Here is a 207181-nt window from a genome sequence, read left to right on the forward strand (position 1 = left end):
CACCCACAATATGATCATAGAGAGCATTTAGTAATCTTACACCTAACGTTATTGTAATATGACATGCGTCTGTTTCCATTATTGCTGTGCATCTCTTTTCCCACCTCTCTTTCTCTTTCCTTCTTTTCATAATTGTAATTAAATTGTTATTCACCACATCTATTGCGCGTCTGTCCATCCTGAAAGAGAAAGCCCTCATCATCCTGAGCCGCTCTTCCAGAGGTTTTTTTCCTTTTTTTTCTCCTCATTACAGGGGTTCTTTTTCAGGAGTTTTTCCTTAGGTGATGTGAGAGATGTGGTATGCTGTAAAGCCCTCTGAGGCAAATCGTGTTTTGTGATAATGGCCTTTATAAATAAAAATGACTTGACTTGTCTTGACTTGACTATAAAATCCTCCTTCTCCTCCAGTTGACTGCTGTGGTTTGTAACTTAACATTTCTGCACACTTGTTGGTGAGGCTTAGCTGTGTGGGAGCTGTAGCAGTTATTAATAACTATGTTGGATTTTGTGCTTGTTTAAGTAAAAGGGGCACTATTCTCCATTTAGGAGAAAAATAAAATTTAAATTAGAACAATTTCAAAAAATCAAAAAATCTTTAAAAAATCACTTTAATCAATCTCACAATCTGTACTGTTTATCCTGCATACATGGATCTTGTTTCTCTCATGAAATAATATCCACAGACAACGACTTGGCGATAAATGAAACCTTTTTATTTAATAAAATGGTGTGTAGGAATATGGCAGGGTGGTGTGTAATATGGTGTGTAGGAATATGGAAGAAATATGGCATATAAATGAAGTTAAACAAATAAAATGAAACCAAGAAAATGTATAGTCAGATGATATAAATGATTAATTAGGCCATGGATGATAGTGGATGAAATATGTGGCCACAATTAGCTTGGATGCATGCTGAGCAGTAAATTAGAATTTAGAAATTTGGCATTAAAACTCTATGGCTACACATTATATGACATCAACTTCACTAGAAGACGTTTTTTGCCTACTTTTGCCAACTTGAATAGCCTTCTCTGGGGAGGTCCAGGTTGCAGCTTCGCTCCAGCGGAGGGCTGCTGCGTGTCAAAGTCTTTAAGGGTAGGCGACAGATGCTAAAAGTTTGTGCAGCAGATGTGGCAGAGTTGACTGCGGATTGTGGAGTGTCCTTTTCAAAGGATTTAAAAAAATTATTCTTATTAGTCCCGTTGGCTTACGATGTCACTTTAAATTATCTTGAGCTTACTTAAAACAAAATACAAGAATGTCTTTGCTGACCAAAAACTGGTATAAAGAAAAGCGTCAAAGAGATTTAAAAGAAAGGACTCCGAAAAAGTTCAGCACAGCTCTGATGCAGTTGTGGCTCCTCTTGTAAAATTGAAGAACAAAGAAAAAGCTGCAAGCGAGGATACACACAGGATGGTGAAAGGGAAAGTAGAAAGAAGCCCTGAGATGAGAGCTCACTAAGTTTTAATCTATGAATTTTGGGGTGTGAATGGGAGCGAGGTAGCGGACCTTCGCGCTGAGCAACTGCACATCTGGCATCTGGTTTTAGAGGACCTAAGGTGATTTAGGGGACATGTATTTCTAGTAATTTGTGATTAATTACTTAGTTTGACCCATTATGTATAAATTCATGTATCTCATCACTACTATAGTCTCATTACAGTAATTTCAAACACATGCCAGGAGACCTAAAGGCGATTAATAATGTAACATACAACTTTGAAGATATTTGGTTCAATCTTAGGTAATCACACATAATATATATTACATATATTAATAATATTATTAATAATATTATCCAATGGATTGTTAAGAACATGGCAATTACTTAGATATAGGATTACCATTTAACATTAAAAAATGAATACAAATCATGATATAGCTATGAAGTTGGTTACGAAATTATTGATAACTAAGGCCACTGCATGGCAGTATGGCTCCATCACGGAAGAGGAATAAAACATGACTTTACCTTACTCACTCAAATAAAATGATAAAGAAATGGGAGATGGTTCTACTTACTCATGAAAACACAGAGACAACCTTTTAACTACTCGGAGAAAGATGAGGGAACTAGGTTTACCTTAATTCACAACTTTGGTCAAAGTGGTCATGTTAAATGCTGGTCTTAAGAAAAGAATGCACAATGAGTTTACAATATGTGTCCAGTCACGGAAAAACCAGGAACGAGTCACCAGAGGGGCATTTTGAGTTATTTACAGATTCTGAAAGACAACCTATATTCAAAGAAGATGTGGCCATTTGAGTATGGGCACTCCTCAAACTAGTTTTGTTTTCATTTGCATCACATTTACATAAATCCAACCCCCTACCAGTCTAGCTATCACTGACATCTGTTAGCCCACAGGACAGTCAATACTTAATTCATGTACCAATGGGTGTGTTATTCTCACATTATTGAAGCACATTATCGGGTCAGTGTGTTATTCAAAATAATAGCAGATACTCACAGTTTCGATGTGCTTATCATTTGCATTTTAAACACCAATACTAAGCTACCAAGCTAGATAACTTGGACATTAATGAAACTCACAGTGGATTATTAAAAGATAGCTTCTAGCATGAAAAACAGTTTGTAATCCCTGTATGTGACTTCGAATGAACACTAACGTAATGTAACTTGGTGCTGCTGGGGTGCTTTTTTTTCATCACAGGCTTCTTGGTGAATGTAGTCATCTCAGAAGTAACTACTGTATGCCTGTTCACCTCAAGGTGTCCATTTATTCTCATGTCCTGCCACCCCTTCGGCTGCTAAAGAATCCATCCGTATGTTGTACATAAACTCTTGAGAAAGTTTGCGGCTACACAACTGTGTCCCAGAATCAGAAGTGAGATCGGCGTCGGCATGACCAGAAGCATCTGGCTTCTTGAAGAAGTATTGCCAAAGATTTGTGCTTTAACAGCCCCGTTTTAGTTCATCTGCAACTGATTTTTCCTGCTCAATCTTCATTAAATGATGAAAACAGACACAGCTTCCAGAAGTAGCAGTAACAGTTACAAGCCTACTTAATGCATGAGTGGCTGCTTAAGTAGCCATGTGGTTCCTCTTAAATATGCAGCTGATTGGCTGAAAAAAGGAACAAAAGCACATGAATAGCTAAAGAAAGCCAGTATGCTAATTTACTGCAATACCACCACATCCCCAACTAGGAACCGGCTTTTCCCCTAAAACAACCCAAATTCAAATACAAAGTTTCTGGTTTTAAGGCTCCCAGCACTGTTATTTGAAGATTTCAACTTGCATATTATGCAAAAAACAAAAATCACTAATTAAAAAAAAAAAAAAAAATTTCTTTGTTTACATGTCTTATGCCGTGCTGACTTGTTACTGGTCTTCTGGTTCCGGTCACATATGTCCTGCCTTTTGTCATCGGGGGAAAGAAGACATGACAGTGAAGGGAATCTGTTTATCAGTGTGTGTGTGTGTGTGTGTGTGTGTGTGTGTGTGTGTTCTTGTGTGGGTGCTCCTGTCTGATTGCCATGGTCTCCTTACGCAAACGCTTATGCAACCATGCAGCCTGGTGGCTGATCTCCCTTTTGCTGTGTGTGTGTGTGTGTGTGTGTGTGTGTCCTTTCTTGTCATTCCCAGACATGACTGCCTCTGAAACTGAACAAGTCGCTGCCCTCTTTGAAGAGAGAGAGGATTAGCAATTAATTCTGATCCCTTTTCTTTTCCCAGAACTTCATTAGAGTTTAACTTCCACAGGCTCTAATCTGATCCGTCGCCGTGACGAAGCCCCACAGATATGCCATGCAACTGCGTGTGCGCGTGCACGTGTTTGCCTTTGTGCATTCTTATGTTTATAGTGTTGTATGTGCACAGTTGTGGCCACCAGTGTATGTTAGTGTTTGTGTGCCTGGATTAGGGGTGTCCTTTTTTATGCTTTTAAATTTGAGGTACAAACATGCAGTACATACGCAATACTAAAATTGTGGTTTTGGGCTACTACTATTTCTTTTAGGACTACCACTATTACTACCATTATTATTACAGGTCATATTACAATTACTACTACTGTTGTGTTGCTACAGTTACCCCTTATATGATGCTCAGTTGTATTGGCACTTTTTGCCAAAGTTTGTATTAAAAATAGATTCAGACAATCATTAGATTAGATGATATTGTGAAAAAGAGATTAACCTCCAGCAGGGGGAGCTATGTCTCTGCAGCACTTGATGATTCAGTTCCCCTTCTGTACATACTGTATTCACACCTGAACCCCCAGCCTTTAACCGCTAACTGCCATGTGTTTATGTATGCCTGGCAGAGTGTGTTTTGAACAAACATATACTGACACACACGCACACTCTTTCCCATTCTGCAGGGTGTCCGGTGGTGAGCTGTTTGACCGAATCGTGGAAAAAGGTTTCTACATGGAGAAGGACGCGAGCATGCTGATCCGACAAGTCCTGGATGCTGTGAACTACCTGCACAAGATGGGCATCGTACACTGAGACCTCAAGGTAAGACACACAGCAGTAGTAGCAGCAGTGAGGGCAGTAAGGGCTGTAGTTCACAGCAACCCTCATAAACGACGGCTGTGTCTGTCACTGTCCTCTTAAGTTGTATTTATATTAATAATTTTCATTTTTCCTTTATATAAGACCCAATTTTTAACAAATAACTGAACAAAGTGACCACAAAGTTAAGAAAACCACATAACTGAAATAAAAACAGTTGATTCTCTCTCTCTTCTCTGTTTCTTCCTCCAGCCAGAGAACTTGCTGTATTTTAATCCACAAGACAAGTCAAAGATGATCAGTGACTTTGGTCTTTCCAAGATGGAGAGCAGTGTTGATGTCATGTCCACCGCCTGCGGCACGCCGGAATATGTGGGTAAGTCAGACATTCTTCTCTATAAACTGTATAGTTGGTTGACATCTCTGATAAGTGAAGCTGATGCAGAAGTGCCTGGTGTAAAAAAGAAGTCCAATTGTATATGAGTGACATGTTACCTGTCCACATTATTGGACAGGGTTTATGTGCCGTGACATCACGGATGATGATGATGGCAAATAATTTCATTTTCATAATTACAAAACAGATTTTTCATCAGTGTCATCTGTGAATTTTGGGAGCATCTGGTTTACAAGATAAATCAAATATATCATTTAAAATGAGACTTCTGGAACAGTCACACTAAGAAATGCTATTTCAACAAATGGTATGACATTATAGACCATAGAGTATGTTAACAAAATGCATCCATTTATTCAGAATAAAACAAACATTTTCCTTGTTTAATATGTTTTTTAAAAGTGCAAAAGTGAGTGTAATATAATAGAATTCTGTGGGTGAAAAGTAACATCATATAATAAACATCTAACAATAAATAAGAAAAAATAAGTACATGCAAATAAAATTGAATCCAGTGGAAAAAATCTGACGTATTACAAAAATGTGCAATATTATATGATAAAAATCAGAAAATACAATTCACTCAATAAAGTAAACAAATGAACAACCAAACAAAAAACCTATAAAAAAAAATTCATTTAAGTACTGAGTATCAAAAACAAAAATAATATATGTTATAAAAAAACAAATAGTAAGTTCAGTATGAAAAAATAGAACTGAATACAATTACAGTATGATTATAATAACAAAATCTAAAACCTCCAGTCCAGGTTAATGGGCAGGGCTGATGTGACATCACGAATGATGTCACCAGTCCAGGTTCATTGGCAAGACTTATGTGCCGTGACATCATGAATGATGTCACCAGTCAAGGTTGTTGGGCAGGGATTATGCCTTGTGACATCACGAATGATGTTACCATCTGTTTCTGAGAGTTTATGAATAGAACCCCTGGTCTGCGTTTGGATCATCGTTCCCTCCAGTCTCTGGAGGGAGTGTTGCTGGACTGCTCTGATGCCCGGGGCCCAGCCGCTGGCAGCGCCTTGCTTCATGCTACATGTTGCGGGCCAGCTGTTTCGCGTAGGGCTCGGACAAGCCAGAAGTGTCCGAGCCCGCAGCGCAAGCGCGAAACTGACTGAGACTGCGCCAGGCTGACTTTGTGGAGACCAGAGAACCAAGCGGGTGGGTGGGTGGCAAAGAAACAAACAAACACATCAGTCATCATGGACGGTTACATAGTGGACGTCGGAGGACCTGTTTACATCCAGCCATTAGCCGAAAATCAAGCTCTTGTGAGACGTCGCCGTCCGGCCACCACAGGAACCTGAGAAGGTCAGCGTCTTCTGGTGGTACTTTAACTTGATGGAACATTGATTCCACGTCTGCCATTATTGCGACTTGGTCTTGACGGAACTTTGATAAGACGCCGATGAGACTGCTTGTCATGTCAGGCCCTTGAAGTAGTTGTTCGTTGAGTGTGGTTCCTTGGTAAGAAGCGCCACAATCGAATACCACTCGAATTTTCTGTTTCTTAGGGTGGTAAACAGCGTGATGCGGGATAAACCACACCTTTCCATCACTCCGTTTTAGGTCTTCATTTGGTACTTTTACAGCGTAGCCCTTGTTGATCATGTCGTTCATGAAGCTGACGTAGTCATCTTTGAACGTCTGGTTTCTCTGAAGCTTCTTCTTCATGTTGAGCGCTTGTTGCTCTGCCTTTGCTCTATTATTGGGCATTTTCACATCTTTGTTTTTCAACGGCAACCCAATTGAGTAGTGGCCATTGACCAGCTTGGTTGACTCAGAGACTCGATCCATAAACAGTTGATCTTCCTTGGACATTTCCAAATGCTCTGACTGAGTGTTCTCAGGAAAATCACACTTGAATTGCTGAGCCCATAATTCTTCCAGTCGAGCCACTGAGATGTGATTTGTCTTGATCTGTGGGCATCCATGTTTTGTCCGACTTCTGATGTTCTCACGCAGCGGTCCGTTTACAGTCCATCCTAGTGCTGTACGTACTGCGTACGGTCCATCTTTGACACTGCGGATTACTTCCTCTGGTTCAAGGGCTTTTGCCACATCAGTCCCAATCAGAAGACCGAAATCTGCGTTGATTGAAGGGATTCGTACACCCTGCAGATGTGGCCACATCTTCTTGCGTTGGAATGTTCTCTTTACTCACGGGGATAACTTTTTGTGCAAAAACTTCTGTGAGCTCGAAGAAGTCATCGCCTTCAAGGCTGCTCACTTCCAGGTCTGGTACAGCTTTGCAGGAGACTACCTTTTGTTCTCCCATGGTGGTGAGTAGGATGTTCACATTTTTTCCTTGCTCGTGAAGGTCATTTGCCAGCTTGTTAGTGCAGAAGGAAGCATTACTTCCTGGGTCCAGGAACGCATAACAAGTCAGCACTGTTTCCCTTCTTTGCCTTTACTTTCACAGGAACGATGGAGAGGATGCTATCAGCACCCCCGGCCCCAGTCTCGGGGCCTGTGTCCCCTGCATCCACAAATCCGCTGACCACTTTAGGAGAATCGTCTTTATGCTCCAAGTTTGAAGCCTCTTCCCTTGGTGAGTCTTTGGGTTTCTGTTTTATGTGTAGGAGTGTAGGGTGTGTTGCTGAACATATCGGACAGCTTTTCTTTTCTTCACAGGCCTTACTCATGTGGCCTGCTGTAAGACAACTGAAGCAGAGTCCTTTGCCTTTGAGGAACTCCAATCATCTAAGTACTCAAGGTCTGCCATTGCATTACTGCAGCTTGTGAGAAAGAGGGCGTATGACTCGAGTGCCTTGCTGTCATCTGTTTTTGTGAAGGGCCAGTTTAAAGCTTTGTCCAGATAAGCCATGGATATCTTGTATTTATCCCTAAAGCGTTCTTTCAAAAGTCTTTTGGCTTCAGGATAGCCCCTTTCTGGGTCCATGTGAAAGCAACTGCGCACTAAGTCATTAGGCTGTCCAATGGTGTGTTGTTCTAATAGTAAAGACGATCTTTGCTATTTTCAGTCTTACTCTCTACGCTATGTTCAAATGCACTCATGAAGAGACGATATTCTATTGGATCTCCCTTGAAAACAGGAATGTTCTGTTGCTTTATTAGGCTTTCAGTGATATCGTTTTGGCGTTGCATGACAGTAACCAGATTATCTGTACTCACAGAATTGTCCACTGGGTATACAGGAGCTTGTATGACATGGTCACATGCATCTCTTCTTGTTGTGTGGCTATGCTGACCGCCATTGTTACCACTTTTACTGTAGTTGACATCAGACTTTGCTGGAGTAGAGGTAAGAATATTCACTTTACTTCCTTTGGTTCTGCCAGACGCTTCTGAGCCTTCATATTTTTTTAACATGGCCAGTTGAGCATCAGCTGCGGCAAGCCCGGCTTGTAGATCTAACTCTTCTTTTTCAGCCTTGAGCTCTAAAGCTTGTTGTTCTGAAGCCTGTCTCTTTTTCAATGTAGCTGTCTTGGCTAACAGAGCAGCTCTTCCTAGCTCCAACTTTAAGCGTTCTGAACGAGCTGACGATGTTACTGAAGCAGCACTGACAGACTTGGCTTTTTTAGATTTCTTGGATGTGACGGACACACTATCTTCAGGTTTTATCTCATCATTAAGCCTGTTAGCTTCCTCTTGGTGTAGCTTAGCCGCTTGTGACCATGAATTCACTTCTTGTACAAAGTCTGTGTGCTCACTGTTTCTTGGCTCGAACCAGTCCCTTTGATCTGTGTTCATATTCTCTTCACATCCTAACTGGCAAAATAAGTCTTTAACCTGCTCATTTGTGTCACTGAAATCCTTTAGCAGTTCTTCATATTTGGTCAACAGTTCTTTTTCAATGTTTTCTGCATTCACATCATCATCCATTAAAGCATACAGTTCGTTCTTTTTCTCTGTAAATTGGCCCAATATAGCTCTTCTTGAGGATATTTTCATTTGCAGATTATGTTCCAATGCTCTAAGTGTTGGTTTAACAACTCTCTTTTCTTTTTCCTCAGTTAGTCCTACTGACTTCTCTGTTTCTGTCCCCGACATGATTGCTTTGCAGTTGGCACTTCCAGTAATTACACAGATCCCATTTGCTAACCAACAGTCACAAAGCAGCAAAGACAAGCCTCTTGGTAGCTAGCACATTAGCTCATTACTCACGAGTCACTTGCAGCCACAGTAGGCTAATTGAGAACGTTTTTCCAGGTCCCTCGTTGAATCTTGAAAACATCAATCCACAACCTCTCCACAGGTTCCTTGTCCAATGTCAAGCTGGTTTTCTTATTAATGTAGAGGTTTGATTAGCTTGAGATTTTGCAGTGGCTTACTCATCAGTCTATTGCTAGCAAGAAGTTGCATTCCACAGGCAGTATCTGTAGCTCAGCTGTGCAGTTCCACAAAATCCACTCAGGAAACGTTTTTTTGTGGTGAAGAAAAAATATAAAAAATCTCCAGGTTTATTTCCACAAAATCACAGGAAGTGGCTGGCTAACACACTTGCAACTAATTACTTAAAGACAAGGTAAGAAAACCATTTGCTTCTCCAGCTACCAAGCACTGACTGACCGCTCACGATAAAAACAAAGGCTCTAGCCACTCAATGCGGTCTTAAAGGGGAAGTACTCTTTTTATCAACACATATGAAATCACATGAAAACATGAATTCCAGTAGACTTTTTAACCTTTTTAACCATTATATAAAGTTATAAATGAAATTCTGAATTATTAAACCCCTCTGTACTTATATTATTGAATTATGCATTTTCTTAACACATTTTAATCATATGAACTACATTAATAACCATGAACTGTACTTCTGCCTCTACACATTCTATATAATCATTTATTTAAAATTAAATTGGATTTTGTCAAGTTTTTAGTGAAGCAATCTGATCGTGAAAAAATGTCTACTGTGTATTTGCAATGCCTGTTAAGGGGTTTATTTTGCTGGTGACTCAATATTTCTTGTTATGTGCATTTACCATCTAACATAAGTTTACATTTAAACAGCGCATTCACACCCGTTCCGAACTGAACGACGTAAACCGACGATGTCAAAACTCCAGGTTAATGGCTTCTGTGCCATGACATCACAAGCTTCCTTTAGATTCTGTAGCCATCGATCCAACATAACACATGAACATTTCAAAGAGCAAACGTTTCCATCTGACTCCTTTTATGTTTCCTGCTTCATCTCTGTTTGCGTGTGTGCCATCTCAGTAGAGAAAGTTTGTGTGTTTCTGTGTGTGTGTGATAGAGAGAGAGAGAGAGAGAGCGAGAGAGAGTGTGTGTGTGTGTGTGTGTTTTTATATCCTGCCGGGGACCATAACCTGACATATGACTCACCTCGTGGGGACCAGTTTTTCCCATGGGGACCAAATCATGGTCCCCACGGGCACGAGCATTGGAATCAATAGAAAACAGCGCCCTCATATGCCTGGTGAAGTTTTTTTTGTTGAAAACAAGGCGACCCCACGAGGTTGATTTTTCTGGCTTTGTGTATACCCGAGTGGACACACACGGTACTGCAGTGTGTATATTTGCACTGGTGGGGACATTTTCCTGACTTTGTGTATAAGTGTGTATCTGTTTTTCCTTCATATTTTATGGCTTTTTCTGGGATTTTGTTCAATTAAACGTGATCAAACTTTTTAAATGTTAAACTGACTTTGAAAAAGCACTGACAGACCATCTATGATAAAATTTTTGCTTAAGGAGTTTGATCTCAGAATGATTTTGCTGATCTTTTTTTAAAAAATATTTTTATTAAACCACAGTCACAGTGAACAACACATCCTGAGAAAGTCACATTTTCCTTTTTATGTAACCCAGAACCCTCCCACCCATCCCAGAGAACCTTACATTGTTAAAATGATAATAGTAATAAAAATAATAATAATAATAATATATACATACATACCCATACACATACATACACACATATATATGCATATATACATACATACACATACATATATATACATACAAAAAAACAAACAAACAAATAAATAAATAAAAAAATAAAATAAAATAAAATATAAAATAAATAAAAAAATAAAATAAAATAAATAAATAAATAAGTAAAAATTATAACATCACACAGTTGTTTGCTGCCCGCATCACCATATCAGTCCATTATTACTGGACTAATCTAAGTGTAGGAAGTCATGTCTGATGGGAGGGGGTCAATGAGCGAGGCAAGGTGTAGGCATTGTATCATGGTGACATTTTAGTAGCAGGAAGCCTGTCAAGATAATTAAGTAGTGGTTTCCAGTGTGAATGAAATTTCTTAGGGCGGCCTCTAAGGCTGAATTTGATTTTCTCAAGTTTAAGTAGGAATAGCAAATCATGTAGCCAGGATTTAAAAGAAGGAGGCTGGGAGGATTTCCATAAATAAAGAATTTTTCTTCGTGCAATCAAAGATGCAAAAGCTATTACATTGTCCTGCAAGGACGTGGTTACAAGTTCATCAGGAGGAACTCCAAAAATAGCTATCTGTGGAGAAGGACTAACAGATATACCTAAGTTGTCAGAAATAGATTTGAAAAAAGACTGCCAGTAGTTAGTCAGTTTAGAGCATGACCAGAACATGTGTGTTAGATTACAGGGTGTTTGAAAACATCTATCGCAGGCTTCGGTAGTCTTATCTGGATAAAATTTAAAGAGTTTGTCTCTGCTGTAATGTAGTCTAAAGAGTACTTTGAATTGGATAACAGAGAGTCTGGCACAGCTAGAGGAGGAGTTAATGGCTTCCAGTGCTTTTTTCCATAGAGCATCGGAAAAGCTCATCTGGAGTTCAGATTCCCAGTCGGCCCTGCACTTATTTACAGCTAAATCATTAGTTGGTGATAAAAGGTTATAAAGAAATGAGACATGGCCTTTAGGCAAGGATTTAGCTTGGAGTGCTAAGTCTACACCACTAAGGGGTGGGGCTTGGGGGAACTGAGGCGAGTGGGTGCGTGCAAAATCACGAAGTTGAAAGAAGCGAAAAAAATCTGTATTACCAAGTCCAAAAGATGAGCGTAATTGGTTAAAACTGATGAACAGTCCATCTATGTACAAGTCTCCTAGATTTCTCAGTCCTTATCTTCCAGAGCTGCGAAGCGTGAGTCAATCTTAGCCGGCACAAATAAGTGATTATTACAAAGAGGTGTAGTTTGAGGAAGGGAGAGCCCTCATAATTTTAAGATACATTCTCACTTGTATACTACATACTTACCACACCCAAGTACATCAGTATCAATGACGCTTCCAGTTTAAGCAAACATCACACAAATTTTAAAGTTGTCCTGAAATGACTGTGGGAGTGCTATCAACTTTAGCATAGTGACATGTTGCATCTTAAAACAGGCAGCGCCAACAGTGTTGAAGCCTCACAGGTGTAAATCGTCCTCAGACTGACTGCATCAGCTTAATAGTCGCTGCTTAGCACAAGACAGATTAACACTCACACTTCAACATGATGACGGCTAATATGACAACAAGGAAATGCAGAGCTGAATCGTGTTTTTTTCCGGGTTTGGCCCCGAACAACTCAGAGCTGAGTCAGGACTCCTCACAGAGCTAAGGTTAGCGACGGCGGTTACAATTCCAAATTTCAAAAGCCTCATCTGCAAACTAAGGCTAACGACGGCAGCCACATTTAGCCACAGTTAGCTGCTACTGAAGCAACACAGCTGTTGAAGTCAGTCCTCTAGGAATCAACTACAGCTCATATTAGCCATTTTATCCACATCAATCACGAATCCAACCTAAATAATTGAATAAAAACAACCAAACAATATCATAGTCTCTCTTTAAAACACATGTTCACCTCTAGCAGTGTGCTATTCCATGCTACACAAATAAACCAGGTGTCAGATGAAAGCCCAGGCTCAGATGAATCCAGCAACATCCCTGTCTCGGTCTCTGTTCCGGATCAACACTCAGAAAGCCAGCAGCCAAAAAGAAGTGACAAGAAAAATCTATTTCATGCATCAGTTGCCATAACAGCTGTCCTACCTTTGCTGTTTCATGGTGAAATGATGCTCTCTGTGTTCTAAATGCTACTTTTATTTGTCTGTCACTTAGCAATCAAATGCCACTAGTCTACAAGCCAGTTTCTCATCCTGAAGTCGATCCACCATGTGGATGTGGTGGGACGTTGAATTTCGCTTCATGTATTGATTGGCTCATTATCAGCCAATGGTGTTGCTCAGCCCGATTTAGTTACAGCCACTCGATTCGATTGGTTGTGACGATTACAGAGAAGTGTCAATTATCCAGATTGAATCCAGAGAAAGGACCGTGCAAAGGACGTGTGTGGTGAATTATGCAGCTGTCATTATGCAGAAGACCAAAGATAGGAGGAACAAACAGAGTCTCACTCCACCTGTACATTTTTGACTGAGATCTCGGTAATTATTCCCTGATTCACTTTACAAGCACAAAATTGGACAGAGATGATGGTCAGATACGTTATCTTTTTTTTTTTTTTACAGAATTATGTTGGATATCTCAGTGGAATTAAGAAAATTTTTTTTGACCAGACAAGGATGAAAGATTTTACATCTGCTATGTGACAGCCTCATTTACAGGGCCCCAGTACCTTATATCCTTTTATCACATATCTGGACAAATCCCACGTCTTCCCTTTATTTTAAGGCATTGTTTGATAAAATACAGCATGTGGTTGAGATACACTCATGTTTAAATGAGTGTATCTCATCAAATAAATAAATAAAAAAATTAATAATAATTATTAACGAATAATCATTTGCACAAATTTTGAGTCATTACAAATGTGAGACAGATTCAAAATTATATTAATGTAGCACAGTCAAATTATGAGGCAAATTTTGACCCTCAGCTTAGACTTGTAATTGTTTTTATATCAGAAATTTGACTTTGACCCAAAATTTTGACATTTATCTCATAACTGAAACTTTTGCTGGATAATTTATATTTTTAGTCCCATAATTTTGACTTTTTATTTCATGATTTTGTCTTTTTAACCTCATAGTTTTGACCCTTGTCTCATAATTTTGTCTTATAAATTATATTTTTACCACATTATTTGGATTTGTCATCTTATCATTTTTTTACACATTATTTTGACTTTATATCTCATAGTTTTGACATTTTGAGTCTTTTAAGGTTTGTCTCATAATATATATTTTAAAGGGAAAACATTGACACTGAACGGCCAAAGCGATCTACATCACCAGTTATGAGGCCTTTTCAGATACACAGCAGACAGTTTGCACCAGTCACACACAACTGCCGAGATGCGCTAAACATAGAATTACACAAAACGTGATATTAAACAGTGGCTGAGCACTTCATCACCAAAACCTAATTAAAGAAGGTTTTTTAACTGAGAGGTTTCACTCACTGCTTGTCAAGCTGTCGTACTGTAGTTTGGTTTAACTGAAGGCCTTTAATGTCCCCTGTCATCCTCCACAGCACAAAACAAGTTATGAAACTTCATACATATCATGGCAACTTCGTCCTCCTCCAGTAGCCACTGTCAGGCTGCTGATGCTTGCAGGAATAACATTATCTTAATTATCTGTCACTCAATCGACACTGTGAATGCAGCGATGTTAAAATGACAAGCCATATGAGAGGAAAGATGTAAGAACATGGGATGCAGTTCAGCTTTTCCTCTTTCCTTGATACACCTGTCTGTAGGTGACTGTCTTTAACCGTCCAGCTTGATTAAAACAAAAAACAGGTCAGCCACGCAGCATCAGCTGACCAATAACTCAGCGAGTAGAAGTGACGCAACAGCCAGTCCCATCCCATAAAGCCTTGCGCTTGGCAGGGTTGTCTGTAAACTGCTGTTTAAAGTTAAGACATTCATTTAACCGAGGATCAAAGGGATGTTGTTGCATTATATTAGCTGCATCTTTCATTTGGAGTGTGTTTGATAGTTAGTTGTTTGTCATGATTTTTTTCACAGCTAAATGACTGGTGGCACAGCATGAGATTTGATTGGTCAGAGTGAGAGTGCGAGACTGACATTAAAGGCGTGTGAGTCGGCCACCCTGTATGTATGCAAATTCCCACTTCCTATGTTGTGGGACTTACAAAGCCTCCATTTCAAATGGTTTATGAAATAAAATGTTATAGCAGTAGTCTGAGATTATTTCAAGCCACTATCCACAACACATCAATGCCCACATCACCACATATGGGGCTTACTGCAGCAAATCATTTCTAAACATATTTAACAAGCAGTAAAAATGTGTCTTGACGTGGCTCTCATATGCACACATACACACAAAGCAACCTAAGGCCTGTCCTACTTTATAGGGACTTAAACTGTGGTTGCTGCATTGCTGAGTTTAGCTGCACTAACCATCAAAGCTAACACTATGCTAACTGTGCCTCCAATATGCCCCTATTTCTTTAACCAGTTGTGTTCTCTGCTCACCTGTGAAGCCTCTCCATGACAGTCATCGCTGCTGCTTGGTCCCTGTCCTGAGCTGACAACTGCTCTCTGTCTGCTCTTTATTTTGCAACATGGACAACAAATATATGCAAAGAAAATTTAAATTTAGAGTAGACATGAAGAAGATTAGTTATGAAATAGCTTTGGAAATTCGTGTCAAATTTACTCTGAACTACCCCCTCCCTTCTCTTTCTATTGCAATAATACAGATCAAAAATAAATAAATAAATACATAGACTATATGCAAAGCAATAGTGAAATTCAGAGCACAACTTGAGGAGAGTGGGTCTATTCCTAACATGAAGGTAACTAGCAAGCCCGCTATCTAAAGTAACAATAGTTATTATGCTTGTTAACTGAGCTAAATTGGCTGAAATTGCTAAATTGACATCATTTAGCTAACATTATCCCAAACAGCATCACTCAACTTACATGATTTGATTTGAAAAACGAATGCACGGTTTTTCTTCTTCTTGCTGGCTGGTTAGCTGGACATTGCAGCTTATTTTACAACATTAACGTTACTTTCATTCAAACCATATGTTACACCACTCAGACGACAACGACGAGGTGTAGGAATAGTTCACTATTTATTCTTCACCAGCAGCACAGAAAACATGCAAGTCACGAGCACCGGGCACACACCTTCGACCAAACGGGGCTCCGTCTAACAACTGAAAACAAACTCTGCTTATTCTACTACTTCACTAGTAGTCATTCACCACTTACAATTTTAACTCTGCCCCCTGCTGGCGAAAGTAATTATAGCTTCTTACACAAAAGAACTAGAAATAAATGCATATTGCTGAATGAAATGTTACCTCAAATAATAGGGAATGCACTATACAAAAAAATATTTTTTCCCAAGTGCTACACATACAGTTCACCTAAAGCTCACATCCCCCCGCGGCATCCAGAGTCAGAGCACCTGTCTCACTGTCCCTGCTCACTGCTCACAACAAGACATGTAGCGCTGCCGTGTAGCCTGCACGCGGTGGTGCGTTCAAGGCAACTCAGAAATATGAGCGCTAACTTGTTCAATTGAATTTAACGTTATCCAACTTGGAATAACAGTCCAGAAAAGTCTACTGATGCCAAATGAACACAGCCAGAAACTTATCGGTTTGATTGTCACAAACGTCCTGCTGATCAGTTTCTGACACTACTCCTTGTGAAAAGGCTCATCCCCACGCCTTTTTACTTGCCCAGATTCCCTACATTTCTGTGCCAATCACTGAGAGGAGGCTCAGTCAGGCCACCTGTGCCTATTTGGGCAGAGGGTGGAGCCCTCAGTTAGTTGGACATTTCCTTATTTAAGGCATTTACAGTTTTTTTCGATTGCTAAAACACGTTTTTCAAAACTGCACACACAAAACTCCAAACATCACACACAAATTGCTAAACCCTGGCATCCCTTTGCAAAACAACTCTGCCATCAAATCTTTTAACATGTTCACAAAATGGAACTGGTGTTTTCATTTGGTAAACACAGCCATATTTTCACATGACACACACATACCATTCATTGAATAAACACAACTAAGCTTTTGGCTGAACACTACCAAGCATGTACAGAACACTGAAGAGCAAAATTGAAAACACAATTATAGAAATGGAACACACTGAATCAATGACAATGCCTACTTCTCTCATAGACAAACATAAAACACCACACACATTTTCAGACAAAACATTTTATTTTTAAACCCCCCCCCCCCATTCATAAGCATAAGCATCATGGGGCATCATGCCTCATCAACATCGCAGGCGATGTCCTCCTGGTCCAAACAGCGCTGAAAGAACCACCTAGAGTGCCGCATGAGCCCACATCTCCACAAGCCTCCTCCATGGATTGAAGCAGTGGGACCTGGCTCTGTGGGTTCCTTTCATACACTTTCCACCTCCAGGCCGAGAAGAACTCCTCAATGGGATTGAGGAAGGGGGAATAAGGTGGAAGGTATAGAACAGAAAGCCGTTGGTGGTCCTGAAACCACTCATGCACCTGGGCAGCCTTGTGGAAGCTTACATTGTCCCAAATTATCACATAGTTGACCTGCTGTGGGTTATCTATGCCAGGTCGGACAAGCATATCATACAGGCTGTTTAGAAATTCAAGTAGAAGGGCTGTGTTGTATGCCCCTAGGTGGGCATGTCTGTGTAGGATGCCATGGTGGTTCATGGCCGCACACATAGTGATGTTGCCACCACGCAGGCCTGGGACCTCAATTATGGCCCGCTGGCCAATCACATTTCTTCCCTGAAAAATATAAATACTGTGAGCACATTGTAGTCCACTGGTTCCCAAACTTTTCAGCTAGTAACCCAAAAGAGAGATTACTGTAGACACTAGCCCAAGACCCAAACGAGTGAACAGCAGATCTACAAGCTCACAACGCATCACTTTGCACTGGGTTGTGAGCTTGTCGAGTTGCTTTTTTCACTACTTTTTGTGTTTTGTCTTTTGTGTTCGTGTTTTGTCTTTTGCGTTTGTGTTTTCTCATTTGCGTTTGTGTTTTGTCTTTTGCGTTTGTGTTTTGTCTTTTGCGTTTGTGTTTTGTCTTTTGCGTTTGTGTTTTCTCATTTGCGTTTGTGTTTTGTCTTTTGCGTTTGTGTTTTCTCATTTGTGTTTGTGTTTTGTCTTTTGTGTTTGTGTTTTTTGTCTTTTGCGTTTGTGTTTTGTCTTTTGCGTTTGTGTTTTCTCATTTGTGTTTGTGTTTTTTGTCTTTTGCGTTTGTGTTTTGTCTTTTGCGTTTGTGTTTTGTCTTTTGCGTTTGTGTTTTGTCTTTTGCGTTTGTGTTTTCTCATTTGTGTTTGTGTTTTTTGTCTTTTGCGTTTGTGTTTTGTCTTTTGCGTTTGTGTTTTGTCTTATGCGTTTGTGTTTTCTCTGTTGCGTTTGTGTTTTGCACTTCAGGGCCACCATAGCTAACTGTTATTTTCTCTTTTTTCTTGTCATTATGGTTAATGTCAATCACTACTTGAGAGGAAGGGAGGGCTGAGTAGTTTTCTCTCTTTGTGTGACCAGACACTGTTGAATAGAGAAGGGGGGGGGGATTCATCCTTGAGACAACCAGATTAATTAAAACATTATTATTATTGACTTTGATACATTGATAATATTAAATGGTTGTTTTATATTTTGGTACTTACTTTGTTTCTGTTTTCTGTGTAAAGGATTAAACTTTAAAAGTTAATTTCCCTCTCTGGTTTTTCTCATCCCCTGTTGTGGTGTAGTCCAATTAGGGTGGGGCCAGTTGGGGTAACCTATATAAAGCCACTGAGCTTTAGACTGGTGGGGGAGTTGTTGTCAGCAGCTTGCTGTGAGGCTGTAGTATTCAGGTATTTTTTTTTGTGTGTGTGCGCTTCTTTTATTCTTAGTTTATATTCCTGGGACTTTTGCTTGATCCTCTGTTCCCTTGTGATTTTTAGTTAATAAAACCACAGTTTTTTTGCACAGACTTCTGAATCCTGAGCCATTCTTCCGTTTCACTCACTTCAAGTGCCAGTAAGCCACACTAATATCTTTTTTTGGGTGTATTGCCATTGGTAATGTTACACTCCACTACAACATTTCATTTGGTGTGAACTCCATGTAAACCCAGCTACTTCATGAGGCTGCAGTTAGCACTGAGCTAACAATGATGCATGCTAGAATTAGCCCTGAGCTACCTGGAAGGTTGGAACAGTCATTGTCCTTGTGGGGACTTGTGGGGATTAGCTGCAGTTAGGACTTAACCAAAATGACCTGTGTATTAATGCTTGAGTTAGCTCTGTCTGGGTATATATGGTGATTTTTGGCTGCTGTATGTGGTTCAGTTAATTAGCTGGGGTTAGCACTGAGCTAACATTACTTCATACTTAAGCCAGAGATGGTACCTAGCTAACTGTAGCTATGTCAGGCCTATTCTTGTATTTGACTTAAATTTACTTTTGTCACATTCATTCTACATTGTACACTGTGCAGCACCTGGGGAGAATTTGGGGGTTAAGGGCCTTGGTCAATGGTCCACAGTGGTGGTAATGAGGGTGAGGACAAGTGGTGGCTTTCACCTTCCCCACCCAAATCTCCTTGCCAGTCTGGGGAACTGGCAGTCTTTGGTCATAAACCTTATAGGGACTTTCCGTGCGTACCCACCAAACGCGATGAAAATTATTTCATCGCGCCTCAAATGAAATCGCTTCGCGCCGGACGCTCCAGTTTTGACGCTCGTACAAAAACCCCAAAATGGGACTCGCGTTGAGCCCGCCCAAACAACAACATTTCTTCCGCCATTTCATTCTCTCGTTGATGATCGCTGCACTGCACCTGCTCTGGAGAAGTTCCCAGCGTCGTCTGCGGGCTAGGCGCCGACGTCGGTTCTGGGTGCATGCTACCCTACGGAGGCGGCGTGAGCTCGACGAGTTCCACCGTCTCCTGCAACAAGGGACAGGAACTGTCGTACAGCTCTGGGTGAGCGGTGATGGCGACGATAAGCTGCTCCTCCATTGTTTCTGGCGGTTTGATTAGATTTTGCGAGGGAACACCAGGACGTCCATACGTCAGCACGTCGATGACGATCTCAACGCTGATAGGCTGTCGCGGCGCGTCTTCACACGACGACGCCGCAAAAGTTCAATTATTTCAACTCGAGCGTTGGACACGACGTGAATTTCGCGTCCAACACGACGCGAATTTCGTGTCCAACGCGTCCAACGCGCCGCGCAATCGCGTCGCCCGGCAAAATGAGGCGTCAAATCGCGTCTTTGCATTGACTTTGTATGTAATCTTGAGGCGCGATCATTTTTAATCGCGTTTGGTGGGTACGCACCGTAAAACTGCAGTTTCTACTTTGCTAAATGAAGGTGCTGTCAGCAGTCTGCTAGTGTCAAAGTAACTGAAGCTATACTTAGCATGTGTCCTGAAGTTTGTAGTAGTGGGGGCATAGCTTCAATCCTGTCTGTCACCAAAGTTATATTTCAACCACACCCTAAAAAACAGAAAAATGCTTAATTTAAAAAACAGATTTCCTTGCTAACTCCACAATTCAGTAGAATCAGGCTTTGACATTTCCAGCAAATTGTAAACACACAGAACTTGGACTCTGACTTTAACTTCAACACTTTGGCACATTAAAATAAAGCTGATTAGGAAGGCTTTAATTTTTGTTGTTTTCTTAAGTTTCCCAATTAAATTAAATTTAATAATAGGCCTAATAGGTCATGCTCCTATATGCTACCTGCTGATTTTTTTTGGCAAAAAAAACAAAAAAAACATGAAATGGCCAAGAGACAGTCAAATCAGATTAGTCTGTATAGTTACCCTGAGTTACAGAAGCGTCAAAGCAGACAGTTTGCTGATTGTTTCAGCCCTAATGATAATAATAGCCTAATAATCTTGTTAAAAATGCTTGGGAGTTGGTGCTTGCCGGTTGGGCATGTCTGAAAACCGTTGTTTTGTTTTTTTTAAGTTGCCCCGCACATTCAGGCAACTTTTAAAAAAACCCAATGGGTTACAAAATAATGTAAACATGCAATTTGAAGTTAATGATTGATGGACTTTGTTATTCTGGTGCCACATGAATTAGATTTGTATTATAGTTTAAAAAGTATTGAAAATGAAATGTCAAAAATGTCCTAGCCCAGCTTTAATGTGGGCATTTGCACGTTTTCAATATTAAGTATTGAAATGAGATGAATAAATGTATTGTTCCTTCCATCACACGTCATGTCTCGTGGGGTCTCCCTCCGTTTCATGCATCTGGCAACACAGCACACATTTCCTGACTTTCAGGGTCCCCACCGTACCTATGCCCATCCCCCACATGTCACGTTCAACGACGCACACCTGCCCCTCCCTTTGCGCTGGCGAGAGTGAGACAGAGAGCATGAGGGAGATGCATCGATGGAGACAAAGAGGAAGAAATGAAAGTTAAGTAAGTACAAAGCGATTTACTGTTTTATTATTTAATTGCTTGCCTAATGAGGTTAATGAGTAACGTGTTTCACGGATTTAAATATTTATCAGGTTAATACGGTTTGGCTAGTCAGAGCGTGGTTAGCTTAAGCATGGTCGCCGTTAGCCAGTTAGCTAACGTTAGCCTGTCAATGTGGACCTCTTTGCAGTGTGTTAACTGTCTGTGCTGTGCTGTGTTTGAAATGTCATGAGTTGTTTTGTAAAACCCATCTAAATGTCCAAAAGCCACTGCTGGTGTTATAAAGAGCTATTGCTAAACTTAATTGACAAAGTGTGTCGGACTTGCGGGGGGGGGGCTATGGCTAGTCAGGACGTGGACAGCAAAAGCATGGTTAGCTCAAGCATGGTTCGCCGTTAACCGGTTAGCTGACGTTATCTTATCAATGTGGACCTCTGCACAGTGTTTTAACTGTCTTTGCTGTGGTTGAAATGCCATGTTAAACCCACCTAAATGTACAAATGTCCCTTGTGTTGTAAAGAACTGTGGCTAAACTTATAGAGGAATTCCGTTTTTTTTCTACGGAGCCCCTGAAGGGACACGGATTTTTTAAAATATATATAATGAGGTTTACGTGCGCGTGAAACCTTTACGCGCGCGCGTAAAACCTTTAAGTGAGCACATAAAGTTGTTTACGTGAGCACGTAACACGTTTGTGCACTCACTTAAAAGTTTTACACGCGCACGTAAACCTCATTATATGTATTAAAAAAAATCGGTGTCCCTTTAGGGGCTCCGTATAATGAAGTCCAAGGTTAAAATATAGCTCAGCTAAATCCTGTAATATCATTTCCATTCATAAACAGAGCAGGGCGCAACTGGATGGTCTCTTGTTCCAGCAATACTCCCATGTACTTGTTTTTACGCGCTCACGTAAAACTTCTAAGTGAGCGCATAAAACTTTAACGCGCGCATGTATTACCTTTACGTGCTCATGTAGAACAACTTTTAGGCACTCACTTAAAAGTTTTACGAGAGCGCGTGAAACTTTTAAGTGAGTGCATAATCGTTTTACGTGCTCACGTAAACAACTTTACGTGCTCACTTAAAGGTTTTACGCGCGCGCGTAAAGGTTTCACACGCGCACGCAAACCTCATTATATATATTAAAAAAATCCGTGTCCCTTTAGGGGCTCCGTATTTTTCATCCTGGGCTCTATGTTTAGATGATTTGTACTTATCGCGGGTCTTGAAATCAATCCAGTAGCTCTGTTAATAAACAGTATGTGAAAATCTGAGCAACAGGTGAGAGAATTGAAATGTTTTAAGAAATTTGTAGTAAAACTGACCATCTTACAATGTTGTATTTCCTGCTGTTTAACAAGACAGTAGCCAGTAAATCATTATGTGCATTAAAGGGATATCAACTTCTCACCTTAACTTTTTGCAGTCAAAGTGATAGAGTTACCCAGCTCAGGAGGCATATGAACCGGCTGAGGAAGCACCATGACAAATGCCTAACCAGGCACATGGATGTGATAAAGCAACAAGCAAAGGTAAGCCGAATAAGCCTCTGATCATAAAGATGGACAGAGAAAGAGATGGAGGTAGAAAGACAGATAAACGCATAGAGATGACAGGGTGAGAGATACACAGATATGATGACATGTACAGACAGATGGATGGGTAGTTAGATACCTGGATAAATAGATGGATGGATGCATGGAGCCACTGCTGATTTGTCACTGGGTTTAGAAATAAATATAGGCTAACAGAGATCCCAATTTAATAAACTAGCAGTATATTTATTTTTTCAGATTAGAATATCTCTCCGTGTTCATGGCTTTTAAGGTTTGGGGTTATTAAATGTGAAGTGGTCATTGGGCTGTCTGTGTATTTGTTGGACAGAACTCCAAAAACTCAAAAGAAGTAACTGAGACCTTCTCAGAACCAGGGCCTGTGTCTTTCAGCAGTCTGGTGAGTGTTAAAGCAGCTCCTCAATCCATCTGATTCACAGACTAGGTAATAGTTTTACTAACATTCCCGATGAACTACATTGGAAATGTCAGCCAGTACAAGTAGATATTTGATCATTTTTTGCATTTATAAGAGTAGCTGAAATTAAATATTTGGTGATGCACAAATCCCCCCCAGAAAAACCACCCAGACTGTGAGCGTGCCACTGACATGCCAAACCAGGAGGGTCCAGACTCCAGAGCTTCTGAGCTGGATGCACCACATCTGACGCGAGCTGACAGCAAATCTGTAAGCTTGTGTTTTATGAATGTATGGAACCAGAGCTGATTTGTCACTGGGTTAGAAATAAATAAATACAGGCATTAGAGATCCCAAATTAATACATTATCACTGGTTTTATTTATTATTGAAACACCTCAGATTAGAATACTTATCTGTGTTTATGGCTTTTGAGGTTTGGGGTTATTTAATGTGAAGTGGTCATTGGGCTGTCTGTGTATTTGTTGGACAGGACTCCAAAAACTCAACGGGCCCCCTCAAAATCACCATCTTACAGCAGTCTGGTGAGTGTTAAAACATTTCTAAAATACATCTGATTCACAGACCAGATAATAGACATTACATATTTGGTGATGCACAAATCAAAAATGAGATTGCCATTTATTTGCTGCAGAGCCAGGGAGGCCCCGACGATGGTGAGACTGAGCCGGATGTACCATGTCTGACACGAACTGACAGCATATTTGTAAGTTTGCATGAAGATCATTTTTAAGAGTCCTATATACTGTATGTGTGTGTGTGTGTGTGTGTGTGTGTGTGTATATATGTATGTATGTATATATGTATGCGTATATATGTATGTATGTGTATATATATGTATGTGTGTGTGTGTGTGTGTGTGTATATATATATATATATATATATTATTGCCATCTCAGATATTATCATTATTAGTATTATCATTATTATTAGGGCCTGAGCACAAACTGTGCAAAGGCAAGCTGTCTCATGTTTTCTTAGGATTTTAATTTCAATTTACCATCTTCTCTATGATGTCTTTCCCCTGTCAGCTTACTGAGGATTTCCTGAAAGCAGTGCCCAGTATGCATGCCCAAAATATCACCAGATCACCAGATTGGTCAGATTCTCATGTCAGTGACATTGAAAGCAACAGTGATGAATACCATCCGTCCAAAGAGTCCATGCAAGAAAGCAGTTCAGACAGCAGTGATGAGGTCAAAGACAGTGATTCAAAAGACAGTGATTCATCTTTACGAAGATGCAAAAAAATGAAGAAAACCCAGAAGTCATACAGCAGTAAGACGCTGCCCTCTACCTCAGAAAATAAAGCAAAAAGAGAACAAAATCAAAAAAAGCTTGAGGAAAATGTATTGTATTGTCAGGCTCCTCTCAAAAGAAAGGCTCTGTGGAGGCACATGTTAAGATGCAAGCTGTCTCAAAAATGCAACACAAAGCCAGGAAAAAGTCGCATCCAGTCCCTTTGCTCTTTCAGCCTGTTCCGGACGGCATAAGCAAAAAAGTGTGGGAGCTGGTCAGTGCAATGCACCAAGATGAGGTCACTAACATGATCCGAAAAGAGAATGCCATTTTGAGGTTTGGAGAACATTTGGTTTCTAAGCATGGCCATGACAAGACCAAACAAACTAAAGACAAAAGATGCGAGAGGTGGGAAGACTCCTCGTTCAGTCACAGAAAGTTGGCTGGCTGAATAGAATGGAAGATTTCTTCATACCTTCAAACTTCAGCTCTGTGGTGAAAGCGGTTAAAGATGTAGCAGGGTTTGATGAAGACACAAACACCTCCATCATTGGCAGTAAAACTGGGGCACAGTCTCAAAAAGATAGCTGACATTCTAGAGTGTTAAGCTAATATGGTCGACTCGGAAGATGAAGAATTTCTCAAAAACCTTGAGAAAAGTCGCAGTCTTTATGAAAAGAAGTGGGATGTGAGTGTATCGTCACGCGCTCTACAAACTCTTAAAGAAAAATGGAATGCTCCTCAACTCCTTCCTTTTACAGAAGATGTAAAAAGTATGCATTTGTACATGGACAAGTGTAGACAGGACTACCAGAGCACACTTCTGAGTGACCCAAACAAGAAGACGTGGTCAAAGTTGGCCACTCTGACTCTTTGCGAGCTGATCCTGTTCAATCGTAGAAGAGAGGGTGAGGTGTCCAAGATGCCTCTAAGTGCATTCACCCTGAGAGACACTTCCGGTGTCCATTCAGATTTGGCTGCAGGACTCTCTGAGTTTGAACAAAAACTGTGTCAGCACTTCCAGCGAATTGAAATCAGAGGGAAGAGAAACAGGAAAGTTCCTATCCTCGTCACTCCAGACATGCTCAGTTCAATGGAGGCCTTGGTAAAATATCGGCGAAGCTGTGGTGTGGCTGATGAAAATCCTTTTTTTTTCGCAAGACCAGAAGCCGACACTCACTTGAGGGGATCAGATGCAATCAGAAAGATTGCCAAAGAGTGTGGGGCAAAACATCCAGAAACACTGTCATCAACGAAGCTGAGAAAGCACGTATCAACACTGTCCACCGTCCTGAACTTGAAAGACAATGAAATGGACATTCTTGCAAATTTTCTTGGCCATGACATCCGAGTTCACAGGGAATACTACCGGCTACCGGAAGGGACCCTGGAACTGGATAAAATCAGCAAAGTGCTGGTCGCACTAGAAAAAGGAAGAATTGCAGATTTTAAGGGACAGAGTCTAGATGAAATTGAAATCGATCCCACTGGTAAGAATGAAAGAATGAATAAATTAGTCTTGTTTGTCTGACTGTCTGTCTGTCTCTCTGTGTCAAACGGTCTGTCTCTCCCTGACATCTCTCTTGTCTATCTTTCTGTCTCTCCCTGTCTGTCTCTTTGTCTCTCTGTCTCTCTCTGTCTGTTTTTGTTTGTCTCTGTCTCTATCTGTCTCTCTCTGTGTCATCTGTCTCTTTGTGTCTGTCTGCCTGTCTCTGTGTCTCTATCTGTCTCTCTCCGTCTGTCTGTCTCTTTCTGTCTGTCTCTCTCTCTGTGTCTCTCTGTCTGTCTGTGTGTGTCTCTCTCTGTGTCTCTCTTTGTCTGTCTGTGTCTCTTTGTCTGTGTCTCTCTCTGTCTGTCTGTCTCTCTCTGTCTGTCTCTCTGTGTCTGTCTCTCTCTGTCTGTGTCTGTCTCTCTCTCTCTGTGTCTGTCTGTCTCTCTCTCTCTATGTCTCTCTGTCTCTGTCTGTGTCTCTTTCTGTCTCTCTCTCTGTGTCTCAGTCTGTCTCTGTCTTTCTGTCTCTCCTTCTCTGTATGTGTCTCTCTCTCTGTGTGTGTGTCTGTCTCTCTCTGTGTCTGTCTCTCTCTCTCTGTCTGTCTGTCTCTCTCTCTCTCTGTCTGTCTCTCTCTGTCTGTCTGTGTCTCTCTCTCTGTCTGTCTGTGTCTCTTTGTCTGTGTCTGTCTCTCTGTCTGTCTGTCTGTCTCTCTCTGTCTGTCTGTCTCTCTCTCTCTGTCTGTCTGTCTCTCTCTCTCTGTCTGTCTGTGTCTCTCTCTCTGTCTGTCTGTGTCTCTTTGTCTGTGTCTGTCTCTCTGTCTGTCTGTCTGTCTCTCTGTGTCTGTGTCTCTCTCCATCCATCCCATGTGTTCTAATTGTAGATCTTTTCCTTTTTCAGAAGATTTGATGGATGTTGACAACTCCGAGGACTCAGAGGTGGAAATGGAATCATCTTCCATCTCTTCTCCATCAGGTAGGAGACATGATTGTCTGGTTTATTTTCTTGTTGATTGTTAAAATGATTCAGACAGGAGGAAATTAGTTAATATGACATAGTTGGGAAGACAATGCTCACAGTCATCAGAGGGATGATTAGGGGGCGGTCAACTCCAAGATACTGCTGAGATGTTCAGACACTGGTGGAGGCTGATGGGACTGAGGTGATGACAGGTGCGTTTCTAATCACCTTGGGGGCCCTAGGCAAGAGTGACCATGGGGACCCTCCCGGTGTAGGTAGCATATGTGTCCGGGCAGCCAAAACTGTCCGGAGGCCCATGCCTGCCGATGACGTCACATAAAAAAAAAACGCTATCTATGGCAACTCCCCATGGACAAACGACATTGCCACCATAGATACATATATCAGATAAGATTAGATTGCTAGCTAATCTTAATCTTATCGCTAGCGATCTGAATAGCGATCCAGCTGGCTAGCGCTAGCGATCCAGCTACCTAGCGATAGCTGGCTAGTGATCTGAATAGCGATCTGGCTAGCGATCTAGATAGATAGACAGATAGATATATAGATGGTGAAGACAGTAATGCCCTACGTGGCGTGGGCCCCCGGACAGTTTTGGCAGCCCGGACACATATGGTACCTACACCGGCCACGGGCAGTCGGGGCCCCATTAGGGGGGTTCCAAAAGTATCGCTGCACTGTCTATGGAGGTTTCAGGTTGTGTCATTGATATGGATCGATATTGGCCGTGTCTCGGGGTCCCTTAACACACTAGGCAGTGACAGCTAGTGGGGGCCCTATGCGGGGGGTTTTCCACTGCATCGACGTTGCAGTGTCTAAAGCAGTTCAGTCATTTTGTCATTGACAAAAGGACCAATGTCAGCGCTGTCCTGGGGCCCCTTCCAGCTCGGGGCCCTAGGCAATTGCCTAGTATGCCTACCCCATTGCGGGGTTTCTGGGTGATGGAGCTAATACATCTGCCAGACAGGTAGAAATAGTTATCTTAAAACAGTTGCAGAGAAATGATTGGCTTACAATGCAAGTTTGTTGCTGATCAGATAGAATCACCGGCTGATATAAGCAAGGCTTCCTGAAGAGGGTTGTTGCAGACTTGTGAGGGATCATGAAGTGATTGATGAAAAGCTACAAGACCATCCCTCCTGACTTTACTTCTACAACATCCAAGATCTTCCTTTGTTTTGTTGACAAAGGCAGACGCTGAAAGTGACATCCTGGGGTAGCGGTATAATAACTGACAATTTCAAGACCAGACTACTGAATTAAGCCACTCAAACGGAAATAATTAATATCAGCTTAACAATGTTTGTTTCTTCATTAGGATCAAACACTGAGAGACGGCCAACTAAGAGAAGATCAAGCATTGAGCTAGATCATGACCGGGCAGGTAGGCCTTAGACTACCTGCCCGGTCATGATCTAGTCATGATCTATCTTAATTAATGTGTGTGTGTGTGTGTGTGTGTATATATATATATATATATATATATATATATATATATATATATATATTAATGCTGGGCCGTTAACGGCGTTAATGTGCTGCATTAACGCGGGATTCTTATCGCGCGATAAACTATTCACTAAGTTGGGTCTATACAGTGAGCAAGGCACCAATTTCACTTTGTTGTTTAAGCGCGGATGTATACCTGGTCGAATTACGCGGAGGGGGCATGAACAGGGCGGAAGCTGGTTTGCCTGAGTGACTGGAGTGACTGGCTCAAGCCGTGTCACAAAGCTGTTGACTGTTAATGGTCTTCTTCATGACCTCTAATGTAGGCCCACAGTTCAGTTATGATCATGTTATCAGAGGCTGCGCTCTCTGCTGTTCATTCCAGTTAGCAGGAAAAAGCTTTTTCCACATGGAGACAGAACCTGTGTTCCTAAATGTCTGTGTTTAACAAAATAAAAAAAAAGTTAAACACCAAAGTAAATCTTATGGAACATTATTTTTCTTTACCAAATATTATAGTAGAACAGCTTTCTCAAGCATTTTGTGATGCATTTTCATCATTTAGATAGATAGATATTATTTTGAATGTCTTTGGCAAAATTCAAATCTATAATTTTAATCTAGATTAATCTAGATTAACTACAGGATTGCAGTGAGATTAATCTAGATTAAAAAAATTAATCTATGCCCAGCACTAATATAAATATATATAGCTAAAAATATTTAAAAGATGACTCATTAAAAAAATCACCTCCGGCTCTTCTATCAGGCTGATGTCCACGCACTGCTAGTTCAGGCTCTGCAATTCTTTCTAAAATTCTTTCTAAAAACAGAGAGAGAGGAAAAATAAGAAAAAAACAAGACATTTTATTGTTAAAACCGCCGTTGTTTAAAACTTCTACTTCTACTCCAACCCTTAAGGGGTGCTGTATCATGGATGTATTACGGGTCTAGAAACGTCATATCCGGACTTTTAAAAATGATGGCGGTAGGACGAGACGTGATAAGACAAGATCATTTCTTTTATTTAGTAGCCTTTTATTTACCTTCACGTTCCTCCATAGACGGCTCGGGATCCGTGGTTGGTATGAAAGAGGGGGTGCTTGAGGAATGTTTTTCCAGTGTTGAAGCAGACACCGATCAGATGTTTTCCTCGTACGCAGCGGTCGCGGCTTGAGGGATACTTTCACTGGGTGGAGTGACTGGAGCCACCGCTGCTTGAGGGATACTTTCACAGGACAAAGCGGCTGGAGCCACCACGGCTTGAGGGATACTTTCACGGGACAAAGCGGCTGGAACCACCGCGGCTTGAGGGATACTTTCACCGGATGGACCGGCTGGAGCCACAGCAGTTTGGAACGTTACATGAATTCGCTCAGGATTATTTTGTCCATCTTCAGTGGCGTGAATTTTCCTCCTGTTTCTGGACGTCTTGCAGGGAGAATGCCTCCCGCTACAGGGACCCTTTCTGCTTCATACGGCCCCTCCACGGCGTCTGAAATGTCGCTGAAATCTCCAAAATACACGGCCGGGTTCCTGTTTTTGATAATAGTTTGCGGAAGATTGGTCCATGGAATCTGTAAGTAAATAGTCTGTCAGTAAGTGTTTTACAAACGTACTGCTTTACTCAAACATACATCGACCAAAAAATAAAAACTACTTCAAAAAGTCATGTCAGAATACTTCAATGGCTCTTTAACCCTACTTTGAAAAAGAAATAAATAAATAACGGTTTAAAAAACGGAGAAAGAGAGAAAGAGAGGAAGCATTAACAGAGTGTCATAAATATCATAAATATCATAATTAACTCTTAAATTTAAAACTTTAAAATGTAAATATAAATAAATATCATAAATACTTACCGGGGCACGCTGAGGGTTGTCCCGAGCGCACAAGCTGCTGGTCCTGCTGATGATGATTTGATTGCATAGTTCTCAACAGTAGTTACTAATCTCCAACTGTGAACCTCATGCTGTGTGCTTACACATAAACATGAAAAAAAGCGGTATTTTGTTTTAAAATGATACCCCACACCTGTTGGAGACACGTCCGCGGTTATACAAATTATTGATTTATTTATTTTGTGTAAATGTATACCTCTGTGTGTGTGTGTGTGTGTGTGTGTCTGTGTGTGTGTGTGTGTGTATGTATGTGTGTGTGTGTGCGCACATATAGTATGGACCCAATGACCTGTAGTGGACTGTGTCATGGAATGTAGTGGACTGTAGTGGACTGAAAGGGTGTATGGACATCTGATACGGTAACCTCTCACATAAGATGTTTTACGATATCCGCACCTGTACCTAAATGTTAAAAAAGAGACCAAGAGTCTACAAACACTTCACTCGCTTACTCGCTTCTCATTGGTTAGGTTATGGTTGGGGGGTACCGTGGGAAAATGGGGGGGGGTGGGGTGGGAAAAAAGAAGGAACGGCCAATTGGAAAAGGGGGCGGGGAAAGGGGAAGGGACATGATGACGTGGCGACATATCATTGGATGACGATTCATCACACCTGTCAAAATTAGTTTGACATGAAGTGTACCCCTATATCTCTCTTGAACGCTATCTGGTGTACTCCACAAGTTTGAGCTATAAGGGCTCCCGTAGTTCACTTCGCTTCTTACAAACTGTATGTCAAGAGTGGTACATAAAACAATATTGAACGCAATGACCAGCACCAGGAACAACACATTGAGCGTAACTTTAGTTCAGGCAGGCCACAGTGTCCAACGCTGCTACTGTTGTTATCATCTGATATCATGCAAGCCTCATGAGCTGATGGCCAGCTGATGCACCTCTAAGTATCTGATTCGCTAACTCACTCTCGCCGAAATCTCGAAATAATGTAAATTTTTGCATCTAGTGCACACCAAGGGACCACTCTTATATATGTGAAAACTACCTAAGCTCAAGTTATCATATTGAGATATATCATCTAGAGATATCATTTTTCAACGATATATTTTTGAATTTCTGGTGCTAGTGAAAGTTCTGGCCTGGGCCTATAGACTGGATAAATATATATATATATATGTGTGTGTGTGTGTGTGTGTGTTAAGGCTTGCCCAATTAATCAACTGATTTTAAAGTTGGCCAATAGACGCCATTTTACACTTTATTTTTTCAAATAAAGTGCAGGAAATGTGTCTTAGTTTTACTTAGAAATGATGTCCTTGTGATATTTATCCAGTAGAGGGTGATCTGACTGTATTCTTAGTCAGGAGAGCATGACACTCTTGACAGTGCCTGCAGTGGAGGTCAGAGAGCAGAGGAGCTGGAACAACCTGAGCACAGCAGAGTTTGCCTTCACGTTAAGTTTATAACTAGATTGTGAAATAAACAATGACTCCGTAATTTACCCATTTCAATTCAACCCACTTGTGTTTCTTTTTGTGTCAGTCATGTTTATTTTTTTGTTAAGTCAGCAAGGTTAAGTTAGGCTAACCTATTTCAATGTTGTCTAGCTAACAACTTTAGCCCAAGTCAGTAACGAAAAATTCAGTCATTTCTGTAACCGCTTGTCCTCTTAAGGGTCGCGGGGGGGCTGGAGCCAATCCCAGCTGTCATCGGGCGGAAGGCGGGGTACACCCTGGACAGTTCGCCAGACTATCGCAGGGCCGACACATATAGACGAACAACCATACACACTCACAGTCACACCTACGGGCAATTTAGAGTCATCAATTAACCTGAGCTGCATGTCTTTGGACTGTGGGAGGAAGCCGGAGACCCCGGAGAGAACCCACACGGACACGGGGAGAACATGCAAACTCCACACAGAAGGGCCCCCGCCCGGACCAAACCCCGTTCCAACCGGGATTCGAACCAGGGACCCTCTTGCTGTGAGGCAACAGTGCTAACCACAAAGCCACCGTGCCGCCCGTAATGAAAAATTGATGGTACAATTTTGACAGTACAGAGTGCACATGGTTCATCATGCAGCTGTAGTGTTTTCAGGATGAAGCAATGTGACCAGCAGGGGAGAAGGGAGGAGCGACAGTCCTGCTCAGTGAAATGCAGCGGCGTCATGTCACTCTTATTGATCATAATTTCACCTTGCCATTACCATAACATGATGGACCACAATGACGCTATATACACTGGGTGTTTTTTTTGTTTGTTTGTTTTTTTTTACATTGGATCACTTGATGTTGAGTTTTCTCTGCGCCCACTACTCAGGTACTGGTCAGCTCCTGACTGTTTGGAACCATTATACACTAATAATAATATATTGCAAAATATGACATGTTTTGATAAGCAAGAAAAGGCGTTTCTGGTTGGAGTTAGGTTCATTATAATGTAATGATTCATAATGATTAAGTAGAGAAAATGTGATGATGTTTAGAGGGCATCAGAGAAGGGCATTTCAAATAATGTTTTGCCAGTGACTTCACTTATTGTGCTGATTATACACCTACCTATTACCTTAATATAAAAATTCTAACTTGTTCATTATGAGAATGTGTGAATATTAGCTTTATTAATGTTGACATACCAATGCATTAAGAAAAATATGTAATGTCTGAGTTTCAAAATGCCCCATAACATGAGACATATTTGTAACACTTCATTCTTTTAGCATGGTGCATATTTATGTGTCATATTTTTTCATACTTTTTTTGCTTACAGATGTCAGAAAGCAGACACAGTAGCAGTGGAGATGTAGTATGTCATATTTGTACAGCTTATATAAGCCAGGGATCAAGCAAGCAAAAAACAAAAAACACAACCAACCTGTGAGCACCTCAAAGGCAAACATAAAGAGGTCAATGAGAGAGCACCAGATAAGGCAGAACGATCTCAGCAAGGACCAAAGTCGCAGAATCAGCCCACACTCACACAAGTGTTTGATAGGACCACAAAGGCAGACTCCACTGCCTCCTTCATTTTATTTTATTTGTTGGTTTATTTATGCAGTGAAAAAAGCAACAAGTTCAAAAACAAATCACTGTTGTGTTGCATACAGGGTATGGTCCAGTAAGAGTTACAGTATTAACATCACACTAAAAAAGTGCGTTGCGTGGTTGTGTGTGTGTGTGTGTGTGTGTGTGTATGTGTGTGTATATGTTCCCTAATTCATGACAGAAAATGTGTGTTTTATTTAATGTTTATGTATTTCTGTATGCATGAATGTGGTCTTTATACCCAGTGTAGCAGTGCTGCAGTGCCTGCTAGAGTCATAGGGACCAAACAGTAGAGGAATCAAGACTCTGAACTGGAAAGTCTGGAGAACAGGTTCCCCAAGGTGAAAGAGGCAAAAGAGGTGGTGCTCACACATTTGTTTGAGCCACACTTCAAGGAATGTCTCTTGTCACCAGAGAAAGTCCAGACCAAAGCTTGGCTGACTGAAGAGGCAGAGAAGACTCCACCAGACACAACACAAGCAGACACAGTACCAACAGGAACTGCCAGTAATACAGAGGGAGACCCCAAAAGACAGAGAGTGGAGCAGGGCCAGGCCCACAGACGTCTGGACAGTCTGACAGCATGCTCACATCATCAAGTCAGGACCGCACCTGAGGGGATCCTTGCAGAGCTTGGTTTTGCCATTGCTGAAATACACAAGGTTTAGCTGTCATAGCCTGAAAAATGGGAACCGACTGGAGTGGTGGAAGAACAACAGTTGCTGCTTCAAGGGACTGTCGGGCATGGCCAGGAGATACCTCTCCTTCTGGCAAGTGAACGGGTGTTCAGCACTATAAGCAACAGTTATTATGAAAATGTGCAACTCCCTCAAAGGAGACAATGTGGAAAAGCTGTTCTTCCTGCACCATAACCTATGTGTGTGTGTGTGTGTATATATGTATATGTATATGTATACATATCTGTGTGTATATATATATATATATGTATAAAAGCAGGTCTTTCTCATCTATACACCACCCAATTATAGTGTGTAAGTGATGGTGACAAACTGAAAAATGCCTGAGTATATACTGTAATACTGTAACAATAACGCAAATGACCCAGAGAAAGAAAAAACATTGGGTCTAAAATAGCAGCAGAACTTTGCACTGTTCATTGAGATGCATTTCACCGTCACAGCCTGTTGCCTGTCGGCATCAGTGAAATAGCTTAACTGAGACAGCTGAAGCAACACACTCACTCTAACCTCATTATTGAGGAAATGGAAATGTGTGTGTGTGTGTGTGTGCAGTGTATGTGTGTGTTTGTGTTTGTGTTGAGCCAGGGGAATCCTGTCTGGGACAGAAGCGTGTGTATGATTTCACCCGTGGATTAGCATTCTATCCCCAGAGGGAAGGACGAGGCCTATTTGAGCGGTTCCATGTGTCTTCAAGTGTGTGAGTGTGTGTGTCTGTTGCCATGGTGGGGTTACCCAACATATTTGTGTGTGTGTGTGTGTGTGTGTGTGTGTGTGTGTCTGTGACCTTTTGAGGAGAGAGCATGCTGTAGTTCATGTGGGCTTGAAAGCAGGCTATGAGCTCACTGGATGAAAGTTAGGATTAAGGAGGGGTATAATCAGTGTGTCCTTCACACACACATGCACACATGCACGCACGACCTCCTCTTTTCTACTGAAACTGATACAAGCCTCATTTTCCAGGGACCATACCAAGCAAAAACAAGCTTCTGCTGTGTAATTTCAGCTTCAAGAGTAGGAGTGATACACAGAGAAGTCTTTCTTGCTCTCTGTCTGAGAGGTGCGAAGGGACAAGAGGAGGTGAAGAAGAGTGTCATATCACTTGAACTTGATGCCACCAACCGAGTATAGAACATTTGGACCAGAAGGGACCACTCATTAAGTAATGTGACATAGACCTCCCTGTCATCACCTCTAATGAGAAGAACTGACCTGAAGTACAGATGGAAAGTTGCATACATCAGATACATACCAAACAGCATCTCAGAATTAATGTTTGTAACTATCTTTGTTAGAATTTTCAATGTCATTGGTCATTGTTAAAAAAATGACTGTCGGTAGGAAACAGGACAACAAACAGCAATCTCCCATGTTAAAGGCAAGTCAAGTCAATTTTATTTATAAAGCCCATTTTCACAAAACATGGTTTGCCTCAGAGGGCTTTACAGCGTATGACATCCTTCTGCCCCCTCCCTGAGCTACCACCTTATCGTGGTGGAGGGGTTTGCGTGTCCCAGTAATCCTAGAAGCTCAGTTGTCGGGGGCTTGAGGTCACCCATAGCAAACAGGTCCTAGGGGAGGGACCAGACAAAGTGTAGCTCACCAGACCCTTATGAAGAACAAGATGAATGGTCCAGAGTTTCCCTCGCTTGGTCGCAGGTCACCCCGAAGCCAGGCCTGGGGGTGCACAGCCCGAAGAGGTGACATGGGACCTCCTGCCCATGGGCTCACGACCCATAGGAGGGGCTATAGGGGTCGGGTGCAGTGTGAGTTGGACAGCAGCGGGGACCTTGGCGGTCCGATCCTCGGCTGCAGTAGCTAGCTCTGGGGATGTGGAATGTCACCTCTCTGGTGGGAAAGGAGCCTGAGCTGGTGCGCGAGGCCTCACCTCGACACACAGCGTGGGCTCCGAAACCAGTCTTCTCGAGAAGGGATGGACTCTCTTCCACTCTGGAGTTGCAACTGGTGAGAGGCGCCGGGCAGGGGTGCCAATACTTATTGCCCCCCGGCTCGGTGCCTGTATGTTGGAGTTTACCCCGGTGAATGAGAGGGTAGCCTCCCTCCGCCTTCAGGTTGGGGGACGGATCCTGACTGTTGTTTGTGCCTATGCTCCAAACGGCAGTTCAGAGTATTCACCCATTTTGGAGTCCTTAGAGGGGGTGCTGGAGAATAACTGTTATATAACTATCATAACTTGTTATCAGACTTCTGTGCTCGCCACAGATGGTCCATAATGAACACCATGTTCAAGCATAAGGGTGTCCATATGCGCACTTGGCGGCTGATCGGTGCTGTGGCCGTAAGGTGGTCGGTGCCTGTCGGGGCGGCAACACCCAAACCCGCTGGTGGACACTGGCGGTAAGGGGTGCCATCAAGCTGAAGAAGGAGTCCTATTGGGCCTTCTTGGCCTGTGGGAACCCGGAGGCAGCAGACAGGTACCGACAGGTACAGAGGGAAGTCTGGGCTTCCTTGCTTTGGCTGCTAAGCGGAAGAAAATGGATGGATGGATGGACATCCCTCTGCCCTTAGACCCTCACATCACCCAAGGAAAAACTCCTGAAAAAGTACTCCTGTAATGGGGGGGGGGGAGAAAGAAACCTCAGGAAGAGTGGCAGAGGATGATGAGGGATCCCTCTTCCAGGATGGACAGATATTCAATAGATGTCATAAATAACAGCTTAAATACAATCATGACAAAAAGGAAAGAGAAAGAGAGAGGGAAAGAGAGAGGGAGAGCGGGGGAAAGGGGAAGACATCTATGACAATAATGGAAACAGATGAATGTCACATTACATTAATGATCGGTATGAAATTACAAAGTGCACTCTACGATAATACTGTGGGTGTGGATAAGAGTTCCATGCGTATGTTGATAGTGGAGGCGTGACTCATAATAAAGGCAGTAGAGGGTTGCGTCAAGCACAATTATGGCATCAGCACAAAAAGGACCCATAACACAGGCGTAGCTTCAGGCAGGACCACAGCTATGGCAAAACCAAGGCCACAGTCAGGGCAAGCGGGGGTTACAGTATCAGTGCAGCCACAGCATGAGCATGACCAAAGGCAGGATCACAGCACCAGCACAGCTATCAGGACGATCGAGTGCAGCCAAGGTTGCTGCCAGGATCCGAGAAAACTAGGAGACAAGGGGGCAGGAATGCTCCGGAGATGCAACGCAGTGAGTGTAAAGCAGTCAACAGACATGAGTGTTTTCAGATGGAGGGAGAAAGAGAAGGACAAGGAGCTCAGTGAATCAGTTCAACTAAAACACAAGAAACTTGTGCTCCAGAAAAGGATAAGCACTCAATGAAGAGCCTAGGGTCACTAATCAGCAATTATGACTGAAGTATAAAGGCCAGAGAGCAATAATTGAAAAGAAGAAAAGAAAGAAAGAAAGAAAGAAAGAAAGAGGAGGCAGAGCCAGAAAGAAAGAGGAAAGAAAGAGAAAAGAAAGAGGAGGCAGAGCCAAGGTGGCAGGTCTGAACCACCCCGGGGATTTCAACAGAACACAAGAAACTTGTACTCCAGAAAAGAATAAGCCCTCAATAACAAAACTATGGTCACTAATCAGATATTATGGCTTAAATGTGAAGGTCAGAGAGCAGTGAGGACTAACAGGTCTAACAAGTCCCCTGGCAGATAAAACCTATGTCAGCCTAACTAAGGGCTGGTCCAGGCAACCTGAGCCAGCCCTAATCATAAGCTTTATCAAAGAGGAAGGTCTTAAGTCTTAAAAGTGGTAACAGTGTCTGCTTCCTGTACCAAAAGTGGGAGATGGTTCCATAAAAAAGGGGCATGGTAGCTGAAGGCTCTGGCTCCCATCCTATTTTTGGAGACTTTGGGAACCATAAGTAACCCTGCATTTTCAGAGCGCAGTGATTCTGAGGGTTGGTAAAGGACTATGAGCTGCGACAGATAGGATGGAGACTGATCATGTAGAGCTTTTCATGTAAGGAGGAGGATTTTAAATTCAGTCCTGGATTTTTACAGGGAGCCAGTGCAAAGAAGCTAAAACAGGAGAAATATGATGCCTTTTCTTGGTTACTGTAAGAACATGTCCAGCAGCATTCTGCACCAGTTGGAGAGACCTAAGAAATTTATTGGGGCAACCGAATAATAGGGAGTTACAGTAATCCAGCCTAGAGGTGACAAATGCGTGTACTAATTTTTCAGCATTGGTTCGGGTCAGGATCTGAACTAATTTTTGCAATGTTACGCAAGCAAAAGAAAGCAGTCCTAGAGGTTTGTTTTATATGGGAGGTAAAAGATTAGTCTTGATCAAATAAAATGCCACGGTTCCTTACAGTTATGCTAGAGGCCAAGGTAATGCCATCGAGAGAAAGTACATCTCAAGGAAAGGAGTTTCTGAGGTGTTTGGGGCCAAGAACAATAACTTTAGTTTTGTCTGAGTTCAACATCAAGAAATTACAGTTCATCCAGGCTTTTATGTCCTCAGGACATGATTGAAGTCGAGATAACTGATTAGTCTCATTTGGTTTCATAGATAGATATAGTTGCGTATCGTCAGCATAACAGTGGAAATTAACAGAGTGTTGTCTAATTATGTTGCCTAGGGGAAGCATATATAAAGTGAAAAGGATTGGTCCAAGCACAGAACCTTGTGGCACTCCAAAGCAGACCTTAGTATGGATGGAGGATTGATCATTAATATGAACAAACTGTGAACGATCTGATAAATATAATTTAAACCAGCTTAGTGAAGTTCCTTTAAGGCAATTAAGTGTTCCAGTCTGTGTAGTAAAATTTGATGGTCAATGGTGTTAAATGCGACACTGAGATCTAATAGGATTAAGACAGAGACCAGACCTTAATCAGAAGCAGAATCAATAAGTCCTTATTAATTTTTCCTAGTGCCGTCTCTGTACTATGGTGAACTCTGAAACCTGACTGAATGTCCTTGAGTAAGCTATTATCTTGGAGAAAGTCACAAAGTTGATGAGTGATGTATCCATCCACCCAATCAGTATTCCATTTCAATTGCTACTTGTTACACTGACACAAAAATGACAACACAGTTTGATCTCAAACCACATCTGGATAATGTATGACTCACCTAAATTCACCTAAAATACCTATCCAAGGCAAAGTAGTAGTAGATTTTTCACCCCCGTTAGTCAGAATCACTGTAAGTGCTTCTGTCATTGAGTTATATTAGTTTGAACACACTGATAAAAAATATGAGGGTAGACTGATATAGTAAAAAATTGTCTTCTGTACAACAGAGAATGATACCCAGCTCGCCCACTCGATTTAGGATCTTACCTTCCTTCAGATCATGGAATTTAAGACCTTTCAAGATGCTACAGACAGGTGGGCCTTCTCCCTTTCTGCCAACAATGGAGACGTGTTCCGAATAACAGAAACTAAGCTCACAGCTGCCTGATGTCATTGTGATGGATATTTGAGAAGAAGCCTGGAATGAAAGTGCACTTCACTGAGTTCATGCCAAAAATGGTTGACAATAAACCATCCCCCAAAACATGACCAAATTCATGTGGTGCTTGCTCAAGAAGAAAGTAGTGGATCACCACATGCAAATTCATGTACTGGGAAAAGTAGAAATCTTAGGCCTGCAGAGGGCAGCAAAACACTAAGAGGAAGAGTATGGCAGTGATGCAAGGCACTTTGTTAAAAATGTCAGTTATAATATTAACAAGCTGATCAGCACACGTTTTTAGTACTCGTCCTGGGATGTTGTTTGGGCCTGTGGACTTGTTTATATTCGCTTTCAGCAGGAGTTTTCTCACATCTGCTGTAGTCACTAAGAGTGGCCGGTCCTCTTGAGGCAGAGTAGACTTCACAGTTGAGTCCTTATTGAGGAGGTCAAACTGAGCTTAAAATGTGTTCAGCTTGTTAGGCAGCAGGGCCTCACATATGATGGGGGCGCTCCTGCTTCTGTAGCCTGTGACAATTTGAATTGTCTGCCACATATCTTTAGTGCTGTTGCTGTTGAGGTCTTTCTCCAGTCTCTGCTGGTGTCTCCTCTTAGCCTCCTTGATGCAAGCTCTCAGTTGTGCTCTGGTGATGATGAATGCCTCCTTGTCCCCTGACTGAAAGGGGAAAGGCTTTTAGCTCTGAGAAGAGCCTTTATCTCCCCATTCATCCAGGCTTTCTGGTTGGGAATGATCTCACTGTCACTGTGATTACCACATCAACACATTTGCTGACATATGATGTCACGGAAGATGCATAGTCTTCAAGATTTATCTTATCTTGATTGGCAGCATCTTTAAACATTTGCCAATTTGTGTGGTTACACTCTTGTAGAGTTTCTGTGGTTTAATATGTCCACACTTTAACAGATTTAACTGTTGGTTTGACTCTTTTTATAAGCTTACAATATGTTGGCAGAAGGAGCAGAGAAATATGATCTGACAGGCCAAAGTAAAGGCGTCAGAGGGCTTTGAAGCTGTCAGGAATATCTGTATAGACATGGTCCAGGATATTTTTTCCTCTGGTGGGGATCTGGACATGCTGGTGGCATTTAGGTAAAACAGATTTGAGGTCAGTTTGATTAAATTAGCAGCTACTATGAAGATTCCATTCGGTTGCTTGATGTTGTTGCTGCTCACGGCATCATACAATTCCTGCCGTGCATTTTTTGAATTTGTATCTGGGGGTATATATACAGCAACAATATTAACACTGGTGAATTCTCTCGGCAGATAATATGGACAACATCTTAGCACCAAAAACTCTGGTGAGCACAATCCATCCATGGTAACTGCATTTGCGCACCAAGCATAATTTATGTAAACACAAAGTCCTCCTCCTCTCCTCTAACCGGAGTTTTGTGGCCTGTCTGCTCTGAATAAAGTTTGCCCACCCAGTGCAACAGCTTGTTGTCAGGGGTTAACCATGTCTCTGTGAAGATGTGCACAAAGCAATCTCTGATCTCTTGCTGCTGAGTAAGCCTCAATCGCATTTCATCCATTTTATTCTCCTGTGATACTAGCATTAGCTAAAAGAAGGCTTGTTAGAGGAACAGCTTTCGGTCCAAGGTGAGTCAGCCTTGCTCTTATGTTGGCTCTCTTTGCTCTCCTCATCTGGTGCTTTCATTTTTGTGTTACCCCTCTGCTTTGACTGGCAGCTCGGCGTATGCCGTTGGTGCAGATCCTCTCGCGGTCCGCTGCATTCAGTCCAAGCCCCACACAACTTTTCCCAATGTTGATGAGTGCTTCTGTATTGTATGGAAGTGCTTAAGCAGAGGAGGGCCATGGAGTTGAAAAAATATAGCAAAAGTAGCAAGAATTTGAGGAGCCATGGGCTGCTGCATCTGCATGCTCCACCGTCGTCATAACAGTTACTGACAATAGCTATACAAGATAGCTTCAACTTGAACAGAGGTAATGATTTTTCGCAGAGGAAAGCGCAAATGATATCAAAGATCTCAACCTTGCTGTAGATGACTTACCTGTACAATTAACCCTGGGGGTCAGCTGAGACGTGGAAAGTCAAGGTGACAGACACCTTGACTTTCCGCGTTCCTAAGTGTCAAAAGCCATTTTCACGCCAAGGGCTTCTGTCAACAGTAAACTCTGTTTGAAGCAGTGGGTATTTTAGTTCCTCTGACAATTGAAGTCAGACTGCTCCTCAGAAAGCTTTCTACCCAAAATACAGACTGGGACACATGTCTTCCTGAGAAATAATTTGAGGACTGCAAAAGGTGGCATATATCTCTGTCAGTACTGGAGGAGGTATATATCCCATTCACATATGCACCCTTCACTTTCAGGGCACAACACACAGAGCTATGAAATTTTTCTGACACATCTGTAAAAGCAATATCGGCAGTGGCTTACCTTAAGGTGACAAATGAGCAGGGTCACAGTGAAGTAGGTTTTTATCTTTGGCAAGTCCAAGCTTGCTCCCCCGCCTGAGCTGACGATCTTTAGATCAGAGTTCTGTATAGCTGTATTGGCTGTTGAGATTGCAGAATTAGTGATCAGAGAGATTGACATGAAAGTGAATGCAGTCTGACTCTACACTGACAGCCAAGTTGTGTTAGTATACATACACAATGAGACAAAACGATTTAACATCTATCTAACACAGTCAGCGCAGTGGAGCTATGTTACCTCAGACCCGGGCCACTGCAAAGGCCTCAGCATATGGGATGCACACTAGAGGCCACCCCGCCCCAGCCCATCCTATCATTATCCAAAGCCTTCACCACATAGTGACTCTGGTTCACCACCATCATGAATCTGAAAAACATCAGGGTAGAGACTTCATTGGAGGTACAGTCCTTGCTAGTGGTCTGTGGATAGTCAGAGGAAAACATCTCATCAGCAGCTGCATCCACAGGTGTGTGGAAAAAATGGAGCAACAACAAATGTCCGTCTACCTTTGGTATATCTGCAAGAAGCACAGCGATTTTTCTATGTAGGACTCAGTATTTTTGGACCATGGAAAGTCACCACATGTTGCACCAATGGTGGCCAGGCCAAGGGCAAAAGATTTTTCACTATTTGGAGTTGTCAGACCACCTAAATTGTCCTGCACATGGAAAGCTATTATCCAGTGAGGCACACTCTCCTTCCCCTAAACCAAACCATCCGGGAATTTGTTGTCTAATCCCAACCATCTATATCAGCAAATGCATTTGTTGATGGTCCGCATTGGTTGCCATGTGTTCATATTGTCTAAACATAACCATATGCTGCATCATCATACCATATGCATTTGTTAACATCATGGTACAAGTACAAGCTACAAGCTACAAGGTAACTTAAACATCATAAGTAGATGCAAATGACAAAGCGTCACCATGTCATGAGTTTGGATGAGAACGTGCGCATGACTGCACACCACTAAAATGGCCACCTTCAACCTTCAATACCTGAGTGTGACCTACTGCTACAGATTCACAGATAAAAGGTTAATGTACTTTACTACACGGAAGGGCTGCCACAAGCTCATCTACCTCAACCTTTCCAGTTGCACTCATAAGGCTGTAAATGGGTTCAGATACATTTCTGCTGAAAGCCCTTACTCAAGGAGATTGTGATCAATGACATACTAATGCTGTCAGGCAGCTGTGTCTTGATCTTCATTACAGATATGGTGGTGCAGTATCTGACGAGTAGATTTCAGTACCTCAGAACTTGTTGGAGTGGCTGTGTTCTTCTCACAGATCACAGTCTCTGACACTTGGGGATGATGATGTCCTCCTCTCCACTCTATCATGGCCTGCTGCAGCAGCATCACTAGGGTGGCTGCCTCAAAGCTTCAGCCTTGTGTGAAGTACTGGGTGCGCAGCAATGATGACCCTCCAAACTGGTTTGGATACATGTGCCAAATAGTGCAACCACACTAGCCCATTTAACACTGATGTTACCTTGAAAGTAATGGAGCAGCACTCAGTGAGGACAAGAGCGGCAAGTAGCTATAGAAAGGATATGCCAAACAGCTTTGTTCTGATTGTGAGACTAATTTTGTGGGAGTGTTTAAAGTGATGAAAAGTGATTCATAATGTCCTTCTGATCTGAGCATAGAACACGATCTCCCTCAAAAGAAATGCATCTGGGTTTTTGAACCTCCACACTTTTCTCATATGGGTGGCACCTTGGAGCGCATGATTGGTGATGCACAGCGCATTCTAGATTCCATGCTCCTCCAAGTGGAACCCTTCAAACTTACCCTGAAGTTCTAATCACATTTTTGGCAGAGGTTTTTGCTATTGTCAATGCAAATGAGGCTCCTCTCACGCTCTCCTTCCCTGCTGACTCAAAACTGGTGCCTCTCTTCCTCCAGTCAGTTAATTCTCAAAAGGAGATTTGCTCAAGAACCAGTGGAAGAGAGATCGAAGCATTGGCAGAGACATTCTGGGCTAGGTGGCAAAAAGAATATTTGAGCACGCTACAGTGTTGGCACAAGTTGCAATCACAGAAACCCAATCTCAAAGAAGGAGACAGTTCTGATGAAGGACAGTCAGGCAAAAAGAAATCAGTGGCTAACGAGAATCACTGTGAATGCTATTCCCAGCAAAAATAGACTGGTAAGAAAGGTGGAAGTCAAGGTAACAATAAATCAGACAGTGAAGACATTCTCCAGACCCATTTCTGAGGTAGTCCTACCTTTCTCCCAGGAGGACAAGGACATACCAACATGCTCCTCTAACACTTCAGCCTCTTCAGCACAGGGGTGCACCAGTGCTTCATATTTCATCATTTTGTCAGTCGCATATTTATTAACATGCCAGGAGGAGATTGTAGTAGAATTGATGATTTTGTATCTTTGTTTGTACTTTACTACCACCTAGCGGTGACTGCAGATATCTGTATTGAAAAGGAAGGTAGGCAAAAGTGCCAGTGCACAACAACAGAAAGTTGTAATGAAGAAGTTCTTTTTCCCATTGGTTCTTAGAGGAAGCATCACAATGCAGGAAGCCTTTAATCCATCAAAGTCCACTATAACAGTCTCATCCATAAGTTACACAGTATTAACAATTATATTTACATGTTTATGCAACTATTTCTTGAGTTTGAGTACATTGTATTTTATGATTGTTGGTTTGTTTGCTACACAGACACATTAATGTTTGCTAGTTATAGCATCAGTGCTTTTGGGAATTACATTTTTCAGTTTTCTCAGGTAATTCATGCATTGACAAGCCTTACATCACCAGGTTGTATTGTTTGATGTTAGTTATCTTTTCTCTACTGATATTCCAGAGATATTATGTAGTACTTAATAATGTATTTAATCGCTGATATTTTTGTGTGTCTCTTTTGTAGTTTAGTGTTTATTGTGTTTATTGAGCTTGCTGTGATGGTTATATCTTGAAATGGTTGGCATTAATCTTACCTGAAGGAGTGTAGCTTTTGAACGATATGTCATATAACCACTTATATAACAACAACTACAGCAGTTATTTTACATATTAAATAATCAAAAAACACATTAGAAAGGCCCGCAGGATTGGATCTAGAGGTATTTAAGGATTTTTGCCCTACTGATATTGAAAATATCTAATTTATCCATAAAATCACTGACTTTCATTTAGTTTCATTTTGCTTCTATATTTTTTTATATCATATTATATTCAAAGATATTCAAATTATTTATCATAGGTATTTTTGTACAAGTTTAATTGAGCCTTTGCTAAGCCTATTTGAGATGATTCATCAAGCTGTCACAATTAGCAACCAATATCAACCTCATACAAAGCTTGAGAACCACAGTTTTAGATATGCACATGCGCAAATTCAGGAGCCACCACTGTAAAAGTGTGCATGAATGAGCTCGAGAGGGACAGTCACAGGCTTACCATCTCCAGCCAATCATTTCACAGTAGTGGCAATTGTCATTGCGTCAACTTGCTATGAGCTAGCTATGCTAGCACTAGCTAGTGCCTGCTTACCAAATCCTTGATCATAATAGAATGTAGTAATGTTAACTTTCACCACCGCTTTTTTTAGAAGGACCACTGCAAGGAAATGTTTTCTTTGCTTAGATGATCCAACAGACAATAGATCATAGATGTTTGTTTCCAGCTGTATTAGCCATCATGCAGTAGCTAATTGAAAAGCTTCAAACAATTTATTGAAAACTTTTCTGTCTGTTGATCCTTTAACTTGCGTTAATGACGGAACAGATGGGCCGGAGGGTGAACATTGCATAACAATCTTAAGTCCTGTCATCATGACCTATGTGGGCTGTGTCTCCCTATACTTAACACTGATTGGTGTGTAGATGGCCATGAGTTATAAGTTTAATAATTTGAATAATTTGGCCCACATGAGCATATTTTTGTTCAGCCATTTTGGATCTGTCGACTCATTTGTACTTTCCACCAGCATCCAGTTTTTTAAAGAATACATTTGCCACCAAACACACATTGCAGACTCATAAATAGGCTCTGTACAGAGCCACACAGAAATGAAAAGTGAAAATATGGTTCACATTCACTTTATGCATAATTGTCTAATTTTCTTTTTCAGCAACAGACTTGGCTATAAAAATCTAACTTGATAAAACTAAACTGTATGAACAAGTAAAAAAAAAACAGAATTACAAAAAAGTAAAATGCAGCATTGAAATAAAAGTGCTGTGCTATTCAATAAAAGAAATTACAACTGACAAAAAATGCTGCTTTTTATTACTTTGTCCACTATCAAATACAACTTAAAATGAAAGTGCTAGGTGCTGTTCAATAAAAAGAAATTACTGGAAAAAAATGCTGCTTCTTGTTGCCTGGTTCACCATCATTTTCATACAGGACACTTCAGACCTGATTGGTAGGTTGGGCCTGGGTAGCTTGTAGGTGTGGAGACCGCTGTGCAGCCCAGTCACTGGGAGCTGGAGGAGGTAGTGGATATGGCAGATGAGATTGTGGATGCATAGGATTCCAGGATGCTGCATGGGGTGGAGCTTGGCTTTGGTCAGGCATTGTGGCCGCCTGCTGCTCCAGCGGCATCCTGAAGTGCCTTTCCTCTGTCTCCTCCTCCATCTGCATCTACCTCTCCAGAATGGCATCCTCCTTCTCTTGCCTACGGTCCTCTGCATGGTTGAATTCTTCTTGCAGCCTCTTTTACACTTCCATTGTTCCAGCATCCTTAGCCTTCCTCTTTCTCCTATGGGAAGGAGTTGTTTTGCCTGGCCCATATCCCTCTTTGCTCCACGTAACAGTGATTTTAGATGTGCAGACACACAGCTGCGTTAATTTGGATGATGAATCACCCCTTATATCCAGCTGTTAAGTTGAATACAGCCTAAAATATTTGGACTAGGTGATGTCATAATATCTTAAAAATGGTGTAATGATCTAATGGTTTGGATCTAAATAATTTATAACACTATCTAACACAGTCACTTCACAGTGTGAAAGTATATAAAAAAAAACAAAACAAAAAACAAACAAAAGAAAATCAACAATAAAAATTGGAAAAATAAAGGAAAAGAAGGGAGTCCTACATCCCTATGCTGATCTCCCTCCAAATGGAAGATTGAGCCAGAGTAGAACTATTAGTTTCACAACTAATGACTAACTTTCATGAAACTACTTGAAAAGCGAAAGTCCTGCAGAGCAAAACTGAAACAGTCGCGAGTGCACACTTACACGACTTTTGACATCAAGCAGTTCAGTTCCAGGGGTGGAGAAGAATACTGACTCAAGGCGACATTATCAATTCACATGTTTCTTATTTTCTACGAGGGCCTCCTCAGAAGACCACGATGGAGATTGTCTTTTCACTCTAGCCACCTAGGAAGCATTGGTCTGCGTGATGTACATTTGGGCCTCATCTGGTTCCAGGAAGATCTCCTTCAAGTTGTTATGGGTGATGGGAAGTCAAGCTGGGTGGGAGATGCCAAACCGGATTCCTACTTCTTGGAGCTGTTGTCTTACACTATTGATGGCTGCTCTGACCCTGGCCACTCATGCAGTGTAGTTTGGGAAGACTGAGACAGTCATGTTGTTTACCTTAATCCTGTTTTTCCCTGGCAAGACGCAGTATCTTGACACAGTTACTGTAGTAATGAAGGTGTGCTACAATGGTCCACTGGCTGTCTCACCTTTGAAGTCCTCTGTGTTGAGTGGCTCTGAAGGGGATGCAGCATCGCAATCTCCTTTCTCACTCGAAGTTGAGGATACAGCAGGTGAACTAGGCTGCGGTACAAATGCAGCAGTCTGTTGTCCTTTTTTGGTCTCATGCGCCATGAAACAGCAAAGTTGTCTACTTTAATAATATTGTGCTATTGGATAAACTTTGAGTAAAATGCATTTAAAATCAGGATTTAATTGTCAATTTTGCAGAGCTAAATGATCCACATCCAACACCATAGCCTGCTCAGTGGCCTTCTATTTTGATGCTTTTAATGCACTCTAGCGCATTATTTTAAATTCAAAGCTCACATTCTTATCATTGAAAAACTTAAATGTGTAGGTTGCCTTACTTTTTTTTCCTGGCTAGAATAATTATGGATTATTGTGATGTGGATATATTAGCAGTTGTTAGTAATAAGTATTAGCATTAAGTGGAAACAAAAATACTTATAAAATACTTACACCACAGTATGTTGCACTGTGATAAGCATATGATACATTATTAGTTTTTAAGCTGTCTGTCTTGGGGGAGCTGGGGATAAGTACCCAAATGTAGAACAGGTGCACAAATAAATAGTAATAATCAAGAATAAAAAAAACAACACTCAAACCAACCAGGGTCATGGGGAAGAATGGGAAGCACACAGGGAGCTAATCAAGACAACAACACACAGTTGGGGTAGGTGGACACAGACAACAGGAGAGAAACACAGGGATCGGCTAACAAATGAAGGTGTGTCAGGGAACACAAGAGTGGAGTAAACAAGACTAAAACAGAACAGGTGTGTAGGGAAGACTAACAAGGAAGGACAAACCAGACTAATTAAAGAGAGGTGAAACTAATCAGGGAAATACACAAAGACAGGGAGTAAAACCAGACATGACGAATGAGTGAATCCACTTCTGGTTGCTTGTCTCAGTGCCAGTTAGTTCTTTGAATTGTTTTTTTTTTTTTTTGGTTAGAAGCCTTAAATAAGCTCCGTGGCTAAAAAGCTGAAAAGACTTTCAAATTTTGTTTTACAACATAAAATATATCAGTAAATACCTGACTCACTGACTTTAAAGCTTTCAAGGCTCTTTAAAAAGGTGGTTGCTAACAGGTGGCTAAATGAGATGGCAGAATGTCATCACATTGAGCCGTGCCAAACACGGATTTTCAGTGTTGTAGTGGTGAGAACACAAAAGTAGTGTAGTTGTTTTTACTTCTGGCAATTACACTGAGGCTTCAAATATCCTAAAAGTGGTGTTCATTTGTGAATATTATCTTGCTGAACAAAATGTGCTTGTGTCATAAGCATTTATTGCAGAGCGTATTTTCTGCAATGATCCAAAATGTAATTGAAAAATCCTAGAGGCTTTTTGATGAGGGAACCAGGGCAACGTTAGCTTCCAGAAAAGTGTCATCCATGGGGCACATTATAATCAACTGGAATATGTATAATACCTTTTTGGTGATTACAATTAGAATTGGTTAATTTCAAGGTTTATTTTATGTTAGCCCATAAACCCTTATGTTAAATTCTACCACTGAATATATTATGTGTCCAGCAGCTGCCCAGCTGGCCTTGTCCAGGCCTTTTTATAGTGGCAGCCAGCCCTGTGAGCACTACAGCACAAATGTTTTCAGGAGCTCTTTATCCTGGGGGGTGGGGGGGTGGGGGGTAGGGTTACACATGCACAGACAAGTGCATGCACTTTTGTGCCACACATTAAACCACTTTTATTTATGTTCAAGTCCCTAATAGTGTTCTACAACAGGAACGAAGCCCCATGCAAAACTGCATAAACATACCTTGATAGTATTTTACAACAGGAAGCACCTAAACCATGACGTTTTCTACATAAGTTGCAATAAAACATCTAAGGTATGATGAAGAGAAAAAGACACTCACTGAACACATACTGAATATACATGCATGCAACAGTAACACACAAACACACACACTCTCTCTCACACACACACACACACGCACACACACATACACACACGTACACACACAGACGCACACACACACACACACACACACACACACACACCCCGCCCCGGTGGGTATTCTCAGCCCCGATAATCTGTGTTGGTTGTCTCTCCTTAGACACAGCAGCAATGCTGTGTGCGCATTTGTCCTTGTGTGAGGAAGAAAACGAGAGAGACAGATGTTTTGAGTTTCATGTGTGTGTGAACCTGTCTGCTCATTGGTGAGAACGCACTTTGGACTTTCTCTCTGCCTCCCCCTGATTGACGATCTCCGTCTGTTGGAGCTCTCCTGTCCTGTCTTTTCTCCATTTGTCCTTGTGTCTTTTTGTCTGTGCAACAGTTTGTTAACCTTACTCTCTGCCTGTTTATTGGTCAGTCTGTCTATTTGTCTAACAGTTTGTTTACCCTACTGTGTGTTTGTTTATCTGCTTCTCTGACGCAGACGAGGTCGACCAAGTATGACAGCCTCCCTGAGCTCCTGCAGCGGCTTAGAGGTCCTTCTCTCCACTCTGCAGGTAGGGCTCCACAGTGTGGAATGCGGGTTGTTTAGTATTGTTAAGACAGTTTTCAATACAGTGTTGCAAAAATAACCACATGACTGAGCTATTAATTTCTGAGCTTTTCACTTTAACTTTTTCACTTTTTTGGCACATTAATACAATATTAAAATTCTGTATAACTGTTACAGTTAGACATATGAGAAAAAAATATTTAGAAACCATGTATTTAATTTAAAGCAATGCACAATGTGCAAGACTGTCATATGAACCAGTATCTAGGCATTACTGTAAGTGATAAGACCACAGACACCAGCAGAAGTTCAGTGTCTTCACTGTTAGTTGGACTTTAGCATTATCAAAAGCAGGAGTGGTCAGAGTTATAAGTAAAAGTAGGAAGTTCAAGTAGTAAAGTAACTTTGAACAACAGTACTTTCACAGCTACAGTGAAAGAGACAATGTGACATCCTCACTGTAAATATTTACTGCCCTACTAACCGACTCCTCTCTAACTCTCTGGTGCTCTTCAAAATAGAGGAGAGCTTTTTAAAATGTTACTATAGAGCAAAGGATTCTCACAGATGGACTCATGATGACAATCAGGCTCAGTCTGACATATTAAGTCCTCCTTATAGGACCGTGACAGAAGTCTGCACAGGCTTTGAAATATGTTTCTCCAACTTAGACATTTCAGAGACTAAATTTCAGTCACCTCCTTTGTATTAGAAAGGAGACAATACAGGAAAACCTCTGCTCCTGGCTCAATCTGTGCTGGAAACATCGATGAGTTCAAACCGGTAAAAAAACAATTTCTCTACACTTTCATTGATGCACAATATTCAGAGCTTTACCAGACCTTCATCAGGCCTGTGTGCTGAATCAAGAATGGACAGGTAGGTAAACGCAACTAATTTACTTCTAATTATTGCTGGTGAGCAATACAGCTTTGCACATCCAAACTGCTAGAGAGAAGTCAGGGTGTGAAAATTCATTGAGATGACAGCGAACAGGATAGGTCACAACACTGCATCTGATTCGGCTCCTGTGCTCACTAAATCTTCGTTTCAGCGGGTGTAGTTTAACCTATATTAACCTTATCACACTGGCAATTTAATAATTGTAACATTCTTTGTGAAGCGTATGATAAAAGCCTTAACTAGAAAGCTTTTGCAGGTTCTGTCTTAAAACAGGAGTTGTCCATGTGTTGTGACTCTGGGCACAATTGCCATATGGATAGTTGCAATCTTTCAGAGGAGCTGGTTTGCACCTGGCTTAATGTTAGCCCGCACCAGTTTCCAGTGTAAATTAGGACCTCTTCTCAATGGTGTGTCCAGGCTTTTTTCACTGGGTTGGCCTAAGTGGTGCATTGACGTATGCATGGGGAACATGAAGTACGAGTGCTTCTGCGAGCATACGCGTCAGCAAAGCTTTAATTTTTTTTTTTTGTCTCCACTACCCATTAATACTTTAATTACTGACATTGCAGTGTCTCACATGACTGTTTATAGTTTAGATGAAAAGATACATAGACCAACTAATCACAACACTACAGTGACACCACACATGTAAAATAATGCTTCCATACTTTATTAATGAAACTGACATGGCACTAATACAGATAAAAGAACTGAATGGAATGAAATATATCTATTAAATACAATATATCTTATATGAAAATTAAATATTAAGGCATACCATGAGGTCCTGGTGGGGTAATAAAGGCTCAAACTTCACTATCCCCAAATGACACTGCATGGCCTGCAGGTACTGCTGGATGACTCATTGTCAGCATCATCATCATCTGAGCGTGGCTGTCGTGACACACCTGAAGCATTACAGGGATTTTAATAGTTGTATCAATGTATCTGTATGTAAAATTAGTCATATTTAGCTTTTTCACACTTATATAAACTTATGTAAACATAGCATTTTTGTATCGATGAAAAAAGGGCTTTGCCCTAGATGACGGTATTAGCCACTGTGCATGATTAAAGCAAAAGTGAGACATCCTCATTTCAAGTCGAAGTAGATCAAGTTTTAAGGTGCAAATGCTTACCCTGATGTGCAGGTGAAAATGAAGGGCCTTCATCAGCAGTATCCCTATCTGAGTCTACAAAAACACACAAGTTGTTATTAGAATAAAGAGAATAAAATCAGCCTTCTTATATGATACCTATCTCAGATGACAGGAAAGGATGACTATTGCGCTTACTACACTGGCTATAACTGGCTATAACTGACAGGTCTCAGCTTTAGTTTCAGTGTCTGGCAATTAACCACAGTGTCATTGATATTATCAAGTAAGCAAACAAATGTGCACCTACTAAAGAGACATGTGGAGCTATCAGGATTGTACATGCCCATGTGTATAGCTGGAGCTGGAGGCTCAAGCTGGCCCTCATTCTCTGACTGCAGACTGCCTTTGCTGGCTTCTCTGTCCTGCTGTTTTGGATTTCCTTCTTTTGAAGAAATTTCAAATGATCATTTTTCTTTTCATACTTTAATAGTCCCGTGACCCATGCTACTTTATATCATGCACAATACATTCAACTATGTATGCATAAATGACTGCCACTGCAAAACTTAGGCCTAGAAAGTTACACCAAGACAGACAGACAGACAGACAGACAGATATACGTAGCTGGTGTTAGTATCATTGACAATAACCAAATAATAGCGACAGGTTTGCCAGTAAAGTGAGATGATGACATTAACAGACAGGCAAGGTTTTGTTTGTGGGCCCAAAACACTACAGCGCAACCACCAAATCACACACACTGCATATACATAAACAACAAATATCTCACTTTATCTGAAAACAATGTAACCTTATATTAAAATTTGATAAGTTAAGAGACAATTTAAAATTGCTAAGTATGAAAAAACCCATAATACTGATATTAATATTAACTCATTGAGTGCCGTTGTCATTCAAAAGCCAACGTTGCCATTATATACATATACGTCAAAGTGTGTTTTTGGCAGTTGGCACAAGGGTCACGCTCCCTGTGTGTAATTGCCCCCCCACCCATGCTCTTGACTGAGTCCCGTGGGGTCCGAAGCATTTACTTTGAAAAAATTAGTGTTCAAAGCAGGCCCAGTCGCCCGAATACCGTAGGTAGGAATAATGGAAAAGGACTCCAGTTCTATTTTGTGGGGTTTCTCTCTCCAAACTGTGGCCATGATTTGTTGCATTGTGCTGTACTTTGCATATTTATTTTACAATAAAATAACATTTATAATACAATTTTCAGATGTATTTTATGTCATTGAAGACAAAATTATAACATGCAAAACACTGTTTTGCTTGACAGACTCCCTTTAACAAAAATTAATTTTTCTTAGCTTTCAAGAAAAAAAAGTGGTCTTTTTGATGAAACTAGCCTCTATTCAACTTCAGATAAATCAAGAATGGAACAAGGTGCAAACGTTTTCTTCCATGATGAAAAAGAGTTTCTTCTTTCACTTGAGCTATTCGTTGTTTTCAGAATCTTTGTACAAAATATTCTGTCTGTCTTTGTACAAAATATTCTGTCTTGAAAGATGACTCAAAATGGCCAGAGGAGCTGACACAAGCAATTTTCCATTATATAATAGGGCTAGCAATCAATGAGTTAATATTAATATTAATATTAATTATAAAATAGTAAAGTCAACATATTTAAACTATAAAAGCAATTAACTTACATATAAAAAGGTCTGTAAGTACAGGGGATGATAGATGAACCACATAGAAGCTAAAATATTTTGACAAATAAAAAGTGTTAACTGTATTGTACAAAATAACAGCTATTAGCTTGTGTAAAAAAGATAGCTATTCATCTTTTCACCACCATCTAACATCAGTGAGAGAGTCAAAATCTTTGCCTCCTTGATTTAATTGAGGCCAAATCATCAGTGACATCATCATAAGACAGCTGCCTGCCAACCTCATGGTTTATACCAATGATGGCAAGTCCTGTGAGGCATCTTGTGCCATAGATGATCACAGGTGTGTCTTTATAAGCTTAAGCTTTGAAAAGCTTCTTTCAGCCGATGCCACTACTACTGGCAGGTGCAGGCAATCCTCGGGGTTATCCAAAGATTAGGATACACCTCTTTTAGTTCCTTCTTGTGGTGAAAGTCCAGCAGTTCAAATGCAGACATCCTGTTTGTGGGTAGCTGAAGAAGATTCCTGATTTCCATGGCCAGCTCTCTGCCCTAAATGTCACCTTCCTCTCTACTCCTCAATGTAGTCTCAAGCTCCTCACATTATTTGCCCAGTGCTTCATCATCCAAGGTTGAGAAGTTTTGCAGTGCCCTTACCTTGCTTTTAACTTTTAACACTTAACGTCCAAATATGCTACAGCAGAGTGGACGAACACATTGAAAAATGTGGTCTCTGGCCTCTTCAGGGCATCCTTAATTGGTTCATCTGGTGTTTCATAGGCTTTGTGTTTTGCAGTCTCTTTCAGTATAGTCTCCACATGCATTTCCTCACATGCATCTTTTGCAGAACCTTGTGCAGCAGCAAAGCCATTGTTTCTGTAGCCTAAAAGAGGGCTCTTAGTATACTTCAGGAGGTAGACTGCCACATCCAATTGTATTGTGGAACACCGCAGTAGCTTGCTGGCTGTTCATCTTGGAAAGGATGTCATGCCATGCAACTGTGCAAATATGGAATCTAAATGACCCCACCTCCTCTGCCAAAGATTGTGCTTCAGTTTTTGTGAAGGCATCCATTACATTTTCCCAGACTTTTAACAGTGCATCCCCAATGCCAGACGCTTGGTAGCGCAAAGGGATAATGCTATTGACTTGCCTCACTCCAGGAATTTATGGTAATGGTGACAAGCTGTTTTAAAATGTCCCATCTCTGGGGAACAGCTGAGAAGAGATTGCAGATCTTCTGAACATTGCCAAAGAAACTGGTAGCAACCGTGGAGTTCTTGGCAGCATCAGCCACAACAAGATTCAGAGTATGAGCCCCATAGGGTACATACAGAGCACATGGTTCTTCTCCAAAGCCTTGCCTGCACTCCTTTGTTTATGCTCTTCATGTTGGCACCTTTGTCATATGACTGTCCTACGACATCAAAGTGCTCTTATTATACTATTTTTAGAATAACTCTGCAATGCTGCATGCTGGCAAGAAACGTGACTACAGATTAATTCACTCAATCAGATTCAACGAACAATCACATTATAACGTACCTCTATCTTGTGTTCTTGTCTTCATCTCTAATTTTCTTTCTTCTGTCCCTAAACATCACTCCTACATTTTTTTTAAGAGCCATCCCGGTTTGGTTCATCAAAATATGCTGCAAATGAGGACTGATTATTGCCACACCATCTAAGTAAACAGTCATTGACCCAGCATGACCCAACGATACAGCTGCTGCTGTCTGTTGTGTCATCCTGGCTGTGCACAGTTTAGCAATCAGCAAGTCCCAAACTGACTTTACTTTTAATTGTTTTTAATATGTTTTTTTCTGTTATTATAATATATATTGAAATAAAAAGAGTAGTAAAAAAAATAAAAAGCAAGTCACACACTGATTGTGCCCCCCGCCCTTGAACAGTTGTGGCCCTCAACAATCACATAGAGGGTACATGCCACCTTCTGGCCCTGTTCACACACCTGCACCACATTATCATGAAAATAAAAAAGATGGAGTAGACTTTTTAGCTGACTAAAGCAAAGGATGTTTTAACCACTGGCACAGTGTGCGTATCAGAAAGTCTTCTCACATCTTTCAGGAGCCATAGTGATTAAGAGAGCAGTGTGGCCTGGATTTCCCACAGACATCTTGTCAAGCTGACTGCTCACCGCTAGCCCCGCTAGTAAGCTCTGCTCTGAGGTGCCACTTCAAACCAAAACAGATAGCCAGACACTACTCTAGCACATTACTGCCTCTCAGGTTTAAGACTAAATTGCACCTCAAAATGTTTACTGTTTACCTGTGAAACAGTTCAAACTGACTGGGCAGATAGCTAATCATAATGGGGTGGCACCTTGGGTGGCCAATCAGATAGGCCACTCCCTAGACATGCCCCTGCCTTTTCTATAGACAGTGATGGTGGATCCTTAAAATGCTGGGCCAGTTCTCAATCAGGGGCCAAAAAGGGCCCTGATTAAGCCTTGCTGTCTCAAGGATACAGACCCAAGGAGTATAAGTGGTGATGCAGAAGACACAGTAGCTTTTATCTTTTTTGATAAAACTTTTTTGTAAAAGATCAGAGTGGGATTTAGAAACTGCATATTGATAGGCGAAATAATAACACTACAAGAGTAGCCTACTCTCTGTACAGGAAGCAAGTTCTCATGGCAGGATTACCTCATTACACTGTCAACTGAGCCTAAAGAACTGACTCTGACTGTGCATAATTCCATCCACATGTCCAAAAACGACACACTTTATGATCAAATTCAAATAAGAACCCACAGATTAATTTGATTGAATAGATATATACATATAATCGTTCCTGGATTTTCTAGTCCCTTTAAAAAGGCAAAAGACATCATCTGGATATCTGAACCATTTGAGGATTTTGTGGAGGAAGGTGTCACTGTTAGTATTAAAAACATATCTGTGTTAAAGAGAAAGCCACAAATAAATTATCGTATTCAGAGCAAAAGTAGAACCCACTGATATACCTTGTTATAAGAGGAAATCTCCAATGACAAAGAAACAGTTCAGTTTCAGGACCAAAGCAGCCAGCTCACAAATAAATAATGTGGGTGGGAGTGCTTCATCAGTGTGCCTCTTCAATTACACATTCAATTGGGATGGATTTTAAAACCAGGAATGTTGATGGGCCAGACATTTTTAGCAGCAAGTAGCCTTCCAAACACTATCACTGAAAAGTGAAAGTTCAGTAGACATGTAGTCTTAGCCTAGATGAAAGAGTAAACAGAAACTGTGTGTAAGAAAAAAACAAACAAAATTTTTTTATATTGTTAATGTTGTGGTATGCAGTGATTTTGATTTTAGATATATAAATAATATATGATTTTTATATATTCATTATTTTTAAATATGGTCTAAACCAAGGCTATGTGTAGCTGATGAATCCTGGTTTATAAGAGTGGCTAAAGCTCGGACATGATGTCTCAATAATGTCTGTAGCTCACTGGGTTCATTTTGTTCAAAAAAGGAGAGGAGAAGAAAATCTCTGAGCATGTGCTACATGCATGCACCACTGCAGGTAAGTGAGAAAGTATGTTTAGTTTGATAAGAAATTCTTAACTGAAGGTTCACTTCTCTGACTTGACTTTTCTTTCGGGGTTTTAAAGCACATCTTGTGTGACCACTGAAAGCTCAAGAAAAAAACCATAGGCACATTTTGTGCAAGTTAATGAGAATTAGCTATTAATTATAGTCACTAGTTGCATTGATTCATGAATATTGATTATTTCACTGGTAATTGCTGGTGAAAGTAACCCTGCCATTAATTTTTAAATATCTGCTTTAGTTATCTTATTAATGCACACTATATTTTTGTGTTGTTGTGACATACTGTGGGACAGGACAGTGGCCTAATTTTATCTATGATTGTGCAAATAATCACTATGATGAAAAGTAACAAGAGGAATAATAAAACAAAATTGATATGTTTCAGTAGGTCTATTTACTGTATACCAGCAGGCCTTCAAACCACACAACACAAGTCGGTTTTTACTCTTTTGGCAGAGGGAAAATAATATGAAATAATAGCTGTCAGACATTTGAAAGTGATGTCTTGTTACTCTCGGCCTATTGAAACAAAAGTGATGGAAGTTATTAACAAAAACACAGACACACTGAGTTTGTCCTGTGTAGCCTAAACAGTAATTCAAATCCTGTGCATAGACTACAACTTACTACAAAAAGCCTAATTTGTTCAGGTAAGTAATGTCCATATTTCCAAGAAAGGAAGCTCAAAGTGTCTGAACTGTTTGCCATTACAGTGACAGTCTATTACTGAATGACCGATTCATGCTATTTATTGTGCCACCGTAAGCTTGGGTGACCAGTGATACACCGGTCGGCCTGCGGGTCCCACAGCGTTCTGAGTAATATTGAATTAATGTCCACCTTCCATCTTCTCTTCCCCTACCGCTGTGCCTCTCTCTGTAAAACATAAGACGGAGGGACTTGGTGCTGCTCACCTGACCAGTGCGTCCCTGTGGGTGATGTTAGATCATAAAAGGGGAAAAAAGTGTAGGAATAGGATGTGTTTATCTATTAACAAAACCAAAGTTATGAGTAACGAGCCCATTTAAGTTTCAGTAATTGTAATTTCATTATTTTATAGATTTATTTTTTGGGCTTTTTATGGACTTTATTTAATAGGACAGCTAGGAAGATGACAGGAAATGGGGATGACAGAGAGGGGGGAGGACATGCAACACTGGCCACTGGTCCCTGTTTTTCTCAGGTGAGATAGGATGGTGTGGAAGATGTATGCTTGGATGGATGTATGTCTTCTGTAGATCAGTCTGAGACAGTAGACAAACTGTAGAGGGTCCACTGCGCTGATAGTGAGGAGCAGATGTAATCCTTCACTAGTCATTTGAAGCACTTCATCACTACAGAAGTGCCATTGGGCAGCAGTCATTCAGGCAGGCTGGTTTTATTTTCTTGGGCACAGAAATGATGGTGGACTTCTTGAAGCAGGTGGGTCTGACAGACTGAGCTTGTGAACTGCTGGGTATTGTTGGGAACACTTCTGCTGGTTGGTCAGCACATACTTGAGGACACACTCACTCACAATACTCTCTGAACCTGCTGTTTTCTTGGTGTTCACATGTTTCAAAGCCTCCTGACATCAGGCTCAGAGATGAAAACAGGTGTAAGAGGCACACCCATCTATCCATCCATTTACCTCTACTTCAGCTGCTTCTGCTTGTTGACCACTGATGGCCTCAAAGAGAGCATAGAAATTGTTTAACTCACCTGCTAAAGATGCATCAGGGCTTGACAAGGAGGAGGGTGTGGGCCTGTAATCTGTTATATTCCTTAGACCTCCCACATGCTGCTTGGATTGCCCTACTGGAATTGTAGTTCCACTTTCTTCCTGTAGACACTTTAAGCCTGTTTTACTGCTCTTTTTACAGTTTAGGCCGCTACCATGTGATTGTCCATGTTTCCAGATTGCAGTCCTAATTTGTAAGCTGCAGTGTATTTGTTTATGGCATCCTGGATGGTTCTGGTAATCTATGCTTTTTGATAAATGATAAAACTGTAGTTTTGGTACAGTTGCTTCTGTAGTTTTACAGTTTAAATCCAGCACAGACTCAGTGAGTTCAGTGATGTCACCAGTGATGTTGATGGTGGTGTCCTGGAGCTCGCTCCAAACTGCATCATTTAGTGCAGACATCAGGGCATTTTCTGATTAGACTCACCACTTCCTGACCTCTTGTGTCACTCTGTGCCAAAGTTTGTTTACATACTCATTAAGCGGGGGAAGGATTCTGCTCGGTAGCCACCTCTGAATGCTGTTTAACAGTGATCTAGTGTCCTGATTCCCCTTGTGGTGCGTCCAATGTGGAAGTCATAAACAACCTGCTTAAAGTGGCCAACAGCAATTATGTGCACAGCATCAGTTTTACTGGTCTGTGAGTGGTTCAGGTCTTTGCAGAGATCCCACAGGGTAGCCTCTGTGTTTGCTATTGGTGGAATGTAGATTGTGTCACTGTCTGTGAAAATGACTGATGTGAATTCCTTTGTTAGAAGGTTCAGTCTGCATTTGACAGGAGCTCTAGGTCAGGTAAGAAGGAACAGGTTTACAGTTTAAAATTCCTACTGGCACACCAGTTGTCATTGACCATAAAGCAAATCAGCACGTTCTCATCCCAACTCATCACATGGTGCTGCTCTGTCAGTGATCCTCTGCATCTACCCATGACATTTAAAGTATCCTTCAGTGTTGGCTGTTAACACCCCGGGATGCCGCTATGGTGATGTCAACAAATGTACATGGTGGGATGAAGCAGCATGGTCCTTATGTTTACACAACAGCATGGACTGTCACGATGGTTAGGATTTGGAAATAAAGTCACAGATGGTAATGTTTAGGCAAGAGAAGCACATGGCAAGGTGTAGAAAAAAAGACACATCCACACAGGAAGCGAATTGCGGACTCCCGCACGGAAGTCAGTTGTTTGTGGGACCCACCACCCCACCGTGAGCGCACTTGTCCTCCTCATATTACATTATTACCAGCAGTATTAATAACTGATGCTGTCCTTCAGTGTTTCATGCACACGCGACCGGTCCCATCCAGCCACGTTCTCAAGTGATGCCGCCCTTACATGTTGCATGAGGATGCACCCCTTGTCCTACAGCTGTCCGCCAGCTCATCATAACATCATCATCTGTCTGAGCATGTTCTCCTCTGACGGGGAAGGTGGTCTTTAACGTCAAGCAATGACAGAGTGCCGCTATTTGACGGCTGGGCAAACACCTCCTCCCCTTTCTTTCCTTGAATACTCTGTTCTGTGACATCACTATATGGAAAAAGAGTCACCTGGTTGAACAGTGCTGCCTGGTATTTCAGGATTTAGTCAAGTTTCAGTGACATAAAGCGTATTACAGTTCCTGACATCCTGCTGGAAACCTATGCGGGTGTGGGAATTGTCCAGTTCATTATCCAATGCCTGTATGCTGGTTTGCAGAATGGCTGGAAGATAACATTTTTTATGGCTGGGATCTTAGCTAGGTTTTGATTTTTCCACACTCGCCTCGCTGCCTCCTCTGATGCTGAGATGTTTTTGATATTTACATTTGAAAACCACTGCCGGCCAGGAGCAGAATCAGCAGGAAAGATAACAAAGCAGTAGGTTGATTTGCACATCCGGCTTAGTGTTTTGCAGAGCTGAAAGAGAGGGGCCTGGAGAGGTGAGCACATAAGCATAGAAATTCTTGAGTTATGGCCAAAACCATGTTTGTAAGGTCACAGTGGCATTGACCTTTGACCACCAAATTATAATCAGTTCATTCTTGCATCTAAGTGGATATTCCTACCAAAACTGAGGATTTTCCCGAATGGCCTTCTTGAGATACTGTGTTCAAGATAATGAGATAGAGGCAAAGTCACAGTGACCTTTGACCACTAAAATGCAATCAGTTCATCTTTAAGTCTAAGAATATGTTTTTATTAAGGATTTCCATCTGGGTGTTATCATATCATGTTCCCATGGATGAGGCAAATGGACAGACAAACCAAAAACATTATGCCAACCTGAGTCTGAATCGTGGCAGCAGGTTTGGGCCTAACCTCAATAGCTGTTTAATATTAAATCATTTATTTCAAGCACACTCTATCTCTGTCCCCAATATTGCTCTCCTCTATATCGCTCTGTTGTTCCGTCACTTTCCAAACCCATCAGCATCCTTTTACTAAGTATATTCTTAATTTTAAGCTAAAACCTGTTTGATTGAATGGTATGAGGAGTCAGTGGCTGGTGGTACATGTTGTTAGTAGTCTATGTTTGACTGTTAGAACTGTTTCCATGAATAAAAAACACAAACTAGCAAAGCAGAGGCTGATATTAAATCCTTCTTCCTGTGGATGAAGTTGAACTCAGCATTAATCTTTGCCAAGGTCATGGCAGAGGGAAACGACATTAACACCAGCTTCAAGATTGTCTTGACTGTAAGCCAGGGCTGCCGTAATGTGCAACTAAACCCACATGTATTCTATTACATATGGAAAGAAACAAAAAGACATAGAGATATATAAAAAATGAATAAACAAATAAAAGGAAGGAAATAAAGTCATCTGTAAGATACCAATAAAATTACACATTAATACACATACCACTCCAGGATATACTTAAACATGTAGTGTATTTATGCATGTGTGTAAATATAGTTACTCTATATATTCACATGTTTGTGTTAATATGAAAATGACACTGAGTGAAACTAATTTGCATGGATGTGTTTGGTTTGCAGGCCTGCTTTGGATTATTGCTGTATCAAATGTATTAAATGTGCATCAAACCTGATCCACTTTGCGTACGTTGTATATCAGGTTCTCATAATTTGGTTTGTGGTTGATACTAGAGACTTGGTATGCAGGGTGACATAAAAATAAGAATTATACTGCAGATATTCTCTGGTCTCCCATCAGCATTAAGTGGCTCTGAATGAAGCTCTGAGGTTTAGATGCAACTGCAACGTTAGGGTGTAGTCACATCAGCAATTGGCAGATGCAGATTTTAGACTGGATCAATCAAAATGACAACATCCATCATTTCAGCAAATGTCTCAAAATGCAGCTAACAGGACATTATGGGTAAACCAAACACCAGACCTAAACACAATGGACTGCTGTTCTTCTCCTGACCATCAACGTTTGTTTCCTACAACCATGTCCACCACCATCATTCCATAATCAGGTGCTTAGTTTTAAAACCATCAACAATATAATCCCCTGATTGTAACAAGAAATTCTGGTACATTTCAACCTGGTGTATTTCTAATGACTGTGGACATTATTGTTTGCGTTGACTTTGCACTTATAATCTATGTTGGTGAGAGTCGGGAGCTCACAAAATGACCTATATCAGGTTAAGCTAAATAACTGAATAAACAGGATTTTTACAAAAATAACTTCAAACATAACTGCCTGGAATAGTCACTGTGCCTAAGTAGTAGAGTAGTTCAGTCCCACAAGGCTGTGGAGGAAAGTTTGCTGTTGATAGAGTCAAAATTAAGAAAAGTCTATTGTACTGTTTTCTACATAATGCAAATGATCAAAAAAACAAACAAAAAATATATTCTATCATGATAGAATTTTATGAGGGTTTTTTGTAGAGCACTCTGAGCTGCATGTGTGTTGCATGTGTGTTGAATTCAAGTCAATTGGACTTACAGTGTGAGGAGCAAGACTTTTTGAAAATCATACCCTTAAACATTGATTACAATGCTGCCATGTGGCCACAACTTTAGTTATACTTCTTGGGAGGGCATATCCACATCATTTCCAGGTACTGGGCCAAGTTTCATGTTTCAGCACATTCCAGCTCATGGTAATTAAAGTCAAAGTGGGAAACAACAAATTATGATCCCAGCTCGCTGCAAAACACCACACACCATAAAAAAAATACAGTACGAGACTATTTATTTAAGACTGTTTATTTACGTTATTTACTTGAAGAAACTATTTAATTTAAGCTCAGAGCGAGGGTCTCTCTTTTACCTTCAAATACTGCATGGTCTTTGTCAACCATACTTAGAGAGGAAAGGGGAGGAGAACCATTCAGTTTAGTACAACCATACTCACCAGACCACTACAAGTGCAATAAACATGCAATCCACCCAAAAGATGTGAGGACAAAAAAAGACAAAAAAAAAAAAAGAAAAGAAAATAACACTCAACAAAATACAAATCATTCCGGTAACTTGGACACAGACTGCACCAAAGCAACAAACACTGCAAATTCTATCTCAAAGACACAGAGAGATTCCCTTGAGGGGGCAATGAGGCCAAACAAATTAAAGGGAAGGTTTGTCATTTTTTACTTTATTTGATCGGGATTGGGGGTAAAAAAAAACAAAAAAACAAAACATTGGGACGTCATTAATAATAATAACAATCAGGCCAGCTGACAGAGTTGCTTGGGCCCGGGACAACAACCTCTCAAATGCCCCCCCACGAAAAGTAGTATGATAACACTACTGCCTTTTTATAGCTGCTATATGTTAGCCAGTCCCTATCAGTTGGATCACTAAAAAAACAATCTCCCTCTGCTGTTTGGCTGCGCTGTCATCTGAGGGCCAAGGTTTTTCTTGTCCTTCTATCTGAGCAGTGCCTGCTGCTGCGCCTGCAGCCTCCCTGTGTCCTTTGGGGTAGCCAGCCCCTCCCTTTCCGCTTTATGAGTGCTCGCTACTCACGTCTCCTGCCTGAGCCTCTCCCACTCCACTTTCATATATTTATTGCACATTTTGTTAGTTTTACAAACAGTGAACAACAAAGAACAAGAAGGTAAAAAAAGAAACAACAATAATATTAATATTAATAATGAAAATAAATGGAATTAAATTAATAAATTGAAGTGGAAATAAATTAATAAATAAATAATAATAATACTGATAGTAAATTTTAAAAAAAATATATCACAGTGCATGTACCACAACAAACGTGGCTGTTAAAATATATATATATATATATATATATATATATATATATATATATATATATATATATATATATATATATATATATATATATATATATATATATATATATATATATATATATATATATATATATATATTAGTGCTGGATTAATCTCACTGCAATCCTGTAGTTAATCTAGATTAATCTAGATTAAAATTATAGATTTGAATTTTGCCAAAGACATTCAAAATAATATCTATCTATCTAAACGATGAAAATGCATCACAAACTGCTTGAGAAAGCTGTTCTACTATAATATTTGGTAAAGAAAAATAATGTTCCATAAGATTTACTTTGGTGTTTAACTTTTTTTTATTTTGTTAAACACAGACATTTAGGAACACAGGTTCTGTCTCCATGTGGAAAAAGCTTTTTCCTGCTAACTGGAATGAACAGCAGAGGGCGCAGCCTCTGATAACATGACCCTAACTGAACTGTGGGCCTACATTAGAGGTCATGAAGAAGACCATTAACAGTCAGCAGCTTTGTGACACGGCTTGAGCCAATCACTCCAGTCACTCAGGCAGACCAGCTTCCGCCTTGTTCACGCCCCCTCCGCGTAATTCGACCAGGTGTACAGCCGCACTTAAACAACAAAGTGAAATTGGTGCCTTGCTCACTGTATAGACCCAACTTAGTGAATAGTTTATCGCGCGATAAGAATCCTGCGTTAACGCAGCACATTAACGCCGTTAACGGCCCAGCACTAATATATATATATATATACACATACACACAGACATATACAAATGCATATACACACACATACACACCCACATACATTTACATAAAATTTTAAATAATAAATCAAGATAAAATGAAAAGATAAATAAAACTTCAGTTCAGCTCATCATTCCAGCTGTCTACTTCAATATCACTTTCTCAAGGAAATTACAGAAGATCTTCCAGATTTTCCAAAACTTGTCAAGCTTATTTTTCAAGGTGTAGCTTATTTTTTCTAAAGCAAAGTAAAAACACATCCCTGTCAACCACTGTGAAGTGACACATGGTTTTTCTTTTTTCCATGAACAGGCTATATATCTTTTAGCTTCCATAAAACAAATATTAAGTAAAGATTTTTCATTTTTGGAGGTCACAAAATCCTCCGGGTAAATATTCAGTAAACATGACTTTGGTTTGGGAGGTATCAGTGATTTAGCTGGTCAGGTTCAACATTTTTTTTCAGAAAGAGAGTACCAAAGGACATTCCCACATGCAATGGAATAGGGACCCTTTCTGATGTTTACATTTAATGCCAGTATCTGGGATATTAGGGTTGAAAAGGTGCAGCTTGCTTGGGGTTAAATACTGTCTGCTTATGCATTTGTATTACAATAACTTTGAATTTGTATTAACAGTTTGAGTGTGAGCTATAAAACAAGTTCTGGACCATTCTTCCTCTGTTAAATTTTCTTGCAGATCTGATCTCCATGCTTGTAATATGTTTTGTGATGACTCTTTGGAATTACTTACAAACAAATCATATAAAAAAGACACCTGCCCCTTGGAGTCTGAAAATCTTGTTGTAAAGTCTTCAAGGGTAGACAGTGGGGAAAGTTTCAAATTATTACACTGTCTAGCCAGTATGAAGCTTCTCAATTGAAGATATTTAAAGAAATGTTTTGATGGTAATCTGTATGTGGCTTTAAGTTGTCTTCTTCGAAAGACATAAAAGTACGATTGTCTTTAAAGAGGTCAGATATTTTAGCTGCACCATGAGATGCCCAAGTTTTAAACCTGGTATCTGCCCTTCCAGGCTGAAAATCATCATTACCAAAGATAGGAGAAAATTGTGATAACTTGGAAGTCTCTCCCTGGTATACCAAAGCACAGTACCAAATCATTACTGTATTTTTGAGGATGGGGTTTTTGGTCTGTTTGATTAGTTTGTTCTTGTTGGCTGAATATATATACAAATTTAAAGGAATGTTAATTGAATGTGATTCTATAGAAACCCAAGCTGGGTCCTTCACAAAATAAAACATTGCTGCTCTGATTTGAGCTGCCCAGTATTACCACAAAAGATGCTTGGAAGCTGTAGTCCACCTCTGTCATATGGTAGATATAACAATGAGAGCCTGAGCCTGGGGCGCCTATTGTTCCAAATGAAGGAGGAGAAAAGCTTTGTGAGCTAAAAAATAAAAGTGGGGGAGCAAGTGGAATAGACTGGAAAAGATACAAATACTTGGGTAAGACTGACATTTTCAAAATGTTGATGCGCCCAATCATAGATATGGGTAATCTTGTCCAGCTGTTTATAAGTTCTGTAACTTTATCTGTTAAGGGATGGTAGTTCATTAGGACATTTTTATCGATGGTAGGAGTGATCTTCACACCCAAATACACAAAACCACTTAAAGATACCACAAAAGGGCTACGAATTGTTCCCACTCCACTTTCATCATGGTGGAGCGGAATCTCTCCTTCATGTCTCTCTTCCTCTCCAATGCAGTTAAATGTTACTGCTTATGTCTGAAAGGACGTGTGGTGTTAGGTTTTTATGCTAGCTAAATTACGTTAAAGTTTATGTTAAGTGGACGAGCTGACTGTGTAAATGGTCTCTTCTTACCTGCCTCAAAATTAACACCTGCAGCTGCTGCCTGACTACTAGTTCCATCTTCTTCATCACTAAACTCAGCAATGGGATTTGAGTTGTAGAATGGCCAGTGAAATGAATGGGAGCACTTTGGGTGAACTCTTAAAAAAGTTTGCACTGTGACGGTGGCGGTAATGCAGGACATATGGTTGCCAACCTCAAAAAAGGGAGACGAAGTCCCATGATCCCAACAGTACCCACTAAAGAGTACTTTTTAATACATTAGTGTGGATTATATGGCCACAGAGAATACAGCATTCCGATTTAGGTGAGGCATTATTTATACATAAGATAACACCTTTTGTACTAATTGTTAATTCTCTGTGTTTTGTTTTTTTTTGTTGCTGTTGTTTTTCTCTCCACAGAGTGCAGGGGATGTGGAGAGCACCTTAACTACCCTAAGTGTCCTGGATGAACTTCTGTCTGCTGGTGAGCTCAGATTAGCTCTTCACCACTTAACTGCATTTGATATGGCAATATCATATAGGGCTAACTGTTTTATCCCTAAAAAAAACAAAGGGGCAGTTTAAAAACTGGTAGTGAGACAAAGAAGAGACGAGGAGAGTGGTTTGATGCAGGAAAGTGAGAAATCTAATCTGCTTTACCAACAGGGTTGCAATGACTTTCAAACTTCACAAATGTATCACTTGTATCAGAAAGCTCCCATCCTTAAACAAATGTAGAAAATACTTTTTATTGAGAGGTCAAAGTGGTAATGAGCAAAATAAAATTTCATGTCTTTATTTGCAACTTTTTATTCATCCATATACAATATTTACCCAGAACTACCACAAAACGTACATTCTCTTTTGATTGTATCTTTCACATACTGGTAACAGTAGGATTGATTGAAAGTCCATAATTAAAGTTCACAGTTCAGTAGAAGTATTTGGACAGATATCAATGTGAATGTGCTTGTTTCCATGCACTCCTGTTTTGTGAATGCACACCTTGAAGAGTTTTTACTCAGTTGCTGTACTGATTATTTCTTCTTAAATAATGTCTGTTTAAACAGAAATTTAAAAAAGCAACAGTATAATTAAGATGCTAAGTGTTGAAAATAGTTTGGGCCCGAAAAGAAGAAGAATGAAATCAAGTCAATTTTCAAGTCAATTTTATTTATAGAGCCCATTATCACAAAACATAGTTTGCCTCAGAGGGCTTTACAGTGTACAACATCCCGCTGCCCTTAGACCCTCACATCACCCAAGGAAAAACTCCTGAAAAAGAACACCTGTAATGGGGAAAAAATGGAAGCAACCTCAGGAAGAGCGGTAGAGGATGATGAGGGATCCCTCTTCCAGGACGGACAGATGAGCAATAGATGTTGTAAATAACAAATGAAATACAATCATGGCAAAAAAAGGAAAGAGAAAGAGAGAGGGGGAGAGAGGGGAGAGAGGCACGGCAATAATAGAAACAGATGCATGTCATATTATAATAATGGCAGTTGTGAAATTATTAATTGCGCTCTATGATGATGTTGAAGGTGATGATAACAGTCTCATGCATATGCTGATAGGGAGGTGTCCAAAGGCAAGATCACATTTGCGACATCGGCGCAACCAGGACCAGACCACAATCAGGGGGGGCACAGTATCAGTACAGCCAGAGCACGAGCACAACCACAGGCAGGGTCACAGCATGAGCACAGCTATCACCACGGTCAGGCAAAGTCAAGGTTACGGCCAGGATCCAGGAAAACTAGGAAACAAGGGAGCAGGAATGCTCCCGAGAGGCAACAGGATTAGCGTAGTGCAATTCAACAGACCCAGGATCTGTAATCGCGAGCCCTAGGTAGTGAGAGTACCACATAGCTATCACAGATGTAAGGCTAAGCTAAACTACTGAGGCTAAGCTAAGCTTGCAAACTGCAATACAGTGAACAGACATGCATGATTTTCCGATGGCGGCATTGAGAGAAGGAAAAGGAGCTCAGCGTATCAGAGGAAGTCCCCCAGCAGGTTAAACCTATGTCAGCCTAACTATGGGCTGGTCCAGGCAACCTGAGCCAGCCCTAATTATAAGCTTTATTAAAGAGGAAGGTCTTAAGTCTACCCTTAAAAGTTGAAATGGTGTCTGCCTCCCTGACCAAAACTAGAAGATGGTTCCATAAGAGAGGAGCATGGTAGCTGAAGGCTCTGGTTCCTATCCTACTTTTGGAAACTCTGGGGACCACAAGTAATCCTGCATTTTCAGAGCACAGTGATGTTGAGGGTTGGTAAGGAACTATGAGCTGCGACAGATAGGATGGAGCCTGACCATTTAGAGCTTTGTAAGTAAGGAGGAGGATTTTAAATTCAGTCCTGGATTTCACAGGGAGCCAGTGCAAAGAAGCTAAAACAGGAGAAATATGGTCCCTTCACTTGCTTCCCGTTAAAGCACGAGCAGCAGCGTTCTGCACCAGTTGGAGAGACCTAAGAGATTTGTTGGGGCAACCAAATAATAGGGAGTTACAGTAATCCAGCCTAGAGGTGAAAAATGCATGTACTAATTTTTCAACATCTGTTTGGGAGAGGATATGTCTAATTTTTGCAATGTTACGCAAATGAAAGAAAGCCGCCCTTGAAGTTTGTTTTTTGTGGGAGGCAAAAGATAAATCTTGATCAAATAAAACTCCAAGGTTCCTTACAGTTGTACTAGAGGCCAAGGTAATGCCATCTAGAGAAATTACATTGTTGGAAAAGGAGCTTCTGAGGTGTTTGGGGCCAAGAACAATAACTTCAGTTTTGTCTGAATTCAACATCAGGAAATTACGGCTCATCCAGGCTTTTACATCCTTAAGACATGTTTGAAGTCTAGATAGCTGATCAGTTTCATCTGGTTTCATAGATAGATATAATTGCGTATCGTCAGCATAACAATGGAAATTTATAGAGTGTTTTCTAATTATGTTGCCTAGAGGAAGCATATATAAAGTAAAAAGGATTGGTCCAAGCACCGAACCTTGTGGCACTCCAAAGCAGACCTTTGTATGTGCGGAGGGTTGATCATTGATGTGAACAAATTGGGAATGATCTGATAAGTACGACTTAAACCAGGCTAGTGACATTCCTTTAAGGCCAATTAAGTGTTCAAGTCTGTGCAGTAAGATTTGATGGTCAATGGTGTCAAATGCGGCACTGAGATCTAATAGGATTAAAACAGAGACCAGACCTGTGTCAGAAGCGATAAGTAAGTCATTATTCATTTTTGCAAGTGCCGTCTCTGTACTATGATGAACTCTGAAACCTGACTGAAAGTCCTTGAATAAACTGTTATCTTGGAGAAAGTCACAGAGTTGATGAGCAACCACTCTCTCAAGGATTTTAGAAATAAAGGGGAGATTAGATATCGGTCTATAGTTAGCTAAAATCTCAGGATCGAGAGTGGGCTTCTTTAGAAGAGGTTTAATGACAGCTACTTTAAAAGACTGAGGTACATAGCCTGTTAATAAAGACGCATTGATTATATCTAATAAAAAGTTGTCTAATAAGGGAAAAACTTCCTTAAGGAGCTTAGTTGAGATGGGGTCTAGCAGGCATGTTGATGGCTTAGATGCAGAAATCAAAGTATAGAGTCGAAGAAAGTCAATGGGGGATAAACAGTCCAAATAAATTTCAGGCCTTGCTGCCATATCCAAGCTATCTGAGTCCGGGGTCAGGTCAGTTAAGGGAAGGAGGTGATGGATTTTATCTCGAATAGTTATAATTTTATCATTAAAGACAGTCATAAAGTCGTCACTGCTTAAGGCCGAAGGAATACAAGGCTCTATGGAGCTGTGACTCTGAGTCAGCCTGGCTACAGTGTTGAAAAGAAACCTGGAATTGTTTTTGTTTTTCTCAACTAATGATGAATAATAGTTTGCCCTGGCATGGCAGAGGGCCTTCTTATACACTTTAAGACTGTCCAGCCAGACTGAATAGGACTCTTCCAATTTGGTTGAACGCCAGTGTCTTTCAGATTTTCGCGATGTTTGTTTCAATTTGCAAATCTGGAGGTTAAACCATGGAGCTAATTGTCTTTGTTTCATTATTTTCTTGAAGGGTGCAACAGTGTCGAGAGCTGATCGCAGTGAGCCAGCAGCACTATCAACAAGACAGTCAATTTGAGAATGACTTATGTTAGTAGTAGTGTTCTCAGTCGCTGTAAGACATGGTAATGATGTCAAAGCAGAAGGAATTAGTTTCTTAAATTTAGCCACTGCTGAATCAGATAGACATCTAGAATAGTAGCTCTTACTGAGAGGCTTGTAGTCAAGTAATAAAAAATTGAAAGTTATTAAATAATGGTCTGACAAAGCAGGAATCTCAGGAAAGACTAATAAATGATAATGATAATGATTCAAAATATTGGGCAATGTCCCCACAGTGGGTGCAAGACAGGAGAGAATACTGTTGGAACTTGGATTTTTAATTTGTTTTCCAGTCCAGAAAAACACAAATGACCTTCAACTACAATAGTGCAACTGGGCTTTAAATATTGATTTAGTCCGTTTTTCTTTTCTCTGTTTTGAAAATAGCTTTGCCAAAGCAATATGTTGCCTGTTAATTCTGTTTTAGGCATTATTATACACTTGATGATGAAATGGGAACCAATTTCTTTCAGTCTTTTGCCAAACGTTGCTTTCCTCCATTCATTGCTTTGTCTCTTTCTGCCCTTTCAGTTTTCAGTCTGGTTGAACCATTATACAGTTTTGTCCTCCATGCCCAAAAATAACCCTTAACATTTATGAAAAAAAGTAAATGTTGCAAATTTGTATTGATGCTTTTATGAATAGCTTTTGATAGCTTTTGATAGCTTTTGATGCAAAATATTTGCAGAGGAGTATTTCATGTTTTTTTGTTTTTTTATAGTCGCATCCCTGATATGTAAAAGCCATAACACTGAAACTAGTAAAAACTAAACTAAAACTAGAGCACGTAAACTATAAGAACTAAACTGAAGTGTGCAAACCCACTCTGGAAAATGACTGAAACTAAACTGAACTGAAAACAGAAATTAAAAGTAAAATAAAAATAAAAAATATTAAAAAATACTCTGCAGTGTCCTGATCACTCCACGTATATCCAGGGTTTGCAATGCTTCACTTTAAGTTGTGTCCTTAATGTGTCTTTTTCCTTTTTATTCCACCCACCAACCTTTACACCTCAGACTGCAGCAATTTATTTCCTGAATTTTAATACTTGATGTTTTTTTAATGTCAAAATGAAAAATGTAGCTTACATAAATAAGGTGTGTGGGATAGTTTGTGTGATGTTACTTCTGTTCCTCAGCACACTGGAAGTAAAAATGAGGCACGAGGTAAAACTGCTGATTTTCAGATTCAGCGGTGCAAACTCTTTTAGATATAGTCTTAATATCAGGGAAACACTTACACCCAGCAGATCCCTTCCCTGTAAATCAAACATAACAAAACACTAGTTTTGCCTCTGTGGACTCTTTTCCAGCAGAGGAAACCTCAGTATGTAGTCAACCCTCTTTTTCTGTGCAGGTACAGATCGTCGTATCCACTACATGATCAGTAAGGGTGGTAGTGAGGCCTTGCTCACTTCACTTGTCAGCACTGGTCGCAGCATCAATCCCAACTACACCGTCCTGTTGCCACTGCTGCACCTGTTGGCCAAAGTTGGACACAGAGGTAAGGTTGGAATAAAAGATGAATGGCAAAAATATCAGGTTGATGAATAAAAACTCAAATGTTTGACAATTTAACAAAATCTGAGATACACCAGAGCCCTGTCTCTTAATGATGGTGATTTAGTCATCATGGACACAACATGCTGACAGGATGACTAACTCACCATCTGTGTCTTGCAAAAAAGAAATACCAACCAGATATCAGAAATGTACACAGCTCCTCTGGGGTACCTTGGTAGGAAAAAAAAGCTTGATGTGTAAAACTGCATAAATGGCTTTGTAATCTTTTCCAACATGGTTTTGAAATTGTTGTCCTCTGATTTTGTTTTTGTTTTCCAAAAAGCAGCAAATGGATGTAGAAGAGTGTATAAAAAAGGAAAAAAAGTCATCATTATGCTATGGTAGCTCCCCAGGGATTTATACTTTTATTAATTTCATGCGATAATTGTTTTTAGGGGAGGCAGATTTATGTGTTTTATTTATGTTTGTGGAATAAATCAGTCTATTAATCAGGTAAAATTTCTACTGGGGCTGTCTACGTTAACTCCTTAATCTCAATTCTGTTAAGATCGGTACATAAAAATTGTGTTAACTGCAGGCGATCCCGATTTCAGAGACTGTATTGGGCTGAGTCTTTAACATAGAGGACAGTAACATACAAATCCTTGCCAGGTAAGACAGATGGAGTGAAAGGGGTGTGAAAGAAGTCATCTATATCAAATTGGATCTGATAGAACTGAGGAAGCCTGTTGGATAGTGTTGAAATGTCTTCAAGCAAGTCCAGTTGCCTATGACATAGCACTCAGAATAAGACGTAAAATAACTAAGTCCTCTGCATATCCACAGGCTTTGCTACCCTCTGGAATCAACCACTTGATTCCGGCCACTAAACTGTCAACAGGCCATTTTGTTTTCATATGTAATCTTTTATCAACAAGGACTCTCTCCGCTCTGCATAAGATTAAGACAGGTTGGGAAGCTGAACAAGGTACCATGTTGTTGGATGAACACTGGAACAATGCACTGAAAGCAATAAACTTATCCTCCTCCTGTGTGAGATTAAGACTCCTTCAGTTCAAAGTTATTCATAGGATCCATTTTACCAAAGCTAGAATGTCAAAAATCTACCCAAATCTCTCTAACACTTGTCACAGGTGCTCACAGGCACCAGCAGAGTTGAGTTACATGTTTTGGCCAAGCCCAAGTCTGGTGGAATACTGGAGATTTTTATTTTTTTTTTTATATTATGTCAACGGTATTCAAACTATCTCTATCCCCATCACCTAAGAATGCCATCTTTGGTATCCCCGGGGAGGATGTTAGAATGACGGTTAAAGAAAGAAATGCAATTTCCTTTGCCTCATTAATTTCTCATTGTTGAATTCTTATTTCATGGAAAAATTGCTCACCTCCCTCAACTACATCCTGGTTGCAAGATTTGATGTCATTTCTGAAATTGGAAAAGATAAAATTCTCTGCCTCTTATCTCCTGTTTTGAAAAATTTCAAACTATCCTATTAGACTAGAGTAGGCTGGGTTGACATTTTGACACTGTTGATCTTGTGTACTACCAGTTGACTCTGTTGACTGCCAGTTTTTTTCTTTCTCTTTAATTATACTTACTTTTTTGTTTTAAGTACCTTACCTCTTTAATTGTAATCTAACATGACAGTTATACATATAATTTAATCATTGTATTTAATTTGCCTTTATGAGTAGGGAGGGGATTGCGGGGAGGAAAGGGGGGGGTACTTTCTGTTTTCAAAAACAACAACAACAAATAAGACCCCAACATAACTCTGTAATATTGTACTTTACTAATGTGATTTGTTGAATAAAATTTGTTTAAAAAAAGGAATAAGACAAAAAAATAACATTTTTTTAGCATTTTTAAACAAACCAATTACAACTACCAGTGGTCACACCCAGCAGGACCTTAGTCAATGCACTGTCACAAGTAATATTTTCAAAATGACATGAATAAAAGTTAGATCCCTGGAGAGCTAGCTTATTATTTTTCTGCATGATGATGGCTAAATGATGGTTGTTTAGACAGGTCTACAGAGTGCTGAAAAACTCAGTCATAGGGCAAAGATAACTAAACTGTTTGCACAAACTGTGAACCTGAGGGAACATATGACAAAAATATTTGTACAGATTCACACATCAAGGTGACTGCAGAGGTGCTTAGGAGAAAACTCAAAACAAAACCAAAAGAATGGGCCTGCAATCATGTCTCACCTCTTAATATGAAGGCAAAACCATTAGGCCAAAAGCAGCGCTGTCATGTTGTGCAGTGTTAGTAATTTGGGGTTGCTATTACTGTTGTTTGGTTTGAGGTCATACATTTTATATGACTGTTTTAGACAAAATCAGTTCTTTACTTAAGCAACATGAATACACATGTGGGCTTTGTGACTCTAAGGGGCCCAACAGGTAGCAAGTATAACATTTCTAATAATGTGTCTGCTTGTAGTAAAAGTCATTTCTTCAATTGAATCTTCTGTGTACATATGCATTATGTATGCACTAAATGTGTAAAACGCAGGTGAGATGGATTCATAAAGATAAAATCCAGCATATAATCAGCTGATTCTACACCTTGATGACCTCACCATTACTCTGTTTACTTAATCATGGAAATATTTGTTTTTTGGCTGTCTGTAGACCGTCGTATAGGTCTGAAGGCAGAGAAGGCTGGAGCTGTGCTGCTAACTCTCAATCTGCTCAAACAAAATGTCAGACACGCCAGGAGGGCTGCAGCCTGTCTGTGGGTCATCTACGTCTTCTCTTCTTCAGGTACACACACACACACACACACACACACACTCTTACAGAGAGAGCACTCTCTGATAAATTGATACTTATATGATATGGATGAATACTTGTTGCTATGATAAAGGAAAAGAGGATACTTTTGGATCCTGGTTGTTTTACCGCTTTGCTTTAACAAAGTCTTTTGTCATCTGAAGTAGTGATCAGCTGAACATGGACTGCCCTGATTGCTGTTAGCTTGCTTGGTTTGTTTTTTAGCCTGGTAGCTAAACTAGCTGGTTGCCAGCTATGACTATGGGTGTCTGCCTACTCACATCGGTCATCTGTGAGAAGATATGAGGAAGAAGGTTGAGCTCCTCATGCAGCTCTCCACAATCACCACTGCCCCAGCTAAACACATCTGCTCCGTGTCCTCAGCACTTGTCGCACCAGGCTCCAACAGCACTCTGCCCTGGTCTGGGTTTGTTCTTGCCATTGGTGAGTCGGCCCCATCTGATGCTCCGGCAGCTCAGAGAGAGAGCATGCATGGTTGAGCCTTGGAGCAAAGCCCAAATCTCGAGTGTGTTTTACACCAGAGCCCCAGACTGTTGTAAAGGGTTGCAAGCTGCACAGGAAACACTCCCTTCATGGTTCCATGTCAGAGTATCTACCCCTGGAGAATAAGTTCAAAACCCTGGAGCCCACCGTCCATACTCTTGATGAGCAGGAATTCCCTCCTTCTATGTGACTGGCCGCAGTCCTCCATGCCCTCAGCTGCACTATTACCAGCTTCCTCTTCCTCTCTGACCATGGCCAGGCAGGCTGCTCATCACCAAGGGAAACATACCACCACTGTGGCTCACTCTCACTAGGGAGTCGGGCATCCCATGGGACCTCCACCTTGCTCTTCAGTTGGTGTGCATCCTGCTGAGGACAGTCACACCAGCTATTGGTGCTTGTTGGTTCCTCTATAGTTTGCCATGTTAAGATCAACAGGTTCCTCGTCTCTTGCAACACAGGTACCCTCATTAAGGATGTAAACAACTCCGCCCTATGCTATGCCATCATCTGTCAGTCTCAACTGTTGTGGTGCTTTTGGGCACCAACAACCTCAAAATGCAGCAATCAGAGAAACTATAAGAGGACTTTATGTGCCTCATAGACAGTTTTTTGACCACAAAGAGGCAGTGTATAATTTTTAGGCCCATTGCCTTCCCACTGTCTTGGTAACATAAAGTTCAGTAGACTCCAGCAACTGCACATCTAGTTGAAGGGTTATTGCTTTACTAAGAAGATTTAGATTAGGATAAACAATGGTAGTTGGGGGCCAGCAGGGGGGCACACTGAACGGACAACTTCTTGAGTGACAAGACTGAACTAGGAGCTGAATCCAAATGCACAACACACGAGATCAAAGTATGAAAATATAAATTTATTGAAGGCAAAAAAAATAGTCTTTCACAAAATGCAAAATCACTCTGAAGAAGCTGCAAAGTTACAACAAAAAATCACTCTGACGAGGAAGCAAAAGTAACAACAAAAAATCACGAAGACAAGGAGGCAAAAGTAACAACAAAAAAAATCACTCTGACGAGGAATAAAGAAAACAAAAGTCCAACAAAGTATCAAACAAAACAAGGTACTTGACCTGATCAATACGAAGGAGCGAGCAACAAACAAAATGTGACTTGAGCATGGAAATGGCGCTGGTTCTCTGACTGACAAGACAAGACAAACTGGCACAGGACAAAGGGAAACGCTGAATATATATACACAAGGTAAGGGGAAACAGGTGGAGACAATCAGGGCGGGGCTGACAATCACACTGGGGGGAAAACACACAAAGGGAGGAAGTAAGTGACCTGAAATGAGAGGAGAGTTAGAATTTCAAAATAAAACAGAAAATCAATATAAACACAAGACAAAAAGCAAATCAACATAACTTCCTTGACATGACATTGAGATCAGGTGGAGAGAGCCACCAATCAGTCTTCTCAGGAGAAAATCCAGAAAGTGGGAGGGTATTTAGGTGTGGGAGTGGCCTATTTGAGTCTCTTTGTGTAAGATCATACTGAAACCCAAGTAAGGTTGTTTGTTGATTCTGCCAGTTCATCCTTATTTTCTTTAACTTGAGCCTTGTATTTGAGTTGTAGTACATAGCAAGTGAGATGTATGTGCTAGGGAAGTAGCATCGGCACTGCCAATACCTGGAGCTTGCATAAATGGACCCTGGGTCTGAAGGTGGCATTGCTGTTTGGGCCATGATAGCCATGTGGTAATATAGGTAAAGTAATATAGTATGTGGCAGTTGCAAGGGAAGGTAGTATCGGCACTGTCACTACCTGGAGCTTTCATGAACGGTGTCTGGGTCTGTTGAAGGTGGCAGTGCTGTTTGGGCTGTGATAGCCATGTGGTAGCTTAGCCTTGTATCTGTGATAGCCATGTGGTAGCTTAGCCCTGCATCTATGGTAGCCATGTGGTAGCTTAGCCTTGTGTCTGTGATAGCCATGTGGTAGCTTAGCCTTGTATCTGTGATAGCCATGTGGTAACTTAGCCTTGTATCTGTGATAGCCATGTGGTAGCTTAACCTTGCTGCTAGTATCGGCATTTTCACTACCTGGAGCTTGCATAAACTGAGCCTGGGTCTGTTGAAGGTTGCAGTGCTGTTTGGGCTGTGTAGGAGTAATAAGAGCTGGTACTAGGGGAGTTGCTATGGGACGCCACAGTTCACTGCCTAGCCTCCTGGAGGTGTTGTGGGACTAACTAGGTGAAACACTGATGAAAGGAGCTCATACATTTAAAACCCTAAACAGAGTTTACAAAGTGCTTTGATGAGAAAAAGGCTTTTTTACATGGTTGTGACCAGAAATTAAATGACAACAAGCTGTCATATTTCGTAGTGTCAGGAGAGGATTTGAAATAACAAAACGATGCATGGGATGCTTAAAATACACAATAATCAACCACTTGACCTGCAAACCACAAACTTTATGCATTACAGTAGCGCAGCTGTCAGGACACAGGACTGAGACGAGTGCCATGGTGCTGTCCCAAGCTCTGTGTGTGTGTGTGTGTGTGTGTGTGTGTTGACAAAGAGACAGAGGGGGAGAGACAGTGAAAAGGGACTGTGCTGTGTTTATGCAAGTTATTAATAACTTACTCTGAATGCTGTTTGTCCCCTTTTGGCCTGCTCGCCCAAACCATCAGTAATGTTTTTTTATCAATGATTTCTAGATGGCATGGTTCTGATGTGAACTGAAGTGTTGGTTTAATGTTTTTTTTTTTTTTTGAAAGATCATAATGCTTTTAGTATATTAATTTTTAAAAAAAGTCTAAAAATTTGATAAAATATATTATTGTAATATAAATCTTATGATATTATACAACGGTAGAATTGAAGAAAACACAATAACGGCAGCACAATATATGTGTAAGAGTGCTCTTGAATGCGCATAGATTCTGTTCTTACTCAAGAACAAATCCCAGATAAGAAAAGAAACTGAACTGCTGCTTAAGAAGGTTTTAAGAAGAAATTGTTAGTGAATGAGACCCATTGTGTATGTGGTTCCACAGGGTTAGGGAGGGTTGGTGAGGGTTTATGTGTGTCATCTTCTACTCTACTCTTCTACTTACATTACGTGTGGTGTACCCCAAGGTTCAATTTTCAGTCCAATTTTATTTTCTATCTTTATGCTTCCACTTGGTGAAATCAGCAAACAGCACAAAATATATTTATATTGCTACACAGACAACACACAAATATACCTTCAAGTCAAGTCAATTTTATTTATAAAGCCCATTATAACAAAACAAAATTTGCCTCAGAGGGCTTTACAGCATACGACACCCCTCTGTCCTTAGACATTCACGTTGCCTAAGGAAAAACTCCCCCAAAAAAACCCTGTAGTGGGGGAAAAAAATGGAAGAAACCTCAGGAAGAGCAGCAGAGGAGGAATCCCTCTTCCAGGACGGACAGACATGCAATAGCTGAGACCTGGTGACCTGAGAAGCCTGGCTGCTGTTTCAGACTGTCTCAGTGATGTTAACTAAAGCTCAATAACTCATTGGTAATAATATTGTTCTCACCCCCAAACCCCTCTGAATGCCCTTGGTCCCCAGTCTACTGACCTGAAGCCCACCGCCAGAAATTCACGTGTGATATTTGACTCTGATTTAACATTAGTCCCACATATCAATAAAGTTGTCCAATCCTGCTTCCAGCAAATAAGAGCCATCTCTAGAATGAAAACCCTTACTGTCACACTCTGAACTGGAAAAAGTCATTCACACATTCATCTTCTCCAGAGTCGATTATTGTAACTCCCTTCTCTCTGGCATCAATTAAAAAATCACTTTCCCGCCTCCAACTATTTCAGAATGCAGCAGCTCGGCTTCTCACAGGTTTTAACAGGTGACATCACATCACTCCAATCCTGGCTTTCCTCCACTGGCTGCCTGCTCATTTTAAAATTAATTTTAAGATTTAAATGATCACTTTTAAAGCTCGTCTTTGTCTCGCCCCAAGCTACATAACAGAAATGTTGACCCTTACAAGCCAGCTTGCAGCCTGATATCCTCAGGTGGGGCCCCTCTGGCTGTTCCAAAGTCAAGGAACTAAATGTAGAGGTAAACGTGTTTTTACCATCGGGGCCCCTTGGCTTTGGAAAGACCTGCCTGAGGAGAGAAGGCTGTCAGAATCAGTGACTTCTTTTAAATCCCTTCATAAAACCCAAATTATAGACCTGCTTTTGTGTAATGTGGTCTTTTAATGTATCTTTTTGTTATATCTCTATCCTGTATATTATTAATATTATTAATTATAATTTGGGTGTACTGCTTTTATTTTGTCATTGTCTTTTTTCCAAGATGTTTTTGCCTCTAATCTCTTGTTTAATTCTACCTTAATTCTTGTCTGGCCTAAGGTCAACATTATTATCTGGCTTGTTGGGCTGCATTTAAACTGCAGGTCTTTAAACCCAATTCCAATTTAATGCCGATATAAAATTTTTTTGATTGTGTGTCTTTCAAGTGACCCATATATGATATCACTGTGCTTACACTTACTGTCACTGTCTTGTATAAACTATTACTTGAGCTATCACAAACGTACTTAGGCTAACATAAATAATCATTGACCCTAATTGTGAAGAATGTAATTATCATAGTTTTAGTTTAGTTCACATTTGAGTCATTTTTTAAATGTTAATGATCTTTTGATTGTATCCTGAATTGTCCATCAATTTTTTAAGTCTGTTTAAATATGAGAGCTGCTGATTAATAGTCAATGATCTGTCTGACATTCTTTGATGATGATTGTAGTCCTACCTTGAAGGTGTTTTACAGGTACATGTGATGAAATAGTGGTATGAATGCTATTAATAGCCAACTCAGTGAGGAATGGTCACATGTAGTGACAGCTGTTCTCTTGGAGATCCTTACTGGTGGGAGACAGTCTGTAAAACTGAACTTTGTATTTGCTGTACGCCTATTTCTCATTGAAAGGCAAATGAGCGGTGAAGCGAGCACAAATACCAACATGCAAACTGATTTAAGGGTATTTCTACATTAATTTATGGCTCACTGTGGGAGTGGAAACAAGCCTTGAACATGTGTGCCTAGCTCCACAATGGCTGAGATAGCCTGTGTAGAAGAGAATCAAGCTTACGTGCAGCTTTCTAACTTCAGCTGTGTAACAGCTGGGCGCAAATGGACCCTCGCATAACTTGATCCAGCAGCAGTCAGCGGGTCAGATCAGTTTATCTTGTACTCTTTTCCTCTAAGTGGACTGACCCAGGTGTGGTCAGTTTGTCTTTCTGTACTGTTTACAGACAGCATCTCCGTCTGAGTCTCTGTAACCATGGCAACAATGCAGCTGGGTGATAGGCCTGTCATTTAGAGTTATTCTTTCCTGCAGCTACTGATTTAATATTTTTCCGTTACGTGATGTGAAACAGTTTTGGTTATATCATTCTCATGTCTTTCCAAGCATGTGGAATCAAAGTTTATGAGTTAGAAAAGGCTGTGTACAGAAATACAGGACAAACTGCGTCCCGTATTGATTCAAAACTCCAACCATTGTGGCAGAGATTTGCTTGTAACCTGATTTGTTTCTGTACATACCATTTAAAAAGGCAGGTGACCTTGGCATTACTCCACTGGCTGCCATTGGCTATCGTTTTCCCTATTTAACAGTCTATGCAGCCCCGAGCTTCGCTGTTTTGGTGTTGATTTTCTGTGGGTGTGTTGTTTTGGCAGACACATGTGTATACGTCATTGATCTGCTTATTTTTCGATGATGTGCAACTCACAATGACAGGGTATATCTGATATGTCCGGTTAAACTACAGTTGCTTTGGCAGATAACCGATTATTATTGGATGTTTATCCACATATGATCAAGGCCTGATTCGGAGGGTATCCGATTCCATGTGCTTTTCTTCTTCTTACACGGTCATGATGCATATCTGAACTGGGCCAAATGGGAGAAAAAAATCGGAATTGCAAATCAGGATTGGGTCACTTGAACCATCTAATGCAAATGCAGTCTTATATTTCCGCTGGGATTGCTCGCCTCTGCTTTGTTTTGTTTGTCAAAGCACTTTGTTTTAAAAGGTGCTGAAAAAATATTATTAGTATTATTATTGTTATTATATATTGTTATTATTATTTTGTTAATTGATGTTTCTATGAGTCCTTGGACTCCTATCTGAAACACACACCATGTCAGGGAACTTCTGCTGATGATTTCTTATAACTAATTAAATAAATTGATTTAATATAAATTAAATGTGATAAAAATACACATTTTACTACACCTTTTACATTTTAGCATTTATGAATTCATGTTTTGGTTTTCTGTGTTCTCTTTACAGTTTGTACAGCAAACCTGATAGCAGAAAATTTTGGACTGGATGTCATCTACCACCTCATCCCTCAGTATACCACCAAACATCTGCACACCATCAAGTATGTATACCCAGGCTTTCTGCATTTGACACTGACCACTTACAGATCCACATCCCTTGGTGATTTATGCCAGAGACAGAAGACCTGGACTGGAGAAAGTGGTCACCAACAGTCCCTGGATAACACTGCCCGAAATACAAATATTTGCTTATTAACTAAACAGTGCAAAGCATCCCTCAGTCATCACCTCCAAGCTAACCTCCTAGTGTTAGCTTACAAGTCTCAGCAAGCGTGCAATTAAATCACAGTAAACGGAGGTAGTGGCCCCTGGCTGACTCACAACATGAAATAAGACCCTTTTCTCAGAACCAAGAATCAGACCACAAAGATGGCTCACTTACATTGAATGGCTTGTTGATTCAACAGTTTATTTATACTTTGGCAGTTTGTGAAATTAGAATGAGCATTTTGTTGGCTTGGAAGAAACAATGAATGGTTTGGTGACCCCTCTGAATGTTCAACTCTTCATAGCAACACAGACTTCATTGTCCCCAAAAGAAGAGTCTCGATGATGCTGACCCCTTAGCTTTCCTCCAGAACCCTGTAGGGCAGGCATTTCATCTTGACAAATCATTGGACTGATCCTAATCTCCTCCTTGGCCCTGCCACTCCGTTTTGAATGCTGCTGCATAGGGTAGGGTGTCTCATTTCTTTTGGGGGATCAAGGGATAGTGGTTGGAGCGCTTTTAGATGCAGATGCCAAATCGATTGGTAGAGGAAAATTCCCAGAATGTTTTGGAAATAAGGCCTACGTCACTCTAAATATAAACAAGCACATTCATCAGTGTTAGCCAATTAATGCTATTTTATCTGTTTATCAGTAACTTTTAGCTAACTATTCTAACTTTTTATCATCACTGGGGCAGCTGTGGCTCAGCGGTAGTACTGGTCGTCCTCTAATCGGAAAGTCAGCGGTTCAATGCCTGGCTACTCCAGGCAACATGTCGAAGCCCAAATTGCCCCGATGCTGTGTCATTGGAGTGTGTGCATTTGAGTAGTTACTGAGTTGCAGGTGACACCTTGTACGGTGACCTCAGCCACCAGTGTGTGAATATGTGTGTGAATGGGGGAATGAGACATGTAGTGTGAAAGTGCTTTGAGTGGTCAAAAGACTAGAGAAGTGCTATGCTAGCGCAGTCCATTTACCATTACCACTTTTAGCTGACTAATAATATTTCAACTGTTTATCATTGACTTTTAGCTTACTATCTGTTTTAATCATTATCCATTACTTTTATGTAACTACTAACTTATGTGTTTGCCATTATTGGCTACTGATGGCATAACAAGTGACATCTCCTAGGTCAACATTTCAAATCCCACCTGTTGTGGCTCTATTTTGAAGAGCCACTACACAGTGTAGGGCCTTCAGAAATTAAGTGCAGCGCTAAGGCAGAGAATAGGAATTGGACCTATTTAGTTTCCATATTTGCTGTGGATATTGGTGATAGCCAGAGGACATTGTGGTGCAGGCTGACACATCATCTGGTGCAAACATCAATCACATTGCTTTCTGTTACAAAAGAAATGTTCAAATTCATTGGGAAGGTTGCAGGGAAATTTGATGACTCATTTATTCCAAGTTGGACGATTTCAAGATAATCACATCAAATTTTTGCTCCTCTACTTGTCAAACTCAAAGAGGGACATCACCCTCATGACATTTTTGTTTGCAGACTGTATCATAGAGGCCACTGTTGGAGCTGAAGACCTTAAGCTTGATTAGAATTCTGCTGAGACCCTCTGGGTCACTGTCTGGTTTATCTGAGCCAGATTTGTGAAATGTTTATATTCTTCATGCACGCCAGTGTTCAAGTTTTCAGCGAAACATCATCATATCAGCAAAGTCTTGGTTTCAACAGATTATCATTCCTCCTGCACTAATGCATAGACTCTGGCTCTAATGTAAACCACCATCCTTCTCCTCTTGGATCATATATCCTCACTCCATCTGTCACTGTCAAAACTGATGGCATTTGGCTCAAATAGCCAGCATCCTCCGGTATACCCAGTGGAGCATGCCAAGAGCACCAGGAGTACCGACCTCTTCGCCTGGCTCAATGCCAGGCATACCAGTCCCTGGTCAGGCACTAGTGAACATGAAACTCCCCATTGGTGTAAGGGAAGGGGATGCTCTGACATTACAAATTTATAGCCCTCTGGGTGAGTTTTCTGTATCATTTTCATGCAGAAGCCAGCTGTTAATTGTTGTAACACAATTAGAAGACTCCAGGACTCAGAAATTCAAAGCCAGCTACTACTTTGGATAATTTGTTAGAATTGGCAGCTGTAAATTTCTGTGATTTAATAAGAGCAACGAAGCAGGAGATATGCTATTACCCTTAAGTGTTAGAGGCAGTTAGACATGTCTGTCACTGTGATTTATTCAATTATAGCTATGAAATGGCAACTGTTAGATATGCCTGTTGGCTGCTGTGCACACTTTTAAAGCAGTAAAGTCTGTCGGTCAGCTGTACAACTAAATCTGTCCATCTATTCTCAACTGTCAACAGCCGTTAATCCCTCCTGTCTGTTAGACTGCTAGGCACCACTGCACTTCTTACTATCCTCTTTAAATTGCTGAAGGTTTGAGCTGCTGTGGACTGCAAGGGGGATATTTTACTTTGACAGACAGTAAAGATCAGGACAGCACTTCAGTTATATTTTTCATAATTGCCACACAGACGTTTCGGGCCAGATGTCCATATTCAGCATGAATATGGACAGATAGATGCTAAGTAATTCATGAATAGTCTGTGTAATAGAAACCAAGAATGCTCTGATTCTTATTTTCGCCCATACTGACTAACAATGTTACCATAATGCATTATAGACTCAAATATTGCAAACACAAAAAGTTCATATTCATTGCATATTATTCCACTTACACTGATTTTGATTTACCTCCTGGCTCCCCATTTACAATAACATTTTCTGACTACTTACTTAAAGTACAGGGGAAAATGTTGTGGAGCGCATGCACACCAGTGACACTTTCTAAATGGCAGAGTAAATCACATTTTGAACAATTTAATTGTGGTCTAAAAATATTGTTCTTTACAATAAATTCTGTTTTGCAGTTGATCCTGGTGAGTAAAAGCCTGTCTGACTGGCCCAGTAACTTAAATAACCTCTGAAGAGAAACTGGCCTGCCAAACACAACCCAGCACCATGTTCAAACATCACTGCATCCAGCAGTAAATCATTTTTACAGCATGTCTCTTATTTCTCATGCTTGGCACTTCTCCTACTTTAAATTGACATGCTAGAATGTCGGCCTATTTACCTCAAAAGCAGTGCAGGTGTCACGTTACTGAGGCTGAACCCAAATGCAGACGCAGGACTTTCTGCGTCAAGTCACAAGTCCTTTAATTTCAAAGGGAATTGAGTGGGGGGGTACGGTAAGGTGAACAGGGCTCTTGGCAGAGGGGGTAGGGGCTGTTATCCATAGTGGGAGGGCTTGGCAGGGTCAGATCTGAGAATGAGAGCTGGCTGGCAGCTTGGCATACTGGCGAGGCAGGTGGCAGGCTGGCTTTGCTGGACAACAGTTGTGAGGCTTAGTCAGGCAAGTAAACAAACCATACAATCTAATGTTACTGGCAAAGACAAATGCTAAGAAGTTGGATGCATGGCACAGTTTAAACCGTATATGACACAACAATGTAGCAGGGACCGAAGTTGGTGCAGAGTACTTGTTACAAGAGGAGATGGTTGGCAGAGCGGTGTATTGATTGCAGATGACTATCAGGTGTGCAGTGAGTGAGAGTGAGAGAGGATGAGGGGGGAAGGGGAACAAGCAAACAGACAAAACCCAAACACACCAAGCACACCTCACTCACAAAGATGCAGAACATAATAAAAAGCCTCTTAAACACAGATGAAGATCAGGAGGAGAAAAGTTCTGTAAAATGTCATGGATAATTGTCGGTAAGCACTCACTCACAGACACACACACACACACACACACACACACACACACGAATGCACAAAACATAGGTTGGTTGTAGATTGAAGTTTTCATTATCATTGTCAATAATGGAGAGAAAGACCATATCACAAACCCAGCAGTCGGGAGGAAAAAGCAGGTCTGCTCCACAGAGACGCAATATGCATCTCTTGTAGCTTTCAAACAATAGAATATCCTTGTTTTAAATTTTAGGCCACTTGTCAGCTGGCTTCTAAACATTCAATACAACGCAACAACAGCAGAGCTTCTGATTTCAAATGATGTGTTGTCAGGTCTTGATCAAACAATCATGGAACTTCAGTATGACCTGTTTTCACATTTAAACATGAACAGAGTGTGCAGAGCAAACAGTAATCAATATGGCAATCTTGTTAATTGATCTATAATTTAGTTCGACGCACCACCTTTTTAAAAATTTATTTGCACTATTTTCTGAACTTACATACAATTAGGTTCAGAAGAGTGCTGTCCCCTGAAGCCTGATGTAAAGACTGCTCTAGGAAGATACTTGCCCACATGGGTGAAATCTCTGACATTGGTCATCAGGACATACACACATTGAGTCAAATATCCCACTGAGATATTACATTTAGATTACTTTGTTGTCTATTAGTTCAGCAGATATTGGTAAAAAAAAACAAAAAAAAAAAAACTCTTAAACTGTACAGATGGTACAAACTTCAAGAGAACAACATGAGAGACAAAATACAAATTGCACTTGCACACTGATTAACTGGGTAATAGAAATATCAAATCACTTCAAAATGATCAGAAAGGGTTATTCTTCTTCTTCTTTTACTCTACTTTAACATCTTTGTGTTCTTTCTCATTATGTTTGCTATTGTCTGCCGTCTCCCATGGCTTCAAACTTTCAATTTGCTTTGACCATTTATTACTAACATTTTAACAGGCTTGTATGCTACCTTTTCTTTTTTTTAAAGATTGTATTTGTTGGCATTTTTTAGCCTTTATTAGATAGGACAGATCACTTGCGTGAAAGAGGATGACATGCAGCAAAGGGATGTGCAGGAGTCGAACCCGAGGCAGCAAGGACACTGCCTTCATTCATAAGGTGCCTGCTTTATCCACTCAGCCACCAGACACCCTGTATGCTAGCTTTTTAATTTTAACCACAAACCTCTCTGCACAGTTCGAAAGATAGGAATGGTGAAATCGAAGGAACACCCAAATTTCCATGCCATTTAGGCAAAAATTGTTTGGCAGCACTGCTAAGGGCTTTTCTAATGGCTGTTTGCACCGACAGCGATCCTGTCATGATCAAGTATATAATATTTTATGACTAATTCATTTCACATACAAAAATATAATATCATATATAAATGAAATTATTAAAATTTATAATTAATTGTGGCCTTTGGCTTTACTAGAAAATGTGATGACTCCATTTGTGTTATTTCCATTTTATTTTTAACTTAAATGTGTCCTATGTCTATTAATTTATACACAGTGCTACTTCCTGTAAAGTGTCAAAAGTTATCTTGGAAAATGTAAGTATTCAGAACATATGGAAAATGGCAAATGCATTTGAGCTTTTAACCTTTGCATCAAAAGACCACAACTTTCAGTGACTGAACAAATCAGCTAAATCCACCACAAATACTAAGAAACATGGCTAGCAGATATTGACTAAGATTAACTATGACACGAAATAAGTTCTTTGGTGTATATTTAAGATTTTCAACAGGTTACTGGGAATTTTAATTTGGAAATTGAAAAAGTAGCGCAAGACCAGGCATGTTAAATGTTTAAACCAAATGAGTTCACAAAAAACAGGCAGAAATGGGAAGATGCACCTTACTGGGTGCAGGTAGTTTCCTGCCGACCTCTTCCACCCTGCTGACTGGGTTCTTGGCCAGACAGCTAAACCAGCCTCAGGGGAGAGGGACATCACAAAACTTAGTATACCAACAATTTAACTATTAATATACAACCCTGAACGAAACTACACATCTGCCCGCTTTTGTGAGGTGAATTCAAAGACTTTAGAGAGATTTGTTTAGAAAGTTTAGTACTTCCTCACTTGGGAATTTGAACCTCAAACCTTTTTATCCCCAGAACACAGAACTTTCTCACTGCACAACCAGCAAGACACGGCTTTTCACACACCCTCTCACAACTTGAGGCAATGATATCACATATACAAAACTGGGGTTATTTCGAGTGTGGTTGTAACCCAGATGCAGCAAGACTGACAAAAAGGACAGTTCGTAGTAGCCCTTTATACACCTCTTAGAAGAACATTGGATGAGTAAGTAAATGAAACACCAGGAGAGTCTAGTTCTAGAGGCACAAGACTGATCCTCAAGCTTCGGTGAACAAGCGCAAGAATAGAAGGAAGGTGCGTCACCAGCATAAGCAGGACACACACAGATATCAGAAAGTTCAGTAGTGTGCTGTGATGGAGGCAGTCAAAGCAAGTGAGTTGGAGACAGGCAGGGCAGGCAACAAGGAAATAGTCTGAGAGTAAACGCTGGAAAGGCTTGCATGGAAATGGTGAATAACCATCTGACCACGTCTGTCTGTGAGGCTGGGCTATAGATATGAGCTGTGTGTAATCAGGAACAGGATAACTGAGATGCTTTGATGAGGTGGGTGTGACTAAAAAAGAGAAAAAATACTGGTGAATGGAAAATTACTGAATGGGATATGGGTCACTGTGCAAGCAGAACTGAGAAGGTAACCAGTAATGCAGAAATGTGACAGGGTTATTTTTGTCCTTTTAGGCTTAAAGTACTTACAACAGTTAAAGTATTGTAATCACATTATTTAAAAACTCAGAGTATGTCTGACAAATTTGTTTGTAATTGATTGAAGACTAATATAGACAAATCTTGTTGTGATATAGATGTTAATTGATTTTGCATATTCTTAAAAATATAGATGACCAACATGTTCTCATCCCAACTTCTCACATGGTGCCACTTTGTCAGCGACCTTTAGCGTCTACTTATGTTGTTTTGATATCCTTCTGCATCAGCTGTTTACGCTCCAGGATGCCATTACTGTGTTGTCAACAAATGCACATGGCGGGATGGCGCAGCATGTGGTTATGTTTACACAACATGAGCAAACTGCAACCAGTGCAGACTGTCACGATGATTAGGATTAGGCAATAAAGTCACGGCTGGTTAGATTCAGGCAAAAGAGGCACATGGTTAGTTATAAAAAAAGAAAAACCCTCACATCCACACAGGAGGCAGACTCCCGCATGAAAGTCACTTACTTGTGGCACCCATCCACCAAGCCTCCCACCTGCCCTCTAAGCACACTCGTGTTCCTTATATTACGTCACTGGCAGTACTATTACTGGCAGTATAACCTGATGTTTTCTACCGTCTTCTTTTCACCCATTTTTCTTAGTCGCTCTGAGGGTCTAAGGACAGAGGGATGTGGTATGCTGTAAAGCCCTCTGAGGTAAATTTTTATTAGTAAAATGGGCTTTATTAAAAAAAATGGACTTGGCTTGATTGACTTGATTTTGTCCTTCCACATTTTATACGCATACAACCAGTTCCACCCGTCCATGTTCTAAATTGATGCCACCCATGCACATATCATGTTGACACGTCTGGTGCTGTCCAGCTATTGTTTGATAACCAGTTTTGTTTGGTTGTATCCTCAGCTGATGCCATGCAGCCGCATTCTAGGTGGAAGCAGAAGGTGGCTTTTGGCATCATGCTCATACAGTGAAAGCACTGACAGAGTGGAAGTATATGACAAGTCTGGAATGAGAACTGGCTGGAGTGACAGACTTCTGAATTGATTACATGTTGCAATGTGCCAAAATTTCATCACAATTCAGTGGATGTGTTAAAAAATTCATGTACTGGTGATTTATTATTATTTTTTTAAGTTTGGACTGTAAAATGCTTCGAAATGTATCCTTCTTTGAAAAAGCCATGCCCACTTTAAGCATGCATTACCAAGATATGTGAAGGCATCTCATGTAAGTTCATCTCCATTAGAGAATGATGGCTGGGACTTCATATTCTTTGTTGACTGGAACAAACGGACAGCCATGTATATAAACATTAACATTAACAACATTAGCTAATAGCCAATCACCTCAGCACTTAGGGGAGCAAGTGTCTCCAAAGAGGCAGCAATGGGAAAAGAAGAAGAAGAAGAAGAAGAAGAAGAAGAAGAAGAAGAAGAAGAAGAAGAAGAAGAAGAAGAAATACTTTATTGATCCTGGGGGCAAATTGTGGAGGCTGCGAGGGCTCTGTACCTCCATCTTTCTCTTCTCCACTGCATTACTTTGCTTCCTCTCATCCACTTCTGTGAATGGGCGAGCAGCTATCATCAACTGCTGTCTCTCCTCTTTTAGATGTTGAGATGAGATCAATCTGAAAATTAATGAAAGAAGCTCCTGGGGATCATCTTGGTCCTTTTAGAGGAGCTTTAGTCTCAGCCACCCATGATGAGAGCCTACTGTGACGCGTCATCACACAACCTACTAGAATCAGAATCAGAATCAGAAAAAGATTTATTGCCAGGTATAGTTAACACAATACGAGGAATTTGTTCTGGTGGGTTGGTGCAACATAAATATAGAAAAAGAAACAGATAAAATAGAAGATACAAATATAAAATATAAAATATAAAATATAAAAAGTACGAGTCTTACAGTGCAAAACAAAACAAGTAACACAAGTAACAGTGTAACAGTGCAAGAAACAGAACCATGGAATTAAAGTTATATACAAGAATGTTTGGAGTGCAAGATATATATTGATATTTACATTGAAATTCACATTTATACAGGTTTGAGTGCAACTTTATGGTGTGGATGTGCCGCATGACCAGCAGCAGTGTCGGTGATGTGCATTAATGAACACATTGATGTAACGTACAGACTACAGCAATACCTTGAATTTGATTATTAATTTGGCTGATGATCTGGTCCAAAATGTCTCTCTGAGATGATGAGAGGAGGTATTTAACCGAGGGAAATTACCGGCAAATGCTCACACACCCATTTTTTTGTAGCCGAGTGAGATTCACAGGGCTGCCAACTTTTAAAAAAACCTTGGAGTGAGATTTGGTTGAGCCAACCAAAATTTTGCCGCATACATGACAGGAAGACATAAGACACAGCATAGCTCATTTTGTGTATGTTTAATCAAACAATACAATAAAGATAACTATTCTCACTTTATAATAATGTAAATGGGAAATCCTGAAAATACTGGTTATGGAGCCTGCCAAGGATTACACTCCACCACACAAACTCCATGACTCTGTCTCCTAAGGTGATGGGAGACAGAAATGAACATTAACAAAGAGCCACAGAAAGGAGATCATTATGCACAAGATCTGTGTTCCTTGTTGTATTGGCTTGTGGCCTTTTTTGAGGCCTTGATGATTGCCAGGGAGGGCTCCCACTTGAAGCAGGGCTCTAGGCCCCCCATCTTTATTGCCAGTATTGATGACAGGGTTCCATCTAGGGCCAAGCTGTTCCTGTTCTTGGTCTTGTTTAGTCCCACCAATGAAAATACTCGCTCTGCATCCGCATTGGAGTGGGGCAGCACCAGGACCAGCTTTGCAATTGTTGCAAGCCTCTGGAACAGTCTTACTCCTGTTCCCTGTGAGGAATGAACCAAGAACACAGTGGAAATAAGCACTTAAGTGTTATTGTTTTTTTGGTTTTCTTCTTCTTTTCCTTTGACAGATAAGTATGGGTTGATGCATAGTTAATTTAGTCTTAATAGACAAAATTAACTATGCATCACAATACAGTATACTTTTACATCTGTTAAAGGGAAAAAAGAAGAAAAAAACAAAACAATAATGCTTGAGGGGTTATTTCCATTGTGATCTTGGTGTGCAGGAATAATTATTACCTTATGTTTTCGGATTGCCATTTCAGCCCAGAGGCTCCTCATCTCTTTCTGTGGGTCCTGCAGGGGTGGCATTGGCATAGTCTGGTATTCCAGGAACTCGTCGCTCAATAGGTCATGCTCCTGTGGCCCATGGTAAGGGAGTAGGTGGGAAAACCTAATTCAAGATATCACAGTTACACAGTTATCACAGTTATTTGTTTTTGATACATGGCCATCAACTCAAAGGAGTAAGCATTTAAAAAAGAAGCCAATTAAGGATGGCTCGTGTACTTAGAGACAAAATTCTGGTGATACTGTGTCTTACTAATGAATTTTCCTAGTGTTAAAGTGCCTTAGTATAGAATTCAGAGTATTTAATCTCAGATAACAAACAGAAATTCTACACCACATTCCAGCCTCTGCCGAACATCTACAAACTTGGCGTGCTTGAGCAGTGGCTCTTGTAGGGGCAGCTTCTGCAAAGCGTAATTAAAAAAAATCATAGCCACGGAAAACAACCCTGCAAAATGTATCATCTTTCATCTGCAGTCTGTGTGACCCCTGTGGCGGTCGGAGGTATAAATGCTCAGAAATCTTTTGTGCTTTATTTAAGCACCCTATAAGCTTAAAAAAAAATGTACATGTACAATGTGCGCATGATGACGCCAGCTAAAAACTGTTTGTGGGAATGAATGAATATCAGACCATGGATCTATTATAAATCTGGATACAGCCGCGTAGGGCCTCATTCATTCCTATGAGAGCTGCTCAGTGGTGCATAAAGCAGGGAAACCTCTTTTTTGGGTTTAGAAAAGTGTAAAATACCCGGATCTACTGACCCATTGAGCATGCGTAGAAGTGATTAACAGCAGCTGAATGCAGAGTGTACACTGCAAAAATGGCCTGTCAAATTTAAGGCCAAACACCCTAGATTTAAGCATACTTGCACTTAAAAGAAGCAAATTTGGCTGCCAGTGCAGTAAGCACATTTTGCTTGTTAAGATGTCTTAAAACCAGTAAAACTCTGTGACTCTCATTATAGCCCATAACATCTTGAAATAAGATCAAAAACACTCATTTCAAGCAATTTATTTAAGCCTAGTTAATGCAAAACAAACCTATTATCACTCAAAACTAGTACTTTTTTTACTATCAAATTACTAAAAATTAGAATTATGAAATTCTTGTTTTTAAATTAGATCGCTTGTTCTTAAAATAAGAAAACATGGCAATGCTTGAAAAACATGGTTTTATTAACATGAAACCAGGGAAAGATACAGTTAGAATGGTTTACATACCAGGCAACTCTGAATCTGTTGCTGCTACAAATATTAACAAGCTCCTGTGTGAGCAGATCACTACAAATTTATAAACAGCTTTCAACCAAAATGACCTGTACTGTGACCTTAGTTTGGTGTGATATTTGAAAAGCATCACAACCACAGAAATTAAAAAATATTGTTCTTTGTTCAATACTGTTCTTGCCATTTTTTAAAATTGTATACAAAAACCAAAAAGGCATTTGTACATAGACATCCCTCTTGCTTAATGAAATGTGTGTGACAGTCATTAAAAGCAACGTAAACAATTTAAGCCTCACTGTTTGAATGCAACTTTACCAGCTGGGAAAATGTTAACCACAGAGCTGATGCTTGAAATTAGATGTTTTTGTCTGGACATACTAGTGCTTAAAATAAGGTTTCTATAGACCTGAAGTGGATGTTTCCAGACTTGTCTCCTGTATCTAGTTAAAAATAGCTCAGAAATAGACAAAGATTAACTTAACGAGACCAGGCAAGTGATATTTACTTGAATTAAGTCAAATGATCTTTCCTAGTCAGCACTAGATATTCCATTTATACTTAAAACAAGACTAACTAGATTTTTTAATCTAAATATAAGATTATTACACTTGGTTAGATCGGCAGTTTTTGCAGTGTACCCGAGCATTGACTCCGACTCACTGGCTTGCTCACACAAGTTACCCGAATCGAGTGCTCGAAGCAAACATTACTACTATTAACATACATTACTACGGCCAGCACGAAGCCTGTGCTGTGTCAGAGACTCCAAGAGTTTCATGCGCTTTCTTTTTATGTCTGGAGAATACCAAATTCCAAAACTTGATTCGGAAAATGACGCATTTTATGTCTTTAGGGCTTAATGTTTTTAATAATGGCTGTTAAAAAATGTGTTCTGAAAAGTCAACATGTCTCAAAAAAAATTATCCAGTGATTTAAGGAGGTCTCTTTCCCAATGTTAAGCAAATGGGGAAAAGTCTTTCTGGGCCAGTGTGCATCACGTGACGCTGTAGTTCCACTTTTGGCCACTGAGTAAATTTTGCTTCAGAGTGTGGCACACTTCCTGGGGGCCTGTATCGGAATAGTAGAGGATCTTTACGCGATATGCTTCGTGCAAGCTCAACCTAATCAATCAAGCATAACTAATCTATCATGAGTGGCTTCTCTCAGGCTCAACAGATAGATCACAGATAAACTCGGCTGTCAGGTAACTGTTTTTAACCTTAAACATATAAAAAGCCTCTTGATGTGCATTTTAGCGTGAGAAATCGGAGGTGTGGCGTGAGAGCCAATTAAATGCGTGAGTCTCATGGCCAATGCATGAGAGTTGACAGCTCTGGCTGCACCCCCACGTGAAATAGCAAAATATTTCAGAGTCTCTCTTTCACGCCATGGTTGCGGCTCTCAGCTCAGCCCAATATGGCCCCCTGCAGATTGTCCTCACCAGTAGGAAGTCCTGCCACAGAGTCCACACAAGAAAGTATTGTCTCTCACTCTTGCTCATTTTCATGGCAGCAAAGCACCATATGAAAGTGTGATCCCTCCGCTGCTGGCATCTAAAATGGGGAGCAGGCATGGTGAGACGTAGTGACTCCATGTGTGGCGAAAGCTGATCAGTGGGCAGTCACTGTTGCTAAAAAGTTAAAGCATGCTAATGCCATCATACGGCTCCTTTAAATATAATACTGGCTCTGTGTGTATTCAGTTGGGCGAGTCCTGATTGAAAAATTTCAGTGGGTGAATGTGTGCTCGTTATAGGAGGAGAGTGATAGTGAGTCCAGTGTCAGTCCAGACTGAGAATTTTCAAAAGTTTTCATATTATGTCCAATAATATATTGTCATGCTGTCGAACAACTCCCAAAGAACTACAGCAAATACACACATCGGACTGACTGTGATAAAATCAGTTTGGTGTGTTTTGGTATGATCATGCTCTAATTTTTGTACAGCTGCACTAGTGTGTCATGTACAGCATATTTGTATTATCATATTTAATTATCTGTTAATTCAAATGTCTGCAAGGCTAACTGCTCCCTCTGTTTATTTTCCAGGGCAGCCATTAATGCGCTTGCTGCTCTGCTGTGCACAAGTAAGTTTTTCTTAACCTTTGTCATTCACCAGCTGATGATTTCAGTCATACTAGGTGTACATCATTATCATTATCATCTTCATCATCATCATCATCATCATCATCATCATCATCATCATCATCATCATTACTACACAACACTACTCATATTCTGTAGAGAAAGACAGAATGGCTGTGTTTCCAGGGCATTTTTCTTGTTGGGTGTGAATGCTGCAGGTGTGAATGCTGCAAGCACACATTCACCACCTATCTTCTTCTATAAAGTAACTATCTTTTTGTTAATGCTGATTAAGCGCTTTTTTATCATATGGATCTTGATTCAGCATTCGTACTATTGTTATCCATGTCTATATTATGTTGATTCAGAATTCACACTACTGACATCGAGATCTTTATCTTTTTTTTACATTTTTTATTTAACTTCCTTTTTAGGCTCGCTTCACCTGCATATATTCAGCTACAAAAAGCATTCAAATATCAGAACGTTCTTTACAAAATGAATTTTCTTTTCCTTTTTCTACTTAATATATTTATATATCATTTTCAATATTAAATGACCCCTATATAAGTTCTTTAGTGCCCACAATTATCATTCTTCATACACAATTTATACATCAAAATGCAGATATTTTAAAAAACACTTTCAGACCATGTGCCTAATTAAGCAAAAGGGCTGACACTTTTTGAATTTTGAGCCTCAAATTAGTTTCATTTCAGCTTCCACCTAAGATAGTATTTCAGCTCTTAGCCGCTTTCAACTCTGAAAGCTTTACTTTTTAACTTCCAGGTTCTTTAGCAGTGAAGGGCAGTTCATTTGCACTTTAAGATTCCTGTATTTTCAGCAATACTTTCCAATTTACGTCAGCTTTCACACATTTTCTACCAGATTTTGTAGGTATTCTATCAGCTCGGTGCGCTATGTGATCAAGTGCTGCTTCTGCATTCTTCCAGAGAAACCACTCTAATATGCTCCTCCTCCCACTTAAGCTACAGACTACATTAAATCTTTCAACCTCTCATAAGACTTTGAGCTTTCATACTTCAATATCCTTTAGTGTTTTTGTGAAACCACATTATGAATTTTATGCTGTTTTCAGATGTTTTCTGAGTTTATAGTGGATGTCTATTGTGCTGCTTAGAGTGGGTGACATCACTGATGACATCCCCCACTGTAACTCCCCTCTACCTCTTTGCTTTAAAAACAATCTCACACTTTGTTAGTCCTCATACTCAATTTATACATCAAAATGAGGATTCTTTTGTCTTCTCTCAGATTATGTGCCCATGCAAACAACATGACATATTTTTTAAATTTTCTGTCTCAAGGCAACAGGAGAACAGTACTCTGTCTTACTGTCACCCCATTGCTTGCATTTTTTAAAATTGTGTTTTTAATTTAGTGCAGTGAGATATGACACAAGACAAGACAAGATAAAATTTATTACGTTTGACATGACAGGACTGCAACCACTACAAATAAACAAAAATGGAAAGACCAAAAAACCAAACCAAAACAAAACAAAACAGCTAAAGCAAATGTTAGCTCTTGCAGTGTATGATGTATCAATGAGGGCAGTCTGTAGTATAGGGTCCCTGTGTTTGAGTGTGAATCAAGTGCACTGGGATCCCTTTTATTGTATTCATTGTTTGTCAGGGCTGGCACACAGAGTTCATAGTTTGTACAGTGGAAACGAACCCAAGTGTATAACTACAAGGTTGGACACAATACTCCTGCTGTAGACTCTCAACTTTAGTAAACAATTTTAGTAAGAAAAATAACAAAGATTTCACATACTTGTGCCCCGAGAGTCTTTTTAAATAAATTAATTGGCAATTAAATGTGTTTTCTACCAATAATCATGTGTGTTTTGAACTAACAACTTACTGATTTTGTAACTGGTTGCTGGATCCTCGCCTCCTCCAGCTATCATTGTTTCACTTCAGGCACTGCGATTGGCACATCGTCTGCAACAATATGGATTGATAGACTGCTTGTATGGACACGTTTTCACCAGGATTATTTATGTATTCCTTCCAGTAACATGATATTTACATATACAGCAGCACAACATTTTCAACTATGATTACACCTATCTAAGCCAACACTGGCATTATATCTTCACCTGGATCTTGCCTGCCATCTTTGTGGCTTTGTGGCAATACATACACCTTGTATTAAGATGGAGTTTCAACTATGATTACACTAAATCAGTATGTTCCTTCTGGTCTTCACTCCCAGGCCTTAAAAAAAGTCCAGGTAGACTATCCATCCATCCATTTTCTTCCGCTTATCCGGGGTCGGGTCGCGGGGGCAGCAGCCTAAGCAGGGAAACCCAGACTTCCCTCTCCCCGGCCACTTCGTCCAGCTCTTCCCAGGGGACCCCGAGGCGTTCCCAGGCCAGCTGTGAGACGTAGTCTCTCCAGCGTGTCCTGGGTCTTCCCCGGGGCCTCCTACCGACCGGTGGGACGTGCCCTGAACACCTCACCAGGGAGGCGTTCTTGAGGCATCCTAATTTGATGCCCAAGCCACCTCATCTGGCTCTTCTCAATGCGGAGGAGCAGCGGCTCTACTCCGAGCTCCTCCCGGATGACCGAGCTTCTCACCCTATCTCTAAGGGAGAGCCCAGCCACCACGGAGGAAACTCATTTGGCCGCTTGTACCAAGGATCTTGTTCTTTTGGTCACTACCCAAAGCTCATGACCATAGGTGAGGGTAGGAACGAAGTTCGACTGGTAAATCGAGAGCTTTTCCTTTCGGCTCAGCTCATCTTCACCAAGACAGACTGCAGAGTCCGGTGACATTGCAGACGCTGCACCGATCCGCCTGTCGATCTCCTGCTCCATCCTTCCCTCACTGCGTGAACAAAACCCCGAGGTACTTAAACTCCCCCACTTGGAACAGGACTTCATCCTCGATCCAGAGGGGCACACCACCTTTTCCGCCGAGAACCATGGTCTCGGATTTGGAGGTGCTGATTCTCATTCCAGCCGCTTCACACTCGGCTGCGAACCGATCCAGTGAGAGCTGAAGGTCGCGTCCATGAAGCCAATAGGACCACATCGCCTGCAAAGAGCAGAGACTCTAATCCTGAGGTCACCAAACCGACCCCTCAACACCCCTGGTTGCTTTAGAAATTTGGTCCATAAAAGTTATGAACAGAATCGCGACAAAGGGCAGCCCTGGCGGAGTCCAACCCTCACCGGAAACGAAGTTCGACTTATCAGCCGGGCAATGCGGACTAGGCTCCGCACCGGTCATACAGGGAACGAAAGCCCAGATCAGGGAGTCCCAAACCCATATTCCCGGAGAACCCCCCACAGGACTCCCTGAGGGACATGGTTGAATGCCTTCTCCAAGTCCACAAAGCACATGTGGACTGTTTGGGCAAACTCCCAAGCACGCTCAAGGATCCTGCCAAGGGTCCAGCGCTGGTCCACAGTTCCACGATCGGGCGAAACCAGATTGCTCCTCCTGAACTGTGTTCACTATCCGGGCGGACCTCCTCTCTAGTACCCCTCGAATAGACCTTACTAGGAGGCTGAGGAGTGTGATCCCCTGTAGTTGGAACACACCCTCCGTCCCCTTTCTTGAAAAAGAGGGACCACCACCCCAGTCTGCCAGTCCAAGGGCACTGCCCCCGGCGTCCACGCACGTTGCAGAGTCGTGGTCAGCCACGACAGCCCATTAACATCCAGGGCCTTGAGGGAACTCCGCCGGGCGGACTGCCCACCTCGGGGCCCTGCCACCGAGGAGCTTTTTGACCACCTCGGTAACCTCAGCCCCAGAGATAGAGGAGCCCCACCCCGGGTCCCCAGGCCCTGCTTCCCCAACAGAAGGCGTGGTTAGGATTGAGGAGGTCTTCGGCATTCCTTCCACCGATCCACAACGCCCCGAGTCGAGGTCAGCAGCGCCCGTCGCCACCATACACAGTGTTGACGGAGTACTGTTTCCTCCTGAGACGCCGGATGGTGGTCCAGAACCTCTTCGCCATCCGGAAGTCGCTTTTCCATGGCCTCGCAACTCCTCCCATGCCCGGTTTTCGCCGGCGACCGCCGCTGGCCACTCTGGGCTTGGCCTGTTGATACTCTGGTTCAAAGCCTCTGGAGTCCCACAGGCCAAGAAGGCCCGGATAGGACTCTTCTAAGCTTGACGGCACTTTCCCCACCGCCGTGTCCACCAGCGGATTCGGGTGTTGCCGCCCACAGCCACCAACCACCTTACGGCCACAGCACCGGGTCGGCCGCCTCAGCAATGGAGGCATGGAACACGGCCCACTGACTCATGTCCCCAGCCTCCCCCCGGACATGGTCAAAGCTCTTCCGGAGGTGGAGTTGAAGTTCTTCTGACGGAGACTCTGCCAGACGTTCCCTGCAGACCTCACAATGCGCTTTGGGTCTGCCAGGTCTGACCGGCGCCTCCCCCACCATCGGAGCCAACTCACCACCAGGTGGTGATCGTTGACAGCTCCGCCTCTCTCTTCACCCGAGTGTCTGGCATATGGTCATAAGTCCAACGACACGACTACAAAGTCGATCATTGAACTGCGCCTAGGGTGTCCTGATGCTGCGCGCATATGGACACCCATATGCTTGAACATGGTGCTTGTTATGGACAATCTGTAGCATAGAAGTCCAACAACAAAACACCACGCTGGTTCAGATCGTGGGGGCCGCTCCTCCCGATCACGCCTCCAGGTCTCATTGTCGCTAAGCCAACGGGAGCGCTGAAGTCCCCCAGTAGAACGAGGAGTCCCCAGAAGGAGCACTCTCCAGCACCCCTCTATGACTCCAAAAGGGTGGATACTTGAACTGCTGTTTGACCATAGGCACAAACAACAGTCAGGATCCGTCCCCCAACCCAAGGCGGAGGGAGGCTACCTCTCATTCACCGGCGAATCTCCATCAGACAGGCACCGAGCCGGGGCTGGGCATTACACCCTGCCCGGGCGCCTCTCACCAGTGGCAACCCAGAGTGGAAGAGAGTCCATCCTCTCAAGAAGACTGGCCTCGAGCCTGCCATGCTGCCGAGGTGAGGCCGACCATATCTAGTCGGAACTTCTCAACCTCGCGCACCAGCTCAGGCTCCTTCCCCACCAGAGAGGTGACATTCCACGTCCCCAGAGCTAGCTTCTGCAGCCGAGGATCGGACCGCCAAGGTCCCCGCCTTCGGCTGCCACCCAGCTCACACTGCACCCGACCCCTACGGCCCCTCATACGGGTGGTGAGCCCACGGGAAGGAGGTCCCATGTTGCCTCTTCGGGCTGTGCCCGGCCAGGCCCCATGGGTAAAGGCCCGGCCACCAGGCGATCGCCATCGAGCCCCACCCCTAGGCCTGGCTCCAGGGGGGGGCCCCGGTGACCCGCGTCCGGGCGAGGGGAACTCTGGGCCATTGATCGACATCATCATAGGGGTCTTGTGAGCTACACTTTGTCTGGTCCCTCCCTAGGACCTGTTTGCCATGGTGATTCCTTACCAGGCATGAAGCCCCCGACAACTGAGCTCCTAGGATCACTGGGACACGCAAACCCCTCCACCACGGTAAGGTGGTAGCTCAGGGAGGGGGTCCAGGTAGACTAGACTAGGTTAAACATAGACCACTAGCTAACCTAGCCAGGTCAACTAACAACAACTTTAACAACAAAAATCTCACCTCTGTGTTATTTAACATCCGCTCGCTGATCAACAAGTAACATTGAGTTGATTTTTTTGTGTCTAACAGGGAGGTTGCAGAAGCCCAATGATTTTTCATAACATAATCAAACTATCCCTCCTTCGTTTGCCTACACCTGTCAGACCCGTGCCTCTGGCAGGGGTGCTGGTCCCTTGATACTCTACAGGGAAAAGTGGAGAGTGTCTTCTTTAACTGTGTCAGTGTATGTGTCATTTCAGTCCATTGACCTAAAACTCAACTTTATTATACTATACTATATTCCAACTATACTGGCCACTGTTTACAGATCAGACGATTACTGACTCCACAATGATTTTTTAAATGAACTTGGGTTTTTTCCTACTTTTTTATATTCACTGTCCCCTAATTTAATAATTCTGGGTGATTTTAATTTACAATGTCAACAATACTGTCACAGGGGAGTGTACATCATGCTTGCATTATCAACACCTGATGAATCAGTTTCTTACTACAATAATGGACTTCATAGTGTTTTAAACTCTGCCTTTTGATTTACACCCGCGAGTTACACTGGCTTAAAACTAAAGGGCATTGGTGGGATGCTTTTGTGCAGAAACTGGCCTTGTTAATTTAAAATATATAAAATAGGAACACTTGATCCCTGTTCTCTACAGTTAACAGCATTCTATGCCCACCAGAGACTTGCTCCTCACCTGTACTCTACTGCCCAATGTAAAACCTTCATGACCTTTTTTTTGATACCAAAACTGAAGATATTCATTAGTTATTCAAACAATACTACAAACTCTTCACCTGATTTGTTTTTCTTAGCTCCTCTCTTGTCTTTCCTGTCTAGTTTTAAACTCCCAATTGTTATCTGTCATTTCTGTAACCGCTTGTCCTCGTAAGGGTCGCGGGGGGGCTGGAGCCAATCCCAGCTGTCATTGGGCGGAGGGCGGGGTACACCCTGGACAGGTCGCCAGACCATCGCAGAGCTGACACATATAGACAAACAACCATACACACTCACAGTCACACCTAAGGGCAATTTAGAGTCACCAATTAACCTGAGCTGCATGTCTTTGGACTGTGGGAGGAAGCCGGAGACCCCGGAGAGAACCCACGCAGACACGGGGAGAACATGCAAACTCCACACAGAAGGGCCCCTGCCAATTGTTATCTGTTATCTATTAAATATCTGGTTTGATTTGTAAATCCAAAGCATCTTCCTGCCTGTTAGACCCTTTCCCTCTCACTTTTGCCTCATTCAGATTACACAATATCTCTGTCCATTTCGAAAGTCACTATGTCAGATTAGGTGACTTGACCTGCAGACATAACAGACTACATCTTTATCCACGACAATCAACGCTGGTTGTCTTTCAAAATTTGCATAATGTCATCAGATTATTGTCTTGTTCTTGTCCCTTTTTTATTGTTATTATTTTATTATTGTTATTATAAATTCAGCCACTCAGTCTCAGCTGAACTGTAGTAATATAGCAAGCACCACCAGAGTGCAGGAGCAATATTTACTACCGCATGAACACCATGCAGATCACTGAATACGCCATAAGTTCCTTTCAAAGGATTTACAATAAAAGCCTTTTCAGAAATTGAAGTAATTCTCTCCACTAAAATGATAGGTGGCTTTAAATTTGAAATGGATACAGGGAGTGCTGAGTTTGAAATGACGGTGCAATGTATTAAGTTTAACAGGGTTTAACAGGTGCAGATTAAAAATAAAAGTAGATAAATACAGAGGAAATATGAGATGAAGGCCTGTGTCAGTTTCACTTAAAGTCTCTGCAGTTGAGTCAAGGCCCACACACTATTTGTGAACATTATGGTTTGTTTGTCTCCCCTATCCTTAACAGTCTTTGCTAGCTTGATGCTAACGGCATTAAGCTTACTCACCAGGTTGCTGAAGTGCTTTTAATATTACATGCGAGCATTTTTCTTTTTTTACTCTGTCATGATAGTTCCTAAGGGAAATATCAAAAAGGCTCAGGTGTTGTTGCCATATAGTTGTCCATGGCAGGGCTGTGACAGAAAGAGTCAGGGGGCGTTCAGAGGATGTCAGGGGCACTGGAAGCAATATTTTTGAAAGGGGGGCATAACAGAGTTCTTTGGGGTCATTTGTGTGTTTTGCTTTTTAGCAATAGTTAAGTCATATATGCACATTTTCACAATTTTATAATGTGACTTTACCAGCGTAAACTGAAGCTTTCTTTTCAACGAGGGAGGTGGGCATTTTAAGCATATGTAAATATGTTTTCTTCTAGAAGTGCAGCCTTTGATACCATCTTATAGAACATGCTACTGAGGATATTAACTTCCATTGTACAACTTAAAAATTTCAGATTACACTCTCTTTCAGTTACTTGTGGTGTTCCTCACAGTTATCTGTGTCTTCAGGTCGCTTTTATTTATTGTTTATCTTCCACCTCTTGGCCATATCTTTAGGAATCTGAGATTCAATTCTACTGTTACACTGATGACTCCCAGCTCTGGCTATTAACTAGGCCTACTTCCACTCTTTTATGCACTTTCCTTTGTGACTGCTAACTGGATATTAAATCTTGGATCTCTTTCAATTTCCTCAAACTTAACAGTGAAAAACCGACATTCTCCTTCTAAGTACAAAATCTACTTTGGCTAAACCACACAGTTTATCTCTGACCACTGACAACTCCAAAGGCCTTCCTCCCCTTCAGTTTAAGAGTCTGGGTGTAATTCTGGATAGCACTTTGTTCTTTGAGGCACACATCAGTGATGTTAGTCAGTCTGCATACTTTCATCTACTTAACATTAATCGTCTTCACACATTACCTACAACTAACAACACAACTATTCTGGTTCACCCTGCAGTTACATCACCTGTAAATGTCCTTCAAGTTTTTTGTCGAGTCTGTTTTTTTTATTTTATATTATTATTTTATTTTATTACAGTCAACCCGGTAAATTGGATTATAAGGCAGGTAATTTCATTTTGAAATGGTCTTTACTACCAGTGGCAGGAGAGAGATCATATGGATGTCATATACAGCATAACCGCCTCTTCAGAACAAAGGATTGAGTTTGTTTAGCACCTGGCTGATAAGGGCACAAGTTTTGTCAGTGTTTCATTCAATTGAAGTGAGCATTTGTGAGCTGCTCTATTAACATTAGTCCAATGCACTGAAACTCAGTCATGCTTAAAGAGGAGTAAACATTCTGTGGTTTTGCATACTGTACCTCTGCAACTGAAATGCAGCTTAAATCCATTCTCCAAATTTTATCATATTGCAGCTAGTGCAAGACAAACATTACATTTCTTCTAAACAGTGAACTTTCTTTAGATAGATAGATAGATAGATAGATAGATAGATATACTTTATTGATCTCAAAATTGAGAAATTGGGGTGTAGCAGTACATACAGTAAGAACAAAGAGAATAAAGACCAAACAATATTAATAGAATATAAAAGGAACATGCTTAAAAAACTAAAAACTAGAGACTATACATATATACATATATACAAGTGCAAAGCGCGGAGTGACTGCAGTTGCAGAGATACAGTATGCAAAACCACAGAATGTTTACTCCTCATTAAGCATGACTGAGTTTCAGTGCATTGGACTAATGTTACACATTAAAGCACTCAACTGGAGATTGTCAAATTGAGTTGAGAATGGTTTAAAGGTATAATTTCATGGTTGAGTAAATTGTATAAATAGTGAGGCTAGTTCATTTTCATTTTATAAGCTTAATCTTTAAAAATATTAGAAATGTGAAAAAAAATCAGTTACTCCGCTTAAATATTGAACATTCTGCCCTTCACCTTTAAGGCCCTTCATAACGTTGCCCCTTTGTATCTGTCTGAACTACTTCATATCTACACACCTTCCCGCACTCTCAGATCCTCTTTTACAAACCAACTCACATCACCATCTGTGATGTCTTCAGCCACCCTGTCTCCGTCTTTGGGAAACTGTCCCACTAGACATTTAAAATATCAACTTCCTTGATACTTAAAATCCAGTTTTAAACTGGCATATTTGATCTGATATGATGGTTGCACACACATTGACATTTGAAAGTGATGTTGATTTTATACCTAATTCTTATAATCATGATATTATAATATTTTTTTATTTGTTTGACTTTGTGATAGTTTGCTGTTTTTTAACTTTCTGTTTTGTAAGGTATCCTTGAGTGCTTTGAAAGGTGCCTGTGAATAAAATAGCTATAATTATTTGGAGTGGAAATTAGTTCCACCCTTGGTATATTCCAATGTAAATACCTTTGCTTCTGTAATTAAGTATCCTGTTCTGCTTTTGCGTCTAATATTGAGTGCATCAATCAATATAACATGTATTCTGTGTAAGACTATGTGCACCAGATGGTTACACGAGTACTAAGATGGTTTGGCACCAGTAAAAATACCTTTACGACACTACAGCACACAGACAAGGGTTTATGTGTACAGTTTGAGATGGGTGCACATTGACACGTTAGCAGTCAGGCACTGTAACACATATACAGACCACCATTCACACGTACATTCATGCTTTTGTGCAATTTAGACAGTTACCCAAACATGCATGTCTTTGGCCTGTGGGAGGAAACCTGTGCAGAGACGAGAACTCTGCGCCACCTGGCTGCAAAAGATAGATTGACAAGTATTTTGCCACTCCAGCTAAGCTTTGTGAATTTTCTTTCTGTCCTTTGTTGTTGTTGTTGTTGGACACCGAGTGGTTCATTGACACTTAATAGCAAAATAGACAGTCAGTCTTGAGTCCATAAATTGCTGGATTTCATTTTAATTTGCTCTGTCCACATTATGTCCAGTCAGCCATTACTAAAGTGGATATCACAGAGGAAAAGTACTGATGTCCTTCCCTCCCTCTCTTGTGTTTGTCTGCGTCTCTCCCTCACAGAGACCAATATTGGCTTGGTGCTGTCTAAGGGTTACATCTCCGGTCTCTTACGGCTTTATGAGGACTGGCACAGCAAGGATACACAGCATGCTGCCATAGCAATTCGCTTCGCGCTGCTGTGCTGCCTCCATAAGGTCACCCACAATACTGCTGGCAAGATGGCTTTTGTGTCCCAGGGAGGCATCAGACTGCTGTATGAAGCTACACAGGTAAAGTTCAAACCTTCCCTTATTTTCTGCTTATCCATCTCGTCTTTCTTTTCTCTCTTCCTTTCTTCTTGGCTATCTTGTTCTTTTGTTTAAAAAACTGTATTGTATGTTCTTCACAGCCTGGACAGAGTCAGACTATCAAAGCACCAATCTTCTATCACAGTTGTGTTAAAACTATTGTGAGTTTAAAAAGTTTCAACTAGTAGTTCCTATTGGTCGGCTGATGTCAGTCTGAGTACTCTAAAAGCACTAATGCCACCTGGTGGCTCTTTTAAGTATCACAGGAAATAACATTTGACTTCTTGTCTGAGTGTTACCCAGGAGTGGGTGCATCCATGGGAAATCATTTCTCAGAGGTAGAGTGGAGGGTCAGTTTGATCTCAGGCTCCTCCAGTCAACATGTCAAAGTATTCTTGGGCAAGATACTGAACCCCAAATTGCCCCTGATGCTATATCATCGGAGTGTGCATGCATCTGAATGGTTACTGAGTAACAGGTGGTGCCATAAATGGTAGCCTCGGCCACCAGTGTGTGAATGTGTGAGTGTGTGAATGGCTGAATGTGACATGTAGTGTGAAAGCGCCTTGAGTGGTCAAAAGGGCTAGAAAAGCACTATACAAGTACAGTCCATTTACCATTCAAATACCACCCAGCATAGAGTCCCCCTCAGCTCACAATTACACCTCTGCATGTCCTTTCTGACAGTTTAATGGCTTTTATAAGACTGGGACTCTGCACACAAGACGGTGCTCTCTTTATTAGTGCAGTTCAAATAAAATGTTCATTACACACAGTCTGTAATCTCACTTTAAATTGTAGAAATGTGGTATGAAGCTTTAGACACGTAGGATCAATTACTAATTCTGTCTATCACTAGTGATTAATGAAACAAAATTCCCATAACATTGGAGATTATATGTTAGTCTTTTGGGGTTCTTTTGTTGAACTAGCTGAAAAAAGACACTTAATGCTATCAAATATGAAGCAAAACAACCCGTGCACAGCCAATGTGATCGCCAGGTGCTGGTTAGTAACAGGAACACATTCGCTGAGCTAACCTGAAGAAGCCACAGGCGAAACGTGTCGCTCGCTCTGAATAAATCACAGTGAAGTCATTCAGTGTGTGGTTATCTACTTTGTTTTCCATATAAGCAAATAAATATATGTGTATATATGTCAAACAGAGGCATGCAGCCGAATGGGAAAAATATGTCTCAATGCGTCAGCCCACAAACAGCCGGTAAAAAGCAGTCAACATTAGTGGAATCATTTTTCCATTGTGTCCCATAAAACTGTGTAATATGCAATACTGACTTAAAGCTCTCTTAATTTTTCAGTTTGCCTTTTTTAAATTTTTATACATGCCTTTTTTAAATTTTGTTTGGCGTTCTTGTTAGTGCTCATCTAGTGAGTTGACATTAGTGGTGAGTGTTGAGAAGGGAACTTTGACTCCATCCAACGAGCAGTCAGTGCATTTCTACTTCAAGATAACAGGGAGCTTACTGCTCCTCAAATAGAGATGAGCGACAGTGAAAGATGTCTACTGACATGTTAAAGGTGAGGGGTTTGTTGAGAAATAAAAACCCTTTTTCATTAGAGGTTGAATTGGACTTCGATTGGTCTCTTTTATCACTATTGGAGACATGATGCAACAAACACTTCAGTCTTCAGTTCTCACACTGAACGAAGCCCTGGCAGTCAGACACGTCATCTCTTTTTTTCCAAGTGAGGATTAGAATATGCCATTTACATAATCTGGTTGCAAATTAATATACATTTTTTAAACATTTGAAGGTGCACTCATTACTAAAAGTGTATGTCATCCAAGAGAGACGGAGTGGTTAAAGTTGTCATATTGAAATGGTGTGTTGTTGCATTCAAGTCGTCAAGTATCATTACAAGTAAATGTTCCACCTTAAAAGTTACTGGCAGTTGGCCTGGTGAATTTTTTTTTTTTTCATTCTCCAGCTGCTGCTTAAGGCTGCAAGATGTTAAGTCATTTTAGAGTTTACTAATGTGTAAAAAAACTGTTACGGTATTAACAGTGGTTAAAGCAGTCACAGCTCAGCCCTGATTACACAGTGTTGATTCTCTCGTGACCAATCAACAGACTGCAGGGTTTCTAGCTCCACCTTTTAGTACTGGATCAGTGAACTAGGTACCCTTACAGTGGGGGGATAAAAAATGGGAACATTCAGAAATAGATACCATCCACAACGTTTTTTAAATTGAAGCACAAAAAAATGTCTAATGGCAGGGCATATTTGTTTGGCACCATGTGATGTCAGACAGCATTACAAACAAATACATCTGCCAGAAGAATAATTTATTAACTGCTATAATCAGACAGAGTAACTAAACATAATGTGTTTATTGCACACAACACTGTCTAATCAGTTAAATGAACACACTTTTCCAGAAATCAGCGATTTTGGACTCTGTCCTACATCTGGCATAAAGAGACACACAGTGCAACTGTCATTGCTAGTTTTAGACTGACGCAGTTGTCATTGTCACTGCCAGTGCTTACTGCATTACTCTCAGCAGTGACCGCTTACTTCTCCAATTACCTACATCCTTCACGTAATAACAGTGCATCAGGTGTTCCTGCTTTTAAAGGGAATGGGAGTTGACACTCTTAGTAGCTAAATTCTTGTTACAGCCAAAAGACACTTATGAGAAATTAAGGGACTAAATACAACCTCTTTGCCTCTTGCCCCTTACTCTGCACCCAGATTACGCCTGATTTAGACTTGACGGGAAACACCTGCAAAGTGTGATTTTCCTTGGAATGCAGCTTGCTTTCAGCACCCGTGTTAACAGACTGGGCTATTCACACTGGACGCGGTGCCACACCAAGCCCACCTGGCAGGCTTGTCATCAGTGATACAGACTACTACAGACTACTACTATAGTGATAGTTAAATTGTCTGGTCTATTTTTACCATGAGCCGCAATCAAATCTGGGAGGACTACCCACTAATAACCTTTTACAAATGACATAAAGGCTATTCATATATAAGTATTTGTCATTTGTTTCTAAACAGGCAGCAAGAAAAATGAATGGACACACATAGACAGACACACACACACAGACACTCACACACAGATGCACAGGCACACACACATACACACAGACAGAAAGAAACACAAAAGCAAGCAGAGACAGATTACTTCATGTGATTAGAACATTGCAGAAGAGAATCTCTTGCTGATCGCAACAATTAACACATCGGAGCACTTTCCGGTTTAGTGTGAACCCGGCGTTATGCACCCTTTAACTAAAAGTGGAGTTGGACACTCGCTAAATGCAGTGTCACCATGCACTTTAAACCATATGCTGTAGATAGTTTAAGATCGGCCCTTTGTCTTGATAGAAGATGCAAACATTGAACCTTCAGATTTGCCCCATGTTCTGTCAAAAAACTGGTCCACCACTTTTCAGGAAGTCAACAAGATCATTTATCAATACATTTGACATTATAGGTTAGCTATTGCTACTATGAAAATAAGAGTTAATTTTCTGTTAGTTACACGCTACAGTGAAATTAATCAAATTCCACACAATGTGTCAGTTAAAGGTCACCACAGGAGCCCCCTACAGAGCAGTGGATTTGACAATGTGTCCCTGATTAATATTGTTCCACAATACAACAAAAAATATACTTACAAAGTTTATGGACAGTTAGAACTCATAGGACAGATATATAAAAGACTTTTACAAGCTGTTTGTGAAGTCATCTAAAAAATAGCATTGTCTTCCAAAGATGCAGTTTGATAAATGTACACTTTGATACTTTTAAGTAGCAGAGTGCAAATCTTTAGTTCACTGTGGATGAATCTATTCACTGAGGTTGTTCCTTTGCAGACATGCTTGCTGAGTAAAGATCTGGAGTCTCTGGTGGAGCCCTCTGTGCAGCTGATGAGGAAGTGTCTCCCTAAAACTCCTCTACCACTGACATCAGATAAGTCTGCATACACCTTCATCCTGCCTGGGCAGACACATGATGTCCCTGATATGGATGCAGAACCAGGTACAGTAACAGTATTCACATAGATCTGCTGATTTGTAAAATATTTCAGATAATGATAAACCTAAAAATACAATACAATGCAGTCCTTTGATTTTGAGAATATTTTATGGCAATATTGTAATCAGATAGGCTGACTGACAGCATTGGAACTACCATAGGTTATCTGATAGAAAAGTGAATATGTTACAATAGAGGACACTACATTTCTCAGTGTGTTTTGTTGTTTGACAGAACATTTATACCTGCAATGTACTGTTGAATGTATCATGGATGTAGCGTTATCCATTTACTTAGTAGAGGAAAAAAAATAACCTACATTTTTAAGACTCCCTTAGTTCCCAGAGATCCAGCTTTAAAATATTTTTTTATTTCTTTGTTGTAAGATTCTTCCTGTGAGTATGAAATCCCAATTGCTAACTGATTAATTTTACTGACCAGCAGAGGTTAATACTGTGTGAGAATGACATCACATACAGGTTTCGAATTCCATACAAAGTTTTACAGAGTTTTGTCTTGACTAGCGTCAGACACACGCACATAACACTGACAATGGCTGCTCTGTTTTCTCTGTTGTATCCAGCTGACAGCAGTGAGGAGAGTGATGAGGAGGAGGCTGAAGATAACCAGGAGGTAGACTACGTAAGTGTGTGTGGCTTTTGGTGGACCTGTGTCTGTTAGATGTCACTTTCAGTGAACAAATTGTATCACAAATGCCAGTGCTGATGTAGTGTTATGTATTAAAAATTTTGACCAGTCTAAAAAAACAGTCGTTTCACTTCACGGATAATATGAACTCATATCAGCACTCATCACAGTAGTTATACGGAAATAGTCATTTTGCATTAATAGATACTGTTACAGATTAAAAGCAGAAATAGTATGACTAATAGATATATAACTTTATGTAAATATTTTCTATAACATAACCACGTGGTTCGAATCCAGGTTGGTTCAAGGTTCAGACTGTGGCCGGGGATCCTTCTGTGCGGAGTTTGCATGTTCTCCCCGTGCCTGTGTGGGTTCTCTCCAGGTTCTCCAGCTTCCTCCCACATTCCAAAGAACAACCTCAGCTGGTACCTTTCGATGCGGAGGAGCAGTGAATCTACTTCCGAGCTCCTTCCAGATGTCTGAGCTCCTCACCCTATCTCTACCTCTCTATCTCTACCTCTTCCTCCCTATGGCTGCACCTTCAGATCCTGTCCATGAGTATCACAAACAGAATTGGTGACAAGAAACAACCCTGGCAGAGGCGAACACCCCTTGAAAAGTGTTACCCCAGAGCACCCCGTATGCTGGCAGTAGCCCCCACGGGATTCCTTGGGGGACACAGTCATAAGCCTTCTCCAAGTCCACAAAACACATTTAAACTGGATGACCAATCTCCCACAACCCCTCCAGCAGCCCCACTACGGTTTTGATTGATTCCAAAGACATGCAGGTCAGGTTGATTGGTGACTTTAAATTGCCCTTAGGTGTGACTGTGAGTGTGAAAGGTTGTCTGTCTGTATGTGTCTGCCCGATGACAGCTGGGATTGGCTCCAGCCCCCCCACGACCCTTGTGAGGACAAGCGGATATGGACAATGAATGAATGAATGAATGTCCCCAGAGGGAAATTTGTCTTGCAGGCTAAATGACATCTGTCTATCTGTACCTCCATCCTGTTTCAGTACTACAGACAGCGCTGCACCAACACTCTCTGTCAGGAATCAACACAGATGCACAGAGACCAACAGTAACAATTTCTTCCAACTTTCATGCTTATTTGTCCAAAACAGCCCATAAAAACATCCACAGAGCCCTCGTCCTCCTCTACCCTGCTTGTTTCTTCACTCCCTGTGTCTCACACACCTCTATGTCCTTTTGCAATCTCACCAGGGGTCTCAACGCCTTTGATCCATGATGTCAACATGTGCACATGCTGGGATTAAGCTGCACATGATTATGTTTAGACAGCTCATGGCAAAAAACCCTAAGACAACGTCAACAAACAATCATTCTGGCATGGATGGTTATGATTAGGGGAAGGAGGCACATGGTAAGGTGTACAATAAGCATCACATTCAGACAGGAAGCAAACAGCGGAGATTCCCACATCAAAGTCCAGGTTTATTGGGCCCATCCACCATCCCTCCTGCCCACCCTATAGGCACCCTTGTGGTCCTTAGATTACGTCATTACTGGCTGTGTTTCAACAAGATTTGTTGAAAGTCCCATCTAGCCGCACTCTCAAGTGATGCCATCCATATGCTTATAGGTCAGACATGGCAGGTGCCGTTTGGCTGTCCTGCAGCATATCATAACACTGTGACTGATTTTGCCAGGCCACATTCCCACCTGACGCCATCCAGAGTGGTTTCATATAGACGAGAGGGGTGCCTTTTGGTATCGTTCTCCTACGCTAAAGGCACTGACAAAGCAGCGCCATCTTACAGTGCGGACTGCGAACACAGTTCTGACTACACTGCATTCACAGATTTTGAATTTAGAGAGGGGACCTCAGAATGGCATCTGTGTTTTTTTACAGATGATGTGGCTCTGTTGGCTTCACACCTTGACCTCCAGCATGCAATCGGGTGGTTTGCAGCCGAGTGTGAGGCCACTCTGTGTTAGGAGAGCCACTTCCCTAAAGCAAAGGAGTTCAAGTATTTTGGGGTCTTGTTCACAAGTGAGTGTAAAATGGAGTGTGAGATGGATAGGCTGTTTAGTGCAATAGTTATTTTTGCAGTGCCAGTCATAAATAGTAGTGTTTGTATGGATGTAAAATAGGTGAGGTAGCTGAAGTGATGCATGCTTATGTGCATACGTGTGTAGAGGAAGAAAGGTTGTATGTGTGTAAGAGAGTGATACCGCTATCATTATGTCTGTCCCGCAACACGCTGGATTTGTATTAATATTATAAGATGTGGGTGTGATTCCATCAACATAAAATATGTAGGGATTGCAGCCCTTATTAAAGATTTGGACTCTGTAATACCTTAAAAAGATGTGACTTTAAATATTTGTCCTCAAATCCATAACAGTTAGTGACAGTATCATTCCACAGACACAAACAAAGTTAAGTTGTCATGTATGTCCAAATTAAGTTTGAAAAGCAAAGCCCTTTTTAATGTTTAAAGCCCAGGCTATAAACATGTTCATTTCTGCTCTAGATTTAGGCATTTTAACATGGGGGTCTGTGGGGATTTACTTTGTTTCGAGGCCATTCTCAAGTGGCCAGTTGTACTGAAGTTTTTTTTTTTTTTTTATCTGTCTACTTTGAAGTGGATGAGCTTACAGGGGTTGCACAGGGTAACTGTGGCAACTGTAATAAAGAGACTAAATATGTAACTTTCACCACATGCTTCCTATGAGGGTCCACATCTCAAGGTAAGCCAGAAAGCTGTGGTTCAAGAGATCCTTGTTTCTTATTGGTTCACACATACCTTCAAAAAAAATCAACAGTACACACACTGTAATGTTTTTGTCCCTTTGCTGGGAATGTGTGCTTCTCATGACACTTGAGCCATTTATTATCAAAATGTCACAATAAAGGCAGAATGCCAAAATGATTAAATATAATATGGTGCTAACATGAAAATTGCAGGATATTTCAGGAGTTAAGTGTTTGTATGCAAGGAGCTCCAGTCCTTTCTTTTTCTGATTAAGCAGACACTGCTCAGAATGAATGAATGAAAGATTTGTTTACAGCACACAATGACTCAGTCACGAACTAATGCTGCAGTCCTACTGTGGCAGTATGTGCTAGACAGGAAAGGATAGATGTTCTTTGTTTTCAACAGGGAACTGACAATAACGATAGCAGCTATACGCTTAAGTGCCATTCACAGCACCCACAGATACAGCTACAGTAACATGGCTGCATCTCTTTATCATTTCAAAAGCTTTTATTGTCACAGCTACAAGCAAAAATCTAATTGTTACGTTTCTATTAATAGCTTGACTTGATCTTTCAACTTACTCTCCCTGGTTTTCAATTAACCCTTACTTAGTGACTACATTTGATCAAGTTTTCAATACAGATGTTTTCAGATCAAGTGAAATATGGAACTCGACTTGCCTGGTGGGACCATCCTGATGACGTGAACTCATCATTATGTTTCGTCTCTGTATCAGTCTGGTCTTTCTGCCACCCCAAAGGCTTTTAGTAGGCAGGAGTACTCCCTCTGTCGAACAAACTCCTTCAACCAGTCCTGACGTTAGCACTAGCCTCTACTACACGCATATATTGTTACTTTAGACAGTACTAACTCTATTTCTATTTCTCTATTTCTATTTCATTTTCACTTATCGCTGTGTTTACTCTGCTAATGTCAGAGTTAAGCTTGTTGCTTCAAGTGTTGCCATTACAGTTTTGCAAGCAGCAGCCTGCATGCTATGTCATCAGCTACAAAACAGTCCCTGATTGGCCTCTTACATTGTTATGCTCTGACAGTGCAGATCCCGGATTGGCCTGAATTGATTGTAGTGAGTCCAGACTCATATGCAGAGTGAAACAGAATGTTGAGCTCACAATTTTTTTTCATCAGTAAACAATGGTTATAGTCAGGGGCCAATTCACTTCCATAATTTTATGTTGATTTAGTCAAATTTCCAATAAGCTTGATTGAGACTGAAAACAAGATAGTTATTGTTATTTGTAGAATGTTCAAAGTAATGAAGTGATTAGGAGGGAAAATAATTATGGTGGGAGAGGAGAAGGACACAATAGAGTGGTCAGGAGGAAGAGAAGAGAGCACAATGAGTGACAGAGGAGCTACTGTCAGAGAGTAGAGGGAAATGATTAAGTCAAACTAAAGTGATGCTATATTTTGTGGATGAAGGGACAATCTTTAATCTCTGACCTTGCCTGGTACCATACTTGTATGAGCACTTGTTTAATTTCCACTAGCAATTCAAAGGTCTGCTCCCCTTTTCAACAGCCAATTCTTTTAGTCTGTAGTTAAGTTTCCCTCTATCTATTCTGACACCGATGTGTGTTTCTCTGTCCAGGATGATGATTTGGAGAATGACGCCAACAAACTTCGTCTTCGTCCTGACCCAGACAGACCTAAAGAGCTGCTGCCACAGTACAGTCGCTTCTGTCCTGAACTCTTGTGTGACTTCCAGGTACAAGTGTTTGTGTGTGTGTTTGTTTGCTGTTACTGTGTGTCTGTGTGTATACATTGAAAGGGAAATTCACAAAGAAAGGACTGGTGGTCGCATCAGCCAGCACTAATGCAAGGTTTAACAAATAGCCATGCTCCATAAACTCTCATGCAGTCCTTTCAGATTTTCTTAATTTTCAGGCTGGTTTTGTGCATGTCAAGCTATTTGTGATTAAATGTTGTGCCTGGGGGACCTGTTTTAATGATACTCATTACCCAGAAAGATTGGAGGTAGATATAAATTAAATGTTTAATGCTCTACATTATACACTATTACTGCTAACACTTGTATGCTACAACAGCTACTGAAGGTATGAGGATGCTGCTTTCTGTGTGTAAATGAAGGCAGTGCAGATAAGCATATTATCACTTTTTAGGACAGATTTTCATTTTCTCTTTAAAATGATAAACTTCAGTGGCAGATTATATCAGACATCAACAGAGCTGAGTAATGTTGATAGCAGAAAGGGCCAGGATTATAATAAGGTGTGGCAGTTCAGCAGGGACTTATTTCAATGTGTCAGATACATATCCAGATATTCAGATAAAATTTTATATCTACTTCTGCTTAATCTCATTGCCACATTTTATTTTGGGAACAGTAATAATCCTACTCCACAACACTGTGGTGGTTTTGCTCACTCAGCCAACAAAGGGTAAGATCTCACTTCCATCTTTAGATCATTTACTTGCACAAATGTGCAAATCTGAAGACAAATAAAACCAAAAAGTGATTCAGAAATTGATTTGTCACAGAAATAATGTAAATATGTAAATATGCTAAGGTGCATGTTTTTATATTTTATTACTCTGTAAAGCACTTTGAATTGCCCTGTGTATGAAATGTGCTATACAAATAAAGCTGCCCTGCCTTGCCTTGCCATTAACATTTTTCTTTTTAATGTTTGGCATTAATTGTAAAGTAATACATACACTAACATTTCTGTAAATGTGTAAAACTATTAATTAAAATGCAAAACTGCCCTTCAGACATGTTATAAGACACATACATAGTCTAATTTGAAGAATAATTTGTAACATATGTAAGCACAACCATAAAAAGGTATAGATTTGTTTTTTGGGGGGAAATCTACACTCACATTTATAAAGCAACACCCATTCTATATTTGATACCTTCAACACATTCCAAAAAGGCATGGACAGGGCATGTTTAGCACTGTATGAGATTTTTTCTTTTAAGAACACTCAGTAAGTAACTAACTGTTGAAATTTTGAAAGTTCTAGAGAAAAACTGAGCTGTAGAAAAAAGTTACACATGTGTATCATAGAAAAAATGCCTCAGGAGCTGTTTACCTTCATTGCAACTGCAAAAAATCCCATTTTACAAGTCACAAATTCTATATCTCACACGCTCACATTTTGGCTGCAACAGCTGCAGTGAATATGGTGCAAAAGACATTCACACACACAAAAAAAAGGAAGTCAAGGTCAAAAATCTGCAAATCAGCATGTGAACTTGTGCAATGGGAGTTGCACAGCTGTACAATATTTACTCACAATACTTTTTTTTTTCTTGGATATATTTCAAGCACAAACATAAGTCAATAACTCCAACTGTTTGAACCCATTGCTACAAGTCTGAAATGTGATTTTTCCGCTCACAAATGACAAGTTCTGCACTTTCTCAGTTTTGCAACATATCTCAGTAAATATGGAGCAAAAGTGATTTGTACCTGTAGAACCAGGGGGTGGCCACTGCTCAGAGATCACAGAACCATTTCGGCCAATCAGAGGAGTTCGAGCTGGAGTCAAACATTTGACTCTTCCCACGCTAAGTGCTGGCACCACATCTTTTTTTTTCACAGACTTTTTTGAATACACTCAACACATTTAGTTTAGAATTTCATAATACAAGTTATAGAAAACATATTTCATAATTAAAAAAAACAATGTAAAAATCAATTCATCAAATGTGGGGGAAAGAAAGAAACAAAAAGAAAAACCTTCAGTGTTTGAGGCACCATATCTACTCTAGCTGACTAAAAAATTAACACTGCAGCCTGGACTACATATTAGCCTGTTCAGAGATCAGAGAAGTTTTGGCCAATAAAATTTGGGGCTGTGCTCAAGGTGGTCATAGTCAAATGTTTTGAGCCCTGCTCTTCATTAGTAGTTCTGACTACCCTCAGCAACCACCTAGTAGACCTTGCGTTACAATATTGTAAGCTTCATTCTATCTCACACAGGCTCCGCTCTCCACTGGACTCTATTGGTTGCAGTGGGTGGAGCCAGATAAATTAATGCCCGGTCGCAGCATAATATTCACTCAGCCACACTGATCCTTTTTATCGAGGTTGCCTCAGCAGAGAAGTAGGGGTCCCCAATGTTGATGCATGCCCATGACTCTCCATGCACAGGCCACAAACAAGCCAAAGCAACACTCGGAGTGCTTATCCAGCTGACCTATTTGCCACACATGCAAAAAGACGTAGCAGAAAACATCAAAGGCTGCTTAGTCTGCTGCCAGTTCCAACTGTCAAACTCGCTCCACAGTGCCCCCATGCAACAAAGAGGCATCTCCTCCCCCTCGTCAGACCTTCAAATTGACTGGCTGGTCCTCTTACAAAGTCAGTTAGAGGCAGCAAGTACTTTCTCACAGTCACCTGTGCATTCACAAACTGGGTGAAATGCTTGCTAGCCCCAAATGACACAGACCAAACCACTGCTTTCCTGCTGATGAACCATGTGTTTTCACGGTTTGGCCTGCCGAGCTGGGTCAATTCAGACAGGGGACCACATTTCACAGGCGATGTTATGCAACATCTATGGCAGTTACTGGGTGTGAAAGCTGACTTCCACATTAGCTACAACCCTCAGGCCTCTGGCTGGGAGGAATGGACAAAGCAAACAGTTGTTAACACATTGAAGAGGTATGTGTCTGAAGCTCACAAAACCTACAATGACCAAAAAGCATCCCATGGTGAACTCCAAGTGGGGGACAAAATGTAGTACTACACTTTCGTCCAGCCAATTGGAAAGGTCCACCAAGGCCCTGGAAGAGTTACGCAGAAGTTCCTTCCTCATTGGGCTGGTCCTTATTTGATCACAAGGGAAACTCTCACCTGTGGTATATTAAATCAAGGTTTATCCCAATCAGATCAAACCATACAAATGTCCCATGGGACTTGAAGGGCATAGCAGCCTTCCAGTACAGCCCTAAGAAAAACCGACTTCTATAGTTGTTTTATTGTTGTTCTGTAATTTCAGTTGTAGCAGATATTTTGAAAGTCTGGTATTTCTTCGAAAGCTTCTTTAGTTGATTTGTCTACAAGTGGGGGTGGTTCAATACCCACTGGTGACAAGCTCATTTGGTCTAACCTATAATGGTTTAGCTGACGTGATCTTTAAGTAGATTAGTAAATTTGCTTTATCTTAGATTGGTGTGCTTTAATTTCAATCACTTGAAATACGTAACTGTCGTGCAATGACGACAAAATGCACTGTTCCACGACGAACTATTCTTTTCATGACTTTAAAAGTTTTGGTGTGTCTCTGTCCATGCAAGGTGTTATGCCAAAACCATTGGTGATCAATTAGTGTAACCAACAATTATTCAAATGAGGACAAATGAGGCTCATTGACCTTTTATTATTTCCATTAATATTCATCATGTTTATTATTTACCAAGTTGATTTCATCATCCACCAGAGTAAATACTGATCAATAGTATAGGAAGTACTATATCACCAAGACATCAACTCTGATCATGGGGATTGTTGTTATGCCACCTGTTCTTTCTAGCCAAGGACTGCCTGCACCTTTGCGATCCAAAGCTCCTGGACATCTCGCATTGAATCGAGTGGGGGAATGTAGTGGACTGCCTTGGTGTGGTCTTTACATTTTCCCTCTGGGGACCTCCAGAGCTCAACTTTCCCTGTACAAATGGGGGACATGTCAAGAGAAACTGTTTTATGAACCCAGAGGAGTTAACAGAGGGTTCTAAATTAACTTTGTTGAAACTCCCCAGTTAACATCTGCAAACAGATTCTGCTTTTAAGCCACAAAAGCGTCAGCCTTTGACACTTTCCTGCTCAAGATGCCATTAGAGATAACAGTTTCGTAGGGTGTTGAGACGTCCAAATGAACTCCTGAGGTCATTCGGACCTACAAGAACAATCGTTTGTCACCTGTCTTTGACACAAGGACTGAAGTTTGGTGTAGAGGTCTGGAGACACATTCCTGCCAAGAATTTGAGTAGGGCCCACAAGATTAAATGATGATCCTTATTCTGAAAATTTAATCCTCTGTTTAACCCCCCCTCTCTCGCTCTCTCTCTCTCTCTCTGTCTCTCTCTCTCTCTCTCTCTATGTTGTCTCAGTCCATACATACACCGACAAACAAACACGTTCTCCCCTCTCATGTCCTCTTTCCCTTTGAAAGGCAGGACATGTTGTAAACTCATTCTACATTCTCTTGTTAAGACCAGCATTTAACATGACCACTTGGAAATGCAAAATGCAAACTTGTTAATTAAGGTAAACCTAGTTCCCTTATCTTTCTCCTAGTAGGTCAAAGTTCATCTATGTGTTTTAATGAGTAAGTAGAACCATGTCTTTATTATTTAATTTGAGGGAGTCAGGTAAAATCATATTTTATTCCCTTTTTGTGATGGAGCCATACTGCCATCTAGTGGCCTTAGTTATGCGTAATTTCGTAATCAACTTTATAGTTCTATTGTGTTTTGCATTTATTGTATGATGTTAAACGGTAATCCCATATCTAAGTAATTACTAAATTCTTTATAGTCCATTGGATAACGCTATGTTATGTGTGATTACTTAATAAGTTCAAACCAAGGATCTTCAAAGCTGTGTGTTACATTCATAGTTGCCTTTAGGTCTCCTCGCATGTGTTTGTAATTACTGCAATAGGACCATAGTGGTGATGAGATATGTGACTTTATATGTAACGGGTCAAAATGAGTAATTCATCACAAAGTAGCTACAAGAAATATGTCTCCTAAATCACGTTAGGTCCTCCATAGCTAAACGCCAGATGTGCTGTTCGCTTGGCGCGAAGGTTGGCTCCTATTTGCACCCCAAAATTCATAGATTAAAACTTAGTCAGCTCTCAGCTCTGTGCTTCTTTCTATTTTCCCTTTCACTGCGGCACTTCTCATGTCCTCTCATCCTCACTCGCACCATTTTCTTTTCTTCAGTTTTACAAGAGGAGCCCCAACTGCTCACCAGAGCTTTGCTGAACTTTAAGTTTTGAAGCCATTTTCTTTTTAAATCTCTTTGACGCTTTTCTTTATATCAGTTTATGGTCAGTAAAGACACTCTTGCATTTCGCTTTAAGTAAACGCAAATTAATAATTTAAAATGACTTTGTCAGACCAACGGGACTTTTGTGTAACGGGGTGTGTATGAACCCAGATGCAGTACGCCAACACTTAATGTCAGTTGGTAATAACCTTTATTATAACCAACACAAATAAAGTTCAGCTCATGAATACTCAGTCCGTTCTTCGGGTAAATTACCCAATTAATGTCTCTGGGAATCCAACGAGGTGAAGACACGAAACTGGAACCAACCGTGGCTGGAGAGCAGGAAACCCCGTAGCTCGAAGAGCCGACAACACGTGTGGAAACGTCGTCGGGGATAACGCTGGGTCGTGGTCGGGGACAGGCAGAGGATCCGTAGCCGAGGAAACAGTCCGAGAATGCAACGGTACCGTCGAGGAGCAGGCTGAAGGATCGTCGTGGTCGAGCGGGGAGGTCTTTGCCAGTGTAGCCGTCAGATTTGCAGAACGCCGAAGCGAAGCACGTGGTCAGGGACAGAAGGCAGGTAGGTACACCGGGTGGCAGGCACGGAGGGTTGGTCGGGAACAGGCTGAGTCGGCAACAGGTAATCTGGCAAAGGAACGCTGGAAAGTCATGCATGGCAGAGGAACAATCTGGCAGTGAATGAACGTGTGCGAGTGTCTTAAGTACTGGACTGATTGATGATGAGCTGCAGCTGTGGGGGAGAGCAGACTGCAGCAGTGGGCGTGGTCAGCAGGAAGAGCAGGTCAGAGTGAGGTGAATGGAAAAGTACTGGCAGTGAAGGAGAGGAGGAGAATGCAGGAATCATGACATTTTGATTATTTCTGCGAGTTTTAATTGAGAAGGACATTCCGCGACCCGCCGTCAACTCTGCCACGGATCTAGAAGCAACACCTAATGCACAAACTATCAGCATCCGTTGCCTGCCCTTAAAGACTTTGTTTAAAGACTTTTACCGGTTCGCTGAGGCGGACACAGAGGCCAGTTAAAGACCGCCGCACACTGACTCCACCTGCACTGTCACCGCCGCCTTTCAGTGGGTCACCTCGTCTGGAAGATGCGCAGCAGCTCTCCACTGGAGTGAAGCAACAACCTGGACCTCCCTGGAGAAGTCTAATCAAGTCGGCAAAAGTAGGCAGAATAACATCTTCTAGTGATCAGAGTTGTCATATAGCTAAACTTTAATGCCAAATTTCTAAATTCTAATTTACCGTTCAGCGCACATCCACGCTTTAGACGGTCACATATTTCTACCTACTATTATCCATAATTAATCATTTACATCACCTTAACATACACCACTTAGGTTCCCTTTCATTTGTTCAATGTCCTTTATATGTCATACTACTTCCTCTATTTACTCATCATTTTATTAGCCTAAATAAAATATTTCATTTATCGCCAAGTCGTTGTCTGTTGATACTGTTTAATGAGAGAAACAAGATCAGTGTATACAGGATAAACGGTACAGATTGTGAGATTGATTAAAGTGATGACATGTTTTGAAACTGTTATTATTTAAAATTTAATTTTCTCCTAAATGGAGAATGGTGCCCCTTTTACTTTAACAAGTGCAAAATCCAAATTATAACGTAATTATTAATAGCCGCTACACCAGCTAACCCAGGTGGTAAGCAACCAACTAGGTGAGGCTTTGGTTTTAACTTGCAGGGGTCAAAAAACAAGCAACAGACATTCTGCAAACAGAATTTCTCAGATCATTAAGGAGCACAGAAACATTTTGGTGTATAACGCCCAGAGTGGAGTCAGGTGCAACACAGCTGACATACAGCCAATCTCCCTGTCCCCCGTTCACAGGGTGGAAGACAGAAAGCCGCTAACTGTATAACTCTTGATCTGAACCAACTCCTTATGGTTCTTGGGAACAAATGGAGGGATTTGGTCTAAGAGAGGCTTAAATGCAGTCCTCAAGAAGCAGCAAGTAATCGTGGTGCAATGATAGGGCAGTTAGTTCACACACTATCTTAGCCGATGTCATCAGCAAAGCTGTCTTGAATAACAACACCTTCAGAGAGTAGGACTCAGAGGGCATGAAGGGATGCCTCACCCAGGCCTGAAGCTACCAAATGGCAGGTTTGATTGCAGGGAAAAGGCACGCATCACATGGCATTGCCTCCAGAACCCCTGCAGGAACCACTTCACAGAAGGGTGGACAAAGACGGGTATGTCACCAAAACCTGAAAAGCAGCTTCCTTGGCCATGGCACCTGTACAAATATGTCTGTGCCCAGGATGTTGCATTAGCTAGTCAACAGCTTTATTTCCACTTTTCAGAAATGAGTCCAGATCTGGCTCACCATCTCGTGGTGACGCCTCCATTTGTCTGGTGGGGGACGGCCTTTGACATGAGGTCGGAACTTCTGTTTTCCTGTTGAGGAAATTGAAGAGCCTGCATGCCATGTAAAGTGCTCTGAGGCCCACAAACAGATTTTCTGCCATCTTTAACAGGGCAGCGGACTGAACTCCACCCTGCCTGTTGATGTAGGCCACTGCGGTGTAGATGCTCAACAACACACACTATTAGGGACCTGAAATGTTGGAGAACCAAAAACCTGCCTGTAGCTTAAGGAGGTTGATGTGTTGGATCTCCATCAGAGAACACAAAACACTCTCCCTCTCCATCTCATCAGGGAAGCATTCATGATGTGCACTGTGTTGTTGGAGCTACTCGTTTCAGTGATGTTTCCCAAAACAGGTCACAGCAGGCTGTCTGGTACTGAGGAGGGAATGGTAACCATCATTTGTGCTTCTTGGTATCCAAGCGAAGGTTGGCAAATGACCTATGTAGGTGTTGCATGTGCAGTAGCCCTCCATCTCCCTATATGCTTGGGGTTAGGCACATCCTTATTGGCTATGAGTATTTACTGGAATTAAAACCCAAAGAGTCCAGTTACCAGCAAAGCCTGTTTGAGATGGATTTTTTGGAGAAAAGTCATAGTGGTAAAATTTCCTCATTAGCTGTAGCTCTTGTTTCCTAAAATGTTAAAATGGCTTGTATCCTATGTGCAGAGCTGATGTCTGTTTAAATGATGCTTCTTCAGATGTGGTGACACATATGTTGAGATTGTGCATGTGTCTTTTCAAAGATCACTAATTAAAGTATGATGCATGTAGCTGTTGTTGTGGCAGCTGTCAACAATGGCATGTTGAGCAAACTGCATGACTGTACACCAACATCTGTGTTTCACAGGAGCTGGATTTGAGTTCCGAGCCAGACAAGAGTACAACAGCATCATCATCATCATCATCATCATCATCTTCATCAGATGAGGAGGCTGTGCTGCTCAACAGTTTCCCTCTTTGCTACTCCAGGAGGGACAGAGGAAGGAGGACCTCCTCTTCTAGGTCTAACTTAGAGACAGAGCCTGAGGGACACACACCAGGTCAGAGGCAGGTCAAATGGATCTATAATACTATGAACATGGCACACTCAATATCTAACATCCATATTAACACTGAGACAAAAACATGATAACTTGCTCTCGTACAAAAAGACATTATCTCCCAGTCACACAAACAAGTGGATTGACTAGTTCTCTCCATTTATATGAAGTGTGAAAAGCAAGCAGACAGCAGACTGAGTAAGGTAATCCAGATGTCAGACCTCAGTTGGAAAGTTATCAGGTCTCAGGAAAACTTCCATCAGGGGACAGCCAAGAGGAAACGCCCTACAGGCAGAGAAAGAGAGAGAGAGAGAAAGAGAGAGACATAGAGACAGAAAGAGACAGGAAGAGCAGCCAGGCTCTATGTTGAGCGTTAGAAGTCAACTAGTGCTTTTTGGGAGGATCAGGCTTGTGCTCTAAAAGGAGGTGCCCAGGAGGCATCCTGATCAGATGCCTGAAACACCTATACGTGAAAGAGCAGTGGTTCTACTCTGAGCTCCCAGTGGGTGTCAGAGCTCCTCACCTTTACTTTTCAAGGCTTAGCCTAGACACCCTATGGAGGATACACAGTTTACCAGCTTTTATCTGCAATCTCATTATTTTGGTCCCTACCAAAGCTAATGAAAATAGGTGAGGGTTGGGATGTAGATGGACGAGTAATTCCAAAGCATCTCTTCATCGCAACAGTCCCAGTCTGCACCTGCATTGCTACTTCCAAACCAAATTGCTTGTCCATCTCATGCTTAATTTTACCTCATTTGTAAACAAGACCCCAAGATAATTTAACACAGGAAGGAATCAACATTGCTCCTCCTGAATCCAAGGTTCGACAGTTGGATGCAGCCTTAAAGTGTCTACTGATTGACAATATCCTCAGTCAGCAGTTTTCCTCCCCTGATGAACACAGCCAGAGACAAGCCCTGCTTTCCCTTCCTAGAGCAAACACTTTGCCAGAACTATCTTGAGGCAAGCTGAAAGTCCTTCTCCATAGCCATCCAAACTCCTCCTACATCTGGGTTTTTGCTTTGGTCACTGACACAGCTGCAAAACCTCTGACCAACCACTACCTGTCTACTGCTTCAGGAGAACCTTGGGCCAGCAATGCTGGAAAGGTTGTCTTCTTAAACTTGACGGCCTTCTACACCACTTGTGTCCATCCATAGGTTCTTAGGTTGTCACCACATCAGGCACACACAACCTTCTGACTGCAACTTTTAGCAGCCATCTCCACAACATAGGCTTTGAGCATGGCCCAGCCTTGCCAAGAATGCATAAAACATTACCCCGGAAGTGGCAGTCGAAGACCTCACAGACAAAGGATTCAGCCAGACATTCCCAGTTCACCCTCTACACTTTCATTTTACCAGGTCTGTCCACAGTCTCCCCCACTATCTTATTCAGCTCACCATCAAGTGATCAGTTGTGTGCTCTGCTCCCCTCTTCACTGACGACTCCAAGACATATAGCCACAGATCTTATGATACGACCACAAAGTCAATTATTGATTTTTGGCCTACAGTGTTCTGGTATCAAGTACACTTATGGACTGCCCAGTGCTTCAACATGGTGTTCATTACGGCCAATCCATGACTAGCACAGAAGTACAATAACATAGCACCACTCAGGTTCAGATCAAGCAGGCTGTTCCTCATTACCCATGACCCTTAGAAAAACTTCTCCACTCCAGGACAACCCCCAGAGATTGGGGAGACTGGAAGGCTGGTACTCCAAACTGCTGTTTGTTGCATAAGCACAAAAACAGTCAGTCATTTCCCAGGCTGAAATTCAGCCCAGCCGTGCTTAGCTGGGAACGCATGAGTATCTTGGCGTCTTGCATCCGGGCAACTCCAGATAAGGTGAGAGTCCAGCCCCTCTTCAGCAGTTTGGTCCCAGAACCAGTGCCATGTGTAGAGGTCAGCCCAACCACATCTAGTTGTTACCATTCCATCTCCTACAAGATACATTCATAGATTTTGGAGGGACAGCAGAAAAATCTGAAAACACTGACATAACATCACCTGAGAAAGTGATAATGGCAAAAAAGTTTTTTTTTTCTCTTACATATTCAGCAGTTACCATTAATTTGGAGTTGTGTTTGTGTCCACCTGTTGAATATAAGTTTAATGCACACTCTCTTTTAGCTCTGTCTTGGTCTCTGCCAAGTCAGGGACATATCTGTCTCCCTGGTTCTAAATGCTCCACTACTCCCCAACCAGAAAGCCTGGATGAATGGAGAGGTGAAGGCTCTCTCTTCTCAGAGCTAAAAAAGCTGCTTGTCAGTCAGGGGACTAGGAGGCATACATCATCCCCAGAACACGACTGAGAGCTGGCATCAAGGAGGCTAAGAGGAGACACCAGCAGAGATGGAAAGAGACCTCAACAGCAACATATATGTGGCAGGTGATTCAAAATGTCACAGGCTACAGAAGCAGGAGTGCCCCCATCATATGTGAGGCCACGCTACTGGATGAGCTGAACACATTTTCGCTTGCTTCGACCTCCTCAATAAGGACTCAAGTGTGAAGTCTACCCTACTTTCAGAGGACCGGCCACTCTCAGTGACCACAGCAGATGTGAGAAAACTCCTGCTGAGAGTGAATATAAACAAGTCCACAGGCCCAGACAACATTCCAGGATGAGTACTAAGAACTTGTGCTGATCAGCTTAACGTTATAACTGGCATTTTTAACATCTCAATCTCACAAGAGACTGTCCCTAAAAGGTCTGCTGTGTCTAGTCTTAATGACTATTGATTACCCCCATCCTTAATGAGGTGCTTTGAAAAACTGGTTCTCCAGCACATCAAAAACAACATCACTGCCAACCTGGATCCTCACCAGTATGCTTTCAGAACTAAAAGATCCACAGAGGACACCATATCTACTGCTCTTCACTCAGTCTTCACTCACCTGGAGAATAAGAACAGCTACACCGGGATGCTGTTTGTTGACTTCAGCTCAGCATTCAACACAATCTTTCCCATGAAGCTGTTTGGAAAACTTAAGAATCTGGGCTTCAGTTCAACACTCTCCAACTGGTTACTGGACTTCCTTACATGCAGACCCCAGAGAGTTCGAATTGGCAGCCACACCTCCTCTACATTAGTGCTCAACCGTGGAGCCCCCCAGGGCTGTGCGCTCTGGAAATCTCTCATAAAGCTTTCTGTTTTTTATATTGGATTTTTTCATCCCATCTGTGGAATTTAGTGCACTAGCTGACCTTTTCTCTACTTCACAGGAGAAGAGCAAGCATGGTATTCAAAATAAGGCCTTTTTTGAGCTGCTATATATTATCCACTCCCTATCGATTTTTTCCCGTCCATTGTGGGATGTGGAAAATGTCAAATAGTTTGGGAATTCCCTACCCTCTGCATCTTCTGGCAATTCCTTTGCCCTCTCAGAGAATGGCGTTTATTTTGCTATGACACATATGATGTCTGTCATGTTATTTGGCCAAAATGTAAGATCACTGAAATCAAGTGTCTGCTCAGTCTCTGATCCAGCCTGCTCAGACCCTCAGACGAAGCAGTGGGCCCCTCCTGCATCACTGTGATGCTCCCTGTCTCTCTCTTGTCTCTCACCGGCAGCCTGACCCTGTCCCTCCACTCCGTGACAGCTGGCCCCTCCTGCTCCACTGTGACTCTCTCTCTCTCTCTCTCTCGTCTCTCACACTGGCAGCCTGACTCTGTCCCTCCGTTGTGGGACAGCAAGTGCTTTCCGCATCGCTCTCTCTGTCATCTTGATTGCAGCTGGAGCTCTCTCCTCTCTGTCTCATCTTCTCTGTCTCAAGGCTGAGACAAGGCTGGTAAACGTTGGCGCTGTTTCTTACTTTGCTCTACGTTGACTTTACAAGTCCCAGCTTCACCGTCATCTTTTTTTAAATATTTGTTCAGAAAATCTCTAAGGCCTCTATTTTCTTCTTCTCTTCTTCTCTTTTCTTTTCTTTTTCTGAGCACTGGACATGTGCTTACTGGACATTTTGACGGTACTGAACTTCAAATCAAATAACATCAAATTTTGATCAATAGCCAAACCATTTTTGTGTTGGGGTGGGGGGATTCTTGACCCCCCCCCCCTACCCTGGGCCTGCGACAACAGACCTGTTTGTCCCCCCCTATTGGCAGGCGTGCCTCCTTTGATGCCAAAAGATGGAGCAGGATTTAGGATCACCTTAAATTATAAGTTAACTTGTACCTTGTACCTTACAAATTTCACATTTATTTGAGTCAGTTTTGGTGTAAAAGTATGGATTAGTGCAGATTTAACTAATTCAACATGGAGGGCAGTAAAAATAGCCTTCAGACAGGCCATAAAATAACTATGTCTGTTTATGTTATGTGATAACACTAATCTTGTTGTTATGTCTTTTGACCATGCCGTTAGTCATACATTTACATGTATAATTACACATTATATTCTGTATATTCTTACACAACTTTAACGTTATGCAGTGTACACTCTCGGCCAGTAATTCATTTCATGCTATTTATGAAAAACACAAATATATTTTTTTAAAGTGTACAGTTTTTTTAATTATAAAATTACTCCCACATCAGTCAGTTATATTATATTGTATGATGAAATATGTTGTAGTTAACTGTATATTGGCTGTAATAACACACTGTCAAATGAACACAGAATGACCTGGGCAAAAATCTTTTTCAAAATAAAATACTAATGCATGTATTGTACTTCAGTACGGAAGCCCTAAGCGGACGTGTTTTTTTTTTACAAGCCGTTTCTCGATATAACGAGATATTATCTAGATTATAACGAGATATTATCTCGTTATCTCGAGAATTCAAGCATAACAAATCGTGCAGGTTCTAAGCCCTGCACGTACCCAACAGTATAATAATCTAGTTATGATTACTGATGAATTTGGGTGATGTGTTCCTGTAATAATCATCTTACCTTGCGCATTTGTCCGCACTGAACACCGCACGGCACCTGCTGTCACATCATCCACCCGCCACTTCTTCTGATGTGCATCTTACCTTGCAAATGCGCAAGGTAAGATGATTATTACAGGAACACATCACCCAAATTCATCAGTAATCATAACTAGATTATTATACTGTTCCTCCGGTGCTTTTATGCGTGCAGAACTCTGCATCGCATTTATCGCGCTGGCACGGCACCTGCTGTCACATCATCCACCCACTTCTTCTTCTGACGCGTTCATTCAATAAAGTTTAAAAAAACAAACCAAAAAACAAAGTTTGTTTTCTCGAGATAACGACTTAATATCTCGGGAAAACAAAGCTCGTTTTCTCGAGATAATGAGATAATATCTCAGGAAAACAAACTCGGTATATCGAGAAAACGGCTTGTAAAAAAAAAAAAAAAACACGTCCGCTTAGGGCTTCCGTAACTTCAGCCATAGCCACAGAATAATTATGTTCATGCTTTGAAAAAATATTATTGTCATTAATGAGAGTTAGACCCTGCTAATTGCACAGTGTGCAACTATTCATCAGGGCATTCACAACAACTGAATTTTCGTCTTCATTGACTACTCACAAAAAGTAGTCAACTTGTCGATTGCTCCCAGGTGACATATCAGCCTGTTTATACTTTTACTTTATAACAGTGATCAATACTGTCTCAAATACAACCAGTAAAGAGTTTTTTAATGTTGGCGGGAGGCGAAATAGCACAGTCTCCAATAGGCTCTGGGAGGCCCTTTATAAACCAGAGTGATTAGAGCAAAGAGTTTAAGTTTAGTGAGCATATCAAGTAAATGTGTAGTAGAGATTACAGTTTTAAATGCTGCAGCTCCTCAAGACCAGCAGAAGTTTCCCATTTATTGTCTACCCACAGCGCCCTCCAGCTGCTTATCTGCTGTAGATTGCCACTACTTAAAACTGCTTTACCATTCAAAAACATAAATTCACATTTGTAATCACCACAGCAGCCTGTGGCTCATTATAGTTTAAATATGAGTTATAGTTAAGCATGATTTCCAGTTAAGTCTGTATTAGGTGAATGCCACATGTTGTTTTAATGCAATTGATTTGGTAAGTACCTTCCCTTCTCACTAATTCTACTGACACAGCACTTAAACAGCAACGTCTGCATGTGGAGACAATGTTTTCATCATGATTAGCTCATTTCTGCACAAGTCTTCTTTGTTTTAAATAGCACAGCATTGTTTTTTCCAGTTGCTGCCCAGTTAGAGGCCCGTGATTTCCACAGTCACAGCAGCATCCTCAGCACCAGCCCCAGATTTAAGACCATGGTCAGAGAGGCAAGGTACACTGAAACACCTACTTTCTCTGCATGAATGTTTGAACAAGGCATCTGTCATGATGTTTTAATGATGAGGGGACATGTAATCTATAAGCATAAAGGAAGGAATTGGTTGAGGACAGTGCCATTACTTTAAAACTGACTGCATCATTCACACAATCCTTGTAAACTGTAAATTACCATCTTCAGAACTTCACTATATACGTTTGGACTGAATGTAAACAATGATTTGTATATCTGCTTAGCCCTCATTTCTTTTAGTGAGTGAGCTCGTGTGTAGTTATTTAGCCATCGGTAAGTCCTGGTGGGTCACTCAAAATAGGCCTCATACACTAAACCAGTATGTGCAGAAGTGTATCCAGGAGACAGAGGTGACAGTGTTTCTGTGCACATGTTAGTGTCAGTCTTGGCAGTCAGAACCAGCTGATAAGCCATTAATTATTCTCTTCAAATATACTATGTTGTTCTCTGAAGAAGCACTTTCTCCTGAACAGGAGTTGTCATTTTCAAGCCCGGCACCTACCCCCTTAAATAACAAATGCACCTGCACCCTTCTGTGTGCCCTTGAGCATGTCGGTCTTAAAGTGAGGTGTGGTCAGGCGCACTGTTGGCAGATTTCTATTTTGAGGCAACAGAAAGCAAATGCACCACTGACCAAATAAAAGCTGGTCTAAAGTCAGCGGCTCTGTTTCCTGCTATTTAAAGGGCAGATTATTCAGATAGCAAGATGCACCTGCATGCAGTTCAGGTGTTTGGATAGCTCAGGTGGAACATCACTATACAGCCCTCAAAGTCCCAGCATTCTTTGTGGCATGTTGTGTGTTGCACAACATTGATATGCATCTTGGATGTCTCTTGGGCATAAATGAGGGCACGGGACATAGGACGGTGTGTTGCTGAGCTGCAAGTGCTGATGCCAATTTACCCAAATATGCCAGCAACAACACGTGTACTGAGAGATCAGCCGGCTCGTCCCACATGCCTGCTTTACCTCTACTGCTTTTGGCGGATATCTGCTGCTTTGCGAATTATCTGCTCGCTCTCGGTTTCTTCAGCAGAACACCTCTCACATCTGTAATTGGTCAAATCCGTCATTTAGATCACAATCTGCCAATTCCTGGCGCACCTGGCTTTTAAAGGGAATGGGAGCTGACACATGGATTGGTTAATTCATGCTCCGTCCAAAACACACCCATGACTAATCTGGAGTCTAAATACAACCCCTCTGTACCATGGGCTGCGTCTAGCACCCAAATTATCTTTCATTTAACCAGCAAAATGGATTTTGGCACGCTCTAAACGCATTTGCACCATGCACTTTAGACCATGCGCTATAGATTACTGACTAAACACAATCAAAAGAACAGGGATCAAAATCTGAACAGAGAAAGAGAGAAAGGGTCAGTGATGGCATTACTAAAAACACTTGCAAATTGTTTTAAGATGAGAATACAGAACATTCTTAAATAAGTGAAATGATGACAGGAAAGGAGGAACAATGTTTTAGACAATGAGGATAGTTAAAGTTAATTTATCTACAAATAAAATGCAGACAGTGTGCTTGACATCTCGTATCAAGAGGGAGCCATCTAACATTGTGAAGTTTGTAAAAAAGAACAACCTAGTATCTACAGGGTCTGTTAAATTGAGGAGGTGAAGATCGGTTTTAGGACACTCAAATAAACAATGTTAGCATAGCATTATTGGAAGCACAAGTTTGTTACATTAAATGTAAAACAATATCTGGAGCGACACAGACCACGAGGACCAAAATTGACTTTCTTCATTACATGATCAATGTGTGGCTTAAAGTTGAGATTGGAGTTGATCCACTTTCTGAAGACAGCGACAACCATTGCAAGTTAAAAATGGATGGAGGTAAATGGTTACTTGCTGTTTGCCTTTGATTGAAACAATCATTGTTTCCTTGTCCTAGGGGAGAAGCCCCAGGAGGTGAGAGAGCAGATGAGCCAGATGATGACGAGGATGCAGAGGAATCCTACCATCGTACCGTGATAGACAGGGTACTGGAGAGACATGGAGCCTGTATCCCGCATCATGACCCCAAGCTATACCAAGCTGCAGCTGCCCAAACCAAATCTATTCCAGGGTTCAGCATTCTGGCTTTTCCTGATTTCTGGGGTCACTTCCCACCACCAGGACATGAAACTATGGCCCCACGCAAACCCAACATACAGAGGTAATTCATGCTTAACTGATGGCAGTGTGGGACATATCATGTACCATGAACAAAGAGATTGATTTAAGAGATCAAAGGTTGGTCCTTTACTCCACATGTCAAAGTATCTTTGGGTAAAATACTGAAACCCAAACTGCACCTGATGGCAGTGTGTATAAATGCTTAAAAACTGAGTAGCAGGTGGCACCTTGTATGGTAGCCTCGGATGCGGGTGTATGAATGTGTGTGTGTGTGTGTGTGTGTGTGTGTGTGTGTGTGTGTGTGTGTGTGTGTTTGTGTGTGTATGTGTTAATGGGTGAATGACATGTGAAAGCACTTTGAGTGGTCAGAGGAGTAAAAAGGATGATACAAATGCAAGTACATTTACCTTTTACATAATGCTGGCAGCATATAGGCTGGTTATTAGATGGAATTTTGATAGTAGCTGCTGATTTTATCCAACTCATCCTTCAACTCCAAAGATGTAGCAGGATCAAAGACAAAAGTAATTTCGATTTTTTAAACTTAGTTTAAAAAATGACCAATTAATCTATCTTCTACCTTTACCTTATTGGTAGCTGATAAATGGACCTGCAATTGCATGGCACTGTTCATTTGGCAATGGTCATTTTGACAACTCAAAGCACTTTCACACTCGGAGTCACATTCACTCATTCACATACTGGTGGCTGAGGTTACTGTTCATGGTGCCACCTGCTACTCAGGTTACTTGTTAATGTTGACTGAAAGAGCTGTGGATCGAACCGGTAACCTATCGATTTGTGAACGATCTGCTCTGCCACTGAGCCACAGCCAAGCCAACACTGTTTTTACTGCAGGCTTGGTTGCCTCTGTGATGCCTTATTAAACTGTGGAACAGGCAAATTATTTGTTGAGTACAATGCTTGTTTCATCCATAGTTCTTTTTATTTATTGGGATTCATATTTAATTAATTGCGTTTTGTCCTCTTATCTATGTCACTCGAGTGAGGAAGACAAATTAACTTTTGCTAATCAAAGTGTCCTTTCATCCCCGTCACTTTAGCTGTGGTACATCTTTAAACAAGAAATTTTACGTTAATGTTACAGTGCCCCTCCCATTTATGCCATATATATCATGTCAGGTACAGTATATGTACCTGGGCAAGAAAGTGTTTATAATAATCCCTTAAGAGGTACTTGACATTTTTCATGTCTAGCAAAAGTTTTGTCTTTGAGGGGCTCACAGGGCCCCAAAGTGGCAGCAGAAGCCCAGGAGAGACATTTTAGTTGAGACCCAAACAGCTGATCTCACCCTTTCTTCTTTTTTAACCCCTACTCTGTTTCTTATACAACCCCCCATTTTTATTTTTCAATTTTCCTCTCACTTATTACTATCTTCCGACACACCTGCAGCCTTTCTAAGTCTTCTTGTCACACTCCATTATATCCCCATCTGTTCTTTTATTACGCCTTTGTGTAGGTGTCTAACACAGACTTCGGCTGATGACAAGAGACAGAGAGTTGTGAGCAGAGAGAAATGTTAGTCTCCACATTGTTCCTTTCATTTCAGAGTGGCCCTCTTCATGTTTATGCTGACTGCTGCTGATAGAGAGTGCAGCTGTTTATAGCATCAAATCAGCCTCAGGTTTTATATTACAGTTTAAACATACCGGTAAGTACTTTTATACAAAAAAAGGTTATTCATGAACCATACTTCAACATGGATTCATTAGAACTTGTCATTTTAAGAACATGTAGGCCTAAACTTGAAAACATTTTTTCTCCATCCTGTAAAGAATAGGTTTCCAATGTAAATGGTAAATGGACTGTACTTGCATAGTGCCTTTCTTGTAATTTTTGACCACTCAAAGTGCTTTCACACTACGAGTCACAATCACCCATTCACACACACATTCATACACTGGTGGCTGAGGATACTGTACAAGTTACTCAGTTTCTTTGATCATTCACACTAGGGTTGGGCATCTCTGATGTGAGGCCCGTATGATGCATATCTCAATGATACATTAAAAATACATATGCAGCAACTACCAGTACAATATAATTCACACCCCAATCACAATACAGTGTGATTCAACACAATCTAAATCAACACAGTGCGATTCAATGCAAAAGGATTTGATTGGATGATGCAAAAGAATAATGCTATGCTATAGCGTTTTCATGTTTTTGTGTCGGCCGCTGTAGTTCTCACATGCTTGGAACATTGACGAAGTTTCAGTTGGATGCAATTTGCAACCTCATTGCTAAATCCTACACTCTAGACCTTTGAAGGCGGTGGAGTAGAAATATAGAGACATAAATGTATATTTTCATGCAAAGTGCCGGTACTTTGGAATTGTTCACAAGCACAGAACCTGAATAAAATTACTTTACAGCATATAGCAAGAAAATGATACAAGGCCTCTAGTTGATGGTGATGATGTTATTAGCTGGTGGAAGCGAGAGTGACAGTTTGTGGTTAGAAAGACAGAAGAACAGCTGAAGCCTTAAGTAAGTGCTTCTTTCTTGAACACATTCACCATAAAAAACATGATGCAATATCTACAGATAATCAGGACAGATGGTATGTCTGCATGTGCTTGTCTTAACCAGGCAGAAAGTGTTGGAAGATGTCCAGCGTTTCCTGAACACTGCTGACATCATCAACCAGGTTGTGTTTGACCTGGAAGACAGCAGGTAAGTCAACAACACTAATACACACAAACACAGCATAGATATTTATCAAGGTATTTAATTTACAAGATGAGGTTTGGATTTAGATTGTAAACATTTAATTTCAAATCCATTAAATCATCTGTCTCTTTGTCTGTCAGTCTTCAGTGTCCACCTGATTCCTTGAGGTTTTTCTCTAAATTTGAATGTGGGAACCTAAGGAAGGCTATCCAGGTCCGCAGGTATGAACACACACAAGCACCCACACGTGCGCGCACACACACACATACACTATGACCACAAGTTCTAAGAATGAGAAGCAAGTGTGTCATATATTTCCTTCTCTACAGTCCTAACTCAGTAAGCTAAAGTTCAGTCCAGATAAAATCACTGTAGCAGTGTCTTTTCTTCTTCTCTTCTCCTCTGTAGACATGAATATGACCTCATATTGAATGCAGATGCTAACTGTAACCAGCACACCCAGTGGTTTTACTTTGAAGTCAGTAACATGGTGGCAGACGTCTCCTACAGGTTTAATGTCATCAACTGTGAGAAGAGCAACAGCCAGTTCAACTATGGTGAGAAGGTGTGTGTGTGAGTACATGCGTGTGTGCAGGCCTGGGCGGGACCATGCATCTGTGTGTATGTGTGTGTATGTTTTGGAAACAACTTATATAACATCTGTTGTAAATGTTACAGATCTCATTCAAAATGACACTTCTTCATTAATTTATTGATGGAATTGATGCATTATACAGGATTCAATTATGTAATAAGGTGCTGCTTCTTTGCATTACTGGTCAATTGATATTTAAATGTTACCAGCTTCCACTAGTCAAGTCAAGTCAGTTTTATTTATAGAGCCCATTATCACAAAACATGGTTTGCCTCAGAGGGCTTTACAGTTTACGACATCCCTCTGCCCTTAGACCCTCACATCACCCAAGGAAAAACTCCCGAAAAAGAACCTCTGTAACATTGGGGGAAAAAGGAAGAAACCTCAGGAAGAGCAGTAGAGAATGATGAGGGATCCCTCTTCCAGGACGGACAGACGTGCAATACATGTCGTGAATAACAAATGAAAAACAATAATGGCAAAAGGGAAAGAGAAAGAGAGAGGGGAGGATAGGGGGAGAGAGGGGGAGAGAGGCACAGCAATAATAGAAACAGATGCATGTCATATTACAATAACGATAGCTGTGAAATTATTAATTGCACTCTATGATGATATTGAGGGTGATGATAAGAGTCTAATTCATATGTTGATATGTTGATAGGGAGGTGTCCAAAGGCAAGATCACAGCATCGGCACAACCAGGACCAGACCACGATCAGGGCGAGCGGGGGGCACAGTATCAGTACAGCCACAGCACGAGCATAACCAAAGGCAGGGTCGCAGCATTAGCACAGCTATCACCATGGTCAGGCACAGTCAAGGTTACGGCCAGGATCTGGGAAAACTAGGAAACAAGGGAGCAGGAATGCTCCCGAGAGGCAACAGGATTAGCGTAGTGCAGTTCAACAGACCCAGGCTCCGTAATCGCGAGCCCTAGGTAGTGACAGTACCACATGGCTATTACAGATGTAAGGCTAAGCTAAACTACTGAGGCTAAGCTAAGCTTGCAAATGGCAATGCAGTTAACAGAATGCATGATTTTCTGATGGCGGCATTGAGAAAGGAAAAGAAGCTCAGCGTATCAAAGGAAGTCCCCTGGCAGGTTAAACCTATGTCAGCCTAAACTGGAAGATGGTTCAATAGGAGAGGAGCGTGGTAGCTGAAGGCTCTGGTTCCTATCCTACTTTTGGAAACTTTGGGAACCACAAGTAACCCTGCATTTTCAGAGCGCAGTGATCTAACTAGGATAATGATAGCCTGGTAAGACCATCCTGATGACATGAGCTTAACTTTGTGTTTCTCTTTCTGGATCAGTCTGGACTCCCTGCCACCTCAAATGATTTCAGTGGGCAGGAGTACTCACCCTGACTCCTTCAGCCAATCCTGACATTAGCACAAGCCTTTACTGCACAAACAGTCATTACACTAGACAGTAACAGTAGATAAAAAATTACAATTTATTTATATTTACCCTTTGTGTACCTTGTCAACAACAATCCCCATGAGGTTTGTGTGATACCCTGGTGTTGCCTGCAATGGCAAGTCAGACCAGAGTGGAGAAATGAAACCGAAGGCACCAGACAATGAGTGGGAGGAGAGCTGGGATCAGGGCAAGGCTGACCCAACTTGGACCTAGAGCTGTTCCTCCTCCAATCCTTCTTCTGTCTAATGTCAGCTCGCGGGAGAAAAAAGTGGATGAGATGCGATTAAAGCTCATTCAGCTACGGTTTTTCAACACCATGGCCCCTTCTGTTGAAGCACGACTTTTCTACGATAGAGTGGCAGTTATCAGCATTGGGAAAAGTTGTGCGGGGTTTGGACTGAATGCAGCGGACCGCAAAAGGGTCCCCACAGATGGCATGTGCCAACAAACCAGTTGGACCAGCAGGGAGAAACGAAACTGAAAGTGTGGGACAAAAAGAGGGAGAAGAGTCAGTATCACGGTGAGGCAAGAGCTGTTCCTCCAACAAGCCCTTTTCTGTCTAGTGTCTGATTGCACGAGAGTGAAGTGGATGAGATGTGATTTTGGCTCACTCAGCAACGGGAGATGTGGGACTGCTCTGCACACATCTTCACAGAGATATGGTTAACACCTGATGTCCCAGATCAAGCTGTTGCACTGGATGGACTGACCTTGTGGGAACCCTTTGGACACAAGACTCTGATGCAAATTAAACAAATGCACTGCAGGAATTAAACAGCAGCAACATGCCTGAGTAACCGGATGGAATCTTAGCTGCTGATTTTAATCAACTCAACCTTTAAGTCCAAAGATGTAGCAGGATCAAGGATAATTGCAATTTCATTTTTTTCAAGTCTGTTTAAAACTCTGTTTTAAACTCTGTTTAAAAAATGACCAATATATCTACCTTCCACCTTCCTCTTCTATCTTTCATTTTCAGAACTGAGATCACTCAATAGAATAAAGCTCATCCTGAATTTAAAAAAAAGAAAGCAAACATTTTGTGGGTCCACAAAATCATACTCCCATTAAATTTCCCATTTACTGTCAGTGAAGCAGCTCCTGATATAATACCCCATGACATTATAAGTTTAAGACTTTCTTCTCTGGTTTCTGGCTTTGCATTAAAAAAAATGTTCATGTGATAACATTGTGAGAACAATCCTGTACAGGGATCTGCAAAAACAACCAAAAAATGCTGTAGTAAGCATGCCAGGCCAGTTGTTGGTGCTATAACTTTGAAATGAATAATCATAGAGGAACACCACTGGCGTGTGCAAAATGTGGCTGTGACATCACAGTTCTCACAGGACCGTGCTTTGCTTAACACAGCTCTGGAACCTGGTTTCAAAAGTTTGAGCTTTCAGGCCCTCAAAACGCTGTGGTTGTGTGAACTTAAGGCCAAACTGCAACAAAAGTATAACGTTTCATGATCGTTATTGCGTAAATGGCCCCTTAAACTCAATATAAAGGTGCATTGTGTATCATCAGTCCTTGTTATGAAAACTGACCTCATTCACCAGAACGATGTAGAAACATTGCTGGATGGCTGTGTGTGTGTGTGTGCAGTGTTATTGCCCCCTTCAACTCTATCCATGCAACGTTCTTATTTACACTGCCTTTTCTACTCTGATCGTATATCAGAGCTCAGTCTCTGACAAACATACGGGCATGCACACACAAACACACACACACACACACACACACACACACACACACGCACACACACAATAAGGGGTTGAGCAGACTTCTTGCTGTGTTTTCTTGCTCCCATACTTAAGGCAGTACTACAGGCTCAGCAGTGGGTCCTGCCATTATACACCATGAGTTACAACTAAATACACACACAAAGGGATTGCAAAATGCACGCAGTATATCCAGGAACAATCTTAGTTCTTTCAAACATACTACACACAATTTCATATATATATATATATATATATATATATATATATATATATATATATATATATATATATATATATATATATATATATATATATATATATATATATATATATATATATATGCTCCTCATAACTGAAAAACAGCTCCTTTTAATGTCCCTTGGGAAATTGTTTTCATCTCAGGAAGAAGTGAATGAGTGGAAGAGAGGCTGGCTTTTCTAAAATAGTCTCCCTTTGTACAGAAAATGGCTTTTCTTGCAATGTGCTGAGAGACTAGAAAGTAATCCAACTTTCTTTTTTGAATCTCTAGAGATTTGATGCTTCCAGCTCAGAGGCTAAAACCCTGTGCAGAGAAAGACTGTGGTTACTGAAGTGGAGAGTTTGTGTCAAAGCTACAAGCTCACCATGCTTCCTTTTGCTCGTCAGGAAACTTGACTGACGCGACAGGACTTTAACCAGGCAACTTGTCTCCTAGAAATTCTGTTTATGTATAACTCATATGAAACAGCAAAAACATTTTATTTTAATGTAATGCAGAGCAAATTACATCAAATAACATAAACTTTTAGTGATGCATGATAATTATTTTTTTTCAGCTGACCGATCATGACCGATAAGATACAGTTAACCAATAATTTCTTTTTGTTAGTTTTTCATTACCTGAAAGGGTGAGATGTAGTGAGTATAGATGAATTTAACATTATAACTTTGACCTAACCAAATATAACTGACATCACTTCAGTTATCACAACAAAAGCAAGAACAGTTCTGACTCTTAAAATGGACATTTTGTTTTCAAATGAAATGCTCTGACAATCCGTCAAACCAGAGTAACTGTATCACTCAATAAAAATATAAAAGTTTTTAAACAACCAAAAGCCTACAGCTGCTTAGTCTGTAGAAAAAACACTGACAAATACAGATAGATAGTAGACTGTTATGCTCAAAAAGGAAATAGCTTTTGTAGAACATAAAGCCTATCCTAAAGCCCACACTGCTGACTGTGAATGACATGTTGTCAACCAGTCTAGCAGGCACAGCAGTATGATGTCATGAACAGCATATGCAGTGTGTAGCATTAGCAGAGCATAACCATGAGCAACATGGGTGAAATCAAAACAATTTATGCTGAGTGTTATCAGCTCTATTTATTGGCTAAAAATGTAATTATCGCAATTATCTGTCCCATTATCAGACCAATAATTATCGTGCATTCCTTTAAATGCTATGTTACTAATTATTGTATTTGGCAGTTGCAGAAATGTTCATTGTGCCAAAGCCCAAGAATCTGAAAGTGTCCTTCCTGAATTTTAAACATATCTAGACTATATCTGGAGATTCTTGGATATCTTTGTGTCAAGATACATCTAATGTTGCATACAAATTAACTAAAATTACTGAATATGCCCTCATGCCATAAACTGAATTATGAAGACTCAAAATTTGGTTAGAATAGACCAAATCTGTGGCATATAATGACTCTTTGTCACTGAAGCACATGTGGTGGAATATAAGCTGTGTCCCAATTCAGGGTCTGCATCCTTCGGAGGCTGCATTCGAAGGCCAATTACGTCACAGCGCTGCGCGAAGGCTGTCCCATTTGGTCACAAGTCGAAGGCTCCTCCTTTCGCAGCCCACAAATGCGTCCTCCTTTTCCCTCTGTTTGGAGGACACATCGCTACTATCCTTCGCGGCCTTCCATTTCCCAAGATTCCTTGCGCGCCCGCGATCTTCAAAAATAATGGCGGCACAGAGCGGAGATCGGAGCGTTGATTTAACTTAATGTGGGTTTTTACTCATTTGAAAATCAAACGCCAGATATGTTAAACTTAGAGGGACATTAAAATCTCATAAATTCATTCATAATACGTGACGTTAGTAATGCTAACATGTAGCCACCTAGCAGCGGAGAGCTCCGTCTGCAGCAGCGGAGAGCTCCGTCCCCTGACGGAGGCTCTATTGCGCGAAAAATCAGCTTCCGACGCGGACAGAGGCGCTTGTCCTCCTCCTCCAGCAAAATTTAAATAAAAAGTCAATTTTAAAAATACAATAATTTCTTTGCTTTAGTGTCCCCCCTCTCTCTCTCTCTCTCTCTGGCCTTGACAGCAGGAATCAGCTGATGTGGGGGTAAGGGCGGGAACATCTGGTGACGCAACCAGGAAATCCTCCGAAGGCTAGACTGTCCCAATTAACAACCGTTAATGCAGCCTTCAGAGGTGCCTCCGAAGGAGTCGCCTCCGAAGGCTGCGTAGGCTGGGTCCTCCGAAGGATGCAGACCCTGAATTGGGACACAGCTATAGTGTGCAGATATTACATTAGCTAATGTTATATTTAACTAATATGATTAGATACAGTGCATATCCTATCAATTGCTGTGCACTTTGTGGGAGATAATACCAAGTCAAAATTTGTGGTATGGTTAAAAACAATGTCCAGGAACGTGTTTATACCACAAAGCATTTCCAGTAATTTTGATCAGACTAGAATCATATCCTGAAATATCCATATCCTGGTCTCGGGTACAATCCCCTTCCCCTTGTAATCTACATGTTGAAGTATGTATCCTCGGGCAAGATATTGAACCCCAAATTCCTGTGTGTGAGTGTGTACAAATATTTAAAACTGAGGAGCAGGTCGCACCATGTATGGTAGCCTCAGCCAACATCGTGTGAATGTTTGCGTGAATGGATGAATGTGATTTGTAGTGTGAAAACGCTTTCAGTGGTTCAATGACTAGAAAAGCGATACACAATTGCAGGTCCATTCACTTCCAGTTACAAGATATTCAATTTGTGTTGCATTCAAAATATAGCTGCAAAATCTGGACATTAGTCATAAATGTTGTGTATCAACAGTCACATCTGAGTCATATCTTTGAATATTGCACATAAGGTTATAGATTATGTCTCAAAGTTTCTTGCCAGAGATCTTTCTGGATTTTACACATATGAGGCCAGGAATGTTGGTGGTGTCATGTGACATTCTGACACCAGAAATGTGATGTGGGGCATTCAAAATAGTACTGATAGTAGCAAATTCAAGGAGACAGGGTTGGAACAAGGTACTTTATATTTGTATCTTACCAGACTTTTATACCAGCCATTGAATGTACTGTCTTTACAGGGCTGACATACCAAAAACACGAGCAATAAACAGGGGAAAAAAAAAAACATGATCTTAATTTGATTCATTTATGTTATTTCCCCCTCTTATCGTAGCTTGTGACCATGACCAGGGAAAACAGTGAGGGGAGAGGGATGAGAGCACTGGCACACAGCACTTATCTTCACGTCTGTATTGATAATTAATTATACACAATCCATCCATCCATCCATCCATTTTCTTCCGCTTAGAATATTTCAGACATCTGTCTCCCCAGCAACACTTTCTAGCTCCTTCTGGGGGACCCCAAGGCGATCCCAGGCCAGACGAGATATATAATCCCTCCTGCGTGTTCTTGGTCTGCCCTGGGGCCTCCTGTCAAGGACTTAAAACACCTGTAAAGGGAGGCGCCCAGGAGGCATCCTGATCAGATGCCCAAACCACCTCAACTGACCCCTTTCAACGCGAAGAAGCAGCGGCTCTGCTCCGAGCTTCCTCCAGTCTGAGCTCCTAACCCTATCTCTGAGGCTGAGCCCAGACACACTCCAGAGGAAACTCATTTTGCCCTGCTTGTATCCGCGATCTCATCTTTTGGTCACTACCCAGAGCTCATGACCATATGTGAGGGTGGGAACAAAGATGGACTGGTAAAATCGAGAGCATCGCCTTCAGGCTCAGCTCCTTCTTCACCACAGTGGTCCAGCGGAATGAATGCATCACTGCAGATACAAAATGTAAACACACATTTCTTATGTTATACTCAGTCTAAGAGCCACAGAGTCCAAAACAAAATTATCTTTTTACCCTTTTCAAAAAAAAAAACAACATGCCCTAACCATAAAATATACTCTAGCTTTTTACCGGATTTGTTTTATTTGGCACATGACCCAACTTACAGAGAAGGATAAAGCATGATAACCAGCTCAAACCCCATCAACAATCAGTTGGATGGCGAGACTGAGATGTTTCTTGTGGCTGGCTCACATAAACAGGACACAAGTACAAAACGCATATCTTCGTCTCATACTTAACATATTCACATGCCATGTCATCTCTTGTAATTCACCAGGAAAATAATCTTTTTTGCATGTCTAATCCATCCCTGGCACTCCATTCAGCATGCATTGTACTCAAAGGGGACATGTGATCACGTGGCTGATGGTCAGAAAGTTTCAGCCTCCATGAGGGAGTGAGTTGCTCTGGGGGATCTACATGTGGGAGGTTGTCTACCTTTATGGTAGAACATCTTAAACTCAAGTCACAGCCTTTCTAAAAAATTGATGATATGGTACTTTTATGTGTTGGGTCATTTTATTGTTTGATTTGTTTTATGCTGTTTTGTGCCATTTTGCATGTGTAGTTTTGTCTGGTTTTTATATTTTATGTCGCCTGTCCAGGGAGAATCAGCTTATGCTCTACTGTGCGCTACTATGGTATGTAACATTGGTCCATGCTATGGAATTGATCATTAAAAAAAAACAAAAAAAAAAAACGTTGTACATCAGAGGAGAACCCTTTAACATTACAAGGCATATGTCAGCCACAGCCAGCACAGGAGCAGCTCTATAGGCCATTTCACCAGTATTACTGTTGTGACACTAAATCTGTTTCATGTGGCTGACTGTCACTGTGTGTGTGTGTGTGTGTGTGTGTGTGTGTGTGTGTGTGTGCGCGCAATACAGGAATGCAGCCGGTGCTGTACTCAGTAAGGGAAGCTCTGGAAGGTAGACCACACTGGGTCAGGACTGGGACTGAAATTTGTTATTTCAGGTATGAATGAAATGCACAGATATAATGTGTTTTGTAGCAATAGCAATACTTTAAAAAGAGATGCTGGCAAACCAATCACAGAGGCTTTATCAGACTGCTGGGACTCCGTCCTTGGAAATAGATGATTTTATGGAAAGTAAAAACCTTAGGAAGGCAACTTATCTTATCCCTACACATGATATAACTGATATTTAAACTCTTCTCTCCAGAAACCACTTTTGTCCAGCTCAAGGCAGAAGGAAAGCAACCTTTTACACCCTGACCTTCACCATCAGCTTCAAACACAATGAGGACGTGTGCTACCTGGCCTACCATTATCCCTACACGTACTCTGCTCTGAAGGTATTTAGGAGTCATTCCTCGTGTAAGCTGTCAAATTCAGTGACTTTTCATCTGCTTTATGTGTGATTGGAGTCGAGCACCTTTACACATGAGTATTATTATATAATGGAAAAGTTTGTGGTTGGGATTTGTCACCTTCATCAAACACTGAATGGTTAACACTTCAGTAGATATTGTCTGAGACATTTCCACATTCTTGTGCAGTTACTGTTATTATTTTATAACATGGAGCAATATGGACGCACAGAACCAAAACCATGACTAAGTAGAGCTAATATGAGCAAAAAGCAAAGTTTGAACTTTGAAACCTGGAGCAACATCACTTTTCTTACTCTTTATTCAGATGCATTTCACAAGTATTTAAACCATTGGAAACTGAGCAAATTGATTTGAATTTTTTCAAAAGCATGGTGAAAAATAGCTTTTAAAAAAGGTAGGGAAAAATGCCCAAACAACTATGTTTCTACTTATTATAATTATACATTTAAAATTATTTTTTCAGTACTATTATAATTTTCAAGCAATTTTTTAAAGTTATTTCCTTTTTCCCCTTTCTTCCATTTTCTTTTTAACTTTACTTTAATCCCCCCTTTTTTAAAATCAATTTGGTTAATTTGGTTTTGGCTGTTTATTTGTCAATTTTTTAGGTAATTTCCTTGCAATTTTGTTTTACTAATTTCTTGCTAATTTCTGGGTCATTAATTTGCCCAGGTTTCAAATGGTTAATAGGCAACATCAAATGTTGTTTGTTAGGCTGTTAGAATGGTAAACAATAATCTCTCTGTTGGTTTGGAGCCATGATTTAAAGCTAAACTACACATATCTATCTATGGTATTGCTCTCGATCTTGTGACCATACAATATACTCAATACTTTTGTCCCTCTCAGGATCAAGTAGAAATGACCACTCATTTATTCCAATGATATGATAGGACAGGTTCAATCTGTGCAGAAAAGGTTACCATCATGATCAACCTGGTTAAAAGTAAGGCTGTGGTCTGCAGGCCCAGGAATTGGCCTTCATTTCATCTTATTCTATACTTGAAAAGTTAGTGGACTAATTCATATATGAATGAATCAGCCCACATAGACTGATTCATAGATGAAGCTTCTGGATAGTCTGCTGACATTTCCAGAGTGTACCCCGGCTCTTGCTCAATGTCAGCATGGATAGGCTCCAGTCTCCCGTGCCACCCTGAAAAGAATAAGTGGTTACCGATTATGGACGGATGGATATCTGTCACACAGACTCAGGACAACAATGCTGATATGTAAATGTAATCAGAAAATCAGTGTGGTGGTCAGGGGACATTGCTCATTATGCTGAGCTCCTGCAAACAATTTGGTAATTCTGATAACTCTGACTTCTCTCCAGCCTTACATTGTCATGTTTGCAACCAGATGAATGTAACAATAGACATCATAAAGTGAACACAAAGCTGACATGCTTCTTTCATCAGGCCGGATGAACAGATATTCTTAGACTAAAAAATAAAAATCCACTGCAACAGTGTTAATAGAAAATCTTGTCAGGGGTCAAAGTCATTTCATGTGGGTTGAGATATTTTGTATTAACATTTTATGTACATAAATTTCATAATTCATAATTACATTTCATACCTTCTACATAATAAATAGCAAGCACATAACTTATCAATAAATAACAAAGCACATCTAAAACACACAATGACCGACACCCACAAACATGGGGAGGTTCGAGGATGAGGAGTGGACAGAGGTACACTATGGGAGGGGATATAATCACTTCTGTCAGTGCGCCCAGGGAGGTGGTTATGGGAAGGAACAGGGGAAGGCCCGCGCACCTCCCATACCTTTGTGGGACGGGCTCAGTTCCCGTTCCCTAACCAGCCAGTGCCTCCCTCGGGGTCAACCCGTTACTTCGGTCCCCAATCTCGTTCTTATGCGTCGATTGTACACCAAAACAATCCCAGATTTCTTCCCCTGTTTCCTTTGCGACCTAGGAGTTTCAAACAGTTTAGACAGCAATCAACTGACCCTGAGTTTGGACACATTCAGAATGTTGCCCCAAAACGGTGAAAAGCTGAACCACAAATGATTTCCCGTATGGTGGAGGTTTTGGCCTCAATGACTAAACCGGCATCCCCTATGGCACAGACAGTAGATCTAATAAGGGGTTATGCGAAAAACTGGGGTTACAATACCTTGGTGATTCTGGGAGATCATTACACAGCAGGTCTAAAGATCATGTCAGAGGATCTTTCCAAAGCTCAGGTCCCGGATTAGAGACCGGCCTTTGAGGTGGCCACGAGATGGGCCCAGAGGAACTTGCCCCATATAACCCAGAGGTTATTGACCATGCAAAGACACTGACAATGTCCAGGAGACCTAAATAGGGACACAGACAGCAAGGGGTGGCAGCTCCACAAGATGGCCTACAGAACACACACAGGTCCCACAAGGGTCTCCACATACACAACAACAGGCATCAACACCATGTGACAGACCCACAAAACATTCCCACATACCACACGAGAGAAGCCAAACAGTGGCCACAATGACCGATCAGGTCAGCCAAGGTGCTGGGCCTGGTGTTCACGGGCGGTGTCCCCCCAGGAGCGTAAAAAGGAAAGCAGGGTGAGAGAACCAGATTATTGTGTTGTGACAGAAGACAGTTCCCTTCTTGGTATTGAAGAATTTAACAAGGGCTCTCAGTGACAGACAGGGATCGCTCAGGGTGCAGATATGAATCCAGACATGTGATGGAAAGATAAGGAGAAGGAGGATAGGTGTGCAGGGACCTGCTGAGCAGGGCATTGAGGTCCAGGTCCACCAGGGAGGGGATTCCACTACCATTTGTCCCAAGAGGACACACCAGTTGCACAAACATTCACTCTAAAACCACAACCTTTCAGGGTAATGGTAGAAAGACATGTTAATACCAAGTGTAAAATGATTGACTGGGGCTTGAGTGTGAGAAAGACATGGCTCATTGTTGGGGACTCCAGTCTGTGTATGATTCCGGTGTATTAAACCGGGACCTGCAGACTGACAGCTACCTGGGGGCCAACTTCCACCATGCTCAGACACTGATGGCTAAGGCGTCAAGTCATTTGATTGTGGAGAAAGTGGGGCTGTCATTTGGTCTCAACTGCAGGTCATAGAAAGCGAGAGAGACATTTTTTAAACAGATGCAAGCTGAAGTTAGGGCTGCAAAGAACAAATTTCCCTACACAGAAATCTGGGTTCCTAGTAAATTTCCCCCCCTCCTTGTCCAAGGCAGAGCAAGCTACTGCTACTCCTAGCAGATTTTTGACAGTCACATGGTCAGAAACATACTGTATACCCTGCTCTCACAAACACCATACGGAAAAAAGAAAAAGCACACTGGACTAGGGAAACAGCAAGAGCCATCCTGGCACATTGGGTTTTGTGTTTAAACTTTGACCTCCGCTAAGCCTATAACAGGAGGGAGACAAGGGATAACAAAACTTTGTGGCTTAAAATATTATAGTTTTAGTCAAAAACTTCAGGTTATTCAAACCACAATGGGAGCTTTTAAACTGGGGATTAACATTTGATCCAACACTCGATACAAGTAGAAAACAAAAGGCACAACTTAAATTGGACATTCAAAATTACCACTGTAAAATTGAATTAGTGACATATTTCCATAAAACAAAATGTACCCACAGGAACCTCAACATGGAGGCCACTGTTAAAAACTTTACTGCCAGAAATTAAACTTTAGGTAGAAAAAGATTTGGAGGATTTTAAGATACATTACAAACCTTGCAAAGAAATGTACAATTTATCACGAGGAGGTAAAAGCACTTCGGGAACTTGTGTATATTAAACAAATAATTATTAAGCCCACAGATAAGATAAGTGCGTCAGTTATCTTAAATAGGGAGAAATATGTGTTTTTAGTGAATCAGCAATTGAGTGACATTGAGTATAAAAATAAAAATAGAAAATATTCCTAAAATATCCTGATATGAACAAGCCCGATGAAGAATTGTTACAGCTTTTGGAGATCAATTTGACCCAAAAATGATTTTGTGTTTAATGGCCAATTGGGAAGAGGAAGTCTTGGCAAAATGCCAAAAGAAACCAATTAATTTTGCAATATTTAGACGACATTTGGGTTATTTGGATGGGGTTGAGAGACAAATTTGAGGAATTTGCTGTTAAATTCACATGATCCTTCAATTAAGGTCAAATAAGAAATTGATCAACATTCTATGGACTTTTTGGACACAACTGTGTATAAAGGACCAGCATTTGAACATAGCCAAAAATTGGATATTGAAGTACATTTCAAAAATATGGATACACATGCCTTACTGTTTAAAACAAGCTTTCATACTAGGCATAAGTCAGGAGTGTCCAAACTACGGCCCGCAGGCCAACAGCGGCCCACGGTCAATTTCTATAAAGCAAATTCTATAAATATAGTATGGCCCACACATCAAACTTGCACTTGAGTGTATTGTACTTCTTAGTTTTACCACTAGATGGAGCTACTGTCTACACAAGGCAGTTTCTCTGCAAAACAAAATTAAGCAAAGAAAAACTTTGCCACTGATGACAAAAAATTGCAGAACCAAAGAAACACAAGACAGCAAGTTAGTGCAGAAAAGTTCAGACAAGGTGGGAAAATGAATATTTTTTTCAGAGAAGTCAAGGGGAAGTGTGTCTGTTTGATTTGCAATGAAAGTGTTGCAGTGATGAAAGAGTTTAATGTGAAGAGAGCAAGAAGAGTAAGTTAGACAAATGGCAGCTAGCCTGCCAGCTCAACAATAGTATTTTTTTCCGTGCTAACAAAACACAAGAAAATGCCACAATAGCCAGATATGAGGTAGCTCAACTCATAGCGTGACACGGGAAACCTTTCTCAGATGGTGACTTTATAAAACAGTGCCTCACTAAAGTCACAGGAATAATGTGCCCAGAAAAGAAGCAGGAATTCAACAATATGAGCATGTCCAGAAACACAATTGTGTGGCGAATTGAAAGGCTTGTCAGCTAACTGAAAGCATCAAGTGTCACATAAAAGCTTGTGCTTTTAATTTTTACTCCAATGCATGTGATGAGAGCACAGATGCTACAGACGACGCACAGCTGTTAATTCTTTTGCGTGGAGTTGATGATACCTTTTGCATTACGGAGAAGCTGCTTGATCTTAGAAGTCTCAAGGACACATTCATGGGTAAGGACATGTTTGAAGCTGTGTCATATGCAATTGACAAGATGGGACTTAAATGGGACAAGCTGTGTGGAGTTACAACCGATGGGGCTCCAGCTATGACAGGCGAGCGCAAAGGAATGGCCTCTATGGTGTGTGCCACGGTGCAAGAGAGTGGATGCGAGGCTATTAAAATGCACTGCATCATCCACCAAGAAGCCCTCTGTGCCAAGACAATCCAGCTTGGCGATGTGTTGTACACAGTTGTGAAAACTATCAACATAATTCGAGCATGAGGGCTCCACCACAGACAATTTAAAGCTTTCTTATTTGATGTTGATGCTTAATACGGGGACCTACCTATCATTCTAATGTGTGCTGGCTCTGTCACGGCTCTGTGCATCTAGGTTTTATTCCCTAAGATCAGAAATTGACCAGTTTTGAAAGAGAGGTACCCACCCCTTTGTGAATTGAGTGATCCTCTATGGCTGGTAGACCTGGCACTTCTAGTTTTACTGATCATCTCAACACACTGAACAAGAACTTGCGAGGCAAAGACCAGCTTGTACCACAACTTTACGCACACATGAAAGTATTCCATGCGAAGCTACGTTTCTTTGAGACACAACTAAGCAACTTCAATGTTGCACACTTTCTCATGCTGTCTGAAATCAAAAGGGGAAATATGTGTCTGTCATCACATCTCTTATGACAGAATTCAGTCAGTGCTTCCAATATTTTTTGGTCATTGAGAAAGAAATCCAGCTGTTCTTGACCCCCTTCCTGATGGATGCAGAAGAATTGGAAGAGAGTCTGCAATAAGAACTTATTCAAATGCAGTGTGATGATTCTTTGAAGAATCAGCATCAGCTTTTCTCCCTACCCAATTTCTACCAGAACTTGGAAAAAGCCAAGTTTCCTCTGATGCGTTGCCAAGCAAAAAGAATTATGAGTCTGTTCGGCTCAATGTACATATGTGAGCAAACATTTTCTCTGGTAACTCTGGACAAAAGCAGACTGAGAACCAAAATGTCCAACAGCCATCTCTATGATGTCCTTCGCATCTCAGCCACCAAACTTACTCTTGGTCTGCCAGCCATCCTTCAGTCCAAGCGCAGCAACACTGCTCCCACTAAGTGCAGCACTGTTCCCATTATAGGTGAGTTAAAAATATGTTACACTGTATTCATGTGTTCACAAGCCCAATTACTTAATAAATTCAGTCAATTAAAGTTTTAACATTTAAGTAACATTTTCTAACAAACTTTAGTTGATTTGTTAACATCCCCAATAACATATTTGCATAATTAGCTTAAATATACCCATCCCCTTGTCCCCTTTTTTTCCTGCTGTTTTGAGAATGAGCTGCCAACCCCCCTCCCCCTTTTTTTTTATAACAAAATAAACGAAATACCCATTAATGGGTATTAATCTACATTTGATTGATTTTGTTAACTTTAATACACTAGAGGTGAGGCAAAATACCTCACCTCTAGTGAGTGGCCCAGCCTTTCATATATTTTTTCTGTATGTGGCTCTCAGTGAAAAAAGTTTGGACACCCCTGACATATGTTAAGAGGGATAGTCAAATCACAATTGATGCGGTTTAGTCGGATTTGCAACCAACAAATGGATTTCAAGGAAGCAGTGAGAATTATTTTTAGAGTGTTACAGGAGAGAGGATATTCAAGGTCTTTTTTGAGACACTGCCTGAAAATGGAAAGACTAGGATTACAGGGAATTGATTCCAAGAATTACTTAATTTTCATCAGCCAGACGAATGCTTTCTGGAAAGTTGAAAACTAATTTTGAAAACCTCATGCAAAGCATGATGTAATTCCAAATTAGTAATGTCGGCCTACAGGAGAAACAAGGATTTGAAATACATCTTGATCAGGGCCAAATTAAAACCATTCCAACAAGAGTAACCTAACATGCTGGAAAATCGATTTTGCAGATTAAGGTTGAGAAAACAATTTTCAAAATACCACAACACTTTAGTCCACCATCTTCAAACTGTGTGTATGTTATTTTCTATTCCAAATGTGGAACACAGTATATAGAATACACAAAAAACTTGATCTCCACAATACAACACAGATACAATATCAGGAATAAGAGGGAAATGAATATTCCTCTGGTCAAACATGTTTTGTTACATGGCTGGGATTCTGTTAGAGTGGCTGGATTTCAAAGGAGTTCGACTTGGTCTGGTGTTGAAAGAAAGATCTCGAAAGGAAGTTAATTTATTCTTTGGGCACAAAAGAGACATTAGGTTTGAACATGAGATGTCACTAATGTAACCCAAATCCTTCCTAACCACAACCATCTATATTCCCTTCCTAATACCAATTTTCCTTACTCCCTACCCTTACCATAACCTTCCCCATCCACTGCCCTAACCAAAACCTTCCTTCCCTAAAACTAATCTCAACCACACTCACATGGTTTAGAATCTTTAACAAATGTAACACCCTCCAAAAATAAATATATTTACTAATAAATGCACAACAAGGGGATTTGGGAATATTTGGGCAATAATTTACAATAAATACACTGATTAAAAACACTAAAGTAATAATTACATGGATTAACAAATGGTGATATCAGGGACAAAAATATTAAAATTTAGTTAAAATCACATTTGGCTATATAACACATGAGGAGGAATAAATTAATTAGGGTTGGGTTGCATTCATTGGTATAAGGGCTAAAAAACAAGTGCAATATAGTGTTTGGTTATTACAAGGTTAAAAAAAACAGAAACATGAATATGGAAAGTGAAAGTGGAACGTACAGAGACTGGGGAGTAGAAAATGACCCGCCTTCAGACAAGCTCACTCTTAATCAGACCTTTGAAGGGAAAACATCTCTTTAACCAGCTACAACAGACCGCTGTTTTTTCTTTTTCTTACACTTTTAGTGTGCCTTAGGCCTGAAGAAGACCCACTAGGGTCAAAACATCAGCTGCAGGCACATGGGAATTTGTTTTTTAAAGACATTGAAAACTGTTTAATTTTTATTTTGATTTAAAAACTATTTTGTTATATATATTTTTTTAATTTTAAATTAGAAGTTAAGAGGATTTAGTGTACACACCATTTGGATCAGGAGTCACCCAGCTTTCCCTTTATTGTCAGGACAGTGTAAGATGGACAGGAGAGGTGGGAGAGAGAAGGGGGAATGACATGCGGCAAAGTGCTACAGGCCAGACTCAAATCTGTGCCGCTGCAAAAGCCTCAGCCATACGGGGATATAGTGGGTGATCAAAAACTCTTAGCATTTCTTCAGTAAAAGACTGAAATGAGAGACAAATTGGTGAGCTACTGTAAGCCATAGCTATTGCCATGCCAAAGCCTTCTCAGATAATAAACTCATTATGAATGAAAATGACTTTAGCATCATCAGAGGCATAAGTAGAAGGTTTCTGTCAAAGAACAAGAGAGCAATGGTGAAGAAACTGGCTACATGTCCGTAAACTACCTGAATATCTGACAGGTGTAGAGATGAAGGGTTCACAGGGTTGGCTGGGCTGGAAGGCTGGAGAGAGCAGCAGCAGGAGTTTAAGCAGTAACAGATGGAGCAGGAGCAGCTGTGGAAGCCAGTTGAGTGGGTAGCTGGTCTGTGTGGCCATTGAGTTGAATCACGCTGGCAGTGAGAGTATTGAGAGCATCCATGATCTCTTGTAGTGCTCTTTCACATTGTCCCACTTGAGTGCCTTTAGTGGACAGAGCCTAAAGAGCTTTAGCCTCTGAGTGTCTGTGGAGTTCATACTGGACGAATAATTCTTTTACAGTTGGTGTATGGTTGGACCCCAAAGCAGAGACAGATTTAGGTAGCACAAGGTAACAGAGTTTATTTGCACAGGCAAAAACAAAAAGCAAGATGGAAGGCAGAGGAGACAGGGAGCTGGCTGGCTTCCAAGTGTTCAGTGGAGATGGCAAAATGATAAACACATGAATTAACACAGGAAACGGCAGTCTGATGATGGCTAAGACACACTAGAGACCTGAGCACAAAAAACACTGGTATTAGTCGAGCAATCACAAAAACACACACAAACAAATGCACTGAGAGCATACATGAAGTACTACCATACAAGATGGAATTCTTCGGCATCAAAGTGAGGTTGAGACCAGGCTTATAGTAGGGCTTGTATAGATGAACAAAGACAGGTGTGTCTGGTCAGCTACAGTGGGAAGAGCAAACCACGCCCCCTGCCAAACACAAGCACTGCAAGAAAGAGCGCGAGAGAGAGAAACAGACAACAGAACAACAAGAAAAAAACACACACAGCACAAAACCAAACCATTACAAAAATGTATTAACACAGGGTGTTCTGAGTGAATGCATTTGTATGGGTGATGTTATTTCTGTTAAACTCAGCTTTGTCAGCAGAGGGCACTCAAAGCTTTACAGGAGACTAGGCTAGTAAAGAGGATGTGCTAGTCAGTACGTGATGAGCGAGTTCAAGTGTATACACTACTGACAGCACTCTGGATCTAAACTGCATTTTTGTATGTTTCTACAGGTAAGCTGACTCTAATGAACACCCTGGCAGTAGGATGTGTTAGCCGAGCATAAGTTTGTAACTGTGACAGTGAAAACCATTGAATTTGACAGTGGTTAAAAGTGTGCATGTGTGCCGCCCCACATTCGCATCTAAGATGGCAGGCGTCGATAGAGACAACTCCGGTAGCTAAACACAAAGCTAGTAACTCTCTGTGTAAGCTAAAGTGAGTGAAATGAATGTTCAGAGACACATATAGTTAAGACTTAAATATGAAAACAAACAGTGTGACACATGATAAACCAGGTAAATGGTTAGAAACACGGATTGGCCATGTGAAATGTCAAGCAGGCTAAGCTAACATATATAGGCCTTAACACGTTCATACTAATTTCTTCTAAATGCTTATGCCACTGTTTGTCTTTATTCTGCATTTTATAGAGTAAAAGGAGCATTCCGCAGGTTCTTGAGGAGGACAGTGTGTTCCAGACTCCTTGTTTAAGTAGTTTTATTGTCAACTATGTTAGAATAGTGCAAGATAAATACAATAATTGATCCTGGGTTAAAAATAAGTTAAAGTAGATATTGTTAGTTCATAAGAGTAATTCATAGATGTTTAAAAAAATATATGGATAAAAACGCTGAAGGTTAATAAGTTAGGTTCATTAAGTCACTTTGGCTGGAGTCCTGTGAATATATTGAGATGTTTATTTCATGGTTTTCATGTTCATAAAGTATGCATTACTTGTTTATTTGTTAAAGGAGTAATTTGGCACTTTAAAGGTGACTATTTTTTATAGCTACTGTCACATGCCATTACTTATTTGTAAACTCTGTGAAAGTAAGGTAGAGATGTATTTGAGTACTGAGCATGGGTATTTTGGCAAGTTAATGTGTGAGAGAGGATTGTGTACTGTATCAGAAGTAACGTGTCTGGAGCACTGCACATGAATTTATATGAATAAATAATAATAATAAATAAATTGTTGTTTATGTTGTTTGCTGAAGGGTCAGAGAGTATGAGGTAGGAGTTTAAAGTAGTGCTAGTTAGTACCTGATAAGTGAGTTCAAGTTTATACACTACTGAGAGTGCTTCGGATCTAGACTGCGCTTTTCTATGTTTCTACAGGTTTCTACCAAAATAAATAAATGTTTTCCACCGAGAGTGAGCGGCCCATCATTTGAACAAGTGTAACATATTTTGGTAAAATTAGCACAACATTGTTAGAAATGTCTTGCAAGTTCTCAACTCAGATCTGTAGTTCCAAAAATCCAGATGAATACCATGCTCACCCTTATTGCACTTTTTGCCGCATGGCTTAATCCAGAGGAGAGAAGTAAAGACAACGTTGATCTTTCGTTGTTTTCTGACCCTGTATAAGGTATTCAAATCAATGTATTGTGCACAAAAGAGCCACAGAGCTCAGAGTTGGCAGGAATGATCAGTGATCTGGTTCACAGGATCTTGGCAATGCTTGCATACACCACCTTTGTCAGCCACACTGACAAGATGAAACTCAGCTGGGTCCGATGTTTCTAAACCCTCAAGAGGTCTTGAAGATATGGCCTTATCTTTCATGTACATACTTGTGTCCTCTTCCAGCAAGACTTCCTGGCTCTTTTGCCAGTTGATGTGCATGAACTCTCTTTAGTTTGTTGTTTATTAAATAGCAATGATGTGTAGATGATGAAGAAACCTCCACTGTCAACGACTTGGTTGCATAAGAATAAGTTTATTACAACGAAGTTCAGCATCCACCAGGCACCATGGTCTGCCTGTGGGAGGATTCAGGACCAATACGAATCTCTCTCTCTTACAGTTCATGCAAGTCTCTTATATAGGTTCAGGCATCAATACATTCTTCGGTAAAACAACTCTTCACCTGCTGTAATCAATCACAAGACCCCACAAATATATCCTTTTTTGGAGGGAGCCTCATTCCATGTTATTCTTAACCTGGCTCCAGTATACTACACACTTGACTCCCAGGCTTGACCATCCCTAGACCTCTGACCTCAAGGTCTCTTTGTGAAGAGAAATGGACCATAATACACCTCAAGTTCTCCTGAGCTTGGGACCTCCCCACGTTGGTGCATAGCACACAACCATAGGGCTTTGTTCTTCTTGATGTCAAGAGCAGGCCAAACTCCTCCGTGCACATCGGTGTATCCAGATATGTAGATCTGACAGAACATTACACATGTTCTATGGTTGTCAACCAATGATAAAATCTTTTGACCTGACCTTTGATGTGTGTTATAGCCATCCAGATGGGGATGCCCAAGCATCCTGTAGAGACACAAATATTCCGCTTCTTTGTCTGCGGAGTTCTCAATAAGGAGACCATGCAGGTAAGTGACCCAGGAGAGTGGGTCAAGTTGTTTTCCTTTGAGTACTGACAGGATGCTTTCTGTTGTGAACCGAAACAATGAGCTGTCATTCGGATTTCTTGGGTCCCTGAGCAAAATGATGCCATGTACCAACCGCTCATTAAGCTTTGAATGTCATACACATTGTTGCCTAGGAACAGGAACAAGGAGTCCAAGCAAGTGGCTGAGGATCCCTATGAGTTTGGGGAGTCTTTGCTCTTTGTCCATCTGCATGGCAACATCACACCTCAATCTGCCCTCCACTTCATTTGCCCTCCACTACATCTGTTATCATCAAAACTTGCTCAGAACCTAAATTTCACCGAGTCCGTCACCGGCACGTTACAGCCACAGCACGGCCTCTGGAGCCCATCGCAGACATTCTAGTCAATGTTTTTTATTCCACCAAGCGCACCTCAGAATGTCTCAGCTGTGGCTTGCCACTCCACTCCACGTGAAATATGCAGCAAGTCTATTTTCGCCGGACATAGACAGCAACCGCGTCAAGCTGCACAGAGGAGATTAAACTAGGCAGGAAGTCAAGTACCATTTCATCTGGTGAATTTTCAAATTAAAACGCTTTGCAAAGACTCGGGATCACGTTTAATTTGACTAAAACGTTACATCGGCTGCATCTGCTGCTTCTCCGTCCAGCAGCCCTCTGTATTGTGTCCAGCAGCAGAATTCATGCTCCTGATAACAGGCACCATATATGAAATGGACAGAAAGTCAACCATAATTAACATCAGCACTGTATTGTTAACAAAATCACGGTTAAAATCTTATCTACCTAATATCTATTTTGTTTATGATTGAATTATTAATTATCAATCTGTATAATTGATAAGATCGATATGTTTTTAACTAAATCACAGCCACAAATCGTCTATCTTTTAATGAATAACTAGATTTATTTTTACAGATCTGTGCAACTATTAAGCTTTTTTTTTTTTAAACTGAAAATCGGCTGTGATTTACTGCAGGACTGTAGGCTTCATTCCGAACAAAGAGCCATGGTAGAACCACTAAAATCAAGGAAAAATGACCTCAAAATCAAGGGAAAATTTTGAAATAAGCACATTTCATAGGGTCTACAGTATAAACTGGCAGGGCTCTGCTCCTGAAATGCTTAACAGACACTCTTGGTAGGATATTGAGCCATGTGGATGATGGAGCACAAAAAAAAAAAAAAAGCGGCGCAGCTGTAATGCTGTGGACATGCTGCTGGTGGAATCCTGGGGTTAGAGACAAATGCCTTCCTCCAAACACACTGATACTACATGGGGACTGACAATGGTCCCTTGCACTTTGGCCCTGGTGAAACTGTTTTTTCCTGGCTGCTTGCAGTTTGCCCTGCCTTCTGCCTCTTCTGCAGGCTCATTTGTTGGACGTGTAGGATCTGGCTTCCGAAAAGTTTCCCGTGCTGGAGAAAGCTGTTTCTCTGTAATGGACCCACCTGTTGTTTTCTGCGCTTTCCTCAACTGTCTCCTAATCTTTTTCCAGAAAAGGAAAGGAATATAGAGACCTCCCAGCTTCAAGGCCTTCTCTGATATCAGGCTCAGCCACCTGCTCCAGCGTCTCAAAGGGCAGGAGTTCTTTTAGTATGGCCTTCAAGCCCTGATGTGAAAGAGCACAGAAATGCACTGCTCATAATGTAGTGATGGGACACCTGGAATCAGTAACATATACACTTGAACTTGCTCATCATGTACTGACTAACACTTAATCTTTACTGGCGTCAGCTACTGATGCCCAGTCTAATGTAAAGCTTAGAACGCCCTCTGCTGACAAATCTGAGCTTAACAGAAATAACATCACCCATTGAAATGCATCCGTTCAGAACACCCTGTGGTTTAACATTTTAGGCATGAGACAAAAGTAGTTGCCTCCTGTTTTGAGATCTTAGTTTTAACGCAGTTCAAAATTTAAGAAGGGGCGAGGGGGTGGGCAACAATTTTCTCTGTTTTTTCAAACACACAGTTTCACATATACACTACCGAGAGTGCTACAGATCTAAACTGCATTTTTGTATTTCTACAGGTTTCTACTGAAAGAAATAAATGTGTTGCACTGAGAGTGAGCGGCCCATCATTTCAACAAGTGTAACAATAACCACGTGCAGTATCATCTCACCGTGTTATTGTGTTGAGGTCATGGTACCGGCATCCCGGAACATAATAGTAGATGCAGAATCCTCAGCAAAGCAGCAACATGTGATGACTTGGGATGAAAATGTGCTGATGCCACTGGTTGGAGCCTTGTCTAGGGACTTCTCTCACTTTCTCTGTCTCTCTCTCTCTCTCATTTCCTGTTGTGTCTTCACAGTCAACTCAAAATACCCTAGACACTTGACGAAATATTTCTAGTTGTTTAAAAAGCACAATGTAAGCATGAATAGTGCTTTAAATGCCACAAATAGGTATTGAAGGCAGAACAGTTTGTCTGCAAATCAGTCTGAATTTCCATTACAAACTTTTCCTTGTGATGTTTATCAACCCATTATTTGGGCACTATCATATTACCTTCATATTGGATATAGCAAACGAGTATTGTTTAAACATCAGGAGACAGGTTTGACACTGTTCGTCCAATAAGATTTAATGCCTTCAAACAACCTGAATAGTCAGATAATCTCAGTTAATAGGACAGTTAATCTCACACAGTTTAAATTCAAATGCCATGTGCTGCAGTGCAGAGGCAATCCAATGTAAAACATGGTGCTGTACATGACAGCACTATATGGGCATGTTCATATCAAGACCTACATGTTGACCGTACTCATATATTGATTGTGTCTGTCAGGCTCATCTGCAGGTGCTGAAGAAATCAGTGGATCCCAGCAAGGTGTTTTTCCAGCATCAGATTCTTTGTGGCACTTTGGCTGGGAACTCATGTCCATTGGTCACCATCACCGCCTGTCCTGCCAGCAGGGGCTGGAGAGACATTAACCAGCTCCGTGAGTATGGGTATAGATGTGTGTGTGTGCATGTGTGTGATGAATTGGGATAAAGGGTCAGAGAGAGTGCTGAAGGTCATGTAAATAGGGAGACATCTGTGCAGAGTGTACAGGTGTGTGTTTGTGTGTGAGTGTGTGACAACCAGCCAGCCATCCTGACAAAGAAAGATATCTAAGGCTTTGCTTTTTTTCACTAATTGAAAGCCAATGACCCTTAGTTGTTAGAAATATGAAAAAAAATATATATTTAGGAGAAAACCATATGATAATCATTATACAATATACAATTATACTATTACTACTATACTATACTGTTGTAGCTGCTATTCCACACTGGACATTATGCAATTTCATCTCATCATTTTCCTCAATGCCCAACATAATCAGTATTTCAGGAATTCAAACTGACTGCCTGACTTCACCACATGCATGCATTTTAAAACATCTTTTTAAAAATGGTTTACTGTAATATACACTTGCTTTTATCTCCAGGAAATGCACAGACTAAATTCATAAGGATTAAAATTTACTAAAACATGTCCACTGGAATGTGGAGCACTGCCAGATTCATCCCCAGTGCATACATCTCATGACCCAGCTGGGGATTTCTGCCACTAAAGCTGCATTTCTATCAAAAGTTTTGGATATAGTACCTTTGGAATAAAAAATATCACCTAAGTATCTCAACCCTAGTTCTGTGTAATGTTTCCATCACAGACAGTACGCTTACATGTGGTCGGGGTTGTTGTCACTGACTCCTCTGTCTAGCAGCACTCACTGTATTTTATTGTTTAGCTGTGATACAAAGTGAAGTCTGCACCTGTTTATAGTTCACAGAATGGAGCTTCATGGTGATATTTTTCGAAGAAAAAAGAGCAGGCTGGAATGATATGGTGTAAGATAGCTGTCAAAAAGATGTATCCATAATTAATCATTCTTATTTGTAATTTTAACAATTTCTGTGTCAAAAAAGTTGTTTTTCACAAAATTCTGCTATCATATACGTGAGTCTGTGAAACTGGGTTCGAGTTTGTATTGTTTTTGTATGAGTATGAGTGTAAAATCTGCAAAGTCTTATGAATATAACTCGCGTTTCTACGACTGTGAAGTCTTCACTGTGAGCACAAATCCAAGTTTACGGCTACAAAATGAAAAGTGCTGAAATGACGTCACTGAGGTCACAGTCAGGTCGCAGGGAGAGTATTCGATCCGCGATTCCTCCAACTGCACATGCACATGCCCCAGAGGCAAACATGGAGGGCAAGAGCGTACCAAGTAGTCCGGAGAAACATCACAGGTAATGTCAATCATAACGTGCATTGCATAGCCATTATTTATTCCATAAAATCAAACCATTATATATAAAATACATTTCTTTGAGTCACAAACTTATTGCTTTAACTTGCAAGCTAAAGACATTTACATGCTGATGATGCTATCTTAGTGCTATCGTTACTGGGATTAGAACTTGGGCAGTGCTAAATCATTTAAGACAATACAAATGTTACTGTTTGTTAATATTTGTAATGTGTCTGCTGTGAACATGGAGATTTACTTTGGTAACCGTCATGTTTGTGCTGGTTTGTAGTTTTAAGCAGCCACCAGGTGGCTGTTGCATTTCTTAAGCCCAGCTGTCTTTCACAGCTATCTTTTGAATTCTCTTGTTGTGTTGTGTTGGCATGCTGTCGTACACCATTCACATTGTAATCATTGACACTGAGAAATGTTAGTAGTAGTATGAATCTTGGGCAGCATTTCAATTATCACTCTTGACCTCTAGAAATCGACCTAATTGGTCAGCTGTCACTATCACTGACATAGCATAATGTATTGTTGAGATGAGTGAAGAGGAGACACCAAACCATCAGCACAGCTTTAATAAAGGTTCCAACCTGGATAATTGAACGATGCCTGAAACTCAGAGAACACAGAGGCTTCAGTTTACAGAGAGTTTCTAATGTGGAGGAAGTTAGCAATATAATATTTTAAAACCTTTATTTATTGTCCCTTCACTGCTTTATCTTCTTAAGGGTAGTGGGGGGACTGGAGCCAATCCCAACTGTCATTGGGCAAGGGACGGGGGACACTCTAGATAGGTCGACAGACCATCACAGGGCTGACACACAAAGATAGAGAACCAATCACACATTCACCCCTATGGACAATTTAGAGTCGCCAATGAACCTGCATGTCTGAACTGTGGGAAGAAACCGAAACCGACACCGACACAGGGAGAGCATGCAAACTCTGCACAGAGAATTTGGTTTTATGGTGGACCACCGTGGATTCAAACCTGGGACCCTCTTGCTACTACACCACCATGCATCCTATTTTAAAACATGATACGTCTGTTTTATATTCTTCTTGAAGGTCAAAGTGGGTTCTAAAAGGACCTCACATTTAAACTCCTCAACATTTTTTCTATTAATTGTCTACCATACATGCTGGGAAGCATACTTTGATTTTTCTGTTTTGAAAAGTACATAGTTACTGTTTTTTCAGTATTCAGGGTAAAGCAAGATAGATTGAGTCACTCTTACTTTTTCCATTATACCTGATGATTTGGAGCAAGATTCTGAAACACCATGAACTCTAATTTTCTATATTCTGTGTATCATGTCAACATTTCTCTCTGTCCAGGCAACCGTCCCTGTATCGTACTAACAGGCCGTGTCCATCCTGGTGAGTCCAATGCCAGCTGGGTAATGAAGGGCACCCTTGAGTTTCTTTGCAGCAGTGACCCTGTAGCTGAGAGTCTGAGGGAGGCCTTTGTCTTCAAGCTCATCCCCATGCTCAACCCAGACGGAGTCATCAATGGCACGTGAGTGGGAGGCATGAACAGTGCAGGATGCAGAACTCCACATTAGCGTGAAACCCACTTATGCGTATATATATATATTTATATATAGCTAAGAACTGCAGCATAGGAATATAGAAGAGGATACTAATGGGGCCATTTCTCATTTATTTTTAGTGTGAGCAGTCTGAGCTTTATATTTAAAGGTATTTGGAGAACTGCAAACAGTAGCAGTTTAGTCAAAATCTAGCTAAACTGAAGGGTTGAACAAAGGGTTTTTAGTGTTGCTTTCGTCTTCCTCTCAATAAATCTGCTTAAACATTCTGGAAAATTCACCCCAATCCACCTTAAGAACCTATCCAAGGCACACAGAAAGCCAGTTGAAAGCTTTTTTTTTGTTCAATATTTAGTACATGAACATCCATAGTCCTTTTTGAAAAGCAACAAGTCTTTCCCCCCACGGTCAGAATCACACTGTGCTTCTGTCAATGAGTTTTATCAGTTTAAATACAATGAGTTGGAAGTTGTTGTTGTGGTGTGCGGAAGTAGCTCAAAATTATTCTGGAGGTGAAGAGTGTCATTGACTACAAGACCCATAACAAATGGGGCCAATTGTTGGCTATTGATTTGCTCTGTAACCCGAGAAGTGACACAGGACCTAGAGAGTGAACACAGGGCCACGCTGGCTATTACAGGCTATGGAGCGGGCATGGAAGCTCCTTTTGGCTCAAGGGAAGTGTCAATCAAAAGGTAAGGAGTTTGCCACCATTTTGACACAGATGAGTTAACATAATTACATGCAAAAATTACGGATAGCATGTGGAGGAAAAAATAAATAAAAATGCAACACCAGTTTATGGATATCTATGGATGTCCTGAATGCTGTGGTTATAATTAAAGTGGCCTAATGCATTTCATTAGACTGTAGGCTTACCTTTCATTTCTCTCACATCATCAGAGGGCTGCCGTGTTGATGTCGGCAACATAGTAGGTGATCCCTCTGAGAGTAGGTAAATGTAGGTGGTAGCGGACAGCTGAAAAAGTGAAAACTTGACAGGCCATGTGCCTAATACCTTGAAGCTTATTGACTTGAAATTTGAAAATACATCTACAACTCAATGTGCAAAGCAAAAGAGCCTCTTAGATAACAAAGGCCACCATCATGCATTTGCTGATTTGCATAAAATCAAAAACAGGGTCATGAATGGCCTTTATGGGATTTTGACTTCATCAGCATCAAAAGTGGTTTCCACTCAGTGGATACACCCTGCAGTAAGTCCTGAACTTACCCACCAAGTTTTGTTCACATCTAATAAAGGAAAGGCAAAAGGCAAGACTATTTGGACAATCTATAGCGCAAAATCTAAAGCACATGGTGCAAATGCATTTAGGGCATGGTGAAATCCATTTCCAGCTAAGGGGTGGACTGGGACAAAGAATCAGCCTTGGCATTTCTGACTCAAACCGGCCCACTATAATTCAGCTGGACACCACCTACAAGAGCACCATTCTTGGGCCTCTCTTTATCAAGCATACCTACACTACTATTGCCCCAAACCACTAGTAAGCAGAGTTGTTCACGGCCAAGGAATCAAGCATGGAGTTGTGAACACGAGCAGACACATAAACAGCCCATGAAGAAAAGGACTTAAACCGACAGCTATAGAGGCAAACTAGAATGCAAAGTGGCATTTTCAGTACAAAAATCCAAAGGCATGTTTAGGAGAATTTAGAGAACTATACTAACTTGTTGAAAATTTGGAGAAAAATTAGCATCACAGCAAAGCTCATGGACAGTATACAGTATGTATGCATGCTAGTGTAGCAGAGTAGTCTGTGGGTGCTGTATTGACATCTAATGGACAAATTTGGCCATCATTCAGGATGACTTAAATGTCTCAACGGAGCCCTATAACCTACCAGCATATATGGTCACTGAACATTATGCAAATGTTTAAAACACAAAAATGAAAATATTAAACCAGAAAATGGCCATGATGTGAGCTTTTTATTTAAGTCTGAAACAAAACCAAGGTGCATAATTTTTAAACTCACAAAGTCAAAAGATGTTTTCCTCAGGTGTGGTGGATGAATGTAACACATTGGAGCTCCTCTATGCAGTCAGGACAAGAGAGAGGGGAAAGGATGGTAGAGAGAGACATAGAGACACTGATAAATTTTTGAATCTCATATAATCACACACAAAGTATAAATCTATAAAAAAAAAATAATATTGTATACTTTGTATGTATACTGACCAAATCAATATGGGCTCATTGGCCTAAAAGGGAAGAAGTTTACTAAACAGAGGAAGAATATCTCCCCTAGCAGCACAACCTGTAATAGACTGAGGGAGACTGATAAATTATTTTACATGATCACACAATCACTGAGTACCACAACAGCACACAATCAAAAATCCTGAAAAATCACAGGTAATTAATTACTAAGTGCATTATAATGATGAACAATAATGACAGCAGCAACACCAACAATAACAGTAACTTTTGGCTTGCCTCATTAGAAGAGCAGGTTTTTCAGCTGCTCACTCTTCTCAGTAAGTCTGTCTATCACTGTGTCAGAGTCCAAGGCCATGAGAATATCTTTCTCACTGCCCATCATTATGAAAGCCTCAGGTTTGTCGGGTGAGAGGCTGCTTCTGAGACTGTTTGATTAACTTCAGGATGGAAGATGTGCGTTCACAGGCCACCTGGGTGAGTGATAATGTCAGGAGGAACTTGTCAGCAAGACCAAGGATATGGTATGCATCTGCATGTTGAAACGTTTAAGTATTTTGTAGCAGCATAAAGGGCACTCTTTGCAGGAGCCACAGCTTTTGGAAATTATTTCAACCTGCTCTGTGTTGTCCTCCTCTCCACCTGATCCATCCTCCACTGCTCTCAGCTTGTACTCAGTCAACCACTTGAGCCTGTTCTACTTTCCTGCTAAACTGTTCAACTCAGACTGTGGATTTTTCTTGGTTGCCCTGTTGTCAAATTGGAGCACTTAGGTGTCAGAGGGTGAACTACTGGAAGAATGCTGATGCTAAGCTGAGGGAAGTTCCTGGGGCCCAGACACACCAAGCCTGCATATAGATTACAGTGGGTGAAAAAGTGTCTCAATATGAATGGCCTCAATCGCTGTGTCCATGATCCAGTTATGCACATTCATCTCATAGGCTTCTCTGCATCATCCAGGGTCTCTTCTTTAGCCATCTCTCCAGGCAAGCCTAGTCTATGGTGTTGTCTTCCAGGGTATATGCTGCCTCATTTTCTGACCAGCTGTAGGCAAGCCCCCTCTTCCCAAGAACCCTTTTGACATCTTTGATGCCCTCTAAAACCTGGCGTCTCTTTTGGACCTTCTCTCTGTGAACTGATAGAAACTTATCTCTTAAAATCTTCCAGTGCTGAGATAAGCAGTTTATTTGGTGGCAGTCAGATGTGTGCGTTGCCTCTTTCATGTTCCTCTGTGTGCCGTTGCATATGCCTCCAATCTGACATTCCAGTAATGTAAAGACTGCTGTCAGCTGTCTTGCCCAATGCCATGCAGGTGAAGCAACACAGCATGTGACGTCATTTATTATACCTTAGCCATTTTCTACTAGTGCCGTCTTTGCAACAGAACACCTTCTGCACCACTGGGTTGTCAGTATATTGTTGAGGATGGTAGTTTAAAAATGACTGAAAATTATTCAGAGCAGCTATTCAGAGCAAGAAAAATGATCTATAATTTGCCTGACACACTCCTGGCTCTCCATGGCCTTTTCTTTTGCTGCTGATGCTGTAATTGGGTTGAATGTTTTGGGCTGGCTCTCTCTCTCAAGTACCCGAGTTGACTTGCAGAACTTAACCTGAACCTGGCTGGGCTAGACATGAGGAGAGAGTTTATTGCTGGGATGGGGAGCAACAATAAGGGAGCTGTTGAGAGCTCAGTTACATAAAAAGTACTGTGGGTAAGCTTATTACCACACTTCAGGTGCATCTTTGTCTGTGCCTCTGGTAGTGTCTCTGTGCTGCTCCTCCGAGCTATTCCCAGCTAATCTTCGAACTTGCTCCTTACTTCGGCTGCTTTTTATTTTTGCTGTGACTGAAACCTCACATAAGTTTCACTCAACCACTCACAGCTTTCTTTTCTCATCAGTTTTTGTATTCTGTTTAATCACACAGCTGCTCACTCACTGTTAGCCTGTTAGCTACTTTAGCATTAGCTATGGTTAGCAATGGCTTCTCCCTGCTCTTCTCCCTCTTCTGCTGCTCTCTCCTGCTCAGTTTGTCAGATGTTTTGTTACTCCTCTGCCTCCTTTAGTGATAGTGGTCCGCGTAACAAGTGTAGTTTATGGGCTGCGCTGCAGGCGAGGCTTAGCTATCTGGAAGCTTGGCTCCGCACCATGGAAAATCCCTCTTTAGCTGTAGTAGTTAGCATGCTAACTACCACAGCTAACATAGCGACATAGCATAGCCTCTGCTAGCCGTCCCCTGGCAACCCTTGTGCAGCAGGGAGGCTGGGTGACTGGGAGAGCAAAGCATAGTAAGCTGAAGCCCACGGTACACCACCCACCCCCCCTTCACGTTTTAAATAAGTACTCCCCACCACCAGCAGCCAAAGTCAAATGTATCCCTGGGGCCAGAGCGACATCAAGTCAAATTTGAAGCTGCTGGCTAGGGCTAAGTGTAAAAACAGTAAGATTGTTATCCACGTCGGCGGCAATGACACCCGGTTACGCCAATCAGAGGTCACGAAAATTAACATAGAGTCTTACACGCTTCTCTGAGCTTTCTAGCACATTCACACACCCAAAATTTAAATGTTGTAAAAATGGTGTCTGTCCCGCAACCACTTCATTTGTTTAAAGCTAAAATAAACAAAAGGGGAGTTGTACAAGAAAATCCCGTAAAAATTAATACATCTCCTGTTAAAGAGCATCATAACAGGAGTTAAATGCGGACTCTTGAACGTTAGATCCCTATCAACTAAGGCTCTTTTATTCGCTGATTTAATATTGGATAACCATATTGATTTACTCTACCTCACTGAGACCTGGCTTTGTCCTGACGAGTACGTTAGCCTGAATTAATCCACCCCTCCTGGTCATATAAAGAGTCACGTTGCGTGGGACATTGGCGGAGGAGGGCGAGTCGCTACTATTTTTTATTCAAGCTTAGCAATTCACACTAAAGCTAAGATAACTATAGTTCATTTGAAAGCCTTTTTCTTCGTCTTTCTCACCCATCCTGGAAAACTCTACAGTCAAGTCTATTTGTTATAGTGTACCGCGCCCCCGGCCCATACTCTGAAGTTCTGTCTGAATTCTCTGAGCTTATATCAAGTTTAGTGCTTAAATCAGACAAAATTATTATCGTAGGGGATTTTAACATTCACATAGATATTAATAATGATAGCCTTAGTTCTGCTTTCTCCACGCTTTTGGATTCAATTGCCTGTCAGTCAGTGTGTACATAAACCCACCGACCCTACAACCACACCCTTGATCTTGTCCTTGCATTCAGCATCGATATTGAGGATTTGTTAGTCTTTCCTGAGATTCCCGCTCTGTTAGACTATTATTTAATAACTTTCAATGTTTTATTACTCGATGACAAGCCTCCAAGTAACAGTTACGATTCTAGATGTCTATCTGATTCAGCAGTGGCTGAATTTAAGAAATTGATTCATTCTGCATTAACCTCATTACCATTTCTCACAGTGACTGAGAATACTCTTACTAACTTAAGTCATTCTTAAATTAACTGTCTCGTTGATAACACTACTGGCTCACTGCGATCAGCTCTCGACTCTGTTGCACCCTTCAAGAAGAAAATAATGAAACAAAGAGAATTAGTCCCATGGTTTAACCTCCAGATCCGCAAATTGACAAAAACAAAGCAAACATCAACATCAACATCAACATCAACATTGTGAGAATTTGAAAGAAATTAGCGTTCAACCAACCTGGAAGAGTCCTGTTTAGTCTGGCAGGATAGTCTTAAAATGTATAAGAAGTCCCTCCACCATGCCAGAACAAACTATGACTCACCATTAATTGAGGAAAACAAAAACTAGCCAGGCTGACTCAGAATCACAACTCTATAGAGCCTTGTATTCCTTTGACCTTAAGCAGTGACGACTTTATGACAGTCTTTAATGATAAAATTATAACTATTCGAGATAAAATCCATCACCTCTTGCCCTTAACTGACCTGACCCCGGACACAGGTAGCCTGGATATGGCAGCAAGGCCTGAAATTTATTTGGACCATTTCTCCCCCATTGACCTTTATCGACTCTATACTTTGATTTCTGCATCTAAGCCATCAACATGCCTGCTAGACCCCATCCCAACTAGGCTACTTAAGGAAGTATTGCCCTTATTAGACAACTATTAGATATAATCAATGCGTCTTTATTAACAGGCTATGTACCACAGTCCTTTAAAGTAGCTGTCGTTAAACCTCTTCTAAAGAAGCCCACTCTCGAGCTCGAGATTTTAGCTAACTATAGACTGATATCTAATCTTCCCTTTATTTCTAAAATCCTCGTGAGAGTGGTTGCTCATCAACTCTGTGACTTTCTTCAAGATAATAGTTTATTCAAGGACTTTCAGTCACACTTCAGAGTTCATCATAGTACAGAGACAACACTAGCAAAAATTAATAATGACTTATTTATTGCTTCTGATGCAGGTCTGGTTTCTGTTTTAATCCTGTTAGATCTCAGCGTCGCATATGACACCATTGACTATCAAATCTTACTGCACAGACTGGAACAGTTAATTGGCCTTAAAGGAACGGCACTAGCCTGGTTTAAATCATACTTATCAGACTGATCACAATTTGTTCACATCAATGAGCAATCCTCTGCGCATACTAAGGTCTGCTTCGGAGTGCCACAGGGTTCTGTGCTTGGACCAGTCCTTTTTACTTTATATATGCTTCCTCTAGACAACGTAATTAGAAAACATTTTATAAATTCCCATTGTTATGCTGATGATATGCAAATGTTTCTATCTATGAAACCAGATGAAACTTATCAGCTATCTAGACTTCAAACATGTCTTAAGGACGTAGAAGCCTGGATGAGCCGTAATTTCCTGATGTTGAATTCAGACAAAACTGAAGTTATTGTTCTTGGCCCCAAACACCTCAGAAGCTCCTTTTCTAACGATGTAATTTCTCTAGATGGCATTACCTTGGCCTCTAGCACAACTGTAAGGAACCTCAAGGTTTTATTTTATCAAGATTTATCTTTTGCTTCCCATATAAAACAAACTTCAAGGACTGCTTTCTTTCACTTGCATAACACCACAAAAATTAGACACATCCTATACCAAACAGATGCTGAAAAATTAGTACATGCATTTGTCACCTCTATGCTGGATTACTGTAACTACCTATTATTTGTTTGCCCCAACAAATCTCTTAGGTCTCTCCAACTAGTGCAGAACGCTGCTGCTCGTGTTCTAACGGGAACCAAGAAAAAGGACCATATTTCTCCTGTTTTAGCTTCTTTGCACTGGCTCCCTGTGAAATCCAGCATTGAATTTAAAATCCTCCTCCTTACTTACAAAGCTCTAAATGGTCAGGCTCTCGCCTATCTGTCACAGCTCATAGTTCCTTAGCAATCCACAAGATCACTGCTCTGAAAATGCAGGATTACTTGTGGTTCCCAAAAGCAGGATAGGAACCAGAGCCTTTAGCTACCACGGTCCTCTCATATGGAACCATCTTCCAGTTTCAGTCAGGGAGGCAGACACTGTTTCCACTTTTAAGGGTAGACTTCAGACCTTCCTCTTTGATAAAGCTTATAATTAGGGCTGCCCATAGTTAAGCTGACATATGTTTAATCTGCCAGGGGACTGCCTATGATACGCTGAGCTCCTTTTCCTTCTCTTGCAATGAACCCCCTGCAGCCTTCCTCAACTGGTCAGACCATCGCTGTCCAGTCTCGTTGTCTCAAGTCAAGTCAAGTCAAGTCAAGTCAATTTTATTTAAAATATGGCTTGCTTCAGAGGGCTTTACATTGTATGACATCCCTCTGCCCTTAGACCCTCACATAACCCAAGTAAAAACTCTCGAAAAAGAACCCCTGTAACGGGGAAAAAAAAGGGAGAAACCTCAGGAACAGCGGCAGCGGCAGTGGATGATCAGGGATCCCTCTTCCAGGACGGACAGACATGCAATAGATGTCGTAAATAACAAATTAAATACAATTTTGGCAAAAAGTAAAGATCTCATGCATATATTGATACAGAGGTGTCCAAAGGCATGATTACAGCATCGGCGCAACCAGGACTAAGATCACGATCAGGGCGAGCGGGGGCTCCAGTTTCAGTACAGCCACAGCACAAGCACAACCAAAGGCAGGGTCACAGCGCCAGCACAGATATCACAATGATCAGGCACAGCCAGGGTTGCGGCCAGGATCTGGGAAAGCTAGGAAAGAGGGGAGCAGGAATGCTCCGGAGAGGAAACGGGATAAGCATAGTGCAGTTCAACAGAACCAAGGTGGTGAACAGTAAAAAGGATAAGCACTCAATGAGGATCCTAGAGTCATAGAGCAGCAATCATGACTTAAATATGAATGCCAGCGAGCAGTAACAGAAAAGAAAGAAAGAGAGAGGAAGCAGAGCCAGAAAGAAAGAAAGAGGAAGCAGAGCCAGAGTAGCAGGTCTGAACAGACTCAAAACCACCAGATCGGGCCGAAAGCTCTGACACCTCTCCCTCTTCCCTGTGACACAGACGGGGATTTCAACGGAGCACAAGAAACTTGTGCTCCAGGAATACACACACTAACAGAACTAGGGTCACTAATCAGCTATTATGGCTTAAATATAAAGGTCAGAGAGCAGTGTTAGTCCCCACTGCTCTCTGACCCCTATAGAAAGTCCCCGGCAATTTAAACCTATGTCAGCCTAACTATGGGCAAACTTAGCCAGCCCTTATTATAAACTTTATCCAAGAGGAAGGTCTTAAGTCTACCCTTATAAGTGGAAACGGTGTCTGCCTCCCTAACCGAAACTGAAAGATGGTTCCATAAGAGAGGAGCATGGTAACTGAAGGCTCTGGTTCCTATCCTACATTTGGAAACTTTGGGAACCACAAGTAATCCTGCATTTTCAGAGCGCAGTGATCTTGCGGGTTGGTAAGGAACTCTGAGCTGCGACAGATAGGATGGAGCCTGACCATTTAGAGCTTTGTAAGTAAGGTGGAGGATTTTAAATTCAATCCTGGATTTTACAGGGAGCCAGTGCAACGAAGCTAAAACAGGAGAAATATGGTCCCTTTTCTTGGTTCCCGTTAGAACATGTGTAGCAGCGTTCTGCACCATTTGGAGCGACCTAAGTGATATGTTGGGGCAACCGAATAATAGGGAATTACAGTAATCCAGCCTAGAGGTAACAAATGCATGTACTAATTTTTCAGCATCTGTTTGGGATAGGATGTGTCTAATTTTTGCAGTGTTACACAAGTGAAAGAAAGCGGTCCTTGGAAGTTTGTTTCACATGGGAGGCAAAAGATAAATCTTGATCAAATAAAACTCTGAGGTTCCTTACAGTTGTGCTAGAGGCCAAGGTAATGCCATCTAGAGTAATTACATTGTTAGAAAGGGAGTTTCTGAGGTGTTTGGGGCCAAGAACAATAACTTCAGTTTTGTGTGAATTCAACATCAAGAAATTATGCCTCATCCAGGCTTCTACATCCTTAAGACATGTTTGAAGTCTAGATAGCTGATAAGTTTCATCTGGTTTCATAGATAGATACATTTGTGTATTGTCAGCATAACAATGAAAATGTATAGAGTGTTTTCTAATAATGTTGCCTAGAGGAAGCATATACAGTATAAAGTAAAAAGTATTGGTCCAAGCACAATACCCTGTGGCACTCTGAAGCAGACCTTAGTATGTGCAGAGGATTGCTCATTGATGTGAACAAATTGGGAACGATCTGATAAGTCAGATTTAAACCAGGTTAGTGCTGTTCCTTGAAGGCCAATTAACTGTTCTATTCTGTGCGGCAAGATTTTATGGTCAATGGTGTCAAAAGAGGCACTGAGATCTAAAAGGATTAAAACAGAGACCAGACCTGAATCAGAAGCAATAAATAAGTTGTTGTTAATTTTTACTAGTGCCGTCTCTGTGCTATGATGAAGTCTAAAGCCTGACTGAAAGTCCTCTAATAAACTATTATTAGAGATTAGATATTGGTCTATAGAAGAGGTTTTAATCGTCTAATAAGGGTAAAGCTTCCTGAAGTAGCCTAGTTGGGATGGGGACTAGCAGGCATGTTGATGGCTTAGATGCAGAAATCAAAGTAGAGAGTCTGTGAAGGTCAATGGGGGGAAAATGATCCAAATAAATTCCAGGCCTTGCCGCCATATCCAAGGTACCTGTGTCCAGGGTCAGGTCAGTTAAGAGCAAGAGGTGATGGATTTTATCTTGAATAGTTATTTATCAGTATCATAGTAATTTTATCATTAAAGAAAGTCATAAAGTCGTCACTGCTTAGAGCCAAAGGAATACAAGGCTCTATGGAGGTGTGACCCTGAGTCAGCCTGGCTACAGTGTTTTAAAGAAACCTGGGATTGTTTTTATTTTCCTCAATTAATGATGAGTACTAGTTTGCTCTGACATGGAGGAGGGCCTTCTTATACATTTTAAGAATATCCAGCCAGACTAAACGGGACTCTCTGAGGTTGGCTGAATGCCAATTTCTTTCAATTTTCGCGATGTTTGTTTCAATTTGTGGATCTGGGGGTTAAACCATGGGGCTAATTTTCTTTGTTTCATTAACTTCTTCTTGAAAGGTGCAACAGAGTTGAGAGCTGATCACAGTGAGACAGTTCAACTAAAACACAAGAAATTTGTGCTCCAGAAGAGGATAAGCACTCAATTAGGATCCCAGAGACTTAAATATGAATGACAGAGAGCAGTAATCGAAAAAGAAAGTGAAAAAGAAAGAGAAAAAAAAAGGGAAAGAGGAAGCAGATCCAGGGTGGCAGGTCTGAACGGACTCAAAACCACCCCCGTGGGATCGGGCCGAAAGCTCTGCCACCTCCCTCTCCTCCCCGTCACATGGACTGGGATTTCAACTGAGCACAAGAAACTTGTTTTCCAGGAATATACACACCAAAAAATCTAGGGTCACCAATCAGCTATTATGGCTTAATATAAAGGTCAAAGAATAGTGAAAACTAACACATCTTTGGGGTCATCAGGTGGGAACCTTCTTTCATCAGTGTTTCACCTAGTTGGTCCCACCACACCTCCAGGAGGCTAGGCAGTGAACTCTGGCGTCCCAAAGCCACTCCCCCAGTGCCAGCCCTCACTGCTCCTACACAGCCCAAACAGCCCTGCCACCTTCAACAGACCCAGGCTCCGTTTATGCAAGCTCCAGGTAGTGGCAGTACCACCTGGCTATCACAGATACAAGGCTAAGCTAAACTACTACAAAGCTCTCACAGATGCAAGCTAAACTACTATAAAGCTATCAGAGTTACAAGGCTAAGCTACACTATAACATGGCTATCACAGGTACAAGGCTAAGGCTAAGCTATGCTAGCTAGGCTAGTTATCACATGGCTATCACAGCCTACAGACAGATACCACAGGCTACCACAGATACAAAGCTAAGCCAAGCTAACACATGGCTATCCCCCAGGAGGCAAAACTGAGCTAACTAAGCTAGCTAGGCTGGCTATCACATGGCTATCACAGCCCAAACAGCAATACCACCTTCAACAGACCCAGGCTCTATTTATGCAGACTCCAGGTAGTGACTTGGCTGATGTTACCTTCCCTAGCACATGCATCACAATTCCCAATATACTACAACTCACATACAAGACTCAAGCTAAGGGAAATAAGGGTGATTTGGATCAACCAACACACTTACTTGGATGGCAGCATGGTCTCACACAAAGAGACTCATACAGGCCACTCCCACTCCTAAATACCCTCACACTTCCTGGATTTTCTCCTGAGAAGACTGATTGGTGGATCTCTCCACTTGATCTCAAGGAGTTCACAGAGAGTCAGTAGCACTATCAACGAGTCAATCAATTTGAGAATGACTTAAGTTAGTAAGAGTATTCTCAGTCACTGTAAGACATGGTAATAATGTCAGTGCAGAAGGAATCAATTTCTTAAATTTACCCACTGCTGAATCAGATAGACATCTGGAATAGTAACTCTTGCTGAAAGACTTGTAGTCAAGTAGTAAAAAATTGAAAATTATTAAATAATGGTCAGACAGAGCGGGATTCTCGGGGAAGACTAATAAATCTTCAATATTGATGCCGTATGCTAGGACAAGATCTAGGGTGTGATTGTAGTGATGAGTGGGTTTATGTACACACTGACTGAAGCCAATTGAATCCAAAAGCATGGCGAAAGCAGAACTAAGGCTATCACTATTAATATCCATGTGAATGTTAAAATCCCCTATGATAATTACTTTGTCTGATTTAAGCACTAAACTTGATATAAGCTCAGATAATTCAGATAGAACCTCGGAGTATGGGCCATCAGCTGCCAGCTCTGCTTATCTTAGCTTCTTGCGCTTCTCCACTGCAGCCTCTGCACTGTGAGCTCAATGATATAGACGAGCTTGAGTTTGGCAGACTACAGTACAAGGTCTGGTCTGATTGGTTGATGCAATCTCGGCTAGAAAGCACAGCCTCTGGTCCAAGTCTACAGCCAACTTCCAGTCTCTCACTCCTCTTAGTCCTCCCTCCTCTGGTCCTGAAGAGGTCAATCTGACCTGGCAGTCGGCTTCCCAGACAAATGCCGTGGCTGGCCAGTTTGAGGTAGGTGGAGGAAGGGCGTTGATGATGTTTTTCCTCCTCTCCACTCCCTCCCATGTCATCCATTGGCCTTGCCTTGCCTCAGCAACTGCTTTTGTGGACCTTGCTGCCTCTTCTTGTTACCATACCTTTTGAACCACAAGCTGGCATCTGTGCGACAGGGCAGCCTTGCTCCAGGCTAGCATGCTGGCTCCAAGGCCAAGATCCCTCCCTCTCCAGCTTTTCCACCTTTGAGATTGGATTGAGATTGGAGCTTCATACAGGGTTAGCAGCCACATAAGGCAGGGGAGGAGCCCAAACTGCAAACACCATGTGGTCCTGTCGATGGTCTCTTGGCCGCTAATTATGTCCTTCCTGAGCTAGTCTACTTGATCTGTGTCTTTGAGGGAGGCATTTTACCACCGACTTGGGCTCTTTACAGGCTTCTCGGAGATGTGTTGGTCTGATAACTTCCCCCCTTCGTCACTTTTCAGTACACGCCATGCTCTGTCAGGTGGCAGCCTCAGGCCAGGTCTTATGCACTTGCCTCCGACCACCCATCGAGATGCTTTTAACAATCACCTCCATAAGCATGGTGAAGGCAAGCAGAGAGATGGTGCATCTGGCCATAATACCCACTTCCAGATGGTGCCACACCATGGTGTACGCTGCTGTTGTCAGGCATAGCTGCACAACTTGGAAGTACACCTTAACAGGACCCGTGAGGAATGCTGGGACCCCGAAGAAGTCCAAAGCAGTCCATATTAGGCTGTGATGGACTGAGCCAAGGGCGTTGGAAAGGTCCAGGAACACCACATGAACATCTGTTCCCTCCTTTTTAGCAACCTGGATCTGATGCCAGATGGTACTAGCATGTCCCAGGCAGCCAGAGAAGCCCGGGATGCCTGCTAAAATAAAATTCTCAAAAACAGGCTCAAAAGCACAAGGAAAAATACTCAGACGTCAATACCACGTGGTCTGGCTCAACAATCTGGTAAAAAGTGAGTGAAGTCCCTAGGTTCTTATACTGTATGCTGATGAGATGGTTAAAGACAGGAGAGGAGGTTGAATCAGGAGCCAGGTGAGGGAAAGCCACGCCCACAACACACAGGGGATTTGGAAACATAAGGGAGAAGGAAACAGGGAAAGGAACACAAGGAAAACCTGGAGTCTTTGCCGGAGCAGTGACAGATAGGCCAGTTCTTTGGCAAAAATAAATAAATTTTAAAAAATCCATCTGGTGACCTGCCCACATAAGCATCATTGGCCCACCAATGCCAGTATGCCAGATGGCCAGTCCACCCTTGAGCTAACATAACCAACACAATTATATTGCTAAACAAAAGTACTCACAACCCAAATGTCTTGTCAGTCTCTTTTACTGCGTTTCCCCCCAGAAATCGCTGTGATCTCAACTGTGAGGATCTAAATCGTCAGTGGTGTAAACCAGACCCAGTCCTCAGTCCAACCATCTACCACACCAAGGGGTTCCTGTACTACCTTAGCAGTATAGGGCGGACTCCACTGGTGAGATACACATGCTCTTCTATTCTTTAAACTTTGCTACTTGTCTTCAGTGGGTGTGGTCCCTGTACCTTGTTTTGCTTGAAAATCTCTTCAGCATGTGACCCTGCCCTCTTTGTCACTTGGTCACGACCATCCATGACCATCAAAGACCAGCTATAACCAACACCACCATAAGCTGGTTTTAGCTGGTCTTTGATGGTCATGACCCAGTTCTTGCTGGTCTTTGATGGTTTGACATGCTGATGTGACCAGCTTGCTTTGCCAGTCATGCTGATGTAACCAGACCATCAAGCTATGGACCTTTACCTTTATGTATATTACATGACAGAAGACTTAACTGATTTATGCCCTTTGCTTTTCATACTTTCCCCTTATGACACTGTTATTTCTCTGTACTCATTGATTTGGTTTAAATTTTACAGGAAGTTAAATGGATAAACCAGCTAGAGTGACTATCATAAACTGGTATGACCAGCTAAACCATGAACAAATGACAAAAACATACCTTAAACTGGTTTCAAAAAAGCTGGTCAACAAGCTCAACCATCTTAACCATCTTAAGCTGATTTTTTTTTAAGAAGGGAGGTCAGAAAACACTCACGAAACAATTTTTCATTGTTCAGTGAAGAAAAATACCAGCAAAATCCAACCCTGTTTCTCTGATTCTCCTCAAGGTTTACTGTGATTACCACGGCCACTCAAGGAAGAAAAATGTCTTCCTGTATGGCTGCAGTGTTAAGGAGACTCTATGGCAGTCTGGCTCTGCTGTCAACACTGTGGGATTGAAAGAGGACCCTGGATATAGGGTTAGACACACACACACACACACACACACACACACACACACACACCACGGACACAGAAGATTTATGTGAGTCTTGTCCCAGTGTTGGACTGCAGCTAAAGCTCTCAAACCAGAGAAAACACCCAGTATGTTCATATGCACATTTTAGTGGAGCTTTGGTTATACAAATAAGTGTACGCTATATTTAGAGTATTTTCAGTGCAGGGGTTTGAAGCCATTACATCAAAAACACCAGACTCCATTGAGGAAAACAGTCATTTTATTCCACTGAACGGCAGAGGTGGCTAAGGTATATTTTGCTGCAACCCCACATCACATTATCTGGGTGTGTCAGTCTGACTTCGAGAAATTCAATTAAGTCCAGTTCAGTCAGACTAACATGTTTACATGTATTTTAAAAGTCCAGTTTTAGTTAGAGTAAAATAAAAATTTGACTTTTTCTAATATCATGTAAAAGTACTGACTGACAAAAGTCTGTTTTCTCTCTCTCTCTCTCTATCTCTACCTATCTCTCTCTCTCTCTCTCTCTCTAGACCATTCCAAAGACCTTGGATCGTATCGCACCAGCCTTTTCTTTCAACAGCTGCAACTATTTGGTAATAAGAACAACAAGAATAATAGTAATTTGTTTTTTCCTACTGTTTTAAATATCATTTATATTTTTTATTTTTAATTTTGTATAAAGTCCCAAACAACAAATAAATTGATATGAAAACCAAATCATATTTGAGCTGAATTTGTGATGTAAACAGGTGGAGAAGTCTCGCTCTGCTACAGCAAGGGTGGTTGTCTGGAGGGAGATGGGAGTGCTGAGAAGTTACACCATGGAGAGCACTTACAATGGCTGCAACCAGGGAATATACAAGGTATTTGCATGTGTGTGGTTGTGTGAAATAGGACCAAAAAAGTAAACTGGTGTATATGTAATTACACTGTAGCTGTCGAAACATAAACTCCACACAGCCATATGAACAAAAATAGTATGTATGTATATATATATATATATATATATATATACACACAGACACTATATGGACAAAAGTATTGGGCCACACCTCTTAATCATTGAATTCGGGTGTTTCATTCAGTTCCATTGCCACAGGTGTATGAAATCTGGATGAATGGGCAAAAATTCCCACAGACACACTCCAAAATCTTGTAGAAATCCTTCCCAGTAGAGCAGAATTCTAGCTGCAATTTCACATTACTGCCAATGGATTTAAAATGGGATGTCATAAAAGCTACTGTAGGTGTCCCAATACTTATTTTTATGTAGCTGGGTGCCTTTACAGTACAAAGACCAGAAGCAATGAAAACAGAGTAATCTGTGCAATCCAGTACTCACCTCTCGCTCAGGACATGGCAACAGCAATCAACAAACATTGGCATGTTGTCAGCAGGTCTGGCCTGGATGTCTGCATAAATTCGACTTTTGTGCGTCATGAGTTTACCATACCTACTGCATTAGAGATGTTCACAGAAAGCCACACAAAATATTAAACTAATACACACGATGTGTTTCATACATGTGTCACTTGTGAGTGTTGAAAGAAGAAGTTATTGAAAGACTGCAAAGAAAATAAAAGATATTGTTGTTTAAAACTAAATCTGGTCTGGATTTTAATAAACTGGAGTGGCTTCCATTTTGAAGACACCTCCAAAGGTGGTGGAGAATGACAGTACTAAGATCCTGTGGAACTTCCACTGCCGAAGCAGTGATGGCTAACCAATCAGATATCGTCGTGTTCGAAAACAACAGAAGAAGGCAGTAGTGCTAGATATAGCAATCCTGAGCGATAGCAACATCAAGAAGGAACATGAAAAGCTCGAGAAATACCAAGGCTGAAAGAGGAGTTAGAGAAGGTGTGGACAGTGAAGCCCCGAATCTGGAACAGTGGCTCCAGAAGACTCCAGGAGGAACATCTGAAATCTCAGTCCAGAAGAGTGCAGTCCTAGGAACAGCTTAGATACTGCACAGGTCCTTCAAGCTCTCAGGCCTCTTTCTGGTAAAGGACCCAAATTTTAAGGAAAAAAATGCAGAAAAAGGCGAGAGGGAATTTATTTTATTTTTTTATGTATATAAATGTATTCTGTGAACAAGGGCAGTCAGGTTCCATTTGCTCTAACAGCCACCTTTCCTTTATTGAGATTCGGTGGCTCATATCCGAGAACAAAGTGGTAAGCTGTAAACCTTAAACTAGAAACCTGCGGGTCACATTACTGATGTTCTATGCTTTAACTCATGTCAGTCAAGAGAGGAGAAAGAACACCTAACTATACTGATAGAAGTCATGAAATTCATTCCCTTACATACCCACATGCAGTTAGTATAAGTTAGCAGTCAGTAAGTCATATCTTGGACTTAAAACAATTCCTTTCAACTGTGTGTGTGTGTGTGTGTGTGTGTGTGTGTGTGTGTGTGTGTGTGTGTGTGTGTGTGCGTGCGTGCATGCGTGAACGTGTGTGTGCAGGGCATGCAGGTAGGAACCAGGGAGCTGCAGGAGATGGGCCTGAAGTTCTGCCACAGTCTTCTGTCTGTAACCAAAGACATGAAGGCTCTTCACAGCCGAAGACTCATCAACCCCATGGACCTGGATCACAGCATCCGGGACCACAAGTCTCACAAGTAAGACACATCATTACAAGGCCTGTCTCATGCCCATTTTTGTCAAAATATCCTCTAATAGAGTAACTTGACCCCCAAATCTTTTTTTTTTAATTTGAAAAGCAATATATATGGATATTTAGCACTGTTTTTGATTGATTTAGGTCCAACTCTTGACATAAATGGCTCTACCTCATAAAGAGTCACCAAATTTTTAAAGTATGGCTTTAAGAAATAATTGATAAATACTAAAAATAATCAGTACGAATCAGTAATCAACAAATAATCAATGCAAGTATATGTACATGTGTGGATGTGTAAATGTGTGTGTGTTGGTGTAAGTGTGAACACACCAAGAGACAAATACCCCTTTCATACCAAAATTAGTGTGTATGCAGGTTTTTCAAATAAAATAACACCCACTAAATATAAATAATAGGCTGCCTTCCTACTCCCAGAAAACAAACTGCCGCAGCACAAGAGTCAGCCTTTCTGTCAGCTTTTCTATGTGTGTGTGTATGTGTGTGTGTGTTGTTTGTTTTGTTGGTGTGTCGACATCGCAGACAGGTAGGAACACAGATAAACAGTAGACAGCAGCAGGACAGAGGTCTGTGAAAATGTTTCAGTGGCTTCTACTTTTTCTATATCTCTTATTTACTCTCTTACTTTCAAATTGGTGCAGACTAACTTGGATTGATGTTTTAGCTGCTTAGGAGGAGAAGTACAATAATTTGCAATGGCACGTCATTGTATCTCAGTTAAGGAGCTGGAAGCAATAAAATCTCTTCTAAAGCGGACATGTATCCACTGAGGGGCAGAAAGGATTCAGGCCAGCCTCACTGTGATACTGACTCTGCTCCCTCTTTTTGTCCGACACTTGCAGTTTCGTTTCTCCCCTATGATGCGACCAGCTTGTTGGCGTATGCCATCAGCACCCTTTCGCGGTCCACAGCACGGACAGACGTACAATAGATGTTGTAAATTAATTAAATTAACAATTAAATTACTATAATGAAAAAAAAGCACATAGAAAGAGAGAGGGGAAGAGAGAGGGGGAGAGATGCACAGCAATGACGTAATCGGAGAAGACGGACAAAATCAACAAAGGACTCTACGAAAATAGCTCAACTTTGAGCGGCTGCTGACCTTTGGAGTGGTTCAGAAGACTTTTTTTTTATAAGTGCATGCTTTTTTTTCTCTCATACATACTTTTTTACTTTGCTTTCTCAGTATGTCAGCAAAGATGTTCCAAGTGTATCTATTGTTTGTATGGTATACTTTGCTCGTAGATACCCTGGCCATTCTTGTTAAAGAACAATGAGGGTATAATACCTTACAAGTGTTGCAAAAAATACATGTTGATATCAACAGAAGTACCACCAGGAGGTACCAAAATTGGCCAGAGAAAATCATTAGTTGGGTGGAGGCCAGTCAGCTAACTGATGTATAAAGGCAGTACACATCCTTTGATACAAATCACAAAGAGCCGTGGACTCAAAGTCTGAAGAAGGATTTTATGTGACTCTGCCTTCTAACGCCAGTCTCGGCATGTATACAGGAAACACCATTTCTGACTTTTGAATGGGTTTAGCCCAGCATCATCACTTGGAGGGTCCCTGGCAAGTAGCTTTCACAGAGATTTCATACCCTCACACTTTTATAATGTTAGCGCTAAGGAGGCAATTTTTGAATGGATAAACACTGCACAGAGTTCCAGAACACATACCTCAAAAATTTATCTATTACGATAGCAAATTAACCATCCACAGGGAAAGATCTGAAGAAGGCTATTACGATGATAAATAAATAATTTTGAGACAATTAAATGCGTTGCTTAAAAGGATGAGATCTGAAGTCACTCTCAGGTATATCCCCTTAAAAAATGTGTTTCAATGGTGGGTAGCGGTCGCTATCAAGTGCGTTTTTTCCCCCCAGTGGTGTACATTGTAGTTTTAAAAGCTGGTGAATTGTTCAAGTGCGGTCCTCATTTGTCTGATATAAAAGCCGGGAAGTACCAGTTCTTCTGTTACTGCGATCTGGTGCCACCGCAAGTGGTTGGCGACTCGTACGCTCCGCATTAACAAATGGTTCAAATAGAGGGCAAATTTGGCGACATAGTCACTAAAACCTTTAGCCTGGCTTACTACATACCTGTGGTACAGGCACATATTGAAAACGCTGGTGTAGAAATAAAGACGAATCAAAACCAGCCGGTAAATTTTACCTATGGAATAGGGGTTTTGACATTACATTTTAAGCCTGTTAAAGAGCTGAAGCTTGCTGAAAATAATTAAAAGATGGTGCAAGCAGAACCTCACCCCTATCTGTATCGATTTGTTAATTATTATGAAAATCAAGTGGGAAATGGGATGCCTGGGTTCTATCGGGCTCCTATGATGTACGGCAAGAGACTGGGATCCATATTTTCGAAATTATTTCGCTTTGTTACACCGATGCTTACAAAAGATGTTGCCATTGCTAAGCCTCATCTTAAAAGTGCTGCAACAGAGCTGTTTGGCAAGTGACTCAAAAACAAGCTCCAGTCGCAGAAGATCAAGATGGCGCGGGTCTAATGCGTCTAGCTTAAAGACCCGGAAAAAGACCCCCAGGGCGTCGTGTAGGGGGTCATAAAAAGTGCAAGACCAAAAGTTGGAGCAAATCAGTGCAGAAAAGACATGCCAGTGATATATCCCCTTGATGGCTCATCTACACCAAGTTGGAGCTGGATTTATTCGCAGCCCCGCCCACTCAGCTTTCTATCGAACAAAGCCAGTATTTCGAAGTAACACCAGTCTCCGCTCTCACTGACTTTTCGCCCTTGGAGTTTGTGCTTCAAGGTCAAGGTGATCGCTATGTGGATCTCCGTAACACTTCATCTGCGTTTGATTGTTAACGGGGATGAAACAAACTTGGCGCAGGATGTCCCCGTAGGGGTGCTAAACTATCCAGTTAATCCAATCTTCTCGCAGGTGGATGTAACCCTAGGCGACAGGCTGATTTCTCAATCAAGCGCCACCCGCATTTTGTTTAATGGGTCAGCCCAACTCTGATTTCAGATTAAAAATACTAGGGGCTTCTCTTTTTGTGAAAAAGGTGGCAGTTTCCCCTGCCGTGCGTCTGGGCCATTCAGCGGCCCTGCTGAAAGGCAACACGTTCTACCCATTATCTAGAATTAATGTGAAAACCTGCTCCATCCCCCAAAATTCCAGAATATGTAACCAAGATAATGTCATTTCTGGCTTGTTGCCAAAATATTTGGTCTTCACTCTTGTACATAATAACACATTTACAGGGAGAAGAGATCTTTCACCTTTCAACTTCACCCACTACGATGTAGAGTATTTGGCTCTCTGTCAAGACAGTAGACAGATTCTATCAAAAGCCTTCCAACCTCAATCTAACAACAGGATTACTGTCTGAGGGCAGCATGGTGGCGTTGTGGTTAGAACTGTGGCCTCACAGCAAGAGGGTCCGGGGTTCGAACCCGGTTGGAATGGGGTTCGGTCCTTGGCCGTGTGGAGTTTGCATGTTTTCCCCATGTCTGCTTGGGTTCTCTCCGGGGTCTCCGGCTTCCTCCCACAGTCCAAAGACATGCAGGTCAGGTTGATTGATGACTCTAAATTGTCCTTAGGTGTGACTGTGAGTGCGTAAGGTTGTCTGTCTATATGTGTCAGCCCTGCAATAGTCTGGTGACCTGTCCAGGGTGTACCCCGCCTTCTGTCTGATGACAGCTGGGATTGGCTCCAGCACCCTCGCGACCCTTACGAGGACAAGCAGTTAATGAATGAATGAAAGGATTTCTATCAGAGAGTTTTACAACATCTTCACTGCCACAGGAAGACATCTCAAAGATTTACCTCTGTGTATTGACAGACAAGATTTTGAGCAGAGTTATGGCCTTTTTGTTTTTAATTTAAATCCCAGTGAGAACGTCGGGGCTCTCTCCCCTGTCTCTAATGGTAATTTAAGGCTTGAGATGAGATTCTTACCTCACATGGGGACTCTCGTGGTATATGCTGCATACAATTCTGTTTTAGAGATGAATTCAAAGCAGGGAGTTCTGGTGGATTATTACTGAAAAGATCAACACTGGTGAACTTGAAACACTCCTAAGACGCTTACTGGGTAACATATTCTGTGGTGTTTGGACTTCGGATGAATTGAGCACCCTGCGACCCCTATTGCTAACTGCTTACTATATTGTAAACACTCACCCTCAACACAGCCAGGAGAACACTGGCTGGCTATCACTCTGGAAGAAGGCTATCACTCTTTTACCCTAAAAGCATTCTCTTTTTCCTGGAAAATCATTGCAGGATAACTAACATTTTTTACCATAACTTCAACATGAACTATCCACCGCATGTGGGCAACACTGCGTGTATTACTTATGTCAGAGAGCCTGTGGGTTATCCTACAGAGATGTCATATCTCGCTCTTCAGACACCATGATGTGATGGTGTCAGACTTTGTTGAAAAATATCAGCGTTGTAATTCACCTCCCTGCACGAGGTCTTGTGACCAACTGTCATGTTCATTACATCTATTTAAAGATTGTCATAGACTGTAATAGACTGTAATGGACTGTGAGATGTAGAAAAAAAAAACATGTATCTGTATCTTAATTGTGTTTTATGAATTTATTAAAATCATACAAAATAAAAAACATCATCCAACGTTACAGAGCCTTAATAATAATATTACATTGCCTCAATCATGCAATATTATGGGGGAAACCCTAGCCACAGCACACTGGACACCTTTCTTTTCTTCTACTTTTTGCTACGTTGTTTATGTGAGGAGGGAAGCTCATTGTCATCCTTCGTGAGCAATTGTTCTTGGTATTTTAGTTTTCTGAATTGCATGTGAGCATGCAGGTTAGAAACAGAGGTCTCTGGAATATTAAATTCTGATAGAGTTTCAAGAAACGGGGTCCAGCCTCTGGGTGAGGGGGCGTTGTATTTCTTATAGGAACCTGTTAGGTGTTTGATCAGGTCAGTCATATGGGAACCTCTTACCACTCTACCTCTGTAAATAAACTCTCCTCTGGGAGTCCACCTGCTCTGAGCTTCAGGTAGTTTATTCAATACATACTCTGCATTTTTACGATCACGAACAGGAAGGTTTTTCAATATCCCCTTTACAGCCACTTCCTCTTTGCTAAGTTGTTTGTCCTCTTCCAATTCTGCGTGTTTTAATTCATCTTGCGGTAGAGTCAAGGTCAAGTGGTGTACTTCATTCTGCCCTTGTTTGATGAAATTATGGTAAGGCTGCAGTAGAGCGTTGTACTTTTTCATCTTTTCATAAGGACTGAGTCCTCCCCTCTCTAAAATTTCTTTCATTTTCAAATCTAAATTGTGTTCGGCGGTTTGTCTGATGTTGTTGTTGCTGCTCATTGCCGAGGCAGTTTGAGTCAGACGGTTTAACTGCTGAGCAGAACCAAAAACATTTTCTGCGCTGTCTTGGGGGCCATCTTCGTTTGAGGTTAATGTGATTTTCTGACCAGTCCTCCTATTAACTGTCCTATTATAGGAACTGCTGCTGTAAGCAGAGGAAGGAGAAAACCCCCTGTTTGCTGCAATACACCCCGTTTACGCTTCAGACTAATTTTCTTGTCAGCCAGCAACCTGATCAATTTCTTTTGTCTTTTGAGTTTTTGATACTGTTGGCGAGAGAGGGGAATGTTTCCCTTAAAAAAATATTAAGAGCAATCTCGGACAAAGACTGAAGAAGATCTGAGGAGCAACCTCTTAAAATATCCTTGCGCTTCTTGGGTGTGGCGTGAGCTAAAAAACCTTAAGTAAAGGGGGCATTTCTCTTCATGTGTGCCTGGCATAGTGGTTAAGATTTGGGCAGATACACAGCAGGCCACTCACCAGGTAGAATCCCTGTTCTCAGTCTGAACTGGTCTGCACAAACTCACAGGCAGGTGAACACAGTAATGCAGCAGCACACAGAGGATTAGGCAGAATTGTGGTCTTTATTGCAGTCCAAGATCAGTTCACAGTAATCAAAAACTCACAGCAACAGTACCAAAACGATCATGCAAAAACTCACAGGTCTGGAAATCGGTCACGAAGATCATATACAAGGAATCAACATTTGGTCACGGGGAAGACAAGACGAACTGGCACAGAGGGAAGGGAGAGCTTGGCTTATAAACACACAAGGGACGGGCAGAACGAGACACAGGTGAAGCAAAGTAGGGTAATCACCAGTGGTGGAAAAAAAAAATATATATATATATATATATATATATATATATATATATATATATATATATTTTAAAAATGCAACAGTTCAATCCAAAAATACAGTATTTACAATCAATATAGAAAAAACAAACAAATTAGCAGTTTAATCCTAAAATACAATATTTATAATCACAATAGAAAAACATTTATTCTTTCAGTTATGTTATTAGATCATTTTTTTAAAAGAAATTGGAACAGAAAAAAATATATATATCAAAACAAAAACAAACAACAACAATTTAACAACAAAGAAATTAATCAAAATAGAAAAAACAACAGTTTAATCCAAAAATAAAATATTTACAGTCACAAGAGACTTAGAGCTTAAGATCAATAGCCAAAGGGCTCAGTGTGACCATCTGGCAAAAGGCATCTTTTGTCATACACTACTCTAAACTTTTTCTGAAATGATGAATTTTCCAATCTGAAGCCTTTTTTATCCCTGACAATGTTTTGCTGTGGCGCTGTAATACCATCCCCCCGGTTGGATCTTGTATGTAACCCTCTACCAGTTGTTTAACACTGTCAAAGTTGATCTTTTCGCAGCTGGTATGGGTCTGTGTGATTCCCTTCACACACAGCAGAGCTTTACCTGATTTTGTTTTATAGGCATAAGACTTGGGTCCTGTGGCTGCAGACTCTGTAATAAAATCAAAATGCCTCTTGTTTTCCCTTTAAAAATGTTTTGATGTAGTCACAAAGATAGAGCTGCTTTTTTGCTCAAAATGCCAAACTTCAGAAATTTTACCCACTCTGTATCCTCCATCTAGAGCCATCAAAAACTCAGGAGTTGCCCAGGTGCGAAATAAGGCCCTCTCATCATCATTGTGCATGCGGGGACCACTCTGGTTGTTTTTGTCTGTACATGTACAACAGAGGGTAAAGACCAATTTTCCCTGGCTAGTTCTGTAAGGTAAAACTGGCAGATAAAGCCCTCGGGGTGGATGCACAGTGGCTTTAATCATGCCAAAGTACAATCACGGGTCTTTGAAGTCTCTCAAAATTAGCTCAGGGTGACCAATAGGGTAATCAAAGCTGGCGTTAACGTAAGGGTAGAGCGATGTCTATGTAGCGAATCTGCTCATCTGTGCCAACGGTGTACCTTAGACGAGCAGGACAGGACCTACTGCCAAACAGGGCATCGGGTATCAAAGGCCGAGGAGTGCGGTATTGCTGAAGAAAAGATCAGAATTTTTCATTCAAATCCAATCATGCCCAGATGAACTCGACCACAACATTTTCCATTGATTGCAAGTTATGCAGTTTTTCCTGACAGGCAGAGTGCAGCAAAAGTGGTACCTGTTAGTGGGTTGACTTTGACAGGTGAGAAACATTGCGGGCACCCATGATAGAAGCAACCGAGAAATTCCCACACTTTTTTAACGCCACTTTCCAATTTCCACTGGATGCCTGCATCTGAATACCTCTTAGTTTGCTGACGGTAATTGTCAGGTGAGGGAATGGCCATTGTGTTGGGTGGGAGGAAATTTGATTTGAAAACTTTCATGCACGCTCGTCATACAGCTAAAAGGATCAACATCAGTCTCTGCAATGAACTCGCTGCGAAAATTTGAACATGCTGTGGCCAAAATTTTGATGTCATTATCGCATTAAGCTATTGCTTCTTTTTTTAAATCAAAAATTGCTCTGGCTTTGGTCACGTACCACGCTTCAAATTCTTGCTTTTTAACCTCTGACATGCGTTCTACACCGTAGGCTTCAGGGGCTGGGTAGGAGCTGACATAATTTAAATGGTTTTCAGAGCTGAAAACATGGGGAAAGTAACCTTTACTTAAACTTTCTTTGTCAAAAATGAGAGAGAGTCAATGTAAATTTGATGGAATATCTGGTCCTCAAAAATGTAGAACCTGCCTTGCATGATTATGTCAGGGGTTATACTTTGACGAACTAAATAATTGAGAAGAAGATAACCGTCAAAACCTTTGGCATTGTGAGCAATGACAACATATTTGGCATATTTTTTTCTTCTGAAATGTTTGAAAAATTGTTTAACACAATCAACGCCCCAAGAACCCCATTTTTCACCTTTCAAAGTTTCTGTGCTGAGATAAAAGGGAATATGCTCACCTGAACCATTAACATATGTTTCAAAATCGTAAAACACATACTTGTCAGAATGCTTTTCTTCTGGTTTCAACGGTTGCATGTAACACAAGTGACTATCATCATCCTCTGCAATTTGCTCGCTACATACAGGGCACTTTTTACGCGCAGACTTGTGAGCAGCCCCCTCGAGTGTGGTAGGTTTGTAGTATGTCAATTTGCACCTCAGACACTTTTTACTGGTATCACATTCACTGAGCCACTTATCAGCTTTAGGGTGATATTTTGGTGATTTGTGTGCATTAAAGCAGTGAGTAGAAAATCAGGTCTTACAGTCGCCACACATAATTGTGTTTTTGTCTTTTTGTTTTATGCAGTTGGCACACGAAGCAATGACCTGCGCAGTGGTGCCTCATGTGGAGGTCATAACCTGTGTAACAATATTCACACACATGGCTTGTACCCAGGAATGTTTTCAGACAAGTTATGCCATAGTAGTGGTTTTTGAAAAGGAAGAGAAAAACTGTTTTAGCATGTTTCCCACCAGATGTTTGAAATTTAGAAAGCGCTCTCTCACCCCTGTTCTATAAAACACTACTATTTTACAGTCAAGGGTTTGCTCAAATTTAGTAATATCACTAAAGGACAAGGAGTATGGGGAGATAATCCAATCTGATTCTGTATTTTGTGGGCTCTTACAGTAGCCTCATCCAGGTTTAAATTGGGATACAGCAAAAGTGCTAGTTTAATGGCAAAGCATAACTGATTATCAGCATTGTTGACTATATGCTGACAGCACATTTTCTTCTTAACAATATCGCTGTCAAAAATATGTTCAAGTTTTCTTTTTGTGCCACCGCGAGGACTACGCACTACCTGCACAACTAACTCTAGAGTGCTGTCGGTCATAATGGCCATGTTAGATTGTACTAACCTGTCGAGAAGATTTTGAAATTCGTTTAGAGTCACGTCTCCGTCGTGATTAACGATAACAGAGACATCATTTTGAAGACTTTCTCCCCTTAATTCTAGCTGTACCACATCCCCCTGCCTTGCGTGCGATAAGGCTCTATTTACTGCCCCTTGTGCAGAGCCCATAACATTATTGTAAAACTCTGCAAAATCGCGCACAGGCTGTGGGGAGGGAAAATTCAGTAACTGTCTAATTTCAATGTTGTTAAAATTATTTCTGTGAATGATTCTAGGCATAGGTGGAGAATTCCCTCCACCAATCATACCCATGTTCGATGGCCCAGGTTGTTGTTCATTTAAGTATATATCGATTAAGTTATTATTTTGATTGAAAAAGGGTTGCGCCAAGACATTTAGAGCCTGTTCCAAATTTTCTAGATGTTGGGCATCAGAAAGAGGGGGGTTATTGAGGGTTACGTTTGTTTCACTTTGGGTTTGTAATTTGCAGGGTTCAGGCGATATGAGAGCAGAGTCTTGATAATTTTGTCTTACAATATCATGCGTCAGAGCGTCAATTTCTGATTGAAGGAACTGAACACAAGCCTGACTGGTAGAGGGCTGTGTCAGCACATTTAAAGCCTCTTCCAAATTTCCGAGATGTTGAAAATCAGAGACTGGAGCCCTTTGGTTATGTTCACCCATGATTAACAATAGTAATGAAACCCTGTGACAAGGCTACATTTTTTAAATGCCCATCCGACTCTTTATTTATTTTGCATGAAATATTTTGCTGTAACTATACTATATCGTGAAAGGAATTCAGGTAACTCATCACTTACAATAGGCCAAAGGTTGGTAAAGAGTTGTCCTGTTCTCCTCCTTCTTCTTCTTCTCCTTCCAACAAGGGATCTTCCGTGTCCTACAGCAATCTGCGGCGTTTTTGTCGCTGTGCTTGATTGAGCTGCCCCTGCTGCTACTGCTGCTGTTGCTGCTGGTGGTGCCCCTGCTGGTGGTGTCCCTTCTTCTCCTGATGAACAAAAAAAACCAAACATTTTTTTAAAATAATGATAATCAAATAAATTAAAACGCAAACAAAACTCAAACAAAAATACTGTTACTCACCAGCGATTAAACCCCGATCCAAATCCTGAAGTCTACCCAATTTCCCTGCAGTGTCTGGTTCTGCTGGAGCCCCTAAAAAATATTTTTTTGAAATCATAAAAGAAAACGTCAGATTTCAAACTATACATCTTAGACATGTAATAAATATTTGCCACTGCAAAACTGAGATATAGAATTTAAAAAGCTTACTTGCTGCAAAATTCAGTTTCCTCTGAGTCAGAACTCAGTGTAATATATTCTGTTACTTCAGCTTCTTCCAAGCCTAAATAAAACAAACCAAAGCAGTTTTACATTAAGTCAATTGTATTTTGAAACATTAAGACATCAATCCAAACCAGCTGACCATTAAATCAAATGTATTTTGAAACATTAAGACATTAATCACTTTTCAAGTGCTCGAGCACTTTTCACCTTATTGTATCATCAATGACCAGACCAAGACTCTCAGCACTCTGTTTACTGGCCCACTGCAGTCTGTGAACTGAGACTGTTTCTTATATACCTTAGCTACAAGGACACTAAGATCTTGCAGGGTCTCGCACGGTTAAAAAAAAGTATTGCATGCTTGAAACACTGTAAAAAAATAATAAAAATGTAAAATGCAGTTTACCTTCAAATTTCCACTCTTGGCTCCACTCAGAAGTCTCTTGAGATCCTATAGACACATGAAGAAAATGTCAATACAGCAGATAAAAGGTGATACATCAGAGTAAAGGAACATGATGAAAACATATTGGTTTAATAACAAATATTTAGACTCACGGAATTCAGCTAGCTGACTGGGGCGCACAACTGGTGTGCCTGCAATAAAAGCATAATGTAATTATAATCGCTGGATATACAATTTCAAGCAGTGAAGTACATCATAACATAAAATTACAATTAAATTCATAAATAAATACATCCATTATGTATAAATATTGCATGGCCAGTAGTTTAGGTATAGGTATATTTAATACTCACTCACTCAAGCATTTTGTATATGGGGTATTTGTATTGTATAAGTTTTTGGGAAAAATATTTAAAAAATGAAATAAAAAAACACGTACTGGGTGACATCTTCAGGATTGCAGCTCTCGCAGGTCCTTCTCCACTGAGATTGAAGCTACTTCTCATAAGTGACCATTTTTAGGGAGAGGTGTGGGGGCTTTGGCTCAATAATTTCATTGATACCCTACTTGCAGACAAATTGGAGTCAATTTGTCCACGTCACACAAGCAGAGTCTTTTGTACACAAGCCTTCTCATATCTTGTCCCCCTACTTACTTAATTACCACTTAAACACACAACAATTATGACCTCTCTGCAGACAGGATAAATGGATCATCCCTCTTCGTTAATGTCACACCAGCAGAGTCTCTGCATACAAGCCTGACGATATTTTGTCCATCTCGTCCCGCCACTTCCTAATCCTAATTACAAATTTTAAACAATAAGCGCCCTCTACAAGTATCATAAATAAATCAGAATCTCTTTACACGTCACACACACACACATACTGCCAAACTCATCCATCAAATTAAGCCTTTGATGTGACAGAAAGTATGTTCTTTACTTTTTTTGACATCCCCTGACAGACCAAACCTATGTCAGCCTAATTAGGAGCTGGTCAAAGGCAAGCCTAAGCCAGCCCTAATTATAAGCTTTATCAAAGAGGAAAGTCTTAAGTCTACTCTTAAATGTGGAGACGGTGTCTACCTCCCGGACCAAAACTGGAAGATGGTTCCACAAAAGAGGAGCCTGATAGCTAAAAACTCTGGCTCCTCTTCTACTTTCAAAGACTTTAGTAACAACAAGTAACCCTGCATTTTCAGAACCCAGTGGACAATAGGGAACTATGAACTCTGAAAGATATGATGAAGTATGACCATTCAGAGCTATGCAAAGGACACACAGACAAAGATTTCTTAGTTAGATGTATAATAATGTATAATTATGTTGTGTTATACTGTGAATGTTTGGGGTATGTTTGGTCATGCTGGACTCTTTCACCTCCTACACATGCTTACTAAAATGCTTATTTGGGTCAGACCACCAAGCGGTATTATTATCATTACTATTATTTATTCATTTCATTTTTTTATGAAATGATTCACATTTTTGAGGAGTATCAATAACATTTTTTGACAACATCTTCCTCTTCCACTCACAGACACACACATGCAGCTCCTTTTGCTGCCTGAGTTGGTGAGGCCAAATGGGTCATGAACTAGATTGATGGATGGATGGATGGATGGATAGATGGATGGATGAATGGATGAATGGATGAATGGATGAATGGATGGATGGATAGTGAAGTAGGCTTCAGTATGAGCATGTGAAAATATATTTTATGCTTTGTAGTATGCCTGTGTTAAATGCTTTAAAGGCACTACCACAAAATTTGCTGCATAAACTGTGACTTCTGGTGTAAAGCACACCCACATCTGGTCTTCTATCCACATACAGAAACAGAAACAGAATACTTTGTTGGTTGAGCAGATACAGGCCCCAGTTACCGATGAACTTTCATTATATGGATTAGCCAGGCTAATCGGATGTCACTGGGTGGGCTGCTGCTGAATGCCTGTTCAGCTGCCACGATCGGCGGGTGGGCTGCCACAGTGAGCAGGTGGGCTGCTGCTGAAAGCCCTGTGAGCAAACACAGCGATCCCTACATTATTCAAATTGACACATCACATATAATAAAGTGATGTACTGTACTAGTTAACATTAGCTAGCACAGTCAGTTAATAAAGAGTTGAATTTAATCATTACTCATCTGTTACATTTGGAAATTAAAATAAAAAAAAAGAAACAATTTTATGTTGTTTTATAGTTTAGTCCTTTCTGTTAATATTTTTGTTGGTCCTTTGCAGGGATGCTATGCAGACTGTACGGTCTCAGACAGTGGCACAAGTAAAGGCGTGTGTACTTCACATTCACCTTTTTTTTTTAAGTTTAAGTTTACCACTACTGTTAGAGCAGCTGAGAGCTGCACAGGTTCTTCCTCAACTCCCAGACATCATTTTCAAAAGTTACGTTACAGACAGTAAAGGTAAAAGTAGAAAATTGTACACTTCTCAGTACAGCTTGCATTCAAACAGATGCAGAAGTGAGGGAGATGCCACTGCAGTAATGGCGACTTGTTAACTTCCCATACTTCGCCAGATTCGTCTATACATTCTGACAGCTATCACTAATCTTTTTTTTTTCCACTGGATGTGCTCAATGCCAACTAATTTATCTATTTTTTTTTTCTACCAGGGCTATCACAGTTGATTTTTTAAATTGTGATTAATCACAGAATTCCTATAGTTACCCATGATTAATTAAAAATTTTTTTAGTCATATGCGTTCAGTTCCATTATTTTGCATTTAAAAACAGTTATGAAGTCCCAATTGACATGGTAACGCAGTTCTTACCAAATTGTCTTGATTAGGAATAAAATGACACCATTAACTACATGGGACTATAAACTCATTGAGTCAAGTCAAGTCAAGTCAGTTTTATTTATATAGCCCATTATCACAAAACATGGTTTGCCTCAGAGGGCTTTACAGTGTACGACATCCCTCTGACCCTCACATCACCCAAGGAAAAACTCCCCAAAAAGAACCCCTGTAACGGGGAAAAAAAAGAGGAAGAAACCTCAGGAAGAGCGGTAGAGGATAGTGAGGGATCCCTCTTCCAAGACGGACAGACGAGCAAATAGATGTCAATACAAATGAAATACAATCATGGCAAAAAGGAAAGAGGGGAGAGAGGGTGGGGGGGACAGCAATAATAGAAACAGATGCATGTCATATTACAATAATGGTAGGTGTGAAATTAGTAATTGCTCTCTATGATGTTGATAGAGATGATAACAGTCTCATGCATATGTTGAAAGGGAGGTGTCCAAAGGCAAGATCACAGCATCGGCGCAACCAGGACCAGACCACGATCAGGGCGAGCGGGGGGCACAGAATCAGTACAGCCACAGCACGAGCACAACCCACAACCAAAGGCAGGGTCGCAGCATCAGCACAGCTATCACCACGGTCAGGCACAGTCAAGGTTACGGCCAGGATCCAGGGAAACTAGGAAACAAGGGAGCAGGAATGCTCCTGAGAGGCAACAGGATTAGCGTAGTGCAGTTCAACAGACCCAGGCTCTGTAATCGCGAGCCCCAGGTAGTGAGAGTACCACATGGCTATCACAGAGCTAAGCTAAGCTTGCACATGGCAATGCAGTTAACAGACATGCAAGATTTCTGATGGCAGCATTGAGAGAAGGAAAGGAGCTCAGCGTATCAGAGGAAGTCCCCCGGCAGGTTAAACCTATGTCAGCCTAACTATGGGCTGGTCCAGGCAGCCTGAGCCAGCCCTGATTATAAGCTTTATCAAAGAGGAAGGTCTTAAGTCTACCCTTAAAAATTGAAATGGTGTCTGCCTCCCTGACCGAAAATGGAAGATGGTTCCATAGGAGAGGAGCATGGTAACTGAAGGCTCTGGTTCCTAACCTACTTTTGGAAATTTTGGGAACAACAAGTAACCCTGCGTTTTCAGAGCGCAGTGATCTTAAGGGTTGGTAAGGAACTATGAGCTGTGACAGATAGGATGGAGCCTGACCATTTAGAGCTTTGTAAGTAAGGAGGAGGATTTTAAATTCAATCCTGGATTTCACAGGGAGCCAGTGCAGAGAAGCTAAAACAGGAGAAATATGGTCCCTTTTCTTGCTTCCCGTTAAAACACGAGCAGCAGCGTTCTGCACCAGTTGGAGAGACCTAAGAGATTTGTTTGGGCAACCAAATAATAGGGAATTACAGTAATCCAGCCTAGAAGTGACAAATGCATGTACTAATTTTTCAGCATCTGTTTGGGATAGGATATGTCTAATTTTTGCGATGTTACGCAAGTGAAAGAAAGCCGTCCTTGAAGTTTGTTTTATATGGGAGGCAAAGGATAAATCCTGGTCAAATAAAACTCCGAGGTTCCTTACAGTTGCGCTAGAGGCCAAGGTAATGCCATCTAGAGAAATTAAATTGTTGGAAAAGGAGCTTCTGAGGTGTTTTGGGCTAAGAACAATAACTTCAGTTTTGTCTGAATTCAACATCAGGAAATTACGGCTCATCCAGGCTTTTACATCCTTAAGACATGTTTGAAGTCTAGATAGCTGATCAGTTTCATCTGGTTTCATAGATAGATATAATTGCGTATCATCAGCATAACAATGGAAATTTAAGGAATGTTTTCTAATTATGTTGCCTAGAGGAAGCATATATAAAGTGAAAAGGATTGGTCCAAGCACCGAACCTTGTGGCACTCCAAAGCAGACCTTTGTATGTGCGGAGGGTTGATCATTGATGTGAAAAAAGTGGGAACGATCTGATAGGTATGACTTAAACCAGCCTAGTGACGTTCCTTTCAGGCCAATTGAGGTTTCAAGTCTGTGCAGTAAGATTTGATGGTCAATGGTGTCAAATGCAGCACTGAGATCTAATAGGATTAAAACAGAGACCAGACCTCTGTCAGAAGCGATAAATAAGTCGTTATTAATTTTTACTAGTGCCGTCTCTGTGCTATGATGAACTCTAAAGCCTGGCTGAAAGTCCTCGAATAAACTGTTGTCTCGGAGAAAGTCACAGAGCTGATGAGCAACCACTCTCTCAAGGATTTTAGAAATAAAGGGGAGATTAGATATCGGTCTATAGTTAGCTAAAATCTCAGGATCGAGAGTGGGCTTCTTTAGAAGGGGTTTAATGACAGCTACTTTAAAAGACTGGGGTACATAACCTGTTAATAAAACCGCATTGATTATATCTAATAAAAAGTTGTCTAATAAAGGTAAAACTTCCTTAAGGAGCTTAGTTGGGATGGGGTCTAGCAGGCATGTTGATGGCTTAGATGCAGAAACCAAAGTATAGAGTTGATGAAGGTCAATGGGGGAGAAATGGTCTGGATAAATTTCGGGCCTTGCTGCCATAATCAGGCTATCTGAGTTCGGGGTCAGGTCAGTTGAGGGTAGCCCTATTATATAATGGAAAGTGGCTTGTGCCGGCTTTTCTGACCATTTTGAGTCATCTTTCAAGACCCACAGAACATTTTGTACAAAGACTCTGAAAACACCGAATAGCTCAAATGAAAGAAGAAACTCTCTTTTTCATCATGAAGAAAACCTTTTGTTTGCACCTTGTTCCATTCTTGATTTATCTGAAGTTGAATAGAGGCTCTTTTCATCAAAAAGACCACAAAGACTTTTTTTGTGAAAGGGAGTCTGTCAAGCAAAACAATGATTTGAATGTTATAATTTTGCCTTCAATGACATAAAAGACATCTGAAAATTGTATTACAAATGTGTGTAAATATGCAAAGTACAGCACAATGCAACAAATCAGGCAGTTCAGAGAGAGAAAACCCACAAAATAGAACCGGAGTCCTTTTCCATTATTCCTACCTGCAGTATTCGGGTGACCGTGTCTGCTTTAAACACTAATTTTTTCAAAGTAAATGCTTTGGACCCCGCGGGACACTCAGTCAACATCATGGGGGGGAGGGCCCGAGATCCATGAGAGTTTCTTCCAGCGTCTGCTCGCGAAACTGGCCACTTGACCCTCTCTGATCCTGGCTACTCCACTTCCTGTTTTGATCTACCATATTTTGTGCTACAACTACGAATCCCAGCAGCCCCAAAATTACACACAGGGAGCGCAAGAGCACCCCCATGTGCCAGCCTCCAAAAACACACTTTGACATATATATATGTCAATGGCACTCAAGCGTTGGCTTTTGAATGACATATATATACGTCAATGGCACTCAATGCGTTAAAGTGGGAATGTCTGTAAAAGGGAGACTAGTGGGTACCCACAGAACTGTGAAATGACCATGCCGTTTTTCCATTGCCATTTTTTCCATTTAGCCTAAATTTGAAATGTTATTTCTTCCCCCTTACTGAGAAGCATGACATGGTTGGTACCACTGGATTCCTCAGTTCCTCTAGTTTCACTTGATACCAGTATCATCTCAGCCCAGTACAGCTTCTTAAAGACAAGAATGTTGGTGAATAATGTGATTTTAAAAAATTAAGGCATTTATTACAGGCCTTAATTGCATTGGGGTTAACACCTTAACGCTGACAGCCCTAATTTCTACCTTTTGTCATGTTTAAGTTACATGTTTAAATGTATCGGTGTACTGTAAACATAGAAGAGCAAAATGTGAATTGAATTTGTATTTTCTTATTATATCAAACAATGTTTATGTGCATTCATTATTTACATGAGAACTATGAGTGGTCAGAGGCAGGTGTTTTGTTAGCCCCTAAAAAAAGATCAGAGCTACTAACATATTGATGGATGTCAAAATACACATACATTTCCTTCTGCAAACACTTTACACACAAATTTATTGAATGAGACTCATTGTGTTTAACATTACATATCTCCTCTTCTCTTATGCAGCTGTTTTGAGGACGATGAGCCTCCATGTGTCGAGGAGATTGAGTACTCCACAGACTGCCCAGCACTTAAAGGGACTGATCTGGACTCAAATGTTGACAGCATCATGGCCAGCTCTGATGAAGATGATGCAGAGGATGAAAGGCACAAGGGAGCCAAACATCGACAAAGCAGTCACCAGTCAATCATGAGGAGCCGCCTACTGCCACACCTGATCAGACAGTCCTCCACTGAGACACTCAGTGAGAAAAGAAACACATGTATGGGTAGCATCAATGGACAAATGATGAACTAAAGGAATATTTCTCTACTTCTCTACAGTTTTCCTTTAAAAGGTCTTTTAAGCATTGTAGGTTTTGTTCTTTGAAACATAGCAGGTGCATCTGAATAGAAAGAAACATCTGGGTAAATAATAAAACACTTTAAAGTCCAACTTGATAAATTAATCTTATAAGCTCATGTCAGTTCTCAGTTGAGATGGATCTGTTTGCACATACTTATGCCCCCTCCACCACTCATTAGACCTGTCAATGAGAACAATGAAAATAGAAATGCAGTTTTGACTAGGTCCAAGCGAGATTCTCTTACAATAGCTGAACAGTCACTACGCAGAACAGTGATTGTTTAGTCTCCTTCCATTAATTTATCCTGATAACACAAGTTATTGCCACAAAAACCATCATTAAGTTCATCATTAATAAACATAAAAAAAAGATGAATCATTCACTCATACAGCTCATACCGACTGTGTCTCACATTGTCCTGATGAGGCTTTCTGATGTAACCTCCAACTGGATCATCCTGACTGAGAAACTGCATGTATATGTAATCTGAACTCTGTCACTTCAAAAATATAAATACTGTATACAACATTTTATTCTGGTGATGCGGCTGGTAGAACTGTAAAGAGTAGAACTGTATTCTAGTTGTGTTTTACATGTGATGTTGTACATAGTAAATATGCTGTAGACAACACACTCTTCACTCCACCTTGTCATATAAAAAATTTTATCACAAAAGTATAACAATATTCAACCAAACAAAAGACTGTTTTCTATTCCTGCCTTATAATCACCTTATCCTGTATAAGAATTGAGACTAACAACAATAATGAATGATATGTTATCAGCTGACTGGAAGGCTGCTGTCACTGCTCTGGTGGCTACAGGCTGATACAGGAAACTGAGGAAAGACCAGCCAATCTGACACTCCACATGGACACAATCTCATAAACTCAAATTCTGTTTTTTACATGATGAGAAGCAGAGGAGTTTGTGTAAATGTAATCTGGATCACATGCAAGCACATACTCCACTGAACCTGGGAAAGTACAATTCCAGTTCCTGAAAAGTTGGAATGCTGTGTAAACATAAATAAAAACAAAATGCAATGATTTGCACAGCTTGAGGTGGAGAAGCCACTGCTCTGAGCAGTTCTAAGCACGTTTTCAAACAGTAAGTTCTTGCAAAAATCCTGTTAATGGAGATTTTGTGTAATAGTGCCAATTCATTCATCATCACTCCAGCCTTAGAAAGCATGATACCACTATAACCACAACTATGAAGGTGGTAAATTATATCATTGACATTTTGGATAAGAAGCAGAGCTGTGTAGCTCTTTTTATTGACTTGTCCAAAGCTTTTGATACTGTTGACCATTTTATTTTATACAGAGATTGAAAAGTACTGGTAGTAATGAGCAGGCAGTGGGCTGGTCTGTGAATTACCTCTCAGAAAGGTCTTAATGTGTCAAAGTTTATGGGCTCTAACTTGCTAAACACTTGTAACACTGTACCCCATGGTTCTGTTTTAGGCCTGCTGTTATTTACAATCTATATTAATAGTCTGAATCAAACTGTGGATAATGGCAGCTTTCATTTTTATGCAGATGACTGTGAAATACCGTGCTGGTTCATCCATCACAGAGCTGTGGCTCAGTTGCAGGCTGCCTTTAACTTTATCCAGATTGTGTTCTCTCAATTAAAGCTGGTTTTGAATGCAAAAAAAAAAAAAACACACCAAAAAACTAAGGTTATGTTTGCAATTTTATTGAACAGAGATATGACTATAGCTATAGTCTCTGATCTCAAGATCTAGTCTTGTTGTCTGTTCCTCGTGCATGGACTGAGCTGGGAAGGAAAGCTTTTATGTGCTCTGCTCCCCCTCACTTGCAATAAACTCCAAAAAGATTTAAAACTGGGAAAGCTCTCATAAGTACAAGGGTGAACGACTTGGTTGGTATTTGTCATTGTGTGTAGGCATGTTAATTATTTCTACATCTTTTTTTATTTTGGTAATTGCTGTGTGTCTGTAACTTTGCTTATGCTGTCTTGGCCAGGTCTCCCTTGAAAAGTTATTGTTGATCTCTGCAAGACTTACCTGGTTAAACATAGGTTGAATGAAAACTCAAAATAAAAATCTTTTTGACCTAAAGTCAATTAAATGTAGCACAAATACAAGATATTTGATGCTTGAACTGATCGGATTTTTTGTAAATATACATATATATAATTTCTTTGTCTTGTATAGGAGTTAAGAAGTTCTCTGTCTCCTCCTCCATCTACACATAATGCACTGTGTTTTGAAAAAATGTCATGTGACTTTTATTCTACTTCTTATTCTTCCTCTCCTCCTTCTTCCTCTTAGTTCAGTTTAATGGTGGTTGGCATCCATAAAATCGCATTAACACCACTCGCTGTTGCACATCAAATGATCTATAAAAGCAAAAAAAAGTGTTTTCATTGCAGTTTTGCAAAATATTACTTTTTCAAATCACCTGAAATACCACCTAATGCAAGCATAAAAATGTTTTGCTATAAACAGGAGTTTTTTTTTAAACTGAAGTGTTTCTTTTAGGCATAAAAATATGCAGAAACTTAGTATTATATTAATGCAATATATTAATATATTAATATTATGTAATTTGCGCAGTTTGAGGGTTAATAGAAAACCACCTTCTGTCTTGCTGGAATTGACAGGGTCTTCCCTGAAAAAGACAGCATATGTTGCTCCAAAACCTGTGTGTTCCTTTCAGGATTAAAGTTTCACATTGCCCAGGATGCCACAGGTCAAAACAACCCTCCACACCATCATAGTTGCTGGCAACAGTCTTGGCAACAAGAAATGTGGACTGATCAGACCACAGCACACTTTTCCACTTTGTTTCAGTCCATCTCAGATGAGCTTAGGCCCAGAGATATAATTGGTGTTTATGGACGTTGCTGACATTTTGACATTTGGCATGTGCATTTTGGTTTTCCAAAGTGTCTCCAAACCTGTCTCTCCAATACCCTCTGTCGGTTTATGATGTAGTGCTGCCTGAGGGGTCAAACGTGAGACATTCAGTATTGGGTTTTCGGCCTTGCCCCTTAGGTGCAGAGATTTCTCCAAATTCTCTGACTCTTTTGATATTGTCATTGATTATAGACGGTGAAATTCTACAGTCTTTGCAATTGTGCTTTAACAAAAATTCTGAAACAGTTGGACTATTTGTCCACACAGTTTTTTAACAAAGTGGTAAACCTTGCACTGTCCTTTCTCATCGACGACTGGGTTTTTAAGGATGCCCCTCACACCTAATCAGGATACTATCATGTTACCAGTTAAACTGTTTACCTGTGGAATGTTCCAGGTGTTTTTTGAGTATTCAACAACTTTCTCTGTCTTCTGATTTTGGTGTCTGAACTTTTTTATAAATGTGTTGCTGACTTCAAATTCATAATGAATGTATAGTTACAAAAGCCAATACAGTTTATCAGTTTGAAAAATAGATATCTTATTTTTATACTGTATTAAATGAAATAGATCAAAGAAGATTTTTAAGAATTGTTCCCTGTTTTATTTATGTTTTACACAGCATCCCAGCTTTTTTGAAAGGAGGTTGTAATCTGTTAAGTTTTTTAGCAGGCACAAGCTGTTCAGAATTAAATTCATAAATCTGAAACATTCTCACCTGACTCCCTTAAAATGATACTCTCTCACTGTATGAGAGATTTACACAGTAGCAATAAACATGCTACATTAATACAGGCCAATCACTTTGCCTTGTTGAAGGGCACTTACTGGTACTTTCACGATAAGGGTTGAATTTCTGCATGTGATATGTGTATTATAGAGTGTAAGCTGGTGCTGTGATCTTGTTGACTTTGAACAGGCAGTGTGAAAGGTTTGTGTAACTGCAACAATATATGTATCTGTTATGAAGAATAAGAAGCATTCTGCAGTGACACATGTAAGATGTTAAGCACTAAGCAATAAATGTGTTTATCAGATAGAAAGTTTGCTCTCAGGACAAGGTAGGATAAGTTTTGTTCATTGTGTGTCGGTGCTTGGAAACACCTCTTTCACCACATAACTTTAACTTTGTTTACTATCAAGACATTTATTTGATAAAGAAGAATTTGTTAAAGAAGATTAAATGTTGTCAAAACAACAATCAAAATCCCTAAAAGTAAAAAAAAAACAAAATGTTCATCAACATATGTGAATATGAAATATGAAAATAAAAACTTTCCTTGCTTTCTAAACAAATAAAGAAGACGGAACAGTGGCTTCCAGATGTTTCCACCATTTTTATCTCATTAAAAGGACTGTTTTTTTGTGTGTTTATATTTTTAGTTTTCTCTATGTGTGTGTGTGTGTGTGTGTGTGTGTTTGTCCATCTGTCTAAGAAAAAAAGGTTGTAAATATGTAAATAGTTTGTAGGTCTGCATCATTAGGTCACTAAAAAAAAGGAAGAAAAAAAGCTAAGGTTATAGTTATATGGCTCTACTGGTATGACAGTACACAAACTCTCCAGCCTCCTGACAATCACCATGGACATTGACATCCCTATCCCCATCCCAAAAAATAAACACAAGATCTCCTTCAGGAATCTTAAATCTCTCTCCCTTTCTGCTCTCTCTGCCTGTCTCCCCAGGAAAATGTCTGCCTCCCCTCCCCCTATGTCTGATAACTCCTCTGATCTTATCAACTACAACAATGTCTCCCTCTCCTCCTGTCTTGATCATCTGGCCTCTATTAAATACAAGAGCCGCCCCCACACACACACACACACACATACTCAGCCCCCTGGTACACAGCTTGAAAGACTATCAAGAAAGAAAAGAAAGATTTAACAGTTTAACGGTTTAACAGTGCATCTCAAAGCCTACACACACCACCTTCAACAATTCAAAGACGTTCTCACCACAGCCCGGTCCACCTACTACTAAAACCTCATCTACTCCAGCTCCACAAATCCCAAGGCTCTGTTCTCCACAGTCAACATACGTCTTAAAACCAGTGACAACTCCTCCAACTCCTTCACAGTCAACAAGGGCAACTCCTTCCTCTCCTTCTTTCAAATGAAAATTGACACTATCTACAGCAACCTGACCACCTATCCTGCACCCGCCGCCTCCCCACCTTCCTCCCCCACCTTTGCCTCCCAAGCCCCTGTCTCAGTTCTCACCTGTTTCTCCTTTGCAGCTTTCCAACTTCTCGGTTGGAATAAAAACCTCAACCTGTGTTCTTGACTACATTCCATTCAACCTCATAAAGGACTTTCTCCCATCCATCTCCCCACTCATCACTGAAATCATTAACTCCTCCCTGACCTATGGCTATGTCCCCGTAACTCTCAAACTGGCTGCTGTCACCCCCATTGTGCATCTTTGAGGGGTGCGGCTCTGCTGCTGACCCAGTGTCTCACCTGTCTGTCTCGTCTCCTGTCATTTTTATGTTTTTTGTTGTTTTAAGTGATCGAGCCCGCATTCTCAAAATGTAGTTCAGCGCCGGCATATTACTTTGGCTGGCTGTGTGCCTTCTCAGTAGCTTAATCGCCGAAGTATGGAGTTTATATGGAAAAGCCGGCATCCTCACCTACACGCGGGACCAGCTGTTGTCACTCAGGCACTCAATCAAGCCGGAGGACTCTGGTCTGGAGCTGCTGGTCAAGTATCCGCAACTCAAAAACATCGCAACGCGAAAAGGAAATAAAATAAAGAAAAGAGGATCCAGAGGTGGAGTGAGAGAAAGACTAAGGAGGCGCGGCAGCAGACATCCTCTACCGGTAATAACTTTTTCTAATGTTCGCTCTTTGAGCAACAAGATGGATAAACTGATCGCTAAAGTTCACTATGATAATGAGTTCCGACAGAGTAACCTCATCTGTTTCACGGAAAGCTGGTTGAAAGAGGAGATGTCAGACCCCAACTTGCCGGGTTACACAATTTTTCGGGCTGACAGAGACATTAATTCATCACGGAAATCTATTGGCGGTGGTTTGTGTGTCTACATGGACACACGCTGGGCTACCCAGTACACCGTCAGGGAACGTGTGTGCACACATGACTATGAAATCCTGGTTGTCTCATTTCGGCCCTTTTACCTCCCGAGGGAGTTTGGCCAGATTACAATCACTTTGGCCTATGTACCTGGGCAAGACTTCGTGGGAGCTGCAGCCAGGATAGCCGAGAGCTATAACACTGCCCTGTCCCGTGCAGTTAACCAACCCGTCCTGTTTCTCGGGGACTTTAACTCCTGTGACCTGTCCGATCATCTACCCACTTTACATCAATACATGGACTGTCCCACCCGCCTGGCACGTACCCTGGAAGTAAGTGCTATGGCAACATACCAGACGCCTATAAATCCATCTGTAGGCCTGCCTTGGGGAAGTCTGACCATAATGTCGTCCATCTACTTCCACGTTACAGGGCTAAGCTGAGATGGGAAAAGACAGTGACTAAGGAAATTGAGATCTGGACTGAGAACTGTATGGAGGAGATGAAATGCGAGCTGGAGACTACCGACTGGCTATTTCTTAACTCATGTGACACCCCTCATGAACTAATTGACACTTTTACGTCCTATCTATTGTTTAATGAAAGTAAAATCACTCGAACTATAAAACTGTTAGAATATTTCAACAATTCCATAACAATTTATGGATGACTAGTGATCTTAAGGAATGTATTCGTGAGAAAAAACATGCTTTTAAAAATGGTAATACTGAGTTACTTAAGGAAAAAAGATGTGAACTAAGATCTAAACTGAGTAAAGCAAAAATAGAATATAAGGATAAAGTTGAATGTCATTATTTCTCAGGAAATGCCAAGAAAGCATGGGAAGGTTTAAATGTGATGATGGGCAGGGAAACTAAGAAAAACCGTACCCCCCTGTCACACCCCTCTCCATCTTTTGCAAATGATCTAAATGTCTTTTTCAGTCGTTTTGACAAGAGTGATTTTAGTGCTGAACGTGATAGTGTGTGTAGGTCCATTTCAGGATATGTCCCTATTACACTGAATGAACATGAGATTGTAGCCAGCCTGTCTAGTATTAAGCCCAACTCGGCCCCGGGGCCAGATGGCCTGAGAGGGAGAGTTTTAAAAGAAAATGTTCATGAACTTAAAGGTATTGTGCTGGAGTTATTCCAGTACTTGCTTAATTCGTTAACAATGCCCAAATTATGGAAAATGTCTAATATTGTGCCTATCCCTAAAAAACCTGGAGCTACTGAATTAAAAGATTTCAGGCCCATTGCACTTAGGAAATCTTAGGAAAATGTTTTGAGAGAGTTATCTGCAGACAAATTACAGCATTGGTTTCCAACAGATTAGATCATCTCCAGTTTGCTTACAAAAGTCAGAGGGGAACTGATGACGCAACTGTCAGTATGTTCCACACTCTGTCAAAGCACCTTCAAGCCCCCTCCCACTTTGCTAGGGCCTTGTTTATCAATTTTACTTCCGCCTTTAACAGCATGCAGATTCACATCCTGCTGCAGAGACTTAGCGATATAGGAGTAAACGGTGGTATTATCCACCTTGTTAGGGACTTCCTCTGTGACCGTCCTCAACAGGTTCTGGTTAATAATACTCGGTCCAACATCATTGTACTGAACACTGGCGCCCCGCAGGGCACTATTTTATCCCCATTACTTTTTTCCATATACACAAACGAATTTCAATTAGATCTGGAAAAGTTTTGTTTGTTTAAGTATGCGGATGATATGGCCCTGGTTGCCTTATTAAAGAAGAGGGACGTAGTCGGAGAGGAAGTATATAGAGCACATGTGTCATCTCTCCAGAAGTGGTGCGATGAAAGTTCCTTAGAGATCAATGTAATAAAAACACAGGAACTTGTTTTTCATGAAAAGGACCCTGTGAAGCCCCTTATAATTAGGGGACAAATTGTAGAGGTAGTAGACAAGTTCAAATATTTGGATACATATAGTGATTGTAATCTAAATTTCAGTGAAAACACAGACTATATTTTTAAAACCTGTAACGTCTCCATCTACTGCGCAAGCTCAACTCCTTTAGAGTGAGCAAGTACATTTATATATCATTTTTATAAGAACCTGATAGAGGGAATTCTAACTTTTAATATGGCAATGTGGTATGGTAACCTAAACATAAAAGGAAGAAGCAAGCTGCAGAGGATAGTAAACCTTGCCTCAAAAATCATAGGGATAAGACAGAAACATTTAAGTTGCATGTACGAGGATATGCTTAGTAAAAAAGCTGTAAAAATAGCAAACGATCCCTCATCCACTCAACAGGGAGTTTGAACTTCTTCTACCTCTGGTAGACGTTACAAAGTGCCAAGGGCAAATCGTAATATTTTTAAAAATTCCTTTATTCCTAATGCAATTGGGGCACTGAACACCATGTCCCGTTGATGTGTTGTAATGTAACTGCCACTGCGGTCCTGCTTTTTGCCCTGAAGATGTCTGTGTGTAAGTGTTGCTGTTTGTTGCTGTCGTTGTTGTTGTTGTTGTTGTTGTGTTGTTCTGCTTGTTGTTTTCTTTTTTTATGAGACCAAAGATAAATCTCCACACTGTGGACAATAAATGAATTAACTAACTAACTAACTAACTAACATTCTCATAAAAACCTGGACTCAACACTGAATCATTACAATCCGGTTTCCGCTCTCAGCACAGCACTGAAACAGTCCTCCTTAAAGTCACCAACGACCTCCTCCTCTCCTCAGACTGTGGCCACCTCAATATTCTCCTCCTGCTCGACCTCAAGGCAGCTTTTGACACCATAAACCACAACACTCTGCTCTCCCGCCTTGAATCCTCCCTCAACATCAGTGGTACTGCCCTTTCCTGGATTAGGTGATATCTCACCAACAGACAACAGTTCATCCACATCAACAACTGCTCCTCCTCCCCTGCTCCTCTGTCCAAAGGCGTCCCCCAGGGCTCGGTGCTCGGTCCCCTCCTGTTCATCCTCTACATGCTCTCCCCTGGAAATATCATATGCCGACGGCGTAACACCGTCATGGCCTCCACTTCCACTGCTATGCTGACGACGTCCAACTCTACATCTCCACCAAATCCATCACTTCTGCAACCCACTCCACTCTGACCAACTGCCTCACTGAAATTAAATCTTGGATGCAAGTCAACTTCCTTCAACTAAATGGCTATAAGTCAGATATGATTATCATCGGCCCCAAATCCCTCACTTAAACCTCTCACAGATTCCGCCTTCCCATCGACAACTCCACCCTTTCTCCCTCCCCTCACATCCACAACCTTAGAATTATTTTGGACAGCAGCCTTTCCTTTGAACTAGATGTCAGTCATCACCAGAACAGCCTTTTTCCACCTCAAAAACATAGCTCATCTCCGCCCATCACTCTCCTTCTCTGTTGCCGAAACTCTGATCCATGCATTGATA

The 207181-nt window shown here is 41.1% G+C and overlaps 2 protein-coding genes and 2 pseudogenes across 4 annotated transcripts; all 4 read left to right on the forward strand.

The window, feature by feature from the left end:
• Nucleotides 1-4350: 4350 nt before the first annotated feature.
• LOC148189262 (uncharacterized) lies at nucleotides 4351-7724 on the forward strand. Its single transcript, XM_088080635.1, has 4 exons — nucleotides 4351-4487; nucleotides 4737-4860; nucleotides 7325-7453; nucleotides 7537-7724. The coding sequence occupies exons 2-4, from the start codon at nucleotides 4779-4781 to the stop codon at nucleotides 7722-7724; spliced, it is 399 nt and encodes a 132-aa protein (XP_087936761.1). The 5' UTR covers nucleotides 4351-4487; nucleotides 4737-4778.
• Nucleotides 7725-49608: 41884 nt separating this feature from the next.
• Nucleotides 49609-199515, forward strand: agbl1 (AGBL carboxypeptidase 1). Of its 3 annotated transcripts, XM_088080630.1 has the most exons (28): nucleotides 49609-49735; nucleotides 49957-50029; nucleotides 67124-67187; nucleotides 72232-72378; nucleotides 75045-75176; nucleotides 82004-82097; nucleotides 95260-95297; nucleotides 105853-106061; nucleotides 109930-110095; nucleotides 110676-110734; nucleotides 112621-112761; nucleotides 115086-115202; nucleotides 123736-123928; nucleotides 130092-130182; nucleotides 132116-132379; nucleotides 134957-135040; nucleotides 135178-135258; nucleotides 135446-135594; nucleotides 143786-143873; nucleotides 144083-144215; nucleotides 159065-159218; nucleotides 161859-162039; nucleotides 176190-176319; nucleotides 176994-177125; nucleotides 177658-177720; nucleotides 177877-177990; nucleotides 179596-179750; nucleotides 197506-199515. In XM_088080630.1, exons 2-28 carry the CDS (start codon nucleotides 49973-49975, stop codon nucleotides 197795-197797), a joined length of 3528 nt encoding a protein of 1175 aa, XP_087936756.1. In that variant the 5' UTR covers nucleotides 49609-49735; nucleotides 49957-49972; the 3' UTR covers nucleotides 197798-199515. The 3 variants fall into 3 exon arrangements, with proteins under 3 accessions (XP_087936756.1, XP_042352772.2, XP_087936757.1); XM_042496838.2 differs by lacking the exon at nucleotides 112621-112761; XM_088080631.1 differs by lacking the exons at nucleotides 49609-49735; nucleotides 49957-50029; nucleotides 67124-67187; nucleotides 72232-72378; nucleotides 95260-95297.
• Nucleotides 148846-154936, forward strand: LOC148189263 (general transcription factor II-I repeat domain-containing protein 2-like; annotated as a pseudogene).
• On the forward strand, nucleotides 166913-170847 carry LOC148189264 (uncharacterized; annotated as a pseudogene).
• Nucleotides 199516-207181: the final 7666 nt, after the last annotated feature.

Source organism: Plectropomus leopardus, chromosome 7, assembly GCF_026936395.1.
Source record: "Plectropomus leopardus strain MGB_pleo_1.0 chromosome 7, ASM2693639v1, whole genome shotgun sequence".
Lineage (NCBI taxonomy): Eukaryota > Metazoa > Chordata > Actinopteri > Perciformes > Serranidae > Plectropomus > Plectropomus leopardus.

Coding starts and splice junctions, on each gene's coding strand:
- LOC148189262 (XM_088080635.1), top strand. CDS start 4,779: ATGATCAGTGACTTTGGTCTTTCCAAGATGGAGAGCAGTGTTGATGTC. Junction 4,861..7,324: donor CGGCACGCCGGAATATGTGG/GTAAGTCAGACA, acceptor TTACTTTCACAG/GAACGATGGAGAGGATGCTA. Junction 7,454..7,536: donor GTTTGAAGCCTCTTCCCTTG/GTGAGTCTTTGG, acceptor TTTTCTTCACAG/GCCTTACTCATGTGGCCTGC.
- agbl1 (XM_088080630.1), top strand. CDS start 49,973: ATGACAGCCTCCCTGAGCTCCTGCAGCGGCTTAGAGGTCCTTCTCTCC. Junction 75,177..82,003: donor CTACGTCTTCTCTTCTTCAG/GTACACACACAC, acceptor TTCTCTTTACAG/TTTGTACAGCAAACCTGATA. Junction 143,874..144,082: donor ACTGAAATTTGTTATTTCAG/GTATGAATGAAA, acceptor TCTTCTCTCCAG/AAACCACTTTTGTCCAGCTC.